Here is a 275,069-nt window from a genome sequence, read left to right as displayed (position 1 = left end):
TCAAATTATTAGCTATCCATGACCTTTATTTTTTTTCGGTTGTAATTTTTTTTAATTACAACTGTATAGATTATTCATGTTTACCGTACCACTAATGAATACACCTAGGTTCATGAATTAATTAAATCTATAATATATATTTTGAATATGTATGTATATATTTAAGTGGGCAAAGCTTTTAAACTTAAGGGTATGAATTGTTGAAGATATATATAGAAGATAATTCATTAAATTAAATTAAAACACAAACTTAAAAACAATGAAAGATGTTACACAATTTGCGCGATACAACTATAGAAAAGTAAAACTATATCTCTGTTGAATTTAATATTATCTTAGAAAGCTCTAGAATTTATGTTAATGTTGCTATATTCCTCTATAATATTGTTTTACAACCTAGAAAAATTTACATAGCTCAAAATCTAACTGAGACAAAATAGAAGAAGCAATATCGAATGTTGGGCCATGTATCATAGAACAAGGCCATTCATTCTACAAAGAGGGCACGAGTTATGCTTTGTCAGCCACGATTTTGCGCAATCTGTATGAAACTTATGAGCGTGAGCGCAATCAAGTTTTGCGATAACTTCTCCTTCTTTGTAATCCTCCTGAAAATTCAAAATACTAATTAGCTTAGACGCTTAGTCTAGAGATCGAAAAATTAACATTATATCAATTCGTACTAAAAATACCGTATAGTACCATCTTATCATTAATCATAGGTTGAATATGATTAGAAATATTTGTAACTTCTTACAGGTAACTACACGACGTATAATGTATATGAGTACTACTCTCTCAATTTCATTTTACTCATTACTATTATTTTGATGAGGAAAAATGCTAATTAATTTTGTGTTGTTGTTGCCATGCTTAAGTGCATTAGTGCTTTCAATTTCATCGCTTTAAATAATAATAATAAATAGCATTTTGGTGAAGTTAAATAGAGAAGAAGGTTCAAAAATAAATGCACGTACCCAGCAAATGGGGCAACTACTATCTGTAGTCGTAGTATTAGCCGTGTACTTCTCAGTTTTCATAGCATTCACAATTTGTTCTTCTGTAAGTCCAGGCGCAACAGCCTTGTCTTCCTCTTCCCCTAAGAAATCCTGTATTTTGTATCATAAGATTTTATACGAATCAAAATCCTTTGTCCCGTTTTTTGTGTAGCGTACATATCACATGGTTTGCTACTCCAAGTCTCTAATATTAAAACAATAAATAAATAAGGACAACTAATGAAGAATAAGTAAGGTGTGCAATAGCATAGACTAATTTTGTTAATTACATCAATGTCGTCGTAATCGATGTCATCATCATCGGTATCAGTGTCAAAGGTGTCATCAGAATCAACTTCATCATCACCATCACCATCACCATCCTCAGCATTATCATCATTCTGATTATTAAAAGGAAAGGGATCATACTTCAGCAAATATGAATAATATGGATGATTAAAATAAAAATAGGGGAAAAATACAGAATAAATAAAGAAGAAACATAAACTGATAAGAATTGAACGTGTATTTTTTTTAATTCCTTTTTGTCAAAATTTTAAAACTAAAAATCAACGGTTCACATTAGTCCATAGAAATAAACGGTTATGATTTGATTTAATACAATTGGCTATTTGAAAACTGTCCATCCTACATATATATATACATACTTCGTATTGTAAGTGAAAATTATTTTTTTTTAAAAAAAAAAAAACCTGTGTTGAAGTGGAGGCGTTGTCATGACGAAATAACATAATACTAGGTTGAAAAGAATGCCTTCGCGACTGCAATTCATCCAAAAAAATTAAGAAAAACGTATTAACAATACAATTTCCTGAAGTAACAGAATACGAATTAGAACAGACAATTAAGCATTATGCTGATTGCTATATGATAGAGGTTAAATTTAATTATTTGTATTGCTGTAACTTGGCTAACCTCAGCCCATTCAGCATACTGCCGGGATAACGTATTCAAATACGTTGTGAAACCCATAACCTATTGAGCAATAGTATAAAATGATAAGCGATATGATCTAAAGGACATGAGTTTCAGCATTGTATATTATCCAATGATGCTTCATTATACTAATAATTTTCTGAAGGTAACAAAAAAAAGACCTGAGGTGTTGGAGGAATGCTGGATGATGCTGATGGTTGAGGTTCAGGGTTCCTGACAGGAAAAAGCTGAACCGGGGTGGCTGGAATGATCCTTTCTCCAAACTCAATCGCTGCCACTGGAGGCGGGTTTTCCACAGCAGACGACGTAGCATTTCCAGCAGAAGAGGAAGAACCGGCAGGAAAAGATGCAGCAATTCCAGCAGAAGAGGAAGAACTAGTCGGAATTACATCCTGTAAAAAATGTTGACAACATAAAAAAAACTTAATTATTACAGTAAAATAAACAAGAGTTATAGCAAAGGAAAGAATGATTAGGATATATGTTACTCGAACTCATGTACTCGAGTTAGTAAGGAGTACGTGTTTAAGTAACATAGTACAGAACCATTCTAAAATGTGAGATAGATCAATAATAGTTCTTAATTACATTTTCTTGATTTGAAGGCTGAAAACTTTCACCCTCACGATTTTCTAAACATATTCTTTTCGAATGCCTTTCCTCATTTTCTGAAGTTTCAGCAGGCTGGTTTGAACTACTCGATCCTACAGCAGGTCTTACGCCGCTAATATAATTACCAGTGTTCCGCCATGAAGGAGGAATTTTTGAGTACGCATTTAATTCGCTGTAATATTGTAAAGGCGGTAGTGGTATGGACACGAAAGATTCATGATTTCTTGATCCTGAAGACGACCCTGCAGGAGCTTCTGCAGGAACTTCAGTAGCATTCGGAACATTATTGTTATTGTTATCAGTGAAAGATGAAGTGTTATCCATTGAATCAGCATTTCTCTTTGCACCCTCCATTTGATTCCGAGACAAATCTGATAGAACATGATTCAATTCAAAAGTGTCTCAAATATTTGATTATGTTATTAGCGATAACAACATGAAAGAAAGCATTATTAAGGCGTACGTAATCTTTCTAAGATATATAGATCAGAGTATATAAAAATGTTTTAATTTATGTCTCTAGTATACATAAAGATATACACTAGAGACATAAATTAAAACTTTTTTAGATTGAAAAATTAAACATTATGACGTACGTTTTATTTAGTTTTTCTTTAGCTTTAATTTATATAAATTTTATACTTAATTTTAAATTCGGAGACTTTGTCACGTGCCCATATTTTCAACAATTCAAGTAGCAACCTAGGTCCATAGCATATATATACCTTACTAATAAAAATTACTCATACTTTAATAGGGAGAATATAATTCATAAGTAAACCTACATTCAACAATAAATCAAAATATATGCATCAAGAGTGCATACAAGTACTACGTATATAATAGGCAAGTAAAATACATTTATTAACATTCAACGAATTATAATTATTGATAGCTAATACATGGATCGGAGTAGATTCGTACCTTCACCGGCACGCAAATAGCGAATCCTAGATTGTTGTAAAATCCGAGTATAAATTGCCCTGCAATAGAAAACAAATAAAATCAAATAATGTGCATGAAACAAATGCACGTAACCGATTTGCTTGCATGCGAATCTTAAATCAGAACAAGATGAATTTTAATTTTTTTGAAAACATCAGAACAAGATGAATCAACTCACTCTTGTAAAAGTTAATAACAACATTCAATTATAAGATGAGAAAACCATTGAATTACTTAGCTTGGGGAAACAATAAATATGCTAGTTCGATCTACTCCGCCATGAATAAATAAGACAAGGTGTCATCGATAAAATTCTCTTTTTTTCAAATTTTTTATTGAAAAAAATACTCCGTATAAAAGTAGGAATGCTATGGTTATTTTTCAATAAACGGATTTGATGGACAACAAAAAGAAGCATGACTTCTAGACCAAAAATACTCTCAAGGCAAATACAACCTTCATCAAGAACTATAAAATGCATGGCATTTCAACCTTAGAATTTGAGCTTGTACCATAACAATAAAATCCTAATGAAGGTACTTTAAATTAATGCACGAAAACAATTTAACAAAAACCAAATTGAAGAAAACAACCAGCAAAAGTATTTTGAGAAAGACTAATCTAAAAGAACAAAATTTAAAAAGCTGCTAAAAAGCAAGAAGAAATTTGAGTTACCCTATCTTTAGCTAATAGCAATGCCTCAATGTGGAGAAAAATGAGTGAATTTATAGGTGAAGAGCAACCTATACTATAATGTGCAAGAATATACATTTCCATATAACATAGAAAAGAGAAAATAATTCATACCATTTTCAGAGGATTATCTCGTATAAATAGTGAAACAAATCATCTAATAAGCTGTAAACATATCAAATGCATTAAAGATACAATTCATAATTTGAATTTAAAAAATAAATTAAAATGAATGCTGAGTGTTGTGGCACTCTAATCCTTTTTCTCTAAAATGGCAGTTCATGGAAACTATAATGATTGAAGAACCACCAATATCTTTTATGTCCATTCATTTTTAAAATTAAATATATCCCAAATAGCTTACCTTAACTACTAGCTTTCAATATTATTTTTTAGTATTAAAGTAAGGTTTCTTATTTTTCATAATTAGAAAAGAAAAAAAGAAATGAATTATAATATATACATGAGTCCGATAAGTCATTACATCAAAGCCAAAGTCGTTAATTAGTGTTAATTTAACTACGGAGTATGTATCAAGATTTGATAAGTGATTGAATTGAAGACGTAATAAGCTAAGCAAGCGTCTTATTATTGGTTAATTTAATCACCATTTGTATTGAAAATCACACACTAGATAGTAGTTAAGTAAATTCTACTTTTCAATCATTATTATTAAATGTGGGCCGCCATAGAAATTAGATTTTGATATTTCATATATAACGTCATTTTTCCTTATTTTATTCATATTAATTATGAAACTGAATATGATTTCACTATTGATTGCCTAATTCAGTCTCTGACTCTCCGTTGAATTGTTTTTTTTACTCCGACACAAATTAGATAAGCTATCATTTTAATAATTAGACAATGTGATTACAATTATCAACTTTTGTTAAATCAAATTAGATAGCTAGAGTATCAATTACTAATCGTCATCCAATAATAATGTAGACCGACCTTTTAGTATACTTTATCTTGGTCTTAATCTCCTACTTTGTAACACGATTATGATGAGACTGAGGCTTCAGTAGAATAATGAAAATGAAATATATGACCTCATAATTAAGCCATAAAAAAAAAAAAAAAAAAAAAGAAAAAGACCTAATAAGTGTTTTCTTAATAAAGTATTTCATACATCGTACGGAGTAATTCGTAACATCGATCATTTTGTTCATTCTATACTTATGTAATGCCTTTATTGTCCAATTAAATTTCTCTGTAAACTATGCTAATGACTTTTATACAAAAATAGCCCCATTTCTCTCCCGTTCTCTAAGAATGTTGTGTATACAAATGAGTAAAGCAAAAAAAAAAAAAAAAAAAAAAAAAGGCAAAGAAGCATATATATATATATATATATATATATATATATATATATATATATATATATATATATATATATATATATATATATATATATATATATATGTTCTAGGAATTAGAAATGTTTGAAGTAGTTTTGTGGTTGATAAAGTTAATAGTTACGAGTACTCAAGTGGTTGTTCTTTTGATGTAGTCGGAATGAATGAGGAAAAGCAAGCGCAATTCCTTTCACGGTCAAACAGATTTACAAGCAATAAATCTATAAAAACTCCGGAATCCACCAGAAAAGAGTAAAACTCTTAAAAATATAATTGAAAATGTCAAAACTGAAATTAAAGACGGCTAAAGCGCTTAAATAGTCTAAACAAAGCCCTAATACGAAAATAAGCAAAAATTGAAATCCGAAAAATGTTTAAACGCTGTTTTCGAACCTTAAACGAACTCGGATAGCTTAAAAAGCCTATCATGCACGGCATAGCTGTGATTTGGACTCGTTGACCCGTTTTCATTTCCGAAAATATATTTTATTAAGTAATCTGACTCCGGGAGCCCGACTAGTAAAAATCATTACTCTTAAAAACTGAAAATCAAGTTTTTTGACGTTGAACTTCTTCGCCAAACCGAGCAGCTAATCTCCCTACGTCATCTTTGCAGCAAGATCTTAATTTACATAAGTAAGATTACTTGGTATGTACTATCATATACTTCCTCCGTTTCTTTTTAGCTGATACGTTTCTTTAGTCACGTTTGTCAATGCATAAATCAAATCATTAATATTTTTAATTTAATTATCGATAAGCAAAAATTATTAAAAGTTGATATTTTGAAAATATGCATTGTTACAAATCTAACAAGATCCCACTTAAGTATATTTTTCCTTACATATAAATTACAAAACATAGTCAAAGGGAGGTGTGTGAATAGTGCTAAAGTCAGAACGTGTCAACTAGTAAAAAACGTAGGTAGTATATGCTCCTGATTCAAATTCATCTTGTATTAGGGTTATATGTACGTAAGTGTGTTGTCATATGTGCACGTGCATGAATAACCTTTACTAATGTGACTCCTTTGTTATCTAGATACGCTTGAGTGTATAATAAATTATGTAATTTAATACGAAGTAAATGTTTGCTGGATTCACTATGTCATGAGCTATGACTACACAATTAAATGTGGTTATAATATCTTTCTCGACTTATCTTTATCTTTGATAAATAATAAATTACAATCCAAATTGAGCATATATTTTGGCTTTTACACTATTCAATAAGTAGTTTGACCACCTTTGATAGTTAAATTAGATATAGTCATATACTCCCTCTGTCCCTTATTTTTTATCCCATTTAACTTTTCAAGGTCTCCAAGACGTGTGTTCAAACGTATATATATAAATTTCTATACACATAAAAATTATAAAAATTTAATGTTAATAAAATATACAATGAGATGATTCTAATAAGATCCCACATAAATAGATTTGACTCATATATTTACAATGGGGCAAAAAATAAGGGACGGAGGAGTAGGATATTATTACATTTGTTTTTATACTTTATTGATATTAATTTGTTTTAAATTTTTTTTATTATATATTTATAATAAAAGATATTAGTGACTGAAACAATTTAGCACATTGACAAGCGTGAAATGAGAAACGTTGTAAGTGAATTATTATTATTATTATTATTATTATTATTATTTTTTTTACAGGACCAAGTAAATAAAAATGGAGAAAGTGTAACAACTTAAAGTAGAAAATACGGTGTGATAACCCAACAAAAATACCAAAAACACTAATTTGAGAGAGAGAGATTATACTATTACTCCTTTTCTCTTCACCAATTTCTCCCTAAGCTAACTTAAGATCTTGGATATAGTAGTGATCAAAACTTATGATAATTTATATTTAAGATTAAATTTGAAAAAAAGTTATTATAACACGTTTTACAAATACTACGTAATATAAATTGTTATAATTATTTTATGGAAAATGCTATACATAACCCTCAGGGTTACATATAAGCATTAAATTCACACTTGAAAATCGTAAAAAGTTCAGAAATCATAAAAATATAAACACTGATTATACTGATTACACATGTTTTTGTCATAAATTTATAATTTTATACTACTTCTAAGAGTGTCTTTAATGCTTATATATAGCCCTTAGGGCTACATATAGCATTATCCATATTTTATAAAGATGTTGAATAAAACTAATTTATACTGAATAATATAATGTAGTTTGAACTTGAAGAGGAGAATACCTAAAACAATGGTTAAGTTAAACCTTTTTTTATTTTATTTTATTTTTTTTATTTTGAATAGGTAAGGTAAAAGGTTTAACTAAGCCGATATCCCTTGTAGGTCAACCTCGCCTAAGTTAGAGGACTGAGATATTAGGGAGTTGGGGATGAGAGGGGAAGGATAAGGAAATCCCAATAGCAAAATGTCTCTAGTAGAGATTTGATCCCACAATTTACAAAGTTACCCACTAAACCTATCCTTGATTGATAAAGTCAAACTTGTTTGGTGACTAAGTGTTTTGACCTATAGGTACGAAATATATATTGGTTAAAGTCAAAATTAAACTCAAAGTCAAATTATGAGCCAAAGTGTTCAAATTTTAGTCCACCCTCCAGAGCAGTTGAAGACTTGAAGTTAAAGTTTGTACAAAACCACGTTTGAAACCCAATAGCGTTATTGGACCATTTCAAATTAATGAAGTCGAAAAAAGGCCCAATTCAAAGAAAGATGGAGTTTTCATTTACCAACTTTCCCATTAGTGGGCCCACTTCACACTTTGTGTACTTGTGTTTGTGTAGTGAAGAAATTCCTAAACTGGTCCACACCCACAGCTACAAGTAAGATAAGCAAGTTGGCGCCAAATATGAAATTTTTTTTTGGAGTAGTTGGTTACTTGGTTTGTGGGGTCTAAGTGGACCCTGTCGTAACATCCATGTGTTTGGCGGGCTCACCGAGTCCTCAACTAAGACTCTACCCTTAATTGTTCGCCCTACTTCGATGAAAGAGAAAATTAAGGTAATTATAGTCTATTTTTTATTTGGATAGATGTAACCATAGTTAATTCATAGATATTGCTCCGACGACGTATGATAGTAAGTTTAAATATTTTAAATTAGGAATGATTTAAAATGCAAACTAGGCTAAAGGGACGGAGACATAAAATGCCGAATGCATATGTTTATGTGTAACACATAAGTATGGTGGCGTGTGTAGAAAATATGTTTGTGGGATTTAGTTTTAGTTCAAATAAGTGCAATGTCTTGTGCCTACTAAAGTACAAAACAGATTTATGGAATTTAGTTTTAGTTTATATTTGTAACTTTATTTTTAGAGGAGAGATCTTTATTTCATCAGTAATACAAGTAGGAATACAATGATAATTTACTCATATTACTCTATATACATCGGCCTAAAAAATGGGATACTTTAAGTAACCATATATATAAAAGAATTATAAAATCACATGTGAAAATGTGTGTATTGCTAGTGTTTATGTTAAGGAGTTAATAGTATCTTTCAATAGTCAATTAGTCATTCTTTCATCAATATGATATGATGCAATCACCACCACCATGAAGGACAAGAGACTAGAGCGCTAACTATTGGTCCTAACTTCCTATCCACAATAAATGACCTGACTCTTTTAGGTAGACAAAGTTGACTATTCAATTGGATATGATATCAATTACTATCTTTAAGCAAGCAAATTTGAGTCATTATTTCTTGATTACTAATATGTATCCCAATTTCAATGTTCAAGATTTCATGGTAAGGTCGGGTTTGATCATCATGTCTTTCTTCAACTTTGTAATTGAATGAGATATTGAGATGCATAACGTTTTAATTACATTTAATATCCACTTCTAATAAAAAAATATTAAAGTAAATATTTCTACAACTAGTATCTGGCACCTAAATTTCGAACTAATTCATGAGTTAAATGTCCTTCTTTCTTCTTAGGGTTCTCTTCTCCAAACTCTCACCTCCCTTAAGCTTGGCTTAATTTTTCTTCTCAGTACTATAATCATTATAATTTGACTATTCAAAAGTTAATTTTCTGTTACGCAGGATCTCCTAATATTCATTTTCTTTCCTTATCATAATAATAAACACATAAATTGATTGATTGCTTATTGACTTACAAAGTTTGGTTACTTTACTTCCCATTTTTCTCACATTACCTACATACATAGTTCTAAATCTTCTAATTTATAATTGCTCTACCTTAAAGTTAATCAATCATGTGGTGTCCTTGTAAACAAGTTTTACTAACTTTGTAGTTTACCTTTATAAAAAATACGTCATAAACCATTTTCCTACCAAAAAAGACCACCAAAACACCAACTCCTTACCAACCTCACACTTCCTTTTGGGCCGGGCTCCCTCTCACATTATTATCAGGCCAACTACCACAACCCAATTATCATTCACTATATATACCAAGGAGCCAAGTAATTCTTTTCAACATTCAAAGTTGCAAGCTTTTTATGAAGTAACAGTTTTTTTTTTTTTTTTTTTTTTTTTTAAAAAAAAAAAAACTTTTAAAAACATAAAAATGGCAACTAATGGTTCAGACGTGAAGCATCAAAATGGAAATGATACTTTCAGACATCAAGAAGTTGGGCATAAAAGTCTCCTTCAAAGCGATGCACTTTATCAGGTGCAAACTTTATAGCACGCTTAGTTCACGGTAACATTGTAGACGTGGTGTTATCATTTAGAGACTAACACTAGAAGTTTTTTTTTTTTTTTTTTTTTTTTTTTTTTTTTTTTTTTTTTTTTTTTGCAGTATATACTTGAGACTAGTGTCATAGTGTGTATCCTAAAGAGCCTGCGTGCATGAAAGAGCTCAGGGAAATTACAGCAAAGCACCCGTGGTACGATAGCTATATCTATGAATGAATCTCCCTATAAAAAGTTTTAATTATAACCTACGGTATAAAATTTTAAAATATGGCCTATTAGAAAGGGACATACTGAACGTAAATTTTCGAATAAATTTAAAAACTTCAATAGGTTTAGCATGCCATATAATTACCTAATTATTTCATATTCATGGTCCAAAAAAATAGGAACTTGATGACAACATCAGCAGATGAAGGGCAATTCTTGAACATGTTAATCAAGCTCATCAATGCCAGAAACACCATGGAAATCGGTGTTTTTACCGGCTACTCCCTCCTCGCTACCGCGCTTGCCCTACCGGAGGATGGAAAGGTATGTAGTGAAACTGAAACTATCAGCTAATCATTTTTGTTCTTTCCTTAAGAATTAAGATACACAATTATGGAATTAATTAGTGATTAAAATTTTAACAATTTTGTGTACTGTTATTAACAAATATAGATATTGGCCATGGACATCAACAAAGAAAATTATGAAATAGGACTTCCAGTGATTGAAAAGGCTGGAGTTGCTCACAAAATTGAATTCAAGGAGGGCCCTGCTTTACCTGTTCTTGATCAAATGATCCAAGACGTAAGTATCTCATTACTTTATTAAATTGCCCAATTCCTATTTTTGTAACAACAGCTATTCTGTTTTGTCTTATCGATCAATTGTTATAATTAAATGGCCAAAACTTTATTGCATATAAGCATATTTGCATTTATTATTATTATTATTATTATTTATTAGGTCCTTTTGTGAGTGTAATTGAGTTTCGAAACATGTTTAAGTAAAATTAAATATGGAGTAATTTTCAGTTTTACCATCTCTTTGTCACCGAATATCAATAAGTATAATCATAAAATGTGCATGCAAATGAACTACTATAGAAGGATACTCAACCAATTAGGTTTATGTACCAAATTAGTATAGTGATGACTAATTTATGTTAATTTATGCAGGAGAAAAATCATGGAACGTATGATTTTATATTCGTGGATGCTGATAAGGACAACTATCTTAATTACCACAAGAGGCTAATTGAATTAGTCAAAGTTGGTGGTTTGATTGGATACGATAACACTCTATGGAATGGGTCAGTTGTGGCCCCATCAGATGCTCCGCTTAGGAAATATGTTAAGTTTTATAGGGACTTTGTGTTGGAACTCAACAAAGCTTTAGCTGTTGATCCTAGGATTGAGATTTGCCAGCTCCCTGTCGGTGATGGAATTACCTTATGCCGTCGTATTAGCTGATCGATTCGTTATTTGAAATTTGCAAATTGATATTTCTTCCTTTACTAATAAATTACACTATTTATGTTTTTAAGATCAAATGTTAGGATTCATTTTAAAGCTAAAGACTTGAAGAAAGATGTTTAAGATTCATTATTTATTTGTTTCGTTGTACAATCTAGTGTTGTACACATGCATTGTATTAAAGTAATTTTAATGTTTCCAACCATTCAAGAAACCATTAGTTGTTGGAATTTATTATGTAAGGTTATCAATATTGATTACTTGAAAATAATTTATTCCATTTCTAAAGTTGCAAATTTCTTATATTTAATTTTTTTAACATGAATTTATCAAGAAGAGGTGAATTGGTGTGATTAAGAGACATTGTTTCCTTGAATTTCATGTAAGGGCATTCATTTCGCCATTATGACAAATATGAAGTATACTTTAGGAGTAAATGTAAACACAAATTAACGTTCTATTGATTGGAACCCTATACGAGTCAATTGAAATTTACTGTATATATTGTAATTACAAATAGGAGAAAAATTTAACAACTTCAAAAAAAAAAAAAAAAAAAAAAAACTTCCATTTGACAAAAAGCTGAATTCCTGAAGAAAAGAAGATTGGGTCCAAACTTATGGGCTTTTGGACTCAGTACTTATGTGGGCCATTAATCAGCTGGATTTGAGAGAGGTGTGAGATTGGCCAATTAAGATCCATTCCAAATTTCCAACTAACACATGTGTGATGTGTCCATTTTTTTTTTTGATTTTGGTTGTCCAAAATTTGAGAAAAGACAACAGTGTCCAATATACGAAATTCGTCTGAGTTGTCACTTAAAATATGAAACTCAACTCATTGTCTAATATTCAACACTCATTTTTACAAAAAGAAAATATAATAAAAATAAAAAATAATTATAAAGACATAAAAGCTCAATGTTAGTATCCAATCCATTATCTAATTTAAGAAATTTACTACCTATATAGTAAAATTTACGGAGTAACATCTAATACTGCCTCCGATTTTGTTTAGTTGCAACTTTGGGGTATTATTTGAGAGATATAAAATATTCTAAAGTTGCAACTAAAAAAAATCGGAGGTAGTATATGAGATTCATTATCAAAACGTGTGACTTATTCTCTAATACAAAGTGACATAATGAATAAAACTCATTACATGTCGTCAAACTTATCACATTATCTGACCAACATAATGGAGTAAATTAACCCTCCTCACGAGGAAAATTCCTAATACGACATAATAGAGTGATATACCAGGTATTAGATGTTCACATACAAAGATACAATCATACAATACCTCTTCTTTTAAAATTACTCCATGAATTTATTAAAGAGGGCCACCTTATATTTTGTTTGAAGAGTTTTGTTTTTTTTCTTCTAAAATTAGAAAAAGAAAGAGTTTAAAAAAATTAAATTAAAGGGAAAGACAGAGAAGAGATTCACATGAATGTCTTATAGATGACGAGTCTATGAAGTCCAAATGACCACATCCATTCATGTCATTTTCTCTCTCTTTCCTCTATATATAATATCCCTTTAAAATTAATTTATACACTAATTAATTAATTAAAGTCTCCTACGTTACTTGTCCCGCCTATTCCAGAAATTAGACTAGTTGTTAATTATACGACTTTTATTTTCATCATTTTTCCCAATTTCCTTCTTAATCCAGCAATTTTCTTGCGTTTTGTTCTTTATTACTCACGTCCTAAAATTTATTTTATAAATTAAATTTGGCGGCCAATAATTCATTTTCTCTCTCTTTTTTCATTTATTCTCTCTATAACCTTCTCCTGCTGATTATTATTGATGAGAATATCAGAAATGGGTGAAATAATGGATATTGAAGAATCAGAAATTGAAAAGCTTCCAACTGATCTTCTGTCTCATATATTCCTCCTTTTTTCTTCTTTCACTGATTTAGCCCAGTAAGTATTGTGTAATTTAAATTTAAGTTACACACTAGTAATTGGTAACGTGACAATTAAATCCTGGCTGTTGTCAGCAGAGGAAACAATTTCCACTTACGACTTTTTGAATGTTTTTTTAATTTCTAACATCTTTATGTGTGTAAATTAAGGGCAAGTTGTGTGTGTAAGAAATGGAGGGAAGGGGTGAAGCAATCAATGGGAAGGAGACGAAGTTTGAGCTTTTCAGGATGTAAAATGGATGATGCCTCTACTTCTCGCCTTGTTCATCTTGCCTTTTCTCTTAAGGAACTTGACATGTATGATTAAATTTTCTATCATTTCTTTATTATTTCATGCTTACTTCAATTCTTATTATTTTATTAATCTAATCCTTTGTTTTGGACAATAATTGAATCTTTCAAATAGTTTTGAGTTTTTTTTTTTTTTTTTTTTTAATGATATGTTTTTGTGTTGTTGGGTTTACTCTAAACTCATATGATTGGATGGAGTAACAAAAAAAATCCGATTATATTATTGTAAGACACACTAAGCTATATTGATTTGTGAGTTGTGAATTTCCGAATTTATAACTGTGATATGCTAATTGATAAATGTGGTATAGTATTTGATGTGCTTTGCGAATGTTGATTTTCCTTGCAGTTCGAGGAGTAGATGGGGTTGTCAAATAACAGACTATGGACTGTTTGAGATATCAATGGCAAAGTGTATTGGCAATTTGACATCCATTTCAATTTGGGGTATGACAGGAATCACAGACAAGGGTGTTGTGCAATTGGTATGAATCACACTGAATTTCCTATTATATAATCACTAATAGTCATAGATTTCTTGTTAATAAAGCATGATCCTCTCTTGAGTAAGCTTAATCTAAAAATTAGTTTGTATAAAACAAAACTCAATGAATTCTGAAAGAAGCCTCTGATTTGCAAAGTTGCAACAATTTTCTGAAAATGCATTTGGTCACAGGTCTCAAGAGCTACTTCCTTGCAGCACCTCAACATTGGCGGAACATTTATCACTGATGAATCTCTATTTGCCATTGGAAACAATTGTCTGCATTTGAAGGTTGTTTATTATATATATTGGGCTAATTCTGCAGTCGGTGTTTTGTTGTATACAAGTATTAAAGTAGTTAAATAAGGATAGTTTTCTGGTAGTATGTTGGTCTGATATATATGCATTTGTTCATATCATGCAGACTATAGTGTTGTGGAGCTGCCGCCATGTGACTGAGATTGGACTGCTGTACCTCGTAAACAAATGCAGGAAGCTGCAATCGATCAATGTCTGGGGTACAAGGGTTCCCCTTGACTGCTTCATTGGCCTGCTCACTATCAGCCCTGCTCTACAGATAAAACCTGTAGGGCTTCTTCCAAATGCTGAAGCTATTCCTGTTTGATTTATCCAGTTAAGTTGGCAATTTCACTCATTTTCTGAGTTTGTTACACGGCTTTACTGCAATGGCTGAACAGTAAAAAAGAAAATTCTTTGTATTGTACAGATTGTTTCCTACAAATTGTGTTCTTTTTAAATCTGCTTAGTAATGGCAATGTATCATCTGCTCTAAATTTCTCTGTAAATATTCTGTTATGTTATCAGTAATAAACAGACATTTCTTTGATTCCTTTTCTTTCTCGGCTTATGATAGAGAATTGAAGGTATAGCTTTAAGAATTTTCTATTTTTTTCTCTCCTTTTTTTGGAGGTGGGGGTTGAATTTAGGAACAGAATATATGAGGGCTCTGCAGCTAATATGGAAGAACATATCTTCATAATTGTCATTAAAAGTAAGACAAACAACAGGCAAGCTAAGAAAGCTGAAGCTTTCACTAGGTAGTTGGTACAGACTTAAGCGGCTGATATATGCGGATAATAATTGTGCTAATATCTTCCATTCACCCTACAGTTATCTTCTGCCTTCTTCAGCGCCATTCCACAGCTACCTGCAATGGAAAGAAGGTGGGGAATTAGGGAGGAGATATCATGTCACATTTTGCTACCGAAGTATTATCCAAAGCTTGTAAGAGTTGGAACTATATCCTGTAGTCAGGATTGTATTCGGGGAGGGAATAGAATCCTTACAGGCTAAAAACAAAAGAGTAAGGAGCATGATTAAAAAGCAAAGGGTTTGTATGCAATGAGCTTAGTCACCCAATGACCCAAGTTTCAATATTTCATAGATGTCACCCAAGTCACAAAAAAAAAAAAAAAAAAAAAAAAACACTATGCAATGTATGACTTGGATTCAAAGATACTTGTTTGAATACAAGTTTTGCAAAAAATGTCGAGAACAAACAGGAAGCAGCTTGTGGCATACCTGTCTCCCTAATATTTTGTCGTTGATGCCTTGCATAGTCCCCTGGCTGAAACCTATCTCAAGAGATTAATATACTCGTTCTTATCCATCTGAAACATTTTACAAGATCTAAGCTGTCCATGGACTTCTACTAATAATAGAAACTACAATGGCTCCAAAATTTACTTCTAATACTCCAAAAACCTGTTCTAATGAAGCATACAACTTCAACAGTGCTCTTTGGCACTCATCATGTCATTTACATTATAAACACATTAAAAGTAACATCAATGATAAATGGAATGAACAAATTAGGAAGATATTTGGATAAGAGGCAGCTGGAGCAAATCCAGATAACTGTACAGATCCCGAAAAGCTTCCGCCGAAAGTTGAGGTGGGAGGAGCTAAAATAGGTGCTGGTACATTTTTACAAACCCCCGGAGGAGATCCTTGCTGCAAAATTGAAGAAAAAAAAAATCTGTTACAGTTTGTGAAAGAAAGATCCAGCACATAGGACTTGTGAACGGTGTTAACAGCAACAACCCCCCCCCCCCCCCCCTCCTTCCTCTCCCGGCCCTTTTCTCCCCTCGCTTTAGAAAGTAGGACTTGTGAAATTTAGTCTCCGCCACAAACCAAGGAAAGAAGGAAGGGCTTAGGAAATGGTTCACCAACAGCTAGGTTGCTGCTAAAATCCCTGTGACCAAAAAATCAAACATCCATGAAATTCTTGGATGCCTGAAATCTGTAATTTTGGGGTGTAGTATGAATTTTAATCCCTCTAAAAATATGCCCAAGTACATTTAAGATGAAATGCCTTCTGACAAGAGGAGAGTGACAAACAAGCCTATCTCACTGCCAGGCTACATTCTGCAACTACTGATCTACTGTGCTCTAATTGTTTGTGGGTGGTAATGTTCCATGGTTGACAATTGACATGGTCTATCTGAGATTATTCAGGCTGGAGAGATCTGTGATCATTTTATGGTCAACATCTATGCCATGAATGTTTAATTCTTCTTCTAAAAGCCCCTAGAAATAAGGGCAAGTGAGAATTCTTCAATTAATTTCATAATAGGTGCATTCTGACAACATAAGCGAACAATTTTAGATAGGGGGTATGGCAAGTATCTCAGATGAAATATAATATACCAAATGATGAAAAATTGAAATTCTGTGATAGTATGTGTAATCTTTGAGATACCATCAAAGTAATGCACTAATGGAGATAAAGACCTTCCTTAACTGATTGTCAAGCAAGAAGCACATAGATAAAGACCCTACTTAGCTGATTGTCAAGCATGAAGCAAGTAATAAAAAAGAAAATGAAACATGGGTTCCTGGTATGGTGAAGGAGAAGTGAAGAATGAACAAACCTGGCAAGCTGTTATTGTGGTGCAGCCACACAATGATTGTCCATTCATTTTGTCCAATATGTCAAAGACTCCTGGTCCATCACTTCTCTGAAATGATAAATAGTTTTCAGAAATAAGATATGGTTGACTAGTAATATGATAATTAGAGCTCTAAGGTGAAATTGCATTATCAGTACCATATAAAAATTAACTGCCACAAAGTTTGGCATCCTATTTCCTGCTGCCTTATCACAGGTACCAATCATATTAGCCAAAGGAGCTGAATTTTCTTTGCAAGCAACATCCTCAACAGGATATGTTGGAAAGTAATTCATTAAGAAAAGTGATGCGCCTTTAGAGTTAAGTTTTTTTGATTCCCTTCTATTAGGACATGAACCTTGTTTCACTCCAGGATCTCCAGCTGGAAAAGCATCACATAGCAGACAAGTGTGTAAGTTTCACCCATTGAAGATATACAAAAATGCAGTCATAACTCATAAGATACTTACGTTCATTTTCAACCATGTATCTCCACTGATAAGCAATCCCTTCTGCTTCCTCTTTCGAAGCATCAGAGGTGAAAACCAAAAGCCGATGATTCTTTTGAACCATATCATTCACTGTTGGCCAATCTTCACCTTTCTTTGGCATCTCGGTTACAGGATACCAATACTTTTCCAATCCAGCATTTGCAAACAGCTGAGTTAACCCTTTTGGAGATTGAACATAATCCTCTATAATAATGGTCACAATCTCTGAGGGATTCTCAGTCAAAAATGCTTCAACTTCTCTCAGTGTGTCAATTGCAGGTCCCTAAGTCATCATTACTTAGCATGTCATGAAAAGTTTCAGGACTAAATTCAATCATCAAAGGTAAAATCGAATAATCAACGAGGAGGGAAAGAAAATATTACAAAAGCAGTGATGTTATAACAGCGCCCTTGAAACGAATGGCACAGCCAAATATCACCTTCAAAGTCATACATGTCCAGCATCAATCCTCTTACTCCATTCTAAAAAACAACCAACAAGGTAACCATTAACACAACTCGTCCTCGTAAACACGAAACCTAAGTAAAGTTTTAATACAATTGGGGAGAAAAACTTTCCATACCCTTAGTTGATTGGTCACAGTATCTTCTTGATTGTAGAATGTAATCCTTTGTACACCCGACAATGGTGGGGCATTTACATTTGAGAATGCATTATGAGTCATTAGCCATGAATACTTGTTAAAGGGCAACCCACTAACCTAATTTCCACAACCAAAATCCAAAACCCATCAATAATTAGACAAAAAATTTAGACAACAAACATACAAAACTCAACTAATTATAGGGTATTTATTAAAAGTAATGTTTTTACTCAAGAAACTATAAAAACCCATTAATTTATCACCCTAAAACGGCAAAAAATCTAACATAATAATCTTAAATTTGCACTAATTCTAGTAAAAAAAAAATTAATTTAAAAGAAAAAACATACAATAGAAGTGGGAATGTTTGCTTGCCCTCTAGTACAAACGGGTTGGCGCTTATTCGCAGCAGGGCAATTACCACAGTACAAACCAGGCGCACAATCATTAGCAGCTGAACATGACTCTAAAACCTGCAAATTTAAAATTTCCATCAAAATTTTAGCCAAAAAATTCATACAATGAATCCAAAAATATACTCAGATCTTCGGTAAAATCTAACAAAAAACCCCCACAACTTCACTTAATTAGAAGAGATTACCTGACAATTGCCGCCCCCAGAACAAGCTGAAGAAAGAGTAAAGAAAAAAGAAGAAAAGAGAAGTAAAAAAAGAGGGATTTGCCCAATTACAGGTAAATTACACAGAAACATGGGTAATGTAGTGTTAAGGTAGAGAGAGAAAGAGAGAGGAAATGGAGGTGAAATTGTTCAAGCCACAGAAAGAAGAAGAGGAAGAAGAGGAAAAAGCAAAAGGGGAAGATGGTCTGAAAGTGGAAGTGGTGTGTTTGATTAACAGTGGAAGAGAAGATGCCAGTTTTTTGGTTTCTTTTTATGGGTAGTTGGGTAATCTTAGGCGGGCTTTTTATGTATAATTGTCATCTTTCTTTCTTAGCCACTCTATCAGTGACAGTCGCATCTCATATTTTATGTGATTATGATTGGAAATTGTTTGATTTAACATCATTTTTGTTTGATTTAACATTATTATGTTGTTTTGATTTTGGATCATTATTGCTAATAGTTATTATGATGGAATACGGAGTACATAAAAACTAAGAAATGTACGAATATAAGATAAAAAAAACTCTTCAAAGCTTATTTCAGATAAAATTTGAATGCTAAAAATATACATATGTAAGATAAAAGAATTTTTAAGAGATTATTTAAAATAAAGTTTGAATGGGAATTTTATTTTATATATAGAGTTAGTATTAGGATGATGATATGTTCCATACATGAGAGTAGATCTAATGTCTTGTATATCAATTTTCAATCATGCACCCAAGCCTAACACTTTACTTATACATACTCCCTTTATCCCTTATTGTTTGCACCATTTGACCCAAAAAACTCTCACAAAAAGTGGTTGTGATGCAAACAAAAGGGAACTGGAGGAGTAGTATCTAGTATACAACAAATACTAGTAATAAATTTGATTTTCCATTACTTTGCATTTTCTATTGAACATTAGTATAAACTCGACACCAAGCTAAGCTTGGTCTAGTGGTAAGATTGTCACCTTCCAACCTTGAGGTTGAGGGTTTAATTTCCACTAGGGACACTCTGAGGGTGGGGATCCCTTACCCTTCCCTCTCATGCACTCTCAAAGTATCTGACACGCAAATACCGGACCAAAAAAACCGTGAGAGTTGAGCTACGATCAGGGTCTTTCTCCTTGATAGATACCTCGATCAAATTTACCTTGATAGATACAATTAAATCACTAGTCCAGGCCAATTGAATGGATCAATAAGCTAGTATAACTACCTGAGAAGTTTCAAACAAGAACTATTTTTCAGCAAAATTGGGATCAAGAGTTAGGCCCATCCCTGTTCTCATCAGATTATTTTCACTTCAATTCAGTTCAGCTCTAATAAATTCAATTAAGTTCAGCTCTAATAAGTTCAGTTAAGTTCAGTTCAACTCCTAATTTCCTTCTCTCATAAAATATTCATTTCAGTTCAGTTCAGTTCAGATCCTAATTTCCTTCTCTCATAAAATATTCATTTCAGTTCAGTTCAGTTCAGCTCTAATCAATTCAATTCAGTTCAATCAATGAGAACAGACCCATAAACGTGTAAATTAGAGCATATGGTTGGTTAGTTTGGTAAGAAACATTCATAGAATATCTCGAAACATAAACTATGGAGAACTATAATGTCTTTGCATGCTTTCAAAAAAAAAAAAAATGTCTTTGCATTGTTTATTATTTTAGCAAAATTTAGACGCAATTCCAAAGTAATTTTGGACTGCCCAAAGTGATGTAAAATTGTTGAAAACTTGGAAAGGGACCCTCCTTAAATATTTCTGTTTCTGTTGAGGTTGGTTTTACTTTGTGGCATTCACATTAATTGCCTACTTGCAAAGTAACACATATACAAGAATTAATCAATTCGTGTTGACAATGAAATCCAATGTAAAGTTCACTTGTACAAATATAAGGAATCAAAGATGGTGTAAAAATGTGTATTATATTTAAAAATCTATATTATTTGATTCATTCCAACAAATTAGATGCACATAGTAGCGCTATGATCGTCCATTCATTTTTGTCATGTGAAGATTTCGATCTTATTATTGTTCAATAAAGAATTAGTAAAATTAACATGAATAATCCGAACTTTTCGTGATCTTCTAATAATAAGTCAAACTTTGATTTATTAAAAAAAAAGCCCAACTTTACTACTACCATTTTATTATTGGGTAAATGAAAATTTTAACCGGAGGATGGAGGTTAACTTGCTTATGTGGCATGGGCAGTTGATGAGTTGGAGGTTTATTTTATTTTATTTTATTTTAAAATTTGTTCTTTTTTTTTTTTTTTTTTTTTTGGAGGAATAAATTTGATCTTTTAGTTGAACCTCTTTTATTTGAAATATATGAAGGCCCTTGGGCTGTTCGAAGTTGGCCTAGATTCTTTTATAATTGGGCTAATCGTAATTTCAAGTCTCTATTTCAACTGACCATCGAAACGAAACTTTGGCAGCAATGAGAAAGAGGAAGAAAAAGAGAAAGAGAAAGAGACCATCTGCAAACGCTCTATCTTCTGTTCATCACTTCTTGATTCTTTGGGTAACCTTTCTATGTCCTATGTACTTCATTATTTTGCGAATATGCTAATTGCTATTTGATTTTAGTTATTGTTCTGTAATTTTACTTATTGTTCAATTGTAACATTGACACAAGTTTTAAGTCCAATAACAAATTTCCAGTGCCAAATTTGCATTGATCTGATTTGTTGGATAGCAAATTTCTTTTTTTTTTTTTTTAGTTTAGAATTAATTAAATATATAGTGTTCTTAACGACATTAGCTGAACCATGAAATCAAAGCTATAAAACTATGGATTATATAATACAATACCAGTAGCATCATATATAAATTAGGGTTTCACTTGAATTGAAATCAAATTAGGTTTCTTTTAATATTTAATGAAATTATCCTAAATATATCTAAAATAAAGTTTATTTAGGGTTTATCTGGGAAGTTTGCTGGGGCTGCTAGATTTATTATACAATCATAGGATTGGGAAGTACATTAATTTGATGGGCAGTTCAATACGAGTAATTTTATCATAAATCGTACGAGTGTTCTACTCTGTCATATGAAAGGTCAGTTACCATGAATTTGTTATTGTTTCAGATCTATCAATCAATAACATCATGTCAATCTATATATCAAAGTCAATTGAATCGAGGTTAAAATGAAGAAGAATACATTACTACCATTTAGTTACAAATTAAGTAAGTCTTCGTTCCTATCTAAACCATATATATATATAACTAAGTTTGATGAAATAATCAATCCAATTGAGTATATAACCCTCACTTACCTAGCCACCGCTAGGTTAGTGTTTTATTAGTAGTAGGGGAGAATTCGGCTTCAATTATTGATGGGAGATGGAGAGGTATGCAACTAATGAGATGTCTCCAATTCTCTAAAAAAAAAACTGAAAAGACGAGTGTGTACTTATAGGGAATATTTCAAGCATTACCCCAAGCTTGAACCCCACTGTGATCATACACTTAAGCATGGTGGCGTCCAAAGGGAAGGAAGCTAGAGCAAAAAGAGTCGCCAACAAGTTTTAGGAACTTGTAAACCGTTCACAAGGTGAAGGTTACACCCCTTAACGATCCATGAGATCGTCAACTCCAAAAGGTCTTGAACCAATTAGGGTTCGAGATGAGGGTACAAATCCAACCTAAAAGAGATTGAACCTGCCCTAACAATAGGCCTCTACTTTATTCTTCTCGTATTCATGTACGCTTTCTGACTAACATGCAATCAATAGGTTTACCCTGAACTTGTTTATCTATGTTGGTTGAATATTAATGCACAGATAAAACTATTATTGGCGATCACTTGAATTATAATCATATTAGCCCTAAACAAGATTATTAATTATCTTATTAAGCATGATTACAAGTACCAATTCCCTTTAAACATGCATAAGAGGCGTGATCAAGCAATAACAATGAATAAGCATCAAGCAACATAATAATTATAAAAATAATAATCATTATCATAATCATAATAACAATCATAATTGAAATAATCATGTTAACGCTAAAGCATAATAATAGCAAGATCTTAGGCATGATACTAACAAGATTAATAACAAATCCTACCATGTCACTAAGCAATAAAGATCAAAGCTTTAAACCTAGCATGATACTAACATGATATTAGAAAAGAGTAAAAGACACCCTAAACATGATACTAGAAAGTAATAAAGACATCCTAATATGATACTAGGAATTAAACAAATTTAAACATGTTTTCCACAAGAATAGAGCAATAAGACTACATACTTTGATGTCTCGTATCTCTTTCTAATAACAAAATACACGCGTTAGTAACTTCAAGGAAAGTATGAAATCAAAACAATCAAATTAAATAATTGAAATCGAGATTTGGGACCAAACCCTCAGAAATTATAACCTTTCATGTCTAAGGCGAAGGCAACTTCGAACTTGGCTAGATGTTCCTAGATCTCATGTATGCAGAATTGTGTTTATGAAAAGCTAGAGAGATGAGAGCTTAGATAAAAGATTGATGATAATTGATAATTGCTGATTGTTGTTGATGATTAAAAACGGAGGTTCAGGACCCTATTTATAAGAAAACAGTCCGGAAATAGGTAGAATTTGATAAGGAATAAAACTCCACGTTGTCGCCGCAAAACCAACCTTGTCGCTTGGCGACAGCCTGGATTCCTACGCGCTTTCAAACACGGAGTCCACTTATCAATCAAAATTGACTTGCAAAGTCCATATGAAAACTGAAATCGTATTTTCATAAAATAATATTTTATTCCAAGTAAAACTTATCAAAATATAATTATTAATTCTAATTTTATTAGGACTTAAGAGAACCTTCTAGAGAATTCTAGAGGACTATAATTAATTCTAATAACTTTAGGAATAATAATTAACATTGGGCCCTCTCCTAGATCATCGGGCCGCATGTAAAGATCAACCGAGCCCAGTTTAGTATTTTGGCCATAACTTCCTCATTATTCATCGGAATTGGGCTTATAATATATCTTTGGAAAGCTCTTTGCAAGCCCCATCCAACTACACCATTATTGGACCCTTGTCGTGGATCAAACTAAACTGGATTGGTTATTTTCATAAAATAGAGTTGTTTTCAAAAACAGAAAGAAAGAATTTTTAATAAAAACCAACCGCAACACCCGACCTTTCACACTTTCACCTCGTTTGATAATCATTCGACGCAAAAGGTATTCATCACTGGGTTTGGTTTTAGGGAGACACATTTGGGTGTCTACAAAAGCCCCCACTTTGACTGAGTTTGGAGAAACGCATGTTTCGAAAACAAAAGTCAAAGTATCGATAGGGACGGAGAATGATTCGGAACGTTCTGCGATCCCAAATCATTCTTGTAACGCCGATACCTGCATACTAGCGTTAGTTAAACAGATAAAAGAGTTAAGAAACGCGTATCTTGCACCGTCGAGCACACGTCTCTGGAGTAACCGATTTTTTGTTGTATTGCTGTTGTGACAACTTTCCACGATTATATTTATGGAACTCCATCTTGCTATTGTTGATATTGTGGTCGTGCTTCGTCGCCGTTGATTTTCACTCGTCTCTGAACAAAAGAGCTTCTTTTTGAGGAATGTTCACTCGTCTCTGAACAATGGAGCTTTGATAGGATGCCCACGCGCCTCTGAGCAAAAGAGCTTGAATAGGATGCCCACACGTCTCTAAGCAAAAAAGCTTTGAATAGGATGCCCACGCGTCTCTGAGTAAAAGAGCTTTGAATAGGATGCCCACACGTCTCTGAGCAAAAGAGCTTTAAATAGGATGCTCACGCGTCTCTGAGCAAAAGAGCTTAGATAGGATGCCCACGCATCTCTGAACAAAAGAGCTTGAAAGAAATGTTCACGCGTCTCTGAACAAAAGAGCTTGAAAGAAATGTCCACGCGTCTCTGAACAAAAGAGCTTGAATGATACTTGAATGTTTGTTGCGATAATATTTCGAAGAAAATTACCGAAGACCAACGCTTGTCGATCTTTTAAAGTTCGCTTGAACTTTGCTTCCGTTATGCCAGTACGTCGGCGCTTTTGCTGCTTGTGAACCATTATGTCGGTGCCTCTGTTGTTTATGAACCTTTATGTCGATGTCTTGCGATGAGCCAATGTTTAGGCGCTTTAAGCTAAATGAGACGATCTTTCGTTAGGTCGATCACTTATTGCGATTGTAATCAAGCCGACTACTTAATCATGTCAAATTGCTTATAGGGGCTAACTGGCGTACCAAGGAACCCGAAATTGCTGAAAGAGGTTGAAATAATTGCTCTGAGTGGTTGAGCATTCTGTCGCCATTGCAATGCCTCTGGCGCCGCGATTTGGCTCTGTCGCCAGACGCTAGAATCTAGCGCCAGGCGCTGACATTTGTTGCCAGACGCTAGATGTTGTCGTCTGGCGCTGGAGTAGGGTCTTCCCTATTCTACTCTTGCTGCCGCTGGGATGCACCTGTATTTATCTTTGACTATAGGACTTTGCTAATTTCTTTAATTATTTTAGGGTTGACCTAAGGTTTAATGTCGCTTGACTCATTGACTTGACACGACCCAAGGTATACACTTGACTCGCTGTGATTGACTCGACGTTGACTCGACTCGAAGTGAAATGACACGTATGACTCATGACCCGTGTGTGCATTGTATTGTGAAAAGCAAAAATTTTCCGTCATTTTTGTGGAGGGTACCGACTTTCTCCCGAAAAAGAAAGACGCGAAAAAGAATCGAAGTGAAGTTTTTGAAGGTGCATGTTGAATGAGCTTAATCCGTTAATGTTGTCTCTCACAGTACAAGGATTGTAACATCTTAGACTATCCTAGTTAACTTGATAATGAAAGTATTTAGGTAGCTTAGGCGCGGAGGCTAAGTACTTCATACTTTGTGATGCAATGATGATTGATCTTGATTTTGACATGATAAGGCATGCTTCAGCGTTGTGTTAAGATTTCATGATAAAGGGTTCCTAAGGGAAGTATATTTGGTCATGTATCTGTGTAGTGTGTGAAAGTGACACTAAAGTTAGGTTGCAAAGGCTAAGTGTGTGGAAAATATATTGAAAAGAGTCAAATGGTGGTGACTCTTAGGCTGAGTAAGCTAATGATGTAAGGATCAAGCCCCCGAGTCTAGCTCTAAGTAGATAGGGATGAGTATAGGAGATCCCTTGATATGATCATGGTGTGAGTGTGTGAATGTGAATATGAATGTATGTTTATTACGGCCGCACCTCGATGTGAGGTTGCCTACGTATCCGTTAGGAATCAGGCCAAACGTAGCTCTAGCCGAACCTCGCACAAGTGTGTATACCTCAAAAAGGTCTTTTAAGGGTTGTAACGTGGTTAGGCTAAAGGTTTGAAGAAGAAGGGGATAAAAGGCTCAAGACCCTAGATAATCCCCTAAGGTGTGCAAGCTTACTTTTGAAGCTTTGTATTTGTGTGCTTGAGGTTTCCTCACTTTTGAACTCTTTTCTTTTATATTTTTTGCTCTCTCTCTTTTTTTCTCTTTGCATTTTTCATATTTGAATCTTTTCTATAAGTGTGGGCAATCCCGATCATGTGGTCTATCACTCACTTGAAATTCATGTTTCTCAAGCACGGTACTAAGCACTCGATAAGAAACGCAATCCGAGATGTGTTCTTATCAAAGATATTTTCATATCAAAGACATTGGAACACTTGCCCTTTTGTAGACTTTGTTGTTTTTGCTATTTTAATCTTTTGATTCACTCAAGCTTTTGTTCTTTGAAAATTGCATAAGTTACACACTATCCCATCCCAAGGTTAGGTAGATGTGGGTTGAAGAAAGAAAGGTCAATCGTTAGATGAGGCTCAAAGTGGTTTATCAAGAAAAGATTGTATATATGAAGGGTGAAAGGTATAACATGGCTACAAGAGGTGCCTCTAATCATAGGTATACCTTGTGCTTAGTTCGAAATGGACCTTTTTTTTTTTTTTTTTTTTGGGCAATGCAATGCAATGATCATGTGCAAGGAAATAAATGCTCATTTTATTAAAGGGAGAAAAGAAACATACAAAATAAAAATCTAAGGAAAAAAAAGGTGCCTATTGCTAGACTTATTGGGGAAAGGAAAATGGACAAAAGAAAGGAAAATGTCACGAAATCTTGTCGCTGAAGCTCGCCTCGTGTCTTATTCTTTATCATTATTCGGACTTCTTGTCGTTTAGAGGTATGGGAAGCTTGTTATTGTCAATTAGATATTGGGTGACTTATTTTAGCTTCCAGCAGCTCTCAGTAGTATGACCCCTACCTTGATGGTATTTGCAGTGTGCATCTGGATTCCAACTAGGTAACCTCTTCTTAGGTGCGGGATCTTGAATAGGTCCAATGGGAGTTATGAGACCTTTAGCATGAAGGTGATCGAATGCTGTGTCATAACTTATGCCAATAGGTGTAAAGGTTCTCTTTTGCTCTCGTTTGTTCATGGAAAGGACCTCATCCAAGTTAAGCATGCTAACGTTGTTCGAGTGGATAGCTTTGGAAGAAGAAGGATTGTCGTTCCTCTTTCCTTTCCAGCCACTGTTATTATTGTTACTAATCCTGGCCTTCTTGTCGCGCGGAGGAACATAAAGGAGACTTGAATTAGTGAGGTCTTGAACTCGATCTTTGAGAGCGAGACATGCTTCGGTGGTGTGACCACGACCTCTATGGTATCGGCAATAAGATTTTGGGTCCCAATTGGGATACCGTTTTTCAGGCGGAGGGTCTTGACTGGGACCAATGGGGCGAATGAGACCTTGATCGTGGAGACAGTCAAAAGCTTCATTGTAAGTCATTCCTATTGGTGTGTATTCTTCAATGGTCCGTTTTGCCCGTGGCTTAGGAGCATTGAGTTCTTCATTAGATCCTTGGTGAGAATTTTGTTCAACAACCATAATCCGATTTGCTAATCCTTCTACCACATTCAAGAGCATGGCAATGACATCTTGCAGTTTTCGAACGTCTTCTTTTAGACTTGACAAGTCTTCCCTGATATTATCTAAGATTGTAATACCCCTCATGATTGCTTTAAAAGGAGTTTGATATACTACTCATATCAACAAGATGCATCTTCCTTTTAGGGAGCTCATATGCTAAGAATACTCCATAGTTAAGCGTGCTTGGCTGAGAGTAGTCTTGGGATGGGTGGCCTCCTGGGAAGTTTTCCCGGGGTGCGCATGAGTGAGGAAAAAATGCGCCGGAAGGACTTGTGTTGGTCTGTGGGGATAGTTGTTGGCCCTCGATGCGCATTTCGTGACAATAGGCCCCTCCTTAATTTGTTTGGGGTCGGGGTGTTACAAAGATAATACTTTCATCCTCCTCAATCATGGCCACTTCATCAAGAGAGGTTATATAAACTGTCCCGATCATGGGCTTACCTACAGGTGTGATAAGGAGTGAAGGATCGAAGGATGTTTGATCTTCTGTGATGGCTAGAATCTCGGAAGTTTTATTGTCATCGATCAGATCTTGAATAGTTTCTTTGAGTTTCCAACACTCAGTGTCGTGACCCTTTCCTTGGTGATATTTGCACTGCTTATTAGGATCCCACTTGGGTGGCCTGGCCTCTGGAACTGGATCTTTGATAGGCCCTATGGGCATGACTAGTCCTTTGTGGTGTAGTTTTTCGAAAGCTGTTTCATAAATCATACCAAGTGAAGTGAACACTCTTTTCGACCTTTAGATTCGTGGTTTGGAGGTGATCGTAGCATGTACTTCATTAATGGGAGAGGAAGAAGAAGGATGGTCGTTCTTCTTTCCTCTCGCACTATTATCTTTCAAAAGGTTATCTTCAATGTCAATGCCTATATTATACACAGCCTTGAAAGTATTCTAGTTGTGTTGATATTTTAAGTGCTTTGCATATTTCTCTTGAAGATTCTTGATGAACATCCTCACAGACTCTTTTTCAGTAGGGACTTCGACCATATTAGCAGAATTTTCCCTCCATTTGTTGAAGAAAGGAGTGAACCCTTCGTTTTCTTTTTGTTTTAACATCTCAAGTTGTCTATAATCGGTTTCGACTTGAATATTACATTTATATCTATCAATGAAAGCGTTTACAATAGCATCCCAAGTAGAGGTTTTCTCTTTATCAAAAGAAAAGTACCATTACTGACAAACGGTTTCTAAAGATAGAGAAAACACAGAATGAAAAGCTTTCTTATCTATTCCCTTAATATTCATTACAGTTTCAAAGGCTCTTAAATGAAAATAAGGGTTATCCATTGCCTTGAATTTCGGGATGTCGATGGCATTGAACTTCTGCGGAAGAAGATCCTTGTCCACCGAGACCCCTTGTGAGCTAATGCCCTGGAATCTATAGTCATAGGATAATCTGCTCAAACTTTCCTGGATGAGCTCCATTTGTTGTTGTCTCACAGGGTTATTGATTTGGAGAGTCAGATTCTTCAACATTTCAGCCATGTTAGCCACTTGTCCTTTGAGTTCGTTGACCTCTTCTTGACTTGCCATTATCTTCTTAGCTTTCCTTTTCGATCGATTGGCTTATCGAAAAGTTGAACTTGAATAAAGGTGTTGTCTTTGATTAATCATCCTTCTCTCCTTGACCAAGTACCGTGGAAAGGGAAATTAAGGGATATTCATTGTTAATTATTTGACTCAACTCTATTCAATATGCAATAGATGGAAGAAGGTAGGAAGAATGAATATTGTGATATGGGGAAAGCATGTAGAGAATGGAAAGATGATGTAGATGGAGAGATATGAAAAAAATTAGGAATAGAATGTACCCCCTACTCAAATGACGGAAAAAACCGACTCATGCATGAACCTAAGACATGGTTATGGTGACTATATAAAGTGTGTGCTAACACTAGTAAGTGTATGTGACATGTTAAGGCTCTTGTGTAAGACCATGTGGCTAGACTATGTGACTAGACTGAATTAAGGACTTAACAAAGGTACTGTTTATTAATAAAATAATCGAACTGATTAGCAAACTGTTTAATTAGACTCGTCGTGATGACTCGAGTAAGAATCCGGACTGTCGCCGGAACAACAGAACTGTCGCCACAGTTTGAAGCTTGTCGCCAGACGATAAACAGTAAACTGCGGCGCCACAGCCCAAACTTCTGCGTCATTGCTGGAACATTAATCTGGGACTGTTTCCAGTAAGTTTACTCTAAGGGGACATTCCTACAGTCGTACTAAGTCAGATTAATTACTTTATTAGTCTTTAATTAGTCACATTAATTAATTAATTAGTTAGACAAAGTCCTTTTTAGTCATTAATTAGTTTATTCAGACTTAAACACAAGTCAAACAAACGGTTAGCACATATAGGGTATGCACAAGCAAAAAATGCACAAATAGTTCAAATAGTCACAATATGATGCAATGAGTTTGCAACCTAACCATGGCTCTAGTTCTCTAAAGTTCAAGGATATGGGTTAGTCAAAGAGGGTCCATGGTTATGAGTCCGGAATCGCGCGGAAGCCTTACCTTTGGAAGGGTTGGCGCATATGGATGGGACCCCGCAAGTTAAAAACTTGCTTCCACGGTTTGGTGGATTCACAAACTCGGATGTACCCGTCGTTGCCAGGAGCGTTCGATTGGGTAGATGGAGCATGAACCCCCAGAGGGTTATGTCCATATGTAGAACACATATGGATTTCGGAAAAGTGAGAAAAACTCAATCAGGAAGTAGAATCGAGCTAACAGTGCTAGAAATGGTCAAAACAAGAAAGTAGAGTTCTGGCTCGATATTGGAAGAACTTGGCGCCAGACTACATGGACTGTCGCCGCAAAAGTACCCCTGTCACCAAGCGACAGAACTGTCGCCAGGCGACAGAAGCACTTTACAGGCGACAAGTCTTGTTTTCTAGACGCTAGTTCCTACATGCCTCAGCAGGTATCTATGTTCTTAGAATTTTCCAGATTTTGCAGCGTTATTTCAATTCTAGTTGTGAAAGATATTTCTCAAGTTTCCTACGTGTAAAAATCCTATGTTTTTTACTCATTTCGGATGGTCTATCCAATGAGGACCTTTTTTTTATGCATATGACAATAATGCTAATCAAAATTACGCACATGAAATACTTAGAACTTTTCGAGTCTCATCCACTCATTCTAAATAATTGCCAAAATAAATTTCAGGAATTAAAATAGAAATCCTCCCCAGCGGAGTCGCCAAAAACTGTAGGGAATATTTCAAGCATTACCCCAAGCTTGAACCCTACTGTGATCATACACTTAAACATGGTGGCGTCCAAAGGGAAGGAAGCTAGAGCAAAAAGAGTCGCCAACAAGTTTTAGGAACTTGTAAACCGTTCACAAGGTGAAGGTTACACCCCCTTAACGATCCATGAGATCGTCAACTCCAAAAGGTCTTGAACCAAATAGGGTTCAGGGATGAGGGTACAAATCCAACCTAAAAGAGATTGAACCTGCCCTAACAATATGCCTCTACTTTATTCTTCTCGTATTCATGTACGCTTTCTGACTAACATGCAATCAATAGGTTTACCCTGAACCTGTTTATCTATGTTGGTTGAATATTAATGCACAGATAAAACTATTATTGGCGATCACTTGAATTATAATCATATTAGCCCTAAACAAGATTATTAATTATCTTATTAAGCATGATTACAAGTACCAATTCCCTTTAAACATGCATAAGAGGCGTGATCAAGCAATAACAATGAATAAGCATCAAGAAACATAATAATTATAAAAATAATAATCATTATCATAATCATAATAACAATCATAATTGAAATAATCATATTAACGCTAAAGCATAATAATAGCAAGATCTTAGGTATGATACTAACAAGATTAATAACAAATCCTAGCATGTCACTAAGCAATAAAGATCAAAGCTTTAAACCTAGCATGATACTAACATGATATTAGAAAAGAGTAAAAGGCACCCTAAACATGATACTAGAAAGCAATAAAGACATCCTAACATGATACTAGGAATTAAACAAATTTAAACATGTTTTCCACAAGAATAGAGCAATAAGACTACATACTTTGATGCCTCATATCTCTTTCTAATAACAAAATACACGCGTTAGTAACTTCAAGGAAAGTATGAAATCAAAACAATCAAATTAAATAATTGAAATCGAGATTTGGGACCAAACCCTCAGAAATTATAACCTTTCACGTATAGGGCGAAGGCAACTTCGAACTTGGCTAGATGTTCCTAGATCTCGTGTATGCGGAATTGTGTTTATGAAAAGCTAGAGAGATGAGAGCTTAGAGAAAAGATTGATGATAATTGATAATTGATGATTGTTGTTGATGATTAAAAGCGGAGGTTCAAGACCCTATTTATAAGAAAACAGTCCGAAAATAGGTAGAATTTGATAAGGAATAAAACTCCACGCTATCGCCGCAAAACCAACCTTATCGCTTGGCGACAAGGTCTGTCGCCACGCGATAAGGCTTGTCGCGTGGTGACAGTCTGGATTCCTACGCGCTTTCAAACACGGAGTCCACTTGTCAATCAAAATCGACTTGCAAAGTCCGTATGAAAACTGAAATCGTATTTTCATAAAATAATATTTTATTCCAAGTAAAACTTATCAAAATATAATTATTAATTCTAATTTTATTAGGACTTAAGAGAACCTTCTAGAGAATTCTAGAAGACTATAATTAATTCTAATAACTTTAGGAATACTAATTAACATTGGGCCCTCCCCTAGATCATCGGGCCGCATTTAAAGATCAATCGAGCCCAGTTTAGTATTTTGGCCATAACTTCCTCATTATTCATCGGAATTGGGCTTATAATATATCTTTGGAAAACTCTTTGCAAGCCCCATCCAACTACACCATTATTGGACCCTTGTTGTGGACCAAACTAAACTGGATTGGTTATTTTCATAAAATAGAGTTCTTTTCGAAAAAAGAAAGAAAGAATTTTTAATAAAAACCAACCGCAACACCTGACCTTTCACACTTTCACCTCGTTCGATAATCATTCGACGCAAAAGGTATTCATCACTGGGTTTGGTTTTAGGGAGACACATTTGGGTGTTTACAGTACTGTAGATGGCTTCTACTCTTTTAGGGTTTGTGAAGGAGTAAAAGAGAGAAAGCTAATATAAGAGAGTTTCAAGAGTAGAGGCTATATAATCTAAGCACATCAACAACAATTACTTGTTTTGAAAATAATAAAGTCAACATACAATTCAATTCCTGCATTGCATAATAAGACATTAGACTATAGGCGGTGCATATTGGCGATATTGCAAGAACAAAGATTATGATGGGTTTCACAAAAGCGCACAGTCTAGGTTGAGGTCAGGCAGCTCTAACCGCAATCCGGGTTGAGCAGGTGCACCTCCATCCTCAACCAGCAGCTCTTGATCTTCTACTCTAGCATTAATCATAACATGTTTGGTGATAATTGAGGCAGAATCATTACAATTCTGTGCTCCATCACCTAGGCGATAACTCCCTGGCCAGTGACTATGAGAAGTGCTACTGACAGAGCTGCTACCTTCCGCGATTGATTTCGGGTTCAGCTCGACACCATGGGGCTGAACGAAGCAGCAAGGCATCATAGACGGTCCAAAATTATTGGCCATCATCAACCTCAAAACCTTAGCTTGTTTATGAAGCATCACTTCTCGTCTTTCGAACCTATGAGCATTTTGATGGCCACCTAGTGCCTGTGGGTTTAGAAAATCCCTCCCACAGTATTTGCATAAATATATCTTGAAACTAAGTCCTTCTCTACTACGAGTAGTATAGAAGCTCTCATGATTGTTTAAACCTTCCATGATTAATTCTAAATTTACCAAATTCATAACAATAACAACATTTTATATATATATATATATATATATATATATATATATATATATATATATATATATATATATATATATATATAGCTGGATACATAATATTCTCTTTGCTAGGTCAAATTAAACTAATCATTAGTGACATAAAAATCTAATAACACTACTAGCTAGATTGTGGATGGTGTAATAAAAGGGAGATTGTTATTTTAGGTGTAAAATACAATTAATAATTAAGATGAAATTAGAATAATGATTAGTATTGGTCTTTAATCTAATTGCCGACTTGAAACATCATGCTCATAATTAATTATTGATTTGAATCTGTATGTAGTTGCTACATACGAAGGATATCACCTGAACTTTATATAACATTATTTAGGGAAAGATTTTATTCATGAGTGAAATATAAAGCTAACTTTTTTTTTTCTTTGATGGGGCTACTTGAAATAAAGGAAGCTATTTTCACGAGAATATGTTATAGATTTTTATAGACAAATTAGGGTAGTGAGTGATTTCATGTATCGTTACACTTTACTTCGCACATATAGTTGAGATATAAAAGTTTTAATGTTACAATGTTTATGACTAATAAAACTACTTTGTTATAGCTTGAAACAAATACTATAATTTACTCCCCTTAATATAAAATTAAATTTCCTCAATTCTATAATTCTCACTCCCTAGCTCTAAGCAGCTATCATGATCATTAGGTTATACTCGTAATTGATATACATGACTTATATGAGTACTAAAGTTTGTGGGTACGTGGACAAATACATAATCCGTATACTGTATCTTTGTTTCATTATATTACCGAACTAGCTAGATATATAGCTTTAATGGAGAATTGAAAGTAACTTATATGACATTGTATATTATTAGTATGTTAAAATCTCCTTAAATTTATTTGCAGTAGAAAATACTATAATGTCTCAAGTTTGATAGAAAAACTTGTGTTAAACTTACATATGTTATAATAGCATTTTCGTGAATCATTTACTGCAAAAATTAAAGCAGCATAAGATCCCTCCCCAACAACAATTAGTGGTTCATGGAGGTGGATGTACCATGCGCATGGTACATCCGTTCCCAAAAAAAAGCGGAAAGAACATTGTATAGAGATGTAAAGAACATTTAGCTAAAATGAAAAGAATATTTAGTTAAAGTGAAAAGAACATGTTATAGAATTGTAAAGATTAAAGAAATGAACATAACACTATCTTATAAAGAACATTAGATCATCTTCAACCTCTGTCACATTATTCTCAAATTCAACATTTATCCAGATTCATCAAATTTAAAAAAGAAAAATAAACAATGAATTTTATGATCATAAAATATTCTAATACAAATCTAAAGTAAACACAATTAAAGAAAAATAAATTCAAGACTTCATTCAAAATTACCTTCAATCTTTGATTAACAAATCCACATATTCACCTTCATGAAAAATCACTCCATTAACAAACAATGATCAAAAGCACCACGAAACTCGATCTAAATGCACATCCATTGTCTTCTATTAGAAGAATTTCTTTTTCTCTATAAATTTTCTAATTCTCTCTCTAAGATTTTTATTCCTCTCTCTAAAATATTCAAACAAGTGAAATTAAACATGAAGAAATATATAAATTTCTATTGAGATTGGGAAATAATTACTAAAACTCTTCAATTATGGAACAAATAATTCATTTAAAGATTGAAAAGCTAGATGTTCTTTAAAAAATACTACTCTGTATTATGTTCTTTATTTATTTTTTTATTTTTTTTTGAATACAAATAATATTCATTACATTATATATCATGTTCTTTATTAATATTACGGATGTTCTTTAAATATATACAAAGAACATAAAAGTAGATTTTTTTTTTACAAAATAGTTATATGTTCTTTACAAAACAAATACATGTTCATTACAAAACAACCATATGTGATGTTCTTTATTAAATAATGATATGTTCTTTATAAAACAGCTATATGTTCTTTACTGAACAACTATATGTTCATTCCGCCTCTTTTTAAGGAAATCCGGATGCACCAAGCATGGTGCATCCGCCTCCATGATAAAAATTTCACCCCAACAACGTACCAAACGAAAATTATTTGTCATGTATCTTATTAGATGGACGTCAATGCCACTCGATATGATCATAAGGCCAGGCTAATATGTTAAATGAACAACCCAAGTCTCCCACCACAGCCTTGGCTTCCACCACTGACATCACGGCGATACACCCTACACCTGAAAGGCTGCCGACACAACCACAAGGTCAATTAATTACATCCCTTGGGTCACAAGTCACAGTATAATATTATAGAGGTCAATCCCATCATCCATTCGCCCCCCATAAGAAGAGCATACAACATTATTGACATCAACCTCACCCGCAATTATTAGCTTGGAGGATCCCACCCACGCACTCTTTGCATTACGTACTAAAGTTTTATCGACTTGGCGAATGTTCTAGCTATATATATATATATATATATATATATATATATATATATATATATATATATATATATATATAGGATACTTTATTAATACATGCAATTATATTCACCATTATTATATGTTATTCCAGGCCTCAAAGATATTTCAGATAAGAAATACTTGCATAATGTTAATTAATATTATTATGCTATACTAATATACCTGCACCCAGGTTATGCGTCATTTTTAAAATTAAACTCGTTTATTAAGATCTGTAGTATTTTGTACAACTTTTAGCTTAAAGACAAATGTAGATAATACGAGTAGTAATAGGTTTGAAAATGAATTTTATTTTATGAGTAAAGTTTTTATAAATTAAGCAACTCTTGTGTTAGTACTTTATCCATTCTTTAATAATTGTAAGGATTTGTAAATATTGGAATTTCATGTCCATATCAACGCACAATGCATGATGAACGTATTGTAATGTATTTTCACCAAAAAAAAAAAAAAAAAAAAAAAAAGATATTGCAATGTATACGGAGTACAAAGTATAAGTTGAGAGTATATAAGATCTTGTAAAGATTATTTTTATGTACACACTCATTTTTTTTTTTTTGTCTTTTTCAAATTATAACGAGTTTCCTATAGACTTTAGTGGTTGGGGTTCTAAATGCCAGGATTATTCACGATTAGCTTCAACCAAATTAATATGTACGAAGTAGTGTTTAAGCCTTTAAGGTGAAAATCAAGTTCATATATTAAGGGCATGTTCTGATTGACTGAACTGAATTATTGGAGCGGGGCTAAACTGAATATTTTATGAGTGAAGAAAATTAAGAACTGAATTGAAGTAAACTGGAAATAATCTGAATAGACTAGGCCTTAAGTATGTAGTTTTAGACTTTTAGGCGAAGGGATTACCAATTACACCCTAGAGGAAGAAAAAAAAGTTGTGGATTTTCTTTGTACTTGTACCCGTATACGAAGGTCGAAGTCAGAGACGTACACAATCTAGAAGGACATGCTGCTTAAAAGTACGTAGCACGAACAAAAGTTAGAAAAAGACTCTTTATAGAAGCGGCCGATGGGCGGAGAAATTAAAGTTATAGTGGGACTGTAGGAGTTTACTAAAATTAGTAAAGAATCTTTCTAATCCTATTTAGATTTGTAGTAGACCAGGCCCATGTTCTGTTAATATTGGCCATAATTGATTTCGTTTATATTGCCCGTAATCATTTTAGGAGTAAGATTTTGATGTTGTTGTGAAAGAGATGGCCAACCTCTAAAGAAAAAAATTCCCGTAAAAAAAGAAAAAAAAAAAAATTAGTTGTGTAAGAATCCTTTTAAAAATTTCACTTCCTAGGTAAAAGTTTTTTTTTGATCTTATAATGCTTCTAGAAGTTTTATCTCTCTTTATATATTTTACTTCTTGCATTGTTTTATGCTTACAGCAGTTTGACTTTACACTATTTACTTACTTGACTTTGACGACTATTGTGATTTATAGCTAAGAAAAAATTTATAATTGTGTGAGATCTTGTTAGATTCATCTTGATTTATGCTATTTAAGGAGAAAATCAAGTTCATATACTAAGTATGCTATTTATAATATTAAATATTTATATATATTGGAGATATTAATGATTGAAATAATTCATTGACATGGATATAACGAATAGTGTTGTTTCGGGGTTTTTTGTGATTCCCTCGGATACTGGTCACGCTCTGCTGGCAATGAGACTCGGACACCTGCAAAATAACGAATATTCCGGTGTACGGAATATTCGCCTCCGACGCTCAAGTTAGTGAACGGAAACGGAAAAGGCTAGAGAGAGAAAGTAGAGAGAAGTTGGAGCTTTTTAATGCTCTATATTTATGTTGTGTCGCCAAAATCCCCCTCCCTTCATAAATGATTGGGGTATTTATAGGGGTGAGAACATGTACCCCTCTAGGGTTTATGCCCTAGAATTTCGTGACATGATTGGCTGCGCAATCAGAAGTCGCCACGTGTCGTAGGGGGCGCCGTTTTACGGCTTTCAAGGTTTTCTCGGGATTTGGGCCTGAGGTCATCAGGGCCCTTTTCTCTTTCTGATTTCAGCATTGGGGCATTTAGAGATGGCTGACATGTGTCACTATGACAAGTGGACACGTGTCACATTCTCATAGGGCCACGTGTCACCTGTTTATTGGGCCACGTGTCACTATGAGATTGGGCCACGTACCTGGGGTATTTTTACCCTAAACATTTGCCCCTCAGAGGGGGTGGCTCGTACACTTACTGGCCGCCTCCTCTGATCTTGCACTCTGGACGTCCTGGTACTCTGGGAGGAGTTGATCTCCTAACTGACCAGAACGACCACTTTAGTGGGACTGGACGTTCTGGTACTCTGGGAGGAGTTGATCTCCTAACTGACCAGAACGGCCACTTTAATGGGACTGGACGTTCTGGTACTCTGGGAGGAGTTGATCTCCTAACTGACCAGAACGACCACTTTAGTGGGACTGGACGTTCTGGTACTCTGGGAGGAGCTTATCTCCCAACTGACCAGAACGGCCACTTTAATGGGACTGGACGTTCTGGTACTCTGGGAGGAGTTGATCTCCTAACTGACCAGAACGGCCACTTTAGTGGGACTGGATGTTCTGGTACTCTGGGAGGAGCTTATCTCCCAACTGACCAGAACGGCCACTTTAATGGGACTGGACGTTCTGGTAATCTGGGAGGAGTTGATTTCCTAACTGACCAGAACGACCACTTTAGTGGGACTGGACGTTCTGGTACTCTGGGAGGAGCTTATCTCCTAACCACCCAGAACGACCACATATCTTCTTTGGGGTAATCTGGGCTTCCATGATTTCAGATGTACCTCCTGGCTTTCTAATCATGCTTTGTACGTCTGAGAACTGGGCGGACGCTTTTCCTCTTAGATTTTCTCAATTTTTGGAGACTAAGTGCTGGAGGTGTTAATTGTTCATCTGGCCTCTTTCACAAGTTAACAGAACCCTAACGTCGTCCTGGCCCTTTCTTCGAGTAATTTCTCAAGAAATTACCGTTTGAGTGTTTAGGCGGGAAAGACGGTTTTACCATTTTGCCCTCATGAATTCACTCTATAAATATGGGAGGTGAATTCTCATTTTCACACTTTACCCAATTGTGAATTCTAGAGAGAGGTCAGAGCGTTCTAGTGAGAGAAAGTTATTTTTCCCTTAATCTTCAAGAGCGCCGCCGTGAGTTTGAGTTTTCCGGGCATTTTTGAGCTTTCCGGTCAATCTTCAAGAACTTCACCACCACCTTCAGAACTTTCAGAACGTACAGAGGTAGGCCGTCTACATTTTCTCTTTTACTCGTTTTCTTTTTCTTTTACTTCAATTCTGGATCCATACTCGGCTTCGTCCGACTCTTCTCATGAGGCCGGCCGTTCGCCTGGGACTGAGGAATCTAGAGTGGACGGAGAAGAGTTGTCTCCTCCCTGGAGTGAGTCTATGTCTGATGCGTACATACTCACCCCCACTTATTCTTCTCTGTCCCAACAGGCAATGGCGAGAACCATGCGTACGCGTGAGCTTAACGCGGCCAGGAACCCAGACGGAAGTCTGGTTCATCCTAGGGTCCCTTATGACCCTAGTGATCCAAGTACAATGGTGGAGACTGACTCCACCGCCCAAACAGCGACCGCCTCCACTGGCTCTCATCACTTGGCCGTGGAGGTCACTTCTTCCTTCGAGGAACGCCTTAGAGCTGAAGGCGCCTCGTCCGCACCCGCTCCGGAACTTAGGTTCCCTCAATTTGCCAATTCAGTCATGGATGGGGCTGAACTGGTAGCCTGTATGGACAACCCTTCCAATCCTGGGGCGGACGCTTCTGGTTCGTCCGTCCCTTCTTCTCAACCTCGGCCTCAACTGGGTGGGGCGGACAGACCCTTAACAGGAATCTCAATCCGTGAACCGTCCGCTCTGCCTATTCGCAACGCCCCTCCTTCGGGAAATGGGGCGGACGCTGCCAAGGATAAAGGCAAGCGTCCAATGGTCGAGGAGGACGTTCCTTCTTCAATGGGCGTTGCAAGCTCAAGGGGCCGAAGCTCGGCCGAGGCAGCAGATTTGGACAGAGTGCTGTCTTCAGAGTTTGGGAGTGCCCCTTCTCACCAAGTGGAAGAGGAGGAAGTGGAAAAAGAGGCCGTGGGTGAGACGGCCGAGGACGAGGAGGCGGCCGAAGAGACCGTCGCCAACATTGATAACTTTAGGGACCCGTACGCCTGTACGGTTGGGGAGACAGCCCTAAAGTTTTTAAAGAAGGATTTTGAGAAGTATAAGGAGTCCCTCCATTTGGGGGAGGGATTCGAGATTCAAGTCCCCAGGAAGGCCATTGCTGTGGCTATCTGGGATGAGGAGAAGCCGCGCAAACGAGCGTTTTGCGTTTACCGGGCCGCCTTTGATGTAGGGCTCCGCTTCCCTCTTCACCCATTCGTCCGGACTGTCCTGGACGAGTATGACATCGGCCTCTTCCAACTGACGCCAAACAGTTGGTTGAACATCTTTGGGTACTTAGTGACGTGCATCGCTAAGAAATTTACGCCAGACTTTGCGGTCTTTTGTGAGATGCACTCACTCACTCGGCTGGAAAAGGAGGTGGATGGTTGGCTTATCTTGAGTGCAACCAGGGATTACATGGTCGTGGTCGACCGTGTCAGTAAGTGGAGGGACTGGAAGCACCGTTTCTACCGTATCAAAACTCAGGACGCGGAGTTCAACCTCCGCATGAACAGGTGCCGTCCAGAGCCTATTCAACTCGGACGTGGAGACCTCAAGCCTGACAAGCCGCCCATCCACCCAAGCCACGAACACCAGCTCGAGTACTTCAAAGTTAATCGAGTCAGGCGGGGCAACAAAACTGAACGGGTTCCTAGCCATTGGGTTCCACTTGCCAATTGGCTTAGGGACCCTATCTTCATGTCTGCGTACGGCCTGTACCAGAACATGCCCCAAGGTGGGCACCTAGATATATAAACTTTTCTGTACGCACATAGAATTCTTCAGAAAAATATTCTAACACTTTTGCTTTCTGTTTTTGCAGCGGAGGCGTACGCTATGCTTGACTCGGCCCAAAAAGCGGAGGTTGAGATGTCCGAGGTGGACTTGGCCAGATACAAGGCTCGCTTCAAGATGTACGAGCAACTCAAAGAGGTAAACACTTAGCTTATTTTTTGAATTTCTCATTTCTTAATGCGTCCGTTCTGCTATATTGGAAGGAGCCTACTTCCTGAGTTTGCACGGACGCTCTATGTCCGTTCATGCATGCTGGTAGGGAGCTCCTTTCCCAAATCGCACGGACGCCATCAAATTGTTCTAACTTGGTGTTTTTGCAGACCTCCTCTTCCACCCCGAAAGCCAGGCGGAAGCAGCCGGCCACGTCCACTCCTGATGCGAACGCATCCAAGAGGAGAAAGACGGTTGCTTCCAAAACATCTTCTCAAGCAGCGGCCATGGCAAAGTCGCAGACTGCTACAACACAGTCTAAAGGAGAACAACCCCGGCTGACACAAAGCGGGGCCTCCAAGCCCACGGAACCTGTTGCTGGTCAGGTCCGTGAGGAGTCCGTCCCTTCGGACGGTGGGGATAGGTTAACCCCAGAACAAATGACCGGTCGCTGGATCGGGACGGTGCTGGTCAACCCGCCGTCCAGCGACGCTGAAGGGAGCCGTCCGGAGGAGGAGGAAGCTCCTTTACCGCCTCCTCCCACCAACCTTTCTCCTCCAACCTTCTCCACTGGTTAGCCATCTTTTTCCTCACTTTTTATAAGTTTGTTGTAAAATTCAGCTAACTTTTCTTACACGGTCGTCCGCAGATATATCAGAGGAGATGCAGTTGAAGGTACCCGGCCAGTCACTGACTGGCGCGGACAGGAAGGCCATGCGCGAGGCCATGGTTCGCGCGGTCCCACAAGCGCAGCGTGATAAGCTGCGGGGGATCAACGAAGGCTTCCTCGGTCCCATGCTAAACTGTAGCGCCGAGGTATACTTCTATCTCCTTATGTTTTTGCTCTCCAACACTTAGCCAACTTTTTATATTTTTGACTAAGTTTCTTCCTTCTGTCCGCAGCTCTTCCTCCGTTTGAACGCCTTCCTAGATTGGAAGGACAAGGAGAATGAACGGTTGAAGAACGCTTGGATTGAAATCAGGAAAGCTGAGGACGCTGTAACTGGGACGGCCGCCGTCCAAAGGGTACACTTTGAGACCCAAATAACCGCGCTGTCCGACAAAGCGGCGCGGCAAACAGAGGACCTGGTCAAACTGGGCCAGGCACTCGAACAGGAGTCCTTGGCCAGGGAGGCCATGAGGGTTGAGAGGGACGAGGCCGTCCTGGAAAAGGAAAAATGGAGGTTGGGCTTCGAGGCGTCCGAGGCCCTGAAGAGCGAGCTGAAGATGGCACAAGCCAACCTTAAGTCTGCGCTAGATGAGGCGGACGCGCTGAGGGCCGAGGTGGAAACCCTAAAGAAGTCCCTTGCGGACTATGAGGAGCAACTCAAAACTCCTCGGTCGATCAGCGTTGAAGAAGTCGTCCGCATCGAGCAAAATGCTGAAGACAGGCTTAAGGCATACTTCTTTGATGCCTTCAACTTGATGGTGGACGAAGGTGAAGCCGCCTACTACGAGGAACGCTTCAAAAAGCGGCTTCAGTACGTCTGCCTTAAAGAAGAGGCAAGGAAGGCCGGCATGCCTCCTCCAGAACTAGTAGTTACTTCCCCCGAGTCCGGAGAGGACGGGGATGAGGAGGAGGAGGAGGCGGACAAAAAGGCTGCCCCGGCCAAGGACGCCAAGATAGCGGAGGAGCCTGCCACAGATAACACGGCTAAGTAGAGCTCAGGTCCTCCAGCAGCCGTCTGCTCAGCTTTCCTTTTCTTTTCAGCTTACTGTGTACTTAGTTTATTTTGTACTATCTTTTTTTTTTTTTTTTTTGTTCCTCTTCTGAGGCCGCCTGTACAAGCGGTTATGTAAACATTTCGGCCGCCTTTGTGCGGTCTTATTAATGAAAGTTCTGTCCGCCTTTTGGCGGCTCTTACTTCTGTTTCATACTTAGCAATTTTTTGCAAACTTTATGCTTTTTGCAAGTTTTCCGTACGTTTCAGTATTATGCCTTTTCGTACGTTCCTAGGGGTATGACCCTTTATTCGGTGTTCGCCTAGTCCATTTTCTAAGTGGTTTGATTAACTTGGTAGTTTTTATGCCTTAAAAGGGCATGACGGCTAGCAGGTTAATCAAATCATAGTAATGATTGCCCTTGGGCTAGGTGAAGCACCGAATTAATTTAATCGGCCGTTCGGCTATCATTGTACGAGTGGTCCGTTGAATCTATCGCTCGGACGCACCCTAGAACTCCTGAGTATTATCTCAACTCAGAGATTCCTTGATTGGTCGGGCTAAATGCCTAGGTATTCCCTTGCCCTATTTATAAAGGACACTTGTTCTCTACACAAGTTCGGGATACCTTGCCTCAATCGTCCGCCTAGATTTGGGCGGACGCATTGATCTCTGAATTAAATCAGCTTTTTTTTTTTTTTTTTTTTTTTTTTTGTGGCCGAGTTGCTATATTGGGAGCAACCTTGCTTCCTTTTTGATTCGGCCATTCAAAAAGAATGATAGGCCGTGTTACTATATTGGAAGCAACTTTGCTTCCTTGTTAACTCGGCCATTCAAAAAGAATGGTAGGCCGCGTTACTATATTGAAAGCAACCTTGCTTCCTTATTAACTCGGCCTTTAAACATAAAAACAACAAACAATTCAACAATGCCTGACTTCATTAATTTTTGTCAAAAGTACATTGTTGTGGCCGTACGGCTTTAATTACAAGGCTCGGTCAGTAGACCTAGCTGTATAAACAGCTTTTTGGCTAAGTACTTAAAGAAACTAAGCTCAAACATGATACTTTTTCAAGTTATCAGTGTTCCATGTCCGTGGGATCTGACGGCCATCAATTGCCTCAAGGCGATATGTGCCGTCTCGGACTTCTTCCCTGATTCTGTACGGTCCCTCCCAGTTTGGAGTCAACTTGCCGTCCTCATTGGCACGGCCAACAGCTTCCATTTTTCTCAACACTAGATCCCCCATCTTGAGCGGCCGCTTAGACACTCGGCGGTTATATGCCCTTGTCATCCTTAAGCGATAAATTTCATGCCTAAGCGCCGCATTGCCCCTAGCCTCCGGAAGGAAATCTAGGGCGGTCTTCATGGCCTCCCAATTGGCCAATTCATCATAAAGCATTACCCGCAAAGTGGGCTCGTACATTTCAATTGGGAGTACAGCCTCAACTCCATAGACCAAAAAGAATGGAGTCTCCCCTGTAGAACTCTTTGCTGTTGTCCGTATGGACCATAGCACATTGACCAGCTCGTCTGCCCATAGGCCGCCTGCTTTTTCAAGCTTGCGCTTGATCCCATTTGCAATCAACTTGTTATAGGCCTCAACTTGACCATTGGCTTGTGGTCGGCCGACCGAGGCAAAGCAATGGGTAATGCCTTGGTCGCCCAGCCACTCTTTGAGTTGACGCGTCTCAAACTGGGGTCCATTGTCGAACACCATTGACTGAGGCACCCCATACCGAGTGATTATGCTTTTCCAAATGAAGGCTGATACATCCGTCCATTTAATGCCCCGGACGGCCTCAGCTTCAACCCATTTGGTGAAGTAGTCTACTGCCACCAATACATACCGTCTCTGGCCGGATGCAGGAGTATACGGTCCCAAAATGTCCATGCCCCATTTGGCAAAGGGAAGTGGACTACTGATGGCTGATAGGCTATTTGCTGGACGATGAATAAGGGTTGAAAATCTCTGGCACTTGTCACATTTTTTCACCATTTTCATGGCGTCCGATTTTAGGCTCGGCCAGTAATATCCCAACTGTGTCGCCTTTTCAGCTAAGGCTCAGCCTCCAATATGCGAACCACAATGCCCCTGATGAAGGTCATCCAACACATCATGCCCTCTTTCGGGAGTTATACATTTAAGGTAAGGCTTCACAAAGGCTCTTTTGAATAGCTCCCCATCCTTCATCTCAAACCAGGTCGCCTTTCTCTTCAATAGCCAACTCTCTTTCGGATCGTCCGGAAGTATTCCATCCCTTAAGTAGGAAATAATTCCGTCCATCCAGGTTGAACTTCTATCTATTATATGAACGGGCTCGGCATCAATGCTCCTTTTTTCCTTTACTTCCCAAAACACTGATCTAGGAGTATCACATGACGCCGAGGAAGCTAATTTGGAGAGGGCGTCTGCTTGATGATTCTCTGAACGGGGAACTTGCTTGAGAGAGAAAAGCTCTAGGCCTTCGGCCTCATTTTTAACTAGCTGCATGTACTTCATCATGGCCGGCTCCCTGGCCTCAAAGCCATCATTGACCTGATGGACTATTAGCCGGGAGTCCGAGCATACTTCAATTTTGGTTGCCCCGGCCGCTTTACACATCCTTAGGCCGGCCAACAATGCTTCGTACTCAGCTTCATTGTTTGACGCTTGGAACTGAAACCTCAACGCGTACTCATACTTGTCTCCCTCAGGATATTCACATATAATACCAGCGCCACACCCGGTCGCTGTTGCACTACCATCCACAAACACTTTCCAAACTCGGTCCCCGGCCGGCTGAAGATCAGGCCGTGTCATTTCAGCCAAAAAATCTGCAAAGGCTTGCCCCTTGATTGCCTTCCTTGGCTCAAATGCAAGATCAAAACCTCTGAGCTCTAAGGCCCACCTGAGCATGCGGCCACTTGCCTCCAAAGTTGAGAACGGCTTCTTCAAGGGTTGGTCTGTATAGACCACGATTGAATGTGCTAAAAAGTATGGCCGCAGCTTCTTTGATGCCATGTACAAGGCCAGGGCAAACTTTTCAATTGGGGGGTACTTCAGCTCAGCATTGTGAAGTACGTGACTGATAAAATACACCGGGACCTGATGGCCGTCCCTTTCAGCAAGGAGGACGGCACTCAGAGAGTGTTCGGAGATGGCAAGATAGATATATAACTTTTCATTCTTGAGCGGACTGACGAGGCGAGGCAATGTATGCAAGTGATTTTTCAACTGTACGAATGCTTCCTCGGCCTCCTCTGTCCACTCGAACATGGCTTTCTTCTTTATGGTTTGAAAAAAGTAACGGCACTTATCCCCTGACCTTGACAAAAATCTTCCAAGGGCTGCTAAACAGCCGGTCAGTCTTTGCACTTCCTTGACTGTTCTTGGAGACTTCATGTCAAGGACGGCTTGAATTTTTTCAGGGTTGGCCTCAATTCCACGTTGATCAATCAAAAACCCGAGAAACTTGCCGGACTCAACACCAAATACACACTTCTTTGGATTTAACATCATCTTATGCCGTCTGAGTTCGGCGAACGTTTCTCGTAGATCCTTGAGATGGTCGGCCGGCTCTTTTGACTTGACAATCATGTCATCAATGTACGCCTCCATGTTTCGGCCGAGCTGGTCTCTGAAGACTGTATTAACAAGCCTCTAAAATGTAGCAGGGGCATTCTTGAGGCCGAATGGCATAACCTTGTAACAGTACAACCCCTGCTCGGTCACAAACGCTGTTTTCTCTTGATCTTCTTCCCACAAAGGAATTTGATGGAATCCGGAGTATGCGTCCATGAAGCTCATAAGGGCGTGTCCGGCTGTAGAGTCAACCAAGCGGTCGATCTTAGGCAAGGGGAAACTATCCTTAGGACACGCCTTGTTCAAGTCCGTGTAATCCACGCACATCCTCCAAGTCCCATTCGGCTTTTTCACAAGAACTACATTAGCCACCCAATCTGGGTAAAAGCATTGCCGAATGAAACCGGCGTCCAGCAGCTTTTTTACCTCTGCTGCGGCCGCCTGATTCCTTTCTTCTCCGTGATTTCTCTTCTTCTGGCGGATAGGCTTTATCAAAGGATTCACGGCCAACTTGTGCACGGCCAGGTCAGGACTTATTCCTGGCATTTCACCAACTTCAAATGCAAACACATCTTTGAATTCTCTTAACAGCCGCACTAACTCATCCCCAAGCACTTCCAAGGCTATAGTGCCGACACTAACTGTCCGTTCTGGGTGGTTGGAGTCAAGCACTATATCCTGGTGGCTGCCGGCCGGCTGGGGCCTCAACTCATCTGGCCGGCCGACAGTCATTAGTTGCTAGGCTTCCTCTGTCCTGGTCGCCTTACGCTTCTGGCCGACCTGGTATGCTGGGAGTGAGGTTCCTTCCTCCTTTACCTCGGACAACTTTGGGCCGCGTGCGGTTGGCTTCACGGCCAGCTGATTACATTCCTTGGCCATTTTCTGACTTCCTTGAATTGTTCCGATTTTTCCGTCTGACCTTTCAAACTTGAGCAACATCAAGTGAGGCACTATGACCGCCTTGGCTGCATTGAGAGTAGGGCGGCCAAGGATTACGTTGTACCCAGTCAACTCTTTTACCACAAGGAAACGGACGACCATGTCTCTTCCTTCCCCCTTCTGCCCGAAACGGATGGGAAGGTCAATCCGTCCGACTGGATGAATGATATTCCCCCCAAATCCTACTAAGGGATGAGTTGTATCTTGGAGAGCATCTTCTGGGAAGCTTAAATTCCTCAAGGCAGAGAGACTTATGATATCGGCTGAACTGCCCGTATCAATCAATACCCGTCCCACCTTCAAATTTGCTATTTTCATTACAAAGACCATGGGATCATTGTGCAAAGCTCTGACCTCACCACGGTCAGCTTCACTTATGATCACTTCAGGAAATGGCTCGGCTTTAACAACGTCCATTTGCATCACATTTGACAGGTTTCGAGCGTCCTGCTTGATTCCTTTCATGGTAGGGCCGCCTGAGGCAAAGCCTCCTGATATGACGGCCACAAAACCTGAATCAGTGTTATTCCCATCATCTTCCTTGTCATTCTTCTTTTCGCTTTGTTGCTTTTTCTCGGACGTGTTGTCTGTCCGCTTGAAGGTGAATTTGGACTTGGTCACATAGGGTTTCAGTAGACCCTTGTCGGCCAACTTATCCAACAGTCTCTTCAAATTGATACACTCATTCGTGTCATGACCCACATCCTTGTGGTAATGACAATACTTGTTTTTGTTTCTGTACTGGGCTGAGCCTCTCAAAGGCTGAGGCTTCTCAAACTCAAACTTGTCTTTTATCTCCATCAAAATAGAGTACCCATCCTTGTTGAACTCATACTGAGGCTCGTATGCCTTGGTTTTCTTTGACTTGGGTTGCTGGTCATCAGCTACCCAGATTTCTTTTCTTTTGTTTCTTTCTTTCTTTCGACCGGCCGAGTCTTGCCGAGAAGATTGTTTCTTCTCAGCCCCCTTGGCCGGCTGTTCTGATTTGGTGAGCGAACAAAAATCCGTGGCCTCAATATAGGCTTCGGCTTCCCGCAATACACCTGCGTATGACCGAATCTTTTTTCTTACCAAATCAAACTTAAAACCATTATGCCTTAATCCCCGGAGAAATTCTGAGTAAGCCATTTCGTCCGGAAGATTATGAATTTGGGCTTTTTCTTGGTTAAACCTTTGGACGTACGAACGTAGTCCTTCATTCTTTTCTTGGACAATTGTAGCCAAGTTGAGACTTGTCTTTCTTGGTGGGATGTTGTATGAGAAGTTTCCCACAAACAACAAACTGAGGGTGGTAAAGCAATTGATGCATCCGGCTGGGAGGCTGTTAAACCAATCCTGAGCTACCCCTTTGAGAGTGGCCGGAAAGCATCTACACCATGTAGCATCATCTACACTTTGCAAGTACATCAGATTCCTGTACGAGGTAACATGCTCTTCTGGGTTGCCCGTACCATCATAGGCACCCACTAGTACACTCTTGACTTTTGCTGGTTGAGGAGATGCTAATATGTCTTGCGAAAACGGAGGCGGCTTATCTCCCATATTCAACAAACGCATCTGCCAGTCAATGGGCTGAGGCTGAGCGGACGTTCCAGCCAGGTAGGGAGTCTGGCCGAACATCTGACCATACGGCCCATTTTGCCCAAAAACTTGGGGAGTTGGTTGCATCCACCCATTGAGTACCTGAGGGGGCTGATATGGCAACGGCTGAATTGGTCGGGGAATAATAGTATGACTCTTGCTAGAAGCAGCCGTGTTGGTGTATTGGGAGAAAGATTGGTTGGAGACTCCCTCCGGCATGGTTGGGGTAGAGGCCGTGTCAGAGTATGCGGCCCTCTCCCTTTGTTTGTGCCGAATGTAGTCCCTTGCATCCTTAAAACGCTGGGACGGTTCAGCCTCTACTCTTTTTGGCTGTCTGCCCTTCCCCCCAGCCGACTGTGTTTTCGCCAGCAGGTCAGAGAAATTGGTCCGTGGGACTCGGGGAGACCTTCCGTGCGGACGACGGAATGGGGTATTACCAGCATCGGTTGCATTGGCCTTGTTGTTGGCTTTCTTAGAGATACTTCCTCCCCCTTTTTGCTGGACAGCCGCTAACTCCTTGCGGAGCTTAGTCAGCTCGGCCATTAAAGCAGCTGGGGAAGGTTGTTCGGCCTCTTCAAATGAGGCGGTCAAAGGATTGCTTGAGTGTATGGTAGTATGTATGTCCTCTACATATCCATCTTCGCTTGGACGAGGTCCAGAATTAGGTGTCTGACCGTCTATTGCCATAACGGACGAGTATCCCCACAGACGGCGCCAAATGTTTCGGGGTTTTTTGTGATTCCCTCGGATACTGGTCACGCTCTGCTGGCAATGAGACTCGGACACCTGCAAAATAACGAATATTCCGGTGTACGGAATATTCGCCTCCGACGCTCAAGTTAGTGAACGGAAACGGAAAAGGCTAGAGAGAGAAAGTAGAGAGAAGTTGGAGCTTTTTAATGCTCTATATTTATGTTGTGTCGCCAAAATCCCCCTCCCTTCATAAATGATTGGGGTATTTATAGGGGTGAGAACATGTACCCCTCTAGGGTTTATGCCCTAGAATTTCGTGACATGATTGGCTGCGCAATCAGAAGTCGCCACGTGTCGTAGGGGGCGCCGTTTTACGGCTTTCAAGGTTTTCTCGGGATTTGGGCCTGAGGTCATCAGGGCCCTTTTCTCTTTCTGATTTCAGCATTGGGGCATTTAGAGATGGCTGACATGTGTCACTATGACAAGTGGACACGTGTCACATTCTCATAGGGCCACGTGTCACCTGTTTATTGGGCCACGTGTCACTATGAGATTGGGCCACGTACCTGGGGTATTTTTACCCTAAACAAGTGTTACAAGTATAAAATAACTAAAAAAGTAATATTTGACGAAGTATGTGAATTTTAACTTTTAATTGTTTAAAACCTACTTTCTTAAAAACATATCCAAAAGATATTTTAGAAAATGTGCGATAAGAGAGGAAATGTATGGAGATAATAAAAAATTAGAAAAAAAAAAGTTAATTGGCAAAGTTGAGAAAGATGCTACACCGGAATATAATCATTCATATATAACATTAATATAAATGTAATAATTCAAACACGGACTAGATTTAATTTCATGTTCAAAATAACAATGGCAAGTGTCTATTGGTTTATATATTTTTCTTTTATTTAATAATAAATCGAATGTACAATAAATAGTGTACATTCATTATAAAGTTATCCCTAAAATGAACAAAAGTTACCCTAATATCAATAAAAATTACCCTGACATAAATAAAAATTACGAAGTATTTATGTTTTATTGATAAAAGTTACGGAAAAAATTAAAAAAATGACCTTAGATTTGATTAAAAAAAAGTTACCCCCTATGTACAGTAAATTATTGTACACCAAATGTATACAAAAGTTATTCAGTACTAATACTTATTCCATTATACAAATATTACAACAATTACTATTTAAAGAAGTTTTCCAATATATTACAATTTTTTCTTATTTGCACATGTTTTCTTTTTTTTTTTATCTCTATTCATCACATGTGTCCCTATCTTAATTCCTCTTTAAATTGTTATTAAAATCCCGATTTAAATCTTAAAATCTTACGATTTTACGATTCATGTATATTATATTATTCGATTTACGATTCTACTTGATTTACATATTTCTCTTAACTAGCGAAATCATTACAAGTTTGAGATATGCAAATATAGTTATTTATAAATATATATTGTCAATTATTGGTTGTATGATGGGTAAAGAACTATTTTCTATTAATAATTAGGTTTCAAACTCATAATTTAAATATATTTAATTAAAATTAGATATAACGTCTTGATTATGCATGTCGATAGAATTTTACAATTCTCCGATTCGATTCTGAGAGCCCTTTACGATTCAAAGTAAAATCCCGATTTTAATAACTTTGCGAGTCTTTATCTCTCCCCTAGCCCCCTCCTCTTAAAATTCATATATCCTCCCTATATTGCAATATTAGGAGAACTGAGGAATTATTTTACATTATAGCCTTGTTGGGTTGTGTTTTGTGCCTTTGTAAATATTCTTTTGTTAGAATGATAGAGTTGGCTCAATTCAATACACTGATTCTGAATTTCTATTTATACAGAGATTAGACGGTTTTGACATTAAAGGTATAGTTAAGCCAAAAAAAAAAAAAAAAAAAAAAATCCTTGTTAAAAAAAATTGTGTGGGAGGGGCCGAGGGGGGAGTTGGGAGCAAGTAAAGTGAGTGTATTTTCTGAAAAAAAAAAAAAAAAAAAAGTAAAGTGAGTGTATGTGCCAAGTTGGCAGTGGTTTGTTTGTTTGTGTTTTTGTTGGGTATGCAGCGTATGCTTTTCCGTTGGGCCTAGCTTTGGTCGTGGGGCCCAGTGGCATTCAATTAAGACTCAAGATTATGTATACTCCTTGTGGCCTTGTTGGGTATGAACCTTTGGTGGTAGAGCCTTCGTAAAGCATCCGAAAAAGACAAACCTAATAAAATTTAAAATAAAAAAAGAAAAACGATCGCAAAGAAAAATTAGAATAATTAGATGAATCAGAGCAAGGTTTAATTTGCATATGTTCCAAGCAAATAAATTAAAGCTATCAAAATCTACCAATTCTAACACTTTTCTTGTTCCCCTTGTCATTACACTTCACGTCTTCACATAAATGAGTGGATATGTTCATGCAATGTGTACAAGACCTGAGCCATCTATCTAACATTATTAGATCAAATGTAAAAAAAAGTGAAAACACACACTTGAAAATAAATGTACGGTTTTTTAAGTTTTAAAGACTTTCAAATAGCGCATGTTTGCATAAATACTAAAGGACAAAGTATACATCATACACATCATGTCAATATAAAATATTTTGGCAAAGAAATCTCGATCAAATGAAAAAGATCCCTAAAATTTAATTCAAGCATTTATTACAAATTTAATGTTTATGTACATATGTGAGATACAAATACCAAAAAACATTTAAATTAGCACAATGTTCGTTTCTTCCTATCTATTTCTCGATTACTCTCATACAATTTTTTATTTTTTTTGGAAGAACTCTCATCCAACTTTAATTATGCCCTAAGCTCGCTTAAACATAGGTCTTAGCCGTCTTAGTTAAGGAATTACTTCTTAGCTTGCCGGTTTCAATTCAGCCCCCAAACCTCGCACACACCAAAAAGGCAAAAATCCTATTTTAGATAAATCAATTTCCAAACACATAACTTTAAGCTATCACTCCTCCAAAAAATGAATAATAAATAAAGAAATAAAGCTATCAAAATCTACCAATCCTTTTAAATTTTCCAAACACTTTTCCTCTTCCTCTCGTCATTGCACTTCACATCTTCACTAAATTAGTGGATGTGATCATGCAATGTGTGCAATATTTGAGCCATCTATCCAATAAAATTTGATGAAAAGAAGATAAAGAGATCGAAAACAATTGGATATAAATATACGCTTGGTTTATTAAGTTTAAAAGACATTCAAATTGCAAATGTATGTATCAAATATTAAGGAACAAAACATACATCGTATACGTCGTGTCAATATAAAGTATTTTGTCTAGGAAATCTCGATCACATGGAGAATATTTCTAAAACTTTAACTCAAGCATCTATGACAAAATTAGTTTTGTATACATATGTTAGATACAAATACCAAACAACATTTAATCTAGCAAAATGTTTTTTTTTTCCTCCTATCTCTAGTCTCAATAACTATTTACAAGTACATGATTAGTTGAGTTCCATGACGTATATACAGTTATTCAGCTACAGAAATATTTTCATCAGCTTATTTATACGTACGTAGTACATCATTATATTTGACGCATTCCATATAATAGCTTACTTAATTACTTATATTATTAGTGAAAATTTTTTAAAAAAAATGGAAGGCGAAAATTGCAACAACACTCCTAAGCCAAAATCACATAATTTTAAGATATGTTTTTGCAAATATTGTGGTAGAAGATTTCTGAACTCACAAGCCTTAGGCGGCCATCAAAATGCTCATAAGAAGGAGAGACGAGACGCCAAGCATCAGAAACAAGAGACGATGATGATGGCAAGTCTAGCGATGCCACCATTGATTCCATACTCCTTTGTTCAGCCCCATGGTGTTGTGTTGCAGCAGCAGATCAATGGTGCTCAACCTGCATTTCCCGGTACCGCCTTCTCGAATAGTCATCCATTGAGTTGTGAATATTGGCCGGGAAGTTATCGTGTAGATGAGGGAGCACTGTACACTTATGTTTCAACGCAAGATATAATTAAGAACCAAGTTCAGGCTGAAGATGGTGCAGAAAAGCAGCAGGTTGATGATATTTATTATGATCAGCAGGAAGTTTCAGAGCTGCCTGATCTCAATTTAGATATCTCTCTCTTTGATAGTAAATTTTTAAATATTGATTTGTAATTTTGTATATCCATATATATATGAGTTGATTTTGTAAGTTGTAAGAAGCTTGTTGTAATATCATGGACTAATTGAAATGAGTATGAAATTAATTACGAGTAATGTTTATGTAATCTCTCTTTAATTAGTTTTATTTGGGAAAATTTTGAAAAATACCACAAACAATTATACCCATTTTTCACAAAATCACCAACAATTTTTTTTTCTACCACCAATTATTCTTCAAAACTTTTAAAATTACCACCCGATTGCCTGATGACGTTATAGTAGGCCTCACTCTTTAATTTCTCTCCTTTTCCATTTCTATTTTCTAGATTCTCACCTCTATTATCACCTTTTTAATAACATGATTATGGAATTAGTGTTGTATTGTTGTTTGGCACGAGTAAGAATGGTGAATTAAAACCCTAACTGACGCACTAATCGCAATTTTTTCCGCAAATTGAGTAGAAAAAGGGAAGAACAAAGGTGAGAATTGAGAGAAGATAAGGGAAAAATGAGGGATATTGAAGACTGCGGCCCACTATAAAGTCACTGTAGAGGAATTGAGAAAACAGATGGTAATTTTTAATGTTTTGAAGAATAATTGGTGGTAAAATGAAAAAAAAAAAAAAAAAAAAAAATTGTTGGTGGTTATGTAAAAAATGAGTATAATTGTGATAATATTTTTCAAATTTTCCTTTTATTTGCAATAATTTCCTAGTTAGTTTTACAACAATGGCATAGCCCTATCTCCTTAATTATTTTGTTTTTTTTGACATGGCCTCCTTAATTAGTTTTACCTTAAAAGTTTTGACATTGCTTTTTTTTTTTCTTCTTTCTTTCTTATTACTTTTAAATTAAGAGGCGAACATTAGGGACTACAGAATACATATATGATCGACCTCTCTTGAATAGAACTTTTATAACATCAATTACTCTATTATTTATCGGATGGGAGTGAGGGAATGGAAAGAGTAGAAGCTGTAGAACATGTTCAACGTAACCTAGCACTATAATAGGCCAGGGAAAGCACCTAAATGGGTTTGTTTAGCCATGCATGAAATGTGAAAGTCTCAACTTGCTAGTTGCTACTCTACACCATTATCAACACAATAGCAGATTAAACCGTTGATGATTCATGGCGCAAGGCTATAAGAATTAATGTGCCCTATCACCCAAGACCATGGACCTAAACAAAACAGCAAGGAATGATCAATGACGCCCAAAATTGGCCATCGTCATGTTCAATACTTTTGGTTGTTAGGATAGTCTTCTCTTTAAGAAGTTAAAATTATTCCTTATTATCTAAATACTTAAACACACAACCTTGTTAGGAATATCTTTATAAGGTTCTGATTTTCCATTAAATTTTTAAAGAATTTGCAAATTTTACCCTTAATCAAATGAGCCCTTAGAACTAATTAAATAATTAAAATAGTGCCCAATATTATACTTTGGATAGGGCCATAAAGGGATATAGGCTAAAATGGCCAAATGGGGACTGGTTTTTAGAAAGTCTATAAGGCGACAAATGATACACTCAAACAAGGCAAATCAAGAGAATAATCACAAGATCTTTTTAATGCCACTACATGACAGGCTACGGAACAGGCCAAACAGTTTATCTACTAAATCCAATGCTTGCTTGCATTGCATTAGTGGGTTATGGGTGAAATTTCGTTTTGCGATTTCGATTATAGTCAAATTTGAATTAATCCGAATTAATTTGGTTTTGGAAATTTCAATCCGAATCTAAATCAAATTAAGATTCGATCCAATCCAAACCAAATCGAATTAATTCGGTTTTTCTAATTAGAATCCAATTCAAACCGAAATTTCTTCCCTTCTTTTGCAACATTCAAACCAGAACTTCACTCAAAAAATTCATGCAATCATTCAACCTTTTCTTGTTAAATATCTTTGTGAGAGAGTAAGATATTGAGAAAGAAGAATTGAGAATTAAGTTTTGCTTTTTTTTTTTTTTGTTTTTATATGAAAGGGGAAAGGGGTTGGGATACTTTGGAAAAGAAAATGAGCTTAATGTAATTCGGTTTGTAATTCGGTTTTCGGTTTATTTTAAATCCCAAACCGAATCCAATCCGTAATCCATACTTTTTAATTTTTCCAAACCGATCCAATTCGAATTAAAATAAAATCCAAACCGAATTGCTAATTCAGCTTGGTTTTCGATTTGGTTCGATTTTAATCCGAATTACTTTCACCCCTAAGTGGGGTCATTTATATTCTAATAATAATGTACTTTAATTTATGCATATATTCACTATTTCTAATAATAACAGTACTATTCTACTATGATTAGAAAATATTGAACAATCTATATATGGCCATCTGCGATCACCATTTCACCACTTACTCTTTAGTCTGAGCCTGCACCACACCCGTTATTAAGAAAAAGTTTACTTCACAAGTTCAAAAAAATTCCACTCCAAAACCATATACCAACCAACATAGTAGTTCACTACTCCCTTAAGCTACTCATATCTTTCATCGATATGAAACATTTACATGTGTTGTTTGAAAAGTCTGTATTTTAATAAGATAAACTGTAAAAAATTGTTATGATAATTTGAACCCACGCTAAGATGAATTTGACAAAGTAGTTATACATTATGTACAACTAAATAAAAGGGATGACCAACTTTATCATGTTATATTAATAGCTTTATAAAATTTGAATTGAACAATATCCTTATGGTGGGAAAAATTCTAATTAAAGGATCCCCATCTCCAAGTATCTTCATTTGATAAGAGTGTTATTACCTCATCTTATCAAGTAAATCAAACTTTATTTAGTATGATTTATGTAGACATTTTTTAACCAAATGAGTAATTTGGTGAGACAAAACTACAAAATAAGTACTTACACATTAAAGATCACTAGAGTGAAGGGTAGCTCAAGTAATTATGACTTCTCTCTCGATTTTAGAAGATTTTAGGATCGATTCTCACTCCCGACCTTATGGCTCTCTACTAAACACCAAATACACATTAAAGATCTTAAGATGTCCCGGACCGTAGAATTCATCTTTCGTTGCCAAAACAAAAATGGGTTGTCTACCGCCATAAAATGATACGGAGTAGGAGTACAAAATTGCGTTGTCATATCAAACTAAATTCAGTCCTACTCGTAGTATAATTAACATCCATTCCATCAAAAGTGACTCAAATGCAGACAAGTAATCAACGTTAATAACAGTTGACAGTACTACTCGTAGTATAATTAACATCCATTCTATCAAAACCGACTCAAATGCAGACAAGTTTCAACGTTAATAACAGTTGACACTTGGCAATTGCTTAATGGCTTATAGCAGTTGCTACCTATATTTTGTGAATGAAAATAGTTAAGAGTTTATGATTATTTTTTTCTATTTATTAATGATTTGATGGTTTTGATATTAAAAAAGCAACAGGGGCCATCAAATTTGGACTACTTCCTGGCTGTAAAAAAATAATACTACGCCAATATTATGTGCAATTTTACGAGGCTTTTGATTGGAGGTACAGAAATAAGAGGGATAATGAGGGAGGATTAAGATAGGAAATTGATAGGTGGGACAAGGATAAATAATTTTTATTCCAAGTTTGGTAAGTATGGGAAATAAATTAGGGATAAGTAGTAAAATTGTAAAAATACCATTCTAACTTCTACTCTTTCCCTTATCATATCAATTTCATTAAGGGTAATTTGGTATTTTTAGTCTATTTTTTTTTATCCCTTCCCCTTATACCAACCCCCTAGTTATAGAAATGGAGGGATAAGGGGGTTGTTTTAATCCCTATCCTCAACCCCCTTCTAATCCCCATCCCTCTAAATAAATACTACTTTTCTTCTATCCTCATCCTTTATTCTTATCCCTCCCTTTTTTATCCCCTAAACAAACACCCCTTTAGGGTATTATTTATGAAAAATAAAATATTTCAAAGTTGCACATAACATTTAACAGAGGTATTACTATATAACAATAATAATAATACTCTAAATTAGAAAAAGCAAATTCCTTATTAAAGCAAATTTATTAAGTGTATAAAATAAATATGAAGATAATATAGAAGAAGGGATTTTAGTTTTTCTTTGATTCATTATAAAGATTGTGACATATTATTTTATTTATCTTGGAATTACATCATAATTAAATATGTACATACAAATCTTTAAACATGACATGTGTGTCAAGTTTAACTCAATTCTTCAGCTCAATTCATATCTATCACAAATAAATTCAATGCATAACCCAAAATTTTATATCCGATCCTCTAATAAAATATATCCATTGATGATTAAGAAAATTTCATATTTGAAAAAAGTACTAACTCGGTTTAGGCTCAATTTTTTTTGAGTTATTGTAATCTGCTCTGTTTAGCTGCAATATACTATGCTCTATTGAATATAAGTTAGTTATTTTGCTTTGCTATGCCAGAAACTCAAAAGAACATGTACTTGATTAAAAAACAAGTTATGTGCATAAGCATAACCCAAATAGGCAAATTTCACATCTACTATTCAGCATCGGAGATTCTGCGTAAATTTGTGGTACTCCTACTGAGTTAAACTTGTTAAGCCATGAGCCCATGACGGTCGTGAATTCTTGACCAATCACATAATTACTCTCTCTATCCCTATTTTTTTGCCCATTTGACTGTGCACGGTGTTCAAGTCGTGTATTAAAACGTCTATATATTTATTTCTATACACTATAAAAATTATAAAAATGTGATACTACTAAAATATACAACAAGAAGAATCTACAGTTCAAAAAAAAGAATCTAACAAGACCACACATGACTAAATTATCTTATATATATTAACGGTTATTTATAGTTAAAGTTTTCATAGTTTGACCCCAAAAATGGCAATGGGGCAAAAGTAAAGAGAGGGAGGGAGGGAGTATGTTATAACGTGTGACCCCACACTTATAATCCATAAAAGAACAACAAATAAAGTCTGATGCAAAAACGAACTAAAGCATCATCGATGCTCGTCCTGTCGTCCACAAAAAACACAACTTGCATCGTGTATTTCAAGACATCAAGTATTTGTGTTACGCAAGTGGGTTGAAATCAATAGAAATGCCTTCATTTTTTATTTTATTATTTTGAATAAAAATAGAAATGCCTTCATATGAATTAGCTAATTATAGGGAATAAAAAAAAAACATAATTGTTTTGGATAAAGAATCAACCAAGTACTGTAGATGATAAAACAATATATTACATCCACTACTTTCTTATTCTGATATATAAGTTTATTACAGACCTACCGTCGATATATCATTCACAAACCGTTATAGAAGTATACTGCGATTTTATTTTTCATAACTCATCATATGGAGTATTTTACTACTAGCTGAGTAGTTGTGCATAAAGCTATTGCAAAAGATGTTTGACAAACGTGATATAGTTGTGTCATGATAATTGTTGTATTTAACGACAAGATAATTAATTAAAATTTAATATTTTTAACACAGAATTCTAACAAATTAAAATTATTGTTAGGTTGTATAGGAAATCTGAAGCAACAACAAATTGAAAGTTTCCCTCAGCCTTTCATTGAAGCTAAAAATATCAAACAACATACTATCTTCGTTTCATATTATTTGCAATAATTAAATATTTTTCCTCTATACTTTATGTCAAATCGTTGCAAGTAATATGAAATGAAGGTAGTACAATATAATATGATCGGTTCTGACAAAGTAGCTCTAGACCTCTAGTCAGCACAACGTTATTTGTCTACATCTCTCCTCAATAATCTTCATGCATTTTTGTCGGATTCACGCACTCTTTAGCTTTATAAATTGTACATGACCTAGCTTGCTAGCTAATTAATTTTTATTTTTCAGTATAATAATTGTTATTGGCTTAGCATAGTAAAATGCAAGGCTCAAAAGGTGAAGCTGAAAAATGTAACAACAATAACTCTACTAGGCCAAAATCACATAGTTTTAAGATATGTTTTTGTAAATATTGTGGTAGAAGGTTTCTGAACTCACAAGCCTTAGGCGGCCATCAAAATGCTCATAAAAGGGAGAGACGAGACGCCAAGCATCAGAAAAAAGAGATGATGACGGTGATGATGATGGGGAGGAGTTTCGAAATGCCGGCAATGCCTCCATACCTTTTAGTCCAGCCCCATGGTCTTGCGCAGCACCAGATGATTAATGGTTATAGTATTAGTTTGCCTGGGAGTGATTATTGGCCGGGAGTATATCGCCTGGATGATGGTGCACTGAATTTATATGTAACTGCAGCAGAGTCTAGTAATGATCAAGTTATACAAGGTGATGATGTTAAATTGTTGCCTGATCTCAACCTGGAACCCCCTCTTTAGTTATTAATGACGTCACTCATTTTTTTTTTTTTTGTTAACGAGTATCAATTGTTGTTGTTTAATGATTTTTCATTTTGATTCGTAAATTTCATGTATCAGTTCAATTGTATTCAGTTGTTTGTGATAAATAATTTTACTAAATTTTGAATTTTTTTTTTATATATTTTTTTTGTAAAAAAATTATAAAGTTATGTTATTGACATACGGAGTTTGTTTCCATATGAATGTATGAGGTACAGTAGATCACTTCGTGGCCGATCATCTCAAAACTTCATTTTTTTTCCTTTTTTAAATCGTAACATGTGAGATTTTAACAAACATTAATATCTATGTTTGAATTTATACACATCAATATTGGTTAAAGTAATGTAAGCGCATAGTAATTTAGTGGTAATTCGGTACCTTATGACTTTATGAGCACATTGACTAAACTCACTCCTTTGATAGTACGGTGAAAATCCTCTAACGAAAAGGTCAATCTGTTACAACTCATACTGGGCCTATCCGGCTTATCTTAGCCCAAATATTACACTAGAATTGGGCCTATGATTTTTCTTTTACTCTTTTGACCAACTTTGTCCAAATTTAATTAAGTAATCCGTATTTTCTTTTTCACAATTTTCACTCACTGGACTGAAGTAACCGGCGAAACTTTTCCGGCTAAAAAATGAGAATCGGTACCGCAGCGCTCTACCGCCGACGGCAAATCAATTGTTTCCGGCATTTTTCTTCTTCATCCTCCGGTAACCTTTCTCTTTTCTACATTTTTTTTGGAAAATACTGCTTGTTCTGTAAATTTTTCTCATCACTTTTATTTCAATTTTAATCAATGCAAAGTTTGATTAGTCCAATAACTATGTTTGATTGCTAGATTTGGTTTCTGTAAATTTGGAAAGTCGGATGAACCATGAACCGATGAAATATCTTCAAAATTAATAGTGGAACATTTTTAGGGTTAACATGTTTGCATTGTTGTGGATAATCAATAGGCCGGCTACGAGTACTATTTTAGAATGTTCGAAAAAAGTTTCCGTAGATAATTAAACTGAAATAGAGTTATGTGAGGATTATTTTAAATGAAGGTTGAAGAACAGAATTATGAATGTTACATTCAAACACCAACTGAATTTAGCTAAATATGAGGTGCTTAATAACACCTAAAATATGATAGTAATATGAGTCCATTATTGTGTGAAGCGCAAACGCCTTTAAGAATCAGACATATCAGATTGCTCTCCACTTTGATTGGCACCATACTTTCATGGACTACTGCAGCAACTTAGGGGCCTTGTTTCTTTTTTTTCGGCTTGTACTAAAAAGGAAGGAGTCCACTAAATTAACTACAAATGAACATTTATGCTGTCTTAACAATTAATGCCGTGGAAATTAAAGTTAAAAGGCCATGTTCTAGAATCTGCTGCTTTAGTTTAAGCACTTTGTTGGGAAATTGAAATGAGCAAAGAAAGGTCAATCAAAATTGGTATATTATTTGGTTAAGCTAAACCCCTCTAGTAAAGTTTTGCTTATGTATGATTTACTTGGATTTTCACATCCGGAAGTCTCACACGCACTCACTGCATATTTCCATCAATCTTCGCTGACAATTTCTCTTGGTTATCCTGACAACTAACTACACTTACTCTGCCATCCACCCTTATTTTTTTGAGTTAGCAGGATTTGACACACTCCTTTCCTCATACCAATTATCTTGGATAACCTAACAAGTATATAGGTAACATTTTTTTTTTTTTTTTGAGGAAAGTATATATATAACATTATAACAATATAATAGTAAATAGTTTCTTGTACATGCACCCACGAGTAGTCGAGTACCCGACGACACTGTTTGACAACCAAGAGTCTCAAATTTCATTCTGAGGGCCTAGATCTACTGTCAAGAGAATCCCTGCACAAACAGGGCTGGTCCTGTATCTTTGATGCTAGGAACTTGTCCAAGCCTGCTGTGATGGCATGAGCATATTTGTACGTAGAAGAAAGTGGAAAGTCATTTTTGGACACCCAGAACGGCCACAAGGCCACAATCCAGAGGTGTGACGTTCAGGATGGAGTATTGACCAAATTTTTTCCTGGCTATGAAGAAGTGAATAGGATCCCTTCTTTGCTTATTTGGTGGCTCATATTAGCATGCCATTGAGTTAGCCTAAGCCTTATCTCCTGGGTCTGTTTAGCCATGGGCCATTTGAAATCCTTGTTGCTGGATGCTAGTGAGTGTGAATGTCTCTCATATGGAAGATATTAATTGATATCCTCCCTTCTTGTAACACACAAAATTTGCATCCTCTGGAGACTACATTTCTTGTGATTGTTCATTATTTTCATGCTCTATTTTGTTTGAGTGAAAAACTATGAATAACTTGCATAGTTGCCTTAGCATACATGAAAGATGTGTATTTCCTTTAAATTTTCATTTATCTTGATACACCCTTTGATGTACAGAACACATCTCATTCATCAAAGATGTAGCTGCAACTTGCATTCCCGAGCGCTTGCCCAATTTACTGAATATGCTTCAGACAAGAGGTAGCCATATGTATTTGATTCTTGAATGTTACTTATTTTTTATTTAATTCATAATCTTAGCCATTTGACATACCTCCAAATAGTCGCGTTGCTGTCCATTTGTGTATAATATTAATCTATCTGCTTTTCTATAGGGGATTCCATTATTTCACCTGGAGACAAGCATGGGATTTTCCCCCTTGCAATACCTTTGACGAAAAACAGCTCAGGTATAGGCAATGTATCTAGATTTTGCCATTTGTTAGGGAACTTAAACTGATTACCTCCATACATGTTTTTTGTCTGGCAGGTGTTATGATTTCTCTGCTAAGGTGGCCAACAGCACCATCTGGGTAAATTTCTTTTAGTGTTCTTTCTTTTTATCTGCCCATGGTCTTGTATCCTTATATATTTCTGTGCTTCTAGGATAGATATGCCGGTTGTGCAAGTCCATAAGCATGGTGTGTTTCCATTAGCCAAGAATGTAAGTGGAGAAAGCATGATTTTGGGTCAATGGCATAAGTGGATTTTCAGAGCCACGACCAATCTACTTGTAGATTTATATTGTTTATACCTCTTTAAATTGCTGCTCCTTTTGTTAATTTAGGTTGACCAGTATCTTCATAGAATGTTGGTTGAACAAGATTCCACTGGCCTTAAAGATAGGAACAGAGAGCTATTAAATGTTTCTGCTGATGCTGGAAAACTGTGCACAGAGGGGAGCTTCATAGATTCACAATTGCCAGACTTAGATACCTATCTTTTAAGGAAGGTAAGGTAACAATCATAGTTCTATCACTTCTATGTACATTATAGCATATTCAACTTCCTGGTTGAAGCATTTTTTTTTTCTCAGGTTGGTGCTTTTCCTGATGTTTTAGAACGCAAAATTGACCATGAACTTGAGAAAGGGAATCATGTAAGATCCTCATACTGGACTTGGCTTTACAATGTTTAAAATAATTTCTTGGGTAAAATTCTTTCCTATATTCTTTGATATATATCTTCACATATTCTTGTGCAAGGTTTCAGCTTTAGTAACAGGGGAGTTTTATGCAAAGAAGCAGCACTTTCCTGGCTTTGGACGACCTGTTGCATTCAATGCACAAATTTTGCTTAAGTTTGTCTCATTTGTCCCTAAATGTTAAATATAGTATATTATGTAAAGAACATACCTTGTTATTTTGTTCAAAAGTTATTTCCTTATTGTTACAGGATTGGACGTGATTCAGAAGCTAAAGATGCTGCAAGGGGTTCACTAAAGTTACCCTGGTGGACTTTGGGATACAAATACCAGGTATGCAATATGTTCTTCTAAGCTTGATCTGTTTCCTTTTCTTTTAAAGGTCATAATCTGATTTACAAGACTATTGTGACAGGAAGTTGCTGAAATAGCAAAATGGAAAGACGAGCAAATTTGTTATGTTAAGAAAAAGTTGACAGAAGAAGGAAAGCGGCAGGATCTGAACAGGGGAAAGGAGCTTGCTCAGGTTTTGTATAGCTTGTTTGCTCAGGGAATTTATGTGCACGCAATATGTGTTGAACTGTGCTGTTTGAATATTAAATCTGCAGATTGCATTGGATCAAGCTGCATTTTTGCTAGATTTGGCTTCTGTCGAAGGTTGTTGGGATGACTTTGTGGATCGCATTAGTGAATGCTACAAAGAGGCTGGTCTCCCCGAATTGGCGAGATTTATATCATTTAAAGGCTAAATTTGAAGTGCAAATGTCTTCGCCTCCCTGATCAGAATCATTGGAGAAGCTTGTAGTCTCAGAAGAGTGTAAATCAACTTCGAGTTGCCAGGTATCAGCAATTTTGCATCATTATTCTTCACCTTAATTTGACATGGTGTAACCTATTCTATTCAGACTCTTCATTTCACCTCTATGTGACGGATCCTACACGCTCGGACATATACAGGACACTTCAACCCTTTATTTTGGGTTAAAATCATTGAATTTTTCACCAAATAGCTTAGTTGAACAATTGGACATGTATCTGTGTCCTAAATTCTGATAACATAGGGTGTAGCTTTATCTGAAACTGCAATAATGATAAAACTCATAGAAGTGATTGTCTCATTCATGCATGATTGTTATGGAAAATACTTCATGTTGCTCAGATTTTGGCTTTGGTGATAGATACTTAGACAAAACATTTTGTTTCAAAGCAGTTTTTCACATGGCATTTCAATTTTTTAACGGCTTAGATCAAAATTATCACTAGTTCAAATATTGGTACTGCATAGAAGTCATATTTGGGCATGATGGTGAATGCAGAAATTCCTAATAATTGTTTTAGTTTAGCTTATCCTTTTTGAAATCATAAGATGCTCATTAGTTGAAGTGCTTATTTTATGCCAATCACTGCGGGCCTGCGGCTACTTGATCAATTAGTTGTACTGTAACATACTTGTATTTTTACCTAAAGATGGGTTGTTAAATCGGACTCTAAAAATGCCGCTATCAAGTATCAACATCCATATAAAGGCATCCAAGATGGGAAATGAATTTGTCGAGGTATAATTAATTGGTAAAGGGTTGGGCTATGCATGACTATTTTGTTGTTGTAACGAGAACCACAAGACCAATTATGTAGAATGGAGTCGATCCTAGGTTTTGAGTACCACCCTCTAAGACTTTAACTAATTATTAAGCTAGTAGGCATCTACAGTTACGTATGACATGTAGGAAAGCAACATGTAATATGAATTTGAACAACTTTTTGGCTTAGCACAAGTGAAGTTTCCTTCCAAAACCATTGTCGCCTTTACCATGGCCATTTCATATGAAACAATTCAACTACATAAAACACAAGTTGACAAGTTGCATGTGTTGACCTTGGCTAGTGCACAACCTAAATCTTTGTCTTTTTCTGTTTCATAATAGGAGTACTTCATTATTATTCCACATTTCATAATGATTACAGAGTACGAAGTATAATTTTATTAGAATGTTAATCTTTGATTGTAGTACTCCTTTAATTTGCAACATGGGGGAAGAGCTCAAGATAAGGTGAGGGAAAAGGAAGAGAGAAGAAAAATTACAATTTTGTCAATGCAATTGCAAGCGTCCATTAACTAAATCAACACATATTACTTGTAAAAAAAAAATGGTATTTGCATTGTGAAAGCTGAAAGAAGAAACGGATTATGCATTTTTGCGAAACACTCCACAGAAATAAGCGTTGTAATATTAAAGAATCAGATAGAAGTATATTTGTGGAGTAAAAGTTTTCAGAAATGGATCCTACAAAGTGTTGGAGATTTGGCGTTTTCTGCTCACAGTAGCTTTTTTAATAAATTATCATTATATTCTGCAGTCTGAATCTGAACATCCCCACCAAAATTGTTTAGTGCCAAAACAAAATCTTTCCAATAGTAGTTTGTCTAAAAAATGTCAAACATTGCCACATGAAGAAAGTAAGTATCCCTTTAAGTCATATCTTTCTGTGCGGAGAATAGTGTGAGCCTGAGAGAAAATGAAGAAAAAGAAGTTAAGGGAAAAAGACAATTTTTCACAATTTTACTAATTATTTGATTCCAAAACATTAGTAATTGAGCAAATCTTAATCGGGATTGTCCAACTCAGCTTATTGGTGAAACTTTATGAAAAAAATCCCGAAAATTAATGTGTCATCCTTAATAAAATTGAGTTGTATCTTTATGATCTCGCAATTAGCTATTTGAGTTTCTTTGTAAGTATGATACCCACTCCATCTCATAATATAGTTTCTATTTTAATAGGAGTATTATGTTTAAGATTTAGGGTCTGTTCTCATTGATTGAAATGAGCTGAATTGAACTTATTAGAGCTGAGCTGAACTGAAATGAATATTTTATGAGAGAAGGAAATTAGGAGTTGAATTGAACTGAACTGAACTGAAAATAATCTGATGAGAACAAGGCCATACTCTTATCCATCACTATCTTTAATTCCATATTAACAAAATTTATTTAAAAAAAAAAATTGATGTTATAAAATTACAAATTGATACAAATTTAACAATATTTTATATAACTTTTTTTTTTTTTTGGGTATATATATCATTGAGAAGCATTGCTCAAAGTTTAAATGAAAATGATAACTATATTGTGGGACTTATATGAGACCCCATGGTGTTCGACGAGCTGAAAAGACCGCACACAAAAAAAATACAGTACATAGTCGTTATTTAGCATAAAATGATAGGGGTTCATGAGAAGTTGAGAACCAGCTAAAGTGAGGGAATATATAATTAATACTGGCGAGAGTACATTTGGATTCGGCATTTAGTTAGTGTACTTGAAATGGGAGATTTCAAAGGCCATAAAAACTCCTCTCTTAAGCCAAATTCTATCCCCTTTAAGATATGTTCATGCAAATATTGTGGGCGAAGATTTCTAAATTCTCAAGCTTTAGGTGGCCATCAAAATGCTCATAAGAAGGAGAGACAAGAAGCAAAAGACTACAAACAAGAGATGATGACTTCAATGATGATGTCGAGTATCGGGATGCCCTTGATGCTCAGCTCCTTTGTTCAGCCTCATGGTCTTGCGCAGCACCTGATCACAGGAGGCCAGCAACTCGGCTGTTCCGGTTCCAGCAGTAACATCAGCAGCTTTCACCCTGTAATCAACTATTGGCCGGGGAGTTATCGCTTCGAAAAGGAAACACTTAATTCTCATGCACCTGCTGCAATGATCACCTGCCAACTTCAGGGTGCTACTGATGGTGCAGAGCAGCAGGTTGAGAGAGGATGTGCGTCTGATGATCATCAACGCGCATTAGAGTTTGAGCTGCCTGACCTGAATTTAGATCCGCCTCTTTGATACCATAGAGACATAGTAGTATAAGTAAATAATTGTATGTTAATTATGTACATGTGTGTGTAATTGTGTGCGACTTCATTTGTTTGTATAGTACTCTATAATGATGTTTGTTTCCATATTGATGTGTTACGTACTGATGAGCTTTAGGCATCGTCGAAGTTATTAATAAAGGTTGATGATAACAGTTAAGTTTGACGGATACCAGCTATCGTGATTAATACTAGTAAAAGAATTTTGGGTGGTACTTGAGGTCTGAACTAAATCATCGTCTTTTATGTTTCTCTATACTCGGTATACCAAATCTGTTAGTATTTGAAAGTATATACTTGTATAGTTGTATTGTACCGTATATGATAGCATTGAAAGCATGGAGACAAAAGTATAGAGATAACACTGTAATTTTTTGCCTAACCATTGGTCATTTAAAACCAACCAATAAGTGTTGTAGTTTGGGTTGCAATTTGGTAGAACAGTGTTTAGAGATTACTTTGTTGGAGTTATAGGGTTATTTTGTCAGTGTTATAAGAGATATTCAATTAGTGCTAAAGGAGTTATTTGATCAGTGTTTTATGAATTACTTTGTTTTTTTACAAGCAAATACACGGTGCGACCAGTCACACACAAGACGCACTGATTGAAAAGTTGGATATACTGCACACTCTATGAAAATCACTTTAATTTAATTTTTTTTTACCCTTTTTTAACCCTTTCTTTCGATAGCAAACTAGCAATAATACTGCCAAGAATCTTGCCAATAGTAGTATTGTCTAGGAAATCTCAAAGCATTACCATTTAAGGAAATAGTATAGGTTTTTTTTTTTTTTTTTTTTTTTTGCCTTTATCTAAATTTTTATTCCGTAGTTGTGAATTGAACTCGTCTAAACTTGTTGTCTAACTTAGTGGTACTCCGATCCATAGTCCATATGACACGCATGATCGGGGTACTTTTTAAGGTTTTAAGTTATGTGTGAATGTGTGATATATTGTAGTGTAACTTATCAGTTTTAGAAATTAAATTGATGTAGTTATTTTTCAGACGATCTAAAGCAAATATGGTCAGGTAGTTAAGAAATTGAAATTCTTTAGCTCTCTTTCTTTAAAAAAAAAATGCATTTTCTCGAATTTATCTCTCTCAATCTCCTCGTTGGTTTACATAAGTTCGTAAAATAATAATAACAATAATAAATTTAATTGTATGTGGATGATTACAAACTTTATTGATCGGTAATGTTTTAAGAGGTCAATGGGTAAAATCTTAAAAGACCATAGGTAAAATTCAAATTGGGATTTCATCTAAGAATTTGTTTTTTTTTATGACTGTAGAATTGGGAAAAAAATAATAATAATGTAATAATAATAAAGTACATCTAACATTTTAGCCTTATTCAATTCATTACTTTTTTTTTTTAATTATTTTTTTTTTCCCTTTGTTGATTGGAAACCTTTCATCCCAAAAATAATGGATTTACAAGGCCATATATTTTCGATAGGATGAAATGATAACTATTACTCCATTTGTAGTGCATGTAACAACACTTTATAGCAAGGTGATGTGTAGCTCTTCTCATAATTCGTTTAGTCCTTTTGTTTTTTTTTTTTTTAATTAAACTAGATTATTAGTGTAATGGAAATGCAAGGTGTCAAGGATCATAATAACAAATCTTGTAGGCCAAAATCTCTTCCTTTCAACATCTTTGTATGCAAATATTGTGGTAGGAAATTCCTAAACTCGCAAGCATTAGGTGGTCATCAAAATGCTCATAAAAAGGAGAGACGCGAAGCAAATTTTCATAACAACGAAATGAAATCAACAACAAATAAAGCGAGTTTTGGGGTGCCATTGGTGCCTTGCAACTTCATTCAGCCCCATGGTGTATCGCCGTGCCTGATCACAGAAGATGAACACATCTGTTGTTGGACTAGCAGCATCACCAGCAACAGTCAGTACCCTGGAAGTAACTATTGGCCAGGGAGTTATCGCCTAGATGATGGATCATTGAAGCCAGTAGAGATCACAAACCAACTTCAACATGATGATGCAGAGCAGAAGGTAGTTGAGAAAGGAAGTGCATCAACTGATTATCAAAGTGGACTAGAGTTGGAGCTCCCTGACCTCAACTTGGATCCGCCTCGTTATAATTAAGGTTATTTGTGCTAATCTTATTTTATCATAGCTTATTTTCATCGTAGTTGAACTTATTTGTGAGTGTGTGAACTTATTATTTCTTTGTATTAGAGCATAGCATAATTTATTTTATCTAATTATTTTTTGTCTTATTAAGTTAATATAACTGGTTAGTTGTATGTATTTATTTTGTCTAATTAAGTTTATATAAGTGGTACAAAACGGGATCTCTTTTAAGGGAATACTAGCAAGTTTTTCATTTTTGTTGCCTAGCTCGCTCTGTACATTATTAAAGTTTGCTCTTCACTTTGATTTTTATTTATTTTATTTGTATACGTTACTTTTATAATTTGTGTGGGGAAGTCATTTATAATGTATTTCAATAAATTTGAGACCTTAAACTATCATCTTATGGATTTCGAACTATTCCTTGATCGTTCCTTGATCATTCCTTAGAACGCTTCAAAGCCTCTATTTCTAATCGATAGCTTACTATAGTATTTCTCCAAACCAGCTTTGGTTGGTCTTGTCTAGTTAGTGTTCAAGGGTTCATTGGCAAAGGGGTGTCACGAGGACATTTTAACTTGGTAGGATCTGTTTTTTTTTTTTTTTTTTTTTTTTTTTTGGTGTTTAGAGAGCCAACTAGCGCAGGGGTGAGAATCAATCCTAGGATCTCCTGCTACCGGGAGGATCTGGTTTTATAAGACTGCTTCACTAATACTTCGCTTAGAAATGTCTGCACCATTTCTATATTTCTATTTTCATGCTTGTTAAGTCATAACTCAACTATTAATATCATCCTTTTCGGCTTTTGGCAAATATTATTGGGAGTTGAGAGATGATTTCTGATACGATAAACAAATTAATACTTTAACAGTTATCGTCAAGCAGAACATCAGGTTGGTTTTTAAGTGGTTATTTTTTGGTGATACACAAGAGAACAAAATTATTGCATTCATCACACAAAAGCAGATAGTGAATCTGCTGATTTAGTTCAAACTCTTGAGATTAACCTTAAATACAAAAACTCTACTTCCAGATATATCTACAACGACAGATGGATCATCTTCATATACGTGCAATGGTTCCTGCTTCTAATTGACAAACATGATAACTGAATTCTATGATTTCAGTTATTGCTTTCATGTGTCTCAGGCCTCAAATGGAAGTTGCAGCTTTTTACTAATACCTTTCTTTTTCCTCCTCAAGAGCTTCTTAAAAAGTCCACCTGATGTAGGCTGTGGTTTTTGGTATGGTACAATAGCCAAAGGACCCAAAGCAATGTCATCATTCATCTTCGCAGCAATGTTACCAGTATTTTGTGAACCAGAATTATTGTTGGTACATATAATTTCCTTGGTTTTTGGTGATTCAAGTTGATCAGGTTCATCAGTATCTTCTGCTTGCATTTGGTCCAGCAGGGAGGACCTTTGGCTAGCTAGCTTTTTCTCAGATTCCGGGGTTGAGGTAACACCAGGAGCACTCCTAGTTGGAGTGGAGATGAATTTGTCAGAAACCACAGCATCCCGTGATGAGGCCATTGCTTGCAGCTGCTTCCCTAAATGTAAAATGGTTTCTTGGCACTCTGCTAGCTTCTCTGAAGCTCCTGATATTTCCCATTCCTACAGACCATTTCATATTTCAGTTCAAAATTCAATAAGGAATAATGGATCCATTCATATATACTATTCTATAAACATATCCAAACATGTTTTTCCCTGATGAAATTAGGGGCCCTCGTCTAAAAGTTTCAAGGTGAAGAAAACAAAGCTATACATGTTGTCATCCCATTGGAGTATAGATATGCAGGCATTTATTTTTGCTAACACCTTCTATTTCATTTTTGTATGTATATGCAGATGAAAGGAATATAACTTACATTTCTAAGTTGCTTTTCGCCTTGATGGAGATGTTTCATGGTATCTGCCCTTTGCACCCTGATATCAACAAATTAGTAATTCAAACAGCAGTTTTAAAAGCTCAAGATAATTCAAATTAATCAACACGATTGCAAAAGTCTACCAGAGTTCTGCCAAGTGCAAATGTGTCAAAGACAGTTAAGTATACCTCTCTAGTTGGACCTGCAAATTGTGGCATTTTGCCTCCAACTCTTCACAATGATTCTCCTTATTCTTCATCTCTTCCTGTAAGGATGCAATCTTTTTGTGGGATTCATCCATTCTAGAATTGACTGCCAAAAGCTTCAAATTAAGATCTTCATTTCCCATCTTGTAAATTTCAAATTGTTCCTCAATCATTTCCTTAGAGTGCTTCAAGGCCTCTATTTCTGATCGCAAACTTGCAACAGTACTTTCAGAATCCTGAAGTAGATTTCTCAAGGATTTGTAATCTAATGCATGCTTTGCAGAATCTATGTCTTTTGGTGCATCTTGCACTTTTCTGTCTTCAGCTCTCATATCAAAAGAAGATTCACTTTTATTTCCTGCTTCAGAAAACTGGACAGAAACTCCCACTTCTGTTTCACTTTCACTTCTGGTTTCATCCCAATTCAATTGCTTCCTTATCTCATCCTTCATGCTGGAGACATCTTGAAGAGAGAAACAATGGTTTACAATCCATTCCAAGGCATGTGTAACCTCTTGAGTGAATGTTTCAATTTCGGCCTTTCCATTCAGCAAATCATCACAAATGTGAAGGAAGTTCTGCATAATAGAAGCCAGCTCAGAAGTTTTCCACTGGAAAACACGAACCGTGTAGTGACATTCATTCTCTCTGCTTGGTGTTTGTAACGCATCAGGGTTTTCAGATTGGAATTTAATCCCATGAATAATCTCAATCAACTTGGAAATCGATCTGTTCAATTCTTTACCTTCACTTTCTGAAGCTATAGGTACTAATTCTTTTCCTATGCTTTCAGTATTCGTGATAGACGAATTTTCAGTAATGGGCTTGTCAACACAAACTAAAGCATACTTTTCCATCTCGGCGAAGTCATCCATGAGATGATTGATGTCCGACATTCCAACAGATTTAGACGCCCAAGAACCAGCGCAGCTGACTTTATCATCACTGCCAACATCTGACATTGAAGCCAATGATAAATCATGTGATGATATCATGGCACTCCTTGCATCCCTGATCAACTGATTTTTTTGAGATTCATCGAGCTGTGCCTCTAATCGTGACAACTTTGAGGCAGTCTGGATATACATGTTTCTAGACACTTGAACCTCGTTCATCTTCTTTTGAAGGTTTTCCCTCAGAGAGTTGTTTTCTTCCTCCAAAACATAGATTTTCTCGGTCAACTGATTTATCTTTTTGACAGGAGATTCAGAATTGCTGTCTACTCCATAGTCCAACTGCATGGTACTTCCATTACTTAAGTTGGACTTTTTTCTCCTGTTGTCCGGTGAATCTCTTCCCAACATGTCTACTTCACTCTTCATCTTTGCCAAGGCTGCAGGACCCGGCAACCTCTTTCTTACCAGAACACGAAGTCTCTGACACTCCGATTCTAGCTTAGCGATTTTCTTAACATTTTCCAGATGCTGTTTGTGAGTTGCATCTGCTGTTCGACGATTAAATTCTCTCTCTTCATTCCGAATATCAACTTCCTTCTCAAGAACTCGTACTTCATATATCAACGAATTGTTGTCTTTCTCCAAGTGTTCCAGTCTCGCCAACAGGTTATTCACATCACCTTCTACCTTGGCTTTTTCTTGATTTAGTTCCTCAATAAGGTGATCCTTCAGCAAAACCGCCTTGCAAAGCTGAGAATTTTCTGCATTCAATTTCGATATCATTTGGTTTGATTCTTCTAACTTCTCTTCTAGAATCATTTTCATCTCCTCAAGTTCCTCAGATGCCTTCAGCATAACATCATGAATCCTCTGCTCCTTATCTTCTCTAACAAAGCGTAGCTGCTGCATACACTCCTTCAGCGCAGCATCCAAATGTCTTGTCCTTTCTTCACTGATGTCTCTCTCTTTCAAAGTTTCATCCAACTCTTCCTTCAACGACAATACTTTTGCTTCTGCTTTCTCCCATCCTATGTGAATCAAGAAAAAAAAAAATAGTCAGACGTAAGGGAATGAATGAACATCAAAAATACATAAATTGGTTTAAAAGATGACAAGCAGAGAACCTGCAAGGGCGTCTTTTGCTGTTGTCGAGTGTTTCTTCACAAGATCGTCTTTAGCACTACACTCGGCAAGGGCAGAAGAAAGTTTGTCTCCCAAGTCTTTAAGGTCTCTTTCTAGTTCTGCCTTTTCAGCAAGAAGCACATGCATCTGTGCAAAAGAATGTCAGAAATTCATGGAAAACAAATAGATGATTATGCAGAAATTTGGTACCACAAAATTAAAGCTGTCTCAATGAAAGCACTATAGACTGATAAATTTAACTGGTACCTTTCCTTGTAAGGCTTACAAAAAGAAAATATACACATAATTAAGATGAAAAAGGGAAACATAGTTTGCAATGTGATCATAAGGCCCTTTTTGACACGAAAATACATCGCCAACTTTTGCATTCCACAGAAGAATAAGGTTGTTCGTCAGTTGGGGTACTTAACTCTAGAGCCTTAGTCCACAAAGTTTTTAGTATAAACTCTTCATTCCTGATTTCACACCCATCACACAAAAATGCAAATTTACTGGGTTATACCTTTTCCTCATTTTCTTTTGAAGCAATTTCCAACTCAGCCACCGAGATGGTTTTCTCCGAGGGCTTTTTCCTCCATAGCCATGATTTGTGATCTGTCATCTGACTAGCTAGCTCTTCTGATTTCTGTTTTTTTTTTTAAACAAAAAAAGACAATTTAACTGAATCAAATTATAATTACAGGGATATATAATAATACAATGACACAATCTTCAGTTACATGCTAAAATTTGACTATAAATCTTCTAACCAGCAGACAGTCTCAATCATTTCACATTTACACAAAATGATGTTGGTTCAATAATACAATTTCAGTGAAGCCAATGATTCACTTAGACTGTTCGTCACAAATGATAAATCACTGTGAAGCAACATAACACGCCAAAAAAAAAAAAAAAAATTGTCATCCAAGTAATACGGAGTAATTTGTAGCATACAAAGTATATTTGACATTGGAGTAATGTTGATGTTATTACACGTCTACAAGATTATTGCATAGTTCTTGTTAATAAATCTCACCTAATAAATTTTTTTAATGGAGCATGTATAGTGGATTGAAAAATGATGTTGACATCCATGTCTACTTGTTTTTTTATATCTTGTACTCATTTTGGCTTTGTTTGATTTCTCTCCATTATATGACAAGCATTGGATACCCACTTCTTGTTGCTTAATTATTCCCTTTTCCAAAAGAACTCCATTTTATTTTGATTATTTGGGAGGGGTGTTAAAGTATACAGCCTATACACAGGCAACACAGCCCTTCTAAACCCTTATATAAGGCCAATAAGAGAAAAAGGGAAATGATTATTGATGAGGGCTTGAACCCGGGACTCGGCCACCGCATCTCTAACGGGTTCCACTTAGCCAAATACATGTCTGATTGTTTCCTCACATTTTAGAGCAAAATCATCCTTACTATTCACAAAACCCTTAGAAGTCCTAATGACCGACGAAAGCTAAAACCTCGTTTTTCAAATGACAATTTTACCCTTACGCGTTCACCAACTTTAACCATTCCTTTACCTAATATTGACCAATTTCTCCATCAAAACGGAATTATTTTTATCTGATTCTCGAAATTAACCTATTTATTATCCCTTATAGAACGTAACATCGTGTACGGGACATAATTGAACTTAATATTATAGAAAACCATGACAAAAAACGGACAAACCCCCAAAATATAGCATGGTCGGCCGGCCCAACCTCTCCATCAAAAACCCATCATTGTCCCTCACTTGATATAACCATCAAAGCTTGCAAATGAAAAAGATGATTGACATTTGACACTGCTTTTGACAAAACCTAAAAATGACAACTTTCTAGGATCAAAATTACTCCTTATAAAATCTTCCTCATAAATTAATCCCTTGGAGCTAATTTCTAGGCTCTTGGAATACCCAGAAAAATTAAAATTAATATTGAGATGATTTATGAAATTCATGCATATTGAGAGAAAACTTCTCAAAAACTCTGCTAGTCTAAAACACAGTGTAAGTCAAACGACATTCCTACACTAAATTAATTTAAGAGCAAAATTTATACAAACAATGAAATCAGTTGTATTACACTTGGCTAACAACAGTTCATAATGTATGGTATGGTAATAATCCCAATAAAAAAAAAAACAAAAAAAACCCGATTAATTCAGATATTCCAAAATCATGCAACGAAAACAAGGCATTACAATGAAAACCCAACAATTCCAAATTTGGGAAGCCTAACCAAAGTTAAAATTTGCATGAAATGAAAAATTAACAAAAAATAGTTATGAACACAAATACCTGAAACTCGATGAATAGCAGAAAATGACAGTAAAATTTACACAATGTAAAGAAAGTGGAGAGAGAAAATGGAGACTGAGAATACAGAGAGAATAGGAAAGAGAGAGAGAGAGGACGGAGTTATGTAAAGAGAGTAGCGCCGACACAATAAAAGAAAGGAAAAACAGGCGTGGGAAGAGCAGTAAAAACAAGGTTTATTATTAATTTATGTTATTAATAAAAGGTGAAAGGTGGGTGATGTGTATTTTTAGCTTACTTCAACTGTGCAAAATGCTAGGTGCCCCTTGGAGATTTTAATGTGAGTGAGTGACAATATTCATACCATCTTTACAGCTTTACTCCATCTTTGTTATACTCCCTTCATTTTTAGATATCAGTACTTATTTACGTTATCGTCTCAGTAAATACATTATTACTCCCTCCATCTTTTAATTATATGCTTATTTCTCTCTATTATGTGAGTAAATGAAATAAATAGGTATATAATTAAGAAGCAGAGGGAGTATTCAATTGTTAGAATTTATACTTATTGAAAATTGACACACTTTTAAATAAATTGGATGTAGAATAAATATTGCACATCTGTTATAAAGTTACCCCTAAAATGAGCAAAAGTTACTCTAATATAAATAAAAGTTATAAAGTAATTATGATTGATAAAAGTTACCCAAAAAATTATAAAAGTGACCTTAAATTTGATAAAAAGTGACCCTTGATGTGCAGTAAATTACTGTACATCGGATGTATACAAAAGTTATTTTTGAAAATTAGAGATATTATTGATCAAAGATTAGACGTGTCTAAGAGAAATGAAACAGTATTTAAAAATAGAGGGAGTATGTAATAAATTTATACGGAGTATTGTACTGTAAAATACGGATTAATCCCTGTAATACTAGTAGGGTCATCTTATATTACTAAGTAACCTTATAATCCAAACAAAGTAGCCCGTCAACAACACTAACCGAGTAATTTCAAAATAACCCGTAAAGTTAGTGTTTGTTTAAATATATAACTAGTGAGTAGTCCGGGCGATGCCCCGAGGTGCTACTTTTGTAATTGTACAATTTTAGGTTTTTGTGTTTTTAATTTGGCATTGTTATAAGGTATGAAATTGCATTGTTGTTAATTTTGTATTCCTTTTTTTTTTTTTTGTCAAACCAAACTTCCCGTTTTTTTTTTAATTTTTTTTTTATTTAGCCATGTATTTTCGAAGCACTGCAATACTATTGTTGTTTTACAAAGGGACTTTAATCTTAAAATCGTTCTACATCAAAAGAAATAGCAATGTAAATTTGTAAAACATTAGTTCTTTATAATTGAGATTGTGAAACCCACTATTCAGAGCATGTAATGCCAAAAAAAATTCATTTTTTGCTACCTCTATTCTCAAAGACTCAATTTCTTATTATAGTTAAGAAAATTGCTTGCCAAATTGCATGTGAAATTGTAATTGCTATTCTGCTTCAGAAAAGTTGACAAAAAGCAAAAAATAGATATAGACATCATTGTTACCTTGAATAGTTGCTATTTGGCTATTTGCTCAAATCTGTCTTCCAATTAGTGCGAACCTGCATCACAACATACCCAAAAAAAGAATTTAAATTGCATTCAAACAAAGATCTCAATAACAATTGCATTTTTGTTTCATCAAAAAAAAAAAAAAAAAAAAAAATTGCATTTTAATTTTAGGGAAAATTAATCTGAATAATAATTAACCTTCTCAAGGAAAAATAGCAAAAATAAAGGGTTAATGAGTTATCCAGTTGTTTGACGGCATATATATATAGATATAAAAAATACATAAATGCTGCATATTGGAGCTTAGATTCAAAACGCCAATCTCAATAAACATACAACTTTTCTAATTCCCTGAAGAGTTAATTACCAATACTACCTCTATAATGATAATTCAGATCTTAAATGCTATACCTTTGAATATCCAATTACATGCAATTTCAGTTACCATCCAAATAAATTTAATTGCATTGGATGAAAAAATAAGCCAAGTTAATGATGATTATTTAAAGTTTAAAAATAAATAGAATATCAATAGATTTTTCATTGGTAATTATTGAATAAACATACCAACAATTGTCGACATTAATGTCGGTACAGCGGACGTCGGCGGCAAAAGTGAAGTACTGAAGTCCACCAAAGCCTTCGACAAAGAACCAATCTTCTTGATCATGGTTACTCCAACCATGTATTTAATTGGTACCGCCATGGATGTTATAAATTTGTAAAGTAATCCATATAGGATAGCTCTGACTCTTCTTCAATTTTGCAACAATGAAAACAAAGAATAAAGGTAGTTTTCTATTTTGCAAATTTAACCTCAGACACTTTAATGTTGCATTAATGAAAAGAAAGAGTAAAGGTAGTCTGCTATTCCTCTTTTTTTTTTTTTTTAAATAAATAAATAAATAAATATATATATATATATATATAGATAATACGAAGTGGGGAATAAATATGTGTATTTTTTTTAAAAAAAATTAAACCATGTCATTTAAAGTTATATATATGTCTTTTTCACAATTATATCATGTTTGATAGTTAGCTTAGATGGCTATATACTCAATTTTGTTGCAAGTGGTATGGGGTTCAAATCCTCTTATCATCATATTTCTTTATTTTTTTTATTTAGTGATGGTGTGACATGTGGAGATGTTGGGTAGATGACATGGCGCTGTCACATGTTTGTGAAATGACGTGGCGTCACGAATTGTTGGTGAAGTGACGTGGCGTAATTTGGAAGAGGCTACGTGGCACGTATACGTTTTTATAAACGCCTTTAATATATTAGTATAGATTTCAAAATATCATTTTTTTTTAATAACTTTTGCTTGATTGATTATTAAAGATATGAATTGGAGTATTATTGATGATCGAATTTGTACATCGTTATAAAAACAAATTAAAGGAAGCACGACAGAGTAATTAAAATCAGTTGTATATGACGGAGGATAGGAAAGGGGGTGGGTGGGGGTGTGTTGGGTTGGTAATGGAGGAAATGAAAGGGGAAAAAAGGATGGAACTTGACATGGTAGTCATTTATGACCGCAATTTACTCCGTACTGCGTAAGAAGTGATCCCTAGTACACCGTACTCTATAAGCCTTTTCTTTTCTTCACATAAAAAACATACGAGTACTTTTATTGTTCGGTTTTATTTAGACTACGTTGGGTTGGTTTGATTTGATGTAAAATATTTTCATGAAAATGATTTTCCCATTTTCACTTGTTTGGTTTGTGAAGGGGTGAAAAACAATTTTTCCAAGGGTGGAAAATTTCATTGTTAATGATTGAAAACATTTTCCTTCATAAAATAAGGGAATCCACATTTTCCTCCCTCCTCCTTACCTCCTTTTTTACTTCCCTCTCATCCATCCTCACATTTCCACTCCTATTTTTTACTTTTCGTGTATGCAACCAAACAATGGAAAACTAATTTGCAATTGTGATTTACTTTGAAAATATGTTTTCCATGAAAACTAATTTTTCATTGAAAATATTTTACATCAAACCAAACAGGGCCTTAGTATCAAATCAATTTTCAATAGTACTTAGAATTATGAGGGGAAAAAAAAAAGGTTGAAAAGCTTAATTACATTTATAGTGTTACAAGAGTTAAACCTAATACAATCTCTTTATAATACACAAAAAGATACTGTATAAATGAATCAAACAATAATTATGATTACAAAAGATAATACCAAAGATATTAAATTTAATTTACATGATGATTATGTATGTTATGATATCATTATAATCAAGACAAGTGATATATGATATCTTTAAATATCATCAATATGAACATTGTTGTAAAATTGAGTCGATTATATTTGATTAGTGTTACTCCGCAGTAATTTCGAATAATATAATTATATGTATATTATTTTAATTTGGACCTTTAACTTAGTAGATCCATCTATATCCACAGTAGTATTAATTACATCTTGAATTTCTCTGTCTTGTAATTATAATATGTTGAATTGTTGATATCTTTACGTGTATAAATTTCAAAACTTTTGGGTGTACAACATATATGGTGATTGACAAATTTCAATTGTTATTTGCTAGCTTTTTGAGCCATAAATATTATTTGTGTGTGCAAAAACACTTTGCATGTACCATACGCATTATAAGTTCATGTAATTATGTATATATACGCAAGTGCTAAGATGCATACATGTCATACACATTTATTATTGTTGATGCATAACTATATAAGATAAATGGATCAAAGTATTTTCCCAAAAAAAAAAAAAAAAAAAAAAAAAAAAAAAAAAAAAAAAAAAAAGTAAAGTAGATCATTAAGTCAAAATAACTCTCAAGGATCAAGTCATTTTAATTTAACCATATACACACCCTATTTTGAGTATTTTCACAACACTTTATAAGGATCACGAGCTAATTATGAGCTAATTATCACTTATTTAAGTTCAAGGTCAATAATGTTAGACATTGATAAACTAATTCTCGTAATGTCTAATAATTATCCCGAGTATCTCTCCACGAGTACGTTAGGCTACATACCTACACATTTACGAAGTAACGTATTGTGTATGTGACTGTGTAGATTATGTAGGGCAGTATGGGTGAGCCAGTGAGGGACCATGGTACGATTTGGTTCAAGGTCCATGACTATGAAATTTCGTAAGAGGGACTTGAGTCACATAACCAAAAGGTACTAATAGGACAAAAACAAAATCATGTTTACAATTACCCCCAAAAAAGTAGCAATTAATTAAAAGAAGCTTTATGTTTCTAATAAGTGATACCTCAACTTTAATTACGGGCCCGGGGTTGAAATATAGCCCAAGGCATCAACGATGCGTCGATCATTGCTTTACTCCTTTATATTTCTACCTTAGTTTTTACAGATTGTGGGGCCTGTTGTTGTGACAGTATTATGGTAACCTTGAAATATCTTTGACTAATTATTTCACCTAATGTTTTTTTGGTATTCTACCCGTTTTACCATTTAGGCTAAATCGGATTCGAGAATCAGTCCCTCCCAATTGTTGTCGCAGGGAATCGAAAACGTAATCCTGTCTATTAAGTATAGCCCCAATCATCACTATATCAACAGTCAATTGATACCTAATGAGTTTTATAATTATTGCTCATATAATTTTTATTTAGAAGATTGGTAATAGTTTAGTACAAATACATTTTAGTAGTATTATAGTATAGTCTATAGTATGTGACAAAATCAATAGTGCGTAGGAGCCTTTGACCTTTGTGCTTGTGCATGACTAGTGCGCATGGGCGGACCCCTGAAGGAACAAGGGGGACCATTGTCCCCCCACTTTCGGAAAAAAAAAAGAGGAAAAAAATTTTAGAAAAAAAAATAAAACTGGGAAAATAGTTATATAAAATTAAGTGTAAAAATAAACAAGAAGTTTGCCTTAGCTAAGTTGGTAGTGGGCTAGAAAAATATGTTAAGGGGCCCAATTTCTAGTTTACCTAGATCAGGGTTCGAATCCCCCTTGTAACATAAAAAAAAAAAAAAATGGCTTTCACCGCCAACTTGGGATAAAATAAAACTTTTTTTATGAAGGTGGTAAAAACAATTAAGTTGTTTTTTGGAGGTGGTAAAAATAAAAAATTTCTTTATTTTAACCAAACCACTCGACTACTCCCTTATTCCTATTTCCCAACCACAAGGCATGAACCACCACCCACGTGGCCACGAGTCACGGACTGCAGCGAGCATCTTCGGCAAATATTTGCTAAGAAATTAACATCACAAGATAATATGGCATTCGAATCCCCCTTGTAACATCACTCCTTTTTTTTGGGGGGGTGTTTTATTTCAGCCATACCACTTGACTACTCCCTTATTCTTATTTCCCAACCAAACCCAAATTACTTGTATTGTGTACCCGTTTTTTTTTTTTTTTAATAGGTTGATGTTAGTTGAATTATCGATATTGTCCCCCCATTGTCAAATTTCTAGGTCCGCCACTGCTAGTGCGTTATCTTGTAGTAATGGCCATGTACTCATGTCGTTCGCTATTGTTGCTTCTCACAATAACCTTGGCTGAGGAGTGAGGAGTGTTACGAGTGGATTTTGACTATTGTTTATCGAATTTTCTAAACTCAATTAGTTTTTGGATACAAACGATGTCTTAGATGCTTAGATTATTATGCATAGTTCACATTCAATCATCAATTGAACTAGTTAAACTAAAAATATTACTGATCAAATACTTCCTCCGTCTCAAATTAAATGACACAGTTAACTTTATGCACTATTCATATGACTTGCTTTGACTTCCCTTTATGATTTTGTGTTGAAAAAAAAAACATATATATGATTTTGTTAGATTCGTCTCAATATCTAATATTTTTATAATTATTGTGTATATGTAATAATTAATCAAGGATATTTGAATGAGAAAATAAGCATTGTCAAAGATGTCTAAATTATATATGTCATCGTATATGAAACGAAGAAAGTATATACGGAGTATATGTTATGAAGATAGCGTACTCTGTATGTAGAATAGTAATATTAGAAGTATATTATACTAGTATTATCATGTCATCAAGGTAGGTGGTAAATATTGTAAAAAGATGAGCGATTTCCATAGATAATGCTAAAATAAAAATAATTCTGTATATATGTCAGTTTTAAAACTATTTCCCGTGATACCGTACACATAGGCTTAGTGAAGGTTTGTAAAATCCGAGGCTATAAAGAACTGCTAATACCATTAGCGGTTCTAATTTAAAGAACCTTTAACCATTACAGGTTCTTCAAATAGAACAACTTATGGTATTAGAGGTTCTTTAAATACAACCGCTAATACCATTAGAGGTTCTATTTAAAGAACCAATAACCATTACAGGTTATTCAAATAGAACCGCTAATGGTATTAGAGGTTCTAATTTGTGTATAACCGCAATCTTTATTAGCTGTTTATTACTAGTAAAAAACGAACCAAAAACTCGAGCCTACGTGGACGGTATGGTGGTAAAAACAGCAATGTATACATGGAATTATCGCTTGTAAAAAGATTACTAAAATAAATTTTATTTATTAAAAAAAAAAACTTCGTAATAGTACAACTAGCACTGCCCTTCCAACTAAAATTTGACTTGGTCCATATTTAATCAAACACTTGACGGGATATAGACAGACAATGCAGCAAAAACAGTATATGACAGTTGTTGAAAGTTATTGAAAATCGCCTCTCCAGCTCACGTTATTAGGTTTTGCATTTTCTAATCAAGTAACCAAAATAATACAAGTAAAAAACAAAATAAATTCTAAGCAAAAGAGCTTAAATTAAGTCTCATGCAATATTTAAATGATAATTTGACTAACATACATAGATATATCTAGCTTAAACCCCACAGACATTGTTCTAGAGCAAAGTCATCCCACCATTTGTCTTGTTTTAAGGGAGTGAGCTATTTTTAATTCAAAGCAATAATTTATGCACTTTCATTTGTTTTATTGTATAAGTTCTTTTTTTCTTCGTATTTGTAACATTATGACTTTTGTACTACTAATATATTTTATTTTAACTGAATTTGATTACTTATATTTAATAAAAGACAATCACATGAGAATTATCAGGTTAATCTCAAAGTATTTTTGTTCTTATTAATTATTATAGATTGAATATTATATATAAATAAACGTTACAAAAGAAAGTCTAACAAGTAGTAAGAAAAAGAGGAAATAATAATTAGGATTATGTTCCATTAGATATAGAGAATATTATGATCCTATTATACATCCTAACTAAATAAGCATTATAAAGACAATCATTTAGTTAGGTGTCCTTATCTTTAATTAGCTAGCTTATTGAATTGGAGGTCCTACTTTCCACTTTAATTAGCCCATAATTAATTGATTAATTTGGTTGGTATCAAAATTATATCTGTCTTTTCAAAATGCTTTCTTAAGATGCACTCTATGTTTGCTTATTCTTTAATTTGTTTATCTTCAACATAAATTTGCTTAATAACGATTATTAGTATGTGTAAAGTGTAAACAATGTATCGTTATTCGACAAAAATGCTTATCATTTAGCAAAAGTAGCTCGGAATTATGCATTTGTCTTTTATAGTTTCTACCTACCGACGATGATGTGATCGACATCTTAGTTTGATCTTTCATTTCTTAATGCAATTATATACTCCATCATTTAATAAAATCAATCATAATATTTTGACTTTTATACTAATTAATCATACGCAAGCATAAAGTACGTAACTCCTCCATATTTTTTATCAATACGCATCGGAGTCAGTATTAACGATATAAACAAGTGTACTAGTTAAATTGTTTCAAAATTATATAAAACTGATAAAGTGATAAAATTCATCTAGTTATCTATTGATAGTCCAATAGGCCTTTACATCTATTATAAATTTATAATCTTGAAGATATTATATTAGTTTGTTTTAACTTAATAAATAGTTAAAACTTGAAAGAATGTACATAAAAATTTATGTAGGCGATGTAGGGAATGTATTCATGTAGCAAGTAAAATTGCAAAAGACAATTTGCTTTACAATCTCTTCTCGGTTGCTTTCCAATCTTCTGCATGGTACTTTGTTGTTTGTATGTATGTCATACTTTCTAATATTTTTCCCCAAATTTTATTTTATTAGCATAAAACGTTTTTAGCATAATAACAAGAGACTAGATACATGTCAACGTAAATTAATTTCCAAAAAAAAAATTACGTATCAACTAAAAAAATAAAGAAAGTATATAGGCTTTGTTTGGTAATTAATTGGTAGCTGATTGTTCTAGGTAGTTATATTAGTTGTTAACTTGTGTTTGATTAGTGGTTTTAAGTTGATGGTTGTGTAAAAGTGTTTAGTTAATAATTGTCAGCTATTACATTTTTACTGTATTTTTTTTTTTGGCAAAACAAAGGGTTCCTTATATTGATAACTTGTCCATAAAAAATTCAAAACATAAGGAGAAGCCTCACATGGACAATGGTTCTCCCATACTTGTTCTACATTGAAAGGAATTAGACGGGCTAAATGTATGAAATAAATTTAATTAGCTTTTTGATTTTTAAAATCAGAACATTCAACTTTTTAGTTGTTTTGATTAGTGGTTTTTAGTTGATGGTTGTGTAAAAGTGTTTAGTTAATAATTGTAATTTGTTAGCTGTTTTAGTGTATTTTTTTTAGACAAAGCAAAGGGTTCCTTATATTGATAACTTATCTATCAAAACATAAGGAGAAACCTCACATGGACAATGGTTCTCCCATATTTATTCTACACTGAAAGGAATTAGATGGACTAAAACAACATTCTTATCCCATCTAACATGGCACCAAACAAGTGAAATAAAGATAAAACAACTTAATTAAGCACTATAGCTGTTTTAGTGTATGAAATAACTAAAAAGCTGAATGTTCAATAAGCTAATTAGTTTTAAAAAGCTCCTATTTTGAGTTTTTTTTTTTTCAAAAAGAGATTTGATTTTAAAAAAAGAAAAAAATTTAAACTAAAATAAAATTTTTCAATAAACTATTTACCAAATTAATATTTTTATATTAGTCATACCTCTAATAAATAGGTTTAATTTATTCAAAAAAAAAAAAGGTTAATAAAGTAAAAGCTCTCCAAACCAAACAAGGCCATAAACTTAGCATAAGAAGAGATGTTGGCCCAATAAGATAATTCTCAAAGCCCGAAACATATTGGGCTGACTAGAAAAAGGCCCAGATCAATATACACTAACTTACCAGCCCAAACAATTTTCTTGAAACAGGTTTACCTCTTTCTTTTTCTCTGGTAATTTAGTTCATTTCAACTGCAGCAGAAAGCAGAGAGCTCTGTTGCTAATTTGCTTTGCAAAAAGCGTCGGAAATTCAGTTGCTTTGCAAAAAGCGTCGGAAATTAATCAAACAATTTAATTTGAAGCTTAATCATACGGTGAGAGGATGGTTCAAGCCAAGCATAAAAAATCCAAACCTAAGAAACTATCACAAGTAATTTCTTGCTCTAATTTCATGCCTTTTTTTTTTTTTTATTTAATTTTTTATTTTGTTGCAATTTTATTTTATTTGCCCTAATTATCGTGGAACAATGTTTTTCTTCAAATTTAATTAAAATCATGTTTGTTGAGTACTTCGTAGTTAATTTTCACCCTTTATTATTACGAGTGCTTACGAATTTAGTAACTAGTTTTAATTTTAATACAAGTACTCGAATTAATCCTCATCCGTTGCTTCCCGCTGAATTCTGATTTACAGTTGCAACTAGTTTGATTTTGTGTACTTTTGTTATGCTACTAGTCTGGTGTTATAGAGAAGAATAGGATTGATCCATTGGGGGTACTGATTTATGGTATAGTTGCCCCAATCTCGGAAGCTTATACTGTACTTTGAAACATATAGGGATCGTTTTGTTGAACATAGGAAGTATCGGATCTCTCAACAACTGGGAAGTGTAAAAACGTGTTTGGTTTGATGATGGGAAGTAAACGACACCTTCCACTTTTCCATGTTTTTGTCAACCAAAAATTACACCCATGAACTCACTTTCCATGTATTTTTTTTAAATGTCAACCACACAAGCTCATTAATTAGCCATATTGTAGAGTAATTTTTATGTTTGACATGTTTGCATGTCTAAAGGTCGGGCGTTGCTAGTATAAGTGTCATTTCCTTAGGTTTTGGACTTTTGGAGTAATGAAGAGTGAGAATAACATATATTGATGTGCATTGTGTTTTTTTCACCTGAAATCTCTTTGAGTACTGGTATTTTTGATTTGTTTGTTGAATTGATGATAGAAAATTGTTTACCTATGACCTGTAATTTTAAGTTTTTTAGGGTTAAATGAAGAATTGTAGTGATTTACCTAAGACCTAACGGAACATTTGGTAGACAATTCTAAATCCTGGGAAGGGTAATTAATTTGTGTTTAGGTTTGTGAAAAAAAATTGAATGTCATTACAATGTGAGGTCATCTATAAACCCTCATTTTCTTTATAAAATTTCATTACCATCCATTACCATTCACAAGGTGGTATTGAGTGGTAATGGAAATTCATGAAGAAATTCACTTGTATAGGGATAGGGGTTCTATTACGAAGGTAGTGAATGTGTTTTTTTGTTTTACCTACAAATTCATAACCATTTCCATGATTTATGACCACTTGTGTGTCATACTTACAAAAAATAGTTATAATATGTTCATTGGGGTGTTAGTGTTCCTTGATGGTGATTTAGTGACATGTTTATGATTTTCATGATTTTTGTATATCTCATTCTCATATCTGTAATGTGGCCAGGCCAAAAAGCATGGAAAGCAGGGTGACATATCTAACTTCCGTGCTCAGCTTGATTTGTTGGATTTGAAGATTATCCAAGTGACAGCTGATGGCAATTGTTTCTTCAGGTCAGTGTTTAACGGAGGTTCTCTGTTTCTAATCGCAACATGCGTGGTTTGTGTAATTGTGTGGGGTGTGCTACTTGGTGTTGATTTGTCGCTTAGTTTCTTGAATTTTCATGGGTGGCATTTGCATGGGATAATTGTTTGGTATGCATAGCCCCTTCAATGCACTTGCTAAACTAGCTAGTTGATGATCCTATCTAGCTTTCAGGGCATTGGCTGATCAGTTGGAGGGCAATGAAGAGGAACATGAAAAGTATCGTCGTATGGTTGTGCAGTATATTGAGGTATGCAAGTACGTAACTGTAGTAGGTAGTTTTCCCTCCATTCATAACATCATTAATTTGAGATTTCAAATTTTGTTATTATCACATATGCCAGCCACCAGTGCCATGCTGCTGAGACACATTATAGAAGACCTTAAGATGAAAGCTTGTAATTGTTCCTTTGTGTTGCTGTTGTCTAGCATATATAGTTACATGTGCTTAATCAGAGTTATCTTTCCCAAATTCAGCCCATTGTGATCATCTACGATGAAACTTTGTTGTAGGCTGGAAAAGTTCCAAAACAGCAAAATTTCTGGATAAGTGTTTATGGTCATTATAATCATTTGAGGGCAAATCAGAAGTACTTACTTTTTGTTCAATGTTATACAGAAAAATCGTGAACTATTTGAGCCATTTATCGAGGATGATGTCCCTTTTGATGAATACTGCCAGTCCATGGGAAAGGATGGCACGTGGGCTGGACATATGGAATTGCAAGCAGCTTCCCTTGTGACTCATACTAACATCTGTATTCATCGTGTAAGGCCTTCATTCTTCCCCAGTTCCCTAAAATCAGATGAATTTTTTCCTATGCCTTCCTATGTATCCAGAATTTTTCTTTCCTTGCTTATTGAAATATTTGTGGGCTTTCTTTGACTGCATTTCTGCTTCAATGGTAATGCTCATCTGTATTATACAAAATTTGTTTGTCAACTTCTGATCCATCAAAACTTTTTATTCTCATTCTCTTATTTCAAAAAGTGATGGTGAATCTTTTAACACACATACATTGTGGTTTGTTTTTAATACATACTACCTCTGCATTTCTGCAATCATACTGAATATTACATTTCAATTGCGCTCATATTTCAGCATATGTCACCTCGATGGTACATACGAAATTTTGATGACCAGGGGGCATGCATGATTCATCTGTAAGTGATTTTATCTTATTTTACTCTTTATGTTTATAGGTATGGACCCTTTTTTTAAAAAAAAAAATAAAAAAATTCCCTGGGCTTTGTAATCTCGTGGTCTGGTACTTAGTGTAGTTGATTATCTACTGCTATCATTGGGGTATTATTAAAACCTTCAATACGTTCGTTGCGCTGCTCCAAATTTGGGACATAAATTTATGCATTGGATAGTACACCACACCACTCTAACATTTACACCCTCTGGAAAAATCATAGACATGAAGGCTCCTGTTTTTAGAAAATAATTGGATTGAAGTGAAATCTTTAACACTGTATCTGTGACTTAGACACATAAGCAGTACATGGCTGTCTTTGGAGTTTGGAGAAAACTCATACCTGTTCTGTTCCACCATTAGAAAACCTATAAGTAGCTGATCCACCATCCAACCTACCTCCAAGGGTTCCAAGATGCATAGATGAATAAGAGGACTTAACCCTTCTATTGAATTTCATCTATTTTGCCGAGAAAAACCAATATCTGTGAAAGCTTCGGAATCGACCAAACTCCATTAGATTCTTATTGTCATATTATGAACTGGGACGATCTCATCAGACCACTCCCAATTCTTGTGCTGATTTACAGGATGGAAGGGAAGCCCTATGTTCCCATATAGCGCACACACACACACACACACAAACTAATATTTCAACTTGTTTCTCAAAAGCCAGGTTCAATAGAGGACATATGGGTTTTATTCTGCCCAATCTACTTTGTACAATCTTCCCTTGAAACACCCTCCTCCTTAAATGAATTATTAAAGAAGAAAACAGGGAGTACATGTTGATTTTATTTACCAGCCTCTTTCATTTCCTTCCAATCCACTTTGTTAAGTATTTTGAAAAAATGGTGTTGTCTTGTTGCACTTGCAGTATAATTGTATACAGACTTGATGACCTTTTGATGATATTGACCAACATGGCCTACATTAATTATGTAGGTCTTATCACGACGGAGAGCACTACAACAGCTTAAGATTAAAGGAAGATCAATGCAGTGGACCTGCTAAGCCTATCGTGATTAAGGTCCTCCTCCCCTCTTTTTCAAAGTCTGTTGGCCCTTATGTTTTGCATTTTATAATTTAGCACTCTGCTGAGGAAAAAAATTGTGTGTTTTTTTTTTTTTTTTTTTTTGTTACTTAAATAGGCTGATGATAATATTACAGCAAGTGCACAACAAGCAAAATCTGCAGGCAGTCAATCAAAAGCAAAACATTCAAATAATGCTGTTTACGAAGGAGCCCTTAAAATGGTCATGGCAGGCAGTGGTTGTGATGATGCTGAAAAGGTTAAGCAGGTAATACACCTTTTAAAATGCATTTTATTTTTTTTTGTTCAGCTGACATTATGATTTTCTTCCTATCATTTTAGCTAACATTTTTTTTGAGAATATAAGGTAGTGCATTTAAAATTCTGAAAACCTAGGAGCGTTAATGACAAGGGTGAAATTGGGTTTGATGCTCTGAATTTGAACATGATTACGTGGTATGGGGATTAGATTCCTCTATTCATTTCTGCAATGGAACTTTCATAAACCAATTTTCTGGCTGAGTGATGATTACCTATGTTTGAGCCTGCAAATCTTGAATGTCACATTACTTGGGGATTATATTGTAATGGGACTTTTAGTAACATGCACTCTTTTTTATTCAAAACCCTGCAGGTTTTATTGCAAGTGGATGGTGATGTTGATGCTGCAACTGAGTTCTTGATAGCAGAACAAGAAGCTGGAGAAACATTAGAGGAAAATGGTGTTTGTCATGAAAACAATAAAATTGGTAATGGTTGGTATTTTTAGGATATAACAGATATCAAAGCAATGCCACAACCTGATAATTTGTGGCTTTAAACAACTTGGTCTTATGTTATGGAACTTATGGTAGAGTGTTGGGTAGCTGAGCGTATGTCAGTTACATAGACCGCAAAGTTCTCAGAGTGTTATCACTGGGGATTCCTAGGCAAGAATTTCCACAACTACTGATAATCTAGGACTCGGCCTTCTGTAGAAGTGTGTTAGATTTACGAACAGAATTGCGGCAAATATATCTGAACCTTGTGAAGGGCACCAAACTAGGAACGACTTAGCCATAGTATATTAGTGTATATTTTGCTGCCACAAAGATTTTTGTCATTGTGGATTCAACTTATTCTAAGTATCCTCTTGCTTCCTTTTGCTTCCATATTCTACATTTCTGATTTTGTTTCCATCCCTATACATCCAGACGAAGATGAAAATACAAAATCTGATAACCATGTGGAAAACAGAGTTCCTTTAGAGATACTAGAACATTCAACTGACATTGAAGCTGTTGATAGTTCCAAAACATCTAGCAAGGTTGACAAGGTGCTCTATCTATTCTACTCTATTTCCCCTTCCCCTTCCCTAGTCCCTCCTTTTTCCGAAATGTGGGGTGGGTTGGTCAAATCATGCTTACTTACCTATCTCAAATTGCAGTTAGAACAAGTTCTGTTTCTTATACTATATGATTCTCTTAGGATGGGTTTTCAGTTTGTTGACAGTTTCCTTTGACGATCGCAGAAAATTCCCAATATTAAGGTTTGCCCTTGTGGATCAAAGAAAAAATATAAGGCGTGTTGTGGAGCAGCTTCTGGAAAAACCTGTTCTAAAGTTGTAGTGTATGCTCTTTAAACTGATTTTTTCAGAAATCCTGTGCATTGTGTTATTTAATTCAATCTGCTTTATGCTGGTAATGTGTTAATCTTTCCTAGCTGTCAGAAATTCAAGTTTATTGCCTTAGTCTACTGTCCTATACTTAACAGGAAGTTAGCATTTTTGAGTTGCTAAGAACAATGGAGTTTTTTTCTTTTTATGCTATAGACATAGAATAATCTTCCCCAAATCTTAACTAGGATACGGGGAGTTAGTATGTTTCGAGTTGCTAAGACCCGGGGAAGTTAGTATATTCTATAGACGTTGCTAAGAGCTGGGGAATTACAATCTACTCAAACTATATTTTAAAAACATCAAAGCTATTTGCACATCGGGAATTTATGGGTAAATACAAGTTAATATATGAGATACACAAAATTTGTTTATCACATGACATTTTTTTAAATAAATCAACAACTTTTTCAATAAAAGCGGGTCCCACAGCGATGATGACGGGATTAAGTTGTTGATTTATTTACCAAAATGCCACGTGAAGAGATTAATTGGGGCTTCCTCGGAATTTATGTAGGTAATCTTACCTAGGGTAGTGGAATGGTTGGTTGCAGAACTTTATCTCCTTGAGGTTCTTGTTTCAAATGAGAGCACTTTCTTCTCAAATTTTGGCTGCATGCTTTTGAGGTGCAGCCGCCGTAGCGTCTAATTTTATGAAGAAATTTATCCAGCTGATGCCTCTTAATTTTAATCCTAATTATTTCAATGGTGTCATCAGTGACAACGAAGTTCATGCTAGAAGGAGTAAAAGAGGGAAGCAAAGGAAGAAGGTAATACCAATTACCAAAGCAGGTTCCTGTGGGTCAAACAATAATTTGCCTGATATGGGTGCATTGTGTATCTGATTTAAAGGTATTTCATATTTTATCTTTTTTTATAGCTTCAACACTATTCTTGTGTATCTCCTATTTGAGAAACGACCATTTGCGTTTCCCGCAGATGGTGTTATATAAAACATCTGCTTGAAAATTACTCCTCTTCAATCACAAATCCTTTTTGGCAACATGCTTATCATATCTAAGTAATATCCTGCTAGAATTCGAAATTTCAGTTCTCATATAGTCATATCTCAATATCTCATATGTGTCATGTGTGCCTTATTATATGCAGTGTGGTAAACCATACTCCGTATTATAAACACGCCAATTACCCATGAAATCTGTGGAAAAAGGCATTGGTGTGATTGTCGTAGCGTAGAATGTCTCCGTATTACATTATTACAACAGCGCTCGACGGTTTTGACTAGATATTGGCATCTCTGGGATGTTCATGATTCTTTTTGTAATTATAAGTAGAACGAACTGACACTTAAGATTGCAGTGAGTCAGTGACCAGTGATACGAGGTTATGATGTTTGGCTTTTGGCTGATTGCATTAACTCAAAAGAATTTGGTTTTCAATACTTAGTTCCTCTTCTACCTGTTTCACTATATCCTTTCTAGTTTTTACCTCCTTGTGAAGATTGTTGATTGCATAACTAAAGTTGTACATTAGCCTCGGAATTCAGGATTTTTGCCTATGAGTTATTTGATTAAATTAGACACTTTGAATACCTTGGTGTAAATCTTTGGTTCTGCATTGGCACTTCTTGAAGTAAATTAAACTCGAGTATTCTTCGGTATTAAAATTATAATGAATTGCCATGTGCAGAGATTATGATTTTTTTTTTTTTTTTTTAAAAAAAAAAAAAAAAAAAATGTGTTTGTGTAGTCATTAAGTCTTGGCTCAAGTGGTAAGTAACTTGATGTCGCTTAAGGGAGGTCTCGGGTTCTAGTTTCACCGTATGCAAAAACTTTTGTTGGGCGACTCACCCACCATAAGCTAGGTGTGCTACCTAGGGGTATTCATAAATCAGTCCGGACCAAAAAAATGGACCGGATCGGACTGAATTAATCGGTTCCGTTTTCGGGTTTAGAAATTTATTTTCCCGATCTTCGGTCCGGTCCAAAAGCCTATAAAAACCGGTCTTGGACCGGACCGGATTTTTTATTAAAAATATGTGCGAAACCTTAAATAATGGTTAAAGATTATCCTTAATAATCTTAGAAAACTTTAAATTTATGAGCTTTTTTGTACTAAATATACAAAAAAAAAGACGTTAAAACGTAGATTTTCCTATACTTTTTTCGAGTTTTTCATAAAATTATTAAAAAATTAGAATTCTCTTTAAAAAAATTCTTAAATCGGTCCAAAGCGATCCGCTCCGGATTTTGGACCGATTCTTTCGGTCTGGTCCGGGTTTGGTCCAGCTTAATCGGTCCGGTTTTCGATTCTTAAAATTCTAATTTTCAATCTTCAGTCCGCTCTTAGACTGATAAACAGCCCTAGTGCTACCCGAGTCAGATTCGAATATAATCAGATTTAAGCTCCGGTTGGGAGGTGCATCCTTAAAAAAAAAAAGTCATTAAGTCATGTAGTGTACTGCTAGTATTGTACTTCTGTTTAAAGGTACAGTTTCCAAGAAAGAACATATAGTAGAAAAAAGAAAAAAGAAAAAGAAAATCAAAATCTATTTCCTTTTAATCCAGGTGAGCACAACCTTAATTTTGCCATCCCATATTTAGAGGGCACTGAAAAGATGCTAAAGTGATTAACAGTGACTAACAACTGTGGTGGGACAGTAGCACAGTGGACTTATTTTTCAGTAGTTGGTGCCAGTATTTAATTTATTTTTTCAATTTCTATTGGTTTAAGGTCTATGACCTATTGACCTTTAAATAAAAGGTCAGTTCCTTGATCTGGCTAAAACTGTTTAGGGCCACTTTCAATATTATAGGCCCTATAACGGCTGTTTGATACCATAATTTGTACTTACATAGTTACATACCAATGAAAACAGTATCATGAGTCATGACCCATCACGGTTATGCTTTATATGTCTTATAAATGGTGAATTGTTAGACATCAATAACTAATGTCTCCCTTGTAATAGAGTTATTAAATCCAATTGGTATGACTAAATCAGGTTTAGCATACTTTAAAAAAAATATTATTTCCATGACCTGAGTCAGTTGTTGGTCATTTCAGATAAAAGGATAGTACTTTACTTTGTAAAAGTGGTGATATACGTAGTAACTAGAATCTAGGTCAATATTGGCTATCAATGATTCCATTTATAACTATTGTTGTTGTTGTTGTTGTTGTTGTTGTTTTTTTGTTTTTTTTTTTTTTTTTTTTTTTTTTGATTCAAGGATTAGTACTTTACTTTATAAAAGCTTAGACAGATTAGACTAAATTATACCATCAAAGATCAATAATTCAATATAGACTATTAAAGATTCAATTTGCAACTATAATGTTCTTATAAATTAAGGTAAATGTACAGTAATTAACATTTTAAGTAAACTGTACGGAGTTTCATAAAGCTGATTGCAAATGGTTGAGATATTTGAAAGTGAAAGCTAATTGTGGTTGTCTTCTCAAAAATAAAAAATAAATTTTAGTGGAGGGGATCAAACTTTGTGTAATAAAAAGTTTGACAAAAAACTTTGGACAAGACTAATATTGCGTCATACTACTCCTCAATATACATCTCTCTCTTAATTTTACGTTGGGTTATGTTCATCTGATTCCCACTTATTTCTGAAAAAAAAAAAAGTTAAAAAGAAAAAAGTTTAATAAGAATTAATAAGTTCAGATAACATAAGTTTAGGAAAAAATAAGTTCAGATAAATTGTAATAAGAGTTAATTAGGAGTACCGAAGTTCAATTTATAATTAAATTAAGTTCCGATAAAGGCTAATAAGTTCAAATAAGGATCTGTTTACTTCAGCTTAATTTCATTTCTGCTCAGCTCTAATCAGTTCAGTTCACTTCAGCTCCTAATTTCCTTCTCTCATAAAATATTCATTTCAGCTCTATTCAGTTCAGCTCGGCTCAGTTTAGTAAATGTGGACAGGCCTTAAGTTAAAATAAGTTCTAATAAGATCAGATAAGTTCATATAATGGAAAATCAAGTTAATAGAATGTACCATTAGTTTGACTTCTTACAATTATCAAAATAACAACTGGCCATTTGTTTAGTTTTAGACAATAAAATTATCTCGCTAATTTGTAGTAATTACGAAGTAATAATTTTGATAAAGTAATGGTAAAATACATCAACCTTTTAAAACATAGTTCAATTAAAAATTATTTTTAAAAACAAAAACAAAACCCAAAATAAATAAATAAATAAATAAATTATATGGACGTTTATTTCTCTATAGGATATGTACCAAAATAACGAGGGAAAATTAAATACTCCGCAATCGGATTCTTCATGTTAAACTCTTCCCTTAAAGACCTTGATCGTTTTCATACATTTTGAGTTAAGAGATATTATCTCTTACAGAGTACTCCTCCCTAGTATCTAGAAAGCCTTTTCTACTTACTTACGATCATACTATTTTATGACATTTCCTCAAGCAAAATCTAGGCCTAGGAATCTTTAAGTGTAGCAAATTAACATCCTTATAATTATCATGTGGGTTGTTGAAAGTGTTTTATGAATACGGTTGGGTAACAACTGATTTTTTTTTATTTTTTTTTTCATAATAACAGTAGGCCCAAAAACTCGACGTTGCATAACTATTTCATGTTATGGCATTTGTAGCCTTAATAAGTAGCTCGCTCAAGTTGGCAAACCTTCTTTAATTTTGTCTATGAGTTTATGTCAGTTACTTCTTGTTGGAAAGGGATATATTTGAGTGGAGGTATGATTCATGATTCACAATGATTGAATTAATCATCCATGAGTATGGGTTAAATTTTTGAAAACTCCCTAATTAGGGCAAAATGGATTTCATCGACTAACAAAAAATATTTTATCATTATAGAGCATCACACCTTTTTTTTTTAAATTACGCCTTTCAACACCACATCTTTTTCATACGCAACATAACAATATAGTTAATGTTATGGGCTTGTTTGGCATCATTTTTGGTTTTCAGTTTCCTTTTTTTTGAAAACAAAAAACCAAAAACAGAAAACAAGAAAAAGGTGTTTCCACTTTTCTGTTGTCAATTTTCAAAATCATCATGATTTTAATAAGTTTAAATAATTTTTGATTCATTATGGGACATATATCATATACTTTTAAAAAACCAAAAAACAGAAAACCACAGCAATGCCAAACGAACCCGTAGTTATATAGTTTTGAATTGAATGATCAAAATTATACGATCCAGCCAATACTAATTATCCAACAGGGTGATTAGGTCATAATTTAAAAACACACGTATTACCTTAAGGTACCAATAATTGTCAAAAAAGATGAGCAATTATCGGGAAAAAATGATTGCATTCTCTCTACTGTGACCATAGACGGGTGCTAAGGAAACAACCTAGGCCACTACAATTTTGTCGTGAGGGTAAAGCAATAAATTATGAATGAAAAGGGTTCCCCAATTCCCCACAAACAAGTGTGGACAACCAAGCTGTAACATTAATTGGCACCAAACTTGTTTGGCTTAGACGTGCATGTTGGCGAATCAACCTCCTTTACTTTGTACTACTACTTCCACTTCTAAGGAAGATAGTAGATATTTTACTTGTTACTCAAAGAATATCAACTTTATTAAATTCATTATATAATAAGCTTTTAATAAGGAATGTCAAATTTTTGGAAATAGGATGTACATCTATATATATTCTATTTTCAGAGTAGCCAAACAAATTTACAAATTGAAATATTTCCCTGCTGCTTACAACTAACAGCCCATGTTCTTTCTCACTTTAACATAATTATATTTAAATTATTTAGATTAGTTTTAACCAATAAAATCAAAATCTTCAATTCATATGACAAAGACGTAGTAAAATATTTGTTTGAATGGACATGCAACAATTTCATTGAGTATCAATAATCAGCGGACGTTCTTTTGAAGTTCAAATTGCTGTGTTTTAAAAAATCAATTTAATAAATTTGTCTTTTTTCACTCTCGAGGAAATTTTATTTCCAAAGATATATTTTGTCAACAATTTAATCACTATTATATCTTCGTCAAAATGTTTGCTTTCATATACATAATTACCTTTATTTATCTTTTTATTTACTGTATTTATTTGTCACTTATATAAGTGTTGTATGCTGCGTATAAATGTATTATAATTGTACTCAATAATATATGAATATGACCGTGGAAAATTCCTTATTACTTATCCGAAAATGACACTTCAATTGTAGATAAAATAATTAAAACCCATAATAATTCATGATCGACTAAGAGACAGCTGTCAGAAGCCCAACTTCAACTCTTCAAACCCTCCAAGAATCATTCGAATACAAATCAATCAACCTATATAATAATAATAATAATAATAATAATAATAATAATAATAATAATAATAATAATAATAATAATAATAATAATAATAATAATAATAATAAAAGAATTTAAGGAGCGTGCATGTCATAGAGATTGAAAAGCACGTGACATACAAGAGCTAAAAAAATAATGTAAGTGGTTGTTGTAGTACTACTGTATATAATTAAGGAAAGCCCGTGAGAAGAAGCTTAGGTGTATGTGTCAATTGTATGATAAATGATAAATTATACCAATTCAAAGTAATAATTGATTGAGTGGGTATTTAGGTATTTTCATTTTTGACAAAACCCAAGAGGATGCCATAAATGGAAATATGGTAATGTGGTAGGGAACACATGAATCATGTCCGTTGCATTTGCATATTGCAATTACATTGACAGGAACACAAGATAGGGAAAGTTGTACTACATACGTTACTAGTTTAATATGAGTACTAATGTACTATCCATGCAATACACATTTTTCCTGATTTCACATTCATTGCTCGTTAAGGTTCTAATCCAAATCCGATTGACTTGTATAAATGTCGCGCGTGTGATATGATCTATTCAAATCACAATTAGACAGATGAAGTACATACTAATACTATCAATGTGACTGATAGAGAATATCCCTACCTAGGTTTAGGATATATTTTGTATAAGATTATTACCTAATATAATTAGGTTTCTGATTGTAACCTATAAATATTGATCAATGGAAATCACTCTAATTAAAGAGTTTATATTATCTGACATGGTATCATAGCTTAGGTTAGATCTTGGGATTGTTTAGATCTAAAATTTTCTCTTCCCCTGCCGGTGGGTTAGAAAATTAAACCCACCGGCGGGATTCACAAACAATTACACAAAATACATTTTTTTTCGCTTCCGCAATTTAAGTATGGGGTACGATGTTTACCATCACCGGAAACCCCTCTTGTGCTCCAACTTCCCACCGCACGGGAGCTTTGTGCACCACCTCTATATCTTGGTTCTCCACTTAATACACCACCTAGCTCACTCATAGTCCTCATTCTTTAACCTAATCTGTGAGTGACTTGCAATCTTGCATAGGTATCACTAGTGTGAGATGAACTAGACCCACAAAATGAACCACCCTTCATTTTTAAATATTTTTTTTTCCATCTTGACGTTATCGGCAGCGGTAGCAGCAAAGGCAGAATCTTCCTCCACCTCCTAATTTATTGTCGTCACACTCCAAGCCACCCTTCCAAGCGGAGGTATTTAAACAGTGGTCATCTTTCCTCTTTGGAGTCATGTTCACGTACAATATAAAGAGAGGGGAGTTGTTAGATTATTTTTGCTCAAATTGCCAATAAATTTTGACCTTTTAAATTAATTTTAATTTTCTTACTAATGCATATATACGGTGGGCTTTGTCATTCTCTAAATGCACCCACTACTTTGTATTAGTTTTTGGTGGGATTTATCTCTTCGTGTGGTCATTTTTTTTAATAGGTAGATGTTTCTAAGTGGTTTAGCGGTGGGAATTTAGTATATTCCAAGCAATTTTATTTGCTTTTATTCAATTGTGATTTCCTGCAGCATTAGTGCTCTCTCTTTCGACGGTGGTACGATCTTCTCCTTTTCTCTGAATCTGCAATATGGCCTAAACTCGCAACCCGTGCGCGGCCCTTCAATCTCTACTTGGCCTAGCAGCATTCTTTTCTCTTATGCGTAGATTGTGGCTATTGCTTCTCCTCGTCATCATCGGCACTCTTTGGCTGCTTCTCTTTTGATCGTGGGTTACCATAATATCCTGTACTGTTCGATGCAAGATTCAGATCCACTCTGAGCATTCAATTTTTCTCCCGCTCCAACTGCGGGGGTGTGATAGAGAATATCCCTACCTAGGTTTAGGATATATTTTGTATAAGATTATTACCTAATATAATTAGGTTTCTGATTGTAACCTATAAATATTGATCAATGGAAATCACTCTAATTAAAGAGTTTATATTATCTGACAGTGACTATAAATTTTAGAGAGATTTTATAATGATTCCATGACCTCTCTTTTCTCTTTTGTTCTTCAAATAAGATATCATGGATGTGGTAACTTAATTGATACGAAAAACAGTATTTTATTACTGTTTGCGAATAAAGTATATGTTAAAGTAGCTAGTTTGTGACAATTAATGTGACGAGTGAGGGAGTAAAATTAAAGGAACAGATCGAGTAAGTACTGCAGGTGATGAAGATGAAAAAAATAAAGGTAAGATGTGAGTAGTAAAGGAGAAGGATATATCCTAAAAAGGGAAAGTTACAAAAGAGGAGAGCTAAGGAGAGTTGTGACATACGATAAATGAATGAAGAAAGCGATCCATCACTGAACACCACAAATCTTACAATTAATTCTTATCACATTGCTCATATCTCTATCGTCCTTACCATTACCAAGGCCCCATCCAATTATAGTACTTATCAATTTTTAATTACCTCTATTTTGTCAATTGTTCTTTTTTCAAGAGCTATATGACAGTTTTTAGAATTATTATAAGGACAGGTGTCGGGTTATCATTATACCATATTCCTTTGATTTTTTAATTTGCAATTGATTGTCTAGCTTAAAAAATACATTAATTGATTGTTAGATTTTGCAACCTTGGATAAAAATCAGAGGGAACCAAAAAAAAAAAAAAAAAAAAAGTCATAAATGCAACAATTTTTGAAAACTTAGTACAAGTATGTGACATATATAACAATACAAAATACTACATGCGAAGTATACGATACGGAGCATGTTAAAATTCAAATATAAAGATAATGTGTAATATTTGTACTCATATTAAAACACCAATGAACTAACGTATATCTTTTTTTTTCTGTAATATAAACAATATATTTTCATTTAAATCAAGTAATACTAGCTCCGGCCGTAAGAGCTACCTTCCATGATGTCCAAATTTGAAACGCTGGACCTATTAGAGGTAAACACAATACCTTACTCTATATTCGACCTGTAATTGAAACACAAAACACTTAGATGTAGTCGTATGTAAACCACTAAAACGGATCTGATTCGAACAAACTGACTCGACATACATGAAAAACACTAATATTTGGTACCAAGGGACAAGGGTTTTCATTTTCATAGCATAGTGACTTAGTGAGTACATTACCTAGTACACCCGGTGATCTTAGGCATTGCAATCAGTGGTTATACGGAAAGGGTAGGTTGTAATGTTTTATGCATGCATGCTCTTATGATTGTTTGTCCTAAATAAGGAAGTTATGATGGAATTTATAGCTAGTTATAACTTTATGAGCATACATTTATGTAGAAAGTGGAGGTTCATTTCAATAAAGTTATGATGAAATGTAAATTAAATAGGGAAGTTTTCTCTTTTATGGCATTTCCATACTAATTTAAGCTATAGCTAGCGAGCACGATATAGTTTTAATAAAACTTTTCAACTCATTTAAAAATATAAAGATTTTTTTAGTAGTTAGGGAAACAAACTAGTAGAGTAAAAATCTAAGGAATGTTATATTTAAATCATTTTTTATTAAGTAAAAGATGGAAAATGGAGTATATATTATGAAGTGTCAGTCTAATACATATGCATGCATAGGAGCTAGTATGCAAAATAATACTCATATTATAATACCTACCATTAATCCTAGTACATTGTGTGAAATCAAGGATAAGAGATGCTTGGATGGTTAAAATAAAGCTTTGTGTTTTAAATTAAACTAAGCTTGAATAAATTGTAAAATCAAGGAATAGACTTGTCTAAGCTTTGCCTTTAATTAATCATTTAAGTAAATAATAATGATTTATAGTTATCAGTCAAATTGAATATGACCTTACATATATAGCAAAAGTTTATCAGGATCTCAATCTATACATAAAAAAAATTCTCTTTTGTGAAAGCTTGACCTAAAAGTGAACCACACTTTTCCTATAGGAATTGGACCACCATCATTTTAATGGTCCCTCTTAAAATTATCAACAGGAAAGTAGAAATAAAGATAATATTCCATAATTTATGTCTATAAACCTCCAAAATTTGCCCTATTTCTTCTCCTTCACAAATCACACATTAACACAAATTGCAAAAGTCTACATATTTAATTACAAAGCCACTCAATTTTGATATAGCAAAATCAATATAATAAATCGATAAGAAAATCGATTCCCTCGTATAGAAGCAAACCCTATTTGTGGAAAATTAGAAACAACACAAGCTCAAAAAGGTAAGAAAGTTTGGGGGTCTAAAATCTACGCACACTATATTTACTCTAATCCAAAACATCCAATAGATGCCCCATCTTTTTCATATTTTTCTCTTTTTTTTGTTAGTGGACCCAAATTTTTACCTTTGCATTTAATGTCATTGTCCCATAGAATTTCACTCACATAAGACATTACACATTATCTTCTTTCTTTCTCCACCACAAACTTATAATGTTGAGGTTCATATATATATATATATATATATATATATATATATATATATTGCAAACAAATTAAATATAATTGACTTATATACTTGTTAAATTAGTTTCATTGTATATATATGTAAATTTTATATTTTATAATAATTAAAGATTTTTTGATTAAGTTGGTGCATTAAGTAGTGTGCATTTGCTACAATTTTTTGTGACAAAGAAGTATAATATGTAGCTGAAGCTAAGCAATTTAACATTTCTTTCTATTTTACTAGTTTAAAAAAAATATATTGTAAATCGATTGTTAGATTGACTTTTTTCTGAAAATTAAAAAAAAAAACAAAAAAACAAAAAAAAAACATTAATCAATCTTATAAAAGAATATTTGTACTACCTCTATCACATATTAATTGCACCAAAGGGATATTATTAATGAGACATAAAAAATTCCTTTGATGTAATTAATATGAAACAGAGATAGTATTAGCTTACTAATAATGAAAATACAGAGTAGATAGATGAAAATTAAATAATAAGCTTATTTGTGTACCAATAATAAGATCAAATTTTTTTAATCAATTTAGAAATTCTTGTTTAATACTCTATCTATTATCATCAAATTTATTGAGAGAAAATGCTGGAAAATCTATAATAAAAAATAAAAAAAAAAAAATAAATAAAAAAAAAAAAAAGGAACAGGTGAAAGTGTGAAATTAAAGGAATTGAAGCAGAGTAAAATAGTCGAAGCAGATCCTTGGCGAGAGGATAAGGATCTAAAGGGTAACCAAAAGATGTTGCTTCGTGTCTCCAAATACTATACAACTGGACAGTCCCCCACTTGAGTTGTAATTTAATTAACGCTGCTTTTTTTTTTTTTAAAGAAAAATAATTTTACTGTACAATTTATAAAATCATATAAATACTGTTAATAATGTTGTGACGCATGAATCCAGGTTAAGATTGTACAGTAAAAATTCCACAAACTAGGTTTTTATATTATTGGCTTATTGCCAGTACTTTTCAGTGTCGAGTTACCACAGGTATAAATTAGACAGTCCACTAGTTGTACGTACATGTTCAAGTATTGTCATTTCGTTTTCCATTTAGTATAGTTTTTACAGTATACTTCTGAATATCGTCCTTTTCTTAATGTATCAAATCCACAGATATTCATTGGATATTACTCATTTTATCATGAGATCCCATTACTTCTTTGCCCCATTTCCCTCCAAGTGGTTGGCCGGTAAATAATGGATTAACTAGAAAAATTACGAGCATTAAGGAATAATGGTGGTCTTTTTTCTAACCTGGCCTTAATTATATGTGGAAAAAGAAAAATAAGACTAACGAAGTAGTTCTGTTTAAGCTATTGAACATTGGAATGAAATTAAAAATGGTGATGAAATGTTGTTTGGATCAATATAGGATATGTTGCTCTTTTTACTGTCTGTTTCAATAAATGACGGATAAATTAAAAGTTAGGTGAAGTAATGAAGTGCATTACGATCTACATGACATGCGTGTTGAAAGAGCTCATATGTATGACAGTATGAGAGACGGAATTTGAATTAATCTCCTAAACCATTTTGAGACAGCGCATCTCCCTAACTAGATGAGTGATATGGGCATGTTACAATGCCCTTAGGTCCTATAGTTCCCTTCAAAAGATCACCAACTATTTAGTGACAACTATGATCCTGTTCTCATTGACTGAAATGAGCTGAACTAAACTTATTAGAGCTGAATTGAACTGAAATGAATATTTTATGAGAGAAGGAAATTAGGAGCTGAACTGAACTGAACTAAAATAAAATGAATATTTTATGAGAGAAGGAAATTAGGAGCTAAACTGAACTGAAAATAATCTAATGAGAACAGGGCTAAATAGTCTAACTTTTTTGAGATGGACGGAGCATAAGAACTATTTTGTTGGTACTAATAACTTTTTCTTATTATAAGACTAAATATTTTGTGAGCATTCGATTTCTAGATCAATCCTTTTAAGTTCGTTATTGTTTTAAAATCAGCTTCAATGAACACCTGATAGATAAAGGATTTAAAAAAATATATGGCTATAAACAGATTTTAGTATCAATTCTACTAATAATAGTTATTTACCGATATTGGCTCTGATTCTGGTACCCAATATTTTTGGTAACTCCTATATGTGTACTTAACCTTAAGAAATATCAGTTTACTCAAGCTTTACAGCTTTGTTCTCTAGTGCTTGAGTTTGATGGCAACAATGTTAAAGGTTTATTTCGACGAGCTATCGCTGCATCAAAGTTGGGATGCTTACCACAGGCCTATGATGACTTGTCACTTGCTTCTCAGTTAGAACCTAAAAGCCGAGAAATTTTGCAAGAACTGGATCATGTTAGGAACTTAGTTCAATTGAAGATTTCAGGGGATTGTTGTTCAAGTAATGATGTTGTTAGTGTGAGTTCACTCCCGAGTACAGAGCCCAGGTATGGTGAAGAGGCTTCTCTTTTGGTCTCACCGACGGTCTCTAACCAAAGCAAAACCAATCAGCTTCGCTCGGGTGTTACAGGGAAAAGGAGTTTGGAAATTGCCGATGTTGCTTGCTCAAAGAAGAATAAGGAAAATTCTTCTTGTGTTTTGGTGGATGACTCTTTTTTCGGTTCCCATGGAGATTGACCCGTCACAGGGCATGGCGCAACCGACACAAAATGTGGGGTGTTTAGGTGAATCCCCAACGTCTGCATCTACTAGGTCCTTTTCGTTAGCGTCACAGGATAATGATATAGACGGCTCGGTTATGGATGAGAAGTGACATCATAAGTTTGTTAACTCTCGGAATCGCAAGTCTTGTATGTTGGTTCCGTCGGAAACTTTGGGGAAACTAGCTTCAGGCAGAGAGCTTCAATATTATAATTCTGCTTGTTTTTCGTTTGTCACTATCCGAGTTGTTCGGGTGTTAAAACCTATCTTGGCGGAGGCCCTCCAAGGTCACGAATCTTGGGAAGCAGCGGCCCCCATTCCGTGCAAGGAATCGTCCTCCTTGAGCCATCAGGATGTTTCCCCGCATACCTTGATGACAGAAGATCCAACTCCTCTCGAGCAGGTTCCTCCCCTAGATGTTGGGTTCTCCTCTTCGTCTGCCCACAGTGTTCCTCCAATTGTCTTACCGCATTTGGGTGTTAACCCCTCTGGTGGCGTTAAATTTTCAGCGCGTTCCCTTTCAGCGAATCGTTCGCCCACTATATGTCGTCGTCCATCTCTAGGCTTTCGAAAATCAAGTAGCAGAATGCATATTCCTAATCGTTTATTATTTTGCAGGGTTAAGGTAGGTTGCAAACGTAGACGTGCTTCGTTCGCCACAGACGACTCGTACGACCTCGTGCAAAAGAAGATGTTCTTTGATGTAGCATTCTGTTTATTTGGTTCTCATGTCACTTAGTGTGTGTGTCTTTTTGGTTGTTTTGTGGTCTTGTATTAGTTTGTCTTTAGGTTGTAATTCTGTTTTTCGTTAATAGAATCTTTTGTCAAAAAAAAAAAAAAAAAAAAAAAAAAAAAAAAAAAAAAAACTTAAGAAATATAGTACTCCGAGAGAGAGAGAGAGTACATTTTTTTGTGAATTACTCGATTAGAAAAATGAATGTCATTGCAATTTCCCCTCTTAACCGGCATAAAGTTGGATTTGTCGTGCTTTATCGACTACAAAAAATATTATATCAACGACCGGCAGCTAATTTGATCATGGGGTCTAAATTAATGTGGTACCCCCTTAAACTTTTTTTTCTTAAAAAAATTTAAGATTTGTTGTACCATTTGAAGCATATAATAATAAGAATTTTACACCTTAACCCAAAAAAAAGTCGTACATTTAAATATTTCGAACCAAACTTGTGCATTCGTCCTATGACAGAGACCCTTTACATAATTTTGGCACTAAAAAATTCTCAAATGACGACCGCAATGACCTCATCACTCTAATTAGAATTCATTAAACATTACACGTCGGATTATACCTAAGTAAGAGAGATTAGACATGCATGCTCAGTTGATATAGTGGCCATTTTTATATTCCAAAAAATTAGATATACTAATAATAGTACATTAATACTTATATTGTTCTAATCAAGATAGAATTGGTCCAATCCTAATCTAGAGACAGCTTATGAAGATTGCTTAAAGTCGTTTAATTATTGTTTAATCTAAAATATCGCCACTTTGCATAAAAATCTACTTAGTTATTATATTAAAATAAACTAAATAAAAATTCATATTCGAGCACATTCTATGTTGATGACTAGATCTGACGCTAGTTTATTATTTCCGCTTTAATTTGGGTAACTTTTTTGTTCAAGCTGTATTCTATGATGAATCGTCTAGGACCTTATATATCTAGATAAATCAATCAATTCAATATGAATTTTACAAGGTTTTGATATCAACTCTGTAAATGTGGATATAATCCATGCTATAGACACAATAAGATAGGGTAATTAGACACCCGTCAGTTTTACGAGGTCTATTTATGACATCGAATTAACTGTCATTAAAGTACTCATCATAATTAATGTTAAATTAGTACTCGTACTACACTAAACTTGATTTAGAAAGGAGAGGAGAGAAGGAAAGATTAGGTATATGACTTAAAAAATGGTCCCAAGGAAAAGAGTAGAAGATACGAGATATTAGGCCAATATCTAAATAATAAAATTGTACAAGTATTAATAATTTACTATTAATGAATCGTGGTTCTGCTAGATCAGAATATACCTTGGACCACTTACCACTAATAGTAGCCTTAAACTTACAAAATCAAATTAAATCATAGGACAGTTGGTGTTAATATAATCATATTATATAGTTTTGTCATGAATCATGATGGTTGAGTAGTTATCATGAGAGTACATTGTACTAACAAATGTAATTAAAATATAGTAAACTCTGAATAATATAATTATTTTACTTAGTAACGTAGCAGCTAATTCTTTAATTAATTAATTGATTATTGGAGAAAATATCAATCATTCATCAATAATTAATAGGTAAATACCCTAAAGAATCGGTCTCGTATCCTCGTAGACTCGAAAGTGGTCAAAAATTCCTGCCGTACTCTATAGATTACCCCCAGGTAATGTCCCTTAGGTCGGCATGTATAAGCTTCGTCTCATTGTGCAAAGGTCATATTATTACATACAATAATTTATGTTTTATCTAATCACATAAATTATAAATAAAATTGTTAATTTTGTACTAAGTAATTTTTATTCCGTTTGTACTCTATATTGTTTAGGTGGTTTGATTATGTTTGTTGTAAATCTTAGAACTCGTTCTTGTATTGTCACTTATCTGACCTAGTGAATCGTTATGGCAATAATCAAGTTAAAGGTAGGATATTTCATACTTTAATGGTTTATATTTCTTTGATGGTATGGTTTTTTTTGAAAAATATTATGAGGGGGATTTTAGATAAGAAAATTACTTTTTCTATATGTGAATAGCTAAAGGAAAAGAACGGATGCACTTGTAGGATAGAATAATTAAGCATTTGAAGAGAATTACAATCGTTTTCATCACTACCAAAAGACTCTAGACATAATCCACTAATAACTCGGGTACCTTTTTCAATCCTAAATCTTCATTCACAATTCCACACATACTTTTTAGAGGTCTATTGATAGTGTTTACCACAACAACGTCTTCACTTGTTCCGGCCCCTCCCTCTCCCTCAATGAGATGATATATCAATCTCACTTCTTGATGGCAACACATCGGTGAATAAAACGCACTCCTTTCAATGCGCTTTATTAAACGCTAGTCATCACTTTTCTTTTTTGAAAAAATGTAACAATAATATGAAACATAGAGTAATTAAGGGAATTAGTGGCCCATATAGTAAGTGGAGATTAAAGTGTAAAATAGATATAGATACAATATTATTGCTTGTCGCATGTATCAATTAAAATTAGATGGAAGGAGTATTAAACATAAAATAAATCGTTCATGGCATAACTTTATGATGAGTTTATGGTAAAGAGGGAATGGTATTATTTTTGCCTTAAGTTTTAGGTATAAGCTAATAATGAGCTAACCATATGTCAGAAGATCAATGTGCAAGCTTCCTAATAAAGGTATAGTACTCCAGAGGCGAGAGTAGTATTATTGTATACACCCTAAACATCGCAATTCGCAAGTAGGGTTGTCAATACTCAATATAGATGCTATAGCTAAATCTGAATAAATTTTAGATAGTTACCATTCAACTTATCATAGAAATAAATCCCTGTGAGACTATTCTTCTAGTACTAGTAATTAAAGTTCCACATGCATTCCTATTCCTCCTTTTTTCTAGCTACTAACCTTTTATTATATGGAGTATGGAACAAATTGTATATAGAATTCTCTCCGTCTCTATTTCAAGATATAAGTAATACTTGAAGTTAATTTATTAACAAGGGAGCAAAGAAACTCGTCCATTAAAGAGAAATTATGAAAAGAAGTACTATTATAATTAATCTTAATTTTAACATTTTGATCAACACATAATTAATAATTATACTCTTAGACATAAACAATTTTCGACTCATTTGGCATGAAGTTTATCTTAGATTTTGTATACACTATGAAAGTGCTTGAGAATAGGCAATAGGGATTATTTATCTTTCCCTTTACTTTCAAGTGTAAGAATACTTGAACCCTTCTATTTTAGCTAGATCTTTAAATTATCAACCATCAAAAGTAATTTTTGCTAAATGAGATTGCAATTTACTAATCAATTTTTGTTATAATTGATTTAGTTACAATCTTCATTTATTGTTATTGTTGATTTACAAACTTTATATTGGACGTTTAACTTTTTTTTTTTTTTTTTTTGACGGGATATTGGACGTTTAACTTGATTTTAGTAGAAGTGAATCAATTTATACCTCGTGCCTAAAAGTTTCTTTCATTTACAATAATCACATACTTCAATACACATTTTTAAGGAATTATATCTTTAATTACATATTATAATAAAGTATTAATGTTTAAAAAATTTACACATGGAAGCAATAATTTTTAAAAGACACCAACATAAATAATATTCTCATACGCATGGTAAAAAAAAAATTCAATACTCCCTCCGTTCTTTTATTAGATTTTTATTTGTAGCATTTATTCCTCACATAATCAAGAGAAGTAGGAATCTAATTAAGAGACAGAGAGAGTAACTTTTTAACCACACATTTATTCTGTTACTTCGTATATTACTCCAAGAAAGTCTATTTTATTCCAATATAGAGTCTAAAAACATCGATAGTCACTTATTAAAGTTATAAATGACAAGAGCAATTATTAATTTAGAACCCCGCAAATTAATTCGCCTTATAATTTATGTTACTATGATCAAATACTAATGATAGAGAAGGCAACACAGGCAACAAGAAGGTGGATTTACAACTTACAAAGGGGGAAAAGTCTCTCTCGTAATAATAACAAAGACAAGAGTGAATACTTATTTTGATCAATAGAACTGATTCAAAGGACACCCCCTAAAGATAGTGACCATTCATCACCATCCGGGTGATATTTCCCAGACTCAATCTCTTTTTTAGGCACCTGCATTTTTCTGCACCTCTCTTCTTTCCTCTACATTTTTTAACTACTACTTGTATATGTTTTTCATTTTCCATCCATCTTAACAACACCATCAAATCTTACCATTTCTTCATTCTTCTTTTTACTTAAATGGGTTTTTCTTGTTTTCACTAGTTCCTAATTTAGAAAGCATTAAAAAAATTACAGAAATTAAATGTAGTAGATAAATTTAGCAGCGATAAAGTATGCTTGAATAAATTAGTAGCATTCAATTTTCATTCACCTCTGTAGCCTTTTTACTGTTAGTTTGACCAATAAGGTTTCAATAACATGGAAAATTTTCCCTATTTCTTTGGGGTTCTTCCAAATTTCCCCAAAACCAAAAAAATAAAATCACCGAGCATTAGGCTTTAATTACATTAATTAATATATAATATATGAAAAAAGAGGGTTAAACTAGGGAAAAGGGGATGAAATTGATTTAGAGATTTTTTTTTTTTTCAATGAAAAGATGATATTTTCTTAAGAGGGTCTCATCAGAGGATGGAAGCCATTATTAGGAGGCATCCAATTTGGTGGGGGTCTTGATATCTGCTGTGAGAATCCTGATGATGCTGCAGCAGTAGCAAACATTTGGGGATGAGGCCCTGCTTGCCATTGCTGTTGCTGTTGTTGTTGACGTTGTTGTTGTTGTCGATTTTCATTACAATTACTATTAATATTACTAATGTTGGCGCTTGATGAAGACAACATAAGATCAATCCTGCCCCCGTTACTGCTGCTTGGAAATTGAATCTATTTTCATCCAAACATGGTTACAAAATCAGTAAATGTCATGTTCCGACGACTTTGATTTAACAAAACAAACAGACAAACAACGGGAAATACACACTTGATGATGATGGTAATTCGATGAATTGAGATGAGGAGGAACAAAAACAGGCATTTGGCCAGCATATCGATTATGCATCGATGACATTTCCTTAGGCTGTAGCGAGGTTGGAGATGATTGAAGCCGAGTTTGACTAAGGAGCTGCATAGTCTCAGCATGATCCTGATATGCATCCTAACCCCAACAAGGAAATTAAATGATCCAGAAGTTAGTTATTAAACATTATTACTAAGATAACTTGTTAATTTGATGAAAAACTCGAGTATCAAGTCATCGAATTGAGCTACCTCGATTCAAATTAACTAAAGATTGATACTATTACAAGTAAATTTGTTGTAGTCTCACCTTAGGCCTAGACCCTTGATTTTGCCAATTTAGCTCAAGTTGCATTGAGCTTGGATATTGTTGTTGCTGCTGCTCTAGCATTGCGGAATTACTATCTCGAAAATCAAGACCGGTATTCTTCCGAGAGCTCGACGATCCTCCCAAGCTCAAATCAAGGTTGTGCTCAGCACCACCACCACTACTCGAACATTCTATGCATACCAAAAACATGACTTTCATCATTAATCAACTATCAATCATAGCTCATAGGCTACTAACAAGTACAATTGAATGGGGTATTATATACCAGTTGCTTTCAACTCTTCTTCATAGATGCTAGGATCAAAATTTGTCACTGCGTCCTTCCCATTACATTTGATCGCCGCCTTGTCATAAGCCCTATAACAAAATAAAATCACAACATCCAAAACTTAAACACCCAGCTAAAGGGTAAAACTGCTAATTCGACAACTAAATCCGAACAAAGGTAGCACAAACCTAGCAGCTTCGACTTCGGTATCAAAGAGCCCTAAGTACACATACCTATACAAATCAATCAAAAGAAATTCATACGAAATAGCAATTGGAGAAAAACAAAAAAAAAAAAAAAAAAAAAAAAAAAAAAAAAAAAAAAAAGTGGGGGAAATACTTTTTGCCCAAGAATTGGCCCATACGAGCCTCCCAACGACCACATTTGTGCAATGTAACACCCCTGTATTTAGAACTTCCTCTAGGAAAGCCGGTACTTTGTCGGCGAAGTATATGAACAAATTCCTCCTTGGTTAAATTTCCCATCTATCATACCAAAAAAAACATACATTTGCATAAATATCTCACGTTATAATCATAGTTTAATTACTAATAATAATCTTAGGTTATGTTTAGCTTTTGAAAAAGATAGAAAAAACAGCATCATGAAACAAATTAAAAAAGAAGGAAAGAGAAACCAAAAAAAAACTGTAGAAGAGCAGTAAAAGATAAGCATTAGTGCAAAGAAGATAAGGGGGTGTATGTGTGAAATACAAATCCCCTTAATCTCTCCCAACCAACCAACCAAACAAGGAACAACAACAAAAGTAGTATTTTTTTTCTCTCTTTATTTAATCATTCATTTTTTTTGTTGGGTGATTGCATTATTCCTCTAACCAACCTGCTTCAAGTCATCTTGATAATCTTCAAGGGTAAAGTTGATGTCGGCATCAACTCCTCTAAATTTTATTGCTGCCCTGTCATACGCACTGTCAATCGATTCAACCTTAGTTAGTTCCGATTTTAACCATACATTCGATAACTAACAATAAAAACGATAACGAACAAGCCCTTAATTTTAATTCATTTTCGATATTGTAAAATATACTAACCGAGCTGCCGCATGAGCCGTGTCAAATCCACCTGTTTTAAACAAAATTTAAAAAATGTTAATACCAAATTCGGTATGGTTTAACACTTTAATTTATGTGATTTATTTATGTGATTATGCAAGAATTTTATCACAGAAATAAGAAATGGAAATTACCAAGATAAACTTGCTTCCCGCAATCCCTGAGAAAAAACATAAACACATCCCAAAAAAAAGGGGAAAAAAATATTTAGATTTTTATTTTATTTAATAGAGGGAAATGAAATGAAATTAAATTAACGAACCATATGTGAGACTCCCAACGGCCAGTTCGCCGGTAATAAGTGACCCCACGATACTGAGAACTCCGGGAACGTGGGCCTCGTCGGCTCTTCTTCATGGGCTGGGCCAACTCAGTGGGCTTAGCAACAGCAGTTGGGCCCATTAGAGTAGCAGCAGCCATAGTATCCGATGTTTGGTATAGCTTAGTTCCGTCCCAATGGGCTGGCTTAGGAAAATTACCGGTGGAAGAACCAGCAACGTCTTCACCGGGAACATCAGTTTCCACCGGAAAAAACTGACGTGTCACCGGAGGATCGCCGGAGTATGAAGAATTATCCTCATCTTCATCATCATTATTGTTATTATTGTTTCTGTTGGTGATAAACGAAAAGCCGAAAAGGCGACGGCTATTGCTGTTGTGATGGTTGGTAGTACGCTTCTTTCTGTCGCCGTCGGATCTCTCGCCGGAGTCGTCGATAACGACGGCCGAGGAGGTGGAATTCTTATCATCGCCGTCAAACGACGTCGTTTTTTGGGAGGAACCACCTTCTGATTCGGGGTAACCTCCGCCTCTAGCGGCGGCTCTAGTAATCTCATCAGGCGAACCATTGAGATCCCACATTTTTTGTATTTAATTTTAAAAAAAAAATTAGGATTCTCTGAGTAGAAATTGAGAACACAAAAACCCAGAAAGGAATTGGATGATCAAATCTGTGAGTTGAAATTCATGTGATGGGGTTATTATTCTTTGTTTTATCTCTTTTGGGAAAGGAAGGAAGGAATTGAAGTAATTTAGTTGGTTATTCTCTCTCTAAAAAGCCGAGTTGTGTAATGTAATTTGATGTTTTTCTTTCTCTCTCTAGATTTGGGATTCTATGAGTAGCTACTGAGAAGGAATTTATTAGAGAAAAGAGAGAAAGATAAAGAGAAAGAGAGAGAAAGCTTCAAAGTGTGTAATGTGTATGTGTTTAATTTCAGAAAAACACCCACCCACAAAAAAAATTAAAAAATAAAAATAAAAAAAAGGAACCTACGACTGGAAAAATGTGAGCTGGATATTGCCAAACAGGACATAGATAGGGAAAGAAGGAAGAGAGAGAGAGATTAAATTTTTTGTATTTGCAAAGGTTGAATTTTATAAAAAAATTCAATTTTTCACAATTTTCATAGGTAGGTAGGTAGAGATAGATTGTTCTCTGTTTTTATTTCAATTTGAGATTATATTTTGATGGGAGGTCTTCACCTTTATGTTTTGCTTGTTACCTTTTTGGGTATGAAGGGGGCAAACCACATTTTATACAAGTCTTCATCCTAAATACTCATTAATGGAATATTTATATTTAGTCCTAAATTATGGTAAAAGTTATTAAGACCATAATAATTACTTAGGATATGGGAGTGTGGAGAAAGTATGGTCTAAAACAGGTACTCGTATGTTAGAATATTGTACTATGTCACTTACAAGTAAAGTTTATTTATGTGATAAAGAACGATTTTCCTAAAGAAATTTCAAACATATATTCATTCCCAATATGCATTGGTTTAAAAAGTTATTCCCACAATGTTGTCTACGTAAGATTGGTTAGAACTCCGTAATATTTTTTTTTCTAGTTAAACATAGAACCGCTCGTTAGCGGTTCTAATAATTAAATAACATCACACTATAACTTCTTTTCCACTTCCTTTTGTTTATTAGAACCGCTAACACCAGCGATTTTACTGTATAGAACCACTATCACCATTAGCGGTTCTATGTTAAAAAAAAATACGAAGTTTTATCCAATCTTACGTGGACAACATCCTGGGATTAAGTTTTTAAACCGATGCATATAGGAAATAAATTTACCTTTAAGTAATATTTAGGAAATCGTTCTGTGATAAAAGTAAGAAAAAGTTAAGGGAAACAAAAGGTGTCACTAAAAAAATAAAAAAATAAAAAAAAAGAAAAGAAGGAACGTCTGTATATAATGTTCTTTTTGTTTTTTTTTTTGAAAACGGATATACCATGCGTATGGTGTATTCGCCTCCACAAATCACTAATTGGAAAAAGTAAGTAATTATTGGACATAGTATTTATATGTCATCGTATTAACTACTCCGTATTTAACTAATTTATTGGGGGGTCCGATATTTGATTATTAAGGTAGAGGTGATTTTAAAATGGCATCTTGTACTAGTCATACTACTATTTGCTAACTTTAGTAGTCTTTGTTTAAGTTTCTCTCTCCTGTGATTGGAGGTCCAAGGAAACCAAAAGAGTAAAGAAGAAGGAAGGGGCAAGTAATGTAAATAAATGTATGGGAATTGAAACTTGAAAGAACGGTCTCTTTCTTTTTACATTACTTTTTCGACGTTAACCAAATCGAAAAGTTTTTGTGTCTCATTCTTTCTCTCTCTTACAATTGTTTCATGTCACTAACATTACCCACTAATAGAAACAGACAGTGCTAACACAAGAAACTTAATTAATTACTTAATTTCCTTTAATGGAATCCTTCTTACCCCCAATAATTAATCATCATCTTTACTCCAATTTTCATTTTTCAACCTAATAACCCCGCAGTTTCTTTTCCAAGCGTAACCTTTGCTAAGTCTTTGTCTCACATCATCTTCGGTCATAATACACGTTTAAAAAATATATGTACAACGCATATCATATCATATCATGATTCCTTAAAAATTTATACACAACATAAGAAAATGAAGTAAATCACTTTTTTCTACATACCTTAACAAAGGGGTTAATGAGAAATAGGGATTAAGAGGTGAGATAATGATAAAACGAGAAATATTGGTGAATATAATAAGGATAAAGCAAGCACTTACTCGTATGTCTAGCACTCTTTTTTTCCCATATATATAGATAAAAAGAAAGATCTTATCAAATTAGAACCTTTTATAGGTCAACTCGGACAAGGTTAGTAGGTTATACGTTTTGGAAATGGTAAATAAATTCCTTATCTAAATCCTTGATGGGAATTGAGCATTCAATACGTTTTAAGGCAGTGGCGGATCTTAAGCCAAAAAATTAGGAGGCCAAGATTTGATCCCTCAATTTTTTGCACAAAAATAACAATACTTAACCACTATGTTACAACATTTTATTTGTAATTATTAGACATCATATTACTTATAATCAACAACTCATATATGCTTAGGGGGGCTTACCCGTCCTAACCAAGATTCGTCCCTGCCTTAAGGTAGTTCTTCTTTCCACTATGCCAAATTTAGTTTGGTGAAAGTAAGCAATAAAGTGAGTCTGAATAAAATTTAGATAAGAGACAAACTTGACACTCGTAAAATTCTCATACAAATAGGTTTCAAAAAAAAAATCTCATCTTCTTATAGCCCCCTCCACCCGTTTTATTCAAGGTAAATTTGTCTGATCTCTATAAACTTAATTGTCGATTTATCTTATATCACACCACCTCACTACTAAATTACTAGTAAACACCCCCCCCCCCCTTCTCATCACCCGTATGGCCATATCCTTACCCCCTTCATCTAAAGTCTATGCCGCCCTTTCGTATTTTAATTAAGCCTTGCCCTTCTTATCACCCCCACGGTTTAGTTCATCCTTCAAATCCAACTTCACACTTTAGAGTTTAGACTATGCCACATCATTTTTCATTAATTAAAACCACTCATTTTTATTGTTCGCCGACCCAGCAATTCCATTACATGTCTATCCAATTAAGACTCACTTTTTTCTTTTCTTTTCTTTTTTTTTTTTTACAAAAGATTCTATTTACGAAAATCAATATTACAACTTGAAAACAAACTAATACAAGAACACAAAACAACCAAAAAAACACACACTAAGTAACATGAGTACCAAATAAGTAGAACTCTGCATCAAAGAACATCTTCTTTTGCATTAGGTCGTATGAATCGTCTGTGACCAACGGAGCTTGCTTACGTTTGCAACCTATCTTAACCCTGCACAATAATAAACGATTAGAAATATGCATTCTGCTACTTGATTTTCGAAAGCCTAGAGATGGACGACGACATGCATATAGTGGCCGAATGATTGGCTGATAGGGACCGAGCTGAAAATAGAACGCCGCCAGAGGGGTTAACACCCAAATGCGGCAAGACAAATGGAGGAACCCTGGATGCCAGGTTCCCTCTTCATTTAAGACTCACTTAAAAAAAAAAAAAAAAAAAAAAAAAAAAAAAAAAAAAAAAAAAACCTCATTATGCTTTCCCTACCCCACTTGGGCCCTGTTCTTTTGAGCTTCTGGGCAGAGCAGAGCAGATTTCAGCAGAGCAGAGCAAAGCAGAGCAGAGCAGAGCAGATTTCAGCAGAGCAGAGCAGAGCAAAGCAGAGCCGAGCAGAGCAGAGCAGATTTCATTAATATTAATATTATTATTATTACTAATATTATTATAATTACTAATATTATTATTACTATTATTATTATTATTATTATTATTATTATTATTACTATTATTATTATTATTATTATTTTTACTATTATTATTATTATTATTATTATTATTACTATTATTATTATTATTATTATTATTATTATTATTACTACAATTATTATTATTACTACTGCTGCTGCTACTACTACTACTACTACTACTACTATAATCATTAAATTTTATTATTAAATATTAATTATAATTAATAATATTTATATTATTAAATATTAATTATATTATTATTATTATTATTATTATTATTATCAAATATTAATTATGTTATTATTAATATTATTATTATTAAATATTAATTATATTATTATTAATATTATTATTATTTAATATTAATTATTATTATTATTAAATATTAATATTTAATTATATTATTATTATTAAATATTATATATTATTATTATTAAATATTAATTATATATTATTATTATTATTAAATATTAATTATATATTATTATTATTAAATATTATTTATATATTATTATTATTATTAAATATTAATTATATATTATTATTATTAAATATTATTTATATATTATTATTAAATATTAATTATATATTATTATTATTAAATATTTATTATTATTATTAAATATTATTTATTTATTATTATTATTAAATATTAATTATTATTATCATTAAGTATTAATTATTATTTATTATTATTATTATTATTAAATATACATTATTATTATAATAATTCAATATTAAGTATTAATTTTAAGCAGAGCAGAGCAGGGCAGAGCAGAGCAGAGCAGAGCAGATTGAAGCAGAGCAGAGCAGATTTCAGCAAAGCAGAGCAGATTTCAGCAGAGCAAAGCAGAGCAGAGCAGCTCTAAAGAACGGGGCCTTGGTTGTCTTAACCGTGTATTTGTTTTTCAAAATTCAACCTAGAACTTTCCTATGTTGTCTTGATGAACATTATTGCATGAGTCTTGTGTAAAGGAGAGTGAGTCATATTGGATCCACATGAGAAGAAGTAAGAGAATGCCTATTGTGTGGGAATAGACGGTATATATTATTTGGTGAGCTAGTGAGAGTTTAAATTTTTATATGTCAACAAGATATAGAACAAACTAGAAAAACTCAAAAACAAACTTAAGTAGTTCACCAATTTAAACATAATAAAGAAATTATGGTCTTAAATACAAATTAAAAAAATTGTCAATCTTTTACTAAAATTTTTCTTCCCAATTCCAACCCTTAAATCTTTTAAAAGTTAAAGTCTTAAAGATAAGTAGACTTGAAGTTAATCATTCATTAAAAAAATAAAAGTATCTATGTTTTTCTTTTTTTAATTATTCAAATGGTTGACCAACATATTAATCGATATTATAAAAACAAAAATAAAATTAAAAAACCTATTATAATCATCTCTAAGTTTTATGTTATTCTTTTTTTAAAAAAAAAAGTATTTATAGTATTTTACTCCAAATCTTCTTAGTTTTCATTATGTACCAATTGGCAAGTTGAGGCTTAATTACTTTGGCGGAATTAGATCTCCTTTAATTTAATAAAATGGGCTACTATCTTTCTGTTCGAAAATAATAATAATAATAATAATAATTGGCAAGTTGAGAAAATCTAATCTAATCTAATCTAATCTAATATATATAAATAAAGTAGGCATTTTTCGGGAGCATTTGACGCGCCACATAAGAAAATGTATTATTTTTTCCAATGAAAAATTAGATTAATAATTTATTTTAGAATTAAAAAATCTACTCGCCACCTAAGCAAAAGTGACGAATAAGATTTAAGAATTTTGACACATAGGTAAAAACAACGAATAGAGAATAGTTAAAATTTAAATTATTTTTAAAAACCAATAATTATCTTCTCAAAAAAAAAAATAATTATCTTTTTTACATATATGGATGCAAATTTTTTTATCGCAAATATCTTTAATCTCTCCATAACAAATATTATAAAAGTTTGATTTTAATAATATATTAATCGAGAATAAAACTATATCTCATATGACTAATTTCCCATAATTTTTAATAGTTAAACGATTATAAATGAGACTAACATTTTAAACCGAACAAGTATATTAAATAAATGCGTAAGCAAAAGACTTATTTTGATCAATAAAAAAACGAGATTTGTCATTTCTTTTTTGAATTAAAAATTTAAATTGTCATATAAGCAAAATTAGTGAATAAGGTTTGGGATTTTAAATTCAAGCATCACATAAAATAAATAAAACAACAAAAGATAACTTTGGGGTTAAAATTAAAAAAATTATCTTATGATATTAGGAATTTTATCCATATATTTAATGAATGATCTTCATAAATTTACAAAATTTTAAATTAAATAAAATGATTTACTAGAACCGTGCATCGCACGGGCTTACATCTAGTAAATGTATGAAAGGAAAAACAATAAATGTAGAAATAGCGTACAAAAAAAATGATGTACTCGTACTCCGTAGTAAGATACTCGTAGTCCGAAAGAGCGTAATTGGTAGGTGAGGTTGGGGGGGTTAGAAAGAAAAAAAGCAAAACGGAATAAAAGTAAGAAAAGGGAAATAATTTCCAGAAAAGTCCAATCCAAGAGTACGGGAAAGCTCCACTATTTGCCTCTTTTGTTCCCCAAACGTCCAATACCATTTCTCCCTTTTTCTTCTCCTGCGTACCTCGTATTTTATTCTCTCTCCTTTTTTTCATGCTAACGTGTTTTCCATCTAACCTTTTCTTTTCTTCTCTTAACTACTTGGTCTAACTTCGTAACATTTACTTTCAAAATGGAACTCATGGTTTAAAAATAATTACTTTTACCGATATGAAAAAACAGATAGGCTTATGAGTAATAGTATGAATGATGATTAGTTCAAATGGTCAAAGCTCCCCTCTCAACTCTAAGAGCTTTTGAGATCGATTTTCATCATTCGTTCTTGTGGCTCTCAAAATACCAAAAAAATATAAAAATAAAATGAAATAAAATTAATAAGCGGTATAGCTCATTAGCTCATGGAGCGGCAGATGTGTCAAGTGTAATTGTATCAATTATTATGGCCGAATGGTACATAATTACAATTTTATAAGGGTAATGCTATATAAAAAATGGAAAAAGATATATGCAGCCCTAAGAGCTACAAAAATGGAAAGAAAAGACAATAAATAAATATTTATTACACCGATTTACTCGTGAATTGTTGATAAATTTCCAACTTAATACTAAAAAAGGAAGTATATTAAATGCGTATATGCAGCCTTAAAAATATAAGCATTTAATGATTATTTAGAAGTATATTTCTTATTTTGATATTAATTTAAAAATACATGATAAATAAATTTATGCGCGAATAATTGTTTTTTTTTTGTTTGAGGAGCACAAATAAGTGTATTATTATTATTATTATTATTATTATTATTATTATTATTATTATTATTATTATTATTATTATTATTATTATTATTATTATTATTATTATTATTAACTTCTTATATATAGCCTTAAGAATTATGTATTACGTACCAATGGTAGAAGAAATAATTAAGAAGATTTCAATCCCTATTAAATTAGTCTCACAAAAAAAACGACATTATATATTATAGGAAAATTGTTCCATGTACCCCTAAGGTTTTAAAAAATGCACCATGTACCCTTGAAAACTTTCATATGCACCATGTATCCCTGACGTTTGTAAATAAATGCACCAAATAACCCTAATCCTCTAACAAATGCACATATCATTGACTTATCAAACTAAAATCATGCCCACACACTGACTCACTTTTAGTACTTTATATTTATGTAGTAAAACCGCCTAAAGGCATAAATTAATCAAAATTTAAACTCCGTCGATCATTCTAAATCCTAAATTTTTGGGTGTTAGAATTTGCTTTATTAATTAAGTTTACTTATACTTAAAAAATTTAGCATTAAAGTAACATTAAACTGTAATAATTTGATGCTTAGAGAGTCTCAATTTAACAAAATTAACACTTATTGTGAGTCTAAGGGTATTTAATGCAATTTTATACAAATCTCAAGGGCACACGGTGCATTTAAAAGTTTTCAAGAGTATACGATGCATTTTTTATAACCTCGAATATACATGGAACAATTTCCCTATATTATATATACTCCGTATACATACATGAAATTATAATAGTACGTTGTACTTGGCCTAATTTCTAGCTTTTACTACTAGTGGCAATTTTATAATTCAAAAGGGCATGCTTTTTGGTATGTGAAGAACCGAAGGGAACTACTATTTGTCTATTCCTTTTCAGTTGTTTGCTTGAAATAGAAACAGTTAAAAACTTTTATCTATTTTTACATCCAAGTATATGTGGTGTAAGATTGTATGAGAGAAACTATTATCCCAAACCTTTGACCATTTAAAATTTTGAATTTTAAAGAGTTAAGACCCTTGATTGTTGTAAACAAATTGCTAAACAAAACACCATATCTTTTACAGTATTTTATTTTTATTTTTTATAACACTGTATTGGCATATCACCGTATATAGTGAACAAGTAATTCTTTTGTCTTTTTTTTTTTTTACATACTATTTTTTTCTTTGAAGAAATTTTACATACTATTTTACAAGACAATCAATGTACAGAAAGAAAAAACTTTATAATTAGAGCGATCATCCTTTTTAAACATACTTTACACTTTAAATAATGATGATTAACTCCCAAACTTGAAGTGAGTTTAATTTGTTAAAGAGTATTTCCCTCAAAAAAAAAATTTTTTGTTAAAGAGTATTAAGTTTATATGTTTCTAACTAGCTTTTTTTGGTCAATCTTAAGCTTTTGATTTCATCATTTCATGAGACCACTCATAGAGTCATAGGGTACGGTGCATTTTTATTGCGCATATCCTTATATATGCACTTTTTGATTTACTTTTGAGTAAGCTCATGATTATTGCATAAAACTATTTAGATTATAAAGAATAATGTCTTTCCATCCAAAACAAGAGTATAATAAGTATAACTGAGTTATTTATCTAAAGACTAAAACTAATAAAACAACCTAAACGTAATATATATTTACTTCTTGAGAGATTGTTAACATGGTTTATATGTAGTATATCACAATGAGTATAATTTTTGTGACAAAATTTTGGCCAAATATTCTCAAGTAGAGCAAAACAGTTTACATTTGTAATAATTTTTTATTTTTTTTAAAAAATATTTCAACACGATTTATCAGTCTATCTCTTTTGGAAAATTTGGATTATAAATTACATGAAATTTGTTTTTAAGTTTGAATTCAAAATATAATTGGACTTAAATAAATGCCATCCAACCCTAATCTGATATGCCTTCATTCATGTATTTGAGTTTTGCGATTTTTTCAAAAAGGGGACATATTGATTAGTTGTAGCTATTTATATAAATTTTCTTTATTCATCTTATTGTAATAGAAGGTTGATCTTATTCTGATTATTATGTATAAATTTTCACTGAAAAAACATCTTAAACTCGTATTAATCTCAACATATACATAAGAGAACTCACTATAATAATTAACCTATATAGATATATATGTTAGAATTAAAGCGAAAAGGTCATAAATAATCCAATTAATTATATATTTACGACATTTAAAACCCTAACTTTTGTAAACCCTAACCAAAAACAGAAAGAGAGGGGGGGGGGGGGGGGGGAGGAGAAGAGAAGAGAAGGTGCATAAGATATTTTGCATAAGAGACTTCGATATTTTGATTGGAGTATCAATACCTACGCTAATTGGTAGCAAATACGTAAGACAATACTACAAAAGGGCCCCATACATATTGTGTAACCAAAAATGTCATGAAGAGCCAACTAAAGCATAGGATATCACATTGATTCGTTTATTTTAAGAATATCATCATGGTCACAAATCATCCCAGTTATCGACAACATATTATTTTTTATTAATTAATTTATTAATATTTATTTATTTGTATTTAACACGGGTTTATTTTATGGTTTTAAGGGAGTGTTTGGAAGTGGGGGCAAAAGAATTAAGGGGAGTGAAAGAAATAAGGCCACAACACAAAGTACCTAGACAAAACAGCCAAACAAGGTATTAAAAGTTGTTAGGTGCTCTCCAGTAAGATTTCCATCATATATCTATCGATCTATCTAATCTCTTAATCACCTAATTTTATTCTTCCGGTGGATTCCAAACCATATTTTTACCAATAATGGAAGTGGGACGAGACTTAACTCTTCTTCCTTTCATTTCCTCAAGTAGCAACATTTAACTGTACTACTTACCTCGATCAATCAAACTTGTCCCTACCCAACCCTATTGCTTACTAGCCACATCCTCCTCATCATACAGACTAAAGTATACACCGTACCAGTGTATAAAACAGTACGGATTAACATTTTTTCTTTTTATTCTCCATATATATATATATATATATATATATATATATATATATATATATACTCGCAACTGGGTCTTAAATATACATGCGATAACACGTGACATACATATATTATGTAGTTTATGAGTTATGACTTTTAGTGTAAAATACCCTAGATGATATCTTTTCGTTGATAAAAAAATGTGATTTTAAGGTGTACAAGCTAGCAACATGATAGAAATCACCTAATTTTTACTAGGTTGTAAGTATATTCGGATATACGATAAAATTTGCCTTCGTTTATATATATATGGTGTATCATTTATTTATAGGTTAAGTTTTATTTGACTCGCCAAAAGAAAACTAGGTTCAAATATAATCATACAAAAAAAAATAGTTCACCTCCTAAAATAATTATTATTAAAACAAGCATATATGGAATAAGAAAAAATTATTGTTAAAAATTTCTTGTCCCTAATGCATACGTTTATAAAAATAATAGTGAGCAAAAAGCAATGCAACCTCGTATCCCATGTAAATTTTATTAACTTTATGGCATGATACTACATATATCATGTGATAATAGAAGATAGAACATCTATTCCATCATCATCGATCATCGTCGTTATTTAATTAAAAAAATCAATAAATAAAAATCAATTGTGCTACTAGTTGCAAGACTTGTAACTTAAATTACTAATTACTTTGAAGTACATTATAGTATTCCATATAATATAAATTGTGAAGATTAACAAAAATTGGTTATGGCTATAAAAAAAAAAGAGAGAGATATCTTTTATTCTTATGAAGTGATGAGAGAGATACCTATGTTATACGGAGTACTAGCTATGCGGACAAAATAATTATACCTAATTACCTAGCCACTGCTTATTATCAATGAATTTTAGGGGCGTTCGGTATGAATATTGACAATGGAGTGGAAAATAAATATATAAAGAAAAGGAAAGGAGTCATTTAACTGTTATCTTTTTTTATTTGTTTGGTTTAAATATGGAAATGAATCACCTAAACCTAACTCGATCTCTTTATTTTTGTTTGAGGAGGGTAAAGGTAATTGTTACTTTAGTTTTTAGAGAGGTTTAGATAATGATAAAATTATACCCAAGTCTAACCAAGTACATGGTAACGGTAATGCATGGTTTAATTAAATCTGTTTCCAAATCTAAAAATACTCTTACCAAACATGATCCATTCGATCTATTTTGACTCAGCTCAAACAAAATAATTATAGTTCAAATTACATAGTTTATATTATGCATTTTGCTAGAAAAGGAGTTAAAAACTTATAATATAAGTCGTCCTCACGATTCACGAATCAATTATGTAGTGATTTAATTGAACAACCATAAGATAATTAAATTAAAATGAACCAATATAATCATATAATTGAAACAAATTAAATTAAATGATACAACATGAGAGATCGGGTGGCTATAGTTGCAAAGCATAGAGCATATTCTTTTTCCAAAGGCCCACTTGATTATCAAGTGGTAATTAAGGTAATACTAATTGTATGGACCAGCCTTTCCCAACAATGCATTTTGATTTGATACAAAGAATTGCGCAACACTTTCCCCCTTTTATTTGTCAAGGAGGGATGAATCTTAAACCTTAAATATCTTTACAATCAATTTTATGTACGGTCCGATTTTCATTATTTAGTATCACAACCAAGATTATTGATTAATTATAATACCTTTTCTCTCTTTGTTCAAGTATTATTATATTACAAATTGTTGCATCGTAGTTGGTTAAGGGCATCATCTTCAAAGAAATTGAAAGACTTTTGAGGAATATATATGACAACTCTTCACGTTTACTCTTCACGTTTACTTCCTATATATAGGAATTTTGATATTTTATAAGTTTGTTATAGTACTCCTATGATATTTGTTTTCTAAGCATAGTATGTATAGCATAAATAACCATAGTTTGAGCAGTAATGAATGAAGCACCCAAGGTATCCTCGTACGTTGTACCCCACGAGGCCACTATGCACCATTTTTTTTAATTAATTTTTTACTAGTGGAAGGAATAACAGGTTTCGGGTAAAGATGCATCTCGATCATACTAATGTATAAAATTTACTACTAAGGGCCTGTTCTGTTCAGCTTAATTAGTTCAGTTCATTTCATTTCAGTTTTTAATTTCCTTCTCTCATAAACAATTCATTTTAGCTCTATTCAGTTCAATTCAATTCAGTTTAGTTATTTTCAGTAAATCAGAAGAGACCTTAAGTACTTATATTTTAAATGTTATTCTAGATCAATACTATGACCTTTGTTGTACTGTAACTATCTTAGGGTTACAGTTAAATAATGGGTGCAACATGGCATGTTTATGACATCTTCATCGAATTAATGATAAAAAGTCGTAATTTTGTTGATCATATTTGCATAGCTCAGATGAAGGTAAAATTTGTAAAGAACTTTAGGATCGGATGGACAATACGATGTTACATGGTCAATTGATGAGATTACAAAAAAAAAAAAAAATGTGTGCATAAGCATAATTGCATATCCTTCATAAACAATGAACGTCATAATTAGGGCCGTTGGGACTTCTCAATCAAAGACTATGACTCTAGCTATTGTCTCTATGAGCTTCTTGACGAAGCATGTTGGGCCCAGAATTCCAATACCAAGGTTTAAGTACAACGTTAGGTGGTGATGAGGTCCTCTCAAAACCCTCGTACATAACATTAGGGCTTTAGTACGTATTCCCTAGTGGCTTGGGTTTGGATAGTGCCGTGGTGCTGATTATGAGAGGAGATATATAATGTTAAAATGTATGGTTTATCAAAAATAAAATTGTAACATAATTTTTTATTTTATTTTTTTTAATTAAAGTTTTGTATTTGGTAAGTGTACATGTAGAAAAAAAAAAAAAAAAAATCAAGGGAAGGTTTTTTGTTAAATAATGGCAAATGTATAATGTATATTGTAATTTTTACAAATTTGACTAGTTGAAATCTTAACAGTCAAACAAATCAAGTAAGTACTTTAGATTAAGGTTTCTAGCACGTCAGGTCATTTCGATTTCAATTTGTAGAATGGATTGATGTAGGCCTTAATTTTTTTTTACTATGGAGTATACAACAATAATGAACAGTATTTGGTAACTCATTAAAGAGTGGGGGGGGGGGGGGGGGGGGAGAGAGAGAGAGAGAGAGAGAAAGAGTACATAATACCATAATTGCAGCTGAACATTGTGAAGGATAATATGTGAAACTTTTGGTCTGGGAGTATGAAGTAATAAATAAAGGAAAATGTTATACATAATCCTTAGGGCTACATATAAGCATTAAATTTACACTTGAAAATCGTAAAAAATTAAGAAATCGTAAAAATATAAACACTAATTATACTGATTTACACGTGTTTTTGTCATGAATTCCTAATTTTATACTCCCTCCGTCCCTAAATTACATTCCTCTTTGGAAATTTACACGGGAATTAAGGAGAGAAGAATAAGACAAATAACAATGATTAGATAATGCAATGGAAAATACAAAAATAGAATAGTTATTACTAAACATGGGCACGGGCCGTGCCTGGCCGTGCCGGGGAGGGGACCGTGCCGTGCCGTGCCGGCTCCGAGGCGTGCCGTGCCGTGCCGTGCCTGAAATTGGCACACCCCAGCCCACGGCACGGCACGGCCCAGCCGGGCCGCGGGCCAAACCGTGCCACCCTTATTTTTTTTTTTATTTTTTTTAAAATAAATGATAACAAAAAACGAATTAAAAACAACAATGCATATAATAAAAAAAAATACGAGTGCGATAATCCGAAAACACAAAAAATTGAAGAATAACTTATTTTATTATATGACGGTAGCCGGTACGAATGTACGATAATTCAATAATACAAAATTACAAAATAAGTAATGATAATTAAAAATCGTACAATAGTGTATGAATATTGAATAACTTCATCTATTATACGGAATACGAAGTTCGATAATACAAAAAGAATACAATAGTGTATAATGTAAATATGTAATCATGTAATTATTATTGGTTGTCTTCGTCTTCATCTTCGTCTTCGTATTCGTCTCCTAGAGGTTCAAGTTCATCCGCCAATTGAGTGGATTGAGAAGTATGAGAACTAAAAGAAGTCGACGTTCCTTCATCGTCGTCGTTTTGTGCATAAGTACGATCTTGAGAACGAGTTTCGGCATCCAACCAATCCTTGAAGCAAACACACATTTCAAGTGTTTCGGGTTTTAGTCTTGTTCTTCTATCGTCTAAAACTCTTCCCGACGCACTAAAAGCTCTTTCGGAGGCAACGGAGGAGACTTGGATAGCAAAAATATCACGAGCCATTGCCGACAAAATTGGATGTTTCACGGCTTGTGATTTCCACCAATCGATGATGTCGAGGCCAAACTTCTCTTCATCGTCCATGCCTTTCATGAAGTCGTAACTTAAGTACATTTGCAACTCCGAAACATCGCTTTGTGTTCTCCTAGATGATGATGATTCTGTACCTGAATACTTAGACATCAAGTTAGCAGCTTGTGCAAATAAACCTTTGGCCCGAATGTAAATATAACAATTTTTTTTTTTTTTTGGTAGTAGACTAATAAAAGTAATAATAGTAAAAATGTAAAATTTATAAGAGAGTAGGAATTTTTTTTTTCTTTTCACAAAAGAGAGCAAGATTGTATGATTTGTAGGAATTTGAGAATTGAGAATTTAAGAGTAAGAATATTAGAGAATAAGAGAGAAGAGATGATTTGATGAATTGTGAAATTTTTGGAGGAAAATATGAGGTATTTATAGGGAATTTGGGTGGGAAAAGGAAGGAAAAACTAGCCGTTTTAGAGCTGTTGGAAAACGGCCATAAACGGCTAGTTTTCCAACGGTACTCAAGGCACGGGCCGTGCCGTGCCGTGCCGGGCCGTGCCTGGCCGTACCACGTGCCGTGCCGGCGGGTCGTGCCAGCGTGCCGGCCCACGTGCCGGCCACCGTGCCACCCGTCGTGCCACGTGCCGTGCCCGTGCCAAATTCCAGAAATTTGTTCACGGCACGGCCCATGGCCCACAGGTGGGCCGCCGTGTCGTGCCGTGCCGCTACCCGTGCCGTGCCGGAGTCGTGCCGGGCCCGTGCCGCCCGCGTGCCGGCACGTCCCGTGCCCATGTTTAGTTATTACTCATGACATGTCATGAATCCTTTGCAAAAAAAAAAAGTACCAATCACATGCTCCTAATTGAAAATTTTTAACCAATCATATTCATTGTAATTTGGCACAAGGATTATGAGTGAGATTAGTTAAGGATGAGTGAGAAAGCATTTGATTTACTAAAAAAAAACTTACCAAAGATAGAAAGGAGGAATGTAATTTTGGAATACCAAAAATAGAAAGGAGGAATGTAATTTAGGGACGGAGGGAGTACAATTTTCAAGAGTGTATTTAATGCTTATATATAGCCCTTAGGGCTACACATATAATATTACCCAAATCCCTACCTTATCCCTACCTTATAAAAAGTGGGAAAATACTTTTATGAATAGTGTTAGGACATTTTTAACCCTGAAAATGTTTAATTACCTTTATACCCCCATTAATGTTGTATGAGTAGTTTATGAATAATCAATGTATTTATTTTATTGCTAATTTGTTATTATTGATCAATTTCACAACATGGCTTTTATCGTTAATTTAATTGCTCACTTGTCAGTATAATCAATTTAGGATTGCTTTAATTATTCTAACTTTCATAAGTATTTTTTTTTAAAACCTAACCTTCATAAGTATGATTATGAGAGGTTTTGATTTTACATTCTTTCCTATATGAAGCACAAGGAACTATGGAAGTAAGCATTAGTGCAAAAGCAACTTGAAACTGAAATTGATATATGAGAAATCAGGCTCAAGTGTGGGTTGGTGAATCGGTTATATTTCGGACAGTAAGAGAAAACCGATGTCCATGATTTTGATATAAGTTTACAAGGGTATTGGTTCATTTAAAAAAGTTCATGAAAGTGAAATCCAAAAGATCATATGAGTAGTTCTAAAAAAAAATAATAAAAAATAAAAAATAAAACTAGAAGCTAAGACAAAGGTTGGTCAAATACAATAACCAGAAAGTTATTCAAGAGATTGCGGTATTAATGCCATTGAGATAGTTTAGTTAGTTTGGTGACTCTTAAGGTTCAGCAATAATTGCCCAAGTTTTTACTCATTTGAACTGAAGACTAGCTTGGTAGAAATTTGAATTGGGAATGAACTTGATTGACAATTTCACACAGTCAATCACTCAACATCTACTGTTATTAATCCTTGGATCTTATTTCTCCACTTAACTTAGGGTCTATTCTCATTGACTGAACTGAATTGAACGAGAGTTTTGATTAGTTCAAGATTTCAATCTTTATCCAGAGTTCTTAGAGCCTTCTGATCTTGCTACCGACTTAGGACACACTATGTTCGTTGATTCCGAAAGCATTAAGATATGTGAACTGAACTAAACTTATTAGAGCTGAACTAAATTGAACTGAAATGAATATTTTATGAGAGAAGGAAATTAGGAGCTGAACTGAATTGAACTTATTAGAGCTGAACTGTACTGAACTGAAAATAATCGTATGTGAACAAACCCTTAGTTTTTGAGGTTACTTGGTCCATTTTATCCACTGCATTTTTTACCGATTCAAGAAAATAACTTCATTATTTTTGTAACTTTAACAAAATAAATAATGACTTATAATATTAATTTACTCTGTAATCATTGTTAAATGACATTTACTGTAATTATTACGACCATAGCTTTAACCGATTAAAACTTAAAGTGAGGTGTATTGGTATCTTATATGAATACAAGAAAAATATAGACATGTGATGTCCTGCTAATTGAACCATTTCAATCTGTACTTTAAATATAGCAAACATCTCCATGTCTAGAACTCAATACTTTAATTTATACAACTCCTTCACTAATTCTAGAGTAATTTGCTAAAGTTTTGAGCATTGCTAAGATACATGACATTCAATATATAAATCGCATTTGTACAAATAGTTATAATAAAATATATGCAAACATGCATAAGGTATTAAGACTAACTGCAATAACTCAACTTGAAACACTACCTATACCGCGCGCATCGCGCGCATAGGATCCCCTACTTAAATAAAAGTATTTTGTTAGGAAACTTCCTACCAGAAGAGGAATTCCACTCCTGTTAAAAATCAACTTTATAAAATTATAAATAAATTCAACAAATATTTACCGATATTTAAGTTACAGAGTACTAGTGTAGTTTCACTTCAAAATAAGTAATGTGGTTTAACTCTTTGCATTATTTATACAGTAACCTTTACTCGATCGATCTACTCTGCATCATTATTTTGTTATCAATTTATTAAAAATAATTATTATGATAAATATTGTTAAATATGTACTATTAATTAATATGTGTAAAGTTTCTTAATATATATATATATATATATATATATATATATATTAAGGGTATAACATCGAAATGCCTTATAGAAGATTAGAGATTTTTTTTTTTTTTTTTTTTTTGAAGCCAGAGATATTTTTCTTTATAACACTGTATTAATTGTTATTGTTATTGTTGGAACTTTGGGAGCTAGCCTTTTTGTGACCATTGTTAAAAAAAAAAATATGATTTTTAACAAGCATATCAATTTTAACTGTGTAATTTGTTCTACATTTCTACAACACATGTGTACAAGGAGTAATACGAGATGAAATAAATAATGGTAAAGATTTTGTACTAATACTACTAATGAGAATGTAATTATTGGAAGTGGAAAAATTACTTGTATTGAATAAAACTAAATGCCACCTAGTTAGGTAGCATCAAAATCAAACTTGTAGTAGTTGATGTTGAGATTGGGGGAATGAAAACCTCCTTTACTCAAATTGGAAAAGCAAAGATAGTAAGTCTAGGTTGTTGCTCATTACTTGTATCCAATTCCTCGTAAGTGCTATGCTTGTCTTGTCAACATATAAGAGATAAATTACAGGATACAAAAAATAGGGGACCATCAAGAAGGTATCAACCTAATAGTTGTGTGGTGATAAAAAGATGAGATTGAATAGTTTAGATTGTTTTTCTTAATTGTCGATCCTTTATTATTAGATTAGGTTATAATAATTGGTTTTCTTAATTGTAGAACCTTCATTATATTAAGTTATTTATGTTGTGCTCAAACCCATTAAGAATTATGAGCTCGGCACTTAAAGAGGAGGAAGGAAAATAAAGACGTGTAGAGTAAGTATATATATGAAATATGTATCATGTTGTACTGTTTACTTTACCTCCTTATTTCTTCTGAGTCGATTAAGGATCAACTCTCTATTTACGTTAGTTGATCGAAGAAGACTCTTTTATGCCCTTATATCAATGGCAAAACTTAAAACGTAGCTCTTATGTAGCCGTGTAGAGTTGTTACTACTCATTGATCTATCACCTGGCTCTTGTACGAAAAAAATGTTAAGTGTACGTATATGAGTATATCAATGTGATTGATTGAAAATAAAGGGATTTTTTGTTCATGTTTTAAAAACTTGCTACTCAACTGAATTGTCAATTTGTTGATAATTCATTGATTAGATACTTTCCAAGAAATCACTTTCAAGCAATGTTATTAACTCATCGATCACGCACTTTTCAAACATTGGCCACCATTTTTCTTGATATATATATATATATATATATATATATATATATATATATATATATATATATATATATATATATATATATAAACTAATACTTCTTTTTTGGGTAGCTATTTTACAATAACAATGCTATAAATTTTTTAATTTATAAGAGATGTATGCGTTTCTTGTCATCTTAACCATGTGTAGGCAATAGAAAACACAGCATGACACATATCATCAATGTGTTTGGCGTATATAGAGGGATTTATTGTATTGAAAGCTGATTATCTTGTTATAATAATAGAAATAGAATTTACGTGTTGAACAGCCGAACAAGAAAGTGTTTTATTTAATTAAAATTCATAACCCTTGCTCGATTAGGATTATTAATTAAAGAGAAAGTACATTAATGCAAATGGAAATTTGTCTTCGATCTTGACAATTCATCCCAAAACATAAAGATTATAACATATATTGTCACACCTATCCATCGAAAAATAGACTATTAAGTTTATAACATATTACTGTAGTCACAAATGTTGAGTTGGTAGCGCAAATCCGAGGCGAATTTTGTTTTTCTTTGATTATAAATTTAAAATGAATCCCATAATATAATTGTAAAAGAAAAACCAAAATAAATTCAAACCGTTCGTTAAGTGGGGACAAAACTAAAAATCATACTGACACAAAAAAAAATCAATCATCGCTAAAAGGATCGTATCTGACATTGTCTGGCGCAATTAGATTCGCTTATTTAAGCTTCAACAGGTACGACTACTATTTTTTGCAAAAACTTATTTTGGATATCAAACCCATCCAATCATGTGTGCCCCTCTTCGTTGTTTGTTAACTTTATCATGTATGGAGTAATATTGTAAGTTTGTAACTCTTATAAAGGTAACTAAAAACCATGTAACTCTTATGAAAGTAAAGTTTGAGAAATTACAAATTTGATTACCAAAACCTATTATCATAAAAAATTGTAGATGAGTGCGAGGTTTGATAACAAGTAAATGACTTGAAGACCAAAAATCAGAAACATGATGCCCTACAATTATTATTATTATTATTATTATTATTATTATTATTATTATTATTATTATTATTATATTATATTATTATTATATTTATTATTATTATTATTATTATTATTTTAACACATGCAAGTATAACTTAGAGCCTGTTCACTTTAACTTAATTCAGTTCAGCTCAAATCAGTTTAATTCAGTTCAGTTCAGCTCCTAATTTCCTTCTCTCATAAAATATTCATTTCAGTAAATTTGAGCAGCTCCTTATTATAAAAGTTTTTAGCATGAAGATGGAGGAGTATAAAAATAATAATGAAGTACTAATATATAAGTCATGCTCCCGATTTAGTTAGCTTAAAAATATATATAATTAATTTAATTTGAATTTCAGTTGATTAAATATGGGGTTTTTTTTTTTTTTTCACAAACACTATAGTTAATTATATATATTTTTTTGGAAATTTCATTGGTATACCTCTGGCATTGACTTTTTTCTCATTGGTACACTCTTAAATTCTTGTCTTCTCATTAGTACACCTGGATTTTAGTTGTTTTCCCAACCCTGACAAAATGTTTAATAATTTAACCGAACAATTGTTAGTTTGCAAGACAATATCGACATACAAATTGAGATTTTTTTTTGACACGCATGCGAGACATTTGCAAATTTTGAGGTTAATTTGGACCCTTAAAAACTAAAATGACACATAAATCGAGACCTTAGGTATTTGAAGGGGGTATCATAATCTTTTAAAATTAGTTAACTTAATTTGCTAGTTATTAACGGTGTTAGTCTCAATTGGAAAAAAAAAAAACTAAATCACAGATGTATCAGTGGAAAAGCAAAAATTTAAAAATGTATCAAGAAAAAGTCAATATCATAAATGTAACAATTATAATTTCCCTACATTTTTTTTACAACAACAAATTTTGTTATACGTATATCGCCTATCATTTGCCAATGAGACTTGCACTAAACTATGAAACGTTAAAAATTAAATAAAATTTAGGAATACTGTAATTGTGACCTTTTGGATGCAAGTGGAATGTGGACTTGATTGGGGTGTGATAGGAGGAACGAGTACAAGTAATTTTGGGCCGACAATTTGATGCACAATTTTCCAGAATTGGGCTGGATCTGGCCTTTTTAGCAAAAACATCTAAAACTTGGGCCTTTTAAAAATAAGTTGGGCCGCCCAACCTTCAAGCTATAGAATAAGTAAAAGCAAGTCAACGACACTCCTGCTGATCTAAAACAATTTACGAGCATGAAATACAAGACTTATTTTTTGTTGACAATAATACAAGACTGTTATTATTTGCTATTCGTATACAAAATCTTTTTGACGTGCTTAATCAAACGAAAGATTAGCTGATAATATTGAAAGACGATAAACTACGAGTTGCTATATAAAAATCATAAAAGTGGTCAGAATTAATTTTTCATTAATTTGTGTATTTTATTTTTTCGTCTCTCGAAAAGCCAATATATATTATAAAATAAAGTACATAACTTAGTATGCGATTTTATAGATTACATAATAGGTAAGACTATATGTGCAATACACCAATTCTCTATTCTAGATAATCGATATCAAATTAATCAAATGAATAACTATGGCTTGTTCTACTTTTGAAAGACTCGAATCAATTACACAAACTTCTAAGATTTATTTGAGGCATAAACTGTTGTTATATGCAATTACAAAAATGATCCCCCGATCTCATTTTACTTTCCTAAATTTCTACTACTTTTTTTTTTTATTTATTTTTTTTACAGGTCAATATTGTGTTTCTTGATTTTTATGCACGTATCTTATTAACCTTAATCCACCAAAATATTGAATTACTCTTTTTTATCGATTACATCAAGTTAGAGGGACACAATATTGAATCATGCTTTCCTATCTTCTTCACCTCTTTTCAAATACTGAAAAATAAAATGGAACATAAAAGATAATATATTAGATAAAACGAGTATTAGTCTAGCTTATATGAGATAATGTCGATTTTCCTACTAATCTCAATACTTTCAAATTGCAATTTCATAGGAACTTCAACATGTGAGAAATTTATTACTATTACATCTAGAAACAGTTTGAAAACAGACATTTTCCTACCACAAAAAAGCCAAAACATAAACAAATTAACACACCAAAAAAGAAAATAAACCGAAGCATATACTAGCCTACAAATGATAACCGACATTTGCGCCGAAGCGTGTATAATCAAATTGCAACTATTCCTCTCATTCTACTTTTCCGTTTCTTCACTCGCCACCGCCCACCTTTTTTCTTATAAACGGTTGAAAATCAAACCTAAAAAAAATCACAAATTATTTTCCCTTTTTCTTCTTCCTCCAATATATAAACCAACATAACTGTAGAAAAAATAAATAAATAAAAACACTCCATTTCTTTTTATCTTTCTCTCTCCTCCATCCTTACATTCCCAGATATCAGCAGCAGCAGCAGATCCGTTTATACTTTCTCTCTCCTCGGCCTTCAATTGTCCTTGGAGAAGATTCTGGAATCTTTTCATACTCTAAAATGGATTCCAAACTTATAATTGTTGGCGAACTTCCGAATTTTCTCTCTCCTCTTCGTCAGCTTCCTTGCTTACAGCTATGTCGCAGAATTCCATGTGCTTCTAGAACTTTCCAGTTGTCGAATGATGGCAGTTTACGGTTTCGCCGGTGTTTCGCCGCCGCCGCCTCTCATAGTAGTACCTTGACCAGTAATTCTACTCCGGTTTGTGTTTTCTCTCGTCTTTTTTGTTTAATTGTTTTTTATTTCATTCGTTTTAGTTACTTGATTTGAATTTGTTTTTAATTGAAACCTGATGAAGCGGAATTTTGATTTTGTAAGATAAATTAGGTATAGAATTTTCCGGAATTGTGATGCAATTTAATATTAATAGCGTTTTAGGCGTTGAGGATAAAATGGTTTTGCTTAGAATTGTAAATTAGGGAAGGATTTTCTAGGAACTATCTGAGATTAGGTTGTGCAAAGTTGATTCAACTTGAACTCGAACTAAAACTTAAAGTTGAACTTATCCAGTGATTGAATGAACTGAGGCTGAGATGAATTATACTCTAGCAGAGAGACATTGCAGCTTGACAAACTTTTCGCGCTTTTGATATGTTGTGTATGTCTCTTTTCAAATTGCGGCGATATACAAATAGATCAATAAAATTCCAGATTATATAACTTTTTGGTGCCAGCCACACTACTCTGTGGGGTCAGGGTGATTTATTAAGGGGTTATTGAGTCGGTCAAGGGTTACTTATTCAGGGTTACGAGTTGGTCAGGGGTTACTTATAGGGGTTATTGAGTTGGTCAGGAGTTACTTATTAAGGGGTTATTTATGTAGGATTTACTTATTAAGTGGTTACTCAATCAGTTAGGGGGTTACTTGTATTCAAGTGTTACTTGTATAAGTAAACCCTAAATAAGTAACCGCTATAAGTGACCCCGTCTAGGCCACATATTAAAAATTGTGATAACTTTTAGGTAATTCGGGTGAATTGTGGTGGTGTGATAGGGGTGTACTTTATGTGCGAAGAAAGGAAGTAGGAAAATTTAAGAGTTGAGAAGTGAGCGACAGAGAAAATGAGGGGGAGAAAAAAGTGGAGAGGTTAAAAAAAATGGTCAATTCTCTCGTATCACCAGGAAGTTGGACAAAATACTTTTTTGTCATTGCAAGATGTTTGTGACACAAGCAAAACATAAGGGTTAAATTATAAGCCAATGACCGCATGCCCTTTGAAGGATCAAGTCTCAAGGAGAGCGTGTGTTAGGGGTTGGCACAACTTTAAAGTTTGCTTGGGGAATTAATGTGAAGTTCTTTTAGGCTTTTGATGAAATTATACAGCAATTCGTACACCAAGTTAGCCATACAAGTGCAAGGAGGCTCTTCTAATCTTACCCCTATAAATGTGTAGAAGTTGATATTATTGGATCCTTTACTTGACTTGCAATTGATTGACATACCAAATATTTAACTCAACTCAATCTCGTAAAGAAATCGCTAAATGAGTTCGGCTATGTTTAAACACATTGACACCTCTAATTTATTTGGGTGATTTGGGGTGAAAGAGAGACGGGCAGGGTAAGGTAGCTAGGAGAGCTGTCCTATTTTGAAGATTTGCAAGTGTGACAGAAAATGTTATTGTACCTGGCTACAAATAGGAGAGGGTTACACTTGATCAATGAGAAAAACCTTTACCTTTTGAATTGTACTGCTGTGTAAGTTATTGTTGGCATTTACTGTCAAGATTTAGAGCTAGGGCTTTGAGGAATGTGTGGTTGAGGTGTTGTCCCCAGGGTTGTAAGGCCGTGAATTCTAGTGATGCTCTGTTATCGGAATTAAGAATTTGTTATGACAACTTGGGAATGCTAAGTGAAAGAACTTATTTACTAACTTTTGGATTTGCTAAAATGTGGTTTGGATGATAGTTAGATATTGATGCCAATTTGAAGAGAATTTTGCCTTTGTTGAAGCTGCAATATGGATGGTCATGATTACTTCCCTACTATCTTTTGTCCGCTAGCACCCTCTTTTCTTGTAATAATATCTTTAATGGTTTAGAAAGATAGTAACTTTGCTAGTGTTAACTAGCTTGGGGTACTATCACTACTATGTGCATGATTATACCTAATATTGTTTCTCTTGCTAGTCACGGGATCCACTTAAGGTGTTGCTCTGTTAGTAGAATCACATTTTAATTGGGAATTAGGGTTTATTGAATTCAACAAAGAAGGAAAGAAGATTAAACTCTTGTAGTCAGCAACTCAGCATGCCTCATCAAAACTTGATGTTTGCAAATGAGGCTGAGTTTTTTAAGAATTCGAATGGAAATAGATAATTCTAGGGTCTTTTGTTGACTCGGTCAAATCTTTGTTTGCTAAATACACCAAGCTCAATTTTTTTTTTTTTTTTTTTTTTTTTTTTACCCATATATATTGGATGTGGTTCTAATTGATAACATGTTTATACCAAATTTTCATGTTTAGTTTGTTTACCCCATTATTTCTATGATGGGTTGTTTGCTTTTGATAAAATGCGTTCTCTGCTAACAACGCTTCTTATCCTCATATAATATATGCTTTCTTTGCTTGTTTCTGTTGACCAATAATCATTGCAAAATTTTCTCTGTCATCATTACTAGCTCATATGGAAATTCAGCCTTTAGCTTTTTTTTTTTTTTTTACCTTGCCAACCTAGATGTGTGGGTGGCCTTATCTATATATAGTATGTAAATGTTTAACAAAATATTTTTCTGCTGATATAACTTAAAAAGAGAATCTGATTATATTTTGCAGTCTAGAAATGGAGTATATACTGTTGGTGATTTTATGACAAAGAAGGAGGATTTAGTTGTCGTTAAACCTTCAACAACAGTAGATGAAGGTAGGTTTGGAGTAAATGGTTCTTATATAGCTTATAGTCTTTTAATGCTGTTCTGTAACGCGTTTTCTTCTGTGCACTGCAGCTTTGGAAACACTCGTGGAGTACAGAATTACCGGGTTTCCTGTGATTAATGATGACTGGGAGCTGGTAGAAATCTTATTTCTAAATCTTTTATAAATGATATTCTGAACCTATTGTCTTTGTGCTTATCTTCTTTTATACATATTTTTGTGTTTCTTAGTTGTGATTTATGTTAGCGACTTAGCTGACTTTGCAACAGGGCAGGGATATACTGATAATATTATTCTCTAATATAGGCCCTATTTCTTCTTTCTTTTGTTTTTATTTCTTTTTTTTGAACTTAAATTATTTTTACTGAATTATAATTATTTTTACTAGTTAAAATTGAGTTTTACTGATTAAAATAAGTATTTACTAATTAAAATATGTTTTTATTGATTTCCTTTGTTTTTCTATTTCTTTGGAGTTATTGGTTTTTTTACTTAACATAAATTATTTTTACCAATAAAACCAACTTGTCTTTAAGAATTTAATTTTAATGATAAATCCTATTCTGAATATTATTTTTATAAGGTGAGGAGTACAAGGCCTTTCTCTTTTTTCCTCTTGAAGTGACTAGAGCACTAGACTGTAGGAAAAGGTGCCTTTGAGTAGATTTTTTTTTTTTTTAAATTATCTGGTGTGCCGTGCTTGTAACTTGACCTTTTAGACACATGCAATACAATGACACAGAACTCCGCCTGTTAAGTTCCACTTTGCGGTATTCACTGTCGGTAAGTGTCTCTTTGTGGCATTCACTGTCGGCCTCAAGCTCGGATAAAGGAGGAGAGTTGTGGTAGGTCTGTGGCGGCCAGCGTAAAACTTAGTCACATTTTATAGACATGAATCAAAATCTTTTTGGAACTAAGGTTTTGTTGTTCTTGTTGAAATACAATGACATGAGATATGAAGAAAGTGTTAAAAATTTTAGGCTCTCATGTACTTTAATGTTCTTCACCTAGATTTAGGGCCTATTCTATTGAGCTTAATTGCAGTTCAGTTCAATTATCAGCTCCTAATTTTCTTCTCTCATAAATAATTCATTTCAGTTCCAATCAATTCAGTTCATTTGTTTTCAGTAAATCGGAACAGACCCTTACTTATTATATATGTTAATAAGTGCTACCCAAGTTCAATTACTAAGATAAATTCTAATAGTGAAAATCAAGTGAATGGAACGTATCCTAATTGTAATTTAGGTTGGACTTGTATTTTCAGCAATGATGTGTATGGTAATTATTAGGGCCGAGCAAAACTACCCGAAAAACCGATTCGTAACCGTTTCGAAAATTAGGGTACCCGATCCGATAACCATAACTGTCCGGGTACCCGTTCCGATATTTTGTTATAGGGTATGGTTATTGGGTATCATTTTAAAATTAACGGTTACCCGATCCGTTCCGATAAACATTTTTTGCTTTTTTTTCCCTACTTAAATCTATTTTCTTTAAATCTAAACTCTTACTTTAGTTCATAATTACTTTATAATATCAATGATTAGTATATTATTAATAATTTGGTCAAAATCATATGATATTGTTGTTAATTAGTGGTAAATTATATCATAATAACTACATAATTAAGTTTAATTATCATTATTAGATATCTTATTGGGTACCCGATAACCGATTCGAAAATCCGGGTACCTGAAGCCCGGGTACCCGAACTTATCGGTTTGGGTTATGGATATCACTTTTAGGGATTTTGGTTATTGGGTACCCGAACTGTTAGTACTAACGGTACGGGTACCCGTCCCATGCTCACCCCAGTACTAATTATTACTATGGTTGCTAGACAGAAGTCATGTTTGAGATGGAGTAGCATTTAACCATTTTTTCCTTGTTAATATGCCCTCGTTTTCTGTACCTGCATCCTTGTTGTCCCTTTTTGTTTCAAGCTTTGTCTTTTTTTTTTTTGTTTCTCTCCTTCCATTTTTTATTGATCTATCAACTTAATTCGCTTTCAACTTAATTTTCTTTGTCTCTCGTTTTAAGTTTCAATGTGTGTATTTGGAACGTGTTTAATTGCTGCCAGTGGCGGAGCCAGGATTTGTAATCCGGGGGGACAAATTTCAGATGTTTAATAAAATTGACAAAAATTTTAAGAAAAAAAGATGGTCACATAAATTGCTTAATATATATTTTTGTTATGGACAAGACAATTATTCTTATATGGCAAAAAAAGAGTTTTTTTATAAATTTCATTGCATATTAAAAAAATTATCAACAAAAAAAAATTAATTTTTTGTTGGTGAACCCTAATTGTAAGTTATGTGATCCCTAATAATTGAAAAATACGATTTATCAAATAATAAGCGTTTAAACAATATAAAATTAGATATTTAGGGATTTGGGTTACATTAAAAAAAAAAAAAAAAAAAAACACAACTTTATTTTACTAATGAAATTATTACAATGTGTTCTGTAAAAATAAAATTAAAAATCTAGTTACAAACACTATAAAATAAAAAATTTGAATTTAGGCACACATAATTAAAGAGATAAAAATACAGAGATATGTATTCATTACAAATAGTTGAATAGCACATTATTAATCATTATCAAAAAGGCGGTACTTGATTAAATAGTTAACTGAGAATAGTTAGAGGTTTGAAAACTTATAATACTTTAAATTTATAAATTATATACTATAAAATGAAATCCAAAACAAGTATATAAAAAAAGGAAAAAATCCAAAAACAAGAAAAAGAAGTTAAATGGCAGCACTTTGTATAAACTATAAAATGAACTAAATAATAAGTGCAAAAAGAGGGGAAAAAAAAGTATACAAAAAAATTTATGAGTGAAGAATTGAACCTAGGAACAAGGGGGAAAAAGGAAGCCTTATTCAAGGCCCAACAACCACTAGACCATCCTTTAACTTTGTGATACATGTTGTTTATGTAATGTGTATAAATGTATTAACTGTACCTTTTTATGCTAACGATTTTTTTTTGGGGGGGGGACACTGTCCCCCCATGTTCCTATAGTGGCTCCGCCACTGATTGCTGCTAATCAATTTTACAAATAGGTTTGCTGATCCACATGGAATGTGGAACGTCTAGTTTATTGATTTATTGTCATTTTTGGACTGTTAAGTCATACCATGATTTTACCATTTCATCTGCCTATATGATGGGTAGTGTTAATCATGATTCAGTATCTTTTGGATTGATGGTGATTGATAATTCAAATCAACAGATTGCACTTTAGAATTCACACACTATTCTGGTAGCTATTCTTGCTTTATCTTCTCATACATGTAACTGGTACCATATATCATTGCTATGAAGATATTCCACATATAGTGCTACTCCCTCTTTTCCTCAAAATTTGATATAGCTGTAAGCACAAATATCTAGCATTTTTAAACGTGGAAAATATTAAGAAGTGGTTAAAAATGTCAATTAAATGGTTTGAGGGAAAATTTTCTTATTAGATTTGCTCTTGAATCCTGTCTTCTCTTGTCTGCAGGTTGGTGTTGTCTCAGATTATGATCTGCTGGCTTTGGATTCCATATCAGGTGAGATATTATATGAGGGCACATAAATATATAGTTATTAGATGTTCATTGGAAAGGTTGTTCTTTGTCATTATCCTGTTAAAGGAGTTGAGTCATTATTTCTTGTTGGTCTTCACCAAAAAAATAATTTTAATGCTGGTACTTTGTTTAGGTACAGGAGTGGCAGAAACAAGCATGTTTCCTGAGGTTGATAGTACTTGGAAAGTACGTGTAGATGCTCTTTGAAGCTGTATTCATTAGCTTTTATGTTAATTTTTATCCCTGTACTCACATGTTGATCCTCATTTACATTGTAGGTATTTAATGAGCTCCAGAGTTTACTCAGTAAAACAAATGGTAAATTGGTGTCTGATGTGATGACGCAAGTCCCTGTTGCTGTTCGTGAGACCACAAATCTTGAGGATGCAGCTAGGTTCTGTCTTAATTTTATGACTCCGTCTATGCTATGATGAATTGATGATTCAGTAAACATTGCTTCGTTCCAAATGTAACATGATGTCAGTTGGCCAATATATTGAATCATTGTGATTTATCCAAATGACAGATTACTGCTGGAGACAAGATATCGACGACTTCCTGTTGTAGATGCTGATGGAAAACTGGTAAGAATATAAGATTATTACCTCTATGAAGCAGTTATAACCTTTATTTTCAGTTTAAATAACGTAATTGAATGCTCAGAGTTTGACAAATCCACATTTGTATTTTGTGTGTGTTTCCGTTTTGACAATAAACTTGACAGTGCTTCCCTGGCAAAATCTCACTGAGAAACAGGCTTGACTTTTCCAACTTTTTTTTTATTTTGTCAACCGTCTCAATGATATTATGCTTTATCTGTTTTAATTAACATTTAGGACAGGTGGACAAGCTAACTGTCCCATGGATGTTTAAAATGTTTTGCTGGTTCTACAGAATTATAAATTCAACTGTGTATTGACTTTATTGTGAAAATCGGTATTCAACTTGCTGAGTTTTTAAACCTTGTTTTGGAATCATTTGTTGGCCTTATTATGGCTGAATAACTCCTATTTAACTTAAAGTCATATACCAAACATTAGATTGGATGTTTGATCACAGGAAAAAGTACAAATCTAATATAAAAAATCGTGAAAAAGCCAATTATTGAACAAGAGCCTTAATACTTTACTACGTTTTCATATTTGAGGTTCATTCTTGACTATTCCTTGTGCTTTTAGGTGGGAATCATCACAAGAGGAAATGTCGTAAGAGCAGCTCTGCAAATTAAACGTGAAAGCGAGAAGAAAGGTCAATGATTAGGAGAGACAAATGTAATATGATTGCCAGATTATCCTGATTGGTTGGTGCTGTAGTATTTACACGAGGTGGGCATGTCTCTGCCTTTTGTAGTACCATTTTTTGTTTTTGCATTTTTTTTTTTAATATAATTTTTTTGTCAGCTAGTTATAAAATATAAATATGTAGTTACAATTCAATATATTCACTCGAATTGGAGATTTTGTACGATCCTGATTTATTAATTTACCTCTATTTGTATATCCTGTAAATTTAATGTTCTGTATTATTTCTAGATATCCTGTTTCCACTAGCTGCATTTTCGTAAACTTGGAGTTTCTTTTGGTTTCCCTGATAAATTCAATATTTCAGTAGTTTTATGTATGCTAGTCCCCCCTCTTATTTTCTTCCTAGCTGGATGTAAAGCCTACTCAGGCTTTTCTGGACGACTAGACCTCAGTAAGATATGCTTAGTGTGTCGCATCGACCGTGCTTCTTTTGTTCGAGTCCATTTTTCTTTGAGCTTCAGAACTGAAGAATGCGCTTCTGATGTCATATTCTTGATACACCTATAAGTTTCCCTATCCTTTCTGATGTACTCAGTAGTAGTAATTCATTTTTTTGTTCTAATTATATAGTAGCTCTGTTCACAATATTTGGTCTACTTGGCATTTAAGAAGAGTAAGATAACCTCTAGTAGGTCTAGATATGAAGTGTGTAGGGAGAAAAATAGATCATCAGCTTGGAAGCAATCACTATTCACTAAATATGGAGGACCGCCTGTTACTCCGTTCTATACAATAAAACTCATGTAACAGTGCTTTGACATTAGAACAGTTTTTGGAAAGTTGAAGACTATGAAGTTGATTTAATCTAGTTTTTCCTTGGTAACACGAGAGTTCCTGCTAGAAGATAAAATCTTCATGACTTAAAGCCAATAGATTACCACTGGAAATCAAAATTAATAACTTAAAGCCATTAAATATCAAATCACTGAGGGTAGATTCAAGCATTTTCTTGTTAGATGTTCACTTCTAGGATACGAAATCGAAGATTTAAAAGAACCTATCAGAGGGGCATTTTTGCATTATTTGTGATTGTGATATGTTACTATTTAAAAGTATGACAATCATAAAGTAGAAGTTACTCAGAGTACGATTCTTAAGGCATGGTTGCTTTCAATGCCAAGATTTTTGTTATGGTGGCGTAGGGTAATACTACAGTATTAAGGTGACCCAAGCTTGGTTCACGAGTCACACTCTTTCTCACTAATTTAAAGAATGTCCTATAAACACAGATTGGACCACTTCATCATGTCTACACTTTCACCTTTTCTTCAACTTACGGCCCGTATTAACACCCCGAAATTTTTCTTGCTAATTTTAACCCCAAAAACCTTTTTTTCCCACAAAGATCACTAGAACAACGTAAAAGTATTTTCTTTCTTTTATTCAATTCAAAGTGTATCATTCTTTTGGCAGTTGAAGCATTAAAATAAGAACACTGATTTTGTGGAAAAAAAGGATAAGACATTAGACATTACATTTGTAGTAATCCGGTATTGCTGTATTAATTTATAGATGCTGACAAATTCATGCATCAGTTGGTATAATTAATATTTTATTTTATTACTTTTACTTTAATTGCTTATATAACCCGGTTTTATATATCATTTTCCTTTTCGATAAACCGACCACCGAATATCGTAAAATAGGACATGGATAGAGTTTCCACTTCGGAGAATTTCCCGACAAGAAGAGCGCCCACAAAGCTTGTCATTGGACCCTTGAGAAAAATGAGGGGGCATGGAATTGATATAAATACCAAACACTATCTTATCACTTCACCCTGACGGTTGGCTTTCTTATAAGTAAGTGTATGTGTACTACTTCTCATCACCCACATCATTATTCAAACTGACTCACTAATCTCTCTGTATAGTTCTCCAACTATGGTTTTCAACATTGTCCTAAATTTTACTATACCTCAAGATAAGATACACTTGTGCAGCGGGAATATAAAAGATTCCAATCATTTCAGATTAATCATAATATATGAAGTATTCTTAGTAAATTTGACACATACCTGTATGGCTGTATTTTTTTTAGGACAAGTAAATTATAAGGAACAAACAATGGATTTTCAAGTATAATGTGTATTTATTACTTTGTAGTTAGTAAGGGTGTTAGTGAAATAGTGAAAATTATACTATAGTAAGAATTGAGGTTAGTAAGACATGAAAAATACTCCGTGGTAGACTAGTAGTCTACAACATAAAAAGTGTTGCAATTTATTGTTAATGGATAAAAAAAGACGAGTGTTGTCATCAATTTAATATATTCATAGCATTAACTTTTTATCTAAGCTTATTTTAGTTATGTATTGGACTATACTAATCTTATAAGAGAATTTTACTCCATCATTAGTTTTACTGAATCCATTAGTGTTTCATCACAAGTCCTAAGAGTTTCATAACATAAACTGTTCAAAGTGCACAAGCTGAGAGAGATTGAATGCAACTGATGAGAAGGCTAGCAAAATAGTAAAAGAAGATTCGAAAATGAAACTTTATTAGTGGAAGGGTAATAATTAATGAGAGGATCTCGTCAATATATATAATAAGGGAAGAAAATAATAAATTTTAAAAAATAAATAAAATAATTTTTAGAGAAATGCATTAGTTTATAAAGATGGCTATGATCCAATTGGCAATTGGGATTTGGGAATGAGTTGAAGAGAGTCAAGACATTGTACTCTCCAGTCTCCATGCATTCCTTACAAAATCTTTTGTTTGACACATGATCACCTTTTCAGATAACATTACATACCTTTCTTTTTCATAAGCTTTTCTTTTGAGTTAAAGGTCAGGCCATCTTATAAAACAATATTAATCTCAAAACTTATCTTTGAGGATTCAAATAAATATGAATAACTTTATTAAATTTAATATTGGAGTTAAGAACATTATTCAATATGATGGGTTAGAGGAGAGGTGCAAGGGGCAAAGCGGTGAAGGAACAAAAAGGAGAGAAAAAGTATCATTAAACTGAAGTTCGTTTTTTGGTGCAAACATTTAAATTATACTCCTAAGTCCTAGTTATAAGCATGATTGATTTTAGTTTAGATATTTAAAGAAGGCTGAAGTTACACTTCACCATATGCTCAAGGCTCATTTATTGACATGTAGGAAAGAAAAAACCTACTCAGAGGTACTTTTTAGTAGTTTCCATAATAAGTTAAAAAACTTCATATAATAAAATACCACAAAAACTTACACCTTCTCGTATTGTATTTTAAAAAATAATACCATGATACCTTTTGCTTTAAATGGTACTCCGTAATTAAGAAAGGCTTTCAAAAAAAAAGGGGGGGGGGGGGGGGGGGTAATTAAGAACAAGGATCTTAACTAGTTTTCAATCCTCATAGTTTTATTAATCCAGTATTTGTAGGTCGACACTTTAAAAATAAAGTTAAAAAAAAACAAACTCAATTAAAATATTGTTAAGGACCTATTCTCTTCAGCTTAATTTCAGTTCAGTTCAGCTCTTAATTTCCTTCTTTCATAAAACAATTCATTTTAGTTCTATTCAGTTCAATTTATATCAGTTCAGTTTCAATCAGTTTAGTTCAATTCAGTAAATCAGAACAAATCCTTAGTATAATTCAAACCCCAAATCTTTAAAATCTAACATAAAACTTTTACCGAGTAAAACCTAAATACAGAGTATCACAAATTCACAATACATGCTTTTGACGACAATCCAATATTATACTTCTATAGAATATTTAATTGACATCAACTTAAATTGACAGTTCACAAATTATTTCCTTAGATACAATTTCTATCTTTCACTCTAGTCTCTTAATTTGTGTATATTTGATTTTGTTTTCCTCACTTTAAGGGGGACCAAACTACTCCTACTGTCCTACATACCAAAATAGAGTGTCTATGGCTTGGACATATATATACAGATAGTACTGTCAAAACGGTTTGACAGTTCGGTTTCGGTTCGGTTTGAAATCGGTTCGGTATTTAATCGGGTCGGTTTGGAATCGGTTTAATTGTCTCACGGGTCGGTTTTGGTTCGGTTTAAATAGTTATCGGTTCGATTCGGTTTCGGTTTATTCTTAAGCGGTTTTAATTCGGTTCGGGTTGTAAACAGTCCGGGTAGTAAACGGTTCGGTGCAGACGGGTTGCGGTTTGTTTAACGGTGCGGTGTAAACGGTTTTTATCCAGCTTCAAACAGTTTCGGGTTGGAAACGGTTTCGGGTTAGAAACAGTTCGGTTCTTTTTTGGTTCAGTTTATAACTGGTTCGGTTCTTTTTTGGTTCAGTTTTTAACTGGTTCGGTTCAGTTTATAACTTGTTCGGTTCTTCGATGGTTTAAGTGTTTAACCACTTTAACGTTATTCATATCGGTTCCATTTCAAGTTTACTAAATTACGGTTCGGGTCGGTTTTCGGTTTCAAAAAATAAATTGTTTATCGAGTTGTTTGGATTCGGGCAGTTAAATGGTTTTGGTTTGAAATTTGATAGTACTTGCTAACCTTTTGCGTTCAAAAGTTTTATATAAAGTCGCGAATCATTTCATATTTAGGCATCATATTATAAACAAATTCTCATTGATTTTATAAATACATATTATGTTCTGTTTCAAGTTTAGTCATACTGATTTTACTAGTTATATTCCCGTCAAAAAAAAAAGTTTGTAAACAGTTCGATTTAATTATATTCCCGTCAAAAAAAAAAATCCATTTAATTATATAAAAAAGTTTGTAAATGGTTCGATTTAGAAGCGGTTTGGTTCATAAACGGTTCGGTTTATAACCAGTTCGGTTTACAATCAGTACGGTTTTTAAATGGTTCGGTGCAAACAGGTAGCAGTTTGCTAACAGTTCGGTGTAAGCGGTTTTTTTGCCAGTTTAAACAGTTTCGGGTTGGAACCGGTTTCGGGTTAGATACGGTTCGGTTCTTTTTCGGTTCGGTTTATATTTGGTTCGGTTTGTTAACGGGTTCGGTTTTTATTCGGTTTAACATTATTCGGGTCGATTCGGTTTCGGGTTTACTAAAATACGGTTCGGGTCGGTTTTCGGTTTCAAAAAAATCGGTTTTTAATCGGTTCGGTTCTCATTTGGGTCGGTCGGTTTCGGGCAGTTAAACGGTTTCGGTTTGAAATTTGACAGCACTATATACAGAGCATAACTATTAGCCTAATGTGAGCTTGTGACACTTGAAATACTACCTCCGTTTCACATTATCTGCAACAATTTCCATTTAGGGAAGCTTCACATTATGTGCAACAAAAAAAAAGTTTCCTCTTTTAGTAAATTTTTCTGTGTAAAATTACCACCATACCCTTACTAAATTGCACTTAACTTTAATAAACAACATATTAACTCTTTAACCCAAATTAATTTACCCATAATTAAAACCCTAACCCACATTCTCTCTCCTCCCTCACAAGAGTCACAACCATATCCACCACCACCATCACCATTTTTTCTCTCTCCTCCCTGTAAACCACCACCAGCACCAACCTTTATCTCTCTTCACTCTCTTCTCGCACAACCAACGCACCACCACCACCACCCAGATCCACCACACCACCGACCATTCCACCGCACCACCACCACACCATCTCTTCTCTCTGTTCTCTCTCTTCTATCTTCTCTCTTATCCACTGCACCACCGAATATTTCACCTTGCAAGTTCGCCGCCGCCGCCTCTTTTACCCTTATCAAAGCCGTCGCCGCCGCCTCTTTTCCCCTATTCAAAATTCGCCCCTTTTCAAAATCGAAATTGGATGGTGGTAAGTTGTGGTTTTAGATCTAAATTAGTAGTGGTCGGGTTGGTTGGTTTGGTGGGTTCATTGGCTGGTCGGGTTGGTTGGGTGGGTTTGTTGGGTTGTGGTGCGAGTTGATTGGTGGTTCGTCAGGTTGGTTGGGTGGTTTTGTTGGGTTGTGGTGCGACCGTGCGAGTTGATTGGTGGCTGGTTGGGTTGGTTGGGTGGATTTTGGGTGGTGATGCGAGTTGATAGGTGGTGGTGCGATTGGTTGGGTGGGTTTTGGGTGGTGGTGTGAGCTAATTGGTGGTGGTGCGATTTGGTCAGGTGGGTTTTGGGTGGTGGTGAGGTGGGGTTTCAGATCTTAGTGGTGGTGAGAGGGTGGGTGCTGGTGGTATTTACTTTCTCTCTCATCCAATTAATCACATGTTTTTATTTTACTAATCTTTGCTTAAGAAATTTTGTCTTGGGGAATGTGAAAGGGAGTTTGTTGCAGATAATGTGAAACGGAGGTAGTAATTTCAATGTGATTAGTTACCACTCACCTAATATTAACTTTTTGGTGAAGCAAAATTCATATACAACATATCATTTGTATGATATATGTTTATATTATAAAACGGTTTTAAACTATAACAAGAAACAAAGTAGGAGTTGATACTACAACACAAATTCATTGTTGTGCAAGACTTTTTGACTAATTTTGTACATACAAATGTATTTGGCACAACCCTATTGACTAAAATTACATATTATAGCCTCTGCCTATAATTCTACTACCCGCCAAACTATCAAAAAATAATTCTTCAACTTACATATTAACGCATTATTATAATTATTCATTGAGACATATTCAATACTCCGTAAATATATAATTAAAGTTTAGGGCCGTTGTGATCGACTGAACTGAACTGAATTGAAAATAAGCTGAAGAGAACAAACACTAAGAAATGCAACTAGTATCTCATCAAGTTCGTGTTGCACACTTGCACTTGCACAACTAAATTAAGAAAATATTGCTTTTAAAAAAAGAAAATAGGATAGCAACAAAAACCACCATGCGAGCATGAGTCCACAATTCCTGCAAAAGCATTAACAGGAGGAGAAACCCAAGAAAAATCCAGACTATAATATTAAACAAAAAAAAGATGGATAAAAAGGAAGCTACTAAACTATATTAAAATTAACCAAAAAAAAAAAAAAAACATGTATTTACAATATTTTCCTCTTACATCCCCCAAAATTTCCTTTTTCCTATCTTCAAGGAAAAAAAAAAGAAAAAAAAGAAAATCAAGAAAATAAAATCTACCTTAAATCTAAAAACCAAAAAAAAAAAAAACAAAACGGATAGTGAGAGGAAATAATGGATTTTTGAAAGTGGCCCACATAAAAATTTGCAATTATATGGAGTAGCAACTAGCAATTACTACTTTTCTTTTCTTTTTTTTTTTTTTCCTCTCTCCTCCGTCGCAGCCACCGACATCCAAACCTGAGCCGCAACCTTCGTCAGTTGTTGCTTTTCTCTCTCTTTCTATCGACAAACTATTTCTTCTAAAAAAACAATTTTTTATAATCGAAAAAAAAAAAAAAGAGAAAAAGAAAACTCTTCATTTCTTTCTCTCTCTTTCTTCCTTCCTCTTTCAACCAACCAAACCAATCAATCAATCATCCCACTCTTCCGAATCTTCGGGTACCTTATTCAAATCGGGTTTCTCATCAACAACCCACCCACACCCAACAAACCCACCACTCTTTTCTCTCTCCTCAACCGTTATCTTACTCTCCGGACTACTACTACTATGATTGTCGTGTTCGTGTTCGTGTTCGATGTTAATATGACGGTTGATGCTATTATTCGAGTTAGACCGTTGAAAAGCGGTCTCGAGAGCATCAACCCTAGCACCAACCTCAATAGCCTTCTTTCGGATCGAAGCAGCCGATAAATCGCTAAGACGACACTCCCCCATCAACAACTCCGGAAAATTAAGCCGTGCGGATGGACCACGGAGATAATACACGGCCGTGTCGTAAGCTCGTGCAGCTGCAACCGGTGTTGAATACGATCCTAACCATATTCTTGATCGTTTATTCGGCTCTCTTATCTCGGCTACCCACTTCCCCCACTTCCTCATCCTTATCCCTTTGTATGGCTTCTCTGCTCTCTCTCTCTTCTTCGTTGACCCCGCTTCCATGCCTGCTTCTTCTTCTACTTCTACTACTACTACTTTAAACTTCAGCTAAACTATTCTTGAAGAAGAGAGAGAATTACAGAAAGAGAAAAGAGGAGAGAAGAAAAGAAAAAAGAGAGAGGAATTTTGGGGTTTTGGGGATTGTGAGTGGGAAATAAAAATAGGGTAGTTATATATTTATATTTATATAAAAAAAAGTAATGAGTTTTTTATTTTATGATTTTAAAAGAAAAGGGAAAAAAATAATTAAGTGGGAAGAATAATAAGATATCACCGACATGGGTGGATGTAGGAGAGAGGGGGCCTTGAAAAATAAAAATGTTGGTTAAGTTATAATTTTGTGGGGAGATTAATGGACGGCATGTCCACAAAGAGGAACAGCTAGATTTATAAAAGCTTTTTCACAAGTCATTTTCTCTCTCTTAAATTGTTTATATTGGAGGTTACCTCAACTTATCTATTTTGTTTGCAACTTGAGAGATGAGGCTGCGTTTGGTTTTATTATAGAGATGGAAGAGATTAGATTATATGATTTGGGGTAAAAATTTTATTATTAGAAATATCTGATTTGTGGGTAATGACTGGTGTGGTGGGTGTCTTGTGTGGGGTTAAGGGATGGATAGTGAGAGGAGGGTGGGAAATTTTTGCAATTATTACTCGAGTTTTTTCGTTATAAATCATTATGATTATTATTTTTGATTAGAGATGGATGTACTCGGGTTTATGAAAGATAAAGTCTATGAGGTCGTAATTAAGTGTGTTGTTTTGTGTCATTTACTCATTTGATGTACAGTAAGTTCAACTTACAAAAAAAATATAATTGAAATACTGTAATGTCAAACAATGTCGTGATTGCTCTTTTGATTATTTATAAATTTTATGTTTGTCAAAAAGGGTGCTCAATACTTGTACAACTTAATACAAAGTATAAGCATAAAACATTGAGAAAACATACATTGAGAAAACATGCAGTAACATTATTTAATCTAAACTAAGACTTAATTAGCTCACTTGCTCACTTAATCAAAGTCTTGCCTTAATTATATCATGTCTTAAACTCTTAACTTTACTATATGTGATGGTATTTGAATATGGGATTTCCTTATATCTCCTTCTACTTTCAAGTACCTATGACTTAAAACTATGAACGTTGAGATCAAGTAAAGGTTTGTTTATTTTCTTATTTTAAAAATAAAAAATAAAAATTCTATCACGTCATATACACCTACAAAAGAAAATTATTAACAACTTGATTTTTTTTTTTCTACATGTAATGTACTTTCTTATGAGTTGTTCTAAGAATAATTGATCCTCTAAAAGACTTGAGTTGATAGTTCGTGGGAAGAAAAAAAAGCATATTATGTTCAATATAATATGATTAACATATTCCTAATAACGAGTACTTATAATTGATGCAATAATATCAGCCCCAGGTTTCAATCTTGTTGGCAAATAGCTATGCAACATAAATTATTTTTTGTAAAAAATCAATAAAAATAGGATATACTCCGTAATAGAAACAAACCTACAAAATTTTATTTAAAAAATTCTTTTCATATATAAAACCTTGCCTTTAAGAATAATTTTTATTTTTTAAAATTTGTGATAATAAAAAGGAATTACGAGTACATTATTGAAGTGAATGATTAGTGTTAGTTTCGTACTCTAGTTTTTTGTTTTATCGGCTTTTTCTTTGATTGGTTTTAAAATATTTTTATTATTATAATAATACATGGTACTCGCATGAGGTTTATGAGAAGAGGGTAGAAGGTAGGTCGGTGGTCGGTGGAGATACTAGATGGATAGATACCGTTATGACTTGACTTTCCGTCTCCGCAATAACAACTTCATGTGAATGGACGAAAATACCCCCGGGGCGTTTATTTTTATTCAAAATATTTAGGGGTAGAATTGGAAAATAGTGGGAAAATGCAGAAATCTGTTTTGCCCTGCAAATGTGGAAGAGGTGTACTCTGTCTCAAGTGCCATATGTTATCAATTTCATTGGGGACTGAAGAGTGCCATATGTGATTTGTTCCTCGAGTTGTACATGCAACATCATCAATTTTATTTTAAGATTATATTCAAACCCAAAAAAAAAAAAAAAAAAAAAAAAAAAGATTAATTTTAATAAGATGTGACTAACGTTAGTGGGATCTTTTTTGGGTTTTGCTATTTTGGCAGTGTGAAATGAATTGCTTTGAGCAGGAAATATTGCACAAATTACTTGATGGATCATGATACATAGTAGTCTTTTCGATTGGTCATCTTATACTCACTCCGTTTTTTTTTTCTTTATTTGCATCACTTGATAATGCACGGAGTTTTAGGAGTGTAATATTATATTGTGAGTGAGTTAATAATTTATTATTGTAAAAATAAGATAGAGACCATATAAAAGGAAGTAGTGAGGAAAAGTAGATATCATATAACTAATATATAAAGCTAAACTTTTGGCCAGGTCATGAGGCAGCACACTTGGCGTTTCAACTTTTCGCCAAGTGTCACGCCACGTTGGATAGATTTAAATAGACTTCATAACATATTTAGTTTAGAATTCTTATTGGATAGAATTTTAGATAAAATTGTTTGTTTAAAGTTTTATTTTCTATAAAATACCAATATTTCATATGTATTATAATCTTATTCAAAGAAATTATTAGATTATAATTCTAAAAAATTATCATATACATAATAATATATTTTGGAGCGAATGAAGTAGTTCAAAGTGTAAAACATCCATATATAATATATGTTAATCGGTTAAAATGATATACTTCACAACCTAATAGAATTTTATTACTACGTAGACCTGTCAATTAGGGTCGGGTCATAAGTCATGTCGGATTGGGTCACTTTAGGTTACGAGTCAAGAAATGTTCAACCCTTTCCCAAAGTTTTGGGTTCGGGTCAATCTAACGGGTTTTGAACATTTATTTTATTTATTTCTAATTTTTAATTATTTTTAATGTACTAAATCGAACGTTTTCACCAATATTATTATTAGTCATTACATGTCTACTAAATAGCAAATTATCACAAAATCAAATCAATCTAATATATATATATAAAGGGGAGTTTTTTCTCGAGATTTTAGAGCGCCACGTAGGATTTTTATATTTTAAAAATTATTAGAGCGCCACATAGGATTAATATTTTTAAAACACTGCAATAGGATTATGCCAACTAAGATAAGTTCATGTGCCACGTAGGATTATAAATTATAGTTATATCAAATAAATAATTCAAGTGCCACATAAGCATAATTGACCAATGAGATTTTAATAGCTACATTAATTAAATACGAAATATTATCTTTTTGAAATTAGGAATTTTATCTAATATTTCAAAACAAATACGGAGAAAATGATATATTACGTACAACTAATAAAATAACAAATGTAATCACATAAATATGAATTTTTTTTTTTGCACGGGCTTCATCTAGTTCATAACTAATTTTGTATCAATGATATATTTTATAATTTGATATATAGATTAAAAATTTATCTTAAAATTTAGTAAACAATCCGGATATCGCACGGGTACAAAACTAGTTTTTATTATATAAGTGGGAGATAGAAATGATAAAATAATTTAAGTAGGGTTTGAAATAGGAGAGAGAAATGATAAAATATAGTATTATAAAGTTTAAGTGGTGCAATTTAAAAAAAATACCTATAAAAAAAAGTGATGCATTTAAAAAAAACGGAGAGAGTATTTAGCTCTACCAAAATTTGTTTGTTTTTTCATCCATGATCAGATCACAAATAGAAAAGGAATTGTTTTTTTCACTTAGCCCGTAATCAATTCGAATCTAGTGCACTTGAAAAATTTATCGATTTAGAACCCGGAAAAAAAAATTACTTATTTTTTGATGATAAATAATAATTTATTTTAGGGGAATTCTCAATGATAGCCATAAACAATTGCAAATTCTTAATGGTAGCCAAATTTTTTCAATAATCTCCTAAATAGCATAAGTATTCTAATAAACTAGAAGCATTAACCATAGTAAAATAAAGTTTTAAATCACTAAAGTGCCCCTTTTAATTGAGTAAATGCAAACCCAACTACCCTTAGTCCCTCACTGATCATTCATGGAAGACGTTCGAAACTCTTCTACTCCGTACATTAAATTGCGAGGGAGGCTCAACTGATCGAAAATAAAAATCTGTGAAATGTGCTAAATTTCAACACTTGCAAGGTAATTCATCCCTTCTTTACCCGGCCCCAATTTTCAGTTTTTTTTTCCCCGAAATCTTATCGATTTAAATTGCTATGCTTGCTTTCCCTGTTTTTTAATCAATTAATTAATGTTGGTGAAATATAATGATTTATTGTGCAAAATCTGCTCTTTAGAATCTAAATAAAAAATTTAGTAGGATGTAATCTTAATTTTAATAGTGGCTTATATGATATGTCATTCATGTTCTTCATTTTTTAACTTATTTATGAAGTGTCTGTGTTTCCTTAATTGCAAGTTTTATCGTAGATTCAATGGAGGTTTACAATTTCACTCTAAATTACAGGTGTATGGAGCTCCGAAAAGTGTGTAATCATCCATTGCTTAGTTACCCACATTTTAATGACTTTTGAAAAGATTTTCTTGTAAAGTCATGTGGGAAATTATAGATCTTGGACAGAATTCTCATTAAACTTCACATAACCTAATATTTTAGGAGGGAAATCGTGTTTACAGTTTAGGAGGGAAATTTATTTAACTCTATGGTTAATGATTTTAGGTTATTTTGGTCAAATATTGTTATATTAGAGAATAATTAGAATACTAATGCTATTTAAGAGACTATTGAAAAAAATTGGCTACCTTTAAGAATCTGCAATTGTATATGGCTACCATTGAGAATTTCCCTTTATTTTAATGTGTATTTCACTATATGACCTTTATTAAAGAGTATACATAAAAATAAATGTACTTCCTCTGTTTCTTATTATGTGCAACAAAGAGGTATTATTTGTGAGATATAAAATATTCCTTTGTTGCACATAATAAGAAACGGAGGTAGTATTTGATTTGAATAGCCTGTGTTATAAGGACACCTACATAAATCAAAATTACCAAACAAAGTTAGGTCTAGTGGTAATATTTATCACCTCACAATCAAGAGGTTATGGGATGATTGGGATCAAACCCCACTAAAGAGAGGCAATTTGGGGTGGGGATTCCGTTACCCTTCCCCCCCTCCCCCCCCAACTCCCAAATTATCTAACCTGTTAGTCCGAGTCGGGATAGCCTGTGAGAGGTTCTGGTCAAATAGGGCCCTTCTCCTTATTGTAAAAATAATAAAAATAATCAAAATTGACTCTCTGACCCGGAAATAACTATGGGCCTCATGGCTATAAATGATTTAATTTTCTAGACGAGTTAATTGACAATAGACTGAAAATTTCCCTAGTTGATTTTGCTTGTGTTTGATCCAAATTGATCCTTACCCAAATTTAACCCAACTAAGATGGATACAAAGTAATTAAATAATTTAATTGTCACCTCTTTTTACATCATTTGACTTCTATTTCATTTACATACGGTCGATACCGAGTATTAATTTTACTATATGTAGTCAATTATAGCTATCAACTAAGAGTGTTTAGAAGCTATCTGAGTAGGTAAAATAAACTTTATTCTAATGGCCAAAAACAAATAATCTCCTGCGGTAGAGGTACCAAATTTGTTCTTAAAAACCGACATATGACATAATACATGTATAAAGATGCAATAAGATATTGAAAGCAACCGGTTGACAAGCATACAGGAGGAGGATGATGCACTAGGAATAATTAATCCATTAATTTGATGTAAAGCTTATCGTATTGCTTACCATCAACCATAGCTGCCGGCAACCAAATTAGACTTCACTCAATTATTACTTCTTTTTTATAATCTCTCCTGTAGTTTGATTTCCCATTGTTGTGTACAATTATGGATTAATAGTGTTAATACCCACATCTTTTTTCATTGCGTTCTTCATATTTAAATACGGAGTATTAACACATTATTTGATAGGCTACATATGCAAGTTTCCTTGTGTATAATTATAATAGTTTAATACCCACATCTTCTTCCGTTACGTTCTAATTCACATTTAAATACAAAGTACTAACACCTCATTTGATATATGCTATGCAAGTTTTGTTGACTGTGTACAATTGTAGATTACCCCCACCTACTTTCGTTGCATTTTCGCATTTTCACATTTAAGTATTTAGCATTAACACATTATTTGATGTACACGAGCTTTTGTCTGTCTTACTCTACAAGACTACAAGTGATTAAATATATGTCTAAAACAAATTCGTCTACTTCCCTAATTTATGTAGTGTTTATTCACTTGATCTTATTTTATCTTTATCTTGCTTTTATCTTACTAATTCTATTGGATTTTCTTAAACCTTATTAGGCCATATATACGGTGTTATTAGGCCTTATATAAGGTATTATTAGACCTTAATTTATCAAAACTTAGCAAACTTTTCCTACCTTTTTCTCTTCATCTTATTTATGATGAACTAAACTGGTTTTTACTGAATTATTATTATTTTGTCTTAAATTATTTTTGTTGAACTTAAATTATTTTTGTTGATTAATTAATTATTTTTGTTGATCGATCATCCATTATATTTGTTCTTTAGATTTATTAATTTTTTATTGATTATTAAAACTTATTTTTATTGAACTAAAATTATTATTTTTTTCATAAAAATAAGGATAAGGAGACTTAATGCTCGGGGAAAAAAATTATAAACAAAGAAAATCTAGTTGGAATTAAGAAATTTCGACTATTTTGGATACTGTGAAAAATAGCCTAGACTCGTTGAATTATTATTTATTAAGGGTTTGTTTGTTTCATCTTATTTTATTTTTTTTAAAAAAATCTGATAACTTCAAAATAAATTAGTTTATTTAGTAATTTTATGAAAAATAAGCTAAGGCAAAATAAGTTAAGAAAATTCAAACATGTTACAATAAGTTCAGTTTATATAAAATGAATTCAAATAAGTTTGGATGAAATGAAATAAGGCCCTGTTCTGTTTATCTTTCCACTTATTTCAGGGTTAATAAGTTCAGATAAGGGGGTTAATAAGTTCAGGAAAAATAAGTTTAGATAAGTTGTGATAAGGGTTAATAATGGCTACCTAAGTTTAATTTATAACTAAAATAAGTTCTAATAAGGGCTAATAAGTTCAGATAAGATCAGATAAGTTTAGATAAGTTCAGATAAGTTAAGATAAGTTTAGATAAGATCAGATAAATTCAGATAAGTAAAAATCAGGTGAATAGAACACACCCTAAACTTATATAAAATTAAATTAATTCAAACTTAATAATGTTAGACAAAATCTATTCGATGAACCAACATAGCCTAATAGCAACTTCAATGGTTGTAACTAGAAAATTGCTTACAATATTAAATAGTTCTTAGTTACTAGCTTGACCATTGGAGCTACAAAATGCAATCAGTTTGGCTATTTGCTAAGCTAATTAATTTGCTTGGAAATTGCTTGGAAAAAACCTGGCAAAATTTTTAAAAATAAAATAAATAAAATGAAATATAAAAATGTTACTTCTCCGTTTCAATATGATAGTTCCATATGGAATCAATCACATAAAATAAGAAAAGAATAATGTTTGGAATCTAACATTAAAGTACAAAAACTATTCATAATTAGTTTTGTCTTATTTTAATTTTTTGATATTTTTTTTTTGAAAAGTATTACCCATAATTGCATAATTCAAGGGTGGGATTTCCTTACTTAAAGTCATGCCATCGATCAACAATCAATTAATCTAACCAATTAGAATTTAATATGTACAAAATAGGAAATAAAAACTAAGTTAAAAATGAAATATGTTCAATATGGGTAGATTTTTTTGAAACGCTTAAAATAGTATATGGTACTAACATTATGAAGCGGAAGGAGTAATTAAAGAGATGGGATTCATTTTAAGTAGTGAATTAATAGCGAAGCCGAGCTCAAAGTATTTAAAATGATAATTAAGAAAAGCTTATGTGGCATGACAAGCTGATTTAACAATTTGCTGGCCATTGCTCTAATTTGTTGTGCGACTATTTAAGTATGCTAAGAGTCTTGAGACTCTTGACTAAGGCCTTGTTTAGTTCACCTTATTTTTACTTATTTCAGAAAAAATAAGTTCAAATCAGATCATCATTTTATGTGCAGTGTTTTATTGCTAATTATCTTTCATTCCGTAATGAAAAAAATTATGAAAATTACATATTAATAAAATACACATTATTACGAATCTAACAAGACCCCACCTGATATATTTTTTCCTTATACATTATCGTACAAAGAGCAAAGTTTGGTCAAATTAAACAATCAGATCAGATCAAACTAGACCAAATTATATCAGATAAGCAAAAATAAAATGAACCAAACAAGGCCTAATACTGCTAACAACTTGTAAATCAATCTTTGGGCTACGACAGATATTTTTTAAGGCCCGTAGGGCTCTAGAGTCCGGCCTCCAAAAGTATGTCATGATTTAAAAGTCTTGCATAGAAATATAGAATCAATGTTTGGGGACATGCGTGTCCAGCAAAAGGGTCAGAGGATCGATTCCTCTTAAAACCATTTATTTCCCTTCCTTGCTATTCTTCCTTATTTTGAAGAGTCCAAGCTCAAGTACAACGCTGCTTTGTGATTAAATTTTATCATTAAAATAATGCAGCACTACTAATATTTGTGAATGTGTATTTATATGGAATTTTTGTTATACTTATATTATTTTTAATAACAAAATTATACGGAGTAGATAATCAGTGATTAGTATCCACATGTACAAGGTTTTCTAAGTTGATGCGCATGTTGTGTTAAAACATACAAGTAATAATTGAGCAAAAACACAATTTGTGCACTTTACACGTTAAAATTCCTACGCAATTGCATGAATAGAGGATTCCATTCATGACATAGCTTATTAAAACCCATTTTCATACAAGAAGAATAACAATTTCATCTATTAAAACATGTCATACCTGACCATTTTGATGAAATGTATCGCTGGTAATAATTATAGGTGGCAAAATTTTATAAATTAATTTATTCGTTTATCTAATCTAATATCTTTCTTAAAATGCGTGTTGAAGGGGTGTATTGCAACTAAACAAATACGGAGAAAGTATATTGTATCCTTGTAAAAGGATGAGCCTTTGGGGAAAAAAAATGTTTTTATTGAAATAAAATTTTCAATTCTCCTTTTATTTGGTTTGTGAAGGGGTGGAATATAATTAGTACGAATTTGTACCCTTAATGATGAAAAATACTTTTATTTATGATACAAAATAAGAGAAGTGATATTTTCATACCTCTTCCTTTCGTCCTTCCCCCTTATTCTCCTTCTCACCATTTTACTCTTGTTTTTATTTTCTACTATACAACTTTAATCGTAAGGAAGCAAACAAAGGAGACTAATTTACGACAACTATGTATTTCCTATCCATAAAAATGTGTTTTTCATGAATGAAACATTGAAACATAAATTTTCAGTGAAAATATGTTTCATTAAACCACACGAAGCGTGGATTTTCCACTCCCTTCATTTTTTAATTGTATCAGTTTGACCGGTATAAAGTTTTATGCAGTTCACTTGAATTTATTAAAAATATTGTGTAAATGAGTTCGTTGTGGAGAAAAAGAGTGATAGTGGTGAATAGTTTTCAGAGTATATAAAAGTAAGAAATGGAGAGGAGAAAAATACGAAGTATTAAAAAAGTGTAAGTGGCGAAGGAGTAGTGTAATACTCCGTATTTTTATACATATTTTATTTAAAATAAGTATTTTGAGAAGTATTTAAATCAATTGAAATGTTTTATTTATAGTATTTTAATTATTCATTTTAATAAATTTAGAAATATTTCATAAAAGGAAAGTTTATTTAATTAATTATTTTATTTAAATTGGGAATTTATTTAAGAAAGTTTTATTTTAGTAAAGTTTTATTAGGAAAGGGATTAAGAAAGATTAAAAAGGAAAAGTTTAAGAAAAAGGGTTTCTAAAGAAAGGGTATAAATATTCAACACTTCAGGCAAATCAAACCTTGCTCAGAGTGGAGAAAACCCAAGGAGACTTCGAAGTGAGTGATTTCTATTAGTCGTGACGATTTTAAGATCGTATACAAGGTATGTTCGCGTACTTAGCATAATTTTATTGATGTGGTAGCATGCTAAATACGTTTAATTGATTACAAGTAGTATCATACTAGATTTGGAATGGAAATTATGATTTGGTTGTTATTGGTGATTGAATTATGAAGCATGAATTATTTGTGATGGATTAATGGTTGGAAAATATTAGTTTGGAATACTGTATATGAACCACACTTTTATTTATGGCATGATAGAAAGCATGTTTAATTAAACTAAATGTTTAATTTGGCTTAGAATATTAAAAGAGAATTTTATTATGGTTCATATAATTTTTATTGATGTTTTAAGCATGAGAAATGAGCTATGTAAGTGTCTATGTACACGAGGAATAAATTGTATGTTGGTGCTTTAGTGCACTTAAGGTGTTTTTAATACCGAGGGATAGGATTTTTAACGCATTAAGATTTAAAAAGGGTTCAACATTAAATATTATGTGGTCACTAATTATTCAAGAATTAAATTAAAGTGTCTAATTGTTTGAGTAATTATGATATTTGATGTTGTTGTGTTTTGAGAGTCATCACCAAGTTAATAAATTGTAAAAAAACGTAAAGTGAAAGAGATTACGCACCAAAACTCTTGGAACTTATATACCTTGAGTATGAACATATGGGGGGAGTTATGGGGTTTTATAGTTAACCATAACTTATACTGGAGTACAGGACGCTGTACATTCCTTTTTTTTATTATTATGCGCAGGAATTCTGCCACTTACGAGTGGTTATTTGATGATGGCACGGTTAGCTCCCGTGTCAGTAACCTCATTATTGGGGGAGGTTAGTTGGGAAACCCGTTCGATGCGTAATCAACGCTAAACAAATTATGTAGTTGTCTAGTTGAGAAGTTTTGTTAAATGTTGTGTGCTTGAAAAACAGGTGCAACAAGGTAAGTTGTGTGTTGATAGGTAAATGCATGTTAGTGTGTTAAATACGCTTATGTACTCAGCTTTGCTGATTATGTGTTTGTTGGCTTTGTCTTTACCTTGGCCCTATGATGACCCATTTTTAATGGAGAGTAGTGGAAACAAGTAGAGAGTTTCTTTTTAGGTGATGAAGCATATTCATGATGGGCATGAGTGAAGAGCGAATCATGCTAGTTTCCATAAATATATGATGTGTTATTGCTTTATTTATATTATGATATTTCTATTGCGAGACTAACATAAAAGTTTTAAGTTGAATTGATTTAGTTAAGGGCCTACGATGGTTTCAGGTTGTAGGTTTGACTTTGTTTTACTTTGGTTTGACTTTACTTCGTGAGTTGACTTTTTAAGTTTAGTCGTTTTAAAATATTTTAAAGGAGAGTCTTCCGCTGTGTGTCTTTGATAGTTGCCTTAGCCGTTTTCACGGTGGCGGTAATATCTTAGATGTTCCTATTGAAAGTTTTAAACAAGGTAAAACAGGTATTGAATAATTTAGGGAGGATTGGTGTACCCCACAAAGCCAAACGGCGACACACCTGAAATTGACACCAGCTGTTAGAACCTAGGAAGTTGGAGTGAGCTCCAATACCGATTCACCGCAGCTGTAGGAAGAGAGAGAAAGTGAAATAGAGATCGAAGGAGCGCACGATGCCAATTTACCAGAAATATAAGTAACAAGAGAACAAAAAGCAAAAATTGGAAAAAATAGAAATATCACCAAAACAATATTAAGACGGTTTCTTATTCTGTCTACATTTCTCTCTTCCCTCTCTTCATTTCTCACTAACCTATGCTATTTTTATTCCTCTGCTAATGCAATTTCTTAGGGTTTTCCTGTAAATTCTTCTCTTTTCTATGTAGAAATCTCAATCAGCGTTTCCAGAACATTCAATTTCGCGGCTGATATTTGATCAGATTATGAACTTGTTTATCGTCGTTCGTTGATTGCACCATCCAAGGATTTGAGCGATTAATCAGGGGTCACCATGTTTGAAGCGCATGTAAGTAATTCAATGCTTCATTTTGCGTTTTTGTTTCATGATTTGATACAATTTGATTCTCGAATAACGATCATTGCTCTGAGTAAGTGAATTTCAAATGTGTTTAGTTGCTAATTTTATGCGAAATTAGATTGTGGATTATTTGGATGAAGAATAAGATTAATGCGACGCGTTTGAGTATTTGCCTGATAAAAGTAGTTTGCCTCATTATTTGGACGAAGAAATGTGTACATTTTAGCATCATTTTCGTGCTTTTCGTACATTACTATTGGATTCGTTTTGTTTTCAAGCTCCGATCATATGCTGTAACTGAGGAAATTGAATGTGTTTAGGCTGATTAGGCGAATACAGCTTGCAGATGCTTTAGAAGAAGAATGAGATGCATGAGATTTGTTTGAATATTGCCTGATGACAGAGTTTGTTTAAAGGCGTGTTTGAATATTATTTTTATAATCAGTAATGTGCCAATGTAAGAGTGAATTGTTTTTTTCTATTGGAATGCGAAAGTTAACTTACTGCCAAGCAGAGTGTAGGAGTGTCTTTCTAAGAATGTAGGGAGGATAGGACTTTGATTAGAGAATCTCTTTGTTAGTGCTTCCAAGTGCTGTGTCACTTTATCTCGAGTTCTAAGTTTGTGACACTAGGTTTAGCATTGTCTGGGATTTGTAAGGTTCAATACTCCAATCAATGTGAAAATGTGTTGGTAGCTAGTAGCTTTCAAATGAGTACAGAAGATAAATGGTCTGTTTGACAAGGAGAGATGGTCCCTTTAATGATTTTTGGTTGCTCAAAGAGACTATGGACCCAAGGATTTGCTGGTGTCTTAGTGTTTTAAGCTTTGTTGGGACTGAGTGGTTCTTTTTGACAGCATTTTGATCACTTGCATCAGGAGCTATACAGGGTCTTTCATCAGTAATGCTGTATTATGGATTTGCGTTTTGTGATTTTTTTTACAGAACTCTTTGCCCTCTTCTATGCCTTCACCTTCGTTATTAGATCTCTGGTTTTAATTACGTATGTATACACTGTAGTGACATGATTGGCATATTTTACTTGCAGGTCCTGCAGTTGCTTAAAAGATATTTAGGTGAATATGTTCATGGACTTTCTTTGGAGGCTTTAAGAGTTAGCGTATGGAAAGGTTTGTAACTTATTAGTATTATTTTTTTTGTTTATTCATCTTTTCCTTTTACTCATTGTGATTGCAAGATGGGTAAATTAGGTTGACAATTATAAAAAAGTTTTATTGTTCAATTGTAATTTGTTCTTCTTGTTGTTTGTGTGTTGTAGGTTTCATATTATAGTTTATTTATTTGCTCCCTGATTTCAGCAGCCAAAGTTTCTTATAGATGTCCCATGCAATACAAGATCCATTTTTTTTTTAAATTTTTTTTTTTTTTTTTTTTAAAATTTTTTTATCATGCCAATTATATATCCTCTGTAAAAGGGCATCTCAATCTTTTGCAGTTTCACTTAACTATAGGGACATTTTGCACTTGTTCGATAGTTATTTCTTTTAATTGTTTATGTTCATGTACTCAATTCAGATTTAATTTGGTAGCTCGATTGGTAGAAATCCTTACTTCAAGTAGCATTTCTTATGCAAGATTTAAGTCTTTTGCTTGGTGTAAAGTTAGTCAATTGTTTGACAAATATGGTCAACAGTTTTTGAGTTATCCTATATTTACATCTAATCTGTTGTGCTCAATATAAAAATTGATTTGTACAGCAAAAATTATTCTATGTGATTTCAGGTGATGTTGTTCTTAAAGATTTAAAGTTAAAGGCAGAAGCATTGAATTCGCTTAAGCTTCCTGTTACAGTAAAAGCTGGTTTTATCGGCACTATAACACTAAAGGTACCAAATCAAATCCTCCGGGATCAGTTATTACTATGTTTTTCATGTTGTATTCTTATTTCTTTCAACCTTTACTATATGATGACACTTGATATTGGTACCTTATCTTTTTATTTATTTATTTATTTATTTTTATTATTTTTATAGAATTATTAGTTTTCTTTTGCATAGACTTCTAGAACTATTTGCTTTATCTTTTGTAATGCTTATATAATTACTGATTTTCTTTTTATTGTAAAAAAAATGTATAGTTAGTAGGGTCATAAGATTTGAAGTCTATAATGTTCATGGTATGGTTTTTGATGTTTACATGGGTAAAAAGATGGAAGTAATTGTCTTGGTGGAAATTAAATTGGAAGACAGGGAGGGTCTTCTTTCCATGTTTTAGACGTTTCCTTAAATTTTTTAGCATTTAGATTCTATTATTATGTTTTTGTCAGTTCAGTGGTTACAAATGTTTCGGGGTTTTTTGTGATTCCCTCGGATACTGGTCACGCTCTGCTGACAAAGACTCGGACACCTGCAAAATAACGAATATTCCGGTGTTCGAAATATTCGCCTCCGACGCTCAAGTTAGTGAACGGAAACGGAAAAGGCTAGAGAGAGAAGGTAGAGAGAAGTTGGAGCTCTTTAGTGCTCCTGTATTAATGTCACCTCAAAATCCACCCCTCCCATCATAAATGATTGGGGTATATATAGGGGTGGGAACATGTGCCCCCTAGGGTTTATGCCCTTAAATCTCGTGACATGATTGGCTGCGCAATCAGAGGTCGCCACGTGTCGTGGGGGGCGCCGTTTTACGACTTTCAAGATTTTCTCGGGATTTGGGCCTGAGGTCATCAGGGCCCTTTTCTCTTTCTGATTGCAGTATTGGGGCATTTAGAGATGGCTGACAGGTGTCACCATGACAGGTGGACACGTGTCTCACTCTCATAGAGCCACGTGTCGCCTGTTAATTGGGCCACGTGTCACTATGAGATTGGGCCACGTACCTGGGGTATTTTTACCCTAAACAACTAGGGAATCATTGTAAACCCAAACAAAAGTTTTGAGGGAGCAAGTGGTTGATGAAAAATCCAAAAGCTTCCTACCAAGTGTTGCTTAATGAGTTAATGCTTGTGTGTTATGCTTTTAAGGTATTGTGTCGTCACATGCATTTTAGCACCCCAAAGTCTTTAATGCTGTAAGAAACTTTGTCTTTCACTTACAAAGCTCATTAATAACTTCGTCTCTTTCATTAAAAAAATCTTCCACCACCACCACCACCATCCATTACCGCCACTATTAAAGTCTAGGGAAATAGAGATTCAAAGGATTTAAAGAAGAGAGTTTTCTAGGGATAATCAATCAGAAGAACAACCTTATGGTGTTTGGTAGTCATGAAATTTTGAAGACGGAGGAGTTAATGGAAGTGGGGGGTGTTGGTTGCCATGGTTGATGGTATTGCCAAAGAAAGAAGAGTGGAGGTTAACTGGCACTACCAACTTACCAAGCCAAAAAAGGGGTATTGCCAAAATAGATGGGTGGGTTAGTAGGTAGGGGCATTTATGTCTTTTGTCATTCTTTCTTGCCTGTCCTTGCCAAAATCAAGTTTGACAACTAAAAAGAAACGGAGGAAGTAGGAAAATGAAGTCTAACTTGTCTCCAAGCAACTTAATTTAAAATCCTATTGATTAATTAATGAACCAAGATAATCCACTGATGAACAAAATCAACTTTGGAAGCCCAAGGGATCATAATTATAGTAAATAAGTATCTTTATATTCAATTAAGTAAATAATCAATTTTGGATCACCTACTTTGCTTTCATATTACACAAATCCAGCCAACATAAGTTTCATTTGTCATTCTCTTTATCCACCAAAATGCTGTGCATAGTTGTTATACCAATGTGGAACCTCTTCCGGGTACCTTTATCTTTGTCAAGTAATACCTTGATGGGTTGAGGCTCTAAGCCTAAAAAAGGAACTTAAAATTGATGAGAATCTGTGGGAATCCTTCTTTTGCATGTGCACCACCAAATTGGAAACAGGAGTATGGGACCATCTTTCTCAATTCAGTAGGTCAACCTTTCTTCATCTTTCTTTTTCTAGCTACAAGAGAATTTTTTGCAGAACAAAGCTGAACCTTATCCCAAACAATTCTAATGATTATCGCCGAAGGGACTGAACCTAAGTACAAGATAATTAACAAGCTCTTCCTCCTTGAGTCAAACTACACTGGCATGTATAGTTTCTTCTCTTTAGAATATCCTCATTTCAATTGGGATCTTCTCTTTGGCTGCCGTCCAAGAAAAGAGGCAAGCTATAGAATATGCCTCATATTTTATTCAAAATCAAGTAAAGCTTAGTACAACTCTTTTATTGTCAAATTATCTGGTTTTCAAAGACTATAAATTAACTTACTGATTGTAAATGTTATCTGTCCTTTTCTTCATTACAATATATCAGAGTGTCTTTCTTTGAAGGTTTGGTTAGTTAACCTTAGAAAAGTAACGTTTTTTCTTGCACAATCCTTTATTTAGGAAAAGAACTTTACCAACAATTGGTGGTAGGAGCTGTGAATGCTATTCATTTCATTGCAAACTAATAATTCATAACTCCCTCCATCACATATTGTTTACACCATTTATTTTTTTGTGGTCTTCAAATAACATGTTTGACCATTAATATCTTTAACTGTGTATTGGTAGAAACTCTATAAAGTTGATATTTTGAAGTTTTATGCCCTAACAAATCTAACAAGATCCCACATTACTCTGTTTTTTCTAATATATCAATGGAACTTCCTAAAGAAGGCTGGATTGCTTCTTCATGTTCTGGCATATTCTGATTGATTGGCATTTAAAGTACCTCTAGGCTTGTTCTTTGGAAACTTGCTAACTTCTTTAAGAACCTTATAGGTACCTTGGAAAAGTCTTGGCAAAGAACCTGTGATCGTTCTCATAGATCGTGTTTTTGTTCTTGCTGATCCTGCACCTGATGGAAGAACACTCAAGGTAGGATTATTTCCTATTTAAATAGAAAGGCTGCTCTCTGCGTGTAATTAACTTACATGTGGATTCCCATTCTTAGTTTTTGTAATTTTTGCTCCCTTTTTTCAGTATTTGTGAATTTACTTTGAATGTTTTTACATTCAGGTTGAGGATAGAGAGAGACTCTTTCAAGATAAACTTCATCAGATTGAGGTGTGTATCCATGGGCTCATTATCATTAGGTGACATTGTTTATTTGATATGAAATCTAGTCTTCCGAAAATGTAGTATTTTTTTATTTTTTACTTTGTGATTGCATTGACCCTCTTTGTAGGGTAACATATATTTCTTCTGTGTGCTGTAGTCATGGATATTGAGCTTCTATGTATATAGACCTGGTTTCTGTCCATGGATTCAAGTCTTCAGGGAACTTCATCCCACTATATTGTTGCTTCTCTCTTTCCTTCAAATTTTTTCTCTTTTCAGTCAGCGGCGGAGCTAAGGGAGGGTAGGGGGGGATTTGGCGTGGGCCATGGCCTCCCCCATGGCTGTAAATATTTATTATAGGTAGCAATAATTAGCACATGATAAGTTGTAGTAGTGAAGGTTTAGTTAGGTTGCAATGTTCAATTTGTCTTCTCATCTTGGGTTCGATTCCTGTGCCTTGTATTTTTTTGTTTATTTTGCTTTATTGCCTTGATTGCTTGTAGTAAATAAGTAGTATCCAGTTTCAGGTCTTTGGACATTTGTCTCTATTTCCAAAATGTATTCAACTAAATATTTTACTTTTCATAAAAATATTCGGGTTCACTCATTTAATTTATATTGTTCTAGAATGGAAATCATTGTATTTTATATTATAACGAAGTAATATCAAATTGTTTCTGAGTAGCACATACATAAGATTTGGCTCCCCTAACAAAAAAAATTCTTGCTCCGCCACTGTTTTTAATGTATATGTGTTTCCGTCTATAATTGTGTCATGGTATCAAGTATTTCTAGTAGCCTTCTTTGGAAATTAGTAAGAATGGGGCCTGTGGTGCCTGAATTGGCTGAATATAGGGTGGTCGTGCTGCATTTAGCTGATTTAAACTCTGTTTTGCCCACACTTGCTGCCAATAAAAAGGAATTGAGTTTGCAACTTGACAGTATCCTACATCTCATCACTCATGATCCATGCTTGAAATACTTTATGCATAATTTGTGCTTTATATATTCTACATGCATTTTTTCCTATATCAACTCCTGCTTTGGCTCTTTGTCTTTTATTTTGTTTTCATGCTGATTCCATATCTTAAAAATTGATCCTTAATATCAATCTATTAGATTTTTTACACTTTTCATAGCATATACATTTTTCTGTAGATCTAAGATTCTCATGGTTAGTATATGTCCATTTCTTTGGAGATGCCCCAAAATTGTTTGTGAAGTTTGTGTAATGGCCTTTTGTATTCCAATCTCGCTCTGTGTCTTTCTCGTTAAAGTCTAAAGCAAATCAAGATTCCATCATTAGAACACTTAAGTATATTTGACTGCTGTGCTTTTCACTTTGTTCCTCTGTGCATATAGATAATGTGTATGTCTATAGTGCCATCAGACCCAGCACTTCCAGTTGTTGCTGTTTGTTTTTACTTGAAGAAATACTGAAGGCTACGAAAATACAATGTTTAGGAACTTTCACCCTTTGTATTAACGCTGTTACGCTGGTGGGGACCATTGTGCCCACTGTGGTTGCTATTTTCATCTCCTTGGGGTGGTGGTGGTGGTTGTGAAGAGAAGGGGATAACTCTTCAATTATTCCCTACGTCTGGAAGCAGCTGTGACTTTGACTTCTTATTTTAAGGATCTGAATGATTTTAGTACAGGGCCCTTGTAGATTGTAATAATTGGACCTCTGTCCATCATCCAATTTATGTAATGGAGTTTTTTTGGAGATCTATTTACTCAAATGATCACTATGCTAGGAAAGCTGACTAAATGTACCTGGACATCCCTAAATAGCATATCTGACCAGCGAGTATGTACGTAACATCTGCATGTTTTTTTTAAATTTTTTTTTTTCCTTTTTCTGTTTACTGTCCTGTGCAGGAAACTGAAGCAGCAACACTTGAAGCAATGTCTAGATCAAAGCTTGGAAGTGTATGCTCCCAAACCTTATATTTTGAGCATTATGTGTTTGATTATAGTTTTTCTACTTGCTTTATTTAATCAACCATGCTAAGAATTTTATGGTGTGCTTATAACAATTTTCTCTGTGAAGACTCTTTGTGCATATGCATCACCTTTTTGACATTTTAGTTGTATGACTGTATAAGGCACAAAATTGTAATGTTGGCTTCCTTTCTCCTTCTAAAGCTCAAGCTGAAAGAATCTCTTCTTATGGAATTGTTAGGATTCATTGTACTTGGTATCATTGATTCTTTGTTGGTGCCGATAAATCGTATTGAAGGCATAGTTTTTTATCCACTTCTTTTCTTTCTTGTTATTTTTGTTGTGTCATGGCTGTAGCTTGCAATTTGTCTATTGATATTTTGAGGGCTTCATGTTTTTTTATCATCTCATAGCTTTCATTTAGATCCAAAGATCCCGGACCTTTGTTCATGTTCTTGACTATTTGTGTTTCCAGAATGCTTCAGGAAATTCTTGGCTTGGCTCTCTTATAGCCACCATCATCGGAAATCTTAAAATCACAATTAGCAATGTTCATATTAGATATGAGGATACTGTAAGGTGAACAACTATCAAGTTAACCCATGAAAAGGCTTAGACTTTCTTTTGGTTCTGAAACAAGTATTTTTAATCGTTATCTCTGTATTTCTTTTCTGCTGGCAGTAATTATGGACATCCTTTTGCTTGCGGTGTTACCTTGGCAAAACTTGCTGCTGTTACAATGGATGAGCAAGGAAATGAGACCTTTGATACAAGTGGTGCTCTTGATAAATTGCGCAAGGTGAGACTTCATTTATCTTCATGCTTTTTATTTCTACAGGAACTGCACCCCCATCTTTTATTTGTTAGTCGTTGGACATGTTTTTTCTACTTGGTGGTTTTAATTGTTTGCTAAAATTGATGTCTTTCTGTCTCACAATGTCATTTTGTGGTTACAGTCCTTGCAGCTTGAAAGACTTGCTATTTATCATGATTCTGACAAACCTCCTTGGCAACTTGATGAAAATTGGCAAAATCTTAGTCCAAGCAAGTGGATCGAGGTTTGTGGTCACCTATGAATTAAATAGGAGTAAAGTGTGTAGCACTACTTGCTTTATTTTGCCACCTCTGACATACATTTTTCCCAGATTTTTGAAGAGGGTATTAACGAACCTGCACCTCAACCTGATTTTGGCTCATCATGGGCTTTAAACCGCACGTATTTAGTTGCGCCTATCAATGGAGTGCTTAGATATCACCGGCTTGGAAGCCAAGAAAGAAACAATCCAGAGATTCCGTTTGAGAAAGCTTCACTTTTCTTGAATGATGTTTCCTTGACAGTCACAGAGGTAATTGATAATGCTTATGCATTCACACACACCTCGGCTTTCTATAAATTAAAAAAGGAAGAATTGCTTTTAGTCTGAAAATTTTTAATAGAAGGTGGATGTTATTCTGATAAGACAAGAATTGTACTATTGGCGTAGTTTTTAAGTGTTTCCCCATCACACTCCCTTGTCTTCTTTGTCTCTTAAGGTTTGCAGAAAGACAAAATACCTCCTATGTTTCAAAGAGTTATAATTGGTAACAAAGAATTTTAATTTTTTCCTGTTTTGAAATAATTCTCTATTGTGAAAATATACATAACTGAATATAATAATGTAGCATTTTTAAACCATTTAGCTGTATATGTAAATGTATGTAAATTGTAACAATTATATTAATAGATACCAAGGGGTTTAGGGGGTGCCAATGTGTCATCCATGTATGATTTCAAGAATATTGCTCAGATTCTTAGAATCTAATATTTTTTAGCTATATGAAATTCAAAAATAGGGAAGCTATACCTTTATATCCTCAAATATATGTTGGTTGCCAAGTGCGCCTTCCAATCGTCAACGGATTCATCATCCACAACATTGAAGATGTTTACTTGTTCCTTTTTGTTGTTCTTATTTTTCTTATCTCTTTTTAATATTCCCTTTGTACCGTCTTGTTAGTCTCATTTTAAATCTTTATATTAAAGAGAGAGAAACCCCACTTATGGGATTAAGGCTTTGATTGATTGGTTTATTGATATATTAAAGAGAGAGAAACTTTGATGGAGAACTTAATTCCTCTGTTCTTTATGTTCTACTTACTCCGTCCCTTATTTAATGTCTATTTCTCATTTTTCAAGGAAATTAAGGAGAATGGAGGGAGTGAGGAATATTATATATGAAAGATAAAAAGTAGAGAATATTGTATGGAAAAGATATAAAGTATAGAATATTGTATGAGAAAAATTAAAAGTTGATGATATTTTGGGTATGTGTATTTTATATGGAAAAGGTTAAAAGGTGTATAAATTAAGTTAAAATTATGTAATATTTTTAGAAAGAGGCACAACATTTTGGGACACCTAAACTAGAAAACAGGCATGCAAATAAGGGGCGGAGGGAGTATTTAGTTATTATAGATGTGCATTTTAAGAAAATATTGAAAAGTGAGTGTAAGATAAAGTAGGATAAAGTAAGAGAGAGAATGTTAAAAGGTGAGTGGATGTAAAAAGGTAAATAAAGTAACAGAGAGGGTGTGGAAAGGTGTAATTATGGCGGGAAAAAAAGGGTAAAATGGTAAAGGGGGTAAGCCTTAAATAGAATAAAGCATAGTTAGTAGAGTAAAACATAATGAACTAAAATGGAAAGTGAGTAGACCAAAAATAAAATGGAGGGAGTATGGTCTTGATTTCTTTTATAAGATTTTTATTTAAGAAATTTTCATATGCAAGTTGATGTCTATGTATTTTTATTTATATTTTTTTAATCATTTTGACAGGCTCAATATTATGATTGGTTAAAACTCTTGGAGGTCATTTCAAGGTACAGGATACATGTTGAAGTTTTACATTTGAGGCCCGGTGTTCCAGTTTCAGATGGACCTCGTTTGTGGTGGCATTATGCCGTGCAAGCAACTTTGCAGCAGAGAAGAGTGTGGTAAGGATTTTCTTTTCTAAATATTTTGCTTGTGCAAGTGTGTCATGTCAGTTTGGAGGTTAGGTATTGTGATGGTAGGTATCTTCTTTACTTTGTATCAGTAGACCTAAATCAACTCATTGTTTCTATTTTCAGCTATTCCTTTTCGTGGGAACGTATTCAGCATCTTTGCCAGCTGCGCCGACGTTATATTCATGTATATGCTAATTTTTTGCAACAACTGCCTGATGTTGATAATGAAGAGCTGCGACAGATTGAAAGGGATCTTGACTCGAAAGTGATCCTTTTGTGGAGGTGTGTGTTACTCGACGCTTCACCTCTACTTGATAAATTAGAAGAAGTCTTAAACAGAGTGTGTTGGGGCTTCCTTGATATGATGCTGGAAGGGATCGGATGTTTGTGGTGGAGACATAGGGTTAGGGGTTGTTCTTGTTTTTCACTTATGCTTGTAAATTTTTCGCCGCTGTATAGTTGCACTGTTTATGTTAAGAAACATGTTTATGTAATTGGAGAGTTCTGTGTTTGTCTTTTCACTTTCTTTGTGTGTCGTTATTTTCCCTTTTACTGTTTTTGAGTTGCCACAAAGGTGTTGTGTAGGGCTTGGAAGGTTGAAGGAGAATGTTGTGGCTTGATGCTGGTTTGGACAATTTACCTTTAGAGAATGGAAAATTACCTATTTATTTACTTGGGAGGGGGGGTTAAGGATTTATTTATTTTGTTTTTCTTTTGAAGCTGATTATTAATTATGACAGCAAAGAAGCAAATCTCTTACTTCTTCTGAAACTTAATGAGGCCCCAGCGGCCATGGGGACATTATTACAAAATGTTTCTTCTATGGCCGCTTTCAACATTATAATGTATTGTTCTTTTCAGGTTACTCGCTCATGCTAAGGTTGAATCTGCAAAGTCGAAAGAAGCAGCTGTGCAAAAGAAGCTTGGAAAGAGAAGCTGGTTTTCTCTCAACTGGTGTGTATATGCTTTTGCTGATCATGTACCCAATTGATTCGTTTTTGAAGTGTTGTAATATTTGCTACGTGTGCTATTTCAGGCGGGCTTCACCTGAAGATGATGCTGTTTCAGATGGTTCAGATGTGTCTGAGTTAACACAGGAAAAGTTGACAAAAGAAGAGTGGCAGGCAATTAATAATCTTTTAAGTTATCAGCCTGATGGAGAACTTGCTTTGTATTCGGGGAAGGATGGACAGAATATGGTACAGTTTCTTGTTGATGTATCTATTGGTCAGGCTGCTGCAAAAATCATTGATATACATGGCACAGAAGTTCTTTGTGGTAGATTTGAGCTCCTTAAAGTGTCAACCAAACTCAAACATAGGAGCACTTGTTGTGATTTATCATTGAGATTCTATGGTTTGTATGCTCCAGAAGGCTCCCTTGCGCAGGTTGTTGTTTAGTTTGATTTTTTGCTCATCTGTTTTTACATTTTAGCTACATGTTCCTGTCTTGCTTTTAATATATTAGTATATTACTATACTTCTTTAAAAGCATTGTTTTTTTGCATATTTTGTTTTTAAACTTGAAGTTTGATTAGCTAAACCAATGATGATATGGATCTTGATTTTGCTACTTTTGCTTAGTATAGTTTCTTTGTTCTGCTGTTTTTTGTCAGAGTGTTTGTAGTGAGCAAAAGGAGAATGCATTGGTTGCCAGTTTTGTGCGGTCACCAGTGGGGGAAAATGTAGACTGGAGGCTTTCGGCCATCATGTGTCCTTGCCATGTCACGGTAATTCTGCAAAATCCAACGTTATGTGCATGAGTATTTGATTATTGTTGTGGGTATTTTTACTGGAGAGGAACTAATAATACATATGATCTGTACTTCTAGTCAAATTTGTGTATGGGGTAAAAATGTTTCTTGGGTTTTCTTCAGATTTGTACTTATGGGGGTTGTTTAGATTACCTCTATTTAATGTAAAATACAGAATGCTTGGGCTTACCAAGTTAGATCTATGAAAGGGGTGGCTCATGTTGTTTTGTGGCTTGTTGTCAACACATGTTTTTGTTAATTGGAATCCTAGTGAGGACCTGAAGAATGAGGCTTTTTGTTTGGCAGCATTTCTGTCGTGGATTAAATAACTAGAATTAAGAAATGTTAATAATTTATGAAACACTTTTTCTCTCTCATGTATGAGTTTCCAGAAAGGTTTTTACAATCCTTTACAGGTGTTTGGTACACCTGTCATTCTCCCCTAGAACTCAACTCCCCAATTAGTCACTTCATCTTATCAATTACCATCATCCAGCCACACCACTACTACGACCTTTGCCTTATCTGTCATATAATTCCCGAATTGCTCATCACTCCAATGGTTAAACAAGATATAAATCAAGGGCCTGATGCTTATGTGTGGGTTAATATGATAACTATATGGTAAGGTCAGTTTAGTTGGTCAAAGTGGAATGATGATGATTTATATGGTTTATGATTTTTTGATGAGTGTTGTTTTTATGTGAGGGTTGTGAGTTGATGATGAGATGTTAAAAGACTGGCTGATATGTTTTATGTGAGTGTGATGCTCTGTGTATTGCAAGATAGGGAAGAAGCCCCCGCTAAAAATCTTTATGATGATTACTCTTTTCCTCATTCAAGATTTAGGACTTGTAACTTTTGGTCTACTTGCACAACTAGCCACTACACAACCACTCCATTGCCAAACGCTTATGTTTTCTATGAAGTGTTCAAACCAATAAGAGCTACCTGTAAACTACTGTCAAACAGGTCCTATGCCTTTTTAAAGCATGTTCTACAGAGTAATCTTGGGCAAATAAAAGTTGTAGAAGCCTTGACTCTTGATTCTTGAATAGCGTGGAAAGGAAATTTTATGCTGTTGTCTGAATTTAATTTTCCTTTACCATAAAGAGAGAAGGTATAAGTATTTTTTTGAGACAAAACTAGAAGTTTGTGTGAAATAGACTTATCTTATAACTTGAGGTGCCACCTTAATTGGCCTATTCTGGCTTTTGGTTTGGCGTGTATCTTTAGTCCCAAAAAATTCCCCTTGACTCCTTCCCAGAAAAGCTTGTTTGATGACCGGCAAGCAAGAGCTCTCTGGTCATGTGTATTAAAGGTTTAGTTACTTTGAAAACAAAGTATAATAGCCAGGGGTCACCATATTAAGTTAGTGGTCCATACTCCATACAATATTACCATGATTTTGCATACCACTCTATGCTGTGGACTCTTGCATTTGAGAAGTTGAATTCCGTAAGTGTGACATTATTAGCGGTCATTTTCAGCATTTTAGGTCCCAAAAGTTGCTACTCAGTAAACAAACTACATTGAGGTGTCTGATGCTGCATTGCTACCTGATATGATTTTTCTTTGGATGTAGTTATTATGTGTAACTCCTTTAGGTGTAACATTAGCAAGGCTGTGTGATCCTCGCTTCCATCTTTAACCTTAGATGATGAAACTACTACTTTTTCTCTGCTTTCTGTCATCTTTTCTGATGTGTCTGATCCTTTACTGAAAATTTTCGACTCTTTTTTTTTTGACAAAGATTTTAATGGAAAGTTATGAACGCGTGATGGAGTTTCTGAAGAGGAGTAACGCAGTTAGTCCTACTGTCGCTATAGAGACTGCCACAGCATTACAGGTAATATAGGAAAGCTTATGCGATATCTGTTAGTAATCAATAATTTCTTAATATTCGTCTGTTGTAGATGACAACTACTTTAATTAGTCATTCATATACTGCCCTGTTCAAATTTATTATTAGTCTGTGTTACTCATTGAATAATTTTTTTTATGGACAGATGAAGTTTGAAAAGGTTACACGTAAAGCTCAGGAGCAATTTCAATTGGTTTTGGAGGAACAGAGCAGGTATTTATTTGTATTATTTGATATAATTTGGAAATTTACTTTGGCTTTAGAGGCATCTTTTTCACAGCTGTGATTGTTATGATATCGGACTTTGAACTTGGGTGCATAGAAGCAAGCCAAATGTTCTCTAAAGCACACCCTGATCTTATTTGATCAAGCAATGTCTATTTTGTCTTCTGTTGATGGGATCAGCTCTTACAAGAGCAAATCTTGTATTGGTAACCGTTATTTTGAATCAACAACTTTTTTTAACAGCTATGGATTATCACCAATCCGTTTAAGCCAATTAAATAATAGCAGTTCTACAAGGATAATGGTATTTTTATAAAAAGAAGGGAAAACTTGGTTTTTGATATTCTAATGTTGAAAAGAAGGGTAGCACAATTTATATATTGTGAGGCAATTTATGGTGGCGTCTATGTTTATTTTTTTTACATTCTGTTGTTTTTGGAAGGGCCAAGGGGTATGAAAACTTTGGGTGGTGGTTGTTGGGTTGCATAGGTAGTGTTTGTGACAAGTGAATCATTGGTATAGACTATAGAGTGAATAATTTTGACCAGTGCTTCCGAAATTCATGATGAAGCCAGAATGACTGTGATGACAAAGTTTGTTTTTGAGTTATAGACCTTTGACTTTCGAAACGATAAACATAATTAAGGGCAAAAATCCCAACATTTTTGATTACCATGGGTCGCTTGTTGACACGACACTACACGTGACACGATACAATGTGTGACATGACACGATACACGACATGGCTTCGGAAAAGTGTGGACTTTGGGTGTCGAAAAGTGTTCGATGACAAGTAACGACTTCCAAGTTTACCACCGATTTGTTAATCCTCTTTGTAATTTCATACCAAATCTCCTAGATTTGAACTTTACGAATTGCATACAATAGGGCTTTAGGTGGTTGAGAGGTGCGATTCCACCGGTGGATTTCCGGCATAGGTTGGTTGAAGAGAAGAGTGTTGCCAAGGTGGAGAAATGGAGAGTGGAGATTGGTGTGAATAACAGAAGGTAGCAAGGAATCTATTATATTATTGTAGACTTTTTTTTTTCAACTTTCAGTCACTAATACTCCAAAACTCCAATCATCAAAAGTCAAAATCTATGCACTTAAATTTTTTCATTTTTTTTTTTAATAACTTCCAACTCTTTTATTTTTTATGTTTAGAAAAACCATAACTTCCATAGTACACATGTCAAAATCAACAAAAATTTTCACACCAAAACATTTTTTTTTCTATTTTTTTCCTTAAAAAATACTTCCTCCGTTTTTTTAGTTGACACCATTTGACTTTTACACTATTCACATAACACGCTTTGACTCGCTTTTGTCGTTTATAGATACGATAAAATATATTCATTTGGGATCTTGTTTGAATCGTTTCAATGTATATTTTATTAATATCTATTTTTTATAATTTTACAATGTTGATAATTAGAGATATTAATCGTTAAAAACATGCGTTGGCAAGCGTGATAATGGAAAGGTGTCAACTAAAAAAAAACAGAGCAAGTAACATGATAAATAAGTTAACGAATAAAAACTTACAATAAATTATAAAAATATTTTAAATTAATTTATAAAAATATTTTAAATTATATATCCGAAATAGAGTTTAAGAGTAGACATTAAATAAATTCAAATTTCAATAAAAAATAAAAAATTGTTATATAAGTATTTTTCATTTAAACTAACTTCATTTTGATTGACTTTTATTATTTATAAATCTTATAATTATGAATTCATGCATTGCACGTGGCAAAAACTAGTTAGAATAAAAAGAGCAAAAAAGTAATGAAAGAGAGACACACAACAAACTTAAGAATGTAATAAAGAGTAGGTGGGAAAAAGGTATGGCTTCCAATCAAATTTTGTTTAGGAACATAGTCCCTTCTTTACTCTCAATAATGTGTGAAAATGTAAATTTTTTCTTTTTTAACATATTATTTTATTTTTATAATACTTATTTTGAATTTTGAAAACTGTTAATATGTACTCATTAGCTTTATTTAACAAAAATTATACTTGTATTCCTTAGAGAAGTGTCTTAGGAAAATTTCTGGACACTTTATATGGTAGCCGTGCCCAAGATATTGGTTAAGACACTCTTTTAACTGTGTCGAAGTGTTGGCGAATATTTTATGATTAAGAGTATCGGACACGACTCCTAATTCCAAGTTGGAGTAACATAGAATAATGTATATGTAGGCAAATATTGCCTTCGTTCTCGAAAGTTCTTTATGGTTACCATTTTTGCACAAATTAATGCAGTTAGTGTGTTGATGTGATGAGTGGGTGTAAGTAAAAGGTGATTAGAGTAGAAGGGAGGGTGTAAAAAGGTGTAAAAAGAAAGAATGAGTGAAATAGTGTTAACGGAAAACTGGATAAATTGAATGTGTAAAGAACTTTTTGTAAAGAGCTACGTAAAACGGAAAGCGTTAAAATTTTTTAAGAATGTAAGTAGTAAATGACATCTTAAATTTTGACAGTAAATCTCCATAAGTAACTGAATAGCATGGTATATTTATGATAGAGAAAATGTATAACAATCTGGTACAAATGATCCTTTTGGTCTACTTCATGGTTTTGTATATAAAAATAATAATAAGATAGAGTTTCTGACCAGTGCTTTCTGTCAGGTTTGCTCTTGATGTTGATTTTGATGCTCCAAAAGTTAGAGTGCCCATCCGAACGCGGGGTTCATCCAAAATAGACAGTGTTTTTCTTCTTGATTTTGGTCATTTTACCCTAAGGACCAAGGTAAGTGGATCTGATTTGTATGGTTAAGATATGCACATGAACATTATTATTACTTTTGTTGCTTTACACTCCATGACAAGAGAATAAAGTATTTATGTCTTTCATCTTTTTAATTTTATAGCTTCTTTTTGCCTGAAGATTTTGGTTAGTGAAAATGTAGAGAAAGTGGCCAGGAGGAGTTCTATTGTATTTTTTGTTTATTTATTGTTAAGAAAAACTAAATTGGGTTTCTATTGTATTTTCTGATTATTTATTGTTAAGTAGTTGGGAGGGTGACTGTAATAGAGCTGTTGAGGTGGAGTTTTGGCAAGTACTTATATGGCCCTTGAAGAAAAAAAAATGTTGATTGTATCAAATAAGTATAACTACTATCCTGTCACCTGTGGCTGCTGTCTGATTCATCAAAGAAGAAAGAAATAAAATCTAACTATTATTTGCTACAGGAAGGTCAACATGATGAAGACCAGTCATTATACTCCCGCTTCTATATTTCAGGGAGAGATATTGCTGCTTTCTTTACAGAATGTGGATCTGAAAGCAATAATTGCTCAATGTTTTCACCCCCTAAGGATAATTATCCCTCTGGAACTCCTGTGGAAGATGTGGACAATAATTCTTCTTTGCTTGATAGATGTGGGATGGCCGTGATCGTTGACCAGGTATAATTTTGTATCTTTTTTCCTAATATATTGATATATCTGGGCTCTAGAAACATGAAAGAACTATCACTATTGTTAGCATTTGATTGCGTCATGATTTTCTTTTGTGTTTCTTAGCTAATTTCCCCTATTCTGCACATGTTAAGATAAAGGTTCCTCATCCAAATTTCCCATCGACGCGCATTTCGGTCCAAGTCCCAAATTTGGGGATTCACATCTCACCAGCCAGGTACTCCAGACTTATGGAATTGTTAAACATATTTTATACTACGTTGCAAAGCAGTGGACAGCCTGTGGATGAGATCTCCCAACCCGAACTTGCTCCTTGGAAAGCACCAGATATGGCAGCGGAAGTGAGAATCCTGGTTTGGAAGGTATGCTCATTGCTAACTCTGCCTGTTCATGTATTGGCAATTTGAAACTTAAATTTGTGTTTTCCACTTGCTTAAACTGAATTTATTGCTATTGCATGCATAATGCAGGGAATCGGAAATTCTGTTGCAGCATGGCAACCTTCTTATGTTGCTTTATCAGGGTTTTATCTATATGTCCTCGAGTCTGAAAGGGCTCCCTTCTACCAACGCTGCACTAGGTCTGCTGTTAGTGTTCTTGATTCATTGCATTGTTTAGTACTTCTTTGATTTTTCATTTTTTCATTTTTTTGGCTATTGTGCATAATTTTTGTCAGTTACCTTATTAGTTAAGGTTTCCATGTATATGTGATATTTTTGTCATTTATTAATTTTGTAGCATGGCTGGGAAGCAAGTGTTTGAGGTTCCTCCAGCTAATGTTGGTGGATCACTCTTTTCTGTTGCTGTTTGTTTTAGAGGCATGGATATCCAAAAAGTAAGTTAACTTTTTCTTTCGTTTTATGGTTTTATCTGTTTGTTTGTTTTGGATGAAGAATTGTGGAAAGAGAACCCAAGTAGGATAGGGGGATCCAGAGTAGTCTGGTAGTAAAAGCATCACCTCACACCAATTTAATGAAAAACTTTCATAAAAAGGATTCTTCCTCCTATCAATTATATCTAGCCAATCTCTTGAGAACATCTGCAGTTGGGATATTCTTTATGTCAAGTCTTTAAACTGCCATGCAATTAATATGCTTAGTAGGATATTTAGTCTTATAAGTGTTATTAGCGAGGAAGACCATATAAACATCCATTGAGAAAAATTAGAAAAAGCACTTACTAGGAGCCATTCTTATCTTGCTACAGCATATCTGAAGGCTTTACGATTGACTCTTAATTTTAATTTGAGTGGGATCACAGGCCTATGAAGAGCCTAGAAGTATTAATGTCCCCAAGAAACACCCATTTTAAGATCCATATGTTGCTGGTAACTCTGTACTGGATCTCTTTGTTGTTACCTATTATGCTTTTTGGTTATTGGTCATATTCCATTGGAGTATGTACTAGCTGAATTGTAAAGAAAACTTTACTCAGTAGAATCTCTCTGTTGACAAAGATCTTGAGTGTATGTTGACTTGCATTCTTCTTTGTTTGCTTTCTTGTTGGTAGTTTATAGTTTTGCTTTTACCTTAGGATGAGTAAGAGCCAGCATTGCAACTGGTAGAAAATTAAGGGGGTTGATACAATGGCTAAATGGGTGGGGTTCCCTGGAGAAGAGGGCCAGCAATATTCTCTCCTTAGTTTTGTGTGTTTCTTTTATTTTTTTCTTCTGTAAATAAAAATAAATAAAAAGTATTTAGAGTCCTGAAAAGTTTTTGAAATTAAAAGTTGAAAAAGTGTATATTGAAAAAGCAATGCAAGAAATTTTTTATTAGAACCTTTAAAAATTATACTGGTGAAATTAATTTTGATCATTGTTTATATATTCCTTATTTCATGCTTTAGGTTTTTTTTTGGTCTCTGGATCTTATCATGGATATTTTCTTATGTTTGAGGATTGATTTCTTTGTATGGCTTTGATTCCTTGGTGTCTTGTTACTTAAATTCCTTATTAACTGACCCTGAAGAAAATATAGAGGAGCTATTGTAAACTCCAAGGAGTTTGTATGAAAGTAGGCCAGGAGCACAAGTTCCAAATTGTCCTGTACTCATGCATGTTATCTCTTTGGCAAATTGTTTTTGCTGTTTATGCAATTTAAATTTAAAATATAAGAAGGGACTATTGCTTAGCCTTGTTATCATACACATCATTCTGCAGGCTCTGGAATCCTCTGGTACATTGATTATAGAGTTTCCGAATGAGGATGAAAAATATGTATGGCTGAAAGGGCTTGTAAAGGCTACATATCAAGCATCTGTAAGATGTTTCTTCTTTCTTTATAAAATTATCTGTTTCCTGCTTAAGTGGTACTAATATTTTTGTTGGTATTCTTTTGTGTCTATTTACATTTCCTATATGTTGACAATTGTTGGTTCATTCAGGCTCCATTATCAGATGGTCTCTATGGAGATACCAGTCACAGTGTAGGTGGTATGGTTGATGCTCAGATTGCTAATTCTAAGGCTGTTGATTTTGTTATTAATGGAACCTTGGTGGAGACCAAATTATTTATATATGGCCAGGTTGTAATTCTTGTCGTTTTAATTTTTCTCCATAATTGTGCCATTAAATATATTGTAGCCTTGTATGTTAGGCATTGTTAGATGCTTCTTGCGTCTTTTCTTTTTTCGCTATAGCATGTTTTGTTGTATTGATTTTGTTACTAATCTATTATACATTTTTCTCCATAATTGTGCCATTAAATATATTGTAGCCTTGTATGTTAGGCATTGTTAGATGCTTCTTGTGTCTTTTATTTTTTCGCTATAGCATGTTTTGTTGTATAGATTTTGTTACTGATCTATTATATATTTTACTACAAAGTTTCATTTTTCCTGCCACCAAATATATTTATATCTGTGACAAGTAACTAAGATTTAATTCAGAAAGACATAAAGGTGGTTCCCCACCCCCAAGGGCCCCAACACACACACACACACCTTAAAGATGATGTCGAAGCTTTTTGTCTTTCTCAATTACTACTTGTCTGCTCATTTCTCAATATAGTTGGGCTTGTTGATCATTTGTGCTAGACAGAAAGAAAAGTAGAAAGAAGTGGTGGGGGCGGGGGTGGATGGAGAGTTGAAAAGTTAACACGAGTGAATCTTCAACAAGATGCGGCTGTCATGATTTTTCTTTTACTTTGTCCTGAAATGCTATCCCTTTCATCCTAGAATTTTCGTTCACCTTGAAATTTATGAGTTGCATAGCTTACAATGTTGTTTTTCAAATTTTAAAATGGTGAATATGAGTTGCGTAACTTACAATGTTTACCGCCATTCATGTCTTGTAAATGATACACTCATCTTTATGTTCTGCATTTTCAGTGTGGAGAAGAGGGCCAAGAGAGCCTTGAGGAGACCCTCATTGTTAAGCTTACTGCTGGTGGAGGAAAGGTTTGTGTTGCTTTATAGCTTACCAGTAATAGTTTATTTATCTTCTCCTTTGATGCCCTTCTCTCATGCTTAGAGGTATACTGCAACGTAATGTTTATTATTACTCAGCATGTATACTTTTAAGCAGTGGTCTGCACTATTGGTGGGGCAACTTAGTTTTTCCCAACAGGAGTGTGCTGCAGCCTGCAGGCAGTTTTTTGATTATTCTCTCTCTCTCTCTCCCCCTGTTTTTTAATAAAACTATTATATAGAGCTGGTTATCTGAATTTAATACTATTGCTTTTACAGGTGCATGTTATCCGGTCTGAAGGGAACTTAACAGTCAAGATGAAGCTTCATTCTTTGAGAATTAAGGATGAGTTGCGAAGTCGTTTAGCAACGAATCCTCAGTATCTTGCTTATTCAATTGTCACAAGTGATCAAATACTACCCTCACCTACTAATATTCAAGCAAATCAGTCTTTCTCAGAAGAAGAAGAAATATTTAGAGATGCTTTACCAGACTTTACTCCTGCACCAGATATTGCTCATAACGTTGAAAGTTTTGTTGCTGATCCTGTGGTTTTGCTTTCTAAAAAAGATTTGGGGAAAGGGAAAGGATCCTCATCAGAAATATTTTATGAGGCTCTTGGTAGTGACAACTCCGATTTTGTCTCAGTTACATTTATGACCAAGGATCCTAGCTCTCCAGAATATGAAGGCATTGACACACAGGTATTCGCCAAAGTTATTTTTCCTTATTCCTGTGGTGGAGCTAAAAATAACAATGTTCTTTAGATTTTCCTGCTATGGGTCTTCTAACCTACTGTATCCTATATTTTCAGATGAACATATGTATGTCCAAGCTGGAATTCTTTTGTAACAGGCCCACAATTGTTGCTTTAATTCAATTTGGTTTGGATACGAGCTCTGCGAATTTCGAGGGAAGTAGTAAAGGTGCAACCATGGCTTCTGAGGACATAAAAACTACTAATAAATCGGAAAAGCATGATGATGGTGATGATTTTGTCAAGGGTTTGTTGGGATATGGTAAAGGACGAGTTGTGTTTAAGCTGAGCATGGATGTGGATAGCGTTACTGTGTTTCTGAACCAGGAGGATGGTTCTCAGTTTGCTATGTTCATTCAAGAAAGTTTTATTTTGGATCTCAGGGTATGTTGTCTTTTGTTACTTTTTATGCTATTCCTTTCTGTATATTCTAGTATGATAATTTTCTTCACCTTTCCTTTATATTAGAAATCGCGCTTATTTAGTACTTTCATATTCTTTAAAGTTAACAATTTTCACTGAATTAATTTTTACAGAATTCTTATGTTGTGAACGGACCTTAAAATATAATGAATGCTTTTAGAAAGGGTTCAGTTACCCAGACTAAATCTAGACAACTAATTTTTTGCTAATTCATTATGGTTTGTGCTGTCTCAAGTAGAGTAACTTGACTTTTTATTACTCATTCCATCCCATCATCCTCAGAGGTGCCTTAGCAGCTCACTTTTTGTCTGTACTTATTTACATTTTGATTTACTTAGTGCTTATAGAATGGATAGTGAGGCTCTTCCATGTGTGTGCTGCTGTGAGCCTGTAACTGTATGATTTTTTTGAATTTCTGTCACAAACTGCCCTTTGAAATCTCCTTTTCAGTGAAGTGTGCTATATATCATGCACTCATGCAGGACCATCATGTTGCCTGGGCTTTTAAAGCTACATTGTATTATTTACTCACAAATTACATGCTTGATTTCAAGGCGAATATCTGCAATTCTGTTCTTGAATAAACTATATGTATGGTTTCATTTAAATCTGCACTCTGCAGTTTTGTTCTTGTAAGCTATGTGACACATCTAGATTTTACTAGGTTCATCCATGTTCTATATCCATTGAGGGCACACTGGGAAATTTGAGGCTGCGTGATATGTCTCTAGGTGCTGAGCACTGTTGGAATTGGCTTTGTGACATTCGCAATCCAGGTGCTGAATCACTTATTAAGGTATATCTACTGTTTAATTAACTCTACTAATTTCTATATGTTAGGCCCCAAAAACAATTTTTTTTTTTTTGATCTTCTATATGTTTTTCTAAATTAGTGTTAAGCTTGTATCTTATGCATTATATGTACTATTTTTTTCAGTTTGCATTCAAATCTTACAGTGCTGAAGATGATGATTATGAAGGATATGATTATAGCCTTACTGGTTGTCTATCTGCTGTTCGCATAGTTTTTCTCTACAGGTTTATCCGAGAGGTGAGACTGATTTTGGGTACCTATCCCTACTGGCTATTTTGGGTCAGAATTGCCTGGCTGTACTGACACTCTCTTCTAATGTATCTATGTATTGTGAACTATCATCATTCTCATGTCAAAGGTTATGCTTTTAACTTCTCAAACAACTGCAGATAACAGTGTACTTCATGGAACTTGCGACCCCCCATAAAGAGGAAGTCATTAAGTTGGCTGATAAAGTTGGTGGTTTTGAGTGGATGATTCAAAAACATGAGATTGATGGAGCCACAGCTGTGAAGCTGGATCTGTCGTTGGACACTCCTATTATAATTATCCCAAAGCATTCTATGAGCAAAGAGTTAGTACCTATCATATGAGTTTTTTTTTGGAAGTTGTGTATGTATAACGTATGCTTTTTATCCATTTGTGAAGGTTAGGGTTCAATCACTAAGTCTCTGGACTGGTCTTGGTGTAGAACTTTTTTACACACTGATTTATACTTGTAGGTTTTCCTGAGAAGCAATTTGATTTTAAAATTTAGGAACAAATATGATTAAGGAATTATTTGGTATGACCATTTTAAAGAATGTTTTGAATTTTGGAATCGCTTGGCTATTTTCTTAAAGAATTATTTACTCTACTCCTCAACTAATCCTGCCACACTTTGTAAACAAAGAAAAGATTCATTATTCTTTTGTTCTTCAAAAAGTGCAAAAATACATTGCACAAGGGGGATTTGCTGATCCTTTTCCACATTGAAAGTTAATTTAGTCGAGCAAACAACAGATTTTCAATTATTTCTCAGCATTCTTTAGATAAAATTGGCAGATGGCTTGGACACTGATGAGCTCCTGCTTTTGCATTTGCTTGCTTTTGAGCATCAGGTCTCTCTCTTTTACATAGTTTATTGTTGCAAGCCAAAATTCAGTTGTTTTGAATAAGGAGGGGGGGGGGGGGTTGGATCTCGGTACTTCGAGCTTTTTGGATGTTGTATTATGATTAGCTCTTAGGGGTTAGTCAACTATCATCTATATCCTTGGATACTGTTCTGCTGCCTGGTTTAATTTACTTGTGTTTATCTTGATGGGAGGTTTATGTTTAAGTGGTTTAGTCTCTTGCTATATCTTTTTGTCGGTTAGCATTACAGTCAAAGTTCATTATGCATAAGGCGATCAGTTAATAAAAAAGCTATATTCTTAGCAAGGTCCTTATCTACTTTATAAACAACTTAGCCGTTAATAAATTGAAAATGATATGTGTAAGCATGTAGCCCTAATGGCCAGTATGAGAAGCTAAAACTAGATGCATTAAGGATTATATATTATTATTATTATTGTTATTGTTATTGTTATTGTTATTGTCATTGTTATTGTTATTGTTATTGTTATTATTATTATTATTGCCTCGTGAATTTATCATGTATTCCTAATTAATACATTAGGAATTGTATTGAATGCCTCTACTTGGTGTTTAAGGCAACATATAATAAATTATTAATAGATTAATATTCTTTACTGATCTTATTGCGCACTTCGTGAATTTTAATTTATGAATTGAATTTATAGGTAATTCGCTAAGATGTGTGCTTAAATAGATTGTCCTGTGTGCTTTCGCTAACTTATAATTTGTAAATAGCTTTTCTTATACTGTGATCTTTCTGACCTTTTGTATTATGTCCCATCAAATTAGGTAGTGTCAGATTCCAAATGGTTGCACACAGTGAAATTTGTTTGCAGAACTTATGGCAGTGTCCTTTTGTGTACTTAATGCACACATAGAGATTTGTTTGCAAAACTTATGGCAGTGTTCTTATGTGTATTTATTATCTTGTACTTTCTGCAGTTTTATGCAGCTTGACTTGGGTCAGCTAAAAATTAGAAATGAATTTAGCTGGCATGGATGTCCTGACAGGGATCCTTCTGCTGTCCACCTTGATGTTCTTCGTGCTGAGGTGAGCCTGCTGTCCTCCTATTCCAAGGGTCAGCATCTTTTACTTTATTGATCTCAATTTGACCTGCAGGTCCTAGGAATCAACCTTTCTGTGGGAATTGATGGTTGCCTTGGAAGACCAATGATGCGTGAAGGTCATGGACTTGTTATCTGTGTCCGTCGCAGTCTAAGGGATGTTTTCCGTATGGTTCCCACACACTCTATAGAAGTTCAGGTAATATTTACAATTACCTTTCCTGTTCTCTTTCCTATCTATCTAGCTGATAGTATGATATTTTTCTGAATGGTTGACTGTGCATGGGTTAGGCTTCCAATGGTGAAACCTTACGTGTTTTTGGTTTTTGATATATGACCTGTTAGTAGGTTTGGCCATTGTGCTCCTAAATATTTCTGGAAAGTCTATCAAATGACTTGAATCCCCTTATGTCACGTGTCTCACCACTTAAAAATATCACTATGTTCTTGTATGACAATTCTCCTACTTATTACCTGCTCTCATTGTAGTGTTGACGTCAGTGAAGGGAAGGATTGGTGGGAGTGGGGATTGGCAATAAATATTGAGGTGTGCATATGTTCATGTGGTAGAAAAGAAAGAGAAGTAAAACAGAAGTGCTATGATTGCTGACAATCTTTGCATATTTTTATAAATAGTTAATCTTATGTTTTGTCCTTTCTCTTTCTGACTACAATTTTTTGACAACAGGTTGATTCATTGCATGGTGTCATGTCAGACAAAGAGTATAATGTCATATTGAACTGTGCTTACACTAATATGAACGAGGAACCAAAACTTCCTCCAAGTTTTCGTGCAAGCAAATCTGATCCTCAGGATACAATGAAACTGCTGGTTGATAGGGTCAATGCGAACAGTCAAAATTTTCTATCCCGTACAGTATCCATTGTGGCTGTTGAAATTAAATATGCTTTACTAGAACTATGCACTGGGATCCATGAAGAATCAACATTAGCTCATATCAGCGTTAGTATTGAATTTACATGAATTTTTAGATGATTATGCTCTCTTCTTAATATCCTAACTACTTTGCACATGCTTTTCCTTTTATGTTTTCTTCCTATATTTGTTTGCAGTTAGAAGGTCTTTGGGTGTCTTACAGAATGACTTCCTTGTCTGAAGCGGACCTCTATGTCACTATCCCCAAATTCTCTATCGTGGATGTTCGTCCTGATGCAAAGCCTGAAATGCGACTGATGCTTGGATCGTCATCAGATGTCGGAAAACAGGTTTCTGCTTCGGGAAGTGCTTCGTCTATCATTGATAGCAATTATATGAGAAATCAGTCTAGAGATTCTTCTGCCCCTGAAATGCCAACGTCAACAATGTTTTTGTTAGACTATCGATGGAGAGCATCATCCCAATCTTCAGTGGTGCGGGTACAACAACCAAGAATTTTGGTTGTACCAGATTTCCTTATTGCTGTTGCAGAATTTTTTGTTCCATCTGTAGGAAGTATAACTGGAAGGGAGGAATCGATGGATCCAAATAATGATCCGATCCGCAAAAGCCACAGCATTGTACTGCAATCTGCTGTCTACAGGCAGCAAGAAGAGGTTATTCAACTGTCTTCAAGTCGACAATTGATTGCAGATGCTCCAGGGATTGAGGACTATGTCTATGATGGTTGTGGGAGGACGATGTGTTTGAAGGAGGACACTGATATGAAGGAAAGTCAGTTTCCTAGATTTCAACCTATAATTGTTATTGGTTGTGGAAAGCGATTGCGGTTTGTGAATGTGAAAATCGAGGTACTGTAAGATCTGTATTTTGTTTATTTATTTTATGCGAAGACAGGATGTGCTATGAAATATTTAGTAAGTGATTGCTTGTCCTTTTGTGTGTTGTAGCTACCCTGACTAGCTTACCCTTTTATACTTGGATGACACCTCCTTAATGCCCTTTGTTCATTTTTTTTACACTGAAAGAAGTCAATTCATATTTTTCAGGTTCATCTTTTTGAACTGAAGGTGCATTTTTTTGCTTGCTCATTTCTGTAGTCAAGACTCATATTGTTAAACTATTCTATTCACCTTTTCTAATGATAGGTTCATTATTACAACTCTAGGTCAATATTCAGGTTCATTATCTTAAATCTAGGTCACTTTTATTTGAGTTGTAGGCTTGTTTGCTTTTGAGCTGAAGGTTTTGTATTACGCAATTTTTTTTCCTGAACTAGCGTTGCATGTTAAATTTTGTTTGTTGGATAATGTCCCTTTTTTTTTTATTGGGAAATATTACTTTTTGTGGAAGTAAAAATTGAGCTATTTAAACCGAAGTTTCATGGATAGCAGTTTTGAGAGAGTGACTGACTTATTGTGAGAGAAAGCTAACTGCTTCATTAAAATTTTGAATTATCAGAATGGGTCACTCTTGAGGAATTATACGTATTTGAGCAATGACAGCAGCTATTCAGCATCTCCAGAGGATGGTGTTGATATTAAGTTTCTTGAAAGTTATATATCTGATGAGAGCAACGATCTACAGAATGATAGTGGATTATCTTACATATCATACTCTTCAAGCGGACGAGATGACGGATCTAAGTCTATCCAAAGCTTTACCTTTGAGGCTCAGGTTAGATATCTGCTTTCTGATGCTTGTGATGCGTGCTGCTTCTTGCTTCTTTCTGTTCTATTTTGCCTGGTCAGTTCTTGTCTAGCCTAGTAGCCTCAGTTTTACTGTATGGGACTTTCTTGATTTCTCTGCTATTGTTATGCTCTGATGTCTGAAGCTTACAAAGTGATATTCTGATTTGGGCTGATGTATAGATTAAAGTTTCTCTTCATATCAATGGCTAATGACTTGTGTTTCTATGTGGTTAACTGGGTTGTCTTTACTCATAAAATTGATTTTAAACTTCTGTTAGGCTGTACTGTACATTTTTAATACTCCCTCCGGTCCCTTTTAGTTAGTTTCTGTCACTTCTTGCACACATAGTAAGGAGGAGAGGGTATAAATTTGGCTGTATGCTGGTGCAAGTTTGATATAGAGTACTCATATCTTAGATCCATTTATATGCATGTGGGACTGTGGGTACTTTGTGTTGGGTAGGTAAGGGTAAATAGTAAAAATTTATTACCTTTAATGGAAGAGAGATGGAATTCAACCAACTTAATGGAAGAAATGAAAATGGAAGTGTAGCCATGACAAAGCCTTGGTCCCAAAATGATTTGGGGTCGGCTAACATAAATCGCCATAAGGAGCTGTCCGAAAAAGGGCCAATTAAATGAACTGCATGGAGCTTATTTTCATCCAGCTGTCCAATCATTTCATCATGATACATGCATTTCATGGGGTGCATTATCTTGTTATATGGACAGTCCTTATAATGTTGCTGGTATTAATTTGAAATTATTGTTGTTTTATGTGTAGGTTGTCTCTCCAGAACTGACTTTTTATGATGGAACTAAGTCATCTCTAGATGATTCCCCATATAGCGAGAAGCTAGTTCGAGCCAAGTTTGATCTAAGCTTTATGTGAGTGCCTTTTATTTATATTTTTTTTGTTATGCTTCTTTCTTTATCATAAAGATGCATTGTTGAATTGTCAACAAGCGTGTTTTACGATACGTTGCATGAATGTATTTTCGTTACCCTGAAGCATCATCTGTTATGATTATTTGGGTTATATCACCAATTTTTGAGTGCAAATTTTTCCCTGATTTTTGTTATCTGCTTTTCCCATCTTTCATTTGGCCGTTTTCCTGCTCATAAAAGGATCAAAGGCCCCACCAAACATTTGAGCTCAAATATAGCAACAAGAAATAATAGGTCAAAGAACCCTTGATTGAACTGGATGAAAGCGCACTGAAGTCAATGTAATGTGTAGCATCTGTTGGCTTGTTGCACATAATGTGTAGCATCTTTTTTTAGTTAATGTTGCATATAATATGAAACAGAGGTAGTATTTCAAAATTTGTGCTTTGAAATTATGCAAAAAGGTAAATATGTGTCATTTAAAAAAAATAAAAATAAAGAGTGAGTAGTAGCATGCTAGACATGAATAACATTAAGTTTCAGCTATATTTGACAATGACTTCTATGAGGGTCAATAGTCGTGGCAAATTATATGCACGTGGGTAATACTATGAGCTAACACCCAATGGCGAACCACTACCATATTATTAAAAAAATAGTGGGTCCTGCTATCTTTTTTCCCTGCTCTATATGTGAGTGACTTTACTGGATAAGGAAATGGTATACCGAAGGGATCTACTTGTGTGGATCTGCCCTGGAATAGGTATAGGTATTGGCCTAATACAGCTATATGTTATATTAAACCTCAATACCTTGCTCTTATGTCTTAAAGAGTCTAGGAGAGAAGAATCATTCTTTTGAGAGGACCGTCATCAATAAATCCATAAGTTTACAGTAGCTTTGCCCTTAGATCTCCATAAGTTTACAGTAGCTTTGCCTTTAGATCTCCATAAGTTTGTCAGTACAGCCTCCTCTTTGGTCAATAGGTAACAAATGGTTCATTGAAATTTTTTCGGACTTCATTACTAGCTGGTGGTGCTCTCCATTTTCAAGACTCTTCTTTCCTCATCCTTTGTCGGTCATTATCATGAACCATGTTTTTGTAATATGTTTGTATCAAATAGAAGCAACATATATCTTCATCCTTTCATTTCTTTTTTCCTTTGGCTTATTTTTAAGAATTTATTATTAATTTTGTTTTAATCTTTTAGCTCTCATGTAATAATTTAATCATATAGATATCGATTTGCTCAGGTATGCGTCACAGGAAGATGGTACATGGATCCGTGCACTTCTGAAGGACTTAACCATTGAGGCTGGATCAGGACTTGTTGTTCTTAGTCCTGTGGATGTTTTAGGAGGTTACACCTCTGTGAAAGAAAAAACCAATATATCTCTCTCCTCCACGGATTTGCATCTACATCTTTCTCTTAGTATCATATCACTCTTACTTAACCTCCAAAATCAGGTGTCTAGTGCACTGCAGTTTGGAGATGCTAATCCTCTGGCATCCTGCACTAACTTTGAACGTATATGGGTGTCACCCAAAGGTAACTAATCCCAGGATATAAATCCTCCTTACTTTCAAATAATGTTCTATGTCAACTGTCAACATTTTAGCTAGTTAGGGGGTCACACTTATTCTTTACCTGAGGTTGTTGCTTGTATTTACAGAAAATGGACCTCAGTGCAACCTCACATTTTGGAGGCCTCGTGCTCCTTCAAATTATGTAATTCTAGGAGATTGTGTCACATCAAGGTAATAACAAGAATTGATCTGTGTTTGAGGCATTGCACATGATTCATTCTCCAGTTTGCACCTTAGTTTTTATCTTTATAGCACAATCAGAAGTGTCCCTTATGTATTTGTGTTTGGTGACTTCTAGGTGTAGTTAAGTCTTCATTTATTCTTGTTGATGACTACCTAACTTTCCTTGTGAAAGAGTTATGTGATCCCTTTAAATCTTTTTTTTTTTTTTTTTTTTTTAATAATTTTCTCTCATTCTGTGTTATAATTCTTATTACACATTCTACAGTTGTTTCCTTAAACAGGTAAAGCAGCATCATGGTCTAATTCTCTGGTTCCATTCGCCTGACCTTTTGAATATTGTTTCCTATTCTTCTAAACCTTTTGACTTTTTTTTTATGTCCTTTGACTGCTATTATGCTGTACGCTCATAAATTTTTTGTGAAGCTTTTAACAATTGATGCTTTTTTCACTTTAACTATACAAGCTAAGAGACACACGCTATGCGTGTACAGTATAAGAAAAAACAAATTAACCGACGCCTGCCATCAACCTAGAATGACCAGCAATTTGTGAAACTGAGCATATAGACGAAATATTTACTAAAACCATGAGAATGAAATTAAAAAAAAAAAAAAAACCATGAGTAAAATTAGGAGTAGTTTTCTTATTATTAAAAAAAAATCAAGAGCAAATTTTTTTTTTTTTTTTTTATTTATTTTTTCTATGGGGAATGAGAACAATTGAAGATATAAATTTACGTGGAAAAAAGGGAGCGGTTATTATAAGGTAGTTATGATTGGACAATTGTGAATAAGAGAGGTAGTTTTGCAACTTGAGAGGGGTAATTTGGGGATAGTGGAATTTATCACCCAAAAGACCCTTTCACTTTATATATAGGATATGATTAACAATTTGGGACTAAGGCTCTGTTGTTGTGTTGTATAAGATTAACATGCATGAATCTTCTTTACTCCTCACCAGATGGCTGTGGAGGGACTGAAAGCAGTTGTGATGTTAAACTGTTTATTTTTAAATGCTGTGCATCCCTAATGATCGTAAAACTGTTTGTGCCTTTTCAGGTCTATTCCTCCTTCACAGGCAATGATGGCAGTTTATAATACTTACGGACGTGTAAGGAAACCATTGGGTTTCAAATTGATTGGATTGCTTTCTGAAATTTTAGAAATCGATAAAACTGAACAGAGTGCAGGTGCAAAAAGTGAGTGTTCTCTGTGGTTTCCAATCGCCCCACCAGGATACACAGCCTTAGGTTGTGCAGTTAATGTTGGAGATCAACCCCCACCAAATCACGTTGTTCACTGCATACGAGCTGATCTTGTAACATCAACTTCATATTCAGAATGTTTGTTAAACCTGCCATCCAATTCCTGTTTCCCATCTGGTTTTAGCATTTGGCGTCTAGATAATATTCTTGGCTCCTTTTATTCTCATCCTTCTGCTGACTGTCCTTCCAAACAATTCTGCTATGACCTGATCCCTTGTCTTAAATGGAGGGCTTACCGGCATCATTCTTCTTATTCGAACCCTGCCTCAAAGCTCTGCCATGAAGATGAACCAGCAGTTTCTCAGGGAAGCAAGCAAAATTCAAGTTCCAGTGGATGGGACATCCTTAGATCTCGAGTTTCACACAAATGTTTCATGTCTGTCCCAAATTTTGAAAGGATCTGGTGGGACAAAGGTGGAGAATTTAGACGGACAGTTTCAATATGGAGGCCTATACCTCGGCCTGGTTATGCCATTTTGGGTGATTGCATAACAGATGGGTCTGGTTCTCTTATCTCCATTTGCTAGTTTTGTCAATCATAGCATAGATATTAAATTAATCAAATACTTATCTTTTCAGGTTAGAGCCTCCTACACTTGGCATTATTTTCTTGGCTGATAATCCAGAAATCTCCGCAAAGCCTGTAAAATTCACAAAAGTTGCTCAGATTTTTGGGAAAGGTGTGGATGAAGCTTTCTTCTGGTATCCAGTTGCTCCCCCAGGTTATGCTGCAATGGGATGCATTGTTACTAGAACAGATGAGCCACCAAGAGTTGAATCATTTTGCTGTCCTAGAATTGATCTTGTTGGCCCAGCCAATATTATTGAGGTGCCTGTTGCTAGATCTTCAAGTTTAAAAGCATCTCAGTGCTGGAGTATATGGAAAGTTGATAATCAGGTTTGATTATATTGTTTAAATTTATTTATTATTTTTTTTCTATTTGTGTTGATGTGTGAATTTGCATATGGTGCTGAATCACTTTAGATTGAATATTATCCCTTTTTACTGGTTAGGCTTCAACATTCTTGGCACGTTCTGATTTGAAAAAGCCATCAAGTCGCTTGGCACTCTCAATTGGAGATACTGTGAAGCCAAAGGTACGAGAAAATGTGACATCTGATATGAAGCTAGGGTGTTTATCCGTTACTATTCTTGATAGTTTGGGCGGAATGGTAAGTTGACACAAATGCTTTGAAGCACTATTTTATCATTTTTGCCTTTTCATGTTTATGCATTCTGATATTCTTTGACAAGTGCCTTTCAGATGACACCTTTTTTTGACGTGACCTTCAACAATATTAAGCTTGTATCCCATGGCCGATTTGAAGTTATGAGTTCAGTACTTATCTGTTCAATGGCTGCATCAACTTTTAATACTCAGTTGGAGGCCTGGGAACCATTTGTGGAGCCATTTGAAGGAATTTTCAAGTAATACTTTGTGGCTTAAGTACTTTGATCGACTCATGTGGACATAATATTCGAATTGTTGTGGTCAATTGAAATCCATTATTCTTTTTTTTCCTTGACGCTTCTGATCTCTTATTCTATCTAAACCCAAATTTGAAGCTGATATTTTTTTTCTATTCCTTGGAGGTTTGACACTTATGATACCAGTACTCATCAAACTCCGGGGCTTGGGAAGACACTGCGCATCGCTGCAACCACTATCTTAAACCTAAATATCAGCGCTGCCAACCTTGATTCTTTTGCAGAGGCCGTTGTTTCTTGGAAAAGGCAGAGAGAACTTGAGCTTAGAGCAGCGAAGTTGAATGAGGTAATATAAAAGCTGGAGATTATGTTTATTATGGCTGTTAGTAAAAGTCTTATGCTTAGCAACTTGCAGGAATCTGTTCTTCTTCATCAGAGAGGTGAAGATGGTTTATCTCTTTCTGCATTAGATGAAGATGATCTTAAGACTATAGTTGTGGAAAATAAGCTTGGGTGTGATATTTATATCAAGAAGCTTGAGCAGAACTCCAATACAGTTGAAGTTTTACATGATAATAGATCCACTGCAGTCTGGCTTCCACCTCCTCGGCTTTCTGATAAATTAAATGTCACTGACAAAAATGGGGAATCACGCTATTACATTGCTGTCAGAGTTTTAGAAGCAAAGGTGTGATAGTCTTATAAAAACTTTAATCTGAGATGCTATTATAAGTTAATAACTTCCTTTGTGGTTGCCCAGCCTCTGAAGGAAAGACCTGACTTCTTTATGAAATAATGCAGGATATACCCATTGTTGATGATGGCAATAGCCATAACTTTTTCTGTGCTCTGCGTCTTGTGGTGGACAACCCACCAACTGATCAACAGAAGTTCTTCCCTCAGAGTGCGCGGACCAAATGTGTTAGACCATTCGTAACAAAAGCTCTTGATGCTGATCTGGGCACTGCCAAGTGGGATGAGCTTTTCATATTTGAAGTTCCTCAAAAGGTATCTCTATGCATTTTCTCATTGCTCAGGTTAGGGATGGTGTTAAATTCTCTATGAAACTTTGGAAATGCTGAGGGGTAAGTACTCATCCGGAATATTTTGCATATGGAATCACAAAAAATATTTATGAAACAAATTTGAAACTGAAATCACCAACAACAAAGATTTTTAGACAGTCAAAATCATATTGGATGCTCCTCAAATTTAAAACATCCAGAAATTCATACCAACATTCGCAAAAGTTGTGTGTGTCAATTATGCCGAATATCACTTAAGCATAACACTCCCAAATACCACTCTATCCTAATTAACCTCACTACTTGATTTTCTGCTTCTGAAATTCAAACCATTCCTTATCATCCACAAACTCCCAAGGGATATTGCAAACTTTCAGATTTAGGGTCCCATTAAATCTTGATCTATTTATTGAAGCACCAATTGAAAGAAAATGTGTACTAAATGGTGAGTGCTTTTCTCAACTGGTATGGAAATATTGGCTCTTAAGTTCGTTAAACATGTTGTGAGCAAGAGAGAAGACCAAAGGATGTTGACTCAAAATAGTTAGGAGGGATGATTTAATGTGAGAGAGAAACTCCCTCCCTCTCTCTCTCTCTCCCTCTCTCTCTCTCTCTCTCTCTCTCTCTCTCTCACACACACACACACACACACACACACACGCACACACACACGTTTGTTTGGTAGGCTATCAAATGAATTTAAATGTTTGTTCTATCATCAAATAATTTACAACTTGACTCTCCTGTGTTACAATGCTCATAAAAGATCTTTACTTTATTTGACATGCTTCCCTTCTATTGCTCACAAATATACCTTTATGTTTTAAAATTTATCTTGCAATTTGACAGGGTACTGCTAAACTGGAAGCAGAAGTCACCAACCTTGCTGCTAAAGCCGGGAAAGGTATGCATTACTTCTATTGTAGCTGTTTTTATTCATCTGTAGAAGTTTGTCGGTTGTGATATCAAGATTGTATATTTGCTTAAGCTGTTACCAATTGCTTTAGTTTGTTCAGTGCCAGGTGGACGTTGAGATGGTGATAGTTGATACATCATTATTTGCGTATATGTGTCATGGGGAAGAGGGGGGGGGGGGGGGGGGAGGAAAGAGGGGAGAGGAGTCCTCTATGGAGTTACTTATAAGGTATCTTGTGTGTGTTCATCCTTTGGGCTAGTAGGAATCCATTTGCATAGGGTTTTTTTAGATTTCATGTCACATTTCTCTCCTAGTGTTTAGCTGCATAGCTGAACATGAAGACTGATTGCAAAGGTTTAAATATGCCTTGTATTTAAGATGTTTAGCTAATATGCTACTATATAGTATCAACCATATAATGTTAATTGACTATGAATGGGAGGCACCCCCTTGACTCAATGAAAAAAGTGTACTTGCTGGAATAAAGAGTTTATGGTTCTATAACTTTTATTATCTTTTTTAAATCACAGTTGCTTGGTTTCACATGTATCATAAAAATTAAAATACAGCCTAGTGGTCTAAGTGGAGATGATTTACCTTATATTTGAACTAAATAAGTATCCATGTACACCACTTGGTCTAAGAGAATATCCTGTGACATGACCTCGTGTTTCATTGCTGTTCATGAATCATGACAGATCAACAAACTAGACATTAAGTGTAGGTTCTGTTGTAGACATTAAGTGTAGGTTCTGTTGACTCATCAGACTTGTGTGAATCTGGACTGCTATAGGCATTTTTGGATTATATATAATTGGGAAATTTATATAGCTAGATCTAGCTTTCTTTTGTGGAAATTGTTTTAAAAGTCAATTCCCTGGTTTAATCATTGGACACAGGCGAAGTTGTTGGAGCATCATCCTTTCCTGCTGGACATGGCTCAAGTACTCTTACTAAGATAGCATCATCAAGGATGTTGCATCAGCAAAATGCTTTTAAAAATATCGTGTCACATCCACTGAGGAGAAGGGTCAGTACAACCTACTTTGATTTTGTACATGCTTATTATCATTATTATATATCATAATATCTTATTCCTTCATCAGGATCAGGAAGAAAATGAGGGAGGCGTGATGAATATTGGCTCTCTGCTGGTTTCTACATCTTATTTTGAGCGAAAATTAGTTGTAGATTTACAGAAGGATACGACTAACAATAATGAAGTTGACTCTGATGTGGGTTTCTGGATTGCACTTCGCCCTGATGGCCCTTGGGAGAACTCTCGGTCTGTTCTTCCATTATCAGTTTTTCCAAAAAGTTTGGAGGGCAATCTTCTTGCTATGGAAGTCATCACAAGACATGGGAAGAAGCATGCCATTTTTAGAGGTCTTGCAACTGTTGTCAATGAGACCAATGTTAAGTTAGACTTGTCTCTGTGCCCTTTATCTATGATTGATTCAAGGATAAGAGATATTCGTCTTGGAATGGAGAATATTGTAACACTAGATCCTGGATCAAACTATATTCTACCTTGGAGATGCATATCTAAGGATTCTGAAGATTGTCTCCATGTTCGTCCTTATGTTGATTTGTCTGGCTCATCTTACTCTTGGGGTCTTACATCTAGTCTAGGCCTCCCCTTAACAGGCGGAAAAGAGCAACACCCTACAGAACAGGGTCTGCTCTCTAGGCAGAGTACAATGAAGCTGAATGAACTTGAGAAAAAGGATGTCTTATTATGTTGCATACCCAGCACCCAAAATCAACAGTTTTGGCTTAGTGTTGGTATAGATGCATCAATTCATCATACAGAGTTAAATGCACCTGTTTATGATTGGAAGATTTCCATAAATTCCCCACTAAAGTTGGAGAATCGACTTCCTAGTCCGGCTGAATTCTCAATTTGGCAGAGGAAGAAAGATGGAAAAGGTATTGAGCTACAGCAGGGTAAAATTTATTCCAGAAAAAGTGCGAATATACATGCTGCAGATCTCAGGAAACCCGTATATCTTTCCTTGTTTGTTCAGGGTGGTTGGACTATGGAGAAGGTATGTAGTTCACTAGTTGGTATTTTATAAACCATGTCAGTAGATATTAGCAGGCTCTTTTACTCCTCTATTTTTTATGACAAGCTACTATTTCCTTATCAGGAATCTGTTGTCATCTTGGATCTCTCATCTGATGATATTGTTTCCTCATTCTGGATGGTTCAGCAGCACACTAAAAGGTGTTTTATCTTTCTTTTTTTTTTTCCTTTTTTTTTTCTGTAATAAATTAATTCAAACTCTCATGGAGGAGAGGGGGGGGGGGGGGGGTGGAAAGTTTGGAGCTGTGTCTGGAAACTGTTTTAGTTCTGGAGCTGGGTTTTCCCTGTTCACTTAAATGCTAAAATGTTAGTATGCTGTTGATTAGCTCATCTCTACTCTAGTCTAAATTGATTAGGAATAAAGAGGGGCAGTAGACTATGTTGGATATGTTTCTCTTGCCTCCAAACTTCAGCTTCGTATGGAAATATCTATTCTGAATTTCTGTGATACTCGGACTCAGCTCACAACCTCACGTACCAGTGCTGACACTATATGACCTGGGTGCGGATATGGGATCCGTGTTGGACTCTTGGGAGAGAGAGTGGTATTAGCACTCAGAAACCATACATCTAACATAGAAGTTTGGATCCTCTATAACAAGAGCCAAGACATTGTGGCTTTTGTGCGGAAGGAAAAGATGAGCAGACTGGTCCCAGTAACCCTGCTGATATTCTTCTCCAGTGATGGGAAAGCTGGTCCACCTTTGACAACTTCCCTACTCAGATCTGCGTATCTACTTTTGCCCCCCTTTTTATGTTTTGAATGTGGAGTGGGGATAAACTCGTGTGATTGACTGTTTACTTCTCTATCTAATTTTTGTTTTCTTTCGTTTTTACCTTTTTCAAGATTTGAACAGTAATTTTTTTTTTTAAAATCTTTTTCAATATTTTGAATAGTAAATGAATTTCCTGATTATGATCCATATCTGATTCCCACACCTGGGCCCGAACATCCTAGCTGAATTTCCACATGAGCTAAAACTGCTTTGCGTAAAATCCACGTGTAATTACATTCTCCTATCTAAAATGATCTCCCTCTATATCTATGAAGATAAATAATTACATGTAAGGTGCTTGTTTACTCCGCTTGCTGTTACTCTGGATCTTATCATTTTGTGTATTCTTATGGATTTACAGGAGGCTGCGTGTAAGCATTGAGCGTGACTTGGGAGGCACCAGTGCTGCACCCAAAACCATCAGATTGTTTGTCCCTTACTGGATTGTTAATGATTCCTCTCTGCCTCTGGCATATCGGATGGTGGAGATTGAGTCTCTTGATAATGGAGACAGTAGCATTTTTAAATCTGCAAAATATTCAGCCCCCAGGAAGAATGTTCAGGTCTTGGATGTGATTGGGGATACTAGCTCGGTACCCAGCATGCTCTCCCCCCAAGATTATGTTGGACGTGGAAATGTTCATCTCTTCACATCTCGTAATGATACATATTTGTCACCTAAAGTCGGGATTGCTCTAGCTATTTTTGATTCTGAGAACTACAGTCCGGGTATTTCACTTGTTGAGCTTGAGAAAAAGGTAGTGGATTTAGGATCCTTTGTGCTCTTTTAGTGGAAGTTATTTTTTATTTTCCCCGTTGCTGTGAAAGGCATCACACAAAGCCGCACTAATGATGTAATATTGTGAACTATTATCAGGGGCGGGTCGATGTTACAGCCTTTTGCTCGGAGGGATCTTACTATAAGTTTTCAGCACAGCTGAACATGACTTCAGATAGAACAAAGGTAAGAATTCTGTGTTTGAAGATGGTCTTTTTATGTTGAGCCTGCAAGAAGCGTAAATTTTTAATCATCGTGATTATTTTGATTAAGGGCTCTTTTTGACGTGTTCTTGAGGAAGTTATTGATATTAATCATACCTAGGCTTGTTAAGTCAGGTTTGGTCACTTGGATAGGTCATCTTTGAGTTCAGATTGTTGTAGGTCAAGTAGGATTGAGTCACGAGATGAATAGTGCTTGCCCTGACCCTGAACTTTTGGGTTTGGGTTGGTCTTACGGATTAGAGGCATTTTGAACTTTGTTTAATACAATAAAGCAACTAACTGATCTGCTACTTCATTTCATATTTCATAGTTTCTTGAGAGTAGTAAGCAAATGTATGTTTAATGCTGTAATAATGTTGATATCAATATAAGATGCTACTTCTTATTCAAGTTGAATGATTAATTATTTTGTTAATCTGTATATTTTTCACTTATTTTCTTGCTCTGTGTTGACCCAACATTTTTTTTTATCGAAGTGTATTATCTCTCTGTAGTTCTTTTGGTGTTGTTGACTTTGCCTATTTGATTCTCCTTCAAAAGTTTGTGTTGCAAATAATGATATGTGAATTTGAAACTTTCAGGTTATTCGTTTCCAGCCACACACATTGTATATAAATAGAGTTGGTTTTAGTGTGTATATTCAGCAGTGTCATGCTCCATTTGTGGACCACATTTGCCCCACAGATCCTCCAAAAGCCATTAGATGGCACTCATCTTCTAAAGTTGAAATGTTAAAGGTATAGAAAGTAGATTTATCTTCATTATGTGAAGATGACTTCTAAATATCATTATTTGTCTTTGCCCTAAGGTTATTGACATTCACTGTTTGCTTCAGCTGCGGGTGGATGGCTATAAGTGGAGCAGACCATTTAGTGTTGGGTCTGAAGGAATGATGTCCATTGTTCTGGAAAGTGACTCAGGCAGCAAGGAGTTGATTTTAAGGGTAGCTGTGAGAAGTGGCACTGGAAATTCGCGTTATGAAGTTATTTTCCGTCCAAATTCACTGTCTAGTCCATACAGGTATGTTTTTGTTCCAGTTTCAGGTATAATTATCATATCTGAATCCTGGATCATGACTACAATTATGAAAATAGTGTCTTCATCTGTTCCATTTGGCTTATGAGCTTCAGCTATTGTTGAGAACTTGAGATTAAAGTAAGTACTATTTTAGGATGCTGCTATAATTTTTTGGTCTTTCTATGTGCAATTCTTGGTTTAAAAATCTGAATAACTGTGATATTTGGGGAATTTCGAATTTGATCCTTATTCTGTAATTGAATTAAATCCATCTCAATTGATTATAAAAACTTAAGAATTAGGAGTTTTACTTTGAATTAAATGACGGAAGTCATATCGTATTGTGAATTTCACTTGTGAAGGTATTGAACTATTGCAACTTGTGACCTTCCTTGCCAGTGTATTGCTCTCAGTATTATATGCGTGTATATCATTTTTGTTCCTGGTATTTATGGGCTCAAGTGACTAATAGCTGTCTCTTACCAGGATTGAGAATCGTTCTATGTTTTTCCCCATTCACTTCCGCCAAGTTGACGGAACTAGTGATTCGTGGAGGTGCCTTCCTCCAAATGCAGCCGCTTCATATCTATGGGAAGATGTTGGAAGGCGGCGTTTGTTGGAGTTATTTGTAGATGGATCTGATCCACAGAGGGCAGTGAAATACAATATAGATGAGGTATTTGATCACCAGCCCATGAATGTTGGAGACGGACCAACTAGAGCTATACGGGTGGCCATTGTTAAAGAAGAGAAGATGAATGTGGTTAAACTTAGTGATTGGATGCCTCAAGATGATCCTGCACCAGGTGTGCAGAAAAGAATTCCATCATCTGTATCACCCCTTCCCAGTGCTGAACCTGAGTATGAGTATCCTTCATCTACCTCGAGTGCCGAATTCCATGTAGTTGTTGAGCTTTCTGAGCTTGGTTTGTCTGTTATTGACCATACACCAGAAGAAATTCTTTATTTGTCAGTTCAGAATCTTCTTCTGTCACATTCTACTGGCTTAGGCTCTGGGACTAGTAGGTAGGTCATAATGCACTTGCTTGCTTACTGTCATATATATATATATATATATATATATCCTTTACAAGAATATTTCTAACTGAGTCGCACCCTCTGTTTTTTTCCTGGGATTATTATCAAGAGGATGGGTTAAGTAGTCCATTGTTTTGATATAAAGAAAGCTTTTCAGAATAGGATCAAATTTCAAGTTGATTGTCTTGAAGTAGTTGTCCTCCTTTCCATTTTGGTTTATTTCAACTGTATAGTTTTATTCATTATGTTTTTGTATATTTAATGCATTAATTTACCACACTCTAAAAGTTATTTTCTAATTTCCTTGATTTCTTTGTGAAAAGTCGTAGAGCACTAACACATGGTTACTTTTATCAAGTCAATTTGGACAGTAATATTTACTGGCTTTCTTTATCCATGTGTTTGGTCATTAGCAATATTTGTATGGGATGAAGTACATATTATATTTGCAGTTGAACTTTTTTGTACAAGTATTTTCCTAGAAATATGCTATGTTATGGTTTGATTAAGCTTAGCTCATAGAAAATCATTGAAACTATGTTATGTCTTAGTTTGATTAAGCTTAGTTTATAGGTCATTGGAACTGTGTTGTGTTGTAGTTTGATTAAGCTTAGCTCTTGTGATTGTTCAATGTATTGTTGTTTTTGTGATCTAAACTGCTTTTTAATTTGCACCAATAATAGTTGCATTATTGATGACCACTGATTGAGCTTGGGCATTGTCTTTTCAATGCAGATTTAAATTGAAAATGCGTGGACTTCAAGTGGACAATCAGCTCCCATTGGCTCCCATGCCAGTTCTTTTTAGACCGCAGAAGGTCAAAGAGGAGATCGACTATATCTTAAAATTCTCTGTGACATCACAATCAAATGGGTCACTAGATTTGTGTGTCTATCCTTATATAGGATTCCATGTAATTTTTCAATCTATATTCTTTTTTTCTTTTAAAAAACCTTAATATGCTAAGATTCTGTTTTCCTTTTAACCCATTTATATGGGTTGGGGGGGGATTCTTTTTTTCCTTGTGATCAATCTTTTGGAATTGATTGTCATCTTATGATTTGGAACAGGGAAGTGACAACACTGCATTTTTAATAAATGTTCACGAGCCAATCATATGGCGCCTTCATGAGATGATTCAACAGATTAACCTGAATAGGATAAATGCTGCAAAGACAAATGCTGTTTCCATTGATCCAATCATCCAAATTGGGTATTAGAAGTTATTTGAACTGTATTGTTGGATCATGTTTCGACTGTTGTGGCTACTAACTTCTCGATAATTTTTTTTTTTTATAGGGTTCTTGACATCTCGGAAGTACGATTGAAGGTGTCAATGATTATGTCACCAACTCAACGACCAAAGGGTGTCCTTGGTTTTTGGGCATCCTTGATGACAGCACTGGGGAATATGGAAAATATGCCAGTAAGAAATGTTTCCTTAATCATTGTCTTCAGTTGGAGTCTCTTTCCATTGTAGGCTATCATAAGAGTTTCTTTCCATTGTAGTCTAGTCACACAATAGTTTCTTTCCATTGTAGGCTATCATAAGAGAGTGTAAAAAGGAAGGTAGGTGTTTGAATAAGGTTGATGAAGTAAGAGAGTGAGTGGAAAAATGTGAATATAGTGGGGTAAGAGGGGTAAGGTGGTATTAACGGTTTCACAAATATAGAATAAATTGTAAGTGTTTGAAGTTTCTGAAAATGACGAGAAGGAAAGTTTTGAGAACTTTTAGAAATAGAGATATTACATATAATTAAGGTGCAGAAGATTGGTCCACTAAAAAATTGTAAAGTCAGTAAGTTTGAGAACCACTTTGGAAGATAATCCCTATGGATCTGGCCACCTGGGTAATGATATTATTTTATTAGACCCGATGGATCAGCTTAGGGTTTGAATCTACATCATATAGGGTATAACCCAGGTCTGATCAGACGCTACCAATTGATGTTCCTACAGCAGCCATGAACACACCACTTATTAAGCATGCCCTTACTCTTCTGTTTTGTGGTGGTGTTTGTTTCTTAATATAAATTTTGAAGCTAAGATTGCGATCCTGATTGTCACTTTGTCCTGTAATAATTAGGTGAGGATACACCAGAGGTTTGTGGAAAATGTTTCTATGCGACAAAGTGCTATTATCAGTAATGCTACCTCAAATATTCAGAAGGATCTGCTTAGTCAACCTCTTCAGCTGCTTTCTGGTGTTGATATACTTGGGAATGCAAGCAGTGCACTGGAACATATGAGTAAAGGTGCTGCGGCAATATCAATGGATAAGAAATTTATCCAGAGCAGACAAAACAAGGTTTTTTTTGCTTATATCTGAACCTTTATATTTTCCTGGCAATTATGTTGCTTGGTGTACACAGAATTCAGTTGATTTATTTTTGCTGTTTTGTAATTCACTGCTGTAAAATCATGAGTAGGATTGACTTAGTTTCTAATATTCTAGTTGATTGGAAGAGCTGATGGACTGGGTAGTATTACAAATTGTTGCTGGAAAATAAACTAAGAATCTAGATTTTTTAATCTCTTGGAAGCCATGAAACCCCTTAAATCATTGTCAATTTAAAACGCGATGCGAAGTAATAATTAACATAGTCTAGTACTGAAGGTTCAATCTTTTCAAGAATTTCAACCTATTACTATTGATAAAGTTCCAATAGTCAGGTCTGACAAAGACAAGCTTTCATATGGAAACTTAGGCAGAGAGTTGATAATAATCAGGTTTAGGACTGATGGCTTAAATGTGAAGAAATCACTGTATATTTTCTTTTCTTTTATATCTATACGAAGCAGATGCATTGTATTTTTCCTTACATTCATCCCCTAAAGAAACAGAATTGTGTTTTCCATAAGACGTCTTTGAGCTCATGTGTAGCAGATTGTCTTAATAATAAAATGAATGGTCAAGTTATATGTCCAGAAGCAATAGCCTCATTATAATATGTGTTTATTGCAGGAGAAAGTGGGTGACTTCGGTGATATTGTCCGAGAGGGAGGTGGAGCACTAGCAAAAAGTGTATTCAGAGGAGTAACGGGAATGTTTACAAAGCCTATTGAGGGTGCAAAATCATCTGGTGTTGAGGGATTCGTTCAAGGTGTTGGAAAAGGAATAATAGGTGTTGCTGCGCAGCCAGTGAGTGGTGTGCTGGATCTTATTGCAAAAACTACTGAGGGTGCCAATGCAATGAGAATGAAAATACAAGCTGCTTTAACTTCTGAAGTGCAACTTTTACGAAGGAGATTGCCACGTGTAGTAAGTGGTGATAACCTGCTTCGACCTTATGATGAGTATAAAGCACAAGGACAGGTAATTTGTGGTTCTGATTTGCATGTTATTATTGAATTAGAAGAGGATCGTCTTTATTGGTCCCTTTCTTTCAAAAACATGATATGAAGCTATATACTTTCTGTGTTTCTTATAGATGTTCCCACCGTTTTTTTGTTTTTATGGTATGTCCCATTTCCACTTCATTTTATTCCCCTTTTTCTTACACGGTTACACCTACCCACCTTTTGAACCCCCCCCCCCCCTCTCTCTTATTTTATCCACCTTTTTCTTAATCAACTCTCCTAGAAAATAGAGTCAACTGTATATGGGTACATCATAAAAAAAATGGAGGTTAAGCATTAATATTACATTAGTAACACCAATTAATTCATGATTTTGTCACAAACTCAATTTAATGCCATATTGGGAAATACAGTATGACGGAAAATAGTGTCGTTTAACTTGATTCCTGAGCTCAAGCTACCAGACTGGCCTCTTGTTTTTACCAGCGAGTGTTACTTATAATAAGTTAGGCAGGGTTGAAAGTTGTCAATTACCAACTTAAACAAAAATGAAATAAGCTAATAACTAACAATTGTCATTAAACTATGACAAGGTCAAAGTGAACGATGATAGGGAGAGGTTCAAACACTAACCTTACATACTACAATAATGGGCTGCCGTCTGTTCGCATTTAAAGTGGGGCTTCACTCCTACTTGGGCTTTCCTTCTAATTAGATGGGTTATCATACCAGTAAAAAGAAAACAAAACCTAGGTAAATTCAAGGTTTAGAAGATGAAATTTTAATGAAATAAAAGGAAATGTGAATAAAATGTTTCAAAGGCGATGTGAAAATATATAAAAGTAAAATAAAAATTAAAAAGGATGAAAACTTGTTAATCCACTATTCTAAATTCAAGTATATGAAAACTTGAAAAGTGATTGTTTCAAAAAAAAAAAAAAAAAAAAAAAAAAAAAAGGTATATGAAAAGTGAAAATAAGAAATTTTGAGGCTAGAAACGCTAAAATTAGAGAAAAATGATCCTAATTATGCCTAAAATACTACCTTGTCAATATTAAATGCTTATTGTTAGCAGTTAGAGCTTTACATATTATATTATAATTGTCATTTTCCTGGCAAGATATGCGCTACAAATAATGATAATCTTTTATGTAAGCCTAAATATAGATACCAAGGGCTGATCGAATTCGCATTACATCTATATTTTGTGTCATTATATTATTATGTTATAGCAATGTAAAACTCAATTGAATTCACCTTTTTTTTTATGTTTTCATTATGAAGGTTATACTACAGCTGGCAGAATCAGGCTCTTTTCTTCGCCAGGTTGATTTGTTCAAAGTGCGTGGGAAGTTTGCTTTATCAGATGCCTATGAAGACCATTTTATGCTTCCTAAAGGAAAAATCTTTATAGTCACCCATCGTAGAGCTGTACTTCTGCAAGTAAGTGGGAATTATGCAAAATGGGACAGTTCTTGTTCATCCTGTTTGTATACTTTTACTGCAGGCATTACTTTTCAATACTAATCTTGCTAGTGTCCAAGACTCTGAATTATTGATTCTGCATTTTTTAAAAAATTTCAGCAGCCCTTGAACATTAAATTCAGTGCAGCCAAAGATCCGTGTTCAATACTGTGGGATGTTATATGGGATGACTTGGTAACTATGGAGTTGACTCATGGAAAGAAAGACCAACCCGATGCACCACCTTCACGCGTTATCCTATACCTTCAAACCAAATCAATAGAGACCAAGGATCAATTTCGTAAAGTCAGATGCAACCGTGATTCTAACCAAGCTTTTAAGGTTTATGCTGCAATTGAGCAAGCAATGAGCACCTATGGACCTAATAAGTCGAAGGTGAGGATGAGTTATGCTTATCAGTCCTAATATTTTCAATTTTTTCTGCCTTTTCGTCTTTAGTTTTTGGGTCACAGGTCTCCTTATTATTGGAGGTCATAAATTCTTTAACTGCTTACTGTAAGAGATGAGTTATTACATCTAGGTTTGGCCATCTAGGGGTGGGGGTTGAAAATTTTGTGTCATTGGATGCAATCATGATAGTATTGGAATAATGGGAAAGGAAAATCAATGCCTAATTCTTTCTGTGTGGTTAACCACAATGGTTTGTGTATGTGTCTATGTGAAGAGATGAAGCTCCTCAGAATGTTTTCTTGTCTGAGGGAAACTCTTTGGTATTTATGAGTGAAAAGAACTGTTGTTCTAGCAATATTTGAATGCTTCTTGTTCGAGTTGAGGTACTTTTGGAAGCAAAGATTTCATAATCGAGATCCTGCCTGAGATTGTAAGGTTCCCCTCAGGATCAGATATAAGGGACTGTTTGCTTTTTTATAAACGGAGTAAATACCCAAAAAAATCTAAATAATTTGTGACAATGATTATTGGATAGGTTTGAATCAGTTCTTATTTGATATTCTGAACTCTGAAAAGCCATTTATCTTTCTGTGTGTAACATCTTCAGCAGCTTAAAATATTAAATATGAATACCCCAAAATGCCCAAATTGGCAATTATGTGAATCTACTGGAATATTTTTTTTCGTGCGTTAGAGATGTTGCAAGAAAAATCTCTGTAATGATTCTGCCACTAAATCTTCAGTGTTTAAAGTATTCCTCTTCTGCTGGAGCAAGTAGCAACTCCCCAGAGAAGGTATAATTAGTTGGTACTTTTAATTAAGGTAGTTTGGTTTGTGTAGAAGTGCAGGACACAGACTCCCTTCTATATGTTGATATCCCTTTTATATGTTGCTATCCCTTTTATATGCTGCTATTTCTTTTATTTGGCATCTTTCTTGCTGCTTCCCTTAACAGTATTATGCACTGTTTTGTAACTTGTTTTTTTTTTTTCATTACATAGCTGTAGACTGTTGGAGTGGCAATCATATATTATATAACGCTTCATATGTTTTCAAATGTTATTCAGGGACCCCTAAAAAAGGTTACAAGACCGTATTCCCCAAAGGCTGATCACGCAAATGGAGATTCAGTGCCCAAGGAAGGGGTTAGTGTGTGGTCTACAGGACAATTCCCAGCATCAGTTCCTACAAGGTCATTATTTGGAAGTAGCCCTGGCTAGAGCAAAGTTATTCCAACTGTCATGGAGCTTGATTTATCCCGCCTCCCAAACATACACCATCAGTATGTAAAATTATGTTGGAGTTCTCCAATTCTGGCACGCTTTGTACATGCACTTTCTATCCAAAAAGGTAATGGTAAAAATCTTATACTGTTTGATGATTTTGTTGATCTCATCTGTTTGCAAGGTTTTGAGCTCACAAAGCCAATCTTTGTGAGTTGTGATTACTAATTGAGCTGAGTAAATCTGGATGGTTTGTTTTGGGCAAATATGCATAAATATCATTTATCTTAGAAATTGGATGTGGGCATATTTTATATTATTTTCTGTTCGGCCTGATCTCTCCCAAACCGTCTTATACAGGGCTATTAACTCCTATAGCTCTTTTTGTCAACCAAAAAATAAAAAAAAAAATAAAAATTAAAAAAAAAACCCTATAGCTCTTTTACATCCGGATATGGTCAAGTTTTTAACCCAAATTTTCATCATTTCTTTGCAGGTATAGAGGAAATACTGCTACAGCAGAGTCTTCATGCGAGGTTAAGCTTCCTGACTTCCTCAGGAGGGAGATTTATTGACCCCTTCCTGAAACAGTAAGTGTACATAAAATTATGAGTTCATTACTTGTACATGAATTGCTGCAGATGTTTCTGCTATAGGTTATATTGAGCTCTAAAGCCTTCTTTTTTTCTCTTTTTTTTTTTTTCCTTTTATACATCCATAGTACAACCATGTATGTAATTCACTTGAACAGTCAATGTGATTATGCATACTGGCTTTTTTGCTTAATGAGCTAAGGAGCCCATTTATACCTAACTGAAGTAATTGAAAATAAGTCAATTTTGTTCTGATCAAGCTTGAGCGCGAATTTTCTCATTTGCTGAGTTCATAGAGACATGATTTTATTTGTGAAAACCCTTCTTTTTAGCTAGTGGTGAAGATAGTTAAGCTGTTGTGAAAGAACTCTCATTTAATCTGTACAACTCGTATTTATTCCCAACGAGAGCTTAACAATTAACACCCAAGGGAAGGAATTTAACGAAAATATTAGTTTTAAATCAATATCCTAAACCTACAAGTAATGGAGTTTAGAAACTTAAAAAAATGGAGTATCATCAAAAAAAAAAAAAAAAAAAAAAAAAAAAAAAAAAGGATACGTTTTCAAAAATTATCAAATTCATAGTACAGCTTGTAAACCTTCGCTTGTAAAAGTGGATAGAGGAAATATATTGGAAATACTATTCGTATAAACAAATACGAGTATTGTTAACCAGTACCACCAAAGCTGACAAATTATAACATTCTTGAATCTTTATATTATTGGATTTTAGATTTGGATACAATATCCGAATTTCAATAACAATGTAGCAATTAGTTCTTTTATAATGAGTTTGTAACTACACTAAGGCCTTATTCTCTTCACCTTAAAAAAATAATATTAAGTAAAAATAATTTCAATTCTATAAAAATAAGTGTTCAGCAAAATTAAGGCGAAGAGAACGGGGCCTAATACTCAAATCAGATAATCATATTAATATAGACATCTATTTTCCTGGGATGATAATGTCATTACTAACTGTTTATTTAATTTTATTCAATAAATTACGAGTATGTGTTATAATTACGGACTGATAATTAGATAAAAATTCTACTACTATGATAAAAATTAGCGGTTTTTTTTTTTTTTTAGAGTCCCACTTAATCAATTTGATAAACAAAATTTATTAATTAAATGACAAAATGGTAAATAAAATAACATATATGTCCAATCATCATGACATTTTCGTAAATATATCAACAATAGTGCAACTCATGTTTAGTATAAACTAGATGAAGCCCGTGCGATGCACGGTTTGTTTGAATTTTTCTAAAATATTTTCTAAAATTTGTTGCATATTTAGATAAAATTCTTAATATCAAAAGATAATATTTTATATTTAATTAATTTAAACTTAAAAATATCATTTGTCAATTTTGCTTACGTGGCATTTGAATTATTTAATTGTAAAATAAATTAATAATCTCTTATTTAATTGGCTACAACTAAAATTTATAATCCAACGTGACGCGTTAAGAAAATTAAATCCTACGTGGCTCTCTAAAAACTCGGGAAAAAACTCCCCTTTATATATATATATTAGATTGTTACAGTATTTATTTACAATTTTACCATTTGTCCCGGGCATTGAAATTTCTGGGCACGAGCTAGAAAATACCAAATCAGGTTAATCAGCCCATACATCAGGAGTACTCGTATATAATTAATTAATTGTTTAATTGTACGCGTCTTTAATTTTTTTTTTTTGCTCTTTCCAATTACTGGTAGTTTTGTTTTGTTTTGTTTTGTTTTGTTTTTTTTTTTTTTTTTTTGTTCTTCATCAAACATCATCCATTTTCTCTCTCTTCCCCTTTGTCATCTGCACACACAGATCTGCAGGAAACAAAAAAAAATGGATGACATGAAAGACAAATTCAAGGGTTTCATGAAAAAGGTTAATACTCAAATGTCATCTTCTTCCTCTGGCAAATTCAAGGGCCAAGGCAGAGTTCTGGGTTCTTCTTCTTCAGCTTCTTCTGGACCCACAAATCCTAACCTCACTCGCCCTTCACAATCTGTCAATCCAAACAGGAATCAAAACCCATCATCTGTTCAATCCAAACCCTTACCTCAGAAGAATTCGCCAGTTTCTGATCCTAGACCCACCTCATTTGATGGTCAAAAGAGTTCAAATTCGAACCCGGGTTCAAAACAAGATCGCCCTTCTAAAGATGGGTTTGATCCGTTTGACTCGTTGATGACAAGTGGTGAAAGAAACAAAAATGGGTACTCGCTTAATGTGTTCGAATGCCCAATTTGTGGTTCTGGTTTTACTTCTGAAGAAGATGTGTCAATACATGTTGAATCATGTATTGTTGCTAAGACTAGCAAGAATGGTGATGGTGTTGAATTGGATTTGGATTTGGGTTCGGATTCAGTGGTAATGGATGGTAATGAAAATAAGGCGGATTCGACGAATATATTGGGAGGTTGTGTTGGTGTGTATTTATCAGGAAATCCATCAGATAGTTCGGTTGATGTTGTAATGAGGTTATTGAGGAACATAGTGAAGGAACCAGAGAATCCCAAATTTCGTAAGATTAGGATGGGTAATCCGAAGATTAAGGAGGCTATTGGTGATGTTACTGGAGGAATTGAGCTGCTAGAAGAGGTTAGATTTGAACTGAAAGAAGAGGGTGGAGAAATGTGGGCTGTGATGGATATTCCTTCCGAAGACCGCCTTCTGAAGATTAAAGAGACTGTAAACATAATGGAACAGGCGAAACCTGATGGAAGTGTGTCGTCAGGGTCTTTAGTAAAGGTTAATGAGAAGGTTGAAGTGGAAAAGAAGGTTAAAGAGAATGAGCCTAAGATCATTGATAGAGAAATTAAAGTGTTCTTTTCTGTCTCTGAGAGTGTTGCAGCGCGAATTGTGTTACCAGACTCATTCTATCAGCTGTCCTCTGAAGAGGTGAGGAGAGAAGCCGAAATGAGGAAGAAAAAAATGGCTGATTCTCAGCTTTTGATCCCCAAGTCATTCAAGGAGAAACAAGCTCAAGCTGCTCGGAAGAGGTATACAAGAACTATCATCAGGGTTCAGTTTCCTGATGGAGTGGTTCTGCAAGGTGTTTTCTCACCTAAGGAGCTAACTAGCAGTCTCTACGAGTTTGTCAACTCGGCATTGAAGCAACAGGGATTGGAATTTGAGCTGATACATCCTGTACCGCTGAAACGGCGTGTTATCCCGTGTTTTCCTGCACCAGGAGAGAGAGCATTGACACTCGAGCAAGAGGATTTAGTTCCATCTGCTCTTGTGAAATTCAAGCCAATTGAGACTGATAACATGGTATTCACTGGCCTTACAAATGAACTGCTTGAAATAAGTGAACCTCTTGGCAGCAGCAGCAGCACCAGCACATCTTGATGTCTTATGATTGTATGCTTAAAGATTGTTTTATCCACCTTTAACTTTTAGTTTCTTACAACTGTAAAATTGATTTGAGTTACAGAACTAATTGAATTAATGATTGTATTCTTATAGATTTCCATACAGACAAAAATAAGTTTGAAATTAATAGTGGTATACAGGATTTTTTTAACTTTTCATCTGTTTGCACTGTATTGTAGTATTGCTTAAAACCTAATCAAGGAATTTCATGAGTTTGAATTGAGGTTTGTGTTGGACCAAGTCAGCTCAAGGAGTAAGTGTGTAAGCTCGTCTCTTATAGTATATAACTGGTGAAATTAACTAGCTCTGTTCGTAAGTGATTTCATCAACTCACATATGAACATTCTTGCTCAAGGAATAAAAAACACGAAATTGCTTCCCCTCAGAAATAACTTCGAATATATGCTTATGCTACCTCGAATAATAGCTTGTGTGATTGACAGGGGGTAGTCTTCCAATCCTTTCTTACTCAAATTTCACTCTATTATACCCAAATGTCAAACAGTAATAACCAAACCAAATAAAGGCTAATCATACTTGTATTTATATACTAACAAAAAACAAATACTCCGTAAAAGTTATACACCAACAAAGATTTTTTAATACACCTCTTAACAAGATTATAAATGAAGTTAATAGATCACCAACTACAATCAGCAAATGCTGATGGACACCCAAAATTTCAATAAGTAACACAATTTTCTTAGAAAAAACCTCTGTGAAATCATACAAGCAAATCCTTTGACATCTCCAGATTCTCCACTCTAGGAGATTTATTCAACTTCAACCTACTTGGGCTTTCTTCGCATCCCCATCCTTGATTTAGCATATCTGAAATTTGTTAAGCAAAACAAATCTCTGGAAGAAACCATGTATATACAATATTACAATGTCCATACCATTTTAATTACAACTCCTCATAATACAAGCTCCTAAAATAGCTCCCCAACCCCCCAGCCCCAGCCCCCACCCCCTACTCCAGATTGCAATTATAAGAGAACAGAGGAAGCGTAAATGGGAACAAAAAGGATACTCCAAACGCAATCCGTCACCAGATGAAGACGAGATAAGGACTGTGCCTTGCAGTTGACTCAAAGCCTCAGTTGAGCAGGCAGTATCCTGCACCATAATGAACTTTGCCCCAGTAAATATAGGAATTTACAATTATTAACAAGACACCAAGGGCCTGCAAGCTTTGGTAAAAAGACACCCTCTACAGCCTTACTAAACACGGAAAAATTTAAGGCCTCCCCGTAGCACCTTGAATTCATGATAAGCCTTTAGCCAAGACCTGGGGTACCCAGTCACTCTACAAAGAAGCAGACTTGACTTTAGCAAGGGCCTATAACCTCACATAGACACCCCTATTTTCAAAGGCCTAAAGCTAAGGCAGCAAGTTCTAAACTATGCCAAGCAATTCAAGGATTCTCTTGAGCTACAATCTGTGGCTCAGCTATTAAATGGCTGAGGACTCTCATGGTGCATACTATTTATCAAATTGTTGACTACAACTTAATTAATTAAACAAGTTGAGCATCACTCGATCAAAACCAACACTAGATTGAGGCACAGTAAAGAGTAAACAGGCAACAGAACTAGAGGACCTGGAAGTCAACAAATGCAACAGGAGCCCCATATGTGCCCTGAATCTTCAGCTTTAAGAATCCACGGCATCTGTAAGAAAGTAACAATCACATACTTACAACCAGAACAACAATAATCACGTAAAGGAAAAGGGGTAACTAGGAAGTGAAGAGCATCAGCAATTTAAAAGGAAGTAGGGCTGTGAAACCTTGAAAAAACTTGAGTAAGCTCTTGTTCTGAAGAATCAGGACCTAGATTAGCCACAAAAATTGTAGGACATGGTGGGTTATCTTGTGGAATATGGGAAGCTGAACTATGGCTCTGTAACAAAAAGAAAACAATTTCAGAACTCTTTCAGCGCATCAGGGGAAAAAAAAAACAAAAAACAAAAAACAAAAACAAAACAAAACAAAACAGCAACAAATCAACATAGAGAAAGAAAGACGTAACAGCAAGTATAGCATCCAAGCACGACTTACAGATTTGGCAGCATTCGCTTCACTGATGCCTCTGCTACTATGGCTCCTACGACTAAATGAAAGAAGGGAAACATAGGTCAGACAACCACCACATGTATCAGAAGTTGACCCGAAACAGAAATCAAGTCACTCTTAACTTCAGGACACAAGACAAAAATTAAGCAAGCCAATTTACTCCAAACTTAAAGAGATAAATTGTAAAGGCAAGCAATGCATATGTGCTAAGAAGGCCAAATGCATTTTGGGATCCAAGTAATAAAGATGTGCAGTAGTGCAATTGACCTTTGTGCAGATGGATAACCAATCGTGTTGTAAGCAGAATTACCCATCCCATGAATGTGAAAGCTGCCAATACCTGCTAGTGCCCAAACGTGAAAAAAAAAATGTGCAAAGTGAGTTTGAAGACGAGTGTGCTCTCATGTGACAAACTAGCACTGTGTAAAGAGAAATGAGAATTGTGAAACAAAAATACAAAATCTATGGAGATAACTTCTGCAAGGTTTCTAAATTCCTTTTCAGCATATGTGTCACAGTGCAGTCTGGTGACTCTGGTCGATGTTATGGGATGAAGCCACTAATTAAAAGTAACATTAGAGTGAATTAAAAAATAAATAAATAAATAAACCAAAATGTAATAGATTACTATCTTACCCAACTCAACACTGCCTCTTAAAAGAGCAGGAGATCCCTTATGTTTCTTATCTGAAGCAGGTCCTTCATCATCTGGTCACGAAGCAATTAACATTTTGCTAATTAAATATTTGGGTTTTGTTGGATATTCGTCACCAAAAGTCCGACGACAAATGTTGGTAATACAAGATCAAAAGAGGGAAATAAGCACTACAAACCTGTCCTTTGACGCTTAGATCGTGAATTAGATTTTGCAAGGTCAATGTATAAGGTTGATCCTTTTTCTAGATCAAAGACCATGCCCTAACACAAACAATAAGAAACAAGAGCGCTCAATATTGTGCTTCATACAACTAAACAATTGCTTCTTAACAGTGTAATTCATACAGCCATTCTAAAGCATTCCTTCCTCTTGTATTTAATACTTGCACCATTTGAACTTTAAAAGTATTCACCCTCTTCTATTACCGTATTTTTGTGACTTATACATAAGATAAATAATCATATGGGATCTTGTTAGATTGCCTTAAAATATACTTTCAAAATATCAAATTTTGATCAATTAAGAAGTGATAGAAGCATGAATTAAATATATGATCTTTACAAAGTTACCATCTGGAAATCATCACCTCAAACTACCCACACTAGCATTGGACCAATTGAAGGATCTACATTGGTGTTAAGTTATTAATGATAATCAATGAAGAATACCAAGATTACCAACTACCTGGAAGTGAATTTGTTGTTTTCATGAACATTTACATAAGCATTCAGTATCAGAATTCTTTAGAAAAACAGGCCGTGAAGTCGTAATTCAACTAACAACATCGAAATCCAGCGATCTTGTTGGTAAAACGAATTTTTCTCTTGTCACAAAGAATATATACTGGTATTCTATGTTTCTAAATTTCAAAAGTTGCAATAATCGATAAATCAATCACTCATCCCTCCGTGTCAAAATTTGAACTTGTCTCAATCAATTAACATCTTCATGTTGACAATACTTGTAACTTTAATAAATACTTGTATGCACCATGTTAATATCAATATCAATGCTAATTGCTAAAGTTAAAATAAATGAATAAATAAATAATCTTACATTTATTTCATGCATTGCAGTGACTGCAGACTTCTGATCCGCAAACACGACGAAAGCGAATGGCTGCCACCAACAAACAAATTGTTCATAGCTATTATTAAACAAATGTCAAGTTTCATTCAATATTAACATTCTCAACTTTCATTGTGGATAGAACTGTGAGCCAGTGATGCATTACTATAAGAATACACAAGAACAATAGCCGCCCCAATTTAGGATGATGAGTGATTTTCAAGTTATCTATCAATAAAATTACTCAACCAATTTAAGAACTTACAAATCAATGATAAAAGTATTGGTGAAAATCTTGAAATTGATCATCATTCGCAGCTAATGAATTCCCCAATAATCAATCTACAAAGATATACAATTTGTGTGATCCCTTTTTACCCCAATTCCTTCCACTCCCAAATCACAAATCAAAACCCTAAAAAAAATCCAATCATCAAAATTAAATGGTTCATCCCCAAAAATTATAAGCTAAAAATTGAATAGCAAAATTAAAAACTGAAAAAAAAACCTGAGAACTCTTGGAAGGAGAACGAAGATTGGAGGACAAGTAGTCAGGAAAATCACGGAAGAGATTGTACAATTCGCGAGGCTTAACATCTTCTGGAAGTCCGGCGACAAAAAGGGTGCGAACTTCGTCGTGAGAAGAATGCGGGGGTTGTGGATGGTGGGAGTAAGAAGGGGGAGGGTGGAGAGATGGGGGGGGAAGGTGGTGAGAGTGATGTAGAGCCGCCGTTGGTGGCGGATGTTGCGGCGGAGGAGGGTGGTAGTGAGTGTTGTAGAAGGCGGAGTGAATATCGGAAGGTGGTGGTGGAGGTTGGTGTGGCTGTGGTGGTGGTGGGGTATAGTAGTATGATGACATTTCTTCCATGGAAGGTTCAGAGAAAGAGCAGTGAGGGATTAAAATTAATGATTTCGGCTACCAAATAGGCCTTGGGTTGATCCGGAACGATAGGGGTATTTGGTTCATCAAGTTGGAATCGATTGGTACGGAATCTCATACTAGAGAGGTATGGATTTTAAAACTCATATTAGTTTAAACTTGTTTCGTTTAATTGTTGAAATGGATTATATCTTTCATTAATAGAATGGATTGTGAATCTTAAGGGAAGGGATGGATATGAGATTCTGTGGGTATTGGGGGGGATTAAAACCCCTTGGGTATGAGATTCCATTACTAAAACTTTCAACCAAACAAAAAATTAGATGGAATGGATTCTAACTCCATTCCAACCCATTCCAAATAATCCAACCAAACGACCCCTTAATGTCTAACCTTGCTTGCTTCGAAAATGATCTTTTGAGGCTAAACTAAAGGTTAACTATAATACATGACTTTAGACCAATTTTCGAGATTTTTGAGACCCACTTTTTAGTACATTAGTAATGGTGTGTTGACTTTGATTAGCTCAATTACGGATGGTGTGTTCATAGTCGATTGGTAGTCTGAGATCTTATGGAACCATAGAAGATACTTTGACCTCTATCTCCTTCGACTCTAAAAAAGTTGAAATATTTCTGAAGTTGAAGATTAATACACGATTTAGGACCAATTTTAGAATTGAGATAGATATGAGGTGATTTTTTTTTCCCTTAATTTTATAAATATAGGATATACAAGTAGTTTAGTTTTTACTTAGTACTTCCTTCGTTTTTAAATACTTGCTCCACTTTTCTTTTTCGGTCGTTTTTAAATACTTGCTCCATTTTTCTTATTTGGAAATGTTTTACAATATTTAATTCATTTCTCTCACCTAATAGACCCAACATAAATCATATTTTATTAATTTCAAATTCTCTCTCCTCCAATCCTCTCAACTATTTTTGCTTTTTACAATTTTTTACTCTTCTCCCTATCCCACTATCTCCATATTTTATTACTTTCTCTAATTTTTCCATGAAATTTCTCCTAAAAGTCCGCGTATGGAGAAATTAAACAAGTACTCGTATTTAAAAACGGAGGAAGTATACAAGATTACAAGTCGAAATCCAACCTTTTTACAAACACTCTTAAAAATACGAAATGTGGAAGCAAATGAGTAGTAATGTACGTGATAGTTGTCATTATTATGGAAGATTACAAACGCATATAAAAATCTAAACTATAGAAAAGGTGAAGGGTTGTAAACTTGTAATAGTAACATTATTGATTTTTCCCCCTACTAGTAAGTTAAAGTTACATTATTGATTTTTCCCCCTACTAGTAAGTTAAAGTTAGCAGAACTTACATCCCGTTGCATGTATACTTGTATGCAACCTAATTGATGACAATCATAGTGCTTTTTTAAGATAGTGAAGTGCTTTAATAATTAAGTTTTTGCACTTTAAGCTATCACTCATTTTCCAACTATTTGGTTCTAATTATCATATTCATTTGTGATTTTACTATAATGTTTTATGGTTTGATCTATACTAATGTACTTTTTTTTTTAAAAAAAAAAAAATATGACCACCCTAATTTCATGTAAAACTACATATAATCGAGTGTATATTCTAATTTGCGAGTTAAGTGAGGGATTTTTCACATAACTTATAATTGTCTTTTTACTCGGCATAAATGTTACTTCCTACATACAATACACATGGCTTTAACTTTTTGTTTTTTCCAATTACACATATACCCTAGTCACCCATAAAATCACAAGACATGTAATCAATCTGCCGAGCGGCCGAGATACTGCTAAAGAAGTTGTGTTAAAATAATACTAATAAAAAAAATAATAAAAAAAAACTCTAAATGTTGCAAACTTGAACTCGTTTTCCTCGCGCAAGTTTGTATTTACTGTAAAATACTACCGATTACCTAGTAGGGTATTTCCTGTAAATAAATACGAAAGGCCTAATGGGTGGCTAGTTTTTATATATAACACTTTACTAGTCACCAAACCTTAAACCCTCCTTAAAAACAGAGAAAAAATAAGTAAACCAAAAACCTTGATATTGTGATTTGTGAATCATTTACTTTCTTCACCTGAAAAAAAATGGAGTTGAAAATCATCTTCCTTCCATTCCCAACACCAGGGCATATACTTCCAATGGCAGACCTTGCCAAAACTTTAGCTTCTCATGGTGTTGAATGCATCATTATCACCACCCCTGCTAATGCTCCTCTTTTCCAAACCTCAGACAACAACCTGCCTATCACAATCCATGCTCTTCCTTTTCCAGCAGCCGATGTTGGTCTCCCTCCCGGCATCGAAAACTTCAGCAAGATCACTTCTGATGATATGAGAAGCAAAATATTCACCGGCGTTCACATGCTTCGTAATGCAACTGAAGACTTGATCAGAGATTTACTGCCTTTAGATTGCATTGTTTCTGACATGTTTTACCCTTGGACCTCGGATTTCGCAGCTGAAATCGGGGTGCCAAGGGTGTTTCAGTTGACTAGCAGCATTTTCTCATCGTGTTGTGATCTCTGTATTAAGTTCAATGCACCATATGAACAAGTTGAAAATGATGATGATTTCGTGACATTGCCTTCACTGCCTCACAAAATAGAGATGATGAAATCTCAAATCCCTTTATGGGTCCGGATCCCAAACGGATTTACCTACTTGATGAATGTTATCCGAGAGGCCGAGCTCAAGAGCTCTTGGGTGTTGGCTAACACCTTTGGTGAAGCAGAAAAAGGGTATGAAAAATGCTACAACAAACTCACTGGGATCAAGGTATTGAACATTGGCCCGCTTTTCTTCTGCAATAAGGAGGAAGATGGCAAGGCTTCCTCGGCTGAGCTTGATTGTTGGAAGACTTGCCTGGATTGGCTAGACCAAAAGAAACCAAGGTCAGTGTTGTATATCAGTTTTGGTAGCCTGACCTTATTTCCTGATGAACAGCTTCAGGAAATCGCGGCTGGGCTCGAAGCATCAGGCCATGACTTCATTTGGGCTGTTAAGCAAAAGAAAGCAGAGGAGGGTAATGAAGATGAGCAATGGTCAGTTGATGAGTTCAGGAAGAAAATGGAAGCAAGTAACAAGGGGTTGATCATACAAGGTTGGGCCCCACAAAAGTTGATATTACAACACCAAGCTATTGGGGGGATGGTAACACATTGTGGGCGGAACACTTTACTAGAAGGGGTTACTATTGCTGGTGTACCGATCATAACGTGGCCGCAATTCGCCGAGCAGTTCTACAATGAGAGGTTGGTGGTGGATGTGCTGAAGATCGGTGTTGCTGTAGGGGTCACTCAGTGGTGCAATCTAGAAGACACTGGAAAGGAGCTTGTAAGCAGAGAGAAAGTGGAGACGGCTGTTCGAGCTGTGATGGACAATAACGAGAGCGCAGCAGAGATGAGGCAACGAGCAAAGAAGCTTAGCGAAACATCTAAAGGGGCTGTCAAGAATGGTGGTTCTTCTCAGGCTAACTTACTGGCCTTCCTCGATGAGTTGAAAACGAGACGTTCCAAGGTAGTGTCATAGCTGTCAAAGCACTTCCTCTGTCACCCCCATTTCGTCGTCGTTTTGTGAGAGATTATCAATCAAATGAGGTTAGTGATATGAGATTGGTGAAATGAAAAGACAGGTTGTGTTCTTTTTAAATTCAACTGTTAGAAGACTACTTAATTAGTAGAAAAAGTAAGAGCTTAATTTTTGTATGAAGCTCAGCCTAGCTTCCCCAAGTTAAGGTATAGTAAAGTTTCTATCATGTCTCTCTATCATAAAATATCTTAATTTTTTAGGACAAGAAAACAAGTTTTCAGCTTGCAAAGTGGCAAGACTTATGGTGTGACCGTGTGATCGTGTGAAAACAGAATCCTTGACCAAAACAAAGAATTGAGGAAAGGATTTGACCAAAAAACAAAAACTCCGTAGTATTGTATTAAAGATAACTAGATAAGTACTACTTGTACTTCTCCTCCGGTTTTTTTTTTTTTAAATACATCACTTTTTTTATGGGTGTTTTTAATTAATTATATCACTTTTATATTTGATAACTTTATACTGCGAGCCATATTTTATCATTTATCTCTCTTACTAATCAAATAAAACAATATAAAAAAAAGAAGCTACAACATATGCGGAGTACATTCTTATGACAATTTTGCTTCTTAATACTTCTCTTTGTATTTCAAGATCCAACAAGTATTCTCTTTGTATTTCATTGTCAACACACAACTTAAACCATTAATTTTTTAAAATTTTTCCATTTGTAACGATTGCAATAAGAAGTTAAATTGAATAAACACATTTAGCCTAATCTAACAACATTCTACACAAAAACATTTGTTTTTATAAATATTAGTACAAGCATATCAAAGGTGAATATTGAATTGTTCAAATTCATATTACGAACAAATTTTAAATCAGTGATATGTACAAAATAAACAGAATGGGAATAGCTAAATAATTGTATACGATGGAACCCTATTTAGAGAGAGAGTATATGAAGCCATTGAAAAACGAAAAAACGGAAAGAGCATTGCTAGGCAGAAGGGGTGGTTCATAAGTAAATCAAACAATACAGGCATACAATGATAGAATCTACCATCACCTTGCATGCATAAAAATACTTCCTGTTTTCCACCACTGCTGCATTCATCGATGCACTCCCGCGCATGGGCCAAAGCACCTAAAAGGCCCTCACCTCTGAAAAAGGAGGAACTTCATTCATATGAACATCCACTTAAAAGGATGAACTGAATTGTAAATATAAACGTGACTTGAGAGTAACAAAATGAGGCATATATGTAAATACAACAAAATTATAAAGAGTGAATATCTTTCACTTTTAAAATGAGGGCAGATCCAACATGTTTAATCACATTTAAACGCAGAATATCATGATATCCCCGAATCCAATCGGCAACCACACAAAGACCATCAGCATTCACCATAGTAAAAGGTGTTAGAGTTTGACCAAAAGGAAACAAAATATTCCAAACGGTTCATAAAAAAGGACTACCAGGATCACTACATATGAACATAAGTCATAACTTATACATAATGCTTAGACAAAGGACAGCTCTTGAATTGCAATTACCACTCCTTATGAGTTACGATACGACTACCAACTATCCTCTACCAGTATGAAGTCCATTGTCAAATGGTAGCTGGGTACTGTTTAGCCTGCTGGCGAACCCTTCTTTTGTACTCTGCTGTGTCCTGCAGTAACAAAAGCTCTTTTTCACTTGACTTCATTGATGATAAACATAGACCAGACAACTTCATCCAAAAATTATAATCTTTCAAGTCTAAAGACACACAAAGAAGATGATATACACACCTGGATGAAAAGGTGATAACCTTCAGTCTGTGCAGGATCTGCAGCATTAGGCTGGTCCAACAAGTCTTGAATGCCAACCAGAATCTGCTTCACTGTAATTGCAGGTCTCCAGTCCTAATATGGGAGAAAATACGACATTAAAACCAGATATACTAATAGAGATCAAATAATCAGCTAAACAAAGAATCAAGAATATCAATACTCACGCAATCTTCATTCAGAATCGATAGGCAAACTGTCCCAGATGGGTAAACATTAGGGTGGAAGAAACCAGGAGGAAACTTGCACTTAGGTGGTTTGCTGGGGTACTCTTCAGAAAAATACATAGTCAATGGATAGTAGCCACCCTCCCAATCAGTCTGTAATAAAAGGAGCTCTGATAAGAAAAGGCAGTACATGACAACAATAGCAAGAATGGCATATCTCAATCTTTATCAATTATTCCTAGACAAGTACAGCAATCTTCATATACACATAAATAACCAATGAGAAGTTCACAGACAGCAAACACGTGGTCGGAAAACTACAAATCACAAGCCAAGGATTTAGTTTTAAAGTGAATAATAAAAAATGCAGGAAAATTGTTAATGGAAGAAGCTTTCGTTGAAGACTGACTCAATAGAAAAGGGAAAAAACCGACCATATAAAAAAAAAAAAAAAAAAAAAAAAAAAAAAAAAAAAAAAAATAATAATAATAATAATAATAATAAAAAGCTGTTTAAACTACAAAGAATTTAAAGATAAAAGAGAATAATTCTAAATTCAAGGCTACAATTTTACTAAATCACAACAAAAAAAATATTGAAAGAGTACATAACGCCTCCTGGAAGGTATTCCTCCAACATAGGAAAGACCAGTCATAGGGATGGTAAAACACCAAATATCCCTTCAGAAACATAAAACCAACAGGTGCAAACCTAAATATTAGGACAGTGAATATAAAATCAACAGGTGCAAACTCTTCTTAATAAGTTATACTTATTCCAACAGGATTAGGAGTTTAGGACAGTGAATATGAAAAAAGGGAGCTAGAGCTTAATTGATGACAGCTTCAATGATCCACAGGTGGCTACAAGATCCAATATCTCTTCAGAAACGGGTTCAATGAGTTTCCGGCAAGGTTCAAAGGACTAACTTGCATGACAGAGTTGGATTCTCTCGAACAAATGAAATACAATAATTCAAAGATACATGCCCTTCAGGTGTCACTAACTCAATATGTTTGTTCTGTCAAGGGATAAGATGTTCAAAGATTTTATATTCAGGAACTATGCTCCTATGACTTCACAGATGCAAGCCAATAAATCCCTTAATAACTGTGTGTATGACAAATATCTGATGAGAGAGTATATATGTACACAAAGAATATTGCACCAGCTCCTGACTTCTTGAACTGTCCACTTTAAGATGTTGCAAAAACCGCCTCACTCTTGCTACTTGCAGGATTACCCTTATTATTTATTCACATATGAAAACCCAAATACTAATGTTTTATTTTAAGGCAATGATAAGTTGATAACTAATATGGAGTAAGAAGCAAGAACAAAGATGAAGCTTATTATTTGCCAGAAACAACCAGACATAGATCGTTTACAAAGGTAGATCATCTCTTTAGGTTCATTTTCCCTCCATCACTTACCATACATTTTCCCTCCGCCAGTGGGTTTCCCGCTGCCAGTCCCAAGCCTGGATAAAGGAGGAGGGTTACGGTAGGCCAGTGACAGCCAGTATAAAACTTCGTCACATCCCATGACATGAGCCAAACAGATATTTTCGTGGGGGCGTTCCCTACTCAGCGACGCGCTGCACTTCCTAGACCCGGGTGTAGTGATAAGTATGCAAGGGTTGCTAGGTCGTCGCCCAGAAGCGACGCGCCACATTGCCCGAGTGTGGTGTCAAATGAGCAAGGGCGTGCCATTGGGGCGTTCCCTACTGAGCGACGCGCTGCACTTCCCAGACCCGGGTGCAGTGATAAGTATGTAAGGGTTGCTAGGTCGTCGCCCAGAAGCGACGCGCCATATTGCCCAATTGTGGTGTCAAATAATCAAGGGCTTGGAGTTGGGATCAGGAGGGAGCGTGGGAGAAAAGAATTTAGTTTGCGGATTGGTTCTTGGAATGTGGGGTCTCTTACGGGAAAATCAGCAGAATTGGTAGAAGTAATGAAAAGACGACGCGTGAACATCATGTGCCTCCAAGAGACAAGATGGACAGGAGAAGGAGCTCGAGGCTTGGTTCTGGGGTATAAGGTATGGTATGTTGGGCAAGAAACGAGCCACAGAACAAGGAATGGTGGAGCTAGGAACGGAGTTGGTGTGGTTCTCGATGAGAGGTTGGCAAAAGAGGTGATCGAGGTCTATCGGAAGAACGATAGGTTGATAAGGCTGAAGTTGCTATGTGGCAAGGAGATTGTGAATGTTATCAGTGCTTATGCTCCCCAAGTGGGTTTAGATGCAGAAGAGAAACGACAATTTTGGGAGGACCTAGACGAGGTGGTGCAGGGTGTCCACCACTCAGAGAAGTTATATATTGGAGGGGATCTAAATGGGCACGTTGGGGCGAGCCGAGATGGCTATGAGAGTGTCCATGGAGGCTTTGGGTATGGGCAGAGGGACGCCGGTGGTGAAGCTATTATGGATTTTGCCCAATCATATGATTTAATTTTGGCTAATACTTGGTTTAAGAAGAGGGATTCACACTTGATAACTTTTCGGAATGGAGCAAATGCAACTCAAATAGACTTCCTGCTCACAAGGAGCATAGATAGACAAAGTTGCATAAACTGTAAGGTTATCCCAGGGGAGAGTGTGGTCACCCAACACCGGCTATTGGTAATGACTATTCGTCTGAAAGAGAAGGCGAAGAAAAAAGTTAGACAAGAAGAACCAAGGATAAGATGGTGGACCCTAAGGGATGCAAAAGCTAAGGTTTTTACAGAAAAGGTAATTGAAGAAGCGGATTGGGATGGAGAGGTGGATCCGGACATGACTTGGTTACGAATGAAGAACTGTTTCCTAAGAGTGGCCAAAGAGGTCTTAGGGGAAGTAAGGGGAAGAACTTCGGTACAGAGAGATACTTCGTGGTGGAATGAAGAGGTGAAAGCAGTAATTAAGCAAAAAAGGGAATGCTATCAAGCCTTAGGAAAATGTAGGAGTGATGAAACCTTTGCAGCGTATAAGGAGGCTAAGAGTAAGGCAAAGGCAGCTGTTCGCCAAGCAAAAGAAAAGGCATATCAGGAGGTTTATGAAAAGCTTGATTCCAAGGAGGGAGAAAGGATCATTTATAAGATGGCAAAGAGAAGACAAGAGGCAAGGAAGGATATTGGCATGGTGAAGTGTGTCAAAGATAAGAACCAAATGGTCCTAGTGCAAGAGGAGGGCATCAAGGACAGGTGGAAGGGGTACTTCGATGAATTATTTAATGGAAGTAATGGAGTTGTGATAGGAGATACCTCTATGAGTGATGAAGAAATCAACATGGAGTATGTGCGAAGGATTAGGAGAGTAGAGGTGGAGATTGCACTGAGGAAGATGAAACCTAAGAAGGCGGTTGGCCCTGATGGGGTACCGATAGAGGTGTGGAGGTGTTTGGGTAAGATTGGTATTGAGTGGTTAACAAACCTTTTCAACAAGATATGGACGGCTACAAGGATCCCACAAGATTGGAGGAAGAGCACCTTGGTCCCGGTTTATAAAAACAAAGGAGACGCTCAAGATTGTTCTAACTATCGAGGAATTAAGATTATGAGCCATACTATGAAGTTGTGGGAAAGGGTGATTGAACAAAGGTTGAGGGCATGCACAAGCATTTCAGATAACCAATTTGGTTTTATGCCTGGGAGATCTACTATGGAGGCAATCCATTTGATAAGACAAATGATGGAGTTTTATAGGGTAAAGAAGAAAGATCTTCATATGGTCTTTATTGATTTAGAGAAGGCATATGACAAGGTGCCAAGAGAGATACTTTGGTGGGCAATGTTGAAGAAAGGTATCCCACGAAGGTATGTAGACCTAGTTAAGGATATGTATCGGGATGTGTCAACAAATGTGAGGACATGCGGAGGGTTGACAAAAGATTTCCCTATTACAATCGGATTGCATCAAGGGTCTGCATTAAGCCCTTTTCTTTTTGCAACGGTTCTAGATGAATTAACTAGACCAATTCAAGATGAGGTTCCATGGTGTATGCTGTTCGCAGATGATACCGTTTTGGTGGATGAGACTAAGGATGAGGTTAATGTCAAGTTGGAGCAATGGAGGCAAAGGTTGGAATCTAGAGGGTTTAAGCTAAGTCGGAGTAAGACTGAATATTTGGTATGTCGTTTTGGCACTCAGAGGGGGACAAGCAATGAAGTGGTGAGTTTGGATGGAAAGGATTTGACCATGAGTGAATGTTTTAAGTACCTAGGGTCGATCATCCAGAAGAATGGTGACATTGATCAAGACGTGACCCACAGGATTAAGTCAGGGTGGCTTAAATGGAGAGCGGCCACGGGAGTGTTATGCGACCGCAGCATTCCCTTAAAGTTGAAGGGAAAATTCTACAGGACTGCCATAAGACCAGTGTTGCTCTATGGTACAGAATGTTGGGCTTCTAAGAAAGAGCATATTAAAAAGATGGAGGTTACGGAAATGCGCATGTTAAGGTGGATGTGTGGAAACACTTTAAGAGATAGAATCAGAAATGAGGTTATTCGCAAGAAAGTAGGTGTGGCGGGCATTGTAGATAAATTAAGGGAAAATCGTCTGCGTTGGTTTGGACATGTAAGACGGAGACCCGAGGGTGCACCGGTGCGAAGAGTGGAAGAGTGGGACCATGGAGGGATTAAACGAGGAAGAGGGAGACCAAAGATGACTTGGTTGGAAGGAGTGAGGAAGGATATGAAGTGCATGGATTTACGTGAGGATGAAATTTTGGATCGTAAGGGATGGAGGAGAAAGATTTATGTTGATGACTACACGGAATAATCAAATTTGGTTCATGTTAGCCGACCCCACTTTTGGGATTAAGGCTTTGATTGATTGATTGATTGATTGACTTACCATACATTATTTCCACCTATTTTTCTCTCCTCCAAAACAACCATCCACTTATCCACTGTCACTTTCTTCGTTTTCTCATATGACGGAAACCAAATCTGCCAGCACCTTATTCTAATTTCAAATCCTCTGTATCCATCTCCTCCTTTAAGAACAGCAGTCCTTTCAAATTTCATCCCCTAATTTCCTCTAATGTCTTCCTCAACATCCTATGATTTGGTATTTAGATCAGCATACGGTGGTCATCAAAGGCATTGCAGGAAATTAAATATACATTTCCAAACCTAAACAAGTTATTTTTTCAAAATTAAGGGTCAGACCTGTTCCACTCGTCTCCCTTTAACCTGAAATTCCACACATAGCTCCACTCAAAGAGCAGCCATCAAGCTTTACAATGAATTGATGAAAGGTTGAGCGAAGTGGGGTGGTAATTGTATCAACGGCGGTGATAAACATATCGGAAAATTGGGCTGCAACCACCCTTAAACTGTGATCTTATGAAATCTAAAATCAAACAAGCCTATTGAAAAACCTCCAGTGATTAGGGGGTGAGATTTATATGGTGACCATCCAAATTTTCGCCACAACAAACTCATCTTTTCCGCAATTAACACCACAAATTCACTCCTTACACAGAAAATCAAACAAATAATATATAAAAATCATGAATTATATCACAAGTTATGATACGCTAATGTAAATATCAATCGCCAAATAAAACAGCAAAAAAAAATCCAAAAAACCATAAAATAAACACAAATCACCCTCGAATTTCACAAAGTATGAAACAAAATAAATTTCACAAAGTATGAAACAAAATAAAAATTGAGGAATCAATTCAACTGATTTTAAACAAAAATTAAAAAAAAAAAATGAAAAGCGGAAAATAATAAAACAGGAAGACGAACGGGATTTACCCCAGCTTTTCCTGGAATGATGCATTGCCAAATTAACAAATTCATGGAACCATCAGGTTGAGTGTCTGGCTTCGCCACAAAACCCTAATTACAAAAAATTAAAATTATTCATCATCACAAAATTAAAAAACAAAAATCAACCCTAAAAAAAAAGAAAATTAAAAAGAAAAAGAAAACAGAAAGAGGACAAACATGGGGGTGATTCTTCCGCCATTGTTTTCGTTCTTCAGCGAGACGACCACGAGCAATGCCGCCAGACATAGTGAATACTGTTAATTTTAATTTTCTCTCTCCTCTCAACGACAAGAATAGGGAAAGAGAGAGGGAGGCACAATCACGAATTTTTTTTTTTTTTTTTTTTTGGTTGTTTAATCTTCTGTTGGAAGTTGGAAGGTCGACCCTATTTAATTAGCTTACCTCTACGTTTTGTACGGTCCAGATTTGTTTTCATTTAATTTTTTTTTTTTTTTAAAAAAAGGGAATTTTAAAAGGTCAATAAGAATCCAAAAGGTTTATCAACTAGGGAGTGTAATTTTTATTTAATTAGAGTATAAGCATATCATTAATAAATGATAAACTTATATTTTATTTCTATTGAATTTGACTTAGGGTCTGTTCACTCAGCTTAATTTCAGTTCAGTTCAGTTCAGCTTCAATCATTTTAGTTCAGTACAGTAAATGTGAACAGACCCTTCTGATTGACTGAACAGAACTAAACTTATTGGAGCTGAACTGAATATTTTATAAGAGAAGGAAATTAAGAACTGAACTGAAAATAATCTGAACAGAACAGGCCTTTAGAGCATCCACAATGGCTAATTACATGTAGTTTTAAGGTGTCATATCATTATTCTTCAAGTTACGTGATTTAAGCTACAACCTTTAGAATGACAATCTACCTCCTTTGTAATAAATAAACTATTAAAAAAAACAAATACATAAAAAAATATTAAACAAACCAATATTGGATGGAGTGAAACTACAGAGCTATATAGTTTGGTCTTACTTAGTTACAACCTATGTAGCTCCACAATGGTTAGCATATACCCATATATTATTTAGAAATTACAAGCAGATTCTTTTATGTAACCATTGAAGATGCTCTTACTGGAGAGTTTAAAAATAAAATTACTCCATAGTTGTTTGTGACTGGATTTTAGAGCGAAAACTGTCACTTTTTTTTAATTTTTCATTATGATATATGGAGTGATAAAATGCGGGCTACCATATCATACTAAATTGCTACTGGTAAATTGAACAATTGACCATTTTTTTTTTTTTTTTTTTACATATGCTTAATAATAAAGGTAAAGATTACAGACGATGGAATAAGTTCGCTATGCTACTTAGAAGAGATTAGCTCCAACCTTTGGCATACATTAACTCGAGTTCAAAAAGACACAAATAGTCCTTAACATTAGATAAACACAGGTAGGAATAAAAGATGATCAAGACTTAACGACACATAAAGTCTTGATTTTTATTACCTATAAAGTCTTGACCTAGTGGCATAGAATAAGGGTATGATGTATGCATATATCCCCTAATGTAATATACTTGTAAGTTGTAACTCATTCACACTTTATCTCCCTATTTTTAAGCATATGTAGTTAATGGGGCTCGAACATGTAACCTCTAAGTCACAAGGTGAATTTCCCACCAATTTCACCAAATATACTAAGCTAAAAGGAATTATTTGATCAGAAATTATTCAGTTAGGGATCGGTATAAGTTCTTCAAGTCAATGTAATTGTCGGTCCATAAATTAAGTATATTCCACTTTATTTAATTTTTTTTAGTGGATAGTAGCTGTAGACTTTTACTTAATTTTTTAGTCAAAAAAGAAAAAAATAAAGACTTTTATTTATTTTATTTTTTTTTTTGTTTTTGGGTACCAGTATTCTTGGACGCTCTTTCGCGTGGAAATTACGCTAATTGGTTGTTTCACGTGATCAAATGGACTTGTTCTTGTTATCTTAATGCCTCTTAATATATTCCTTTTCTTTTTTTTCGACAAAAACAAAACTACTCCGTAACAATATTCTTTGTACCGATTATCTAATATTCCATGCTTTGTAAATTTGCCCATGATATTCGATTGACTGAACTCCTTTCATTTTTATGAATAATTTTGGTTGGAGATTATTTTGAAAGCATGATGGAAATAAAATGTACTCGTACACCCTTTGTCACCATTACTCCGTAATAAAAGGTTTAATGGAGATGCAACATCAACGGATGAATACAAATCTTTATTAGGGTCCATCCTGATTCAAATCGAGACAACCATCATATTCGGCACTCATCATTTGATACAAGTGTTTTGGGTAAAAAATAAGGGGACCTACGGACAGGCTCTTTACCGTGGGCTCAAGACTGATCTCAGCCCTTTATTGAGAATATCGACTTAATTTGTTCCACAAGCTATTGTTAACAAAGATGAGTAACGAGTAACAATTTAACATGAACTAATATATTAAACCTCCAGTTACACGTAAGTTTCATGGACAAATGTGCTGAATATCATGATCATATTCAGTTATTCCGACAGAGAAGTACAAAAATGCAGATACAGGATGCTTTCATCGGTCAATCTTACAGATTAATAGCTAATCATTAAATACGCCTCACCTAAATCAAAATTTGATGCTAATACATTCAATTATCCAACATTTCTTTCATTTTCTTTTGGGTGGGTGGGGGAGTTTAATGTTTTTGACAATTAAGGCAGTGTAACCTTTCATTTCATTTCTGTACTGGTATTACCGATCCTTTTCTCATCAAAATGTCTGATATCTTCCAACATCTGAACCACTACTGACATTATCGAGTTTTCATTGCAAAAAATACATACCCCCTTGGATGTCAGTGTCTCTTGAATTATAGGCTTTGATCTGCAGTTCGATTTTCTTCAGTTCTATTGTTCAGTCCGCAGTTTGCCCCACGAGCTCATCCAACTTCACCTAATAATTAGATTACTTCGTATAAATTACTATGAATATCCTGGTGTGGAATCAACAGTATCATCAGAGCCAACACTGGCCTTTATTTTCTGTATCATCTTTAACACTTGCCACATTGGGGGCCTTTGCTCTGGAGATGTCAAACTGCATAAACTTGCCACCTCAACAAGCATTGCAAGGTGGTTGTCTACAAAGCAGTCATCATCGCCCCTCATTGACTTCACCCAATCAAGCATATCATGGGGTGCAAGATATGGATGGTGAGAGGGGGGTTTTCCTGAAAGAAGCTCAAGCACAAGAACACCAAAAGCATAGACGTCTGTCTTAGGAGTCGCCTTCCTGGCTGAATTCCGGGCCTCAGGACCCCTGTATCTTGCAGAATCAGGATCTTCATCATCAGAAGATGCTGATAGTGAAGCAAGACAGTAATCTGTCAGGCAGGCCTCGAAGTCTGTGCCTAGAAGGACATTAGAGGCCTTGATATTGCCATGGATGAGCTTGGATGCTTGGTGGATGTAAGCAAGGCCTTGAGCTACGTCCTCAGCTATCTTCAAACAAGATGTCCAATGAAGAGGCTTTGCTCGCGTTGATCTTGACCCTGCAGGATTTTAGCAACTATGAGTAACAAAATAGACCAACATATCTGATTTCTGTATCATCAAGACAAAATCAGGCAAAATCCAATACAGTTGAGGGTGAGGCATGTACTTAACAAGTTATCAGCAACATTATTACTAGCACTACACTTCACAAGAGTAGAATGATATATAAAAAATAAGAACAGTAAACAACTTCAGTAAAGGATAAAAATAAGAACAGTAAACAAAATCAGCAAAGGAAATTGATCTATCCATTATTTATCTTATCAATGCCCTCACATGCTTAAATTGCATTTTTCTTATCAATGCCCCCACATGCTTAAATTGCATTTTTCAAAATGCACAAAAATAATTTTATCATGCTTCCTAATAAAAACAGCAGAACAAAATGTCACAAAATATTCAGCATAGTGCCTTCATTTTTATAGATACTTTCGCCAATCATAAAAGTACCAGACAGCAAGCATTACAAGGCCACCAACATATCGAGGATCAATACAGAAGTGAAGAAAAGCAAAAGAGATGGTCCCCAAAAAAACTTCAAAGGGATCACAAGGAGCAACCCATTGGAAACACTTCATGGCTAAGAGAGGAAGCAAGAGATACTATCCACAATTATAACAAGGTCAGAAACATAAGTGACATCAGCATACAACTGGAGAAGAGCAAAACACAAGTCGATTACAGTAATGAGCTTAGGGATTGAGTCAACGATTTAATCATTTGGATCAAGTACCATTCTTCTTATCATGCCAATGAACTGAGTCTTCAATTAATAAAAAGAAGAGGCTTCTGATTTCATATGCTATTTATCCTACTTAAGTACCAGTTTTGATAATGGCATAGTCATCTTTATCGGAAATAGAGGCAATACAATCAGTCCACCCTTTCAATTCCTAAGTTCCTATTTCACGGAAAATAACCTAAGAAAATTAGGCTAGCACCTGAACTCCTAGGCCGCCATCCAATAAGTTGATTGCATGCACGAACATGAAGGTTCAATAGTTCATTAGCCTTGTTGTTTAATCTGGTTGTGCTTGAAGCATGTTAAATAAGCAATTTCTATTAGAATTTGTGTCCCAAATTAACTGAATGAGCAGCTTTATGCCACGTAATTTTTATTATTTTTTTCATTTTTTATAAACTTTTAATTACTATAACTGTGTTAGCATCTATTGGGACAGTAATACCAACGGGCATTACAATTGTAATATACTGATATAGATTTTAGACCACATAGTGTATCTATAGGGGCAGAACTACCAATGAGCACTATAGCTTGATGTTTTATCTCAATCATGATAGTAATCATTCAGTTCTATCCCCTTAATCCTTAAACTAACTTATCAGTCCTCCTTTCTTTTCCATTAAACAATGTCTTCCAATTCCTTCAATGCTTAACATGTTGCTAGCTAGGGCTTAAAATAGGACCACCCAATATTCAGTGATGCAACTGACAAATTTTCGTTGCTACACTGATGTTCAATTGGCTGTTAGCAATAAATTGTTTGTTTGGAACAAAACAACACAAGAGCACAACCAACCCGCCCTTATTTTGTTTTTACACATGATTTTCGTATTGAAATTTCTCACATTTGGGTTATATTCCTTGATCTAATTTTCAGCTTCACTCTGAAAAACTAGCTATTCCAAGATCAACGACAAGACCATCTGCATGGCAGATTGACAAGATGTTAATATATTAGGGGTTCTCTTCATGTAAAAGCATAACCAAGCTAAGGGGAAGGAGAAAGATTAATTAACTAACTCCATTTATGATTTAACTTATTGGAGTAAGACCTTATTTCAAAAATAACTTAATATTTTATTGTAATAGGGGAAGGGACCACACATTTTGTGTGGCCTGTAGTCATACCTTATGCACTTCCTTGATAAGACCAATTATTAATGCTCTTTATGCTAAGTATACCTCATGTTGTTGTTGATACAACACCACAAAAAGCTAGCTTAAAGCCTAAGATTCACTTATGACTTAACCTTAAAAATCAATTTAAGTGCACCATATTTGGAGAGAAACAGAGTCTGTATGTGTTGGACAAAGATTTTGCTGAAAGTGTAGTCAGTTCTAACATAATTAGAGATATATGATAAAAACTTAACAATTTTTGGTCAGTCTAGAATATTGGCTAATAAATGCAACTTTCCACAGCAAAAGTTTTACATAGCTTGAGATATAACCAGCTTTAGACATTATACTAAGAAAACTTGTTCTGCAACCTTTACAGTTAGCTTAGTTTTCACCTACAACAATGCACTTAACAGCCCACCTTCAATATAAAATTTGACTCGAGTAGCTATGTTACCACAAATTTGCATTGTAAAATTTGTGTAACGCGTAACAGTCCAAACACAATCACATATGAGCACAGTAATTGTTATTTTCAACTAAGGTAACTTTTGCCTGAATGCACAATAGACAGTCCGAACAAGACTGATTGTCATCCGAATGGGCCTGACTTCCTCTTAAAAAACAGAGTATGTTTGACATACTCCATTGTCTCCATTTAACTACATAACGATTAATGATAATGATACAAGTGAAATACTAGACTTTTTAAGATAATAAGAAGGGAACTCACTCGAAGGGGAGTATATACACAGTGCAAATTAATTGAGCAACGCAAAACTATTGTCTATTGATAAAAATAAAATTTAGGAATCAAGTTGACAAACAAGTCAGAAAAGAGAAGCGCGATCAACGGCACTAGGCATTGATATTCACGAGTTTGTGATCAGAACGCTAGTAAAACTGTTGTCAGTCACTCTCCGATTTTACCACCTCCCACTATCTGACTTTCTCAACTTTCTAAGTCACGAGACATCCCAATCACCTGTGTTACCTTACAAAATTTTACACTAGTACTTGTAATATGCTTATTACAGATTATTAAATACAAAGAGTATAATAATTATTTTTATTTAAGAAAACTAACATACTTTATCGTCAGGCTCATCACAGCTCTCACAAGACCACACCAAAAGTACGAGTATTAATTTATTTACTAATGACAAAATTATACACATCTTCATCATATAAAAACCATTAAAATTACATCATACATTTGTTTTTTTAGTTTCGGACCACGTTGATCTTTTCTATACATGTATATCAAAATTCAAATCAACAATTCGAGAATCCGACACCCCTCATCCCTCCCTCGTACAAACAAAATTATACAGTACTCCGTACAAAATACTCCGCATTCTATATACTCGGTATATACCGTAACAACAATAATAAACAACAAATCAGACAAACATTACCCTAATTAAATCATTCAAATGCTTAAATTAATTATTAATACTAAAATTAGAGGAATTAAGTTGAAAATCATACCATGAATAAGATTAAAGACACTGCCATTAGGTTGATAATCATAGATAATCAACCTTTCTTCCTTAGCTTGAAAATAAGCACGAACAGGTACTAAATTCGGGTGACGCATACCTCCAACAATTTCCATAACCCTCTCAAACATCTGAGCATCAACCCCACTCATTTTAATCGCATCAAGCCTTTTAACGGTCACGATTAACTGGTTATCCAGCTTGGCTTTGTATGTGGTCCCCATTGTTCCTCTCCCTAACATCTCCGCCGAACCTCTCATCAGCTGTTCTAGGGTGTACAGTTGCGCTTCTCCTATGCAAAACACCAGATTCCCGCTCTTCTCTCTCCTCCCTCCACCACTACCTTGTTCATTCTTCATACATTTATCATCTTCTAATTCATTGCTTTGTGAATCAAATCTAACCCTAATTACTTCCGATTGTTCAGTCATTACTTCGCCGGAAGAAGAAGAATCTCCGGCGTAATCTTTGGTTGTTTTCGGAATCATCGTCGTCTTCTTCTTTGCGGCTAAAAGCATGAAGAACAATGACGAGATAAGGAGTAAACCACCTAATGAAAACCCTAGAATCATGATTGTTTTCTTCCGGTGTGATTTCATTCCTGGAGGAGATAGTAGTGATTCGGAACCAGTTGACGAATTTGAAGGAGACGAAGAAGGTTGGTTCATTGCAGAAGAAGAATCAAAGAAAGGAGAGCGAGAATCGCAGGGCTTATTAACAATGTCGCCACATAAATTAGGGTTCAACGAAAACGAAGAAGGAGAGAACTGAGAAAGAGTAGAAGTGTCCGGAATCTTCCCGGAGAAGTTATTACCAGAGACATTGAAGAAGACCAAGGCGGACTGGTTGAACTTCGGGAGAGTGCCATTGAAGGAGTTGAACTGAAGCTTGAGAGTGGTGAGACGGTCGAGGTGGACGAAGAGAGGAGAGAGAGAGCCGGAGAAGTTGTTGAAGGAGAGGTCGAGAACGCGGAGTTTGTAGAGAGAGAAAACGGAGGGAGGGAGGGAAGAAGAGAAGGAGTTGTGGTCGAGGAGGAGAGAGCGGAGGTTGGAGAGAGAGTGGAGGTCGGAAGGGAGAGGGCCGAAGAGGGAGTTGTTGCGAAGGACGAGGACGCGGAGTTGGTCGAGGGAGGAGAGGGTGTTGCGAGGGAAAGTGCCGCGGAGGGAGTAGTTAGGGAGGGAGAAGCGGACGACGCGAGCTTGTTGGCATTTGACGCCTTGCCAATGGCAGTAGTCGAAGTGTTCGTGGAGTGTGAAGAGGAGTTTGTTGTCGAGGTCGGCTTTCGATTTGAAGGATAACAGGGAGGCTGCGTCGTTTGGGGGGACTGGGACTGGTTGGGTTGTGGTTTGGGAGGAGAGAGAAAGGAGGAGAAAGAGGGTGAGAGTGAGAGGGTGCATTGGAAGGTTAGGACTTAGGAGAGAGAAAGATGAGGTTCAGAATGTTGGGATGCCAATGCCATGGAAGGGGAAGAGATGATAGTACTAGTGTACCAGAGAAGTGTGGGGTACTGGGGTGTCTAGTTTGTGTTAAAATAATGTTATTGCTACTTTCTCTATCCTTATATATTTGCTTCATTCGACTCATTTTTATTATGACTGAACTCCAATATTATAAAAGTGCTCTGTGTGTATTAATACAAATTCAATCAAATTGCATATGATTACATTAATATTAACGAGTATTTTATTAATGATCGTTTGTGGTCAAAGTTTTGTAAATTTGACTCGTTAAAATGTAACGAGGCAAACAAATAGGAGATGTAGTAATACTTCTTTTAATATTTATTAAATGTAACGAGGCAAACAAATAGGAGATGTAGTACTTTCTTGTAAATTTGACTTGTTAAAATGTAACAGTTTGATTGATACATTACATAATATACATCACTCTGTATTAAATCTTGAAAAAGTATAAAAATAAATCTTGAAAACACATTGAGATAAATCTAATTACACAAGAGTAGACAACTAGACGGTGTCCAAGATTTACTAATAGCAACAAAAATTGGGAAGCGGGTAATTTTGAGTTGGAGTGTTGGGAGGAGGTGAGAGTTTGTTGGTTGGAAATAGAAAGAGGAGATTGAGGGGAGCAGCTGGCGGAACACAGTTTTTGGAAGGGTCTGAAATGGTTAGAGGGGTCACATGGGGATGACAATAGAAGACTTTGTTGACACTTAGACAGTTACACTACACTAAACTAGAAACTAGTCTTGTTTTTCAAACATAACACTGTTTTTGCTAGGATTACGCAATTGAAAATGATGCTACCACAGAGCTGATTTGATTTTGAAATTGGTTACTTTCATAGTTTCATGTAGAGTACTAGATTCAAGTTGGGCCAAAAAACACACCACCACTGCATTAGTCCACCGCTACTCAATCTAATGTGCAAACAAACAATACGGACTACGTAGTGTTGGAGACCTTGGAGTATTAAACTCGTATGTTAATACCGACGTGTGTTAAAACTCCTTCCGTCCCTTATTATTTGTACCATAAACAATTTGTATGTGTTTATCTTTCGGTCATGTCTATGATTTGGTCATATCTCTTTCTCATCCGAGTCTGCAATTTTACTAGTACGGAGCATTACTTTTTATTACTTCTCACTCTAAAAATTACGTCGTCAACTCGTGATTATCAGGCTAGTTATATCCTTATGGCTTATGATGACCTAATGAGACACAAGTCTCACCTTTTTTTTTTTTTTTTTTTTCTTTTATTCTTCTACTTTGTGCACTTTCTATGAGTACATGGGCAATATGAAAAGCAAAAGTCAGTAATAAGAGTAAAGTTCACAAAAACAATCAAAGTAGATTAAAGTTACTACTCAACTTTCTAGCTTCTAATCTTTGAAGGTTATGACCACCTCCACTACATAATGACAAGAAATAAAGTATCATTGCCTTATAATTACTTTAGCTCCATTAGAAGTGTTAAGTTGCTAACCCACTAAAAAAAGTGAATGATTGTGAGCTACCTATGTCTTTTTTAAATTTACATGACCTAAAATGAATAAATTGCCATACACTCATACATACTAAATTAAAGTACTCGTATCATTTATTCCTTTACTTTTCCACTGATATCCTTAACTTTCTGTTAAGATGTGATTCTCTTTTACTTTCAATTAAATTTTTTTTTTATCGATATATCAATGGAAGGAGTATTATTATTAGGTCTTTTAAGTTCTGTAAAAAAAAATAATAAAAAAAAAAAGTTTACTAATACTCCTAGAAAGTAAAGTTTAATCTGAGTAAAAAGTTTTACTTCCTTTTTTAAATGCATCACTTTTAAAATCAATTATAAATTTTTTAAGCAATTTTTGGAGATTAAAGAGAAAAAAAAATAAGGACCCATGTGAGAGATAGAGTTATTAACTAAGAAAATTAATATATCTATATTAAAACTTTTGTATAAAAAAATGATGCATCTGAAAGATTGAGGAAGTATAAACTATAATTATATTGATTAACAACCTAAAAAAACGCTTAATTATCCGCAAAAAGACGATGACGTGTCCAATAGTAGATAGCATTATCGAGTGCTGACGATACGAGCAATGTTTGCTGCCTTGCCAATAATATATTTGTTTACAAACATAATCAGCAGCGCAGATAGAGGAAAGACGTTTCGAGCTTAATTCAATGGCAACTGACTTCAAATCAATTCCTGTCATAGGTATATTCCTTCACCACTCTTTCTATTTTAATTTACTCTTTTTTAATCTAGGTTTTTTTTTTTTTTGTCTTATATTCCTGTCATATGAATGAAATTTTTGTAAGGATTATTCTCGATTTAAATTGTACACAAGAAACCATTTCATTTATATGAAATGAATGGCATAATTGAGATGCTATATTATAGTTTCAATGGTGGTGCATAGGTCCATCTTGTGGGTGTACTCCATCCATTTTACAAGGTTTTATTCATCATTCGCGAATTATACATAGAAAAAAAAAAAAAAATTTGCTATGTGATTATGTCTAAGGTAAAGCACACAATATCATGCAACATGATAATTAATGGTTAAAGTTGTGTGATCAAGAAAAAAGAAGACGATAGGAACTTTGTGGAACGGATGAACAGAGTAATTAAAAGAGTAGATTATAAGGGACAAACAACTTTAATCAGTTGTTTAGAAATGGAAATAGATTAAACTAGGAAGCCCTGTTATAATTGATTTTTATGGTAGACTGCTAGTTGCCTATGAGTATAAAGTGGTAGAGATATTATCATATTCAAGTGTCAGTGATCATAATTTGAATTTCAGTGATTTTTTTCCTTTGACACAATGCAGATGTTAGTCCTCTGCTTGCTAAATCTGATGATGCAAACATGGCTGAAGATGCTGGTGTATGCGAAGTTGTCAAACAACTTGATAAAGCTTGCAGAGAGGCTGGCTTTTTCTATTTGGTATTTATTTCATATATACTCCTCGAGTAGTTTTTATATGATTAGCTAAGTTTTGTTGGCTTCCCTTAGACTTCCTAGTTCCCATTTGGCAAAACTTCGTGTCGTGCACATGTGATAGATGATCACACTGTCGAGAAGTCAAAAGACTTGGATGATCCTTATTAATTCCTTTTAATGTCCAGGGAACTGTAATTACTATGTCGAAATGTGTGATTGCAGATAAGATGAGTTAATGTTATCAACATGAACCTAATGATCCTCATTAAGGAACAATTATGTCCTTATTAATTCCGTATGATTATAGCATGAACTTAATGTAAAGTACAACTATGTATAGTATTGTCCTCATCAAAAATTTCGATCAGGCATTAGGTCTAAACTCCATGTATTTGCTGAAATGAATTTTTCGCTTTTAGACATGCACCAAAATTAGGAATCACCGTCTTCTGTGTTACCAATCTTTTTGTATAAGCACTATGTTAGTAAAATTTTACCACAAACAATCTTATGTTATAGTATTGAATGGTTCTGGTTTTTTTTGCTGATTAGAAAGGCCATGGCATCCCGGGGTCCCTTTTAAAAGAAGTCCGAGAAGTCACCCATAAGTTTTTTGACCTTCCTCTGGAAGAAAAACTCAAGATCAAGTTATCTGCTGCAACGGGTTACAGGTTATAATTTTCATATTATGTATACTTACTCTTTTCAGCTTTGTAAAGAGCTTCACTCAATGTACTAGTATCTTTACTTTGAATCTTAAAATGCAGAGGCTATCAAGAAGTTGGAGACAATATAACCAAGGGTGTGCCTGATGTGCATGAAGCTATCGATGTAAGTCAAAGTTCTATAATCCTTCGTTGATGAAGTGCTTAACAGAATGTGTTTCGTTTTGACTATACCTCAATGCATGGGCTCATTCTATTTTTTGTTGTTGTGATTTTCTATGTACTGTGAAGTGAAAATAGTCATATTGGAGGACTCATTTTTCATAATTTTCTTTTTGTTCTAGTTATACAGAGAATTGAAGCACGGAATGTACGGAGACATGGGGAAACCAATGATAGGACCAAACTTATGGTATGTGCAAACACCATGGTTTTTATTTAAAATTTGTCTTCTATGACAAATGCATAGATAGTACTTATATAAGTTTAATCTCGACATTGGTTTACTCCATGTTTCTTTTGATTTCGGAATCAAACGGGTTGTGTGTTGTGTGGAAGTGACCGAACGTGCATGTAGCTTGAGTATTCTAGTACAGAGTAGTATATTAAGATCATACATTTACAACAATCTTGAGGATCCACATCAGCTCAGATTGAACTTTTAAGCTTTGTGCACTTACTCAAGGTATTGTAAGACAATGGATTTACTCCCCTTAATGCAGGCCATCCAAGCCTCAGAACTTTAAAGCAGTGATGGAGCATTATACAGACCTATGCACAGGCATGTTTTCTACGAAGTATTTCATATCTCTCCTCTCTAGACCAAAACTGTGTATTTGCTTGTATTCGATCTAACCACGGTTTCTTTCTATTGGCATAAAAACAGAACTTTCTAGGAAGATTATCCAAGGCATTTCCCTAGCCTTAGGTGGATCAGTCAATGAGTTGGAAGGTCGTATAGCAGGCGATCCATTTTGGGTTATGCGTTTGATTGGTTATCCTGTGATCTCGAGGGAAAATGGGCATAACGAACTTGGAAATGACATTGGATGGTAAATTATTAGGATAACATCACTTTGGATTCTTGCATTTCTTTTCACCCATTATTTGCTGTCTAATGTCTTTGTTTTGTTATTGTGTTCAATTTTTATACAAAACCTCAGTGGAGCTCACACAGATTATGGTAAGTACACTCTTTGCAAAGGTTAGAGACTTATGGCTTTTATGTGATGGTATTGATCTCAGCATGATTTTCAACAGGTCTTCTGACGCTTGTCAATCAAGATGATAGCATAACAGCACTACAGGTACATTTAGTGTACAAGGGACCAGCCTTTCAAACCTTTAGACTTAACATAATTTCATGATTCCCAGCTCATATTTTAAGCTCTTGTTTGTGTGTTACTTATGCTCGTTCCACCTCAAATGTGTTGAAGGTTCGGAATCATTCAGGAGAATGGATTTGGGCTCCTCCGATTCCTGGGACATTTGTCTGCAACATTGGCGATATGTTGAAGGTATATTGCCCTCTCTTTGTTATTTGTGGTCATGGAATCTCAAATCTATTATATCGAATTTGAATATGTAGCCTTGTGCAGATTCTTACCAATGGAATATACGAGTCCACCTTACATCAGGTCATCAACAAGTCTCCCAAATATCGTGTTTGTGTTGCCTACTTCTATGAGGTTAGACTCTCTTTATATCTCCTATATGCCATTCTCTATCTTGTTGAGTGAAAGCTAAATGAACATATGAAGTTGTGCCCGTATTCGCAGACAAATTATGATGCAACAATTGAGCCTTTGGACATTTGTGTACAGAAGACCGGGGGGATCAAAAAACTTGGGCAAGCTGTTTACGGGGAACATTTAATTGGTAAAGTCACAACTAATTTTCGATACTAAAAAAAAATTTGTACAAAATAAAAATTAGAGTTTTATGGTCATATTGTACCTAAAGAACAAATTGTGCCATCCCATTTAATAAATGACCAAAAAGAGGTACTTGTAACAAATAGCCCGAGTTCCTGATATTCATTTACAAGTATCTTATGTTATAATGTTATTCATTTCTTTGAATGTTAGGTTGTAATATAATATGGGCTTTGCCTAAGTAATCCACGCTTGTTTTGTGTTTAAAAAAAGAAAAAAAAAAGTATATTACGTTATTGAGCTGGATGATTGGATTAATGATTCTCTTCACAAATTGTTACTGTACTAGTGATCTAACTCTAAATACCGATGCTCAAAGTTTTGACCAAATTAAATTTGATCAAGAAATTAATGACCAAACTCATTTAGAGGAAGCATCAACATCGTCATCTCAACCTAGGAGAAGTAAGAGGACAAGGAAAGAAAAATCTTTTGGCCCGAACTTTCATGTGTACTTGGTTGAAGGATCAAGGGATTCTATTTTGACACAATTTCCATACATTTTTAATGTGGAAGATGATCTTTTGACCTATGACGAGGCAATGAGGTCTCGTGATGCTCCATTTTGAAAGGAAGCTATTAATGATGAGATAGAATCCATCGTGGGAAACAATCACTACCACAAAAAGTGGAATAAGCAACACACAATACGCAACTGTCAAGTTACATAGGCGATTTCTAGAGTTAACAGAGCGCCTATGTAAGATAAGCATTTTATATGATAAAACCTATAGAGCGCCTGCCTAAATTAACCGCTCTATTTGACATTTCCAAATTTTACATATGCATATAGATCGCCTCTATTAGTTAACCGTTCTATAAGTATTATAATTTTAAAAAAATAAAAATAAAAAAAAGATCGGATAACACAATTAAGTGAACCTAGACCATTTGTGTTTGATATATCCGCCTAACCCCTAAAACATAAAAAGTTGCCCACTTATTTTGGTTTACATTATGCATAGAGATCGCCTCTATTAGTTGTTCTATCTCCATTTCTCTCTCTCTTTAAATCATATTCTGGTTCTCTTTCTATCTCCTCCTACCTCTCTTCTCCTCTTTCTCTCTCCTCAACACCTCACCGTCTAAAAAGCTTCTCACGCCCTCCTCCCCGCAAGCTTCCCACGCCCTCCACCTCACAAGCTTCTCACGCCCAGCACCGAGGAACCTTCTCACGCCCCACCAGAGTCGGAATCCAGCCATCACCGAGCCATGAAATGTCGAGCGTGCAACAACTAGCCACCGCGGAAGCCTACTGCCGTCGCAAGCAAAAACATACATTAAATAGGTCAAGGTTTTAAAATTTTAGATTTGATTTTATTGTAGGTTAGAAGATAGATCTAGTTTTTCTTGTTTTTGTATTTGATTCAAATTTCTAATTATAATTAATTTGTTGATGCAATTGTAAGTTTAAGTTATGTTTTTTGCGATAATTATATAATTGCGAATTTTCGAAATTTTGGACCATTTTTTGTTTATAATTTTTGTTGTTTTTGTTATTACTTAGATCTGATTTTATATTTATATTTTTGGTATTATTATATGTGTTAATTTTTCGGTGGTGTGGTGGTTTTCGTGGGGGCTGTAAATCGTGGAGGTGGGTCGCAGTGGAGCTGGTAGGTCGTTGTGCGGGGAGTTGGGGTGGATTTGGGTCATGAAGGTGGATCGCAGTGGAGGCTGGTGGGTCTTGGTGGATGGAAGATCGTGGGTGGGGGAGTGGGTTTGGTAGTTTTGCACATTGAAAATTACTAAGTACTTGTATTAATTAGTTGTATTTGTTAAAAAAAATTCTCATTGAATGTACTAGTAGTATTAGTTTAATACGTACGAATTACGAAGTACAGATTACGAATAGTATTATTATTATTATTATTAAATAATAATAATAATAATTTTTTTAAAAAAAATAGTCAGGAAAAGAGATCGCCTATCTAGGATAGGCGTTCTCTTTTTATGTACCTATAGAGCGCATATTCTAAGATGACAGCTCTTTTTTCCTTCTTTTTTATTTACTTTATGCCTAGAATACGAAGCGCCTATCTTAGACAGGCGCTCTATATTATGATATAGAACCCCTCCAAGAGGCGCCATATAGACTTTATAAAGCACCCACCAGAAGAGCACCTTGGAGGCGATCTATAATGCTTGTTTTAGGCAATGTTACATGGGTGTTAGCTAACTTACCACCAAAATGTAAACCAAGATGGTGCAAGTGGATCTTCAAAAAGAAATTGAGGATTGATGGAATGGTTGAAAATTTCAAAGCCCAGTTAGTGGCACATGGTTTTACACAAAATCCTGGTATCGATTATTTCAATACATATGCACCTGTTGCTAGAATCTCAACTATAAGGTTGTTGATAGCACTTATGGCTGTCCACAAGCTTGTGATCCATCAAATGGATGTCAAGACAGCGTTCTTGAATGGAGATCTAAAGGAAGAAGTTTACAAGTGACAACCGAAAGGGTTTGTTGTGGAAGGTCAAGAAGGAAAAGTTTGCAAGCTGATTAAATTTTTGTATGGGCTAAAACAAGCACCTAAGCAATGGCATTAAAATTTTGATGAGGTTGTGTTATCTAATGGTTTCAAATTGAACAATTCAGACAAGTGTATTTATAGCAAATTTGATGACAACGGTCAAGGTGTCATAATTTGTCTATATGTAGATGACATGTTGATCTTTGGAACGGATTTGTCACAAGTTGAAATGACAAAGTCTTTTCTTAGTCAAAGTTTTCAATGAAAGGCATGGGAGAAGCAGATGTCATCTTGGGCATAAGGATAAAAGGGGAAAAATAAAAGTTGATCTTGTCACAATTTCATTACATTGAGAAAGTGCTCAAGAAATTCAATGTGAGTGAAGACTCTACTTCTCTTTATTCAACACCTATGGATCCTAGCATAAATTTGATACCCGATGAAGGTAATGCAGTTTCACAACTTGAATGAATATGCTAAAGTAATAGGTTGTTTGATGTATGCCATGACAAGTACTACACCGGATATCGCTTATGCAGTTGGTCAACTAAGTAGGTACACTAGAAAGCCTAGTAAGCTACATTGACAAGTGGTTCGACACTTGTCGAAGTACTTGAAGAAAACCAAGGAGTTTGGTTTATCTTATAGTGGATATCCTTCAGTTGAAGAAGGGTATTCGGATGCAAGTTAGATCTCTAACAAAGATCATTCCTCCACAAGTGGAGGGGTTTTCCTATATGGGGGAGGTGTCATTTCGTGGGCTTCTAAGAAGCAAACTTGCATTGCGGACTCCACAATGACATCGGAATTCATTGCTTTGCATTCAGCTGGTAAAGAAGACGAATGGTTGAAGGATCTCATGTTTGAGATTCCTTTGTTGCCAAAACCGATATCACCAATAGTGATACATTGTGATAACAATGCATCCTTGGCAAGGGCTTATAGCCAAGTTTATAATGGTAAGTCAAGGCACATTGGAGTACGGCATAGTTACATCCAAGGGCTTATCAAGGATAGTGTGATCACTATTGACTATGTTCGAACAAATCTTATCCTCGCCGATTGTTTTACAAAGGCATTGGAAAGAGATGTTAACAATAGGATGGCAATCGGTTTAGGATTGAAGCCCTAAATAATTACAAATGAGGGAGTCTTACCTTAACGCCCAATAAGACGTTGGGTCTTAAGTTCATTAATATTAACTTTCTCATTTGCTAATTGAGAACTTGTTTAATCATCCAAGGTAAAGTTCCTGATTTTCTGTGATGTAAAAGAGGTTGTTTAACTTAATATAATTCTTGATATTGTGCTTTGTCACAGGAGCATGTTTTGGAACTCTGCCTATATAAGTACGAGGTTTAGCCACTTCAAGAAGCCATTAGGAGCGTAGCTTTGATGTACTTATGAATAGATATGGACACATGGCTTAAGTGTCAAGTAAATATGTATTTAATTAAGTAATTAATCTTGTGTGTGTAATATCTTCAAGTTTTCAATATGTGTTGCTTTTGGTTCAAACGTTTTACGATACCAAATGGATACGGATTCTTGAATTGTATGTTGCACTTTCATGGTCTTTATACACTTTCATTTATGCATAAGATTGTTTTGTGATGATGTTGTTATTTGCAATGAGTCTAGTTTAATACTCTAAAAGGGGAAGGATGTATAATTTAGAGTATTTGAGACTAATTTCATGGTGTTTAATTATTTGCTTAGGAAATGGTGCTGCAATTAACTAAACAAGTAATAAGAGAAAACCAAGGAGTAGTAAACTCCATTAACGCAGCCTGATCGAGCTATGGCAGCCCGATCGAATGCGAGAGTGAGGGTAAAACTCACTGAATTGCCACCCGATCAGGCCACCACCGCTCGATCGGGCGCGTATGCGAGGTTGAGAAAATCTGCTTCGTCGCTCGATTGGGCAGCTGCCGCTCGATCGGGCCCGAGATCTGATATTTTCGCAGAAGTTCTCTCGCCCGATCAGGCGGCCATTAACCCGATCGGGGTCGGGTGTTTCTGGTTTCAACACTGCTTGATTTTGACAGTTAAGTTGATGGATTTTGCTCTATAATTGTATACTATATATATATATATAATGGAAGTTAAGAGAATGAAATATAGAACAGTAACTTCTCCATTTTCATTCTCTTGTTTTACAAAAGTACTTTAATTATTATCATCACAAATCAAAAAGCTTAATTACATTGTTTTGTAATCATCCTACTTGTGATTGCAATTGGCCTTCGTTGTATCTCCTGAGTAAATTTCCGTGATACATGGTTGTAGTATAGGGTCGGAATTATACTTTTGGGAAAGTGATCCTAACCGTTCACGCCTCGAAGAATTTATCCGTTAATTTTGTTTGCTTTCTTTGTGACCTTGTTTAAACACAAAATCCCCAACATTTATTACTCGCACAATACAGAGAAATAAGTATGTAAATAAAAAAACCGAGGGAGTAAATCAGAGGATTTCACAGTTCTAATGACATACATAATGCAGATATTAGTGCTTCGGTTGCAAAAGCCGATGATGCAAACATGGCTCAAGATGCTGGTGTTTGCGAAGTTGTAAAACAGTTTGGATAAAACTTGTAGAAAGCGTGGGCTTTTCAACGTGGTACATATATACTCCATTATAAAGATGCACTAGTCTTGCAAGAGATTCATTTCATTTTGTTGTTGACTTATTAAATAACCCCTTGATCGTGTCTAATTAGACCTTAGCACAACTATTCACATACTATTTCTTGCGAACTTAAATTATTTTTGCTATTTTTTTTTTACTGTAATTAAATTATTATTGTTAAGTTTCAAAAAAAATAAATTATTATTGTTAAACTAAAATTATTACTGAAATTACATTATATATATTGATTCACTATTATATTTGTTGTTTAAAGTTAAAAAATTCATGAAACTTAACTTATTGCTGAAATATACGTAGTATTTATTTTATTAAATTAAAATTATTTTAACTGGATATTATTTTTTAAGCTACTATTTAAAGAACAGGGCCTTAGACTACTTTAAACGAAGTATTTTATACTACTGAATGGTTCGATTTTGTTGATTAGAGAGGTCATGGCATCTCAAACTATCATTTAAAGGAAGTAAGAGATGTCGTATGCGAGTTCTTCAATCTGCCTCTTGAAGACAAACTGAAAATCAAGATGACTGCAGCAACTGGATACGGGTTTAATGGCATATATACTTGAGCTATTTTCAGTTTCATTTATGGTCTTTACTTGCTAATTAAGTGGATATATTCCTATATAAATATATAATATATATTATATAATATATATATTTTATATAAAAAAAATGTAAACTAAAGTTAGAGTTAACTGGATATACTATACAAATATAATTATATATCCACTTAATTAGCTATATTAATCGTGACCTGGCGCACAGGATATGAAGAACTTGATAAAATTCATACCAATGGTCTTCATGACGTGCAGGAAGCTATTGATGTAAGTAAATATTTCATACTTCCTCACTTTTTAATCGTCAAGTTATGTTGTTAAATTAGTTGAAAGCAATGTGCTTAACAAAATATAATTAAGATTGTATAGAAATTAAAAAGTAGTTATGCAATTTGTCTCCTACTCCAACTCTAGTAGCAACATTTCATTTATAGAATGATGTTTTCAATTCTTGTCAGTACGGTATTACAAAGAATTTGCAGATGGAACGTATGGAGATAAGGGAAAACCAATGGAAGGACCTGACTTGTGGTATGTGGCGAATTGTATACATGCCATGGTTTCACTCTTGTTACATACTCGTACATGCTTAAACAATTTTATTATGACTAGTGAATGAAAAAATAATGAAATAATTCTAACTTTAGTTTACATTATTTTTTTTAATACAAAAAATGTTCACAGAAGTTAGAATAGTCATCTCTCGAGATTAACTTACTTTAGTTTAAATGACTTACTTTATATAATAATTGATCTAATGCAACATATACTTCTCTATTTAATATGCAGGCTATCTAATCCTCCTAACTTTAAAAATGTGTTGAAACAGTATATTGACGTTTCCACAAGCATGTTTTCTACCCTTACCTATAACATATAAGATAAAATTTTGTATATATGTATACGCTCGACTTTGATTTAGACTTATTTTTTTGTTTATATAACAATGCTAGCAGAACTTAGTAGAAAGGTTATGAAAGGTATTGCATTGGCTTTGGGCAGGTCAGGCAACGAGTTTGAAGGTAATATTGTTGGTGATCCATTTTGGGTTGTACAGTTAATAGGTTATCCGCCGGTCTCCACATACGCTGAGTGTATGTGAAGCAACTCGCCATTATGATGAACCTATTGAGCCCTTGGACATTTTGCGTACAAAAAAGTGGTGGAAAAAATAAACTTGCTGCTATTTATGGAGTATCTTGTTGCTAAATTGGAAAAGGCCTATCCATTTTAACATACGAGTACTTGGCTACAAGAGTTTTATAATGTACTTCCTCCGTCCCATAATATAATTCCTGTTTTCTTATTTTGGAGATCCAAAATGTTGTTCTTGTTTCTATTTTTAGATAGTATATAAAGACCATCATACCCTCACTTTTTTAACTTTATTCGTTGTACTTTCTAATTTACCCTTGAATTTTGCACATGTCTTGTACTTTTTTCCACTTTCTCTCTCTAACTTTTGTCTATGATTGTAGTTTTTACATTTATTAATTTATTTCATCTACTTTCTCTTCCTATTTCTTAAATACCATGAAAAAACACAAACAGGAATTATATTATGGGATCAAGAGAACACTACTTAGCTTGTTGAATAGTCAATTAGTCACGCGTACAATCTTGCTTTTATCGTGCGTTTAATGGTTTATTATTAGTTAATAAAAAAATAAAAAACCAATGGTTGTACCCATACCCTCCGAGTTATGGGTTTTACCACTTTTACATGGTGTTATAAGTTGAGATTGTTTTGGGTCCAATGGATATTACTGTATTATGTTTTTCTATTTGCTACCAGTACTAGTATAATAAATAAAAGGTGTCTAACCTGGTTAGAGAGTTGATACAACAAAAATATATTTCGTGAATTTTTCGACTGTTAGGAGTGACATTCAAATCTGTAGTGTCATGAGTTAATTAGGATTATTGCTTAATTACGTAGATTAGGAGTAATCTAAGGGCGTTAAAAACCTAATCAAATAATCAAGAGTGAGGAATTGATTAGTTTTCTATCCGACTTAATATCAAAGACATACATATACAGGGCGTCAAAGGGGAAGGGAAGTGAAAAAGTTAAGTAATTAACCAATAATCCTAATCTATATCTATATACTATTTTAAAACAGGAACATTAAAACAATTCTAGAGTGCCACGTGGCCTTTTTCTCAATATTTTATTAAAAAAATTAATAATTTTTTTTAAAAAAAACATAACGTTTAAAAAAAAAAAAAAAAAAGACATAACTTCCATTTTCAGTTTCTTTTTTATAGTACAGAGTACTACATAATATTGATTTCCATTCCAAATAATAATACTCATTTTCCAATTTGGAAAACTTCCTTTCATTCCCTCTTGCCTCTTGCCCTCTCCTTTCTCTTCCTCTTTAATAATTTTATAATTTCGATCAAACCACATGATACATTCTAAATTATTATTCCTTGCAAAGCACTTAAGGCGATTGTATAGTTTCATAAAGCAATTGCGACAAAGTGGCGATTCCATATTTTGATAAAGCATTTGCGACAAAGTTCCTATTCAACTTATTTGTCAAGATAAAGGTTATTTTTCTGCTGTCATTGTTATATGATTTCTCAAATTGCAATTTTTATTCAAGTATTGTACATGCTGCTGTTGAAAATTCCATATTTTTTAAAGTTTTGGTTCACTTATCAATTAATTTACTCCGTGTATTGCATTTTGAAATATAATCAATTATCATTGGTTTTTAATTAGTCATTGGTTTTTTTTTCTTGTTTTTCTTTTTCGTTTTATTTAGGTTTATATATTTATTTATTTTAGGTTACAATTTGCTTGCTTTTGGATTTTTAAGGTTTATATTGCATTTTTTATTTTGATGTTAAATATCTTTATTAATCAAGACAATTTAAAAACTATAGTTAATCAATAACTTGTAATTTGATGCTTGATATAGGATGTATCAATTTATGGTTATGAGAATTTTGATTAGTTTTTATATGAGTTTTGTTTATATGAATTGAGTTTAAATATCTATAGAAGTATTTGGCATTATGAGGGATTTAGAGAATGTTGTAAGTATTTCTATGAAAATTGAAAATAGATATTCAATTAAATTCGATAACCATATGAAAGAAACATTTCCCATATTAGTATAATCGCATATAGTTTTGTTTCATTTCGCAACCAGTGAGTTTTAGAATTTTGGTTTTGTTTCATTTCGCAATTAGTGGGTTTTTGAATTTAACACATACTACTATTAAAATATTTTCTACTATTCTTATATGAAATTGAAATACTTAGGCAAAAATGCAAATACAAAAACAATTATTATAATACAATAAACCGCCGTGCATCACATGGGTTTAAAACTAGTTCACTTTGAAAAAGATAAGTAATTAGGAGTAAGTGATAGATATATGTATGTCATATGAGGAGAGGATATGAAAAAGATAGGTGCATACTTCTTATATATATATTATTTTTTAAGGACATCAAGAGGATCATAACTAGACCTTAATCCTCACTTTTTTTTTCGGTCCAGTATCTACGGCCTTGCGGAGTAGACCCTTTGAAAGTGAGAGAGAAAGGTAAGGATCCCCACCTTCAAAGTGGTCTCTATGTTAACATTAATTTGGCCACAAATCCTTCAAAAATTCTTCAAGGTCCACAATTGTTCGGTTATAGGATTTATCAAAGTGAGTTTCAGCATCAATTACCACAAACCAAGGAGATAATCCATGGATCAACTTTCAAGTAGATTAGCGGCGGAGCAATATATACCAGGCACAACTGCGCAAGGAGACAATCTAGATCTAGACAAAATTACCATTGACTTGTGTGCGCCACCAACTCCCTCTTTAAACAAATCTTATGAAAACGGTCGCATAGGCTACACATAAACTCAGTTTATGTAGGCCATGTATAAACTGATAATGTGGTAGATTTTGATTGGTAAAAAGTTTGGGTCCTAAAAATAATCTATTTTATTATTTCATTCAAATTTTAAACCAAAAATTTCAAATTATTTCAAATCAGTTTGTGTTTCAATGCAAATTGAATGACTCCCCACATTCCCAACCACCCCTTTCTCTCTCCTCTCATTTTTTTTTCCTGATTATTTTTTGGTTTTGTTTTTCTCTCTCCTCTCTCTTCTTCTTCTTCTTGTTCTTCATGTTCATCCCTTCGAATTTTTTTTTAGTCCGAATTTTTTCTGTAATTTTTTTTTTATATACAATGTATATTATATATTTCATGACTAATTCATCGCATATTTATCTTTGGCTTAAAATTTTTGCATTCCGAATTTCGATTTTGTCTCTCTTCTCTCTCTTGATGATTTTAAGAAAAAAATTTATCCTTGGCTTGAAAATATTTGTTTTTTCAGAAATTCATTTAATATACAATGTTATGTTATACAATAAATTATTATTTGTTATTTATTTTTATTTTACAAATCTAGTAATTCATAGTTTGATTTGTATGAATGTCTTGTCGTTACACATCTGGAAAAACTTGGTTTTTTTTTAAATTTTTTTTTATTATATAGATTAGCTTCATTGTTTCAATTTTTTTTATTTTTTTTTGTAGACAAATTATGTTATAAGTATAAAATTCACCAAGATTGAAATATCATGCTATATCATCTGAGCTCAGGGGCGGACCTTTGTTGAGATGGGTCAGGGTCCGACCCCCTTAATTTTTATAAGCTATTGGTTTTAAGTAATATAATGTCTAATAATTACACTTAAAAAGTTATGACATAGTGGTTAAGTATTGTTATTTTTAAGCAAAAGGTTGGAGGATCAAACCTTGGCCCTCCAAACTTTTTGGCCCAAGATCCGCCATTGTCTGAGCTTAAACATCGTTATTTCCAATGTTAGTCCATTTACCCATATTTTTTTGACGAACAATTTTCCCATAATTTAAACACCAAACATTAAACTTTCTACAAGTTAGATTATTGGCCAGTAACAAACGTTGGATATTAGATTAATCACAAGGATAACACATTAAACTCCTTGAATTATCACGATGACTGAGGACATATTTATAAAAAATTATTATTCAGTTTTAGCAACAAACTCTTGAAAACAAATTAAAGTAAAACAAAGAGAAAAAATTGTAATTATAAAACAGGAAATAAAATTAGGTATCTTTAAAAAAAATAAAAAAAACGGGTGGTAACGATTGTAAACTACTAATTTATTTAGAAACACCATTAATTGTTTAGTATTCATTAACTAGATTACAGTAACAAGATTTATTTAAATAGTATTTAAAACCTATATTATAGTTTTAAAATAATGGCGGTCTATACTATGAAAATATAAAGTTTGAAGATGTTAACATGGTGAACGAAGTCACTTATTTTATACCATGTTATTGATATTTAGTTGTTAAATATCTCCGTATTAACAATTATAATTTCACTTTTTTAAAACAACAATTGATCAAGAGTTATGGAAAGTTTCTATTAAGTGTGTAGGTGTAGCTTATAATAATAATGATTAATCTAATATTAATATTAACCAACGAAAAAATAACTAGTAATGCTAGTCAAAAGTTTCCTTACTAGATGTAAACAAAGTTTCTAAAACTTCAAGTACTATTAATATGTTTTAAATTTTTTGATTGGTAAGCATTTTCAATCGTTTTTGAAAAAATGGAATATTTATTTGTAACCGATAACTATTATGTTTAATCCAAATTTAATATATTTTAACCCTTCACCATTGCATTTTGTAAATGATAATTTTTGCATAATCTTACTTTTTTCTAAAACAATTTATCAAGTGATAGAATTTGTATATTTACAGTATTAATAATTGTAATTCATATTAATAATAAATTATTATCTAATATTCATATGAAGTAGTGTAACTTTATATTTTGGTAAAGCAATTCATCGAGATTTAGTATTTTTATTATTATAAATGGAGCGTTATTTCATTATTAAAAGTAACTAGTGATTGAACAATAATTTATAACATGTTATTGATATTTAGTTGATAAATATCTCCCTATTAACAATTATCATTTCACTTATAATAATAATAATGATTAATCTATTATTAATATTAACCAACGAAAACATAACTAGTCATTCTAGTTAAAAATTTCCTTACTAGATGTAAACAAAGTTTCAAAAACTTTTAGTACTATTAATATGTTTTAAAATTTTTGATTGGTAAGCATTTTCAATCCTATTAGAAAAAATGGAATATTGTCTAATAACCGATAACTATTATGTTTAATCCAAATTTAATATATTTTAACCCTTCACCATTGTATTTTGTAAATGGTAACTTTTGCATAATCTTACTTTTTGCTAAAACAATTTATCTACTGATAGAATTTGTATATTACAAATTACAATATTAATAATTGTAATTCATATTAATAATCAATTATTATCTAATATTTATATGAAGTAGCGTAATTTCATTTTTTGGTAAAGCAATTCATCGAGATTTAGTATTTGTATTATTATAAATGAAGCGTTATTTCATTATTAAAAGTAACTAGTGATTAAGAATTAGTTCAGAAACGATCTTCTCTCACTTGCAATCTTTTTTTCCTAATTAAAGGCGATAAAAAATTTAAGTACGTTGTGACCACTTATTATTTTGGAATGATGTACATTTGACCACTTATTATTTTGAAATGATGTACATTGAGACTTTTTCATTTGGATTGAGACCATTAAAATGAGAAAACTATAAGAAACTAATTAATGAGGATTTAAAATAGAAACTTGGAAGATTATTTTGCAAAGAGGGGAGTATATAACAAGATTAATAACATTTGCACCTTATCATAATCAATAAATATAAATGCTGACATAGAAAAAATTATAGTAGTAATGCTAACATACAAAAAAATAAAATTATTCCTCAATACAAAGATAAGTTATTAATTTACTTAGAAGATTTGTTTTTGAAAAATTTTAAGTTTTATTATTAATATAATTTTATAAAGAGATATTTTATTTGCATATTACTTTTGTTTTTTTTTTGACAAAATGATATATTGTTTAGTAACAGATAACTATTTCTCGTATTCCAATCGATATATTTTATAACCCTCCACAGTTTGATTATAAACCTTCAGGCTTCAGTATGTCGTTTAAGCCCTTCAACTGAAATTTGGTTTTAATTTTTTGGATAATCTTCATATTTGGATAATCTTTCCGCCTAATATTGCTCGACCTTTACGTGGTGTTAGGTTGCTTGGAGGTCCCGCTAGTTCCGATTCTGGTTTCAGTGGTGAGCTTGTGATGCAGAGGGTGACCAAGACCATTGCCCTTATGGATAAGGTCGCTATGCTAGATGATCCTCAGTGTGAACTGTTGTTACTTAGGGCATGTACTGGAGTTTCAAAACTCTACTTTGCATTACGTACTTGTCCTCCTAGTACTTTTGAGGTAGCTCGGCGCACTTTTGATGGAGCTCTTCGATCTTCCTTGGAGCGTATTGTTACCGCTTCGGGGCCTGGGTTTGGTGATTGGCAGTGGCGGCTTGCCACCTTACCATTTGTGTTTGGAGGGCTTGGTGTTTATTCTGCAGGTGATGTTCGTCACTATGCTTTTCTTGCTTCTCGGTTGCAGTCTGCTGGGTTGCAGACACAACTTCTTCGGCATACTGGCATTGTTGGTCTTGGACGAGCCTTTGAGGATGCGTTGTGTCTGTTTAATGGAACAGTGGAGTCTGACATTTTGAGTAATCCGAGTGAGGTCGCTGCCCCTAAACTCATGAAGAAATTGGCAGATATGTATTTCACAAAGATTACCGCTTCTGCAGAATCTGCTTATTGTTTAACTCCTCGACAATCAGCATTGTGGAAATCACAGCAGGGTGATCACACCTCTGCTTGGCTTCGGGCGGTTCCTATTTCGGGGTTGGGTCAGACGATGAACGCCAAGACTTATCGCTGTGTGTTGTCCTATCGGTTGGGTGTTCCATTGTTCTCTATCTCGACGTCGTGCTCTGCTTGTTCGAGGGTTTTTGCTGGAGATATTTTCGGTGATCACGCGGTGTCTTGTGCTGGTATTGTGGGTATTAAACATCGGCATAATGTTGTTCGGAATATCCTTGTTGATGTTTGTTATCGTTCTGGGATTTCAGCGAGAAAAGAGGTTGACATTGGGTTGGCTGGAGGGAACGACGAGGCCCTCAGACCTGCGGATGTGTTACTTTATTCATGGGATCGTGGTCGCGATGTCTGTGTTGATTTGACAGGGTCTTCTCCTTTGACACAGTCAGGGCTATCTGACTTTATTCCTGGGCGGGTTGTGGTTGATGCTGCTCATCGGAAGCGGGTTAAGTATGAAGCTCGATGTCAGGCGATTGGATATGGTTTCATTCCCTTCTCCTTTTCTTCGCTTGGGGAATTAGAGAAGGAGGCTGTTGCGTTACTGAAGCGGATTCAGAGGTTCTCGACGACGCAAGACATTGGGGCTCGTGCTGCAGCTCATATCTTCACTAGGGTAGGATTTGCTATAGCTAGAGGAGTGGGGGCCCAGATTGTATCTCGGCTTCCCACTAATTTATTGTAGGTTGTATGACTTTTGTTTTTGATAATAATAATAATAATAATAATAATAATAATAATAATAATAATAATAATAATAATAATAATAATAATAATAATAATAATAATAATAATAATGATAATAATGATAATAATAATAATTTTTTGTAGGTTGTATAACTTTATCTGTTTTTAAGGTATGATAATAATAATAATAATAATAGATGCCTTGATAGAGGCCTTGATGTATGTGTTGCTTTATTCCTGGGATAGAGGCCTTTGATGTATGTGTTGACTTGACGGGGTCTCACCTTTGACACAATTGGGGTTGTCTGACTTCGTTCCTGGTCATGTTGTGTCGGTGGTGGCTCAGTGGAAGCGAGACAAGTATGGGGCGCGTTGCAGGGCTATTGGCTATGGTTTTCTTCCTTTCTCCTTTTCTTCGTTGGGAGAATTAGAGAAGGATGCTATTGCGTTGCTGAAACGGATTCAGGCGTTCACTAAGACTCGGGATTTTGGTACTCGTGCAGTTACTCACATCTTCAGTATGATCGGGTTCGCTATAGCTAGAGGGGTGGGGCCCAAATTGTATCTCGGCTCCCCACCAATTTCTTGTAAATTGATTGACTTTGTAGGTTTTTTGATATTTTTATTATAATAATAACAATAATAATAATAATAATAGGGTTTTTTTTTTTTTTTTTTTTTTTTTTTTTTTTTTTTTTTTTTTTACAATTTCTGAAAAGCAATGTGTTGCTTGATCTATTTTTTAGTTTAGAGACATTTAAATACTAATTGATTTAATCATCCCCGAAATCAATAATATCTTATCAATTTGATCAAAGGAAATAAAATTTTAGATACAAATATTATTTATTTGTTACTATTTTAATAACAAACATAATTATTACAAAAAGTAGTGACACCAACTTAAAGTCATAACATGTACTTGTCAGGTTTTTCAACATCTGTATCTATGATACTAAAATATTGTTTACCGTTACTATTTTAATCTGAATCTTGTTAACACGAACTATAACTCAATAAATGTTCTTATTGGGGTTCTCTAAATCTCTCTCCATCATCAAATGTTATGTACAAATTCCAATTGTCAAAATCAGATTAAAAGATTCATATAACAAAATAATTACTGTGAGATTTATTTGGATTCAGTATGTAACGATAGCTATCTAACAATTTTAATTGGAGTAGAAAATTCAAGGTTAGCACATTGGCAATAACTTAAATTCCTAGTTATGGGCTGTTGAATGTTTTATGCACCAAACAAAGTAAAACAACTGAAAATGAGTTCAATAACAGTGTGGAGTGTATTAGTTCAGTACGAGTAAGAAGTACTCATACTGCTTTCGCGTTTTTACGCTTTTTATTATCGGAAAAAATTAAAATCTCTTCACCGGAAAACTCAACGTCGTTAATGGCTTCCATGCTTGCAATTGTATTCTCCGGCCATTAGTTTTGAAGTATGAACAACCTTTTGATTTTTTTTTATTGAAAATATGTTGGTGGGATTATGTAACATTAATTGAGGCTTGGCGCCAAGCTTTTCTACCGCCCAACGGAGCATTTTAGCGCCTAAAGCCAAAATATTCCCCTCCCCCCCAACCAATTTTTCCTCTCTTTTTTTTTGGCTTGCATTGACATGACGGCTTTTTAGTGGGAGTTTATGTTTGCCCCACATAAACTGAGTTTATGCGTATCTTCTTAAACTGAGTTTATGTGTATCTTCTCTCTAAAAACGGTCAAGTAAACAAACACATCAAAATCAGAAATTTTGACGTTGTGGAAAAAAATGTCTTGGATACGAAGGATTCCTAAAAAGAAAAAAGACAAAGTCCGTTAGAAGGCAGAAAAGTTACCAAAAGTAGAAGAGAGATAGGAGAAGAATCAGTCATCCTTAATTCAAGCAATTACAAGTTCAACTCACTGTAATAGTCGTATATACACTGAAACCAACTCCCATTAATTCAAACTAACACATAATTATTTATTCACAAAAAATCAATCAAATCTAGGAATTACTTTGTAATGTGTTAATTATCGATTATACAAGATTAAAAACTCGATTATTTGCTGACTTGCACCCACGGCCATTTAAGAGTGAAGACTTTGTACATATATCATCCTCCACTTAAGTTGTAAATTCTAAAACACCACCACTTATCTCCAGTTCCTTCCACAATCCCCACAACACCATGAGTATTTTCTTTGTAATCTCGTCTGTTACCATATTACTGGCCTCCTGGCTATTCATCGGATGCATGGTGAGCAAATTCCGAAACCTCCCTCCCAGTCCATTTTCACTCCCCATTCTCGGCCACCTCCACCACCTCAAAGACCCACTTCATCCAACCTTGTCCAAAATCTCTCTTAAGGTGGGGCCAATCACTCTCCTCCACTTTGGACAACGGAGAGTCCTCCTTGTCAGTTCGCCATCAGGGGCAGAGGAATGTCTGCGTCAAAACGATGTTATATTTGCCTTTTGACTGGTGATATATTTGGCTACAACTGCAAAACTTTGATATGGGCACCTTATGGAAATTTGTGGCGGAATCTCCGGCGAATATCCTCTGTCCAGATTTTCTCCCTCCATTCAATGCAGCTCTCCTCAGGAATTCGCTCAGAGGAGGTGAAGTTCCTGATGCGTCGGATCAGTACAGAATCCAAGAGAGATAATCAAGTGGTGGATATTGGGGAGGCTCTGTTTGAGATGACGCAGAAAATGATGATGAGAATTTTGGCAAAGGAAGGGTATATAGAAGAAGGGAAAAGATTTAGGGAGGTAGTGGAGGAGATAATGAGAATTGAAGGAAGTATCACCGTCGCTGACGTGTTTCCATTTTTGAGGCTTTTCGGGATGAAGAGATATCAGGAGAAATTCAGGGGTTTGGCTGAAGAGAAGGAAAAGTTTTTGAATGATTTGATGCAGAAAAACAAACAATCTGTTATTAATTCAAGTTCTGCTGGTTTAGGTTTTTCGTCAAACAGATTGAAGAAGACACTGATTCAAGTTCTGCTCTTGTTACAGAAAACAGAGCCTGAGTTTTACACAGATGAAATGATCAAAGGCCTGTTTCAAGTAAGTTCCCCTCCGGTACTATTTTTTTTCTCATGACAAGAGCACGCAGATTTTAAATAAAATCCAGTAAAAAAAAAAAAAAAAAAAAAAAATTACAGGATTACTACTACACTATTAAATATAAAATTTAAATTAGCGGATATGCACAAAAAGCATTGGAAATTGCATAGCATCAACAGCAATCCTTCTTTACTAAATCATGTTGCATTCAAATCTTTTTATTTTTTTTGTAATAATCATCACCTATACTTGCTGGAGCAAAATTCCAGCTAAGCATAATGTACCAGGTCCAAATACTATATTTAACACTGAAAAATTACTAGTACAAATTACAAACTTATTTAAAGGCATAAATAAGTAATCCCCCCCGCCCCCATGGTGAGCCCGGTGAAGATCAACCCTAGTATCTTACCTGGCACTGGTGTGAGACACTGCTCCAACTCCATTATCTCAACCATATGCCTTTTTATATTACTTAAATCTATGAAATAAAGAGAATATAGAAAAAGGCAACACATATATTATACCCTACTAAGTATATAAATTATTTGGATAATAGCTGAAATTGCTGATGAAACACCAGCAATATAGCAATCTCTAACTACAGACGTTTTTAAGTATATATGTCCATTTGGCATATCCAATCCATTTTCTTGCACTCTTTATATGGTGCTTATACCACTTTCCAACAATATAAAAGACTAATTGTGAACATTATTTCATGGTGAGTTAGGTATTACTATTGGCGGGCACGGACACTTCAGCAGGGACTATTGAGTGGACATTATCATTAATGCTCAACAATCTGCCGATTCTAAAGAAAGCACAACATGAGATTGCTACACAAATAGGATATAATCGACTTATCGAAGAATCGGACTTAATCCATCTTCCTTATCTACGTTGCATTATATATGAGACTCTAAGGCTATACCCTGCAGCTCCACTTCTGGTCCCTCATGAGTCATCAGAGAAGTGCGTTGTTGGCGGATATACTATTCCACATGGCACTATGCTATTGTTAAATGTTTGGGCCATACAAAACAATCCAAAGTACTGGTCTCAGCCTGAGGAGTTCAGGCCCGAGAGGTTTGAAGGGGTTGAAAAGGATGAAGAGAAAATGAAGTATAAATTTATGCCTTTTGGGTTAGGAAGGAGAGCTTGCCCTGGAGAGGGCATGGCCATGCGAATGGTTGGGCTTACATTGGGATTGCTACTGCAGTGTTTTGAGTGGGAAAGACCAAGTCCTGAATTGGTTGACATGAATGTCAAGAATGGGCTCAGTATGCCCAAAGCCAAACCGCTTCAGGCCAAGTGCCAACCTAATAAAACTATGGCCCAGCTCATTGCACAACATTAATAAAGAGGGGAGAGATGATGTGTAATACAAGTAGACGAATATGTTTCTATAGACTATAATCATTTGGGGGGGGGGGGGGGGGGGGGGGGAGGACACAATATCTTATATAATCAATCATTTGTAAATAGGATTGTTGGAATCAATGTTTTGACTAGATACATCAAACAATGTGAGAAAATCTAATGACAGTACTCCCAATAGTGAACTATTGTAAGCTAATGTTACACAAAAAACACTTGAGCCTCCATATTCTTCCTAGGCCACATTGTATAATAGAGATGAATTAGATTCTCACAAAATTAAATACGCACCTTGAACTTTTGCAATGGATTTGGAATCTTGGATCATGTATTAGAACTGTCCTTCAAATACAGTGGAATCTTAACATCTAGCTCTCGAAGCCGATCCACCAAGCCATACAGGAACTCAAATGTAAGCCTAGATTGTGCATTAAGATCTTCCCTAACCTGCGGTTGCATCCGAAACCACTCCCCCAGCATCTTGTGCACGTGTGCTCGGACAATTCTCCAAGGCACAGGATACTTTTCGCAAAGTTTCAGATATTCAACTAGTAGTTCTGCCTGGTCTATGCTTCCATCTTTACAACTTTCTTCACCTTCATCTACCCATTCAGGGGTTCGAAAGCCAGCAAACAGGGCTGGATTTTCGAGGAGAGCATCAGCTGAGAGTACCCCTTCTGCACCTGTTGCCTCCAAACAGCTGTGAACATCATCCAAGTGTCTAATGTTCCCATTGGCAAGAACTGGGATTCTGATAGCATTTCTGACCTCTCTAATCGCACTCCAGTCTGCCCGTATTTTCTTTTGGTCCTTCTGATCTCTAGTTCGACCATGAACAGCTAGAAGAGAGCATCCAGCTTCCTCCAACATCTTTGCATAGTTGATTGTATCCTGCAGATCTGGGAATATTCTGATTTTGCAAGAAACAGGAACTTCGAGGTTTTGAGCCAGTTTTTCCACTAAAGATTTTACAAGAGGTAACTTCTCCATCAAAAATGCTCCATAATTACCTCTTCGAGCAATACGCTGAGGACAGCTGCATAGTGCATACAAAGCACATAATGAAGTATTACTTAAAAGGAGTGAGATAATCCTTTTAATTAAAAATTGTTTACATATAACAGTACAGAACATGGAATAATCATTCCTGCAGCAGTATAAACCTAGCAGTGGTCAGTCAACAATTCTTACCCCAAATTGATATCAACATAGTCACAAAACGGTTCCACCATTCGGGCTGCTTCAAGTAAAACATCTGGATCATTTGCACAGAACTGGACAAATAATGGACGGTCCTCCTACATGTATACCCAATGCAAATTAGCTAAAGAATATAAGTAGAATTTATAAACAGTGACTAATGTATAAACTTTGTAAGAAGACTAAGAACTACCAATCTATTATTGTGAATGGCTGAATGTATATGGTTTTGGTAGTCAATTTCATGAAGGGTAACTTCACTGACTAGAATGATAGACAGTCTTTTTAGAGGGTATTAATGATGAAGTAACACATAGTACTTGTCAAATTTTATATGCTTCTGAAATTTCAAAGATGATCATAGTAGTTCTCATGCTTTTACCAATCACAAGAACAGCAAATAGAAGTATTGAAAGTTGTCAACAACTTAAAAAAAAAAAAAAATTGACACACACCATTGAGAAAATGTGACAATCATACAAATCTGAAAACAATTTGGAGAAGAGTAACGGACCAACGCAGGCAAAGTTCATGCATATTACCCTAATACAGCAATAAGCTCGGTAAAACAAGTTCAAACTGCCAAGTGTGAACAATCACAAACCTGATGACTAAGTTCCTCTACATGAGAGTGTAGTTAATAATACCTAAAACATGTTGATCTTCCTAGATAGGCAACATATAAACCAAAGTCCGGCAGCTAACCCGAAAGAAACAATGTGGATCAGCCAAGTACTGAAGACCTTTCCTTTACAGAAATTGAGACAACTAAGTTCTCAAAATCCTTTATACTTCCTATTACAATTGGCAAGTTACTCTAATTGAGAAATCTGCATAATTTTTCTTTCGAAACAATGTTCTGGATAATTTATTCACAAGAATTTCTTGCTTAACACTGCGACAAAAAGTTTTACATATCATCCTACAATAATCAACCATTTAGCAAATGCCAATTCTAACAAAGCAGTAAAGCACCAATGATACAAATCAATCAAATTCCTAAATTTCACCAAGTAGTCTTTGCATCAAATTGAACTAGTTTTTTCCACAAATCGCGTCATAAATTGCACAAACTTTAAATCATAAATTAAACCCAAAAAACGATGTATAACCAACTATCAATTTCAACAATTCACTAAAACCCTAATTTTATAGAGAGACAGAAAAACCCCAACCTGGCAAGTAGTGAACTCCGAAGCGCGATACTTCTCAGTCTCAGAGAAGATTCTAGAATGCAACATTGGAGTATAAGCAGCCTGCGCTCCATACTTGCGGCAAAGCATCCTAAACGGAAGCTCAGAGCAATCAACCATGGGAGCAACTATCAATTTAGGCCGGCCCAACTTCTTCCAATGGGCCCAAGCCCACTCTATCCGAGCTTCTCCGGTTAAGTACCCATTGGGCTGGCCCAAAGAGAGTCCCTTCTCCTCTACCTTATCTTCTCTCACCTCCGACAGTGTTGGGCCGGAAGAGCAGAGGAGCTCGTCGTGGTTCTCTTCTTGGGCCGTAGGTGGTGGTTGCGTGGTTAGAGAAGCCATGAATGAGAGCTTTGGAAGTTGAACAAGGTGATGGTTATGGCGGAGGAGAGAGAATCTCATTACCAGATCATTGCCGGCAGTTTCTCGTTGCGGGGGAAATCAGCGGTTTATTCAGGATTTTTTTATTTTTTTTTTGAGGGATTTTCTTTGATGATTTTTCAACTTCCAATAGATTGTTTTGAGCCCAATCATGGGTACAAGCCATAAAAGAAAGCCCAACATTCATTACTCACCTCCAAGCCCAATATTAAGCTCTACTTTTTTTTTTTTTTTTTTTTTTTTTTTAACACAATATTAAGCTCTACTTACAAGAGCAGTGAGTATTTGTTTTCTTTTAATCATAACATTTTGACCCCAAGATATTCATGATTAAGATAAATCTTTAACACGATATCAAGTGTTAGCGTAATAATGAGATTAAGGGTTCAAATCTCATCAACCCCTCTTTTCAAATGGATTTATTTTGCGCGGTATAGGGAGCCCAAGTTGCATCCATATTTCAAGCTCATGTGAGGATACGTGATAGAGTATACTTCCTCCGGTTCTTTGTAGTTGCAACACTTTTCTAAAATGGAAATGTCATAATAGTTGCAGCATACTATAAAAGAAAGGTTTTATGGTGAAAATGTTATTATTACATTTATTTAGAACTCATGGCCCACTTGATTATACTCCTAGCAAGTAGCAATCTCTTAACTTCATTTTAAATGTATTATATCATGTGATATCTGCTTTTTTTAAATAATATGATAATATATGTGTTACAACTATAAAGAAATGGAAGAAGAACAAACCAATCTTATTAGACCGTAATAATTATTTCAAATCAATAATATAATTCAAGTAGTCATTCTTTTCCCTACTAGTTGATTTATTATGTACTCCGTACACTTGGAACTTTCTTTTTGTTATTAGTACGTATAGCAAACGCAAAGCATAGAAAGAAGATCAGCTCCCTGAGCCAATTCCAGAGTCCGTGTAGAATCTTTAAAACCCCTCAAATTATTAGAGGAAATCATATTTTAAAAAAAAGTAGTGTGAATGAAGCTAATGGAACTTTATAGATAATCATTTGAAAGCAAAATGTACATTATCTAAAGCCAAAGCAAAAGACATAAATCACATATCCTTGAAAGCATCAACTCTCTCCCTTTTTGACTTCCATCTGCCCTACGCATAATTTGATGCACTTCATTTCTTCATACTCGAAATAATAATGGTTTTACTGTTAAATAAGATTCCTGCTGGAGTAGGAGTGTAGCTGTATAGGCGAGCAATAAGCTAGGTAATTACAAGTACTAATTAGCATCATTTTAAACGTAGGGCTACAATATCTCAATCGCGTCTTAATATTTCGTTGTGCAAATTTGACTTCTTGTTTCTATTAAATTATATATATATTGATCTGCGTATTCACATTCTATATACAATATGTCAAATTCATGTTTATAATTACTTGAATAAAAAAATAAATAAAAAAAAAAAAAAAAAACCAACTTGAAAACCAGAACATTTTGATAGAGTTGTGGGTGAAATGCGTATGAAACAACATTGTAAAAGAGGACATGAAAAATTGTCAACTCTAATACAAGTGCTATGGAACTATGATGCATATTTGTTAAATTTTGAATTAGATTGTAAATATCGTACAGAACTTTCAAATATTACTTTAATTTTAACTTCAAAAAAAATTATTAAGAGATTATAATAGATGGAGAAGACAATTTTTAAGTGATATCAAAGTAAAGTGTGACTCAACATACAAGCAAAAAAGATTAAAATTGAATATTTTATTTCTTTCAAACTACAGTGTTTTTTTTTTTTTTTTTGGTGAAATCAAACTATGGTTTTATAATTTTGGGGATTTCGTTGATACAATCGGTATGACCATGGTTAAAACAAATCTTACTCATTAATCAAAATCACACGTAGAAAACAAGTAAAGAATTGGTCAAACCACGTATTATATAAGTAGTCAATATTGTTGGTCTATTTTCAAGCTCACAAGTCACATTGTCACATCTTCCCTTCTTATAAAATATAATATAATAGACTACAAGCTAAGTAAAAGTACTAGTCAATATATAAACAAATACAATATGCCAAAAAGAAAAAAAAAGAAATAAAAATAATTATCACAAAATGCCAACGAACCCTATTTTTTTGTTCACCTCTATCTTAAATTAGAATCTACCAAACCCACCATACTTGTGTCTATATATTATACTTGAAGTTTCTCATGCATGCAAATGTGTACAAAAAAGAAGTAATCAATCAATTAAGTAAAGTATTACATACTTACTATTAACCTAATCCACTATAATCTCCTTCGAGATGATAGCAAGATGACTAGATAGTACTTCAGCTATGCTATAGATCTGAGAGTTTACTACCATGCATGCATATGTGTAATTATCATCGTTTTTTTTTCCTTGTTCAATTGATTGATAACTACTCCATAATAACTAAGCTAATAAATTCTGATCAAATGAATAGTCTTCAAGAAGACTCGAGGATGAGGCTGGAGGTTTCGACGACAGAAAGAGAGTGGTTGTGCTCCCCTTCGTAGGTTACCACCAACATATTTGGATCATCCAATGCCCTCTCTACATGTTTCCTTGCCGGGCACCCTCTCACTGTACTGCACTTGTAGTATCCTCTGTTATTCACAAAAAAAAAAGTACAATTAATCAGTAACAACGAACATTAGGGTCACGATTTATTATGAACATACAAAAAATGAAGTATTAGAGATAATTCAATAAAACAATAATGGCTTTTTTTAGGAATATGAGCTTTCTAAAGTAAACATCTCATGAAAAACTATGGAGAATATAGAAAAAAGATTTTCAATAACGAAACATTATAGCCCTAGGAAAAATTGGATCAGCAAGACTTTTGTAAATGCATTTTTAAGATTAGTTGTCATATATAAATCTTAAACAACCTTAACTTAGTCACAAATTAGGATCGAACAGTTTAACTAAATAACATCATTAAAAAAGGGTTAAAAAAAACTCAAAACCATATATCCTCTCCACAGCACATCCCACATCATTTGGTACAAGCTACGTTGTGTGTTGCACAATCGTATGTTTGAAAAGGTAACAATTAAATTAAAATGGATCTAGCAAATCTTAATTACGTGACTGTTAGTTCTGGATGGAAAGAAACGGCGGACAATCAACACATGTTATATATGCATGGTGGGTCATAAGCCATTCAAAGTTGACTAAGCTAACCAAATGAAATTAATCAAAAGTCAAGTGCAGTTACGATGTTATGTCGAAGAGTGTTGAATGATCGATGAATCAAGATGCATGGTAAACAAGTCAAAACAACAATTGCTAAAATTCAAAGCGTTTGTTCTTGTGAAAAGAAGGGTCAAACCCGTCATTATTCAGATGAGAAAGAATATGTGGTTGGTCATCAGACTTTCGTGTGTACTCCAAGCATTACGTTCGCAGCCATATTGGACTTTTATTACAAATAAAAAGATTTCTTCGTAAAGAATTGCTCTAATTGATTGGAAGAGTTGAAATTTATCAATCTCTTTCGGTCTTTCTCTCTCTTTATGTAATGGTTTTTGGTTTTTTGGATTGATAAGAGTCCAAACACTTTGTGGCTTTGTTACTGAGCATGAAATTATTTTACAAAAAATAAGACCTACCAAACGGAAAAGAACTTATGTATTGTATACCTATACAGAGTCATACTCATTTGATTTAAGATTAATGTTCACGAAAAATATAATAAGTTATACAAGTAAGACACGTAAATTGCATACTTAAGTTCGTATTTTTTTAAGACATTATATTTACTAGGTAGTAAGCACTCGTATAATAATAACATGGAACAAAACTACGAGTACAAAAGTGGTTTCGTATAACCTTTAACAATGTCTTACAAGATTGAAATGCTACAGTATAAGGACTACACCTTTTTAGGTAAAGTTACATTGGATACCAATCACTAGACATTGCATTTTCTTTAGACTTTAGCTATTCCTCCCATTCTAAAATTATTATTTTACCCCGTTATTAAAAAACATATTATGTTTATGTTTGTTTATTGTAGTTTAACCAAAATTTATAGTCGAGCCCCTCGTCCATTATTGTCAAAGTCGAAATTTGATCATTATTTATTTTCTTAAACTTACTTACTTCGAAGCACTCCATTTATTTTAAAATTAAAATAAAATTATTAGCCATCTTATAGTATTAATGTACATTGTATTTGCACAAGTCTCTCATAACATACTCGTAATTGACAATTAACAATTAACACAAGAGTATTGAGTACAATTCAACATCAATGAAAATACGAACGTTTTGTAATGAAAATCGGATATTGTTATATTGTTATTCAAAGATGTGCATTAAAAACACTAAAAATAGTGGGAATATAATGGTCCGTACCTTGGATGTGGGGATCCTTTGATAGGTTTTTGACCATACTTTCTCCATGAGTAATCATCGGGTGGTATGTCTGCCATCTTCGCGCTTATTGCTGGTACTCTCACGATTCTCTTTTGCCTCATTTTCCTATTTCCACATAATCCATTAATTTATTAATTAAATTACGGATTTATTAATTAAATTACGGTATTTACCAAAAATAGAATTTTATAATCTTTTAATTCAGGAAAAAATAAAAAGATGAGTTACCTCTTCTTAGAGCAGTGGCAACGACCAGAGGGCCCACCACACTTTCCATTCTCGGAAAAACACTTCCTAACTTTAAACGACGACGTATGAGAAAGAGGCGGTCTTCCCACCGACGAAACCATCCCGGAATAATTCGTCATCTGAAACGACGTCGTTGTGTTGGTACTATTCGCAGCAGCAGCAGCACACGGAGGAGTATTAATTGTATGATGATGATTATTATTCATCAAAATATCCTGCTTATTATCCACGTCAGCAGTCAACGTTGACTTAACGGAGTTCCCAGCCGAGTACGAGAAATTAATCGTAGCCGCCGGTGCTACTACCTTCGTCGCGTAATCGTACCCGTTCATCTTCATCGCCGGAGGAGGAATTTGCTGAAGTGGCTTTGGACACAAAACGACACCGTTTTGATGCGGATGCTGTGGTTTATGGTCAACAGCAACGGGTGCCCGACGAAACCTGGCGTGGCCCGTCCGAGGCCGACCCAGAAGTGAAATAACTTTCTTAAACCTGAAAACGGCGTCGTCTGCTACGGCTTGATAATTCGAATCACTCTCCATATTACTATTATTATTATTAGGAGGAGATAGAAGATGGAGGAAATTATGAACACTTTGAAGACCAGCAGAAGTTTCATGAGCAATGGCTTCTACCATTTGATGATGATTTGAAGAGGAGAGAGAAAGTGAGAGGTTTGAAGAAGATGAACCCAGCATTAGATCTACTGCCATTTTACAAAAACCATTCCTTCAAAAAAATAAATAAATAAAAAGGAAGAGTAACGTTTATGTGTTTGTTGATTGATGATAAAAAAGAGAAGAAAGGGAGAGTATTTGATGGAGTTTGTTTTTTCTTTATTGATGATGGATATGTGTTTGTCCTAAGTTTTGGTCAAATTAGATGCCATCGGCTATGTTAAAAAAAGAGAAGAGAGAGAGAAAAAGAAGGGGGGTCTACTGTTGGATGACTGACCTCATACTTTAGGGGTACTTTAAGACCAATTTTGATTTGGTTTTGTCAAACTTAGGTAAGAATTATCAACGATTAGATTCATATCATATCCCTATGTTTTTTTATTTTTTATGATATTCTTTCCCCTATTATTATTGTTGGTTAGATGACATGTTTTGACTTTCTTCTTGGAATAAAAAATATATTCCGTATTCACATTAATTTTTTGTACTCTTTCGTTTCCTTAAAGTGTTATACTTTAACTTGTAGTATTATTTAATTGTCTTTAATATAAGTGATAAGTGGGGTAGTTGAGATATTAAACTTTTTATAGAACAAGATAATTGGGTTAAAGTTTTACTCCGTATTGAAATAATAAAGTATATATTAAAGGGAAAGAAATGGGAGTAATAAGAAGAAAATGAGAATGAGTTTGAGCGGAATATAATACTAAAATATATTGTTGTTTGTCAAAAACGCAATTGTAACACATAAAAAATGGTCACATTTAAAAAGCATATAATACTTGCAAACAAAGGGAGTAGTCGTCTTAACTTTTTTTTTTTTTTTTACGAGTATAACGGTAAGAAAAAAAATGAAGGCAATACGGAACTGATTGGTACGGAATAAAAATTAATGATATCAACGGCTAGAGTCATGTGTCAACAAGCGTGTCTAGCTAAAAAACATACTATCAATTAAGAAACGGATGGAGTTTGCTTAATCAATTAGAAATAAAGTAAACGTAGATAATATAGCCTTATTAGGGCTATATATAAGTATTAAATATACTTGAAAATTGTATAAAATTAAGAATTCATGACAAAAACACTCGTAAATCAGTGTAATTAGTGTTTATATTTTATTGATTTTCTAACTTTATACGATTTTCTAGTGTATATTTAATGCTTGTATGTAGCTCTAAGGGTTATGTATAGCATTTCCCTTGATTGTATTATAAGAAAATTGATATTATAAAATTATACATTATAACAAATTTACAAATCCAACCATGTATTATACAATACTCTGTAACATTTGTTTTTATATATTTGTAAATTAATCAAATCAAACCCATTATGTAAATAGTGGAAAAAGTCAAACTATAACACTTATTAAAACGCGAAGAGAATACATAAATTTAAAGGGACAAAACTATTCCGCCAAATCACCTAAGGGTGGCAATTCGGTTAGCAGATCGGGTTCGGGTCAGATTTCGGATCAATTTCGAGTTATGCTTAGAAACTATAAAAAATAGTGTAAAACTTAACAGTTAATATTATTACAAAATATGTATTTTGGATCAAATCGGGTTGAATTCGGGTTGTGCGGGTTCGGTTTGGTTCAGGTCGGGTTTGAATTTCTCTTAGTAATTTCGGGTCGGGTTATCGAGTCGGGTCTGGGATTGCCAACCCTAAAATCACCCCCAAAAGATTTGAACATAAAAGGTCAACATTTGACCAAGGTTTTTTTTTTTTTTTTTTTTTTGACCAAGCTCTTAAGACAAGATAAAGCAACACTAATACCCTTAGTTATTTATTAGAAAAGGAATAAAAAGGAGTAGATTACTAGATTATAAATTGATATCAAATAAAAAGCATTTAAAAATACATATTTTTTTTAAAAAAAAAAATACCAAAAAAAAAAAAAAGGGAGTGTGCCAAATGGTACTTTAAAATGTCTTTACCAAAAATTTAATTGAACGATGGGTAATAATTAAGGGAAATTCAGTAAATAAAAAAAATTATCAAATCAAAATTATTACTCCATACCAAACAAATAAACTGAATTGAACGATAATTAAATTTACTAATTTATGACAGTTGACAAAATGAATCACGAAAATATCAAATTGAAACCAATCCAAACATAGGAAAAATTACCATAAAAAATACAACTTTTGGGCCGTTTTTTTAAAATAATACAACTTTTTTATTATACGTGAATATTACAACCTTTAAAAGGTGTTAATTTTAAACATAACAAAAAACTTATAGCCTGTCCATGACACGTGTTGTGATGTAATTGGTATAAATATATAGTTTTTAAAATAATTAATTTTAGATTTTTTTAAAAAAAGAAACCAGCCCCTTAACCACCACACACAACCTTCTTCTCCGGCGAACAACCCCTCCTCAGCTCGCCGACACCACGACGCAATCCCTCCTCTCCCGACGACACGAGCCCCACCATACCCCAATTGGCCCGATGCGAACATCACCACCTCACCAAAAACCGCAGCAACGTTTTGCCTGCAATTCAAGCCACATCATCAAACTTTCGCCATAAACACACTAACGAGCTCAAAGCCAACAAGGTCCCTTTCTCTCTCCTCTCGATTTGTTCGCTTTTTTCATTTCAAATTCAATCCCTAACTTCGATTTCTTAACCCATGTATTATTTTGATTTGGGTTTCTTTGGTTTGATCTTGATTTTGTACAAGTGAGAAGCAGATCTGGGCTGCAATGGCGTGGTTGTTGCAGCGGTGAGGGTGGCTGTGATGTGCGAATTGGTGGCGATGGCGGTGAAGGTTGCTGCAATGGTTGATGTGGCTGCGCCTGCCGCTGCAATTCGATGCGGGAAGCAGGGGACTGGAATGGTGCGCAGGGAAGGACGGAGCAGGTGTGTGGTTTAGTGTTGCTCGGTGTGGTGATTTTCGCGGTGGCTGCAAGGGGGTGGTGGTGGTTTAAAGGGGGTGGTGGACCTGGTGGTTGACTGCCAATCTGCCATTGATATGGAAGAGAAGTAAAAAAAACAAAAAACAAAAAAAAGTGCTCAACAAATGATAAAGCTACACGTGTTCCAGTACCTGTAAAACCAGGTTACTATTCTATTTTTGCCTGTTTAAAATTAACACCCCCTAAAAATTGTAATATTCATATATAATCCAAATGTTGTATTATTTAAAAAAAAAACTATCCAAATGTTGTATTATTTATGGTAATTTTTCCTACAAACATATGAAACTGATGGAAATTATTTATAAGATATGCATGAGTGCATGACATTAATTTCAGTTGTTAATATTGTTGAGAACTTGTAACACCAAATCACACATTCTAGTGTATAGGCAATCAATAGTCAATTACTTGTCTTTTGCTTACATTTAGTTGTCTTTTTTTATAAATTTTCTAAAAAACATAAGCATTAGCTTAGCTCATGGGCGTAGAATAGGGAGTGCAAAGTGATCCCTACCACAGGGCCCCGATTATTAGAGGGCCTATTTTTTTTTTTTTCAATTCTTATTTAATTTTTTTTAATACTACAACTCTCAAGAGCCTCCTTATTTGTAATGCACAACATATTCCCTCTATTAATCCAAGTTCCCATATTAATTTCTAACACTTTTCATATTCTTCTATCAATTCAAATTAGTATTTTCACAATTACATCAATTCCATGTATATTTCTACTTCTAGAATTTTCAACGTAAAAAAGTTAATTTCAGCCAAATTAAAAATAAACGATTCGTATTCCATAACAACGGCAAAACATTTAAGCAATTAATTTTAATTTTTCATAATTATTCTTATCAAGCTGCTAAATATCTTTCCAATATATAAGGGTTATCTAATTGTGTATGGCGTAAATAATAGGTTAAAAATTAAAATTTTGTATGTTTTTAAATTATTAAAGGCCCATTTTTTCATTTTAGAACAGGGCC

At 34.3% G+C, this 275,069-nt stretch overlaps 19 protein-coding genes and 4 pseudogenes across 31 annotated transcripts; 14 read left to right on the top strand and 9 right to left on the bottom strand.

The window, feature by feature from the left end:
* Positions 1-10,074: 10,074 nt before the first annotated feature.
* Positions 10,075-11,972, top strand: LOC145563083 (caffeoyl-CoA O-methyltransferase 1-like; annotated as a pseudogene). The gene is made up of 5 exons (XR_014094506.1): positions 10,075-10,215; positions 10,345-10,432; positions 10,628-10,772; positions 10,902-11,033; positions 11,405-11,972. The product of XR_014094506.1 is annotated as a caffeoyl-CoA O-methyltransferase 1-like (transcript).
* Positions 11,973-13,198: 1,226 nt separating this feature from the next.
* LOC145561921 (F-box protein At5g67140-like) lies at positions 13,199-15,259 on the top strand. Its single transcript, XM_081622053.1, has 5 exons — positions 13,199-13,634; positions 13,787-13,933; positions 14,277-14,412; positions 14,604-14,702; positions 14,836-15,259. Exons 1-5 carry the CDS (start codon positions 13,516-13,518, stop codon positions 15,034-15,036), a joined length of 702 nt encoding a protein of 233 aa, XP_081478179.1. The 5' UTR covers positions 13,199-13,515; the 3' UTR covers positions 15,037-15,259.
* A 181-nt stretch (positions 15,260-15,440) lies between these two features.
* LOC145561920 (PI-PLC X domain-containing protein At5g67130-like) lies at positions 15,441-19,178 on the bottom strand. Its single transcript, XM_081622051.1, has 9 exons — positions 19,021-19,178; positions 18,770-18,892; positions 18,399-18,536; positions 18,199-18,297; positions 17,794-18,097; positions 17,482-17,705; positions 17,306-17,392; positions 15,954-16,385; positions 15,441-15,579 (listed from the first exon to the last, which is right to left on the bottom strand). Exons 1-8 carry the CDS (start codon positions 19,129-19,131, stop codon positions 16,197-16,199), a joined length of 1,275 nt encoding a protein of 424 aa, XP_081478177.1. The 5' UTR covers positions 19,132-19,178; the 3' UTR covers positions 15,441-15,579; positions 15,954-16,196.
* A 40,753-nt stretch (positions 19,179-59,931) lies between these two features.
* On the top strand, positions 59,932-60,387 carry LOC145562942 (zinc finger protein 7-like). Its single transcript, XM_081623358.1, has one exon. The coding sequence runs from the start codon at positions 59,932-59,934 to the stop codon at positions 60,385-60,387; it is 456 nt and encodes a 151-aa protein (XP_081479484.1).
* Positions 60,388-61,002: 615 nt separating this feature from the next.
* On the top strand, positions 61,003-67,446 carry LOC145563082 (protein IN CHLOROPLAST ATPASE BIOGENESIS, chloroplastic-like). 2 transcript variants are annotated; one of them, XR_014094505.1, is made up of 12 exons: positions 61,003-61,130; positions 62,845-62,928; positions 63,063-63,137; positions 63,218-63,260; positions 63,334-63,391; positions 63,515-63,679; positions 63,764-63,826; positions 63,933-64,027; positions 64,123-64,204; positions 64,287-64,397; positions 64,480-64,711; positions 67,309-67,446. XR_014094505.1 is itself a non-coding variant. In XM_081623496.1 (11 exons), the coding sequence occupies exons 1-11, from the start codon at positions 61,055-61,057 to the stop codon at positions 64,618-64,620; spliced, it is 993 nt and encodes a 330-aa protein (XP_081479622.1). In that variant the 5' UTR covers positions 61,003-61,054; the 3' UTR covers positions 64,621-65,077. The 2 variants fall into 2 exon arrangements, 1 of the variants encoding a protein (XP_081479622.1); XM_081623496.1 differs by lacking the exon at positions 67,309-67,446 and having other exon boundaries at positions 64,480-65,077.
* On the top strand, positions 67,197-67,718 carry LOC145562941 (zinc finger protein 7-like). Its single transcript, XM_081623357.1, has one exon. It carries the CDS (start codon positions 67,197-67,199, stop codon positions 67,716-67,718), a length of 522 nt encoding a protein of 173 aa, XP_081479483.1.
* Positions 67,719-69,342: 1,624 nt separating this feature from the next.
* Positions 69,343-69,861, top strand: LOC145562940 (zinc finger protein 7-like). Its single transcript, XM_081623355.1, has one exon. It carries the CDS (start codon positions 69,343-69,345, stop codon positions 69,859-69,861), a length of 519 nt encoding a protein of 172 aa, XP_081479481.1.
* Positions 69,862-70,786: 925 nt separating this feature from the next.
* On the bottom strand, positions 70,787-76,412 carry LOC145561919 (filament-like plant protein 7). Of its 2 annotated transcripts, none has more exons than XM_081622049.1 (6): positions 76,254-76,412; positions 74,470-74,592; positions 73,949-74,093; positions 71,911-73,852; positions 71,723-71,780; positions 70,787-71,465 (listed from the first exon to the last, which is right to left on the bottom strand). In XM_081622049.1, exons 2-6 carry the CDS (start codon positions 74,566-74,568, stop codon positions 70,995-70,997), a joined length of 2,715 nt encoding a protein of 904 aa, XP_081478175.1. In that variant the 5' UTR covers positions 74,569-74,592; positions 76,254-76,412; the 3' UTR covers positions 70,787-70,994. The 2 variants fall into 2 exon arrangements, with proteins under 2 accessions (XP_081478175.1, XP_081478176.1); XM_081622050.1 differs by lacking the exon at positions 76,254-76,412 and adding an exon at positions 74,904-74,921.
* Positions 76,413-86,070: 9,658 nt separating this feature from the next.
* On the top strand, positions 86,071-92,994 carry LOC145563081 (OVARIAN TUMOR DOMAIN-containing deubiquitinating enzyme 7-like). Of its 5 annotated transcripts, none has more exons than XM_081623493.1 (12): positions 86,071-86,236; positions 87,542-87,648; positions 87,854-87,929; positions 88,299-88,448; positions 88,782-88,843; positions 89,824-89,908; positions 90,030-90,179; positions 90,546-90,666; positions 91,105-91,226; positions 91,422-91,519; positions 92,284-92,417; positions 92,676-92,994. In XM_081623493.1, exons 1-11 carry the CDS (start codon positions 86,189-86,191, stop codon positions 92,408-92,410), a joined length of 1,146 nt encoding a protein of 381 aa, XP_081479619.1. In that variant the 5' UTR covers positions 86,071-86,188; the 3' UTR covers positions 92,411-92,417; positions 92,676-92,994. The 5 variants fall into 5 exon arrangements, with proteins under 5 accessions (XP_081479619.1, XP_081479617.1, XP_081479620.1 ...); XM_081623491.1 differs by lacking the exon at positions 92,676-92,994 and adding an exon at positions 92,505-92,640; XM_081623494.1 differs by lacking the exon at positions 92,676-92,994 and having other exon boundaries at positions 90,546-90,660; positions 92,284-92,482.
* Positions 92,995-110,114: 17,120 nt separating this feature from the next.
* Positions 110,115-113,716, bottom strand: LOC145561917 (floral homeotic protein APETALA 2-like). The gene is made up of 10 exons (XM_081622048.1): positions 112,682-113,716; positions 112,554-112,579; positions 112,399-112,429; positions 112,188-112,275; positions 111,687-111,832; positions 111,536-111,580; positions 111,345-111,436; positions 111,059-111,249; positions 110,714-110,887; positions 110,115-110,616 (listed from the first exon to the last, which is right to left on the bottom strand). The coding sequence occupies exons 1-10, from the start codon at positions 113,278-113,280 to the stop codon at positions 110,344-110,346; spliced, it is 1,665 nt and encodes a 554-aa protein (XP_081478174.1). The 5' UTR covers positions 113,281-113,716; the 3' UTR covers positions 110,115-110,343.
* Positions 113,717-135,517: 21,801 nt separating this feature from the next.
* On the top strand, positions 135,518-143,622 carry LOC145561916 (CBS domain-containing protein CBSX1, chloroplastic-like). Its single transcript, XM_081622047.1, has 8 exons — positions 135,518-135,861; positions 138,436-138,523; positions 138,606-138,670; positions 142,057-142,105; positions 142,257-142,309; positions 142,402-142,517; positions 142,650-142,707; positions 143,302-143,622. The coding sequence occupies exons 1-8, from the start codon at positions 135,661-135,663 to the stop codon at positions 143,377-143,379; spliced, it is 708 nt and encodes a 235-aa protein (XP_081478173.1). The 5' UTR covers positions 135,518-135,660; the 3' UTR covers positions 143,380-143,622.
* Positions 143,623-150,292: 6,670 nt separating this feature from the next.
* On the bottom strand, positions 150,293-151,737 carry LOC145563080 (ethylene-responsive transcription factor ERF011 pseudogene; annotated as a pseudogene).
* Positions 151,738-162,946: 11,209 nt separating this feature from the next.
* Positions 162,947-211,312, top strand: LOC145561915 (uncharacterized). 3 transcript variants are annotated; one of them, XM_081622045.1, is made up of 63 exons: positions 162,947-163,443; positions 164,503-164,584; positions 165,198-165,301; positions 168,204-168,299; positions 168,441-168,488; positions 170,364-170,414; positions 170,902-171,005; positions 171,108-171,225; positions 171,383-171,484; positions 171,572-171,772; positions 173,241-173,398; positions 173,534-173,692; positions 174,272-174,364; positions 174,447-174,798; positions 175,026-175,139; positions 176,917-177,012; positions 177,173-177,240; positions 179,889-180,009; positions 180,453-180,668; positions 180,815-181,042; positions 181,151-181,260; positions 181,419-181,515; positions 182,839-182,937; positions 183,063-183,206; positions 184,008-184,076; positions 184,365-184,790; positions 184,901-185,227; positions 185,931-186,062; positions 186,204-186,317; positions 186,470-186,654; positions 188,139-188,247; positions 188,317-188,460; positions 188,950-189,225; positions 189,336-190,010; positions 190,621-190,836; positions 191,635-191,738; positions 192,993-193,288; positions 193,413-193,497; positions 194,568-195,272; positions 195,353-195,671; positions 195,788-195,946; positions 196,039-196,202; positions 196,368-196,548; positions 196,618-196,890; positions 197,004-197,210; positions 198,077-198,131; positions 199,043-199,173; positions 199,250-200,191; positions 200,294-200,370; positions 201,367-201,763; positions 201,883-201,969; positions 202,589-202,744; positions 202,843-203,027; positions 203,511-204,050; positions 204,798-204,975; positions 205,133-205,275; positions 205,362-205,488; positions 206,149-206,370; positions 207,028-207,378; positions 208,647-208,805; positions 208,947-209,222; positions 210,305-210,587; positions 210,957-211,312. In XM_081622045.1, exons 1-62 carry the CDS (start codon positions 163,429-163,431, stop codon positions 210,455-210,457), a joined length of 12,321 nt encoding a protein of 4,106 aa, XP_081478171.1. In that variant the 5' UTR covers positions 162,947-163,428; the 3' UTR covers positions 210,458-210,587; positions 210,957-211,312. The 3 variants fall into 3 exon arrangements, with proteins under 3 accessions (XP_081478171.1, XP_081478172.1, XP_081478170.1); XM_081622046.1 differs by having other exon boundaries at positions 162,948-163,443; positions 183,063-183,203; XM_081622044.1 differs by lacking the exon at positions 162,947-163,443 and having other exon boundaries at positions 164,403-164,584.
* A 1,505-nt stretch (positions 211,313-212,817) lies between these two features.
* Positions 212,818-214,666, top strand: LOC145563079 (plant UBX domain-containing protein 2-like). The gene has a single exon (XM_081623489.1). It carries the CDS (start codon positions 212,908-212,910, stop codon positions 214,417-214,419), a length of 1,512 nt encoding a protein of 503 aa, XP_081479615.1. The 5' UTR covers positions 212,818-212,907; the 3' UTR covers positions 214,420-214,666.
* Positions 214,667-214,951: 285 nt separating this feature from the next.
* On the bottom strand, positions 214,952-219,179 carry LOC145563077 (multiple RNA-binding domain-containing protein 1-like). Of its 4 annotated transcripts, none has more exons than XM_081623485.1 (10): positions 218,756-219,172; positions 218,236-218,298; positions 217,355-217,439; positions 217,158-217,229; positions 216,789-216,864; positions 216,507-216,558; positions 216,236-216,348; positions 216,048-216,117; positions 215,477-215,562; positions 214,952-215,274 (listed from the first exon to the last, which is right to left on the bottom strand). In XM_081623485.1, exons 1-10 carry the CDS (start codon positions 219,113-219,115, stop codon positions 215,232-215,234), a joined length of 1,020 nt encoding a protein of 339 aa, XP_081479611.1. In that variant the 5' UTR covers positions 219,116-219,172; the 3' UTR covers positions 214,952-215,231. The 4 variants fall into 4 exon arrangements, with proteins under 4 accessions (XP_081479611.1, XP_081479612.1, XP_081479613.1 ...); XM_081623486.1 differs by having other exon boundaries at positions 216,789-216,861; positions 218,756-219,171; XM_081623487.1 differs by lacking the exons at positions 216,048-216,117; positions 216,236-216,348 and having other exon boundaries at positions 218,756-219,179.
* Positions 219,180-221,225: 2,046 nt separating this feature from the next.
* On the top strand, positions 221,226-222,693 carry LOC145562939 (UDP-glucosyl transferase 73DL1 pseudogene; annotated as a pseudogene).
* Positions 222,694-223,983: 1,290 nt separating this feature from the next.
* Positions 223,984-230,789, bottom strand: LOC145561914 (SUMO-conjugating enzyme SCE1-like). The gene is made up of 5 exons (XM_081622043.1): positions 230,621-230,789; positions 230,429-230,512; positions 224,679-224,831; positions 224,473-224,586; positions 223,984-224,351 (listed from the first exon to the last, which is right to left on the bottom strand). The coding sequence occupies exons 1-5, from the start codon at positions 230,687-230,689 to the stop codon at positions 224,289-224,291; spliced, it is 483 nt and encodes a 160-aa protein (XP_081478169.1). The 5' UTR covers positions 230,690-230,789; the 3' UTR covers positions 223,984-224,288.
* Positions 230,790-232,891: 2,102 nt separating this feature from the next.
* Positions 232,892-238,756, bottom strand: LOC145561913 (putative inactive receptor kinase At5g67200). Its single transcript, XM_081622042.1, has 2 exons — positions 237,349-238,756; positions 232,892-233,989 (listed from the first exon to the last, which is right to left on the bottom strand). Exons 1-2 carry the CDS (start codon positions 238,754-238,756, stop codon positions 233,421-233,423), a joined length of 1,977 nt encoding a protein of 658 aa, XP_081478168.1. The 3' UTR covers positions 232,892-233,420.
* A 2,146-nt stretch (positions 238,757-240,902) lies between these two features.
* Positions 240,903-244,453, top strand: LOC145563076 (homoarginine-6-hydroxylase 2-ODD-C23.1-like). Its single transcript, XM_081623484.1, has 12 exons — positions 240,903-241,039; positions 241,659-241,774; positions 242,324-242,442; positions 242,539-242,602; positions 242,781-242,848; positions 243,159-243,217; positions 243,323-243,488; positions 243,600-243,619; positions 243,697-243,743; positions 243,873-243,953; positions 244,035-244,124; positions 244,215-244,453. The coding sequence occupies exons 1-12, from the start codon at positions 241,006-241,008 to the stop codon at positions 244,341-244,343; spliced, it is 993 nt and encodes a 330-aa protein (XP_081479610.1). The 5' UTR covers positions 240,903-241,005; the 3' UTR covers positions 244,344-244,453.
* A 2,058-nt stretch (positions 244,454-246,511) lies between these two features.
* Positions 246,512-246,826, top strand: LOC145562938 (putative mitochondrial protein AtMg00820). Its single transcript, XM_081623354.1, has one exon. It carries the CDS (start codon positions 246,512-246,514, stop codon positions 246,824-246,826), a length of 315 nt encoding a protein of 104 aa, XP_081479480.1.
* A 14,022-nt stretch (positions 246,827-260,848) lies between these two features.
* LOC145562937 (cytochrome P450 81Q32 pseudogene) lies at positions 260,849-263,032 on the top strand (annotated as a pseudogene).
* A 96-nt stretch (positions 263,033-263,128) lies between these two features.
* Positions 263,129-265,913, bottom strand: LOC145563075 (uncharacterized). Its single transcript, XM_081623483.1, has 3 exons — positions 265,422-265,913; positions 264,238-264,344; positions 263,129-264,082 (listed from the first exon to the last, which is right to left on the bottom strand). Exons 1-3 carry the CDS (start codon positions 265,842-265,844, stop codon positions 263,371-263,373), a joined length of 1,242 nt encoding a protein of 413 aa, XP_081479609.1. The 5' UTR covers positions 265,845-265,913; the 3' UTR covers positions 263,129-263,370.
* A 1,980-nt stretch (positions 265,914-267,893) lies between these two features.
* Positions 267,894-271,356, bottom strand: LOC145563074 (putative WRKY transcription factor 15). The gene is made up of 3 exons (XM_081623482.1): positions 270,452-271,356; positions 270,203-270,328; positions 267,894-268,443 (listed from the first exon to the last, which is right to left on the bottom strand). Exons 1-3 carry the CDS (start codon positions 271,183-271,185, stop codon positions 268,284-268,286), a joined length of 1,020 nt encoding a protein of 339 aa, XP_081479608.1. The 5' UTR covers positions 271,186-271,356; the 3' UTR covers positions 267,894-268,283.
* Positions 271,357-275,069: the final 3,713 nt, after the last annotated feature.

This window comes from Chenopodium album, chromosome 10 (assembly GCF_948465745.1).
Source record: "Chenopodium album chromosome 10, dcCheAlbu1.1, whole genome shotgun sequence".
Lineage (NCBI taxonomy): Eukaryota > Viridiplantae > Streptophyta > Magnoliopsida > Caryophyllales > Amaranthaceae > Chenopodium > Chenopodium album.
This window is presented reverse-complemented; position numbering and strand designations above follow the sequence as displayed.

What these genes read in the sequence shown, in the direction of transcription:
- LOC145561921 (XM_081622053.1), top strand. Translation starts at nt 13,516, where the DNA reads ATGAGAATATCAGAAATGGGTGAAATAATGGATATTGAAGAATCAGAA. An exon ending in TCTTTCACTGATTTAGCCCA is followed by an intron (nt 13,635 to 13,786) that starts GTAAGTATTGTG and finishes GTGTAAATTAAG; the next exon opens with GGCAAGTTGTGTGTGTAAGA. An exon ending in ACAAGGGTGTTGTGCAATTG is followed by an intron (nt 14,413 to 14,603) that starts GTATGAATCACA and finishes ATTTGGTCACAG; the next exon opens with GTCTCAAGAGCTACTTCCTT.
- LOC145561920 (XM_081622051.1), bottom strand. Translation starts at nt 19,131, where the DNA reads ATGTTTCTGTGTAATTTACCTGTAATTGGGCAAATCCCTCTTTTTTTA. An exon ending in CAAACATTCCCACTTCTATT is followed by an intron (nt 18,537 to 18,769) that starts GTATGTTTTTTC and finishes TGTGGAAATTAG; the next exon opens with GTTAGTGGGTTGCCCTTTAA. An exon ending in CCACAATAACAGCTTGCCAG is followed by an intron (nt 16,386 to 17,305) that starts GTTTGTTCATTC and finishes TCAATTTTGCAG; the next exon opens with CAAGGATCTCCTCCGGGGGT.
- LOC145562942 (XM_081623358.1), top strand. Translation starts at nt 59,932, where the DNA reads ATGCAAGGCTCAAAAGGTGAAGCTGAAAAATGTAACAACAATAACTCT.
- LOC145563082 (XM_081623496.1), top strand. Translation starts at nt 61,055, where the DNA reads ATGAGAATCGGTACCGCAGCGCTCTACCGCCGACGGCAAATCAATTGT. An exon ending in GAATATGCTTCAGACAAGAG is followed by an intron (nt 62,929 to 63,062) that starts GTAGCCATATGT and finishes GCTTTTCTATAG; the next exon opens with GGGATTCCATTATTTCACCT. An exon ending in TGTTTCCATTAGCCAAGAAT is followed by an intron (nt 63,392 to 63,514) that starts GTAAGTGGAGAA and finishes TTGTTAATTTAG; the next exon opens with GTTGACCAGTATCTTCATAG.
- LOC145562941 (XM_081623357.1), top strand. Translation starts at nt 67,197, where the DNA reads ATGGGAGATTTCAAAGGCCATAAAAACTCCTCTCTTAAGCCAAATTCT.
- LOC145562940 (XM_081623355.1), top strand. Translation starts at nt 69,343, where the DNA reads ATGGAAATGCAAGGTGTCAAGGATCATAATAACAAATCTTGTAGGCCA.
- LOC145561919 (XM_081622049.1), bottom strand. Translation starts at nt 74,568, where the DNA reads ATGACAGATCACAAATCATGGCTATGGAGGAAAAAGCCCTCGGAGAAA. An exon ending in CAAAAGAAAATGAGGAAAAG is followed by an intron (nt 74,094 to 74,469) that starts GTATAACCCAGT and finishes TCTTTTGCACAG; the next exon opens with ATGCATGTGCTTCTTGCTGA. An exon ending in GCGAAAAGCAACTTAGAAAT is followed by an intron (nt 71,466 to 71,722) that starts GTAAGTTATATT and finishes AATGGTCTGTAG; the next exon opens with GAATGGGAAATATCAGGAGC.
- LOC145563081 (XM_081623493.1), top strand. Translation starts at nt 86,189, where the DNA reads ATGGTTCAAGCCAAGCATAAAAAATCCAAACCTAAGAAACTATCACAA. An exon ending in AACCTAAGAAACTATCACAA is followed by an intron (nt 86,237 to 87,541) that starts GTAATTTCTTGC and finishes TAATGTGGCCAG; the next exon opens with GCCAAAAAGCATGGAAAGCA. An exon ending in GATGGCAATTGTTTCTTCAG is followed by an intron (nt 87,649 to 87,853) that starts GTCAGTGTTTAA and finishes TCTAGCTTTCAG; the next exon opens with GGCATTGGCTGATCAGTTGG.
- LOC145561917 (XM_081622048.1), bottom strand. Translation starts at nt 113,280, where the DNA reads ATGTGGGATCTCAATGGTTCGCCTGATGAGATTACTAGAGCCGCCGCT. An exon ending in ACGGCTCATGCGGCAGCTCG is followed by an intron (nt 112,276 to 112,398) that starts GTTAGTATATTT and finishes ATCGATTGACAG; the next exon opens with TGCGTATGACAGGGCAGCAA. An exon ending in ACCGAAGTCGAAGCTGCTAG is followed by an intron (nt 111,437 to 111,535) that starts GTTTGTGCTACC and finishes ATTTTGTTATAG; the next exon opens with GGCTTATGACAAGGCGGCGA.
- LOC145561916 (XM_081622047.1), top strand. Translation starts at nt 135,661, where the DNA reads ATGGATTCCAAACTTATAATTGTTGGCGAACTTCCGAATTTTCTCTCT. An exon ending in TGACCAGTAATTCTACTCCG is followed by an intron (nt 135,862 to 138,435) that starts GTTTGTGTTTTC and finishes TATATTTTGCAG; the next exon opens with TCTAGAAATGGAGTATATAC. An exon ending in AATCTTGAGGATGCAGCTAG is followed by an intron (nt 142,518 to 142,649) that starts GTTCTGTCTTAA and finishes TCCAAATGACAG; the next exon opens with ATTACTGCTGGAGACAAGAT.
- LOC145561915 (XM_081622044.1), top strand. Translation starts at nt 164,479, where the DNA reads ATGATTGGCATATTTTACTTGCAGGTCCTGCAGTTGCTTAAAAGATAT. An exon ending in TCGGCACTATAACACTAAAG is followed by an intron (nt 165,302 to 168,203) that starts GTACCAAATCAA and finishes AGAACCTTATAG; the next exon opens with GTACCTTGGAAAAGTCTTGG. An exon ending in TATATGGGTGTCACCCAAAG is followed by an intron (nt 193,289 to 193,412) that starts GTAACTAATCCC and finishes TTGTATTTACAG; the next exon opens with AAAATGGACCTCAGTGCAAC.
- LOC145563079 (XM_081623489.1), top strand. Translation starts at nt 212,908, where the DNA reads ATGGATGACATGAAAGACAAATTCAAGGGTTTCATGAAAAAGGTTAAT.
- LOC145563077 (XM_081623485.1), bottom strand. Translation starts at nt 219,115, where the DNA reads ATGGAAGAAATGTCATCATACTACTATACCCCACCACCACCACAGCCA. An exon ending in CTTACTCAAGTTTTTTCAAG is followed by an intron (nt 216,118 to 216,235) that starts GTTTCACAGCCC and finishes ACTTTCTTACAG; the next exon opens with ATGCCGTGGATTCTTAAAGC. An exon ending in GGTGACGGATTGCGTTTGGA is followed by an intron (nt 215,275 to 215,476) that starts GTATCCTTTTTG and finishes AACAAATTTCAG; the next exon opens with ATATGCTAAATCAAGGATGG.
- LOC145561914 (XM_081622043.1), bottom strand. Translation starts at nt 230,689, where the DNA reads ATGTCTGGCGGCATTGCTCGTGGTCGTCTCGCTGAAGAACGAAAACAA. An exon ending in TCATTCCAGGAAAAGCTGGG is followed by an intron (nt 224,832 to 230,428) that starts GTAAATCCCGTT and finishes CTTTTATTACAG; the next exon opens with ACTGATTGGGAGGGTGGCTA. An exon ending in GTTATCACCTTTTCATCCAG is followed by an intron (nt 224,352 to 224,472) that starts GTGTGTATATCA and finishes TTGTTACTGCAG; the next exon opens with GACACAGCAGAGTACAAAAG.
- LOC145561913 (XM_081622042.1), bottom strand. Translation starts at nt 238,756, where the DNA reads ATGCACCCTCTCACTCTCACCCTCTTTCTCCTCCTTTCTCTCTCCTCC. An exon ending in TGTCTTTAATCTTATTCATG is followed by an intron (nt 233,990 to 237,348) that starts GTATGATTTTCA and finishes AAAATCCTGCAG; the next exon opens with GGTCAAGATCAACGCGAGCA.
- LOC145563076 (XM_081623484.1), top strand. Translation starts at nt 241,006, where the DNA reads ATGGCAACTGACTTCAAATCAATTCCTGTCATAG. An exon ending in ATGTGCATGAAGCTATCGAT is followed by an intron (nt 242,603 to 242,780) that starts GTAAGTCAAAGT and finishes TTTTTGTTCTAG; the next exon opens with TTATACAGAGAATTGAAGCA. An exon ending in ATGATAGGACCAAACTTATG is followed by an intron (nt 242,849 to 243,158) that starts GTATGTGCAAAC and finishes CCCTTAATGCAG; the next exon opens with GCCATCCAAGCCTCAGAACT.
- LOC145562938 (XM_081623354.1), top strand. Translation starts at nt 246,512, where the DNA reads ATGCTTGTTTTAGGCAATGTTACATGGGTGTTAGCTAACTTACCACCA.
- LOC145563075 (XM_081623483.1), bottom strand. Translation starts at nt 265,844, where the DNA reads ATGAGATTCTCTCTCCTCCGCCATAACCATCACCTTGTTCAACTTCCA. An exon ending in CGGAGTTCACTACTTGCCAG is followed by an intron (nt 264,345 to 265,421) that starts GTTGGGGTTTTT and finishes GTATACATGTAG; the next exon opens with GAGGACCGTCCATTATTTGT. An exon ending in TATGTTGATATCAATTTGGG is followed by an intron (nt 264,083 to 264,237) that starts GTAAGAATTGTT and finishes TGCACTATGCAG; the next exon opens with CTGTCCTCAGCGTATTGCTC.
- LOC145563074 (XM_081623482.1), bottom strand. Translation starts at nt 271,185, where the DNA reads ATGGCAGTAGATCTAATGCTGGGTTCATCTTCTTCAAACCTCTCACTT. An exon ending in TGCCACTGCTCTAAGAAGAG is followed by an intron (nt 270,329 to 270,451) that starts GTAACTCATCTT and finishes ATGTGGAAATAG; the next exon opens with GAAAATGAGGCAAAAGAGAA. An exon ending in AAAGGATCCCCACATCCAAG is followed by an intron (nt 268,444 to 270,202) that starts GTACGGACCATT and finishes TGTGAATAACAG; the next exon opens with AGGATACTACAAGTGCAGTA.